General features: G+C 38.1%; 5 protein-coding genes and 1 long non-coding RNA gene across 21 annotated transcripts; 3 read left to right on the top strand and 3 right to left on the bottom strand.

Moving 5' to 3' along the window:
* Positions 1-6,623: 6,623 nt before the first annotated feature.
* Positions 6,624-36,322, bottom strand: LOC100891797 (low density lipoprotein receptor adapter protein 1-B). Of its 2 annotated transcripts, XM_030994775.1 has the most exons (9): positions 36,147-36,320; positions 34,601-34,743; positions 31,163-31,275; positions 27,165-27,279; positions 26,576-26,720; positions 25,020-25,160; positions 19,082-19,245; positions 9,244-9,284; positions 6,624-6,874 (listed from the first exon to the last, which is right to left on the bottom strand). In XM_030994775.1, the coding sequence occupies exons 1-9, from the start codon at positions 36,181-36,183 to the stop codon at positions 6,688-6,690; spliced, it is 1,086 nt and encodes a 361-aa protein (XP_030850635.1). In that variant the 5' UTR covers positions 36,184-36,320; the 3' UTR covers positions 6,624-6,687. The 2 variants fall into 2 exon arrangements, with proteins under 2 accessions (XP_030850635.1, XP_030850636.1); XM_030994776.1 differs by lacking the exon at positions 25,020-25,160 and having other exon boundaries at positions 36,147-36,322.
* Positions 36,323-47,054: 10,732 nt separating this feature from the next.
* Positions 47,055-60,743, bottom strand: LOC588571 (lanC-like protein 3). Its single transcript, XM_788248.5, has 5 exons — positions 60,189-60,743; positions 56,092-56,221; positions 55,651-55,774; positions 54,118-54,333; positions 47,055-51,137 (listed from the first exon to the last, which is right to left on the bottom strand). The coding sequence occupies exons 1-5, from the start codon at positions 60,611-60,613 to the stop codon at positions 50,773-50,775; spliced, it is 1,260 nt and encodes a 419-aa protein (XP_793341.4). The 5' UTR covers positions 60,614-60,743; the 3' UTR covers positions 47,055-50,772.
* A 14,451-nt stretch (positions 60,744-75,194) lies between these two features.
* LOC577455 (protein mono-ADP-ribosyltransferase PARP4) lies at positions 75,195-174,224 on the top strand. Of its 13 annotated transcripts, none has more exons than XM_030994766.1 (41): positions 75,195-75,402; positions 78,866-79,029; positions 79,737-79,935; positions 81,008-81,080; positions 83,779-83,860; positions 85,584-85,736; positions 86,920-87,081; positions 87,668-87,808; positions 88,281-88,460; positions 92,768-92,928; positions 93,832-93,969; positions 96,433-96,531; positions 97,459-97,645; positions 98,428-98,599; positions 98,876-99,006; positions 99,832-100,050; positions 100,612-100,817; positions 101,883-101,964; positions 104,485-104,625; positions 105,028-105,214; positions 105,441-105,696; positions 106,762-106,861; positions 107,239-107,409; positions 107,919-107,999; positions 109,094-109,276; positions 110,663-110,779; positions 115,211-115,357; positions 142,021-142,129; positions 149,236-149,282; positions 149,766-149,849; positions 152,065-152,157; positions 154,307-154,399; positions 156,822-157,937; positions 162,976-163,161; positions 164,672-164,845; positions 166,756-166,794; positions 166,831-166,876; positions 168,118-168,359; positions 171,613-171,669; positions 172,568-172,655; positions 173,765-174,224. In XM_030994766.1, the coding sequence occupies exons 2-41, from the start codon at positions 78,895-78,897 to the stop codon at positions 173,953-173,955; spliced, it is 6,468 nt and encodes a 2,155-aa protein (XP_030850626.1). In that variant the 5' UTR covers positions 75,195-75,402; positions 78,866-78,894; the 3' UTR covers positions 173,956-174,224. The 13 variants fall into 13 exon arrangements, with proteins under 13 accessions (XP_030850626.1, XP_030850625.1, XP_030850624.1 ...); XM_030994765.1 differs by having other exon boundaries at positions 166,825-166,876; XM_030994764.1 differs by having other exon boundaries at positions 166,756-166,876; positions 173,765-173,895; positions 173,960-174,224.
* Positions 128,870-131,332, top strand: LOC115928077. The gene is made up of 3 exons (XR_004065863.1): positions 128,870-128,924; positions 130,043-130,196; positions 131,229-131,332. It is a non-coding gene; the product is annotated as an uncharacterized LOC115928077 (long non-coding RNA).
* Positions 174,225-182,674: 8,450 nt separating the features above from the next.
* On the top strand, positions 182,675-224,322 carry LOC100891683 (methyltransferase-like protein 24). Of its 2 annotated transcripts, none has more exons than XM_030994759.1 (6): positions 182,675-182,883; positions 191,901-193,990; positions 215,466-215,573; positions 218,482-218,627; positions 218,951-219,218; positions 221,728-224,322. In XM_030994759.1, exons 2-6 carry the CDS (start codon positions 193,505-193,507, stop codon positions 222,040-222,042), a joined length of 1,323 nt encoding a protein of 440 aa, XP_030850619.1. In that variant the 5' UTR covers positions 182,675-182,883; positions 191,901-193,504; the 3' UTR covers positions 222,043-224,322. The 2 variants fall into 2 exon arrangements, with proteins under 2 accessions (XP_030850619.1, XP_030850620.1); XM_030994760.1 differs by lacking the exon at positions 182,675-182,883 and adding an exon at positions 183,892-185,464.
* Positions 224,323-227,837: 3,515 nt separating this feature from the next.
* LOC100891592 (transcriptional regulator prz1) lies at positions 227,838-248,701 on the bottom strand. 2 transcript variants are annotated; one of them, XM_011685099.2, is made up of 3 exons: positions 248,162-248,701; positions 240,903-241,143; positions 227,838-230,987 (listed from the first exon to the last, which is right to left on the bottom strand). In XM_011685099.2, the coding sequence occupies exons 1-3, from the start codon at positions 248,432-248,434 to the stop codon at positions 229,603-229,605; spliced, it is 1,899 nt and encodes a 632-aa protein (XP_011683401.2). In that variant the 5' UTR covers positions 248,435-248,701; the 3' UTR covers positions 227,838-229,602. The 2 variants fall into 2 exon arrangements, 1 of the variants encoding a protein (XP_011683401.2); XR_004065862.1 differs by lacking the exons at positions 240,903-241,143; positions 248,162-248,701 and adding an exon at positions 234,692-235,295 and having other exon boundaries at positions 230,899-230,987.
* Between the last annotated feature and the right edge of the window lie 20,636 nt (positions 248,702-269,337).

The raw sequence follows: 269,337 nt of genomic DNA, 5'->3' as shown, positions 1-269,337 counted from the left end.
ATGAAATATATTGGTGAATGATGAAAGTGTTAAAGATGATAAATACATTGTGAGCCTGGCAAGTGATTCATATTTACTGAGTACGACCTCTATATGACCAATTCATTCCAATTTATTTCATTATAACTTTCATCATATTCATGATGTTACAGAATTAAGATACTTGCTACAAAGATAAAGAAGTTGACAAGTGGATTATGCTATCTTAGTTGGAGCTTAGATATGAACTAAGAGTTCACTTTAATGTTCCTTTCATATACAGTACATTTCTTTTCCTTTATAAATCATATGACAAACAATGTGTGGGCTCTTTGAATAATTATATATGAGGTCAGAAGAATAAATCCACTGAAAAGGATGAAACTATTAAAATGCCCTGGAATGTGAAATATGACAATAAATAACTGCAAAGTTTAGGCCAATCTTTCATATGCCACATGTTTATTGTATATAATATAGTCCTATTTGTTCATATCTGTGTGCAGTGTATGTGTTTTCCAGCAAGATTCAGCCAATATTCTATTATCTTGATCCAGTGGCGGATCCAGGGGGTAAGATATCGAAGGTATCATATGCTCATCTGACCGTAAGTAAATGCGTAAAACCCCTTGGCTTCCGGTGGCTCTGCCCCCTAGACCCCACCTAGGGCCCTAAAGCGGAAAGCTGGATGCTAATCTGACGGTAATTTAATGATTAAAACCCCTGAGCTTCTGGGGTCTCGGCCCCCTGGATCTCACACCAATTAGGTTCCTGCCAGTGTCACAAAAAAAGTATCGTAATATGTTCATCTGACCGTAATTAAATGCCTAAAAACCCTAGGTTTCCGGGGCTCCACCCCTCGACCCCACCAGGGGGCCTAAGGCGGGCCCCTGCATGCTTGTCTGACAGTAATTTATTGCCAAAAACCCCTGAGCTTCAGAGGGCTCCGCCCCCTGGACCCCACGCCAATTCGTGACCTGCCAGTGTCACAACTAAGGTATAAAATCATGCTCATCTGACAGTTATTTATTGCCCGAAACCCCTGAACTTCCGGGAGCTCCTCCCCTTGGACCCCACGCCAATTCCCGACCTACCAGTGTCACCAAAAACGGTATAAAAGCATGCTCATCTGACGGTTATTTATTGCCCAAAACCCCTGAGCGTCCAGGGGCTCTGCCCCCTGGACCCCACGCCATTTCGTGACCTGGCAGTGTCGCAACTTAGGTATAAAATCATGCTCATCTGACAATAATTTATTGCCCAAAACCCCTGAACGTCCGGGGGCTCCGCCCCGTGGTACCCAAGCCAATTCGTGTCCTACCAGTGTCACAAATAAGGTATACAATATGTTCATCTGACGATAATTTAATGTATAAAACCCCCGAGCTTCTTAAGGCTCCGCACCCTGGACCCAACACCAATTTGTGTCCTGCCATTGTCACAAATAGATATAAACATATGCTCATCTGACCGTTATTTATTGCCCAAAACCCATTGGCTTCTTGGGGCTCCGCACCCTGAACCCCACGCCAGTTCGCGACCTACCATTGTTACAAAAAAAGGTATAAAACCTAAGACCCCAAGAAACCGCCAAAAACATATCACATACAACTCAATTTCTATTGAACCTAAGACCACATGAAACAGCCAAAAACATATCACATACAACTCAATTCCTATTGAACCTAAGACCCCATGAAACAGCCAAAAACATATCACATACAACTCAATTCCTATTGAACCTAAGACCCCATAAAACGGCCAAAAACATATCACATACAACTCAATTCCTATTGAACCTAAGACCCCATGAAACAGCCAAAAACATATCACATACAACTCAATTCCTATTGAACCTAAGACCCCATAAAACGGCCAAATACATCTCACATACAACTCTATTCCTATTGGACCTAAGACCCCATAGAACAGCAAAAAAAATATCACATACAACTCAATTCTTATTATTGAACCTAAGACCCCATGAAACAGCCAAAAACATATCACATACAAAAAATTTTCATCACATTTTATATTTGTAAGCATTTTTATTGTCATACATAAGCCTACATAAATAAAGATATTAAATCAAACATTTATAAGTAAACATTCTACCACAATATTACACAAAACATATATTTGCCATCAAGTACAGCAAAACAAATAAAACCCACCAATGTATGTATAAATATAGATATATATACAGTGCGTCCAAGAAAAAATGAAACCGAGAATTATTGATGTTTTATCATAACTTAATCACAATTATAATTGATAAATGACACATATTTGTAAAGCTTAGATCCTCCTCTGTCAGTTGATGCAACTCATATAATGCATATTTCATGCATGAGTGATTAACATGAATTTGAAGAGAGGAAACCCAAAAGTCATTTGGCGGATGGTATCTGAATTTCAAAGTGGAAATCATATTTCTAGAAAGTTAAATTTCTGCTCTTTCATATGACACCTCAATCAGGAAAAATGAGCTAGGAATAACAAAGTTCTGTTTGTTTAAAATTGTGCTTGCATTTCCATAATTTCATCAAACGAATTCGTTTTCACTGGCTGCCTGCCATAGCAAAAAGCAGAATTGAGAAAAGATTGAACTCCGTTTCGTTGACAATCAGCCGTAGACTTCATCTTTCCGAATATGTGTCATTTATTATTTATAAATGTGACTAAGTTATGATAAAACATCAACATTTCTCGGTTTCATTTTTTCCGGGACGCACTGGATAATAAATCCAGAACAAATCTGGAGTATATTAAGGATATTCTTGAAATAGGGTGGCAACAAAATTAGAGAATATATACGGAGGAAATGGACATTTGATTTTATGCAAATAAGTGCACATGAAAGCAAAAATTTACAATTTATTGCTTTCTTCTAAAGTTTTTATAAGCAGGTCTCATATACTTTAAGTATATGAGAACTGATTTGTCCCGATTTCTGTTTCTTGATTATGTAACATATTAGAATTTACAACTAAAAAAGTATTCAACATAAACAGTTTTCAATAAAAAAAAAAAATTAAAAAAAAAAAAATCAAATTTACAAGGAGTATGAATAAATCAGTTTTTAACTATATATAATTATTCATACTAATACATGTATGTATTCTTTCCTAGTTACGTAAGATGACACCAAAACCATCGATTTTTATTATTTAAAAGCACTTGGTTTGCATGGGGGGGGGGGGGGAGGGCTATTTTTGCGAGACAATGTCATTTTAAATATTTGCTACACTGCACTTTTGCAACCGCTGTCATGCTAACCAACTGAGAAATTTTCGCCTTAAAATAAAAAACATTGCATTATGAATGACCCGATGTCTTTCATGTTGTCTTCATATTCAAGCGAGAGCAGTCATGCGTTTGCCAACACAGATGATTGTATATGGGAAGCCGTTAGGCGCAAATTTCTTGATACTTCAAGCACGATTACAGTTGCAAGAGTAACAGCATTGCCCCACAAAAAGAGCCCTAGAAACAAAACACTTTACCCAATTTGCTTTGTCATTTATGAAGATACTTGGAAATATGATTGATAACCGGTATATTTTTATAAATAAAAGGGTCAAAAACTAACATACGTGTACACCCACCATAATTTGTGATGTCTCTGCCATTATTTCTTTTGGTAAAACATCATGTACATGTAGCTACTTGTAGACCCCTCCTGCAGTATACCTACTATATAGTCCTATATAATAATGACAACGTTCAGTTCCAAAACATACTACATTTATTAATGCTGAGAAAAAAACTTTAATTTTTAAATTCTAGTTTGCATTTATGATAGTGAAATGAAACTTGGTCATACATGTATTATACTCTATTAATGGGATAATAAAATCACTGTCACTAAATATCCCACCGTGTTTTACTTTGAAAAGTCTATGGGTGTATGGATGTGAAGTATTCAATCGAAACTCTCCCACTTTGCACACAGAACAGCAAACTGCCTTTAAAGCCTCATTAAGATATGAAGCAGTAAACCGTGGAGTGTTTTATTTAAAAAATATATATATATATATATATATATATATATATATACATTTGTTAATGACGTATTAAGTTTAATACGCTTTTATCTTACTTAATCTCATAACACTGAGCTAAGTGAATACGGTACACATACATGTAGTACCTTGGTGTGCATAGTAGCCATTTCATTTACATGTTATAAAAAACGCTGGGGTTTACTGCTTCATTTCTTAACAAGCCTTTATTGTGTGGGACATTTAGGTACACTGTATATGCATCATGCCATTTGGTGACTGGTCAATTCGTAGAGAAGGCCCTTGTTTAATGGACGTACGTAGCACACTCTGGAACTTAACTGAAAAAGATGTAGCATGTTTTGGAATGTGAAAACTTTTAACCCCATTTTTACAGTATATATGTACTGTACAATCCAATCAAATCACAAGGGAAAACTAGAAATAGGAATGGAATGAAAAAAGAAATTGTTTTAAGGCACAAGAAATGACAGATTTCAAAACTCATATACATGTCTTTCAAACACTACTATGGTGGTCACTCTGCGTGCATGAATTGAATGGCGCTCACAAAATGATGCCCTTTTCCATGTTTTAAAGATCCGAATAATTAATTCAGGAATTTATGCCTTAACAAATTCCTTCCCATTTACAGATCTGTAAATATGTTGTTTACACATTCTGTTTTCTCTAAATATTTAGCAGGTGATTTCATTTTCAACAAAAAGCTTCTCTCCATAAGCTTTCTTTCTTCAATTGATTACATAATTGTATAAATGAATTTAATTTGCATAAATTATAAATTTGGATCTGTGTAAATGCCGTTGACCTATCTTGAACAAAAATCCAGAGGTGGTATTCTGAAAACTATGACTATGTTAAGTCCAGGGAAGATGCATTATGCATATACTCATAACCTGACACTTTATGCAGACTTACCATGATATTTACCATAGTTTGGTATTCTGAAAACTCTTTTAGCCAAAAGATAAGGTAGAAGTTAACTAAAAAAAATAACATTGGTCTGTGAGTTTTTTAAGTATTGTACATCAGTCTATATATACCTGAAATCGGAGTAGATACTTTCTTTCCTGTTTTTTTTCTATTTCGTCATTCGGATTTTGCAAATCTACAACTTTTGAACATAAAACAGATGTAGAACAACCTAGCAAAGGATAAAATAATGTAGCTTTTAATGACAAAGGCTCAACGTGCGTATGAATTGATACGTTCAACAATAAATAAGCGGCATAGTTCAGATAACTGTACGAGCGATCAAAAACAGGAAATGTAATTGGCTATGAGTACATTTTACCAGTGGCTTTCATTTGAGAATCATATGTCTGGGGTATGTCCAAAGAGATATTACACCTGTACCTTAACATAGTTTCCAGAATACTGATTTAGAGGTATGTTAACTTTTGGAATTAACATAGAATTTAACATAGTTTTCACAATATCGCCCTAGCTTGTTATCACCTATTCATGTTAATCAATAGAGCATTTACCATTCTATTGGCCTATTGATAGGGTTACTTCAATGATTATAAGAAATTTTGAATTAGCAATACTCAGATGTATAACACAATAAGGAATTTTGCATATAATATTTTATAATATTTATACATATATGTATACGATACTGTGCAAAAGTCTCAGGTCACCTAACAAAAATAAAAGAATATTCTCTATGCATGTATAATTTACCTTAGTAATTATCACCAAAGAGAGATTCTAGAACAAATAACTTTCAACCTTCTGACTATTACCACCCTAGAACAGCTGCCCCCCCCCCCCCCCCCCCCCCCCCCCCCCCCCCCCGATTAACAGGATAACAAACCTATGGTACATGGATTTCATTTCATCTGGGAGGAACAAAGTTCCTGTAGAATATTGTAAAATGTTATTCTGATTATTATTATCTGAATTTAATGTAACACACAGTTTCCAAAGATCACAGCAAAAGTTATCTTGGCTTTAACAGATTAAGGATATCTCGTGATAGTATGCATGGCACCACAGGCCTTAAACAACATCATTACATATCAATATGATATGTCAATATGATAAGTCAATCAAACCCAAACAACTTTTTTTTCTGAACAAAAGCTGCTTATGCATTCTTTTCCTCATAAAAAGATGTAAACTGAAGAAAAAACAGACTCTTGCTGAAGGAATTTACTACCACTCATATCAATTGACATGGTGTACACAACAATGTTAAAAGTACATTCACCATCTTCCTTGCAAGCCCTTTACAAATGGGAACCTTGCACATGGCTATAGAGGCTTCCAGTCATCATCCATTCCCAAGACATAATAAGCTAATCTGCAATTTCTTTTCACTTCCATTTGTAAATCATACTATTAAATATCATTCATATGCACCTTGTTTCAAATGGTATCAGAAAAAATTATAAATATTAATTTTAAGTAAGATATAATATTCATCACCAACTTTAATGGCCCAATATTTATTATTCATATTTCATTGATTTAAATTGCATTTATCTACTTAAATCATACTTGCACAAATACTGTCAATACACTTTTGAGTTCTATTAACACATTTTACAGCTGATTTTCGCATTCTAATAATGATAAATTATTAGAATTTATTGTGTCTATTCATTTGACTAAAGCTTGTGTAAAAATGGAATTCAAACCTCTTCTATAGTGTATGTAGAAACTATTGAAGCCAAGATCAAAGGTCACCAACGATGAGGTTATCTTGTGATTCTGGTAAGAAGAAGGAATCTTTAGACTGTGATTTTAGTAAAGTATCCCGGTCCATGTTTGTACCAGAGAAGTGAACAATCACATCAGCATCGAATTGGGAGCGTCTTACATTAATATCAAGAAGACCAGGGTTGGATCTACTTTCAGCCAATCTGTTGCAAATTAAAAAAATTGTGACAATGTCAAATATCTGCAAACACTTCACAGCATAAGGAGAATGTGTATAAATAAAGTTCAATGGTTTGTAGTCTAGTGGAGCCTCATTATAAAGAGCTTTGATATAACAAGTATCTGTTTTAACAAGGTGAATTTGCTGGTCCCAGCTCTTTATATTCTTTTTTTTTTTTTACCCTGATATAAAAGGTTATTTCCTTAGTCCCAAGGACCTTGTTTAACGAGTACTATGTATTTTGGTCAGTGAAAGAATAAAAATCTTTAAAATATGTATTCACAAATTAAGAAAATGGATAGAATAAAATAGACATCATATCTGCACATATAGCTACATTATAAAGGTTACAGCACTCTCATAGCTTTACAAAAAAACGAATGAGACTGTGTCTCCAATATGCTTCCCTCACATTCAGTCAATTCATCGTTTAAATGTTCTACTAGATGTATGGAGTATGTACCGTAAATCTCTGTGTATTATACACACCCTATTATGATGACCAAGACCAATCTTTTTTTGTGTGTGTGATTTGCTTTGCTTTTGGTTTTGGTTTTTTGCCGACACCGAAGGCAGCAAGCCCGATCACATAGCGTCTTATTTCAGCGTTCGATGAGGTATGTTCGGAAACCCAAGCCATGCAGGAAGGGGCTTTAATTTATAGCGAGGCGCTGTTGAACTTGTCACAAATAAAAATTACAATGTTGTTTTTAAAACTAAAAATTACAGAGAAATTTTGCTCTGAGTCCAAACAGAAATTTGAACAGGCTAGATTGGACAGGAGTCGAAATCCCCTGTGTGAGTGAGCTACATGATACGAGTGAGTGAGCCAAAGACATGGGAGAGCTTGAATTACACCCCTATGATGCTCCACACTAAGTGATTTACATCCCTATGATGCTCCATACTAAGTGATTAACATCCCTATGATGCTCCATACTAAGTGATTAACATCCCTATGATGCTCCATACTAAGTGATTCACATCCCTATGATGCTCCATACTAAGTGATTTACATCCCTATGATGCTCCATACTAAGTGATTCACATCCCTATGATGCTCCATACTAAGTGATTAACATCCCTATGATGCTCCATACTAAGTGATTAACATCCCTATGATGCTCCATACTAAGTGATTCACATCCCTATGATGCTCCATACTAAGTGATTCACATCCCTATGATGCTCCATACTAAGTGATTTACATCCCTATGATGCTCCATACTAAGTGATTAACATCCCTATGATGCTCCATACTAAGTGATTTACATCCCTATGATGCTCCATACTAAGTGATTTACATCCCTATGATGCTCCATACTAAGTGATTTACATCCCTATGATGCTCCATACTAAGTGATTCACATCCCTATGATGCTCCATACTAAGTGATTCACATCCCTATGATGCTCCATACTAAGTGATTTACATCCCTATGATGCTCCATACTAAGTGATTTACATCCCTATGATGCTCCATACTAAGTGATTTACATCCCTATGATGCTCCATACTAAGTGATTAACATCCCTATGTTGCTCCATACTAAGTGATTTACATCCCTATGATGCTCCATACTAAGTGATTAACATCCCTATGATGCTCCATACTAAGTGATTTACATCCCTATGATGCTCCATACTAAGTGATTTATATCCCTATGATGCTCCATACTAAGTGATTAACATCCCTATGTTGCTCCATACTAAGTGATTTACATCCCTATGATGCTCCATACCAAGTGATTAACATCCCTATGATGCTCCATACTAAGTGATTCACATCCCTATGATGCTCCATACTAAGTGATTAACATCCCTATGTTGCTCCATACTAAGTGATTTACATCCCTATGATGCTCCATACTAGTGATTCACATCCCTATGTTGCTCCATACTAAGTGATTTACATCCCTATGATGCTCCATACTAGTGATTCACATCCCTATGATGCTATAATCTTTTTGGTTATTTGTCCTTAGCTTGAATCACTAAACAAATCCGTAACGACAGAGCCTGAAAGGAATCTTAGAAATTTGACGAGCAGACTATTCATATTATTCTTTTATTTAATGCTTATGATTCAAAAATTGGTGTGCATATGTGCACGGAAAATTATCTAGAGGCAGATGTAATTGAATGGCAGGTTCATAACTTCTGTGTTAGGCCTTCTATGTTCTGAAGAAGGATAAACATTTCTGTTGATACCAGATTAACTTCAAAGACATATTCAGTATTTATGAAATATTCGTCCATGTTTTTTATCCATTTATCTGACTTTTTCTTCCATTTTTCTATTTTTGCTAGAATTTCCCTTTAGCATCAGTGTCTAAGAAATATTCTATACTCACTTTGAAAAACAGTCGTCTAAGTCTGGATCATCTTCTACGCCCTAAGAAGGAAAGGGAAGGAGAAATTATAATTAGTAACTAGATTTGTAATACTTGTTTGGAACAAGTAGTGGGCTGGTCGAACTAAAATTTGAGACAAATTAAAGGGCACATTTCAGATATAGCTTATTGTCTCAGCTACAACATACTCGAAGTTAAGCGTAAACGAAGCTAAAACGACAGAGATATTGCTCGCGAAAGACAGGAATGTAGAATCGAGTTTTGAGAAAAAATGATGTCCCATAGAGAATACACGCAAAAAGTTAAAAATTGACATGCATCCTTTAATCGCAAAAATACGCCATGATGCTTTTGTCAAAATGACGGATAATAGAACTGCATTTGTAGAAAATAATCTCAGCTAGAACATATCAAAATTTGGAAGAAAATCGATCAATATTTACAGATATACAATCAATTTTCCATAAATATGCTGATGTCATAAAATGCAAATTGGAATTTTGAGTTCGGAGGCCATTATGATGACGTCATGAGTTAATTGAGGGTCAAATGAGACATGAAACAATATCTCCGAATCATACTCTATTAAAATACGAAAACAAATTGGGGTCACCTTGCATCCTAAAGAGCTACAATGGATTTTGTATAGGCATGTTTTTGCCCATATATGCTATGTATTACAAGAGCTCGCAAGCACGGAAATTTATGTTAAACGGTCGATCATTCCGTTATTAATAGTCATAAAGAGACAAACAGGGCATCAATTTGTTTGTAAAAAATATCTGGAATATCATGAAAGAAAAAAATTGGCAATTCTATGTTGTGTAATAGTATGCGCGTGTGCGAGATTATTTATAAAATGCTTAGAATTGCCTAAAACGTATGCAAAATGATTTTGAGCATTAAAAAATTTTGCGCGCGCGGAAGTACGCGCACACGCGCATTCTTTGACCTGAAATTGACCGAACGGATATTGACCTTGATCAAGATAAATATGAATAAGAAATAACTTTTAGTTATAAAAATATGATCATGAGTTGATTTTCCGAAAAATTTACAAAATGGCGCCTAGATGACGTCATCAGTAAAGATCAATGTTAAAAACGTTTTTGTGCTTTGTACATATGCCTATACATATGTGTGCTGAATTTCAAGGCATTTGATTGAGCCATTTTCAAGCTATCTTGTCCACAAAAAGTGGTTAGAAATAAGAAAAATAAAGAATGATAAATAAATAAATAAAGACAATTCTAACAAAATTATAAGGTGGTCTGTACGATATACAGCCCACCTGATTATTTGATATATTAACATGCATAATTGTTTGCAATAATTTTCTTTTTTTAAATAAAATATAGTGCATCCCAGAAAAAATGAAACTGAGAATTATCAATGTTTTATGATAACTTAATCACAATTATAATTGATAAATGACACATATTTGGAAAGCTTAGATCCTCTTCTTTCATTTGATGCAACTCATATAGTGCATATTTCACGCATGAGTGATTAAAACCAATTTAAAGAGAGGAAACCAAAAAGTCATAAGGCAGGCGGTATCTGAATTTCAAAGAGAAAATCATGTATTTAGAAAGTTGAGTTTCTGCCCTTTCATATGACACCTCAATCATGAAAAATGAGCAATGACCAAGTTCTGTTTGTTTAAAGAAGTGCTTGCATTTCCATAATTTTATCAAACGAATTCGTTTTTACTGGCTGCTTGCCGTAGCAGTAAACAGAGTTGACAAAAGACTTAACTCCGTTTCATTGACAATCAGCCGTAGATGAAAGACTTCAATGCATTTTTCATGAAATGCCAAAATAATGACAGGTAAATTTACTCTTTTGACCTTAGACACACGAACCCTCAAATTGAAATACTGATGATGGATACAAGTACATTCACAGCTAAAACAGTTACCAGGGCTTAACCACTTGACTGCGTGCCACGTACATGTATGTGGTCTCGCTCTCACTTGCCTGTGCGCACCACGTACATGTACGTGTTTAGAGCATTGCACTGTCAAGACTGTAGCACTGCATAATACCTAGCCCTAGTGTGTAATTAGCACTGCAATGATGATATACAGGTCTTGAACAGTAGATGGCGCTCTTCAAAAAAAAAACTGGCTTTTTTGTGTACAGTGTACAGTTTTTGTAAGGTTTTTGTAAAGTACAAAAATGCTGTAGCACAGGGGGTATGAACGTAGTCAAGTGGTTAAACCCTTCAATTTCATGCAAATATATAGTAACTCTCTGACCTACATGTATGAACTTTATTAAAAACGTTCTAGTTCAGTTAAAAGCAGTGAGAAACTTTTAATATACTTTTTAATACAAATTTCATATCCATCAAGACAAAACTTAAAGATTTACACAGATACTATCTACATGCAATTAAGTTTATATCACAGCATGCCCCAAAGCAAGGCAAATCTTGCCATTGTTCAAAAGAAATAAGGTATAACCACATTTCTCAAGTTTAAAATGACTGTCAAGCACAGACCTCTGTCCATTGATCAGATTGCAGAGTGGAACATGCAATGAATACTCAGAGAAGAACCTTAGGAAAAGGGAATGTAGAAACAAGGAGATGGAAGCTGCAATGAATACTCTGAGAAGAATCTTAGGAAAAGGGAATGTAGAAACAAGAAGATGGAAGCTGCAATGAATACTCAGAAAAGAATCTTAGGAAAGGGAATGTAGAAACAAGGAGATGGAAGCTGCCATGAATACTCAGAAAAGAATCTTAGGAAAAGGGAATGTAGAAACAAGGAGATGGAAGCTGCAATGAATACTCAGAGAAGAATCTTAGGAAAAGGGAATGTAGAAACAAGAAGATGGAAGATGCAATGAATACTCAGAAAAGAATCTTAGGAAAAGGGAATGTAGAAACAAGGAGATGGAAGCTGCAATGAATACTCAGAAAAGAATCTTAGGAAAAGGGAATGTAGAAACAAGGAGATGGAAGCTGCAATGAATACTCTGAGAAGAATCTTAGGAAAAGGGAATGTAGAAACAAGGAGATGGAAGCTGCCATGCTCTGAGAAGAACCTTAGGAAAAGGGAATGTAGAAACAAGAAGATGGAAGCTGCAATGAATACTCAGAAAAGAATCTTAGGAAAAGGGAATGTAGAAACAAGGAGATGGAAGCTGCCATGCTCTGAGAAGAACCTTGGGAAGATGGAAGCTGCAATGAATACTCAGAAAAGAATCTTAGGAAAAGGGAATGTAGAAACAAGAAGATGGAAGCTGCAATGAATACTCAGAAAAGAATCTTAGGAAAAGGGAATGTAGAAACAAGGAGATGGAAGCTGCCATGAATACTCAGAAAAGAATCTTAGGAAAAGGGAATGTAGAAACAAGAAGATGGAAGCTGCAATGAATACTCTGAGAAGAATCTTAGGAAAAGGGAATGTAGAAACAAGGAGATGGAAGCTGCATTGAATACTCTGAGAAGAATCTTAGGAAAAGGGAATGTAGAAACAAGAAGATGGAAGCTGCAATGAATACTCTGAAAAGAATCTTAGGAAAAGGGAATGTAGAAACAAGGAGATGGAAGATGCAATGAATACTCTGAGAAGAATCTTAGGAAAAGGGAATGTAGAAACAAGGAGATGGAAGCTGCAATGAATACTCAGAAAAGAATCTTAGGAAAAGGGAATGTAGAAACAAGAAGATGGAAGATGCAATGAATACTCAGAGAAGAATCTTAGGAAAAGGGAATGTAGAAACAAGGAGATGGAAGCTGCAATGAATACTCAGAAAAGAATCTTAGGAAAAGGGAATGTAGAAACAAGGAGATGGAAGCTGCAATGAATACTCTGAGAAGAATCTTAGGAAAAGGGAATGTAGAAACAAGGAGATGGAAGCTGCCATGCTCTGAGAAGAACCTTAGGAAAAGGGAATGTAGAAACAAGAAGATGGAAGCTGCAATGAATACTCAGAAAAGAATCTTAGGAAAAGGGAATGTAGAAACAAGGAGATGGAAGCTGCCATGCTCTGAGAAGAACCTTGGGAAAAGGGAATGTAGAAACAAGAAGATGGAAGCTGCAATGAATACTCAGAAAAGAATCTTAGGAAAAGGGAATGTAGAAACAAGGAGATGGAAGCTGCCATGAATACTCAGAAAAGAATCTTATGAAAAGGGAATGTAGAAACAAGGAGATGGAAGCTGCAATGAATACTCAGAAAAGAATCTTAGGAAAAGGGAATGTAGAAACAAGAAGATGGAAGCTGCAATGAATACTCAGAGAAGAATCTTAGGAAAAGGGAATGTAGAAACGAGAAGATGGAAGCTGCAATGAATACTCTGAGAAGAATCTTAGGAAAAGGGAATGTAGAAACAAGGAGATGGAAGCTGCAATGAATACTCTGAGAAGAATCTTAGGAAAAGGGAATGTAGAAACAAGGAGATGGAAGCTGCATTGAATACTCTGAGAAGAATCTTAGGAAAAGGGAATGTAGAAACAAGAAGATGGAAGCTGCAATGAATACTCTGAGAAGAATCTTAGGAAAAGGGAATGTAGAAACAAGAAGATGGAACATGCAATGAATACTCTGAAAGAATCTTAGGAAAAGGGAATGTAGAAACAAAGAGATGGAAGATGCAATGAATACTCAGAAAAGAATCTTAGGAAAAGGGAATGTAGAAACAAGGAGATGGAAGATGCAATGAATACTCTGAGAAGAATCTTAGGAAAAGGGAATGTAGAAACAAGGAGATGGAAGCTGCAATGAATACTCAGAAAAGAATCTTAGGAAAAGGGAATGTAGAAACAAGAAGATGGAAGATGCAATGAATACTTTGAGAAGAATCTTAGGAAAAGGGAATATAGAAACAAGGAGATGGAAGATGCAATGAATACTCTGAGAAGAATCTTAGGAAAAGGGAATGTAGAAACAAGGAGATGGAAGCTGCAATGAATACTCAGAAAAGAATCTTAGGAAAAGGGAATGTAGAAACAAGGAGATGGAAGCTGCAATGAATACTCTGAGAAGAATCTTAGGAAAAGGGAATGTAGAAACAAGGAGATGGAAGCTGCAATGAATACTCTGAGAAGAATCTTAGGAAAAGGGAATGTAGAAACAAGGAGATGGAAGCTGCATTGAATACTCTGAGAAGAATCTTAGGAAAAGGGAATGTAGAAACAAGAAGATGGAAGCTGCAATGAATACTCTGAGAAGAATCTTAGGAAAAGGGAATGTAGAAACAAGAAGATGGAAGCTGCAATGAATACTCTGAGAAGAATCTTAGGAAAAGGGAATGTAGAAACAAGGAGATGGAAGCTGCAATGAATACTCAGAAAAGAATCTTAGGAAAAGGGAATGTAGAAACAAGGAGATGGAAGCTGCAATGAATACTCTGAGAAGAATCTTAGGAAAAGGGAATGTAGAAACAAGGAGATGGAAGCTGCCATGCTCTGAGAAGAACCTTAGGAAAAGGGAATGTAGAAACAAGAAGATGGAAGCTGCAATGAATACTCAGAAAAGAATCTTAGGAAAAGGGAATGTAGAAACAAGGAGATGGAAGCTGCCATGCTCTGAGAAGAACCTTGGGAAAAGGGAATGTAGAAACAAGAAGATGGAAGCTGCAATGAATACTCAGAAAAGAATCTTAGGAAAAGGGAATGTAGAAACAAGGAGATGGAAGCTGCCATGAATACTCAGAAAAGAATCTTAGGAAAAGGGAATGTAGAAACAAGAAGATGGAAGCTGCAATGAATACTCTGAGAAGAATCTTGGGAAAAGGGAATGTAGAAACAAGGAGATGGAAGCTGCAATGAATACTCTGAGAAGAATCTTAGGAAAAGGGAATGTAGAAACAAGGAGATGGAAGCTGCAATGAATACTCAGAAAAGAATCTTAGAAAAAGGGAATGTAGAAACAAGGAGATGGAAGATGCAATGAATACTCAGAAAAGAATCTTAGGAAAAGGGAATGTAGAAACGAGAAGATGGAAGCTGCAATGAATACTCAGAAAAGAATCTTAGGAAAAGGGAATGTAGAAACAAGAAGATGGAAGATGCAATGAATACTCAGAAAAGAATCTTAGGAAAAGGGAATGTAGAAACAAGGAGATGGAAGATGCAATGAATACTCAGAAAAGAATCTTAGGAAAAGGGAATGTAGAAACAAGGAGATGGAAGATGCAATGAATACTCTGAGAAGAATCTTAGGAAAAGGGAATGTAGAAACAAGGAGATGGAAGCTGCAATGAATACTCAGAAAAGAATCTTAGGAAAAGGGAATGTAGAAACAAGAAGATGGAAGATGCAATGAATACTCTGAGAAGAATCTTAGGAAAAGGGAATATAGAAACAAGGAGATGGAAGATGCAATGAATACTCTGAGAAGAATCTTAGGAAAAGGGAATGTAGAAACAAGGAGATGGAAGCTGCGATGAATACTCAGAAAAGAATCTTAGGAAAAGGGAATGTAGAAACAAGAAGATGGAAGCTGCAATGAATACTCTGAGAAGAATCTTAGGAAAAGGGAATGTAGAAACAAGGAGATGGAAGCTGCAATGAATACTCTGAGAAGAATCTTAGGAAAAGGGAATGTAGAAACAAGGAGATGGAAGCTGCATTGAATACTCTGAGAAGAATCTTAGGAAAAGGGAATGTAGAAACAAGAAGATGGAAGCTGCAATGAATACTCTGAGAAGAATCTTAGGAAAAGGGAATGTAGAAACAAGAAGATGGAAGCTGCAATGAATACTCTGAGAAGAATCTTAGGAAAAGGGAATGTAGAAACAAGAAGATGGAAGCTGCAATGAATACTCAGAAAAGAATCTTAGGAAAAGGGAATGTAGAAACAAGGAGATGGAAGCTGCAATGAATACTCTGAGAAGAATCTTAGGAAAAGGGAATGTAGAAACAAGGAGATGGAAGCTGCCATGCTCTGAGAAGAACCTTAGGAAAAGGGAATGTAGAAACAAGAAGATGGAAGCTGCAATGAATACTCAGAAAAGAATCTTAGGAAAAGGGAATGTAGAAACAAGGAGATGGAAGATGCAATGAATACTCTGAGAAGAATCTTAGGAAAAGGGAATGTAGAAACAAGGAGATGGAAGCTGCATTGAATACTCTGAGAAGAATCTTAGGAAAAGGGAATGTAGAAACAAGAAGATGGAAGCTGCAATGAATACTCTGAGAAGAATCTTAGGAAAAGGGAATGTAGAAACAAGAAGATGGAACATGCAATGAATACTCTGAAAAGAATCTTAGGAAAAGGGAATGTAGAAACAAAGAGATGGAAGATGCAATGAATACTCAGAAAAGAATCTTAGGAAAAGGGAATGTAGAAACAAGGAGATGGAAGATGCAATGAATACTCTGAGAAGAATCTTAGGAAAAGGGAATGTAGAAACAAGGAGATGGAAGCTGCAATGAATACTCAGAGAAGAATCTTAGGAAAAGGGAATGTAGAAACGAGAAGATGGAAGATGCAATGAATACTCAGAAAAGAATCTTAGGAAAAGGGAATGTAGAAACGAGAAGATGGAAGCTGCAATGAATACTCAGAAAAGAATCTTAGGAAAAGGGAATGTAGAAACAAGGAGATGGAAGATGCAATGAATACTCTGAGAAGAATCTTAGGAAAAGGGAATGTAGAAACAAGGAGATGGAAGCTGCAATGAATACTCAGAAAAGAATCTTAGGAAAAGGGAATGTAGAAACAAGAAGATGGAAGCTGCAATGAATACTCAGAGAAGAATCTTAGGAAAAGGGAATGTAGAAACGAGAAGATGGAAGCTGCAATGAATACTCTGAGAAGAATCTTAGGAAAAGGGAATGTAGAAACAAGGAGATGGAAGCTGCAATGAATACTCTGAGAAGAATCTTAGGAAAAGGGAATGTAGAAACAAGGAGATGGAAGCTGCATTGAATACTCTGAGAAGAATCTTAGGAAAAGGGAATGTAGAAACAAGAAGATGGAAGCTGCAATGAATACTCTGAGAAGAATCTTAGGAAAAGGGAATGTAGAAACAAGAAGATGGAACATGCAATGAATACTCTGAAAAGAATCTTAGGAAAAGGGAATGTAGAAACAAAGAGATGGAAGATGCAATGAATACTCAGAAAAGAATCTTAGGAAAAGGGAATGTAGAAACAAGGAGATGGAAGATGCAATGAATACTCTGAGAAGAATCTTAGGAAAAGGGAATGTAGAAACAAGGAGATGGAAGCTGCAATGAATACTCAGAAAAGAATCTTAGGAAAAGGGAATGTAGAAACAAGAAGATGGAAGATGCAATGAATACTCTGAGAAGAATCTTAGGAAAAGGGAATATAGAAACAAGGAGATGGAAGATGCAATGAATACTCTGAGAAGGATCTTAGGAAAGGGAATGTAGAAACAAGGAGATGGAAGCTGCAATGAATACTCAGAAAAGAATCTTAGGAAAAGGGAATGTAGAAACAAGGAGATGGAAGCTGCAATGAATACTCTGAGAAGAATCTTAGGAAAAGGGAATGTAGAAACAAGGAGATGGAAGCTGCAATGAATACTCTGAGAAGAATCTTAGGAAAAGGGAATGTAGAAACAAGGAGATGGAAGCTGCATTGAATACTCTGAGAAGAATCTTAGGAAAAGGGAATGTAGAAACAAGAAGATGGAAGCTGCAATGAATACTCTGAGAAGAATCTTAGGAAAAGGGAATGTAGAAACAAGAAGATGGAACATGCAATGAATACTCTGAAAAGAATCTTAGGAAAAGGGAATGTAGAAACAAAGAGATGGAAGATGCAATGAATACTCAGAAAAGAATCTTAGGAAAAGGGAATGTAGAAGCAAGGAGATGGAAGGTGCAATGAATACTCAGAAAAGAATCTTAGGAAAAGGGAATGTAGAAACAAGGAGATGGAAGATGCAATGAATACTCAGAAAAGAATCTTAGGAAAAGGGAATGTAGAAACAAAGAGATGGAAGATGCAATGAATACTCAGAAAAGAATCTTAGGGAAAGTGAATGTAGAAACAAGAAGATGGAAGCTGCATTGAATACTCAGAAAAGAATCTTAGGAAAAGGGAATGTAGAAACAAGGAGATGGAAGCTGCAATGAATACTCAGAAAAGAATCTTAGGAAAAGGGAATGTAGAAACAAGGAGATGGAAGCTGCCATGAATACTCTGAGAAGAATCTTAGGAAAAGGGAATGTAGAAACAAGGAGATGGAAGCTGCCATGAATACTCAGAAAAGAATCTTAGGAAAAGGGAATGTAGAAACAAGGAGATGGAAGCTGCATTGAATACTCAGAAAAGAATCTTAGGAAAAGGGAATGTAGAAACAAGGAGATGGAAGCTGCAATGAATACTCAGAGAAGAATCTTAGGAAAAGGGAATGTAGAAACAAGGAGATGGAAGCTGCCATGAATACTCTGAGAAGAATCTTAGGAAAAGGGAATGTAGAAACGAGAAGATGGAAGCTGCAATGAATACTCAGAAAAGAATCTTAGGAAAAGGGAATGTAGAAACAAGGAGATGGAAGATGCATTGAATACTCTGAGAAGAATCTTAGGAAAAGGGAATGTAGAAACAAGGAGATGGAAGCTGCCATGCTCTGAGAAGAATCTTAGGAAAAGGGATACTTCTGGTGTGACCAGCTGTCAACAATTATCTGTTGATAGCTGAAGTAGCTTTTGTTTGCAAACAAAAAAGGGGAACAGATGTTAGCTCCTTGCCCTCCATCCTCATTCAATCTCTTGCACAATACCTTCACACAAAGTTTTACATCTTCACTTAATTACATTTTTCCAATATCAAAACCTGTGCTTTTGACACTTTTTTTATTCTTTTTTAATATCCATTTACATGTAGCTGTATCTGTTACTTACAATATGTGAACAAGAATTTGCCACCTGGTGAGCATGTTTGTTGCTATCTTCAAGATGAATGTGACTGTTGAAAACTAGAGGCTGAGGCCGATGCTTCTCAAATGTGACAGTGGAAGGTGGTGCGGAGGACGAGATGACAGAAGTATCACATTGAACCGTTAATACTGCAAGGAAAGCAAGAGACATGATAAAAAGAGAAAAGAGACATCATATTGAACTGTTAATACTGTTGAATTGAAGGGAAGCAAAATATAGTGAAATGATAGAAACATCATATTGAACTATTTTGTTTGTTTGTGTCTCCTTAGATCAAGATTAATGCAAAGTTCCTAAAAATTAAATTAAATTGAATTAAGTTCTTCCATCTTTCAATGGCTGTGATCGCAGTCTCATTTAAAAGGGTCAGGTCTTCATCTGTGTAACCCGTACCGTTGTACTGCGAAATATATGGTCCATCGTCCGAGTCTCTAAGCAGTCGCAGAGAGAGTATCTTCTTCATGGGCATAGCCCCATCTTGCCATGTTGGTCTTACACTGCCCGTTCTCATTCGCATTCGATTTAGGCATTTCCACTCCTGCCACTTCAGGTTTAGTCCTTTGATGAGTATGGGCTTGGCTGATGGTGGAGGATTCTGTTCAGGTGGTGAGACAGAATCGAGGAGGCTGTGTCGGGATGCAAGGCGTCTGTGGGGTTGTAAATAGCCGTATAACATGTGTCTGTCATCTGTCGCCTGCTTCATCCGTTCCTTTAGGCAGGTGTTAGTGCATCTTTCGTTAGGAGATCCGATGCCAGCGTGGTGATATATCTCCTCAACTTTTGTTGGTTTAAGGCAGCCTGTTATCTTTCGATATGTGTTATTGAGTGTGGTGTCAAGCTTCTTCACATGGGCTGATCTGCTCCAAACTGGGCAAGCATATTTTGCGGATGACATGCAAAGGGCAACAGCTGCAGTTTGTACAGTTTTGGGGTCAGCGCCATAGTGTGAAGTTGCTAGCTTCCCGATGATGGCATTTCGAGATTCTACTTTTCTTATTGTCTTCTCGATGTGCTTCTTATAGGATAAAGTGCAATCAAGTTTTACACCTAGGTACACTGGATGCTCGCAGTGGTTTAGCTGCATATTGTTCAACTCTAGCTTCAGTTCTTTCTTTGTCTCCCTGTTTTTCAAGTAAGGTACACACCCGAGTCTTGGATGGGTTTGCCCGTAAGTAGTTTGCTCTGGAGTATTCAGAAAGGCTTGCAAGCGCTGTGTTGAGATGGAGTTCAACAACTTTGCTGGGTAATATGCTGGGCTGTGATGCAGGTGTCATCTGCATAGATGAAGTTTCAAGTATTCTCAGTTGCAGGGATGTCTGCAGTGTAGATGTTGTAGAGTGTTGGCGCCAGAACGCCACCCTGGGGGAGACCGTTTTTCTATTTCCGGCATCTGCTCTTCTGCCCATCAAGTTTGACAAAGAAGCGTCTGTTCTGCATCATCTTCTTGATAAATTTGGTGAGTTTGAAGTCATTTGTGATGTCATGAAGTGTTTTCTGTAGCCTTTGGTGATTGACATTGTCATAAGCAGCAGATACATCCACAAATACTGCACCAGTGATGAGGTTGTTCTGAAAACCATCTTCGATGTGTTGGGTCAGGTTGAGAAGTTGTCCCGTGGTGGATTTTCCTGGTCGAAAACCTGCCTGCTCACAGTTTAGTTGGCTGTCAACGTGAGGTGCAATACTGTTGAGAATAAGGCGATCAAGCAGCCCGTTTGTTTTGCACAGGAGCGAGATCAGTCGAAAGTTCTTGACCTCATTCAAAACCTTTCCTGGCTTGAGGATAGCAACAACTTTGGTTCGGAGCCACGGTTTTGGGACACAGGTGTTCTTGATGCAGTTGTTAAACACGTCTAGCAGCCATTTCTGTGCTACAGAGCCCATGTGTTTAATCTGCTCCTATCTGATGTTGTCGATGCCTGCTGCCTTGTTGACCTGCAGGGTGGAGATACCTTTCTGTAGTTCCTCTTCAGAAATAGGTTTTGTGAAAAGAGACATGTTCTTGTCAACTCCAGGTAGTTTGTGCCTGTGTAAATAAGTCGTCTTAGGGGCCTTTCCATTTTTCAACAGCTGAGTCGATACTTGGTCTGCCATAACATTATAACGTTATTGAGCTTGCGTATGGTAGCCCATGCTTTCCCGCTGCTGTGTCTTAGGTCACATCTGCCTATGTCGTTGAGATATCCTTGATGTGAGCTCTTCTCCAAGGTTGATGGTGTCCCCTGAGAAGGGATCTGTGCCGTAGGCTGTGGCATAGTTTGCCAGAAGCTGACTTGATTCTTTGCCGATGCCTGGAATGTATGTCGTGCGACAGCCTCTTGGGATATGTTTATGTGACACCTTCTTGACTATGTCTATGAAGGATTCATAGTTCTTTGGGTCTGCTGGGAGATGTATTAGGGCATGATCAAGGTTTTCGGTGAAAGCAGGCCAGTCTGCCTTAGCAAAATTGAACCTGCGCTTGAACAGGGACTTGTTTGGTGTGATTACTGCAGTCAGTTGAATGCCGATGGGTCAGTGTTGGGATCTTGGAATCGGCTCAGCTACAAATTTACGACTGGTAGGAGCAAATAGTCTGCTGCAGAAAACTCGATCTGGTTTGTAACGTCTCTTCCAGCGGGCACTGACTTTGGGAGCTTTGGGTCGCGGATTAGTTTTAGATCATTGTTTTAGGCCATTGTTTCAACTAGTGCTCCACCATCTCCAGTGGTATCATATCCCCATTGCGTGCTGTGGCAAGAGGAGAGGACTGAACACTGAGCCTTGGTGAACTCCTACTTTGACATCAAAGCTTTTGCTGTCACCACACGACGTTTGGATGTGTCTTTGCTTCTGCAAATAGTGCCATGACTGCTCGTATGAGCCACTTCTCAACACCTGCCATCCTCAACGCCCATCTGACAACCTCCCTTGATACTCGGTCAAAGGCCTTCTCTGGGTCGACAAATGCAAAGTACAGCTGCTGCTTCTTTGCAAGAAACTTTTCTTGCATCTGACCTGACGTACGGTGAATATAGCATCGATAGTTCCCTTTTCTGGCATAAAGCCAAACTCCATTTCATCAACTGCAACCTGCTCTCTGATTCTTTTTTCCAGATCATAGATCATAGATCTTCATGGCATGCTCGAGAAGCTTGATGGCTCGATAGGACCCACAGGCCAGTGGGTCTCCTTTCCCTTTATAGAGTGGGACTACGGCACTCAGAGTCCAGTCAGATGGAATGTGACCATCGCCGGATGCCCTTCCTATCACAACCATAAGTGACCTCTTCCCAGCAACTCTTCCGCCCGTAGCCGTTGGTCACCAAGGCGCAGCTCATATGCCCCCTGCAACCAGATTAGTTGCCGGCCACTCGACCATTAAGCTGGCAGTACAGGCCTTACATGATTACCTGTAGCAACAAAACAGTTGGCCAGACTCGATCTCCTCATTCATGAAGATAGCACTTCCATATTGGCTGTGTGGTCGCTCGATGGCAAGCTTCATACCCTTGACCTTGGGCCGTGGATTGTCGCTTCCACGGTGAGTCTCTTGAAGACATAGCACATTGCAGTTCATTTGATTGCACAAATGAGCAAGGACTTCCTCCTTGGCATCTGATATACCTTAAGCGTTCCATGATAGCTTCTAAGGCCCCCCCCCCCCCCCCCAAGATCTCGGATGTTAAACGGCTGATCGCTGCAAAAATGTGCACGCATGTCAAGTGAAGTGGATAGAATGCTATGGTAATTTCAATTTTGGGGAGAAAATTTGTTTGCATATTTATGGTAATTTATGCAATTAGGTTCATAAAATGCACATTTTTACACGTAAATCATATGTTCTTCATATTCAAATATTTGTTTTCACTACATATATTCTTCAGACCATTTGGAATAATAATACAACAACAAAATTTGAAAGATAATTTATTATGTTATCTATTTTCGATAATTTCTTATGTATTTCATTGTTTTTAAAACTTCTGTATTTTTATTGTTGTTGTTATATTTCATTTCTGGCTATAATTCAACTATTTTGACCCCCAAAACAAACACCTAAACTGTAAACAAGACAAATAACCAATGATTTATCTCTTTTTTGGAAAAATGATATTTCCATATGATTTGTGCACAAGTCACGAAAATGAGCGATTTTCGGGCTGACATGCAAAGACAGAGCGCAAAATGTAGAGGGGGGCTTCTACAGCCCCCCCCCCCCCCCCCGGTCTATAAAGGGTTAATAATGCAGGGATGAGGGTTCAAGATCAAGGGTAAAAATAGAAATTTAGGAGTTGTTACACTCGTGTGAAGCCACAACCACTATCAATCATATAGATTTCAATACCAGTAGTTGTTATTCTGTTACATACATTACTTGCTAGAAATGTTTTAGCGGGTTATCAAATTAATGATCAATGAGTTTTTTGCGAAACTAAAAATCATAATAAAGTAACTGTTTATGCTGTAATAAAAAAAGATGACTTGTATTTGTTTGCAAAAACAACATACATGACACAAGAATGTATAGCACCATGAAATACAAGTTTCTGTGTGTTTCACAGTATACACGTATTCTCAATGCAGTCTCATGACTAGATCTCACCTTTATCTATATAGATAACTACATACATCTTCAACCATTTTCTTAGAATTGAACCATACAATGAAATGTGATGCTTGTCATGAATCATTTCCCTCCCTTTAAATGTTTGGGAGAACAAGGTTGCCGAAACTGACACAGGAAGTTGCCACATACAAGAGTCACAAGACTATTTTCAAACGGGAAGTAATCAATTAATGAACCTGGTTCAAGCCATCAGTGATGGGGGCTTACAATGGTAATAGACAGGGGGTATGGGTAATATATGTTAACTGGAAGGTGAATAAATTTCATATTAGCAGGTTTTTATTTTCAATATTTCTAATGTGAAGCAGTTGTAACAAAACTGCACTTTCAGTTTGTCATGCAAGTCATGTTCCTGAAACCATATTCTAAGGCCAATTAAAATTAATTCCTATAGAAGTAGTCTCTCATCCCCCTCCTTCTTTTTTTTCGGCAAACCTCTATGTGTTGATATTTTCTTTTTAAATTAAATAAATAAGAATCTGAAGACATCTGGACAATAGGTTAACAAAAATCAAAAAGACATTCCAATTTCCCCTTGTTTTAAAACTCTGTACAAATAAAATTAAACTTTAAAAAAGTGTGTTGAAACTGACCCAATGGCATTTGTACATTTACAGAAAATGTATCACTATATACAAAATATAAAAATGGAACCCACTCTTCTTTATTGTCCTCTCCTCCTGACAAGAAACTAGGGATCAAAACTAATTGACCTAAAGTAACAATTCCTGCTAATGTCACATGAGTCTTACAACTTGAGTCTGTTATATAGGATGAAAATAAACTAGATAGACCTTCAACCGCGCGCAGTCGAAAATGATGCCTCCGCCATGGAGCAATTTTACAAACAAAAACAGAAGCGAGCTATTTTGAGTACATAATGAGCCCTGTGACCTTTGACCTTGTTACCCCCAAATTTAATCAGTTCATTGGCGCTGCAAGATAAATACATGACCCAAGTTTGGCGGGAATCCATCGAAGGGTTCTTGAGATAACGCGATCACAAGCTATTTTTGCATACATAATGAGCCCTGTGACCCTTGACCTTGGATCTCGCGACCCCAAAATCTAATCAGTTCATTGGCTCTGCAAGATATATACATGACCCAAGTTTGGCGGGAATCCATCAATTGGTTCTTGAGATAACGCGATCACGAGAACGGGACGTACAGACGGACGGACGGACGGACACCCCAAAAACATAATGCCTCCAGCCACTTTGTAGCGGATGCATAAAAATGAAGTGAAGAAGACAAAATAAAACAAGTTTGAAGTAAAATGTACTTAACTTACTTTTGTTACAGACAGACATAGGAGGGGGTTGTAATGAAGGTGTTGAAGCATCTGAAGACCAATGGTTTTGAGTTCTTGATCCATTTGAAGTAGAATCACAACCTGGAATAGCTTGAGGTGCTGACTTTCTATGTGGTGAACCTACATGATACACAATTACTGTCTCTCATTACCTCTTCCTCTTTCAATTCAATATCATTTCATTTCACCATTGTTTATGTCATAATAATTTCAGATAAGTTTGTTCGTCAATAAATGCAAAAAATAACATATAATATTGCCAGAAGGAGATAACTGTGTGTTAAAGGATAGGACTTTTTGATATTTTCTCTTCCAAAAATAATGCGGCCTTTACGCCGGCAAATACGGTAATCATAATTAAAACTGAACTAGTCAATTAAACCAGTAAAATAATTTAAAATAAAATAGAGGACTTCTGTGTGTCTTGCTGTTTGAGTGATGCCCCTTACCTGTATCTGATAACAGAGGACTTCTGTGTGTCTTGCTGTTTGAGTGATGCCCCTTACCTGTATCTGATAATAGAGGACTTCTGTGTGTCTTGCTGTTTGAGTGATGCCCCTTACCTGTATCTGATAATAGAGGACTTCTGTGTGTCTTGCTGTTTGAGTGATGCCCCTTACCTGTATCTGATAATAGAGGACTTCTGTGTGTCTTGCTGTTTGAGTGATGCCCCTTACCTGTATCTGATAACAGAGGACTTCTGTTGTGTCTTGCTGTTTGAGTGATGCCCCTTACCTGTATCTGATAACAGAGGACTTCTGTGTGTCTTGCTGTTTGAGTGATGCCCCTTACCTGTATCTGATAATAGAGGACTTCTGTGTGTCTTGCTGTTTGAGTGATGCCCCTTACTTGTATCTGATAACAGAGGACTTCTGTTGTGTCTTGCTGTTTGAGTGATGCCCCTTACCTGTATCTGATAACAGAGGACTTCTGTGTGTCTTGCTGTTTGAGTGATGCCCCTTACCTGTATCTGATAATAGAGGACTTCTGTGTGTCTTGCTGTTTGAGTGATGCCCCTTACTTGTATCTGATAACAGAGGACTTCTGTTGTGTCTTGCTGTTTGAGTGATGCCCCTTACCTGTATCTGATAATAGAGGACTTCTGTGTGTCTTGCTGTTTGAGTGATGCCCCTTACCTGTATCTGATAACAGAGGACTTCTGTGTGTCTTGCTGTTTGAGTGATGCCCCTTACCTGTATCTGATAACAGAGGACTTCTGGGTGTCTTGCTGTTTGAGTGATGCCCCTTACCTGTATCTGATAACAGAGGACTTCTGTGTGTCTTGCTGTTTGAGTGATGCCCCTTACCTGTATCTGATAACAGAGGACTTCTGTGTGTCTTGCTGTTTGAGTCATGCCCCTTACCTGTATCTGATAATAGAGGATTTCTGTGTGTCTTGCTGTTTGAGTCATGCCCCTTACCTGTATCTGATAACAGAGGACTTCTGTGTGTCTTGCTGTTTGAGTCATGCCCCTTACCTGTATCTGATAATAGAGGATTTCTGTGTGTCTTGCTGTTTGAGTCATGCCCCTTACCTGTATCTGATAATTCACCACAGTCATCTGATGTGCTTTCATCTTTCTCCTCTGAGCCAGTGCTTGTCTTCTCCACTCTGCTTTTCTTCCACACATCAAAAGCCAGATTGAATGCCTGCGCTACTGTCAGGGCTAGGGCTTCTGCCTGATTTCATATTTCAAAAAATACCACATGAAGTATGTAAACACAAACTGTCATTATTGTTATTTCACTATACAGCATACCTGATAAACCGTGTGATTTTGTTGAAGAAGGGAACATTCTCCCATTGCTTAAATGTCAACTTTTGTCAAACAAAAATGTTACAAATGGGATTTTTTTTTTTTTTTTTTTTTTTACCTCTCGTATTTGGTGTTTCCTTTACCCCATTTCAGCATTATGAATTGTGTGCTTGTTTCATTTTTTAAGGAAAATAATGGTTGAAATTAAATAGCACTCTAAGGTTCAGAATGTACATTTACATGTTCATGTACATGTAGCTCTCCAAGTGTATATGACCCAAATACTGGAGAGTAGAATCATGGTGATTTGTAGAAGGATAACATCACTGATGGCAGTCATCTACAAAGTTCTATTTTACATACTTACCACTTTCCTTTTCTGACATAAATAGGCATGGCATTCTAAGACCTCTGTTCTGAAGTGACATGAGATGAATCCAAAGATTTTGTCATTGTTCTTGTCTGCTGTACAATAGGATATCCTAAGAGACATCAAATAAAATACATCAAATAAAATACATCTTAATCCTTGCTTATATATATATCCTTATAAAATTGCTTTGTTTGTTGTGAGAATATAATTGAGATTATGAATTAAATATATCCAAAGGATTAAAACTTCAGGAGTCATTACATGAAAATGATGACGCACAAGCTGCTCAAATTTTCAGTCATCGAGTATGGTCATGAGCAGAGCCAAATAAACACATAGATTAACTAAATCGCTTTCAGTAGATCAAGCCCCAGAGCTGCCAACCTTGTGCGACCTTAAAAAAGGAATCATGATGGAAAAAAGAAGTAATTTCAAGCAAAAGAAAGGAATTCATTAAATTGAAACTTACATGTACAACCATGCGCGACCCACTTCCAATGCAGAAATGTCCATTCCTCATGCTGTTTTTCCAATACAACTTTACAAGCAGGTATTTTTTTATTTTTTTTTTGGTATTATCAACATTTCATTCTTTTTGAGAATATTTTTCTCTTCAAGTATGTTTTAAACTTAGTTTTCTATTGAATTTGTGATCAAATCAACATTATAGGGTAGTTGTTTGACGTGCAGTATGAATTATTTCTAAATGTATTTTATGAAGGAAAAATGTAATACCGTAATTTGGAGGAAAAAACGGAGTAATTTCAGCAAAAACGGAATAGTTGGCAGCTCTGAAGCCCTGATAACACACTTTTGTTTGTTTTTTGCTTGCGCAACACAACAACAAGAGCCATAATTTATCCATTTTGAATAGAGTTGGCCAAACTACATGTTTTTCTTTAGATATTGATGACTCTAATACAAGGTAATACAAAGTTTCAGGAATTTTTAAAAATTGGCTGGATAGCAATTCTTTACAATTTTGATATATTTCGATGCCCCTGTGGATGTATTATAAGCACTAGAAAATTTAGCCCCTAAAACACATCTGCTTTTGCGAAAAATTGAATATCAAAATTTACTGGTCAATTTTGATAAATTTCAAATAGCACCTACACTGTACGGCCAATAATGGCTGTGACCATGACAATCTCATAGTATGTAGTTCTGATATATCATTTCTAAACGGGAATAGCCAATCGGTCGATTTTAGTCACGAAACATTGTTTTATAGCTAAATTAAAGGAAACCTAAACCCAAAGAATAAGTGTAGGTATCCTGAAAAATGAGATGTATTCCTGCCCTTTGATGTACAATATTCCTTACGAAAATGTACAAGATATATTTAAATGAAGTCATTCCTGGCATGATGTGATGCCTGTCAGCTTGATATGGGCGCAGCCATTTTCTTGAAAATGTGACGTACCTGTTGAAGTTGTACATGTATCATGCACCAAGCTATAGTTGGAAAAAAAATTTAAATCAATAACGAAACCTTTACTTTTCAATACAAAAAAGTAATAACTGGGATAATAGAAATTATATTAGGTGAAAAATAAAATTAGGGGCACAATTGTAACAAAATTCATTTATAAATACTATACTATAGCGGTTGACAAATCTATTTTGTTTATGAGAAACCTTAACCCCAGAAGAGCACTAACTTATTTATGCAATTTGCGTAGTACAAAGGATAATAGCAGGTGAATGAAATGCTTCATCGCCACAAACGTCTGGGAAGGAAGCATCCATAAATTTGAATACTGTAACGGACCAGCCCGTAACAGGTAGTTATCTTGCAGAAAACGTAGAGGGCAGTAAGCTTTTGGGGCGTAAGGGCTCAGAGCGCGATTACGGACGCACCATGCGTAAAGCAGCTCTCAGAGCGTCTCAGATGCTATAAATATCAGTAACCAGTTAATATTTCGTCACTTCGATGCTGGCTCTCGTCTTGGTCAGATGGCGAACTCTCCGCTTTGCTCCAGCTGAGCTAAAGTAAGGAAAAGGACTGGAAGCGAGAAATAGAGTTCCTACAAAAGGCAATCCCTGCCTTTACTACTTGTTGAGATTAATACAGGTAATTGGTGTCGGTGTTAACTATGATAACGTGTTGGAGAAGTTGACTTATGTTTGTATTAATAAAGTATACAGTTAAACAAATCCATTGTTTCATAACGTGTAATTAGTTGAGTCTCCATAGACTGATGTAATATAACCCTCTCATAGAGAATACACATCCAGCTATCCAAAACACCTCTCATCTCCACACTCATATACTTCGGGAAAACGGAGCCACGTCAGGGCCTCTAAATTACAAGCCAAATAGAAACCGCTCGCATTATTTAGGATGGCAAATTCTTCGTCAGATGACGGTGATAGAGGCAAGAGACAGGCCAGCCCTCCAGCATCCAGGACCCGTTCTAGGATGGAGGGCCGTAACAATACATTTACCGGTACTTGAAAAACGACTTCGCATAGTACGTCACATAATCAAGAAAATGGCGATGCCCATGTTGTGCTGAGAAACTGTACTTTATTTTTGCTTTATACCTCTCTCATACACTTTGGTGGGGAATCTTGTAGATTTATGGACAATAATATAATAAATCTCTCAGAATAAGTAAAGTTATTACTTGAGGTTCGGTTTCCTTTAATATCTTGACCTTGAGAGGGAGCTATACAACATAAAGTGTTTATTATTTACAATTTCATCACTTTAGACTCGATAACAACCGCGACAACGATCATTGAATATTGTAGGATCGCATATGCTTCCAATCAAAGGTAATACAAAGTTTTGGGAAATTATGAAAATTTGGTGGATAGTGATTCTTAACAATTTTGATATATTTGGATGCCCCTGTGGATGTATTATAAGCACTACAAAATTTAGCCTCTAAAACGCTTCCGCTTTCGAGAAAATATGATAATTTACCGGTGCTCCTGGTAAATTTTGATAAATTTCAAATAGCGCTTACGGCCTTACAATGATAGCTGCGACCATGAAAATCTCAGAATTAGTTAATATCTTGACCTTGAGAGGGAGCTATACAACATAAAGAGTTTATTATTTACAATTACATAACTTTAGACTAGATTCCAACCGCGACAACGATCACTAAATATTGTAGGATCGCATATAGCTTCCAATATGCTCATTTGAACCAAATTCATGACCCAACACCAAAACTGTGTAATACCTTTAAGTTCATTTGAACCAAATTCATTACCCCATACCAAAACTTTGTATTACCTTTACCGTAAAAGGAAGCCCTCTGGTAAAAGCTTTCTTTTTTTCTTCTTCTTTTTTTTTTTAAAGGTGTAATGCTTTGTGGGAAAAAAATGAATTAGGATGTGAGCAGAGCAGAGCAGAAAAAAGAAAGAGAGATCGGGACTTGGAGAAAAGCTCAAATCAGTTTGTATTGAAAGACTAAAAATAAATATGAAAACACTCTTTGAGTGTGACCCAGAGACCTAATTTTTTGTATTTTTGGTCCCAGTCCTACTAAATGGTCACAAATTGGAAATTGTTAGAATGTTTCAAGACATTGCCATTCATTTCATTTCATTTCATTTCTTTCCACTTCTCATAAAAAAAATGTATAACAATTACATACAATATGTGATTAACACAACAAAACAAGAAACAATATTAGAACAAATTTAGAGCACCTAGAATTTATACTTGAGACTGTGGTGAAGCCAGCAGAGGCCATTGAACTGTCAAAAGCTGGTCTCCAGGAATATATTAAATATATAGTTACAATGTAGGTACAACACATACTGTAGTTCAGTACATAACAAAAGGGAAACGAGCGGTCTGTGTGAGAAAAAGTAGGCCTATGCACAAAGAATAGTTGGGCATAAATACTTCAGGTGGTGTAGTAACGTTAAAAAATCAACATATTTTATGATTTCAAAAGGCATTGTTCATATTAACGTTTGAAAGAGGCAAGCGATGAAGCCGTAAGAATAATCTCAGAAATACATACCTATGAATGACTATTTCCTCTAATTCCTCATTTGTTTCTAAATCTGTAGGTTTGAGTGATGTTGGAGTCACTGTCAACGCTACTTTCCTCACCTTGCCTGATCCATACTTTGCCTGCCAATAATAAAACACAGTCACACATAATATATGCTCATATATTTAAATAAATAAAAATAAGATTTCCTAAACAGATATGTTAAAGATACCATATCTTGTATCACCAACTGGACACATTCTGGAAATATTGAGACTACAAATGTTTCTCTGGCTCTTATTAACATTCTAAGGGAAGACAAAAGATATCAAGTATCTTCAAATTGCTGACTGATCTTCAGTGATTGCTGACTATCACAAGGCAGTATATGGTTTAGAAAAGGTTGATCAGTAGCCGACCACTGACTGACAACCAACAAGGAATTTAAATTTTTAATGTTGGAAAATTGTACTGAAATAGCGTGCTTCTACTGCATACTCACTACCGTAATTCAGTTTGATTGATGCTGTTCCATTGAAAGGAAAGATGGGAAGGGGGAGAAGAAAATGGAAATTAAAGTCTTCTACTTTTTTTATCTACTGTAGATACATGTGGATCATGTTTAATATTCTTTGAAATTTTCTTCATAAAATTATTTTAAAATCCCAGCTGCAGCAGGCTGGTGAAAAGACTAAAATGTTGGTCTAACAGTATGAGCTACTTACCGGTACATGTATGCATGGAGTAACTCCATGATGTATGCAACTGTCTCTGGAAAATGTAAAATGTCCCTCCACTTTATAACACCCCCAAAATTTGGTTTTTATAGAGTTTCATTTTTTTTTTAAATTGATGTTTTAAATGTAAGAGAAATATTGTTCATTATCAATAGGCCTACCGTGAATTATCATTATTATGTGTATTTATTTATTTATAGTTTTATTTACACAGGGTTGCCTCCTGTCCTTGAGGGCCCTGGATAAAAACAATACAGCAAATATATACCTGTATACAAAATTGGTATAGAAAATATACATAAAAGACAATCATAATGTAGAACTTAAAGGTAATACAAAGTTTTGGTATGGGGTCATGAATTTGGTTTAAATGAACATATATTGGAAGCAAATGCGATCCTACAACATTCAGTGATCGTTGTCGCGATTAAAATCGAGTCTACAGTGATGAAATTGTAAATAATAGAGTCTTTATGTTGTATAGCTCCTTCTCAAGGAAGATATTAAATAGCTTTAAAACAATGTTTCTTGACTAAAATCTACCAATTTGCTATTCCCGTTTGGAAATCATATATCACAACTGCATATTCTGAGATCTTCATGGTCGCAGCTACCATTGGATAGCCGTATAAGCTATTTGAAATTAATCAAAATTTACCGGGAGCACTGGTAAATTTTTATATTCAATTTTACTGGAAAGCAGAAGTGTTTTAGGGGCTAATTTTTCTAGTGCTTATAATACATCCGCAGGGGCATCCAAATGTATCACAATTGTAAAGAATCGCTATCCGGCCTTTTTCAAAATTTTCCAAAACTTTGTATTACCTTTAAAGTATGATGAAAAACATTTACTGTACAACAAATTAAAGCACATGTAATCAATCTGCCAGAAAGTTATATTCAAATCAATACTTGAGAAGTGACATTAGGACTACAGTAGAAGAGTTACTGACAGCTGGAGAAATAGAGGGTGAGATATTGATGAAGAAGACAAAAAGAAAAGAAACACATATTAAAGGTGATAGAAGGGAAGGCAAATTTCAAAAGGATGTACATGTAGGTTAAAAAGTCAGAGAAAAACTAAGCAAAGAGATTGAGCAATTGTTAAAAAGACAAGATGAGAAGAATTCAGGAAATTTAGAAATGGAAAAGTAAAAAATTCATATCATAACTATTAAGAAGTTTACAGCCCAGATGCAATATAATTATTGTTCTTTCAAGGCAGTAAAGATAGCAATGGAATTATAAGATGACTTTTGTTCTTATCCTTATGAAATGATTTTTCGCAATTCATACTGCTTAATACTGTACATGAGTAGTAAGGTGCCTAATTCTCTCTCTCATTCTTTTTTGTGTATGCGTGTGTGTATATTGACATTGTGTAGCTTGACTCACAAAGTCTTTTTCTAAGTGATGACATGTTATTGTTTAAGTGGTCCATACATGTGGAACAATGTGTTAAGAGCTTTGTAACTGCAAGGAAAGAGTGCTTTATCAGATACCATTTGGATTAGATTAGATTGCTACAGGATTGTAGCAGAGATTCAAAGCCCATTCTGACCACACATAGGAGCATCACTATCCTGGCTGTGTAGTAAAAGCTGTGCTTTTGATTCTCAACATTTCAAACACCACTGTACAAAACTCAACTGATTTCACTAAAAATCGGTACTTTAGTGACAAATGATGACACCTAAATAGCAGTAAAATACATTTTTTTTAACTAACTGATGTTAAAGGGATCGTTTAACAATGTTAAATCTGAGATACACGGTCCTACATGTTATCAGTGTCTGTGATATGGTGTAATATTGAAGCCCTAAAAAAATCGTGCTTCAAAATGATCAAGAAGTGCCTCAAAAAAGTAAAAATCTTTGAGTGACCGGTTCTACCATACTCGTTACCCCCAATAGACTGTAGTGTTATGAAAACCATTCAGCGAACAGTTTTCAAAATTTGTAATTCCAATCATTAATACACATTTTGAAAACCGTTCGCCTGACGGTTTTCATAACACTACAGTCTATTGGGGGAAACGAGTATGGTAAAACCGGTCACTCAAAGATTTTTACTTTTTTGAGGCACTTCTTGATCATTTTGAAGCGCAATTTTTTTAGGGCTTCAATATTACATAATATCACAGACACTGATAACACGTAGGGCCGTGTATCTCAGATTTAACATTGTTAAACGATCCCTTTAAAAAGAATAAATTAAAAATTCGAATTGTAAATCTAGTGTTAAACTTTGCTTACAGCTGCATTGACATGATTGTGTAGAGTCTATGTAATATTGTGTGGTGTATATTTGTGTATAGGTCTAATAATACCTCCCTTACAGCAAGCATGCAGTGCTAGAGGTCAATACGCATTAGCATTGACTCTCTATGCTTTGCTGGAGTGATTCTGACCACCATACCTTCTGCAGGGCTGTCAACCCTCCCGCCACCACGCCTTCCTGCCGCTCTCCCACCAACGATGTAGGAATCCCCCGGTTTATGAAATAATCTCCCGCCAAACCGTAATGTATACCCCAAAAAAATGTGCTCTTACCCACCCCCCCCCCCCCCCCCTGGCTGGATTTGGCACTTAATATTTTCTCAACAAAAAAAATCTCCCTCCAAGCAGTTTCCCAAAGTCGACAGCCCTGCCTTCTGTTCTAATCAGATTCAGACCTGAGGTCTTGGGCTAGGCCGAGACATAGTACATTACGATCATGTATATCTTACCCTGTGAATGATCTTTTTTATGGCTTCTGAGGTGTGCGTTTCATCATTGGGTAAATTGACAATCTCCACACCAAGATACTTGACAAAGAAAGTGACACCCTCTACAACAGGCTCATGAGACTTCTCCCAGTCATCTTGGAACTCTGTGGGAACAACATGAACAGATTGGATGAAAATACATGGACGGAGACAGCTAAGCAAATTAAGGCAAGCCAGTACTACTACTACTAGGTCTAGGCAGTACAGCTACTAGGCCTAGTAGTAGCGTTTCATACTCCCCAAAATTTTAGGCGCTAGTGTAGTTCCGTATCCATTTTTTAGCAGTTTTCATATCTATTCTTAGCAAAGGAATTTTAGCCCAATTTTTTTACTAATTTCAATCATAGATCTAATCATATATTGCATTTTCCACCTGAATTTGGATCACATCCGACATCGGGAAGCCTCCGTTTAGGGCTTCGATGTCGACGTCGTCGCTCAGTACCGTCTCCGCGCTATAGCTTTGCAACTCAAAGTTATCAGTCTAAAATTATGCAAGCTTCTGGTATAGTTAATGGTATCGTGCGTGTGCATAATACCATAAAGCATACACGCAAAGTTTGCATAATTTTAGACTGATAGCTTCAGTTTGAGGTGCAGAGCTATAGCGCGGAGACGGTACTGAGCGACGACGTCGACATCGAAGCCCTAAACGGAGGCTTCCAGATGTCGGATGTGATCCAAATTCAGGTGGAAAATGCAATATATGATTATGATTAAAATTAGTAAAAAAATTGGGCTAAAATTCCTTTGCTAAGAATCGATATTAAACTGGTAAAAAAACTGGTAAAAAAATTGCTAAAAAAATGGATACGGAACTAGGCCTAGAGTCTACACTAGCGCCAAATTTGACTAGAAAGTCTAGAAATAGAATATCTCTCAATCTCATCTCAAATAGACTATATAACTTAGGCTAGACTATAGTCTAAGCCTACTGACCAACATACATGTAGACCTACATACGGTAATTATTATTATTAGGCCTAGATCTAGACTCTATACTAGGGTCTAGTCTAGAGGTCTAGGTCTAGATCTAGATCTAGATCTAACTTAGATCTAGACTAGATCTAGTCTAGATCTAATATCTTTCAAATGCAAGAAATAAATATTTTGTGCAATACAGAAAGGCAGGGCACCTTCCTCCTCTCATTATCTCACAACCAGCCCCTTATACTAGCCTATCATCAAATCCTCCAACATGGACGAGCTAGGGTGTAATGAAATTGTAAAGAAAATTCGTGAAAAGGGCCTACCCTTCCCATAACCCCTAGATCTAGATCTACTTGAAATGTGTTCGGAAGATCTAACCATGTCTCAGTCAGTCTTACAATGTACGTATGCGCCGCGCTGTCGACTGTCTGACTCACTAGCGCTCACTGACTCACGTATAGACTACACTGTGTCGGTGTCACAGAGCTGAGCTCGGTAAAATTTGATTTGTTCAACATTATAATCCAATAGTAGGGTCTAGATCTAATAGATATAAATCAACACCGGTAAAACTTACTTCTGTGTTTTCCTTTTTTAAAGCGATTTTTCATCATTTTCAAGGTGTGTTTTTCACAGTCAATGGACCTAGAAACACTTTTCGGTGAAATATTGTCCGGGAATCGAATTTCTGCTAGCTGCTTACCGGTATCATGGGTATGGTAGATCTACACGTTTGTTTACAACGTATACTACAGGCGCGTACCGAACCCTATACACGTACACACATAATACATGCACACACCGTACACACATCATATCAGTACAGTATATCAGTACGGTATTGCATGCAGAGTGTGTCGAAGGAATAATTGTAGTATTCTGACGTCGAAAAGAAGTCATTGATGGGGTTGCCCAAATATGGTACAAAGTAAAGTGGCGTGTGCAAAAACAGTCACACCATATTGCGGAAGTAGCCTAGGTTCCAGGTTTAAAAAAAACTGTTTCTCCAACTCAGCTGGGACCCTGAATGGTAGACACAGGGGCGGATCCACGTAGCGATTTTTCCGGCCCGGCCCCCCCAGCCCCCCAAAACGATAAAAAAAAAAAAAAAAGGATAATAACCCCCCCCCTTCGCTTATTTACCGGCTGACTGAGTCGGCGCAAAATATTTCCTGAAAAATTGGACCCCCAAAAAAGCGCCTCCTATACCCCCCCCCCCCCGCTCATTTACCGACGGCTGAGTCGCAACTAATATTTTCTCACGGATTGGTCCCCCCCCCCCCCCCCTCTTCCCGCCGGCTGGATCCGCCACTGGGCAGACAAGTTGTAGTCTGCAAGCAGAGTCTGCACTATAAGACTACAATAGGCCATGTACTTTATCTGCTCCTTACAACCAGTAGGTAACTGGGCTAGGCTTCTCTCAAGGCACAATGATTTTCTGATAAAGTGTCAAATTAGGGTTTGTGCTTGCAGACTAGACAAATTGCCCGAACAGGGATTGAAGGGTATTATGCAGACACAATTCGGGAAAAGAGCCTACCCTTTCCCCCCGCGTTTCTGAAATTTGTCAGAAAGTATTGTTTTCCCTGATGAAAAACGAATAAAGCAATCAAATCACGTGGAAAGGTATTGGTATTTATTTATTTCTGATTGTCAGACAGGGTGACTCATTCTCATTGATAATGGTGGTCTTTCATAGAAAAGAGTGCGTCAAAAAATGTCCCCGTTGATGAATAAATTGATTCTTGACAGTAAGCCTATGCATCAGCGCGATCGCTTTAAAGAATTCTAAAAGGTCTAAGATAGCTCTGATAGGGATATAAGACTTTAGAAATTTGCGAAATTGTGTATAAACCTCTCTCATAAGGAAGGAAACAAAATTTTATATCAGTGTAAATATTATAAAAATATAGAGGAAATTCTGGTGAAATGTGGAAGTTTTCATGTCCTAAAAAAAATTGAACATTTTCAAAAAATCATTGTCAGAAGTTATTGGAAAAAGTCTATTGCCAATACTTTCAACAACTTTTCATTTCAGCCAGATTGCAGAAATTCGTATTATGAATGTGTTTTAAACAAACAAAAGTTTAAACAAAATAATAATAACAACAAAATCATGAAAATAAACTCATAATAGCAACAAAAAAACAATATATACCAAAGTAGGCCTATTTGGTATCCTCGTAATTAAATGAATGGTTTGTTTTGTTATGTATGGCAACCATTGGTATTATAGCGGTCAAAATAAACGCAAACCAAAAGAAGAATTGAAAAAGGGAAGAAAGTGAAGAGAATGTGTGCGTCTCTAAGGAAGATTATTCGATCCCTTAATCCATAGTAAAGCCAACAAATGAAAAGTGTTTTAAAAGGGTTTAAAATGCGAGAATGAAATCTGATTGGTTAGTTGGTTGGTCAGTTTAACCTGACTCATGCTAAGAAACTATGCCGTTTTAGTGAGAAACCATGCAGGGGATTGACGGCTTTTAAAGCTCAGTCGCTTCGCCCCAGGCTTATTTTTCATCTTCAAAAATGGGATATACTAGTCCGTTTAGAGACGGTCTCTCTGCCTTGCTTGCAAGCACAGTATTAAGTTCTATCCGAGGAACTCAGAATTGTTAATTCGAATTGCTCTCCACCTCCCAAGTATGGTTTGTATAAAACATTTCCATACTAGGTTCAACATTCGAAAAAACTCCATTAGTGGACTAGCTAAATTCCTCGAATACTATATTTGTTTAACTTGCGAAAGAAAATGAAAAGAAATCAAATAGTGTTGTTTTTTCGTCCATAATGAACGAAAACAGAATTCAGGGAGCGAGGTGCTTACCCCCCCCCCCCCCCCCCCCCCCCCCCACTGGGAGTGAGGTGTAATAGTGGAAGTCGGAAAATTAAAATAATAATAAGAATAATAACGTTTTATTTACCCAGGGTAGCCACTTAAGTTATATGAAACTGCTCTCCCGGCGGGCCCTGCAAATTTAAATCAAATTAATCGAATATCGCCTCAGAGTTCGGGAAGCAAGCTGCCGGATATATCCCATCTGTATCTTTATATCGAAATAAAGTCTATAATACGGTGACTTTGAATTGTATAGGTTTTTTTCGCTCGCTTTACTCGCTTGCAAAATGTAAATGCTATTGAAAATTCGCCTACGTGAATGTGTAATTTGAAGAGTACCAGGGTGATGCAAATTGAATAATAATTTTATCTGTGATAAATTTCGGATTGGGATGACCCGAACCCATTCTTCAAAGGATTCTTCTTCTAATTCAGTCAGGTGGCAGAAAAGTGGACACTGTCTTATTGAAAGGGCTAATTAATACCGTTATTAGAAAAGAAATGGGGCACGTGTCAAAGCTAGTACAAAGGGCAATGAGATAGATAGATATATAGATAGATAGATAGATAGTTTATTGGTTTCCACAATCTCATATTACAAAGAGTGTATAAGCATATTTTATTGAAAATTATTATAATAATTAAAGGTCCTACATTGTAATACCGGTACACATTAATTATTCAAAAATTGTCGTTCAGTTGAACATAAGGGGACAATGGCGGAGCCTGTGGAAAAGCAAAGCTTGTTGTGGATAGGCTCCAACGCATGACATAATTATAGTTTTATGAAATACAAATACACGCTAAAACTTGCAAGGGAGATTACATGGATACATGAACCGACATCACAATTAACTACAAAAGACAAAGGAAAGGGAAGGGATTATATCTGCAGCTAATATTAAAAATTTAATTATTATGAGTAGAATATGTACAGTATATACCGTTATTTACTCAGCAACAAAAATATACAGCTTGGAGACTAAAATAGTCAGGAATCAGGATTCCAATATGTATTCAAGTAATGACATTTCAATTTTCTTTTGAATACAGTGGCGGATCCATAGGGGCACAGGGGACACGTGCCCCCCCCCCCCCCGGTAAAAAAAAAAGGGGGGGGGAAGGGGGAAGGGGCCGGGAAGAAAAAGGGAGAAAAGGCGGGGAAAGAAGAAGGAGGGAAAAGAAATAAAAGGGAAGAGAGAAAGAAGAATAAAAAAGGAGGAGAAAAAGGAAAGGGAACTAGAAAGGGAAAGAGAGAGGAGAGAAAAGGCGGCAAAGGAAAAAAGGGGGAAAGACGGTGGAGAGAAAAGAGGGAAAAAGAGAATAATGAGAAGGGAAAAGAAAGAAAGGGAGATGATATTATAAGAAGGTGTTTTTTTTTTACCGGGAAAGGGGCGGGGGGGGGGGGCAATTTTGCAGTGTGCGTATTATGGGATCCGAAGGGTGTCGATTTGTATCCGTGGTTGGGGGGATGATAGGTGCCATAATATTTTCGGCAATGGATCAAAGCAACCAAGAGGTAGAAGCGTGTGGCAGATTACACCCCCTCCCCAAGCGCGTAGCCAGGATTTCATTTTAGGGGGGCGGTAGTGAGCACGCAAAGCGTGGGAATCACTTACGAAGCGCGCTCTTTAGGGGGTTGGGTGTAGGGAGGGGGAGATTCCCCCTTCCCCCGCGAAGCGCGGAAGCTTTGACGTTTCATTAAATTATTAGAGAAAGAAGACGATTCGTTGGATCGTTCTCGACTCTCAATCCTTGTTTGAATCAAGTTCCCCTTCCTCCGCGCGTAGCGCGGAAGCTCTGACGTTTCATGAAATTATTAAAGAAAGAAGTCGATTTCATGTACCATTCTCGACTCTTAATCCTTAATGTTTGAATCAAGTTTCCCTTCCTCCGCGCGTAGCACGGAAGCTCTGACGTTTCATTAGAATATTAAAGAAAGAAGGTGATTCGATGTACCATTCTCGACTCTTAATCCTTGTCTGAATTCATCCCCCCCCCCCCCCCCCCAGTGGCGGATCCAGGGGGGGGGCCGAAACGGCCGCGGCCCCCCCTATTGGCAGCGCAAAAAAAAGAGGGGAAAAAAGAAAGAAGAGAAGAAAAAAGGAGAAGAGAAAAGAAAGGAGAAGAGAAAAGAAAGAAGAGAGAGAAAAAAGGAGAAAAGAATAAGAAGATACCCCCCCCCCCCCCCCACCTCACTCCCACTCCGGGGTCGGAGGGATCGAGTTTGTGTTCCCAAAATCTCCGATAAAGGGTTACTTTTCACGCAACAAAGTCCGGCCCGTAATACACAAAAATCCGGCCCGCACTGACTTTACACACCGAAGATAAAGGGGTGCTTTCAAAGAGAGGGAACATACATGTACATGCGCGTACCCTTAACAACACTGAGTGGGTGGGGGAGGGGGGGGGGGGAGAGAAAAGTCGGGTGAGAAAGGGGGAAAGACAAGGAAATGGCGCTAAGTGACAGTTACGACGAATAAGGGAAACACTGTAATCGGAAGATGTAGGGTCATTTCAGAAGGCTTGGGAAACGTTATTGAATAGAGGGGGCCGGGCCGGCCGCATAAAATTTCGAGCCACGGATTCAAAGTAAAACGTTAAAAACAGCCCCTGCTTTTGAAAAAAAATTGAAAAGGGCACAATATTTTGGATGTCTTTCAAATGAAAGTGAAAACCACGAATCATAACCTCGTAACTATATAGTTGTATATAGTAACCAGTCTCATTTTAATATTATACACAAAATTATTTATAAGATTTGGAAACCCATCATATATTTTTAAATTAACTTTATTTTAGGCTTTAGATAACGAGAGTCAGACTCGACTAGCACATGTGCTATTTTTGACTCTATTTTACCATCGATCACAAACTCATTGTAAATAGTCATTTATTGTTTTACTCTTGAAGCAAAGTTTACTTTATCTTTGTCATAATGTACATGTATATTGCTGTAGAACATGTATTTTTTTTATAATTCATGTCATGCATTTATGTTATATTGACATTGTCATTGTCATTGTACATTTATCTTTTGTTTCAATGTTTTCAATGGTGGTGAATAAATAAATTCAATTCAATTCAATTCAATTCAATTCAATTCAATTCAATTCAAATAGAAGCTATGCACTCTACAGTCAAATTTTAAATTAAAGGTAGGGCCGCTTCACAACTATTATTCAGCTCATACCAACTCGCTTGCGCTTATATTTGAACTCATGTTGGTAGTAATTTTTTGTTTGTTTTCAATGATATTTTATTTTCTCCATTGCTTTTCACAAACAATAACAAAATCAATACATAAAATAATCTGCATGTTAATATTATTATATAGAATATGATTTTACATTCACATCTAAATAATACAAATGAACTTTTACTATTTACATCAAATAAAGCATGAAACATGCATGCATGAAGAAGGCATGAACATAATCATGGACAGGGGTGGCGATCCTGGGCCCGATAGAGGGACACGTCCCCCTGGAAATTTAGATATATAGCTAGAAAGAAATGAAAGAACGTACATATTGGGCTGAGATATTTTTTAGAATGCATAATTTCAGCATTCTACATTGCAAAATGACGCTTGGTCGCTACGCCCCGGCCCTCGCCCGATAACACAAAACTATGACATGACGTTCCCGGTCGGGATTATTCCATGGTTGGTGTAATAAATTCTTTTTTCCCCTTTCATTTCTACTGACCTAATTGTGTGCTATCACAATCATGATTGTTTCATTTTCCCTTTAAAGCATGCGTAGCTAGGGCGGTAGGGGCATTAAAAGGACATAGGACGGAAAAGGAGCAGACAAAGATACAATTTTGAAAATTCTGACAAGTCGAGAACGGTACAATTACAAATCGTCTTCTTTCTCTAAAAAATTAATGAAACGTTAAGCTTCTGCGCTTTTCGCTAGAGGGGGAAACTGAATTCAGAGAAGGATTAAGAGTCGAGAATGAAACAATGAATTATCTTCTTTCTCTAATAATTTCATTACACTATGAGAGGTCAAAGCTTCTGCGCCTCGCGCGGAAGGGGAAAATGAATTCAAACAAGGATTAAAAATCGAGAATGGAACAACGAATCATCTTCTTTCTCTAATAATTCAATGAAACGTCAAAGCTTCTGCGCGGGGGGAAGAAACTCAATTCAGACATAATAATTTCATTACACTATGAGAGGTCAAAGCTTCCGCGCCTCGCGCGGAAGGGGGAAAATGAATTCAAACAAGGATTAAAAGTCGAGAATGGTACAAAGAATCGTCTTCTTTCTCTAATAATTTTAATGAAACATCAAAGCTTCCGCGCTTTGCGTGGGAGGGGGGGGGGAAACTCAATTCAGACAATGATTAAGAGTCGAGAACAGTACAACGAATCGTCTTCTTTCACTAATGATTTAATGAAACGTCACAGCTTCCGCGCTTCGCGCGGGAGGGGGTGGGGAAACTGTATTCAGACAAGGATTAAGAGTCAAGAACGGTACAACGTATCGTCTTCCTCTAATAATTGAATGAAACGTCAAAGCTTCCGCGCTTCGCGCGGGAAGGGGTCTAATTCAGACAAGGATTAAGAGTCAAGAACGGTACAGCGTATCGACTTCCTTCTGTAATAATTAAATGAAACGCCAAAGCTTCCGCGCTTCGCGCGGAGGGGGCAAACTTAATTCAGACAATGATTAAGAATCGAGAACGGTACAACGAATTGTCTTCTTTCTCTAATAATTTAATGAAACGTCAAAGCTTCCGCGCTTCGCGCGGGAGGGAGTCTAATTCAGACAAGGATTAAGAGTCAAGAACGGTACAACGTATCGTCTTCCTCTAATAATTGAATGAAACGTCAAAGCTTCCGCGCTTCGCGCGGGAAGGGGTCTAATTCAGACAAGGATTAAGAGTCAAGAACGGTACAACGTATCGACTTCCTTCTCTAATAATTTAATGAAACGCCAAAGCTTCCACGCTTCGCGCGGAGGGGGCAAACTTAATTCAGACAATGATTAAGAATCGAGAACGGTACAACGAATTGTCTTCTTTCTCTAATAATTTAATGAAACGTCAAAGCTTCCGCGCTTTGCGCGGGAGGGAGGAACTCAATTCAGACAAGGATTAAAAGTCGAGAAGAGTACAACGAATCGTCTCCTTTTTCTAATTATTTAATGAAATGTCACAGCTTCCGCGCTTCGCGCGAGAGGGGGTGGGGAAACTTAATTCAGACAATGATTAAGAATCGAGAACGGTACAACGAATTGCTTCTTTCTCTAATAATTGAATGAAACGTCAAAGCTTCCGCGCTTCGCGCGGGAGGGGGTCTAATTCAGACAAAGATTAAGAATCAAGAACGGTACAACGTATCGTCTTCCTCTAATAATCGAATGAAACGTCAAAGCTTCCGCGCTTCGCGCGAGAGGGGGGGTCTAATTCAGACAAGGATTAAGAGTCAAGAACGGTACAACGTATCGACTTCCTTCTGTAATAATTTAATGAAACGCCAAAGCTTCCGCGCTTCGCGCGGAGGGGGCAAAATTAATTAAGACAATGATTAAGAATCGAGAACGGTACAACGAATCGTCTTCTTTCTCTAATAATTTAATGAAACGTCAAAGCTTCCGCGCTTTGCGCGGGAGGGAGGAACTCAATTCAGACAAGGATTAAAAGTCGAGAACAGTACAACGAATCGTCTCCTTTCTCTAATTATTTAATGAAATGTCACAGCTTCCGCGTTTCGCGCGAGAGGGGGTGGGGAAACTGAACTCAGACAATGATTAAGAATCGAGAACGGTACAACGAATCGTCTTCTTTCTCGAATAATTTCATGAAACATCAAAGCTTCTGCGCTTCGCGCGTAAGGGGGGGGGGAACAGCGACCTGCCCAAATATGAATTTTTTATATATTTTCTCGGGGATATATCCCCCCATCCCCCCGGGATCGACACCCATGATAGGATCCCTCTTGTCAGACGTTTAGCCCCCCCCCCCCCTAAAAAAAGAAGAAAAAAAAGATGGAAAATAGGGGGAAAGATGGAATTTATGTGAGTTAAAGGATGAAGGAAAAATGAAAGAGAATTAAACAACGATAGAAGAGAGGTGCGAGAGCATGAGAAATTGCATTTTATTTAAAAGAATAATGGGATAACAACCAGGGGTGTCACCTAAAGGGGGTGTGAGGGGTGCGACACCCCTCCCACCTGACAGGATATTGTCGGTAAAATTGCGCTTCTGTCGGGAAAAATGAGAAAAGAGGGAGGGGGAAATGAGAGGGAAAGGGAAAGAAAAAAAAAGAAAAGGTAAAGAAAGAAAGGAAAGAGAAGAGAAGAAAAAAAAAGAGAAAGGAGAGGAAAAGGCAACTAAGAAGAGAAAAAGGAAACAAAAGAAACGGGGGATAAAAGAGAGGAGAGAGAGGGGGTAAGAGCCTGAGAGAAGAGGGGTGGGATGTTGGGCGGAGTCACCACGTCGAGGGGGCAAGAAAGATAAGCGTAGAAAACTATGTTGCTGTGTCGGGTCCGCTGTGTCGGGTCCGCTGTGTCGGTATTCTTGCTCGATCCTCGTGTGCAGAAGTTTGAAGTCGGTGAAATATATAATGTCGGTCGGCCGGCAAATTATTTTTACCTACGAACTTTGACCTTTTCTCGGACAAAGAAACATTTTTGAAAATTCAGACAATGAATCAGAGTCGGTACAACGAATCGTCTTCTTTCTCTAATAATTTGATGAATCGTCAAAGCTTCCGCGCTTTGCGCGGGAGGGGGGGGGGGGACTGAATTCAGACAAGGATTAGGAGTCGAAAACAGTACAACGAATCGTCTTTTTTTTCTAATAATTTAACGGATCGTCAAAGCTTCCGCGCTTCGTGCGGGAGGGGGAAACTAAATTCATACAAGGATTAAGAGTCGAAAACAGTACAACGAATCGTCTTCTTTCTCTAATCATTTAATGAAACGTCAAAGCTTTTTAGCGCGGGAGGTGGAAACTGAATTCAGACTAGGATTAAGAGTCGAGAGCGGTATTACGAATCGCCTTCTTTCTCTAATAATTTAATAAAACGTCAAAGTTTCCGCGCTTCGTGCAGGAGGGGGGAGGGGGGAACTGAAAAATACAGGGGTTTACAGGGTTAAATTTGTAGACATTGGTATTAATATATTTGTCGGTGATAGTGGCTAGTTTTGTCGGTAATCGATGACCTCTACACCCCCCCCCCCCCACTGAAAAAGGTCTAGCGACGCTACTGATAACATCAAAGTGTATACACTCGAGATATTTTGTGCACGTACTGCTGTTGAAGTACCAGACCACCGTCGTTATGCATTGTGCAGCAACGAAGCATATACAACGTCTCGCGACTCGAAAGATCACTTTTCTCTAACTTTTTTTTTCCAGGAAGTGCCTGAAAATGCGCCTAATGTGGTTCTAAAATTGCAAATGCTTCCTACTCAGACCCATATACCCCCGCTTGGTCGCTCCGCTCCCTCGCCGCTGACGCCTCGCTCCATCGTTTTTCATATATTTCACCCCATGCGATTCTGTGCCCCCCCCCCCCCCGGTAAAAAAAAATCCTGGATCCGCCAGTAATGAAAAGTTACAGACCCTTTTAATCACAAAGTCGAGAGAATTCCAGAACTTGGGACCTGTATATTATTATATTAAGGTATTTTGTGCAAAGCGTGTTCTCGTTATATAGGAAGGTGATAAGAAAACGCCTGTTGGGTAGGATAGTCGTGAACTTGATTTCTATTTTCAGATATGATAGTGCCTGGGGCAGTTTGTATCAGAGGTCAAAACGGGGCACTTCTTACACCTGCAATAAGAGGCACTCACCAGGGATAAAAAAAAAAAGGGCACTTACGAGAATGGGAAATGCGCATTTGTCGACGGAAAAGGGGCACCATCAGATTTGTTTAGGGGCGATTATAAGAGGCGAAAAAGGGATAGATCCCTTATTAGAAAGGAAACGGGACACGTATCTTTAGGGGCACTTATCGCACCTGAAAAGGGGGCACTTATATGAGGATGAAAAGGGGCAATGATAATTAAGTAAAATGTGCATTAGTTGAAAGAAAAGCTTTTGATAGGGGGTATTTATCGGAGGTGAAAGTTTTTTTTTTTATGAGAATAGGGAAATAGCTCTCATTAAAATAAAAAGAGGTACATGTTTAAGTAAATAAGAGCCCTTATTAGAAAGGAAAAGGGGCACGTGTCAAAATAAAATGGGCAGTTATCAGAGGTGACTGTCTTGACTCTAAAACCTAATGTACAGTAAAGACAATTATGTGTAAGTGATCTAATATTGTCCATTGTTTCGGACCTTTTCGCTTTCATGGAAATCACATCTGGACCGTCAGGGAAAAAGTTTGAGAACCCCTGCTCTATAACGAACCAATAACTTGGATGAGATAGGATAACCTAAGGGACCAATAACTTGGATGAGATAGGATGATCTAAGGGATCAATAACTTGGATGAGATAGGATGATCTAAGGGATCAATAACTTGGATGAGATAGGATGATCTAAGGGATCAATAACTTGGATAAGATAGGATGATCTAATGGATCAATAACTTGGATGAGATAGGATGATCTAAGGGATCAATAACTCCATGATCATACACAATAGAGCTTGACAAAAAATGACAGAATAGTAACTTAGATGCTGCTTGTAACTTATGTCATTTTTGGCAAACAATTTATTTTACTTCACCAAAATATATGATGTCACTGGCAACTATGAAAACAAATCAAAAATATACAAAACAATCACTTAAATATTAAAGAAATGAAAATGGTTGACAATAAAACAATACCAATTACAATGTAAAGACATTATGCTACTAGAAAATAATCATCTTACTCCTAATATAATATTAACAAATAAGTACTTTTCACCGGAAGAATATGCTTAACAATCTGGATATCAACAAACATCATATCCTTTGGATACATTTAACATTTTATGAATCATTTTTTGTTGACAAAAAGGTTTCAGAACAGAAGAATCTAAATTCTAAATTGTTAAAGACAGAAGTGATCAAAATCTTCTTGTTTACATCAATACATTTTTTTTACTTCAAGTTTTCTTGCCCATTAATCTACAACATTCCAAATCAACGTGTATGAGAGAGGTATAAAGCAATATTCTTAGCAAATGTAGTTTCTCAGCACGACATGGGTATTGCGATTTTCTTGATAACGTGACGTACGATGCAAAGTCGTTTATCAAGTAATATCAAGTAAATGTATTCAAATTTATGGATGCTTAATTCCCAGGTGTGTAGTGATGAATTATTTCATTCACCTGCTATTATTTTTGGTAGTATAATTATCAGAATGCAAATTGCATATGTTGTTGCTCTTCTGGGGTGACATTTTGCATAAATGAAATAGATTTGTCAACTGCTATATTTGAGTACCGGTATGAATGAGTCACAATTGTTCCTTTTATGTATATTTTAAAAATGTAATTTACACTTTCTAAGCTTTTATTTTCCCTTATTGAAAAGTAAAGGTTTTGTTATTGAATTAAAAAGTCTTTCCAACTAGAGCATGGTGCATGATACATGTACAAGTTCCCATGGTACTTCACATGCTAAAAATTCATTACATCACAACAAGAATATCTTCATTTATCATTTCTTGTACACTTTCGAAATGAATGTTGCAATAGCCAGGGATAAATCTCATCTTTTAGCATACCTACGCTTATTGTTTGGGTAATGTTTCCTTTTAAGATGCAGTCTTACATTGATGCTGTAGCCATGCAACCATTCAGAGTGCTATTTTATGTCCTGTTTATCACACCTTGAATTGATTTAGTTAAAGAACGATTAAGGAAAAGCAAAAAACTACCCGGTACATAAACATGAGCCATGTGAAAACAAAAATATTCCTGGGTCAGCATTTTCACTTTGTACTTTGGGCTCAGTTCGTATGAACTGTGTGTAAAGAAAGAAATATTTGGACTAACAAGTGAACCAAAGGTATTTCGTTCATATTTTAATGCTTCAAATGCATTATGAAGAAGAAAAACAATTATAGCACATACTAAAATGTGTTCTATTAAAAATGAAAATATTCAGAATAATAAAAGTCTAACAAATACCAAATCTTCTGGCTTAAAATACATGCAAATGCATTGCTGTAATCTGAATTATACCAAGCTGAGAAGTCAAGTACATATTGGCATTCCTAAAAACAACAATCAAGTCAAAAGATTTGTATATTTCTACCGTACACCAAAGCAACCTTCCATTTCCATTAAGAATCTATTGATACAATACAACAATCTTTCAAATTTGCAAGAATTTAATAATGAGTTCATTTAGTAGCTAGAAATGCTGAATTGTGACAAGAAGTTTATTACTTCATTGACTACAAGAATTACTGGAAAAATAATGTCACTTACACACTTTACATGCACATTATTGTCCCTTCATTTATCAACATAGTGGACCGGTGCACAGGAAGAACAGCACTGATGCTCATGTGGCTTGGCTAGGTAAACAAAATTACTATTATATTATTAATATCCATAAATAAATATAAACAGAAAGTAAGAAAACGGTCAAAGTATTTAGAGTAACAATGAGATGGGAAAATGAGTACCGTTTACCGTTGTTGAGAGTTGATTTTTGTTAAAGTACTTTCATAAAGAAAGTGAACATGACAATCATCTTGTACAAACACACACTCTACAATAACATCTATGATAACATCTATGATAACATCTATGATAACATCTACATACTATTCTGTGGGTAGCTTGTAGAAATGATATGACTATACTTGGTAGAATTGATATACCGGTAGCTCTACTCGGTAGATATTAAAGCTGTTCACATTGATTTACTTCAACAAATCTGATTGACATTAAATATCTTCAAATACATACATTTCTTGATATAAAAATACATTGCAACTTACTATTCTGGGCCCTGTATTACAAAGAGTTGATATCAATCGCAACTTATTTGTGATTGATATCAATCACAACTATGTACATAAGAGACTGCAGACTTGTGATTGATTTAGGGACTTGATATTGATTCAGATCAATATCAACTCTTTGTAAGACAGGGCCCAGATCTAAATCTAAATGTCTTACAAAAAATGAATAAAGATATAAAATAAGTCAGAAAAAGGATTCACTAGATCGATGAAGACAGATGCATAGATCCTAGTAGTTTTACATGAATGCATTTGAAGGTTTTTACTTGTATGATCTACAGGTGCATGTAGCTTAACAAGTAAGACATTCATAAGATATTGAGGGCACAATCATAATTTTTGATTAAATTTTTTTTAATAGGTCATGTGAATTCTGATTAAAATATTGGCTTAGATATGGTCACATGTTATGCGCTCTTCTTTACTATCAAGTTTCTTGAGCATGTGCTAACGTCAACATGCTTGCTAATAAACTGTATCAAATTGAGCAGCACATACAAAAAGTAAAATACTTTGCAAAATGTAACTTTGATTGTTCATGTGATGTCACAGCCGCATAGCTCCCAATATTGAATTTACTGTGATCATATCTCACAGTTGTACAATCAGTGAGAGAAAAATGCTTTTAATAGATATTGAATTTACTGTGATCATATCTCACAGTTGTACAATCAGTGAGAGAAAAATGCTTTTAATAGATATTTCATCAACCTTTCACCTTTCACAGCTTTAACCCATATTTTACTTTGGCTTAGTCTTTCATGAAATGCAGTGCCAAATTGTATGGGTATAGGTCACTTCACAAGTGAGATGAGAGGGGAGTCCTCAGGATCCTCCAATAGCCTAATATAGTATGACATTAGACCACTTGAGCCAATTATTAACACATGCTGGGATGTTGACACATTCAGCCAGGTTTCTTAAATTGTCCAGCTCAAACAGAAAGAAGACATTTTATGAGATCTGTTTTGAGCTTATGACCTTAATCTTTTGAAATCTTCATGTACGATCTATTTTAGCACTTCTGATTTGATCATGGTAACAAACAAAAATGGGAGAAAAACAATTAAAGAGAAAATAACCGGTGGACAACCCAGAATGCCACCACCTACAGGTAAACATTCCTTCAAAACATAGTATTGTGCAGTATCACTCATAGAGGAACATTGTAGCTTTCATTTTATTCTATTATATGATACATGGTAATATACATACACTTACAGATGGATTGAACAATGGGTCAAACAATAATACAAAAAACAAGTTAGTATGGAAGCCTGACTGGCCTCCTTTGCTACCCCTCAACAGTAACACTAACCCTAGCTATCTACATGTAGCTAGTAAAAATGAACCAAAAAAACAAATAGGAAAAAATCAAACAACCAAACCTAAAATATATTTGGATGTATACATGTATTGATATTTTATTAGAAGACATCAAAGAAGGGAAATTCCGCATTGTGAGGCTGCAGTAAATCAGTAAGATAGCAAACAGCACCTGCCCAACCCTCAAACAGACTGAAGGGGGCATCAGGGCAACGAGCCCCCTTAACAAACTCATCAGTCTGCATGAACTCTGAGAACTGCAGCGCTCTGTGAATAAACTTACAGTCTCCAGTCAGACGGTATGTAAGGAGGAAGACATAACCATTTCCAGCGATTCCATGACAGATTCCAGGACCTTTTCTCAGAAGACCCTTCTGCCAAGTCAGATCAGCACATTTTCTACTTGCAATCAGATGCATAGGATCCTTCCACAGTAGAAACGCCTTGGCAAACAGATAGATCACTCCTGAAACAAACAACAATATCACTTCATTTTAATACATCTTTAACAATCATTGACAACTCATTTTCTTTAAAATCCTTCAGAAAGATATGATTTTTTTCTTTAAAGGCCCACTGCACTACTGGTAGCTACTTGTGCCCTCTACGTAACAAACAATGCCTAATCGGTGACCATTAGTCCCCCATGATCCTCTTTTTCTTATGTTAACTGAGAGCTGAGTTGATGAGATAACCACCTGTCCAGTGACCTTGCAGAGCGGTCTAATCCCCCTATAAACTACCGCATATAAGCTTTAAACATGCATTCAACATGTAACAGTTTGCATTTTCTAAAAATGCTCCAGACTGTCACTTTATAATTATTTTGATGATTTGAAGCTCTGAAGAATAATTGGGCACCGCACAAGGCCAGTCAAATTCCGAGATTATGTAGGAAAGGGTTTGGGAACCAGAGCCCATATTCATGCAAATAATATATAGTATTTTGTAATTGGCCCAAGTAAGTTGAGTGATGTGTGCAGCAATTTGATCCTGCTAAGAAATGTACCACAGTGAATATAGTACAGCGGCATAGCGATACATACTTTGGCAGAATCATGCACTTTTGACTAAAAGCACTAAATTTGCTGCAGTTATTAAATGACACACACTATAATATTAGATATGGAAGCACTTTAACAAATGATTTATTAAGTAATTTTTAAAGGAGTTTGCAATTGTAATTTGCTCCCCTGAGCCACCTCTACAAGTACATGTATCTTTGAATCTTGTATTGTTAGTATTCTAGGGTGATCACACTGCCTGTGCACACAGTCTGCCCCATGCACATACACACACACAACAGCAGTCAGTTGGTAGAAATACAATGTAGCAATTTTCGTAAATTTATTTTAAACAAACTGAACAATATTTTTAAATTTGTATTTCACATATCTTTCAAGCATACGTTTAACTACAATTCTGTGTAGTTTCATTGTTATAAGCATGTGGGAAATATGTTAAATTATTAATTAGAATATTGCCTTTTCAGCCATGTGTGACATGGCCCGCTGATCGCCCATTGACTGTTATTCTGCTTGGTGAAAATGCACTTCAATGTATAAAACTACCCTACAAAAATGCAATATCCTCATGAGTTTCACTCATTGAATACACTCAAGGTAGCCACAACTGTACTGGGGTCACCAAACTTTTTTTTTCGTCATAAATCCTCAAATCTGACATTTTTTTAAAGAAACTATACTGTGATGTAGCTGAAAGTCTGCAGATTCTTATCTTTTGTTTGGTTTTTCTGAATAATTTGTGAAACATTTTTGCCAATTTGACCATTTCTGGCAGGTTTTTCAGTAATTTTGCGATATAAAAAAAATGGTATAAAAACACAACGCATTGACCGATTTTTATTCTGTTTTTTATTTTTTGAAGCTTTCATAAAGCTTGATCATTTGCAATCATCAAATAACATGTGTTTGTTGTACTTATTTTTGGTGTGCTATACCTATTCGTAATAGTTTTTATATAGCGCTCATTACAATCACCAAGCACTTCCAAACTTGGAGATTATTACCCCAGCTTTAGCTGTGCTGCCATTTCGGTGCTCTAGCATTTCAAAGAATTAATTCCTGCCAGGTATCCATTTACATTACCTGGGTTGAGTGTGGCAAATGTAGATCAATGCTGTGATTATACAATAAGAGCAAGCCTAGTTTGGCTGGATTGTTTACAGGGTAATAATGTGCAATACCAGGGCAGGGGGCAGTGGAGCAACTTCCAAAGTGGGAGGGCACCAACAAAAAAAAAGACACTTTCTGGGAAAAAAGGACACCTTCATAGAGAAATCTCGAAGCAAAATTATACAATTTTTTAGACATTGGTATATACATGTATACCCCTGCATTGTGATTACATCGGGGATGCTTATAGTCACTTTAAATTAGGGGCTCGTTTAATGACAATAAGAAAAGGGGACACTTATCAAAGGACACTTATTAGAAAAGAAAAAGGGGAAGTACGGAGGGTAATTATCAGAGGTGAAATTGGGGAACTTCTTACACCTAAAAAGAGGCACTCATCAGGGATGAAATCAGGCTCACTTATGAGAATGGGAAATGGGTATTTGTCGAAAGGTTAAAAAGGGGTACTTACTAAAAGGGGAAGGGGAACTTCTTACAAAGTAAAAAGGCACTTCAAACTAAAGGGGTACCTCTCAGATTTGAAAAGGGCAATGATAAGAGGTGAAGGGGCAGTTGTCACAGTAAAATGGGCACTTCATACAAATTTACAGGGGCACCTTTCCTATGTAAAAAGGGGCACTTTTGGGGTACTTGAAAAAGTGGGCACTCCCCCCCCCCCCCCCCCTATCTGTTGGCTTATTCAATATTGAGTTTCTTTAAGATAAATTATAGTTCTGGTTCATGATTGATATTTGGAAAAAAGGATCAAATTTCCAAATAATCAAGGACGATTACCCCCCCCCCCCCCCCCCCCCCCGCTCCATAACGGGGAAGCCCACTCTGATAATAAGTTGGTTTTAATAAAAGCATTTTTTTTTTTGAGGGGGGGAGGGGTAGGGGTGATTGTCCAAGGAGGTAGTTCTCAGGGGAGGTAATCATCCACGAGGGGTAATTTTCGGGGGTTATAGTCCTTAGGATGTAGTTTTCCGGGGGGGGGGGGGGGGGGGGGGAGGGTGGGGATGACTGTCTAGGGGGTAATTGTCCTAGATCGTCTCGAAGTACGGTGTTTTTTCACCTACCTCTACGGCTGTTTAACAGGAATATTAGAGTCCACAGTTGTTTTTTTTAACACAAGATTTACTTGCTGAGTTGTACAAGTCTAATGTAACAATTTCATTGGAAAATATGTTTGTGCAAACGCTTATATACCTGATAGTGATTAATGTGGTTACTTTATGATAATGAACAATGTATAAAACACATTAGAGACGGGTGTAACTTTTAAGAGAGACAAAATAAAAACTGCTTTACCAGGTGCTCCATGACACCAATGAACGAGCTGATGTTCAAGTGGACGTTGCTGTACACACTCAGCTACAGTTGGTGGTATGTTGTAATCGGATGATCTACAGGAGATGAGATAATCAACAGATCTCCTTACATCTGCTTCAATGGATGGGTCTGACTTCACAAAGGTAGGGTAGTTGAGTAGCATCTGAACAATCCCAGAAAGACCATGAGCCGCACCTGAAACAAATAAATACAAAATAAAGATCTAATCATGAATCCAAAACAGATCTAAAGACTACAGGTACAAGTATGAATATAGTCCTGAAAATAGTTAAAGGTATAGACCAGATTTGAAAATGCCCCCCGCTCAAAAAATGAAATGAATGCTCTTATTACTGATCATGTTTTAGAAAATGTTTTTGACCAATACCTGATGATACAAATTTTGCTGGGAAACCGCCTACTAATTGATATATTTGGTATAATATCATATCGATCCGTCCTGGATAGATATCGTGAATGCACATCAACATTGTGCATGTGGGCATGTATATTTCTGCTTTTTTGCAAATTTAGGTTGAAGTACCGTAATTAACGTTGTCTAAACCGCCCTCGTGTATAAACCGCACCCCTCTTTTTCGCCCTTTAAAAAAAATACAAAAATACAAAAGTTTTTTTTTTTTTTTTTTTTTGCTGACTTTTTTTGCCGGGTCCATGTTAAAAAACCCACGCCCGAAGGCCTTTCATTTAACTGCGAGATGCAGCTGAATGTGTAAGATCATTAAAAAACAGAGGACCTAGGATAGGACCTTGTGGAACACCATGAAATAGAAGAAAAATTGGAGGAATTATTATTATAAACTACATATTGAGATCTATCAGAAAGATTAATTTCAAACCAAGATGACAGACCAATTTGAGTGTTCTTTTAGTTTCCAAATGGTGAGTCAACACACCGATTACTGAGCTGGGAGACATTGCCAGGCATAGCGCCATAAATCGAAACTTAAAAAAAAAAAAAAAAAAATTGGGTGTACTGTGTATAAACCGCACCCCCCGACTTTGAATTTTTTTCGGCGGCAAAAAAGGTGCGGTTTATTCACCGTTAATTACGGTACTGCCATCTAAACCTCTGAAGGCAATATTTAAACAATATTGATTGGATATTCGCACCCAAAGCCCTTGAACCGCAATCTTACCACTACCGGTCTATATATCTGTAAGTGGTTTTTATATAGGTTTCGTTGTATAGTGGTTCATAGTTATCTATCCAGCCTCAACACTACCACTTGTGGAGGCATCATGGTATGGTGGTTCATTCACTTTACTCTCAACCCAAGGGCTGAGGGTTCAAATCCCAGCCTCCTTTGGCAAGATATTAATTCATACTTGCCAATCTCCACTCAGGGGTAAATTGGTAATGGACATGCCAGAGCATCACATGTTTGGCCGCCAGCTATGACTGGGATAATAATGTTGAAGCGGGAGGAGTGTTACGGCGTGGCGGACATGTGCACTATATGAGATGCCACCATTATAATTTCAAGAACCTACCTAAATACTCAGTGTTGTAGTATGCATACATGAGCGGTGATTGGGATTTATGTCTTTGTGAGTAGCTCCTCCCAGAATCCACTATGGCTCGACAGATCGTAAAGGTCACCTCATCACTCAAAACCTAAGAAGGAATACAAGAAAATAAGATTGAGCAACTGGAAGCATTCTATATCAGGTTAACACACAATACAGGCTACAGTCACATGCTTGGGTCGGAGTTACGCCCTCAATTTATTTGTTATTTATCATCATTTCTGCATAACAAGTTAATAACATCGACATTACAATTCATTTACAAGTCAGATCAAATGGTGCATAAACACATTATGACATACAACATACACATTTTTTTCACTCGTAAAACAGAGGAGCGAATGGCGATTGTAACATATTCTACTTGCCAGTTCAATCATTGTCTTTGAGGTAAAATGTACTGACCTGTTGACCTAGTTTCTTGGTAAGCATTTCTGCTCCACATAAGTAACCAGCTCTTCCTACAAGCACTTCATCAGATCCACAGCCAAGATAATCACTAGGTTGACAGCACATCCCTGCTAGACCAGCATATCTAAGAAATGATATCATTAATCCAATCATTATACAAGAACACCTGTACTGTCTGTTAGATCATCAAACTATATTCTAATGTCATATTGTTTACATACAGTACATGTACCATGTGTATCATCCTTAAAGGGCCACTCTAACCCAACTAAAATAGCCTTTTAAAACATGTATACACCTCTACTTATTAATATTCCAGCCTCTGATTTTCGAGAAAATCTCTAAATTGACCAAAAAATTATAATACCATCATCAATTTTTTACAGATCTCGCGCTTGCTCGGCTACGCCCCTTGAAAAAAGGTAATACGGTCACGTGGCTCGATGACGCATTTGACGTCATTGCGGGCATGTCCGATTTGATAATTTTATAATTAGGAATGAAGAAATTGCCAGAAACGTCCTGGGATTATCAAGTACATTTTATTTTTCGGAAGTTTTTTTTCTTCCAATTAATATCATTGTTTGCCCTTTTAAATACATTACGCCGGTAATGCCTAAATCACCCTCCTTTTCACCGGAGAGGCTCCTGCCAGTGACGTCATATCCTATTGCGCAATACAGCTCCGAAACTGTGCTTTTTTTCTGAGCGTTCTGAGTCATCATTTTTAAAGCTAGATTCCAGAATTATTGATGATTTCTAAGAAAAATCATTGTCATGTTCAGAATCTCCGTCAAAAATTATTCTAAATTTCTTTTTTCATTTTTTAGCCGATTTGGTTAGAGTGGCCCTTTAAGCATTGACGAAAAATGCAGTTAGTAGAAATGAGAATGATTTTTCTGAAGAGAAACTACATGTATGCATAACTGGTCAATCTGCAGTGGATAATCTTGGTGAATCCTGCCCACTCAAGGTAGACCTGAATGTGACAAAATTGCCAAAAATCATTTTCATTTTCAACTTTGAAGCCCCAAATTTGTAGCAGAGTGATAGTTGATGAGTGATTTCGATGTTCATTTTGGACTACAATGAATTCGCGACAAAGAAAGTTCCAGATGAGTTTGGTCGCATGAATACAATTTTGTTAATTACTGTACATGACTACACATGTGTATGTTCAGGAAGCGGTAATGAATTGAGACTCGGTCTCGAAAGAATTTCCCGAGGAAAAGATATTCAAGATTAACTTGGCTTAACCAAAAGAAATGTAACCCACTCCAGCCATCAAATCCATCTACAACTGTCCTTATCAATGCACAGTTCCCCTCTAGTATTCCAAATATTGCGAAAATGTTACGAAACGCCGTCTGCTTCCCGAAGTTCTCTATTCACTCGGTCGAGAACAACTTAATCTCCCATCTCTTGAAGAAATAAGAAAACGGGCACGATTGTCCATGTTCTACAAGATAGCAAATAACAAAAATTGCGATACCAATACCAGATTACATCAAACCGAGGGAGCAAACTACAAGGAGGAGTCAACAACAACGATATATGAGACTAGGCTCTTCGATGGACATTTACAAATTTAGTTATTTCCCCAGGACACTTAAGAACTGGGACGAGCTACCTCAGATCATCGTCGAACTGCTCTCTTTGGAGCAGTTCAAAGTGGCTCTTAAAACTATTTACCAGTAGTTCTCTAGTCTTTTCAGGAACTGTACCGCATACCGTATTTGCCGGCGATAAGGCCGCAGCGCCGTATAGGCCGCACCCCCTGATTTTGACATTTAAATAAAAATAAAAAATTTAAAAAAAAGACTTTTTGTCGAAGTCGGGATTTGATCTCTTGCGTATAAATGTTGATTTGACTAAAATCACCGCCTTAGACCGCTCGGCCATCCCGCACTGCTGCTAGCTTATGTAGTTTTTTGTGATGTATACCTTGCGCCTCTCTTGTGTATTGAAATGGATCCAAAATAGCGACTTCGCGTGCTGGATGCTTCGCGGCAGCTCCGTTAAACAGGCCCTTCTTTTACTTTTGCAATGCATTGGCACGAACTTAGATCAAGATCTATCGGCAGATGTTGTTTTTGGAAGTTTTCGTTTTCAACAATGCAAGATAAAATTGTCAGTAAGATGTGTGGAAATGTATAGTTATTGTACCGTTCGTAGATCTAGTCCCATATGTGCAAATTCGTGCTGGTTTTGACTTACTTTTTAAAATTTTTTTTACTCTTTCGTCGCATAGGCCGCACCCCGACTTTTTGATATTTTCTCTTCCAAAAATACTGCGGCCTTTACGCCGGCAAATAAGGTAGAGCTGTATATAACAACTCTATGCTTTACCCTCATCTAGATGCTGAACAGGCATTGATGAGTATTACCATAGATTGAAGCAGAAGTAGAATATGAAAGAGCAGGTTTTTCTCCATATTCCCCAAAATTCTAAAAATATCTCGATCAAAACAGCGATTTTAAACATTGTTTCCATGGTAACATGGTACCATGAAGTGAGCCCCCAAAGGATAAGTTCAGCTGTAAGGAATATACCCATGCACTTATTTTTTCTCTTGTCCCAAGGGATCACGAGCAGTTACAGTTTGAAAATACCCTTACTCCACGCTTTGCATATCGTGCTGTGCAGCTTTTGAGCAAAAATTATAACTCGGCGTGTAGCCCTACCACTTTTTCGTCCATTCTGACCAAAATCCTATGAATATTGACTAGATGTGGGGAGGCCCTCACTTTTGATAGAACATCGGTGAGTCTTGATATTCGAAATGTGTTGATCTAGTCTAGTTCTGAGTAAATCATTTGTTTTTTTTTAGCAGTTTAAAAATCTATTCTTAGCAAAGGAATTTTAGCCCAATTTTTAACTAATTTTAATCATAGATCTAATCGGATCCGGGCTAACTCAGCCCAGGGGACAACTCGGCCCAGCTGCAAAAATGGTCATTTTTTGTCATTTTACCCTAACTCTAACCCTAACCCTAATCCTATTCCTAATCCTTATCCTAACCCTAAACCTAACCCTAAACCTAAACAGGCAAAAAATGACCGTTTTTGCAGCTGGACCGAGTTGTCCCCTGGTCCGAGTTAGCCAGACTCCATCTAATCATATATTGCATTTTCCCCCAGCCCCCCCCCCCCACTCAGTGTTATTTAGGGTACGCATCATATGCTTGTTCCCTCTTTTTGAAAGCACCCCCTATCTGAGGACTGCCAACATTTCTGAACGCCCCTTTCGCGGGCTTTTCCTGTTGGAGACCCTCCTAAATCATGAAAAATGCTTAATGTACCCCCCTAAATTCAGAATAATTTCTCAGGAGTCCAAAGAGATGAGAGAAAAAAAGAAAAAACACCCCCTTTTTAAAGAAATCTCCCGGGTGAAAAGTTAATACACCCCTTTTTTTACAATTCTCGGGCTGGACTTTGTCGCACGAAAAGTACCCCTTTACCCGACATTTTGGTAACACGCATGGGTCCGTCCATTCTCGGAGTTGGGGGGCCGGGCATTTTCCACCTGAATTTGGATCACATTCGACATCGGGAAACCTTCGTTTAGGGCTTTGATGTCGACGTCGTCGCTCAGTACCGTCTCTACGCTGTAGTCCTGCACCTCAAACTGGGTTTATGGTATCGCGCATACGAGAAGTCTGCATAATTTTGGACTGATAGCTTCAGTTTGAGGTGCAGGACTACAGCGTAGAGACGGTACTGAGCAATGACGTTGACATCGAAGCCCTAAACGAAGGTTTCCAGATGTCCGATTTGATCCAAATTCAGGTGGAAAATGCAATATATGATTATTATTAAAATTAGTAAAAAATTGGGCTCAAATTCATCTGCTAAGAAAGGATATTAAACTGCTAAAAAAATGGATACAGAACCACACTAGCGCTAATGGTTTTCCAAATATCCAACCATAAATAAAGGTGACAAACGATACAAAAGGGAAAATTGAAAAATTGTCCAATAAATGTGTCCAATAAATGTGTATTCACCAATTGTTGGTCCAAAATGACTCACACTGCTAGAGTGTTTAATATTGCTACAGCTGGCTGCGCTATGCCGTTTCTTCAACTTACTTTCCTATGTATTCTTGAACCTTTTCTTCCTTTCCCAATGCTCTGTACAGCAACGAAGCTACTGCATAAACTCCAGCTGATCCGAGGAGAAAGGCTGATCGCATTTCTGGCGTCTGTTTTTTCTCTTCATAGTCCAAGGCTTGAATGATATACTGCTCAGCGAGTTCTAAATATTCACTCTCTTTTTCAGGAATCTGTTTTGATTGAGCCACATACAGAAGAGCGTACGCTATACCCGCAATACCGACGTACACGCCGCCTTCGCAGGCCTGTGGGCTCGGCACCACGTTCTGGCGAAGAGCTTCAATTACCGCTACGATTCGAGCACGGATCTGGTCGACTGGAATTTGGACCTCCTGGTCGTATCCACAGTCGGGCATCTTGTTCTCAAAATGCCTCATTCTGGCCATGCCACTGGCCGCCATGTTGCAGTTTACTGTGTACTTCAGGCTGCAAGTATAATTGCCATTTAAAAGGCGCAAATTCGTGGCTCACTTTGTTCGCGTTTGTTTACATTGCACCACGCTCTGAATAGATATGGCACGCCTTTTGTTACAGTATCATTTTAGACTTACGACAGGTTTTTTTACAATACTTTTTGCTGTGCGCTTTAAATCGATGCCACGCAAATGCGTACTGTGACCAGCAGCGGTGACATTTGATTTGTTAAAAAACGAACAATTTAAGACAAGCAAGAAATAAGGGTCACCCAGTGAGCCGTAGACAACGAACTCAAACCAACTTGGATTTCGATGGCCGTAGATTGAGAAGAAGAGGGTGGGGGAGGGGGGCTGCAGCAGTCAGAACTCGGAACTTGTTCAATGGCAATTCATTTCACGCTGCGGCGGGCGACAGTCATTTTAATTCTAAAGATCCAACAATCGGTTAATTTTACGCAAGTCTGCAACAAACATACACTTATATATTATACATGACTTACATGATTATAATACAAGAAATAGCCGATTCAACTTTAACTTACCAGAAAGAGTAGGTAGTATTGGAAATTCGTTTTATTACAATGCCATAAAACATTGTAATTCCCTTTCCAATGGTGTAAAGGAAATAGAAAACTATGCTTAGGAAATTAAAGGAATACCTAATACTTGACAGTCAGATAAGAGAAGTAAATGACATGTTATATGACTGAAATTTGTATTCTTCTGCCGGTTCATACTTTTTCATTTTGTATATACTTATGTTTTCGTACGTTATAGAAATTCTACACTTTCATCATTATTTTCCACTCCGCCTCTTTTTCTTCTTCTCCTTCTTCCTTTTCTTCTTGTAGGCCTACTTATTATCATTTCTATCATCAGTTTAATGTTGTTATTATTATTATCTTTAATAAGTAATTCTTTTTTTTTCTTATCTGTCTGTAAATAATTGTTACTATTTTAACTTATTAATTTTATACATCTGTAAGGGACCCCACTGGAAATAAGCTCTCGAGCTTTCGTGGGTTATCCTGTTCAAGCTGACTTACTTTTGATCTGTTATTATTGTATATTGTTGTATGTTGGAAGCTTGTCGAATACAAATCAATGAATCAATACCAGGGAGTCTCATCTAGTCTATATGCGTATGGGGTTTGAGCGCGACCCCGCCCCCACACAACAAATGACATGTAATAAATTAATTTTCCCCTTTAGTTTTTTTCAACAAAACTGAAGTTGTCTTTATTAAGTATTGCTGTTGACTGCAAATAATATAAATATATATATAAACAAATCACGAAAAATAAATTTAGGCTTCATAGTTACATAAGTCAGAACGATATGACAAAACAATGGCAATGCTTTCCATCTATTATCAAATAAAACAATATTATAATTTTTTTATCATAGACGTAATGTTTCATATTGAACTTTCAAGTCAGGGGCGGCGGAGTGACTTCTTAAGTGGGGTGCAACAAAAAGGGTACTTTCTGGAAAAAAGAAAGGGCACATACAAAGGGAAATCTCAAGGCGATTTTTTTTTTTTTTTAATTAGACATTCGTATATACCCCTACATTGTGATTACATTATCAGGGAGGATTTCAATATTTGTTTCTCTTTATACAGTTGGGTGTGATGGTCTAAGCGTATAGTGAGCAATCCTTCGCGGAAATTGCCACTAATCGCTTTAAATAAGGGACAAAGAGGAAAGGGGACACTTATCAAAAGGGATTAGACACATTTTCATTATTATTAGCCTATTATCATTATTATTATTTAGAAAAGAAAAGGAGCACGTGTCAAAGTACAAAGGCTAATTATCAGAAATGAAAATTGAGCACTTCTAATTACACCTGAACAGAGGCACTCACTAGTCACGAGTGATACAAAAAAGGCACTTATGATAATGGGAAATGGGCACCTTTCAGATTTGCATAGGGCAATTATCAGAGATGAAAATATTAGAGATAAATAGGGACATTTCTCGGGCACTTATGAGAATGGAAAAGGGTCAGTTTTAATCAGTAATAGGGACACTTGTCAAAGGAATAGGGGCACTTTTCCTATGTAAAAAGGGGCACTTCTTGCAAAGTTAAAAGGGCTATTTTGTGGTACTGGACAAACTGGGGGCATTGTGCCCCTCACCTTGCCCCCAACCCCCGCGAGCACAGCTTCTGCTTCAAATGTCACCGAGTCACTAATGTCGACTTATTTCGAGTATGGCCTCGTCCGACAAGGATCAGTGAGTTACATCGTGGCATAACGCCCCCGGTACCACCCACACAAGGGTGTAGCCAGGATTTTTTAAGGGAAGGTGTTTTTTAGCCCAATTTGTGAGAAAATATTTAGCGGCGAATCAGCCAGCCGATGAATGAGCGGGAAGGGGGGGGGGGGTGTGTTAGAACATCTAAAACACCACCTGTTTGCCACACCTAAAACACCTCCTTCGATACGCCAATGCGCCCACAAACATGATGAAGCTGTCAATGGAGAGGGCGTCCCATTCTTCAGTGATCTTGGAATGACGGAGATGAACGAAACATTCACAAGGATGAAATGTGCAATGCTATGTAGAATCTGAGATTTTTTCTATGTTCATTGATTGATGTAACTCATGAAGTGTCTTGTATCAAAGATCTTGTTTTATATTGCTTATTTTGATAATTTCTTGTTACGGGAATTTCTTTGTTATGTGAAATTATGAGGAAGGAAATAAAATATCATTTAAAATAAAAATACTGTGTATGATCGAATCTCTTTGTCAGTCAGTAACCTGAGACAAATGTTTTTTTCACACCTTCTCTCCCCCGAAACAAAAGTCCATAATCCCAAGGTTCAGTATTTCTGAAAAAGAAAGAGGGCTCATAATTTATTCCTGAAATGAAATAGGGTTCATCATTCCGAAATGACACGGAACCCTATAACGTGTATTCGAACCTTCGGAATATCGAACTTTATTTCGGAAGTATACCTCATGATTAGTGGCATAATATAAGTAACCTTTCATGATCAGCAGGGGCGGCAATTTCTTTTCATGACCGGGGGGGGGGGGGGGCGAAATGCTAGGGACGGGGAGCAGTGTAGTAATTAATGAGCAAAAACGTGTTGTGTTTTTTTTTTGGGGGGGGGGGGGGGCAGAAAAAAAATGGTCAGGTACAGCAAAGTGAGCGAAGTATAAGTGGAGCGTAAATTGGCTTGAGGTCAAGGGGCATAGCCCCGGCGGGGTCATGAGGCGGGGTTTTAGGCATTAAATAACGGATAGATGAGCATCCGGGGCCCGCATTAGGGCCCCTGCTGGGGTCCAGGGGGCGGAGCCCCCGGAAGCTCAGGGCTTTTAGGCATATAATCATGGTCAGATGAGCAACCAGGGGCTCGCCTCAGGGCCCCTGGTGGGGTCCAGGGGGCAGAGCCCCCGGAAGCTCAGGGTTTTTAGGCATTTAATTACGGTCAGATGAGTGACCAGGGGCACGCCTTATGGGTCCAAGGGGAAGAGCCCCCGGAAGTTAAGGGAAAAACCATGCCATTTCAGCAACATTTGTAAATCACTGGTATCGAATTATAAATAAACTACGTTTGAATTTTATTCGGAGGGCAACTACCCCTAAGGTCTCTCTCCCCCCCCCCCCATCATTACGCCAGTGCAAGGGAGCATAGTGAACGAGAGGGGTGACGGTGACGGAAGTGAATATCCCCTTACAGGTTTTTTGTTTGTTTTTCCTTAGCAAAACAATAGTATAAAAACAAGCAATATACCTTTTTCACACTTCACTTTTTTTACAATATCTACTTGTACACTCTGAAGATTATTATGCGAGGGAGCGTAGCTACCGAGCGAGAAGGTTTTTGCAATTTTATTCATCTAAACGCTGCACTCTTGGGCCTTCCAGAGCCTTAAAGTTTGTTGCAGTCTTTAGTCAGTATTTGCTATACAGTTATTTCTTTGCACTTTTTCAAATTTTCAGGGGGGGGGGGACGATCCCCCACTAAAAAAATTGAGGGGGGACGTGTCCCCCCGTCCCCCAGGATCGCCGCCCCTGATGATCAGTAATGTTTCAATCTCCTCCTTAATGATAATAGACTAGATCCACGTGCAAAATGTTTGTCATTATTTATTTGAAGTTGTATCTCATTATTTACTTTGCTATATGCAACAAGTGGTTACATTCAGCTTGTTAAAAAAGGAGTGTACGACAGTAGGTGGCTGTTTTTAATATTTCTGCATACCTCTATGGGCTTATATTAATTAGACTGGTTAAATTTGTGTTCCTTTCAATACATAATGTGCTTTTGTTTTTGTTCATTCAGGAAATGCCATTTTGCCGGCATTTTGCCCGCATAATGAAGATACTTTTCCAATTGATTAACGAAAGTATTCCGTCTGTAACCTCTTTTGCACAAATGGATAACAGTAATTGAATTTGAATTCATGTAATCCGTCGTATTAAAAAAAAGGTCACTGTTTTCTTATCTTTGGTCAGACTATAAGATATATGTATATTTTCATGACTCATATTAAAGAGCTCATTTAAAGTAAAAAAAAATCAATGATTTTTTCGTAACGTACTTGGTCACCATGCCACCACTAACTTATCCCCCCTCCCGTTCTCTCTCTCTCTCTTTCTATCTCTCTCGCTCTTTTTGTCTCTTCGCTCTCCCCATCTTTCTTTCTTTTCTCTGCTCAATGTGATAATTCATAGTTTTCTTAGCGTTACATCCAGTAGCGGATTCCTTCTTTATTGAGTCGAGAATGGTAATACGAATCGTTTAATTTCTCTAATAATTTAATGAAACGTCAAAGCTTACGCACTTCGCGTAGGAGGGGGGGTGGGGGGGGGAACTGAATTCAAACGAGGATTAAGAGTCGAGAAGGGTACAGCGAGTCGTCTTTTTTCTTTCATAATTTTAATGAAACGTCATAGCTTCAGCGCTTCGCGCAAGGGGGGGGGGGCTGAATTCAGACAAGGATTAAGAGTCGAGAATGGTAAATACGAATCGTCTTCTTTCTCTAATGATTTAATGAAACGTCAAAGCTTCCGCGCTTGGCGCAAGAGGGGGGGGGGACTGAATTCAGACAAGGATTAAGAGTCGAGAATGGTAATACGAATCGTATTCTTTGTCTAATAATTTAATGAAACTTCAAAGCTTACGCACTTCGCGCAGGAGGGGGGGGGGGAACTGAATTCAGACAAGGATTAAGAGTCGAGAATGGTAATACGAATCGTCTTCTTTCTCTAATGATTTAATGAAACGTCAAAGTTTCCGAACTTCGCAGAGGAGGGGGGGGGGGGGGGGGGGGGGGGGGGGACTGAATTCAGACAAGTATTAAGAGTCGAGAATGGTACAACGAATCATCTTCTTTCTCTAATAATTTAATGAAACGTCATAGCTTTCGCGCTTCGCCCAAGAGAGGGGCGGGGGCTGAATTCAGACAAGGACTAAGAGTCGAGAATGGTAATACGAATCGTCTTCTTTCTCTAATGATTTAATGAAACGTCAAAGTTTCCGCACTTCGCGCAGGAGGGGGGGGGGGCCGGGGGGGGACTGAATTCAGACAAGGATTAAGAGTCGAGAATGGTACAACGAATCGTCTTCTTTCTCTAATAATTTAATGAAACGTCAAAGCTTCCGCGCTTCGCGCAAGAGGGACGGGGGAACTGAAGTCATACAAGGATTAAGAGTCGAGAATAGTAATACGAATCGTTTCTTTCTCTAATGATTTAATGAAACGTCAAAGTTTCCGCACTTCGCGCAGGAGGGGGGGGGGGGGGACTGAATTCAGACGAGGATTAAGAGTCGAGAATGGTACAACGAATCGTCTTCTTTCTCTAATAATTTAATGAAACGTCAAAGCTTCCGCGTTTCGCTTAAGGGGGGGGGGGGGAACTGAAGTCATACAATGATTAAGAGTCGAGAATGGTAATACGAATCGTCTTCTTTCTCTAATGATTTAATGAAACGTAAAGGCTTCCGCGCTTCGCACGGGAGGGGGGGGGGGGGGGAATTGATTCAGACGAGGATTAAGAGTCGAGAACGGTTCAACGAATCGTCTTCTTTCTCTAGTGATTTAATGAAACGTCAAAGTTTCCGAACTTAGCGCAGGAGGGGGGGGGGGGGCGGGGGGGGGACTGAATTCAGACAAGTATTAAGAGTCGAGAATGGTACAACGAATCATCTTCTTTCTCTAATAATTTAATGAAACGTCAAAGTTTCCGCACTTCGCGCAGGAGGGGGGGGGGGGCCGGGGGGGGGGGACTGAATTCAGACAAGGATTAAGAGTCGAGAATGGTACAACGAATCGTCTTCTTTCTCTAATAATTTAATGAAACGTCAAAGCTTCCGCGCTTCGCGCAAGAGGGACGGGGGAACTGAAGTCATACAAGGATTAAGAGTCGAGAATAGTAATACGAATCGTTTTCTTTCTCTAATGATTTAATGAAACGTCAAAGTTTCCGCACTTCGCGCAGGAGGGGGGGGGGGTGGACTGAATTCAGACGAGGATTAAGAGTCGAGAATGGTACAACGAATCGTCTTCCTTCTCTAATAATTTAATGAAACGTCAAAGCTTCCGCGTTTCGCTTAAGGGGGGGGGGGGAAACTGAAGTCATACAATGATTAAGAGTCGAGAATGGTAATACGAATCGTCTTCTTTCTCTAATGATTTAATGAAACGTCAAAGTTTCCGCACTTCGCGCAGGAGGGGGGAGGGGGGGGGGCCGGGGGGGGGGGGACTGAATTCAGACAAGGATTAAGAGTCGAGAATGGTACAACGAATCGTCTTCTTTCTCTAATAATTTAATGAAACGTCAAAGCTTCCGCGCTTCGCGCAAGAGGGACGGGGGAACTGAAGTCATACAAGGATTAAGAGTCGAGAATAGTAATACGAATCGTCTTCTTTCTCTAATGATTTAATGAAACGTCAAAGTTTCCGCTATTCGCGCAGGAGGGGGGGGGGACTGAATTCAGACGAGGATTAAGAGTCGAGAATGGTACAACGAATCGTCTTCTTTCTCTAATAATTTAATGAAACGTCAAAGCTTCCGCGTTTCGCTTAAGGGATGGGGGGAACTGAAGTCATACAATGATTAAGAGTCGAGAATGGTAATACGAATCGTCTTCTTTCTCTAATGAGTTAATGAAACGTAAAAGCTTCCGCGCTTCGCACGGGAGGGAGGGGGGAATTGATTCAGACGAGGATTAAGAGTCGAGAACGGTTCAACGAATCGTCTTCTTTCTCTAGTGATTTAATGAAACGTCAAAATTCCGAACTTAGCGCAGGAGGGGGGGGGGGGCCGGGGAGGGGGGGACTGAATTCAGACAAGGATTAAGAGTCGAGAATGGTACAACGAATCGTCTTCTTTCTCTAATAATTTAATGAAACGTCAAAGCTTCCGCGCTTCGCGCAAGAGGGACGGGGGAACTGAAGTCATACAAGGATTAAGAGTCGAGAATAGTAATACGAATCGTTTTCTTTCTCTAATGATTTAATGAAACGTCAAAGTTTCCGCACTTCGCGCAGGAGGGGGGGGGGTGGACTGAATTCAGACGAGGATTAAGAGTCGAGAATGGTACAACGAATCGTCTTCCTTCTCTAATAATTTAATGAAACGTCAAAGCTTCCGCGTTTCGCTTAAGGGGGGGGGGGAACTGAAGTCATACAATGATTAAGAGTCGAGAATGGTAATACGAATCGTCTTCTTTCTCTAATGATTAATGAAACGTCAAAGTTTCCGCACTTCGCGCAGGAGGGGGGAGGGGGGGGCCGGGGGGGGGGGGACTGAATTCAGACAAGGATTAAGAGTCGAGAATGGTACAACGAATCGTCTTCTTTCTCTAATAATTTAATGAAACGTCAAAGCTTCCGCGCTTCGCGCAAGAGGGACGGGGGAACTGAAGTCATACAAGGATTAAGAGTCGAGAATAGTAATACGAATCGTCTTCTTTCTCTAATGATTTAATGAAACGTCAAAGTTTCCGCTATTCGCGCAGGAGGGGGGGGGGGGGACTGAATTCAGACGAGGATTAAGAGTCGAGAATGGTACAACGAATCGTCTTCTTTCTCTAATAATTTAATGAAACGTCAAAGCTTCCGCGTTTCGCTTAAGGGATGGGGGGAACTGAAGTCATACAATGATTAAGAGTCGAGAATGGTAATACGAATCGTCTTCTTTCTCTAATGAGTTAATGAAACGTAAAAGCTTCCGCGCTTCGCACGGGAGGGAGGGGGAATTGATTCAGACGAGGATTAAGAGTCGAGAACGGTTCAACGAATCGTCTTCTTTCTCTAGTGATTTAATGAAACGTCAAAATTTCCGAACTTAGCGCAGGAGGGGGGGGGGGGCGGGGGGGGGGGGGGGGGACTGAATTCAGACAAGTATTAAGAGTCGAGAATGGTACAACGAATCATCTTCTTTCTCTAATAATTTAATGAAACGTCATAGCTTCCGCGCTTCGCCCAAGAGGGGGGGGGGGGGCTGAATTCAGACAAGGACTAAGAGTCGAGAATGGTAATACGAATCGTCTTCTTTCTCTAATGATTTAATGAAACGTCAAAGTTTCCGCACTTCGCGCAGGAGGGGGGAGGGGGGGGGGCCGGGGGGGGACTGAATTCAGACAAGGATTAAGAGTCGAGAATGGTACAACGAATCGTCTTCTTTCTCTAATAATTTAATGAAACGTCAAAGCTTCCGCGCTTCGCGCAAGAGGGACGGGGGAACTGAAGTCATACAAGGATTAAGAGTCGAGAATAGTAATACGAATCGTCTTCTTTCTCTAATGATTTAATGAAACGTCAAAGTTTCCGCACTTCGCGCAGGAGGGGGGGGGGGGGGACTGAATTCAGACGAGGATTAAGAGTCGAGAATTGTACAACGAATCGTCTTCTTTCTCTAATAATTTAATGAAACGTCAAGCTTCCGCGTTTCGCTTAAGGGGGGGGGGAACTGAAGTCATACAATGATTAAGAGTCGAGAATGGTAATACGAATCGTCTTCTTTCTCTAATGATTTAATGAAACGTAAAAGCTTCCGCGCTTCGCACGGGAGGGGGGGTGGGAATTGATTCAGACGAGGATTAAGAGTCGAGAATGGTACAACGAATCATCTTCTTTCTCTAATAATTTAATGAAACGTCAAAGTTTCCGCACTTCGCGCAGGAGGGGGGGGGGGGCCGGGGGGGGGGGACTGAATTCAGACAAGGATTAAGAGTCGAGAATGGTACAACGAATCGTCTTCTTTCTCTAATAATTTAATGAAACGTCAAAGCTTCCGCGCTTCGCGCAAGAGGGACGGGGGAACTGAAGTCATACAAGGATTAAGAGTCGAGAATAGTAATACGAATCGTTTTCTTTCTCTAATGATTTAATGAAACGTCAAAGTTTCCGCACTTCGCGCAGGAGGGGGGGGGGGGTGGACTGAATTCAGACGAGGATTAAGAGTCGAGAATGGTACAACGAATCGTCTTCCTTCTCTAATAATTTAATGAAACGTCAAAGCTTCCGCGTTTCGCTTAAGGGGGGGGGGGGGAACTGAAGTCATACAATGATTAAGAGTCGAGAATGGTAATACGAATCGTCTTCTTTCTCTAATGATTTAATGAAACGTCAAAGTTTCCGCACTTCGCGCAGGAGGGGGGAGGGGGGGGGGGCCGGGGGGGGGGGGGGACTGAATTCAGACAAGGATTAAGAGTCGAGAATGGTACAACGAATCGTCTTCTTTCTCTAATAATTTAATGAAACGTCAAAGCTTCCGCGCTTCGCGCAAGAGGGACGGGGGAACTGAAGTCATACAAGGATTAAGAGTCGAGAATAGTAATACGAATCGTCTTCTTTCTCTAATGATTTAATGAAACGTCAAAGTTTCCGCTATTCGCGCAGGAGGGGGGGGGGGGGACTGAATTCAGACGAGGATTAAGAGTCGAGAATGGTACAACGAATCGTCTTCTTTCTCTAATAATTTAATGAAACGTCAAAGCTTCCGCGTTTCGCTTAAGGGATGGGGGGAACTGAAGTCATACAATGATTAAGAGTCGAGAATGGTAATACGAATCGTCTTCTTTCTCTAATGAGTTAATGAAACGTAAAAGCTTCCGCGCTTCGCACGGGAGGGAGGGGGGAATTGATTCAGACGAGGATTAAGAGTCGAGAACGGTTCAACGAATCGTCTTCTTTCTCTAGTGATTTAATGAAACGTCAAAATTTCCGAACTTAGCGCAGGAGGGGGGGGGGGGGGGGGGCGGGGGGGGGGGACTGAATTCAGACAAGTATTAAGAGTCGAGAATGGTACAACGAATCATCTTCTTTCTCTAATAATTTAATGAAACGTCATAGCTTCCGCGCTTCGCCCAAGAGGGGGGGGGGGGGGGCTGAATTCAGACAAGGACTAAGAGTCGAGAATGGTAATACGAATCGTCTTCTTTCTCTAATGATTTAATGAAACGTCAAAGTTTCCGCACTTCGCGCAGGAGGGGGGGGGGGGGGCCGGGGGGGGGGACTGAATTCAGACAAGGATTAAGAGTCGAGAATGGTACAACGAATCGTCTTCTTTCTCTAATAATTTAATGAAACGTCAAAGCTTCCGCGCTTCGCGCAAGAGGGACGGGGGAACTGAAGTCATACAAGGATTAAGAGTCGAGAATAGTAATACGAATCGTCTTCTTTCTCTAATGATTTAATGAAACGTCAAAGTTTCCGCACTTCGCGCAGGAGGGGGGGGGGGGACTGAATTCAGACGAGGATTAAGAGTCGAGAATTGTACAACGAATCGTCTTCTTTCTCTAATAATTTAATGAAACGTCAAGCTTCCGCGTTTCGCTTAAGGGGGGGGGGGAACTGAAGTCATACAATGATTAAGAGTCGAGAATGGTAATACGAATCGTCTTCTTTCTCTAATGATTTAATGAAACGTAAAAGCTTCCGCGCTTCGCACGGGAGGGGGGGTGGGAATTGATTCAGACGAGGATTAAGAGTCGAGAACGGTTCAACGAATCGTCTTCTTTCTCTAGTGATTTAATGAAACGTAAAAGATTCCGCACTTCGCGCAGGAGGGGGGGGGGGGGCCGGGGGGGGGGGACTGAATTCAGACAAGGATTAAGAGTCGAGAATGGTACAACGAATCGTCTTCTTTCTCTAATAATTTAATGAAACGTCAAAGCTTCCGCGCTTCGCGCAAGAGGGACGGGGGAACTGAAGTCATACAAGGATTAAGAGTCGAGAATAGTAATACGAATCGTTTTCTTTCTCTAATGATTTAATGAAACGTCAAAGTTTCCGCACTTCGCGCAGGAGGGGGGGGGGTGGACTGAATTCAGACGAGGATTAAGAGTCGAGAATGGTACAACGAATCGTCTTCCTTCTCTAATAATTTAATGAAACGTCAAAGCTTCCGCGTTTCGCTTAAGGGGGGGGGGAACTGAAGTCATACAATGATTAAGAGTCGAGAATGGTAATACGAATCGTCTTCTTTCTCTAATGATTTAATGAAACGTCAAAGTTTCCGCACTTCGCGCAGGAGGGGGGAGGGGGGGGGGCCGGGGGGGGGACTGAATTCAGACAAGGATTAAGAGTCGAGAATGGTACAACGAATCGTCTTCTTTCTCTAATAATTTAATGAAACGTCAAAGCTTCCGCGCTTCGCGCAAGAGGGACGGGGGAACTGAAGTCATACAAGGATTAAGAGTCGAGAATAGTAATACGAATCGTTTTCTTTCTCTAATGATTTAATGAAACGTCAAAGTTTCCGCACTTCGCGCAGGAGGGGGGGGGGGGGTGGACTGAATTCAGACGAGGATTAAGAGTCGAGAATGGTACAACGAATCGTCTTCCTTCTCTAATAATTTAATGAAACGTCAAAGCTTCCGCGTTTCGCTTAAGGGGGGGGGGAACTGAAGTCATACAATGATTAAGAGTCGAGAATGGTAATACGAATCGTCTTCTTTCTCTAATGATTTAATGAAACGTCAAAGTTTCCGCACTTCGCGCAGGAGGGGGGAGGGGGGGGGCCGGGGGGGGGACTGAATTCAGACAAGGATTAAGAGTCGAGAATGGTACAACGAATCGTCTTCTTTCTCTAATAATTTAATGAAACGTCAAAGCTTCCGCGCTTCGCGCAAGAGGGACGGGGGAACTGAAGTCATACAAGGATTAAGAGTCGAGAATAGTAATACGAATCGTCTTCTTTCTCTAATGATTTAATGAAACGTCAAAGTTTCCGCTATTCGCGCAGGAGGGGGGGGGGGGGGGACTGAATTCAGACGAGGATTAAGAGTCGAGAATGGTACAACGAATCGTCTTCTTTCTCTAATAATTTAATGAAACGTCAAAGCTTCCGCGTTTCGCTTAAGGGGGGGGGGGGAACTGAAGTCATACAATGATTAAGAGTCGAGAATGGTAATACGAATCGTCTTCTTTCTCTAATGATTTAATGAAACGTAAAAGCTTCCGCGCTTCGCACGGGAGGGGGGGGGGGGAATTGATTCAGACGAGGATTAAGAGTCGAGAACGGTTCAACGAATCGTCTTCTTTCTCTAGTGATTTAATGAAACGTCAAAATTTCCGAACTTAGCGCAGGAGGGGGGGGGGGGGGGCGGGGGGGGGGGGACTGAATTCAGACAAGTATTAAGAGTCGAGAATGGTACAACGAATCATCTTCTTTCTCTAATAATTTAATGAAACGTCATAGCTTCCGCGCTTCGTCCAAGAGGGGGGGGGGGGCTGAATTCAGACAAGGACTAAGAGTCGAGAATGGTAATACGAATCGTCTTCTTTCTCTAATGATTTAATGAAACGTCAAAGTTTCCGCACTTCGCGCAGGAGGGGGGAGGGGGGGGGGGCCGGGGGGGGGGGACTGAATTCAGACAAGGATTAAGAGTCGAGAATGGTACAACGAATCGTCTTCTTTCTCTAATAATTTAATGAAACGTCAAAGCTTCCGCGCTTCGCGCAAGAGGGACGGGGGAACTGAAGTCATACAAGGATTAAGAGTCGAGAATAGTAATACGAATCGTCTTCTTTCTCTAATGATTTAATGAAACGTCAAAGTTTCCGCACTTCGCGCAGGAGGGGGGGGGGGGGACTGAATTCAGACGAGGATTAAGAGTCGAGAATGGTACAACGAATCGTCTTCTTTCTCTAATAATTTAATGAAACGTCAAGCTTCCGCGTTTCGCTTAAGGGGGGGGGGGGGAACTGAAGTCATACAATGATTAAGAGTCGAGAATGGTAATACGAATCGTCTTCTTTCTCTAATGATTTAATGAAACGTAAAAGCTTCCGCGCTTCGCACGGGAGGGGGGTGGGAATTGATTCAGACGAGGATTAAGAGTCGAGAACGGTTCAACGAATCGTCTTCTTTCTCTAGTGATTTAATGAAACGTAAAAGATTCTGCGCTTCGCACGGGAGGGCAGAAACTTAATTCAGACGAGGATTATTTTCGAGAACGGTACAACGAATCGTCTTCTTTCTCTCATAATTAAATGAAATGTCAACGCTTCCGCGTAGGAGCTAGGTGGGGGAACTGAATTTAGACAAGGATAAGAGTCGAGAACGGTACAACGAATCGTATTCTTTCTCTAATGATTTAACGAAACGTAAAAGCTTCTGCGCCGTCGTGCGGGAGGGGGAAAACTGTATTCTGACGAGGATTATTTTCGAGAATGGTACAGCGAATCGTCTAATTCTCTCTAATAATTTAATGAAACGTCAAAGCTTCGATCGGCGCTTTGCGGAGGAGGGAGGGGGGAAATCGCCCCTCCCTGCACCCCTCCCATTACGTCAATGCATTGCTGATCACCATTACGTACTAATAATATGCTCGCATAATTTCAAATTTGGGCCCCGACCCCTAAGAAATCCTGAATCCGCGCCTGGTTACATCAAAGAACATCCTTGGATCAGTTGGATGCCGACGTTGCTCTAAGTCATCGGTATCTAAACAATGGTTTGTTCAACCCAGCTCCATGGGAGATTTGTATTGGTTTTTAATCATTAACCAGGTGGACCAGATGAATTTCTTTACCACGGTTATGCAATCATTAACTTTTCAAAACCTGTGTGTATGGTGTCTATTTTCTTATGATTTTTTTCTCTTATCCGGCTTACTTATTCAGTTTATTTTGTTATTTTGTTTCCTAATCTTCAATCCAACGTGTTTTACTCTTTTTGTTTGCACCCCCTATACATGCCAGTACAAGCCTAAGGATTCTGCTCATTTCCAAATCACTATAGAGTCTAGATCTAATTATAATTACTATACTCTGGTTTATTATGATAAATTCTTCTTCGATGACGATGACGTCTGAAGTACAGACCACAGTCTGGTGCATTATTGTGCAGCCTTAATAATTGAATTCATGTATTTTTTTCTTTTTTTTTTTTCTTTTTGGTCTAAAATGGGCCTCAAAAAACATGAACCATCATCTCCCTGGATGGATGATCGACACAGTGCTCGGCTGCAATGATAAAACTGAGCCGTGTACGGTATTATGTCACTTCCGTGTTTTGCTTGTCGTCATATTCTATTTTTAGACAATGAGGCAATTGCTCAGCTAGCTCAATTAATTCACTGCACTTCCTGACTTGGCACTAGCACTAACACGTACTAGCACTGCACATCATATCAGCGCTGCTGTCGTACGTCGGGCTCTAACGAATCTTTCTCCTTAAAATTCAAGATATTATAAAACTCCGGCCAAAACTCCTCCAGCCGGACGGCTATTTCTGCGAGTTGCAGAGATCGGAGCAGACTCCCCGGCGGTAATGAATGATGTTATTCACATGAGTCGGTAATTATAATTAATAATTAATAAAGTGTTCTGACTCTGAGACTTGGTCTTGGATAGTTGAAATTAGTTGGATAGATCTAGGCCTAGATCTAGGCCTAGACTGTTAGACCTATAATATCAATGTTGTGATGTTGAGTGTTGAGCCTAGCTGACTTAGACAGAAATAACCGTCTGATATGGGTCATTTCTTTAATAAAACTGACATTTGTTGACATTCCCCATATAATCGGAGGTCTAGATCTAGACCCTAGCTCTAGACCGAATTTTTCTGTCTCTTTCGTTCGTTAGCCTCTGATTTGGGTAGGTCGGTAAAGAGAGAGCCGACCTACCCAAATCAGAGGCTAACGAACGAAAGAGACAGAAAAATTCGGTCTAGTCTAGACCCTAGATCTAGTGAAGCCAGACGCAGTCTCAGTGGAACAACCGATGATTAGACTTAGATCTAGTCTAGAGAGACTGGATTAAAGAGACTGGATTAGAGAGACTTTGTACAATTCCTACTCATCCTGCTCTTTCTTAGTCAACTAAATAATGTTTTATGTGGAGAGGATGGATATTCAAATGTCAATGTGTCTGCCACCAAGACACCCTCATTTCTTAGTCTTAGATTTAGGCCCACTTCTCTTTTGATGAATTCTACATGGCAATCCTGTAGGGCAGGGCTCCCAAGAATAAAACCGATGTATAAGAGAAGGAAGAGGATACAGTCATTCTCCTGATGATAATTCTGTCTGGAGATTGCCAACCTAACCCAGGCCCAGTAAAATACCCCCGTGGAGAATGCCACAATGCAGTTGCCAAATCTCATAGAGCAGTGCTATGTGACTTATGTAACAAATGGGGGTCCACCGGTCCAGACAACTCGCCACAAAGACAACCCGCCCCAAGACAACCCGCCACAATATAGGGCTGCCAACTCTCACGCAATCTGCTGAGTCTCCTGCAAATCACCCAATTCTCACGCTCTCACGCTGATCATAGGAATTCTCACGCTGAACCCCGAAAATAGAAACTAAAAAAAAAATGTCTATTGGACCTATAATATCGGATAGATCTATTCAATATCCCTGCCGAAAGTTTCAACATTCTTTTAACCACACATGCGCAAAGCTAAACCATCAATGCAAATTGGTTTCGGTTTGCCGCGCAAAGACAAGGTAGTGAATTGCGATTGGCTTATCCTGCGTGTGCGAGTGATGTCGTCACTTTACTATGAAGCGGGGTTTTTGTGCGAGACACGACAAGCGAGTGTCGATGCCATGGCCTGTCATCGCTGTACATCGCGCCTGGCCTCCAGCCCAGCCCGGCCCGGCCCGGCCCGGGTGGCTCAGTGTTGAGGTTGAGGTTCAACTGCTAATAATAATAATAATAATAATCTATTTTTGTATATAGTGCTCAATACACTGATCCAACGATGTGCCTAAGCGCTTTACAGATATATTGTTACCCTGGTCATCGGATTCAGGCTTACCCGCACACAATGTGTGCACATTTTCCACTCCCTGGGGAGCATTCCAGCCAGTCAGCCAGCCAGCCAGCTAAGCTTATAAAGACAGTTGATTTGGAATAATGCACTTACAAATGTGGAAGTTTATATTTTTTCAAAGTCAGTGTACTTCATGAAATCAATTAACCTATTTGAATCCTGCCTTATGTATTTATGGAATCAGGGTTAAAGTATGCACCAGATTGCACCATTTCAATTGCAAAATTGTAAAAGCTCCCTACCGTGCAAGGGGGGACACCCCCCTTCCATACCATCCCCTCCTCCGGCGCTTCGCGCCCTCGGGCTTGGTCGCTTCGCTCCCTCGCAATGTCTCACTCCAAACTCTTTCCAAAGGTTGGCAGCCCTGCAATACCCTGGACATCTCGCCACAATACCCTGGACAACTCGCCACGGGCGAGTTGTCCCGGGTGGGGTGCCTTTTCGGACAACTCGCCACACTTTTTCCCCTCGTGATTTCTAGATCTAAAATCCCTCTTCTTAGATGAAATTGTCATTGTTAAATGTATCATTATTCTTTTATAAACACAGTCATGACAGGAAACATGGAAATTGTGAGTATTTTGAGAGCTGTTCTAACGAATAAAGATGATTTTCCTTGCGCTTGCAACAAGACCCGCAACAAGAATCTATTTTCAGATTTTGGACAAACCCAAGGGCCCGAATTTACAAAGCAAGGTTTGAGCTCAGACCAAGGTTTGAGCTCAAACCTCCTTTTGTTTCGCCAAACCTCCCTTTGTTATTTACAAACCAGGTTTGTAAATAACAAAAGGAGGTTTGGCGAAACAAAAGGAGGTTTGAGGTCAAACCTTGGTCTGAGCTCAAACCTTGCTTTGTGAATTCGGGCCAAGGTGTACGACTACGATCGACAGATAACTTCTCGATTTTAAGTTCATTTTCTGTCTCGGGAAACTTTTAATGGTAGGAATATGCTGCTATGTATCTTTGGCCTATCTTTACATTCTAATATTAAAGAGAGAGAATAAAACAGAGGGAAGTAAAAAAAAATATTAAAAAAAGAGACAAATTATACAGAATTAAGAGAATAACAACAAGTAATAACATAATATTGAGCAAGAAATGCATACGTAATCATATTTAATGATAAATCATACACTCTTTTCCTGAAAGATCAATGAAAATGTCAAAAACAAACCAACATTATTTTATTATTATCATTATAACTTATTATTATTATTATTAACATTAACTTCTACCTTAAAAAAAATTCTGAGACAGAAAAATGCAGCTGTTATAGACCTCTAGATCTAAATACCGAGAAGTAATCCCAATAATTTTCAAGTTTGATATTTTACAACATAAAATGTTTAACTGGTACTGTATCCTTTTTTGAGGCAGTCACACACATCTATGATAAGTACTATCGTAGTTCTAGGCCTATTCGTTTTAAAACTGCTCCTGTACCTTTTCTGATGACAAGATAATGCATCCGCTTTAATATTCATACGCGCATGATTTACCTTTGTTTCCCAAGCAGTAAATTCGTCTTAAATCTCTACCAAGTAGGTGAATATGAGGATATAAAAGCAAATCAGCGACTGGAAAATGTTGCTTCGTTATTCTTCATTCAAATGAAAACAGAAAATCCATCAAATATACTCATTAACAACAACAAATCTAAGCTCTGACAGGATAGTATTTACGTAGGGATATCACTGCCATTCACTCTCACTAAGCCCATGAGTCCCGTTCATGACGTCACAGATAGAGGCCCGACTCTACATGCACCTCCGTGTTTCAGACTTAGATATTTTGGTAGAGTTTACTCGCATAAAGTCACCATTCTAAACTTGTTTTTGTCAGTTGGACACCAGTGTTATTCTGAGGGTTAAAAGCTTTTTATTGATGTAATTATCTCAATATTTGGGATTGACTTAGAACATCAACTTTAACACTTTTCTGCTTGGGCAGTAATATACTTTTTTAATTGTCTTTTAGATTTTACCGCTGATTTCTTGAGTATCTCCATGATGGGGGTCTTTGACAAATGTCAGATTGTATTTGACCTTGATGCCATCAAGGTCAGCTACAAAGTTCGTCAGGGATTGAAGACAAAGATTACCCATCACAGTGGTACTGTGGCCTACTCACTCAATAACAAGGTATGTCAGTCACCTACATCGATCAGAAAACACCCTACCCTGGCCTCTACATACTTATAGCAAATAAGAAGAAGTGGTCTCCAAGTATTCAAGTTATACTAAACGAGAGAGTTAATCCAATATCTGGTCTATCCAACAAATAAAAATACATATAGGCCTATATTATTATTATTTATTTTTAAGAACATATTTTCCATGAAGGTGAAGTCTGAAGTGAATTACAGTAGTTAAAAGTTCCCTCATTCAGGGTTCCATTCTAAGATCTTTGTTGGTTTCAGGAGTAATGTCATTGGACCAGGGCCCCATTCCACAAAACTTGTCATCAGTGACAAATGACAGTTTTTGTTGTAAGCTACTAAAATTCTAGCTTATGATTGGTTATCAGCAGATTTGTCACTGATTTATGTCATTTGTCATTGAAAAAATAGCTTTGTGAAACGGGTCCCAGGCCTCTGTTTGCATGTTCATTGTTTCTTGTCATGTTATAGCGTATGTGTACATCAATTAAAAAAAACACCACTTGAAGACACCATACAAAGATACTGCATCTAATTTTGGCCAACTTGTAGGACATAACCTGCCTTTTAGTAAAAGCTGAAATAAGTTTATGTGAATCTGAATCTACTGGCCACCTGCACAGTAGTGCCATATTGTACTAGTCTCTATTTCTGCATTGATTTTTCCTAACTTTTTCTTGTTTTTTGTAGACTACCCATATGATAGTAGATGAAAGTAAAAGAGGAGGATTCTCTCATAAATGTAACAAGGCACAGAAGCTGAACATCCCTATCGTCGGTACATCTTACTTGGATGACTGTGTGGCTGCGTCACGATTACTCAATCCGACTCCATACTTGGTTGTTGTTACACAGGCTCAATCAAGGTTTGGACATGGCAAGATTTCAGGTATCTTCACATTTTTCTTTCTCTAACTCATTTCATGAAATATGATAGTTAATCTGAGAACATAAATATATACAGTGTTCTTAGCCTATTTCCAGAAAATTTCTTTATGATATCTCGTCTGTAGTTGAAGGAGTATTTGCGTTTGTTTTGAACAGTAAGAACAAATATAATTCATGAATTTCATTAAAAGAAAGAAGAAAAAAATTGGAATGGACTTTTAACTTTGATCAAGAGCAACTTATTTCTATACTTATTTACATACTTATCTTTTCATATTTTTTCAGGCTACATAATTATATTTACCTTGTTATATTGTAATTTAGTCAGGAGAACGAAAGAAATATTAGAAAATACCAAACATGTACAAATGTAGCCTCAGGCATTATTCATTATCATTATTATTCATTATTCATCATTATTATCTATTATTATTAATTTATTATTCACCCCTCTCACACAACCAACTGATTTTATTCATTAAGACAAGAACTCAAGAATGTGACGGGGCTGTTCTGGTACCGTTTGGTCCTGGCATGAACATTTTTGTACTTTCTGCTTGTACAGAGATTCATGTTATGAGTTGTATCATTGACTGGGAACAATTCAGAGTACCTTTGCGACTGCACACATGCTGAGAGCATTTTCATAGAGCCAACAAATATAGCAAGGGCTAGTGAAGCTTGGCCCGTTAAATACACCATAATTGAATGCCAATCAATAAGAGTAAACATTGAATCATAAAGAATTGTTTTTGATTTGCACTAACAATAACTCAATTCTGTTATGAAATATATATACACAAAAATAATTCAAACAAATATACACTATGTACATTAAAATTATTTACACAATCTGATTGAAATATTTTATAGTAATTCTATTTATATTGTACATTTTGTACAATAAGTGCATCAATGATCTAAAATAATTGAATTAAATTCTGCATCAAGACCTGCTTTACCTAAATTATGGTAGTGATGTCATTTTCAAGGTTATAAAATCAATGATAACATATGTACATGTATATAAAAGAGAAGATACATTACTTGTTTGTTTGATTTTGGTCTTCCAGGTATTCGCCAGAGGAAAGACAAAGACTTGATCATCAAGAAGAGAGCATTTCATCTGGATTTACGCTCTGTTAGGTATGTTTTCTGAGCTATTCATTGTCTTCTATTAAAAGAGTTATGATTGATCATAATTGATTGCAACTGATAACATGCATTGAATGTATAGGGTCCTACTGAAAGGGATGATTGATTTTGATTGATTGGGGGTTAGGGTAACTTTGTAATCAGTTTATTTGGATCAATTGCAACTCATTCTATTTTTCTGAGACAGGGCTATGGTGCACATTCATCTAATTTACCCTTTGTTTAATATCTCATCTATTTTCTTTAAAGGCACATGCACTTATGTACACTGTATGCCAATAAGCTTTGGCCTTGAAAATAACAAGAAAAGCAAATAAAAGGAGCTATTTCTAATTAAAATAATTATTATTTTAATGCTTCCACAACCAAAGGAAGTGCCTGAGACATTATGTTTCCAGGGTCCTAAAGGTGTTGAAGCAGGCCATAATCCAATCCAATCCAAAAGATATTTGATATACAGCTGTAGTGCCTTTTCCTTGCAGTTACAAAGCGCTGCACACATGCTCCACAATGTTTGGGCCACTTAAATACAAAAGTTAGACACTTCTCAGAGATCAGCAAAGTATATGAAGGCTGGTAATAAAGTAATTTCTAGCAGAATATATGTGACTTGAGTAGTTTCTTGAACTGGCCAACAGATGAGGCCATCTGCACAGCGGTAGATAGCTGGTTCAACAGTTTTGCAGCAACTGATGGAAAAGACAATTCACCAGCACATTTCTTAGAGAGACACTGAGTGAGCCAAATGGATGATGATGAGCTGGTATTTCGGACTCAAGGGCGACGAACCAAGCAGTCAGCTATGTACGGGGGACATCGGTGGATGGAAGACTTGTAGACCAGTAGTAGGATCTTAAAAGCTATTCTCTGTCGTATAGGCAGCCAATGAAGTCAAAGAGGTTGTATGTGAGTCTGAAGAGGAGCAGAAAAGACAAGCCTTGCGGCTGAGTTTTGTAGTCTCTGAAGGTGATCAAGGTCTCTCTGGCTGAGAACACTGAAGAGACTGTTGCAGTAGTCTAGTCTGGAAAGGACAAGAGCCCTCGCCACAGCGTGGCATGTTGACTAATTGATAAACCGCCTCACCCTCCACAGGTTACGTAGGTGGTACTTGATGCTTCTGCTGAGAAGGTTGACATGAAGACTTAAGTTCACAGAAGGTTCAAGTGTTACTCCCAGATTGCGGATGGTCTTACATGGTTGGAAGGATTTCTCACCAATCATCAGTCTGATAGCAATCATCAGATGAGATGATCGATGATGTGGTGAAGCAGAGACAAAGAATCCAGTCTTGCCATCGTTGAGTTTGAGCTTGTTCGCATTCATCCAACGCTGAATTTCAGTAATACAACTACTGAGTCTGCCAAGCCCAGCATCAATTGCAACTGGATCAGTTGAGTCAAACATCACATAGATCTGAATGTCATCTGCATACATGTGAAAGAATACACCATGAGCCCAAAGAATATCACCAATGGGACGAAAGTAATAGGTGAAAAACAATGGTCTGATGACAGAACCTTGTGGAATTCCATGTGGTAATGTACAAGCTTTTGAAAGCTGACCAGAGATTAGAACATAGCTATTCTGGTCTTCAAGGTAAGAATGGATAATACCAAAATGGTCTTCAAGACGATTCAGCAGAATCTTATGGTCCACTGTGTCAAATGCAGCATACAGGTCAAGCAGCACCATCATTACTCCTTTCTGACTGTCAATGGTTTGAAGTAAATCCGTCTGAATCTTAAGTAGTGCTGTTTCAGTGCTATGGTGTTCTTTGTATGCCGATTGCATAGGCTCAGCAAGTCCATTATCCTGGATGTGCTCAGTAAGTTGTCTAAGCATTATTCGCTCGATAATCTGAGACCGAAATGGTATATTTGGCACAGGGCGATAGCTCCGCAGATCATTTCTATCTAGTGATGCTTTCTTGATGACTGGTATCACTAGCGCTTCTTTGAGATCTGTAGGCACCAATAGACAGAACCTGGTAAGGTGAACAAGTTCAGGAAATACAATTCTCAGATGTTTCTTCAACAGCCATGTTGGTAGAGGGTCAAGGGAGCAGCTCTTTGAGGGTGAACTATCTCATTACCGCGATAACCTAGAAATGCATTGAAGTAATTAAAATAAAACGTTAATGAAAGTATGAATCAGCGTGCAAGGATGAACTGATTAGTTTTGAGTAAGAGGTCAAAGGTCATAGCACAATAAGCTTCTAGTGAAATGTGTGCAAGTGAGAATTTCATGGAGACGACGTGCAGTCAAATATATCTTGTTGTGATTTACAAGTACATTTGGTAAACACAGGCACATATTGGAAAATACTGTACAAACTACAAAGTATAGAACTAACTCACTTCTCTTTCTTGAAAATTTGTAATGTGTAATCTAAAATATGTGTTCATTCATTCAATATTCAATTAGTGAAAAGCCTTTCGAAAATATGACAATGTTTATTGAGACATGGAAAAGAGAAGCAAATTTGTTGATATGGGTGAGGTGACTTCTCATTCAAACACCGGACCAGGGTCCTTACTTGTAAAGAGCTACAATTGATATGAATCAATCACAAGCTGATATCAATTACAACTCTTTATATAACACTGCTCTCATGTTTACAATTTTCTTTATTCATGTTCTGTGTGGTTTGGATATCCAAAAGTCTTCATTCCCTACATATCTTCCTCAGAGTATATCCATGGAATGCCCCAAATGCTCCAGAGTTTCCCTCAGAAGGAGATTATCTTGTTGCAAGAACTCTTCTTCTGGATGTAAGTTTTCATCTTTATTTCTACCTCAGATCATATTTCTATTCATTTTCAAATCATTGATTTGATTCTCCAGCTATAGCTGGACTACTACATTCACACAGGTTCAGATACATTTCAAGATTATGTTCATTCTCTGATATTTATTACTGAAACCTTTCTTTCAGGTGTACATTAAGTTTCATTCTATCAACAATTTTTGGTGCAAATTTCAAGTTAGTTCTACCCATCATTGAAATGCTGTTTAAACTCGCTATAATGTTGAAACTTGTATTCCATTTCTCATTATTATTAATGTATTTGTTATCATCTGTAAGCCTGTTTGGTTTTCTTTACAATGCCACCCTGTACTTGGGATATTTTATGCAAGCAAGAAACATCAGAGATGATGCACTTCCTCTGAATGTTGCATATGCAGAAAAGATTTGATTTTAAGAGTTCTCTAGAGCATCAGTTATAATGATGTTGCAATATGGGAATGTACAGTAATGCTGAATACAGTGGAAAGTCAGGAAAGCAAGATTTATTATTGTCAAAGGGGCATCCCCCATTTTTAGCTCATCTGGCACGAAGGCCCCGATCAGCTTATGCCATGGCGTGGCGTCCGTCCGTCCGTCATTCCGTCCTGGCGCCACAGTTTTCAAAATGCTTCTTCTTCGTTATTATTCAACCGATTTTGATTCTGATTGTTTCATTTGATAGGGCTAGGAGGGGGATTTAAAACTTCTACACAGAATCGTGAAATTTATTATCTATGCTAATTTATGCAAATTTATTCGAAATCACAAAAAATGCTTCTTCTCCTTCATTTCCCGACCGATTTTGATTTGGTTTGCTTTATATCGTAGAGCTATCTTTGGTACACTAAACTTCTACACAGCATTTTGAAATTGTTCTCCATTAATTAATTATGGTAATTTATGCAAATTTATTCCAAAAATAATTGCTTCTTCTCCCTCATTTCTTGACCGATTTTGATTTGGTTTGCCTTATCTGGTAGAGCTAAATTTGGAACACTTAATTTCTACACAGAATTGTGAGACTTTGCTCCATTGATTATTTATGGTACTTTATCCAAATTTATTCCAAAAATTATTTTTAAAAAAATCACAAAAATTGCTTCTTCTCCTTCATATTTTGACCGATTTTGGTTTGATTTGCTTTATATCATAGAGCTAACTTTGGTACACTATACCTCTATGCAGTCCTGCTTGTCATAAAACTATATATTTTTCAACCAATTTTCATTACATTTCCTTTAGTTTCTATTTAATCTTGTTCTTGTACAGCTAAATGAAATTATGTCCCTTCCAGGGCATCAAATTTTAATTTTTTGACCAGTTCAAAAGTGTACCACATAAAATTTAAGATATTTGTTGTTGCGAGATGCGGATGAGCGCTACGTCATTGACGTTCTGGTTTACAAGCTATAACCATGAGTATCTATCTGTCAATCTATCTTTACATGGTACTTTATTATATAACAATACGTTGTGAGAGTAACTCCATTATAAGGGAAAATTATCTGGCTTTCAAATACCAAAGGCATTGAAAATGTGTGGCCACAAAAAAAAAAGACCTGTTCAAACTTGAGTCTCTGAGTAATTTTTTGTTTAACAAGTTTAGTACAGAATAAAATTTTGTTTGTTTGTCTTTATCTAATGTTTTTTTTTCTTTCATAGCAGTAATTTTTGTTTTGTAACTGATGGGATTGTTGTCATTTCAGAGTATCAAAGATGGGAAGACTGGTAAACATACCTTTTATCAGTTAGAGCTACATGCAGTTAAGAAGAAGATAGGAGAGAGAAGGGATGAGGAACCAGACAATGATTTTATGTATAGGGTGCTTTCACATTATGGAGATGTGACAGAACTGAAGGTAAAAACCAAAAGCAAATAAAGTGTCTTATAATAATAATAGTGGGTTCTTGTATAGCGCTCATATCTGTTAGACTTGATACTCCATTATAATTTGTAAAGCGCTTTATAGAGACATTTGTATTAAGCGCTATATAAAAATTAAATATTATTATTATTATTATTATTATTCTCGTTCAGCGCCATGCAATTTCACCCTGGTTTTCCTTGGCTGTACAAATTGAGATGTTGGATCATTCAGCATTCTTTAACTGTATTTCCTGTTTCAGCGCCCCTTTGTCCAAAATAGATCTGACATGTCAGTATATGTGACTTCTGTTTAAATAAACAAAGTAAGAACGCTAGAGTCCATTCTTTTATAATACCTACAAGACATACAGAATGTTGTCAAGTTCTGGATAGTTTTGTGAGTGTGTGTCACAACTCTGATTATAAATGTGTAGAAAAACACAATTTCTCAAATAATCTCATGAAAGAGCAAGGATCTGTTCTTATATGAAGATCCTGATATCTTGAGTAACTACCTATTTTTAGGACTACAGTTTGAATCCAATGAATATATGAGGCAGCATAATGAAGTATACTTCATGCCATGTTGATATACATGAGAACTTTGATAAAGTATCAATGTGATCATTTGAGATTTACATGAGACCTTCGATAAAGTATCAATGTGGTCATTTAAGATTTACATGAGACCTTGGATAAAGTATCACAGGGGTCATTTATGATTTACATGAGACCTTGGATAAAGTATCACAGGGGTCATTTATGATATACATGAGACCTTGGATAAAGTATCACAGGGGTCATTTATGATTGATATACATGAGACCTTGGATAAAGTATCACAGGGGTCATTTATGATTTACATGAGACCTTGGATAAAGTATCACAGGGGTCATTTATGATATACATGAGACCTTGGATAAAGTATCAATGTGATCATTTATGATTTACATGAGACCTTCGATAAAGTATCAATGTGGTCATTTATGATATACATGAGACCTTGGATAAAGTATCAATGTGGTCATTTATGATTTACATGAGACATTGGATAAAGTATCAATGTGGTCATTTATGATTTACATGAGACCTTGGATAAAGTATCAATGTGGTCATTTATGATTTACATGAGACCCTGGATAAAGTATCAATGCGGTCATTTATGATTTTGACAGGATGAAGAGAGTGGAGTGAAAGAATGTCGATATTTGAAGACAAGTCAAGCAGCAGTTGATATCTACCGTCAGTTATATGAACAACGCATCAAACCACCATGGAAGATGAAACGGTGCAAGAAAATCATCTCCAGATGGATAGGTTCTCCTACGTTCAGAAAGGTATATGCCTAATGTCACTCTAAATTCAGAAATAGTTGAAAAAAAATAGAATCGTGAAGCTTCAATTGGAATTTAATATGCAGACTGGATTAGTTTATTCTTCTTGCCTTTGGCTACAGTGAGTAAATAAAATACCTTGACTTGAATTGAATTGTCTGTTTCGCCCAAAGGCTTCATCAGAAAGTGAACTAAACTTAGAAAGTATGCATATAGGTGGTTAAATGAATGTACAGCAGGGTTTAAAGGGCAATAAAAGATACTGGACAATACTAAGCTACTGAACAATAATGGGTGCATTCAGATGAGAGTGCACATCTACAAAGGACTACTGGATGCTTTGGTATATAATGTATTTTCATTCATAGCATTATTTTACGATGACTGCAAATTTTTATTGAGTTTTTAATTGTCTAAAAAGTGTCACACAAATAACATTTATGTGTTAATTTCATTTTAACTGAACAGTAAACCACGTGATGAAATATATTTTTCAGCATTTTTCAAATAATGATCCGTAGAAATATTTTCATAGAATGCTTGATAAAGGGACAGTGCATTATTGTCTTTTCCCCCTGCAATGATTTAGGATTCGTTTGAGGCTAGTTGTTTGGCTGGAGAGAAGTTGTCATCAGATGTAGTATCTCTTGTTGAACAGATCTGGTTGGAAGCTGTAGGTCATCTCAATGACATACTTTCGTGCCCCATGGCCAGTGTCACGCATGAGCAGGTAGCTTTTTCTCTTTTAATGAAGAGTTTTGTGATTATGCTGTAGCCATCTTTATCAGTTCTACCCCATCCATTTACTTCTCTTTCTCTTCAAGCCAATCCTTCCTGCAATTCATCCAAAGTAACCTTCGTCTTTCTCCTCCTCTGGCAATGATCATTGCCACAGTCTCAAAACCTCAATATACCAAGAACCTAACAAACTAGATCCTGCTTTGATTTAGCTCTTTTTGTTCTTCTGTTTCCTTGGGATCTTTTTTTCCCTTCAAATATAAAGAAATGCATTGTCTTACATAGATTCATACAAACATTGCCAGTTCATCAGAATCCCATAATGGGTATTGAATGATTTCAACTTTCAAATATATATAACTTTATTCCTTATTGGTCAGATTATGTACCTACTTTTACCAGTCCATTCAACTTATCTGTTTAACTTGTGATGCATATTTCTTTTGGAATTTAATATCCTTCAGATTGAGAAAGGTGAATCCCTGCTACTGCAGATCAAAGAAGGTCTGGATACAAAGACTAGTCAAGCTAAGATGTCCAGGCTGATCATGAGTCGGGAATACTACTCTCAGATCCCTCATAATAAGAAACAGCTTGGTTTGAAGAATAAACAGGACATCACCAGAGAACAAGGCATCTGTCAGGTTAGTTGATAAGATTAGTGAGCATTGGTATGCAGAGAGGATGGTAGGGAGAGCCAAAACTCAATCTCTGCATGCTTGAAACCATGCATTTCGAGGAAAGTTCTCTATAATCGTGAAAGGTGCCATATTGTGTGCATATGGAATGATAAAAAGAGAATATGGAATAAAATAATTGGAGAAAGAAATGCATTGTGGGTGATAAAAGAGAAAATGACAGAAGGAGAAAAATAAAAGGTCTCTAGAGTCTAGGGGGTCTCTGCACCCATCACAAACAGTGTTGTTCATCTTGTGCAATGAAACATAGGCTATACGTGCGATACTATTCCATGATATAACCTTCCCTTTCAGAACATCACAGGTTGTATTCCCATATTAAAGTTGAACTGCACATTGGATTTTGATATACACACATTGCTCAAGCTCAAGGGTGCCCTTGGGCAAAAATATGTTGACATTTTTTTTTTTACCATGCACTTATAGTTACAAATCAACAAAAGAACTGCAACGCGAACTGTTGTATGGGAGCTGGGCTTGGGCGGTTCTCTTGTTGACGAAAACCGATCTCAGTTCCCACTCTCGGCCTCGGTTCCGAGCGGAATTGACTCCCGCTGGCTGCCAGATTTGCAATGCACTAAAAGGCCATACACATACTCTGTATGTACTGACTGTGTATGTCGGTTCCATGCAGAATCGAGTGTGTGGAACTGCATTGATAGTAACGAGGGCAGCGTGCAATTGTCACGACAACTGTTTTATTTTCTTGTCAAAACTCTACTTTAAAAAAATGCTTATCACAATTCAATATACATGGCTAGAATAATCACAATTCAAGCTTTCATTTCATACCTCTATTCACGAAAAGTATATACATGTACATATCGCGGCAATAATGATGGAAACAAATAGCAATGTCAAAGTGAGCTATGCTAGCTCTCTCGGTTCCGACAGCAGTGGCACTGTTAGCGCTGTGTGTGGTCTTGGGGGAATGTGCAACCATGGACTGCCACGTTGATTTTCTCTGATTTTCTTGTGAAAAACTTTACTTTGAAAAATGAGTATCATAACAAAGTATGAATGTATGTGAGTGTAAATTGGTGTTGTGTTTCTGTTTTGTCTCATGATATCTCTACAATTACAAGCAAACAAGAGATGAATGGTGATAAGGCCAGCTAGGTGAGACAGCTTGACAGAACTTCCAAGTTTACAAAAAAGAAGATCAAAGTGCAGACCTAGCTTTATAAACAGTTATAAAATGATTTATTTTACTACTTTCAATCAAATATACAAAAATTAAAAAAAGTAATAAATCAATAACTCATGGCAAATATATAAACCCCCCCAAAACATGTCTTAAATTTTAAACGTCAACGTAGAATGATTAAATAATCAACTCATACTTGTAAGAGCTTTAAACAAAAGGACATTTATAAATAACTCATGCTAACATGACCGCCCGCCCAATATGCACCCAAGCACTTTGTCAATTAATGACCCCAGCCCCAGCGTGTGGCACCCCATGGTTACAACCATGTGCGTTCTCTCGCACAATAGAAAGTTAGAAACAAGAGATAACGGTGCACGCTAGATCTTGGTCTGGGGAATATTAGTCTGCATTTTCAGCCTCTGTTAGAGATTGCGCTAATGCCAAAACGATATTTTTCAATGTTGTTGTTGTCACTGCATATCGACTAATAAAACTCATGTTTGTGTTATGACATGAATGATGAAATATCACTTTATTAATGCTGATACTAAATAATTACTAATAACAGTTAAATATACGTTTTTAGAAAGGAAATGCTGTTGGAGTAGACAAATTATATTTACATATTTACAAGCTGGTCATATCAAGAAGACTAGTCGATATTGTTTGTAATCCTGTGGTAGTGTTGGATTACTCGAACATAAATAATTTGTTCCTCGGAAATAGACGAGGCTACATAATGCAGCAAATGTTTTGAATACAAAGATAATTGATAACAACGAGAATATGAGAGGAAGAAGTAGATGTAGACCTGTCAAACTTATTCTTTAAGAAGAAAAGAAAGAAAGAAAAGAAACCTGATGAGGAGAATTCAAGAGACAGAGAGAAAGGAGGAGGACACTGTAACTTATGTTTATTTGGAGGAAGAAAACTAAACAATGTCTAGAGTAAACACGTAAATCACATAAATCAGTTCGCTCACGAGAGAAAATGTATATGAATCAACTCATTGATCACACCATGGTCACATAGCTCATAAAGGATGGGAAATTAATGGGGCCAATAATGGGGGGGGGGGGGGGCAGATGACCTGCAGAGTTACAGACAGCACCCAGCAGTATTGCCGACCACATGCACACACGTTTTATTCTGACTCACAAATGTGTGTATCAGCGCTCTCATAGATCACATGCATTCTGCTTTGATGCTCTCATGCTCAGTGCTGTGGACTGGGCTCCAGCGCCAAAGATTCGAGTCTTGGAGTCTCGGAACCAACGTGTTCGGGTAATCGACTCCTCGGTTTTGGATTTCAGAATCGGGAAGAATTGGGTACTCGGCGCTCGCTCGATCCCAAGCCTAATCAGAGCGTCTAATGGACTAATACTAATAGCATACACTCATTAAACATTTTAAGCAGCTGTATGACCCCTAGTCTACCATGAGTAAAGTTACATCTTTTCATTGTTCCAAGTGTTTGATTTTTAACTTCATTTTTATTCAATTTTAGTCTATTAATTTATTATCATTATTATTTTTTTTTTGAGGGAGGGGGGGGGGGGGCTGAGATATCTCTACATTTTAAGATTATCTTTGCTTTATTGACTCAACCTGATAAATATTATACAATGACTCAATCTGGTGAATGTGGTACAGTGACTCAGTCTGATGAATAATTAGTGTTGTAACATCACGGATATCTCCAATTCCGCTTAACCACCAGTCAAAACCGGACGGTTTTCGGTTAGTTTTTTTTTTTTTACAAGTTTCAATTTATGCCCCTCCACCTGGCACTATGCCTGGCAATGTCTCCTAGCTCAGTAATCGGTGTGTTGACCTACCACTCAGAAACTAGAACAACACTCACATTTGTCTGTCATCTTGGTTTAAAAGTAATCTTTCTAATAGATCTCAATATGTAATTTATAATAATATTTCCTCCAATTTTTCTTCTATCACACACGGCGTACCACAAGGTTCTATCCTAGGTCCTCTACTGTTTTTAATTTTCATTAATGATCTTACACATTCTTCTAAAAACGACATTGTTACTATTATTTGTGACAAGTTCACAAGCACAAATCGGCGCCTTCAACTGCACCTTCCCCGCGTGGGTCTTTTAACACGGACCTGGATTACTGCCGACAGAGTTGGCAAAAAAAATAAATAAATAAAAAATAACCGTCCAATTGAAAATGGATATGTGCCATGGACGGTCGGATACCAGACCAGCACTATAAATAATATACAATGACTCAATCTGGTGAGAAAGGTACTGTTACTCTATCTGGGGATGCAAATAAGGTCATAAAATTCACCTTTTTACCCATAAATCATATATTCTTTATATTCAAGCATTCTTTTTCACTACCGGTACATGTATTTGTTAGACCATTCAACAATAATACAAAATTTTTTTTGGAAGAGCTAGGTTGTTTCTTATGTTATCTCTTGTTTGGATAATTTCTTATGTATTTCATTGTTTTTTAACTTACATGTATGTATTTTATTGTTTGTTGTTTTATTTCATTTCTAACTACAATTCAACTATTTTGACTCCCAAAAACACCAAAACTTTAAACAAGACCCAATAACCAATGTTTTATCTCTTTTTAGAAAAAATGAAATTTTGATATGTTTTGTACACAAATCACGAAAATGAGCAATTTTGGGGCTGAGACATGCAAAGACAAAAGGTCATGTGACTTTGTAACTGTACGTCCGATTTTCAACAAAAAAGATGCTCAAGACTCAAAAGAGCAAAGTCTGTGAGTGGCAGGGCGCCATCCATATGCGTTCCCGAACAATCAGAAAAATTGCGGAGGGGGGCCATAATGCACCCTTATTAGGGTTAAATAAGTTTACAATGTAAGTAACTTTTTTTTTCTTCAACAATGAACTATCAAAATTGTAACTGATTTGTGGTGTCCCTTGAGAGACCAATGATGAGAGCAATCAGTGGCATGAATGGCCTGCCATAGTTCAAGTCCAACTTAAGTCAATCTTGGTCTTTGTGAAACACTCCCCTGGTAGTACAGTAACTCAATGGTGAGAGCAGTGGTTCATACTATTAGTTTGTTAACTATGTTTAAACCCAATTTTGCAGTTGCTAACAGATGTTCACAGTGTGTGTGAGGCTACTGATTGGTCACTTCGTGCAAGTACAGGGGCCAAATATCGTACTCTACGTTGTCACATTGAACAAATACCATCTGAATCAGCAGAATACCAGCAAGTTTTACAACAGATTCAAGACAGCTTTACAGGGTACGATCAGAATCATGTATGCTTACCGCCTCCAAATCTTTCTGGCAGACAGCTAGTATAATATGTTGTTTTGAATTGGGCAATAGAATTTCGTTTTTGGGTATCTTTTAATATTTCTTACTTCAAATCCATTTTCAAAATGTGTTAATTTAGAGGGAATGTGTACAGTAAACAGTTGATCAATTCAATTAACAGTTTGAACATTTCTCAGGAGTCTACAATTGCAGTTTTACAAAAGCTGAACGCTGTGCAGAGTCAGAATCTGAGGATTCTTGATAGGGTTTTTATCATAAATTTGCAAATTTAAGTTTTCATAGCGAAAATATTTTATGTCTCAAGTTTTTGTTTAAATGGGGCACGTGGCCGAGAAGGGGGCTTAGGGCAGCACTCCTATAGAAGCTCAAATTTAATTTTCACTGAATCAGAATGCTGTCCTGATTATTGCACAATGCAGTCAAGACTGCAATGGGCATGTCCCTTGTCTGTTTGTTTTCCCTACATAAAATCCTTTTATTATCAAATTTGAGCCGATATTACATGTAGGTCTCAATAGGTGATTGGACTGTGTTGCGGTACATGTACTTGTATGTCTAATTTTTGAGACTAAAGTACAACCAGTTGTTGACATGCGTGTACATGTATACAGTTGTACATAGAATTGCCTGCTGAAACCTATTTCATTTATACAGTATGTGGCTTTGAATTTTCTGTGGAAATGTTGGTTAATAGATGCATTTGTTCATAAAATGTAATTGTGTTCAGATCTTTAATGGTTTATTTACTTGAGTTTCAAAATGACATTGAAATTTTGAAAATTTCAGCAAAGCAGAAGGGTTTTAAAACCAGTTGGTCATTATTTTACAAGTCTTAATTTTATTATAACTTTTTCTCTGTCTTTTTAAGGAAAGAGGCCTTCAAGGTAAATAGAGTTTTTGCAGTTGATCGATTTGTAGAAAATGCAAACTTTACTCATTACCTCGGCAACAAGAAGCTTTTGTTTCACTCTTCAAAACCATCCAACTTCCTGGGTATCCTTTCCAGGTATGTATGAACATGATCTATTTTGAATAAAAACAATCCATAGTAATCATTTTTCCATTCTATATAAAGAACATTAAACTAACATTAATAATAAATAACGTGCTGCCATGTTGTATGGTACCAGATAAGACAGTGTTGTGTATGGTACATACTATACTGTTGCTCATAAAGTTGGAATATTTTTTTTTTTACCCCAATTTATGGAATTATTTTGACAATGATTTATTCCTAATACCGTAGATCTAGATAATAGTATACATTCTCAGATTTTATTGAACAATAATTTGCCAGTGTTTGTTTTGCGTGACTGCTAAAGCATGTGTATGCTACTATGCTACTATGCTAATCAACTAAGGGACCTACGCCCTTAAGTCATAAATGACATTAATGAGGATTAATGCCCCACAAAAGGGCACTAATATAACGACACGGTTTTGATCCTGGGGCCTCACAGTTACGAGGCCATTGCTTTGCAACTGAACCATGACTGTACGCAGCGGGGGCTAGGGTAAGGGGCAGTTCCCACAAATATAAAAAACAAAGAAAATGCAATAAATTATCAATAATTAATTGAATTCCCCCCCCCACGGTCCCCAACAGAAAAAAAAATCTTCTGTGTGCCCATGCCTTGAGCTATAATGCATGGCCGTACAGAGGGTTTTTTTAATGTTGGGGACCGGGGTAAAATGCAATGAATTATTGATAATTTATTGCACTTTCTCTGTTTTTTTTAAATTTTGGGAACTGCCCCCTACCCTAGCCCCCGCTGCGTACAGTCATGGTTCAGTGGCAAAGCAATGGCCTCGTAACTGTGAGGCCCCAGGATCAAAACCGTGCGATGTGCTATATTAGTGCCCTTTTGTGGGCATTAATCCTTATTACTGTCATTTATGACTTAAGGGCGTAGGTCCCCTAGTTGATAAGCATACACATGCTTTAGCAGTCACGCAAAACAAACACTGGCAAATTATTGTTCAATAACATCTGAGAATGTATACTATTATCTAGAGCTATTAGGAATAAATCTTTGTCAAAATAATTCCATAAATTGGGGTAAAACAAAATATTCCAACTTTATGAGCAACAGTGAATACAGGATACATCTTATATAAATCCATAATCATTACAAATTGCTCTGGATTTAAAAATGTAAGGAATTTTATTGGGAAATGATAAAACTGCTTGTGCCTTTCCCATTCCCTTATTTTGTACGAGGAATATGTGTTAAAAAATGAATAAGATTGATAGTACTAGCATGAGATGTTTATTCATTTTTATTTGGGAATCATTCTAAAAACAGTTTTTTTCAATGTCTATCAAACTTAAAGCTTCATGAAATTTAGGACTCATAGTGGCAAATTTTGTGAAATAGTTGAAGCACATTTAGTTTTTTCTTGTATAGAGTGGTGAAGTGTGACGTCATCAAAAATCAAATTTTAGAATTTCTCAATTTTTTTCTTCATTTTCTGAAAGAGCATCAAAAATAATGTCCAAATGTTGAAAACCTACTGAATATGTTAAGTATTGGCTGAGATATGACCATCTGAATAAATATATGTCCTATGGGAACTCAGTGTTATATGCTCTGGCTCCTAATGGTAGGAGCCAGAGCATATAACACTGAGTTCCTATAGGCAATCTTTTTATTCAGTTGATCATATCTCAGCCCAAACTTAACATATTCAATTGGTTTTCGGCGTTTGGACATTATTTTTGATGCTTTTTCGGAAAATGAAGAAAAAAATGAGAAATTCTAAATATAAATTTATATGACGTCACAGCTCTATACTCTATACCGGTCAGAGTAAATTCATAGCACTTATCACCAGGAGTGTTCTCATACTATAGTTTTCTAAATTAATTTCAATTGAACATTTTGCATTATTACCCATATCAGACATCTGAGCAGTGGTTTTACAAAATCATATTACACTTGTTATGATCCTAAAAGAGCAAATTAGTAAATATGAGACCATATTACCATCTCATGAAAAAACCTATGGACTTTATGTGTTCAAAAAGCAGAAAATATAAGACCATATTCACTGCGCCGTATTTTGTCTTTTTCATTGCGCATCTATTATGCGTACCTGCGCTCTTTGCGCACACTCTATTGTGACGTAATAATCACACCAAATTGGGTACACTGTTTGCAGTGTATCAAAATTTTTGTCAAGCAGCTGGATGCACAGTGCTGGTTTGACAAAGTTTTTCAGTTCTATGAGATTGTCATGTATGTATTTGCTGATGTCTGATTTGGATAATAATAACAATATTGACTGGCTTAACCTTCGGGAGATACCACATATATTTCCCCACAAGACCCATATTGCCCTTGTCTTGGACTCGGGGCAATATGAGTCTAGTTTGGGTAATATATGTGGTATCTCCCTCAAGGCCATGCAGTCAATATTATATAAATATCTATCATATAAAAAAATGTGCATTATTGTATTTCTGTAGAGGCTTGTTGATGCCAAAGATTGTGGTTGAGGATTTGGGAGGCAACCGGACAGATGCTGGAATGCTAGGACATGGAATCTACTTTGCTGATAGTGCTAGGTACATGTATTGAAACAAGTACTTTGTTAAACAGTCTAAGTGGCTTTCTATTTAAACATATACTATGTCCTACAATGTATTTGCAGGCCCAAAAAATGAAAAGGTTAAATTTCTCCAGCATTTGAGAGATAATGCTAATTTAGAACTAGTTCCCTCTAAATGAAGGGGCTTGAAAATGTCTTTTTGTGGGGGGAAACGACTGAGTTGTCAAAACGACTTTAGGGATTGCAATCCTTTTAGTAAATAGTCTGATTTTCAGAGCCTTGTACCAAATGGTGTACGTTTTGTGCTGTGCAAAGATTTGATGTAACCAAAATAAAATCTCCTTTGCTGATAATAACGATTGGTAAAATTAGCCCTGATCAAACGTGATCATTATTGTCAGTTTTTGCCCCAAAGTGGCCCAAATAATCAATACATGGTAATACATCGCATTGGGGCAATTTTCTGTATTGGCGCAAAAGTTTACCCCGGATAAACTATTCAAAATTTCCCCAACAAAAATTCTGATTAAAACCCTTACCTTTGAGTATACAAAACGAGAACTTGATTATTGAAACTATGAGACAAAATAGACAATGAAAGTAATTTATGATTTATCTTGAAATTGAGATCACCAATGAAATTCAGTGGGAAGCAGACATAGTGTGTGATATCATACAGGAAGAAACTTTTTCATTTGAGTTGTACCCAATAAGCTAATGATGAAACAGACATTTACAGGGGGTGACATTTTAAACTTCCTTTCTAAAGTATCGTAATAAGGTATTGTTGAAAATGTGTATAGAGATGTAGTTTGCTACAGTAAATAAACATGTAGTTTGGTGAGATTAATTGTATGTAGGAGGAAAGAAATGAAGAGACATACATGTAGGTACTTTCTGTGTAAGTTTAGTATTGAGAAGGATTAGTTTTTCTTTATTTCAGCACTAGTGCCTGTTACTCTGTGCAGAGCACTTTGAGCCATAGTCGTTTCCTGGTGATGTGTGAGGTATCATTGGGTAGATGTCATGAGGTGAATGAATACCATTCTGATCTCAACCAACCTCCTATTGGCTTCGACAGTGTCAAGGGTGTAGGAGCCATACCTGGACAGATAGCATCAGATTTCAAAGTATGTATTATCCATTCCATATTGCATCTTTTATGGTTTAGTATCGCCAAAATATATTTCAAAATCACTGAATTATTATTGAATAAAAATGGTACACATAAATTTAGGCCTTCCAATTGGAAAGAAGCTAGCAAAAACTTGCTGTAATGAAATCCCTTGTTTAATGTGCTTAATAATAATAATAATAATATTCGGTTCTTGTATAGTGCTAGCACATTATACAACGTCTCTACAGGCTTCCAAAGAGCTTTAGAAATTATTACCCTAGCCGTCCGTACGTACGTCCGTCCGTCATCCCGTTCTCGTGATCGCGTTATCTCAAGAACCGATTAATGGATTCCTGCTAAACATAGGTCATGTATGTATCTTGCAGAGCCGATGAATTTATTAGATTTTGGGGTCACGAGGTCAAAGGTCACAGTGCTCATTATGTATGCATAAATAGCTGGTGATCACATCATTAGAACCGATGGACGAATTACCATCAAACTCAAGACATGTATGTATCTTGCAAAGCCAATGAACTGATTAAATTTTAGGGTCATGAGGTCAAAGAATAAAGGGTCTTACATGTATATGAAAAATAGCTTGTAATCACGATATTCTGAGAACCTCTTAATGGATTACTATTAAACTTGAATTTGAAAAATTCTTCTGTTTTGGTTTGTGAAATCGCTCTTGAGCAGAGGCATCATTTTCGACTGCGCGCAGTCTAAGTTCCATCTAGTTATTTATACATTTAGGGATGTTAAAATGTCTGTATAAAATTGATCTTCTTAAAGGCTAATGAGTTTACAATCTACAATGTAAATCAACAAAGACTGAGATACCTGGTGGAGTTTTCTATGCCTGAGGATCAGAGTGGTACTCCTCCTTCAACTTTCCTTCCTGATCTTTCTACAATTGCCATGGAAACAGAAGATGCTACAGAGCAACCTACACCTCTGACTGTTGGTGAGTGTACATAATCACAATTTGGGTGGTTTCACACAAATTGTTTACTTGCCAAAAATCATGAAATTAGCGATTAGCGATATTTGTTGAATTATGATAGGAGCAGATCAAATCACTAAGGTGTGACTGAAATTATAGAAACTCATGATAGGAGCAAACCAAATCACTTTGGTGTGACTGAAATTATATAAACTCACAATATTGTGTCTGTGCATAAGGGTAATAATTCTGTTCTGAATAGCTCATTAATTTATGGAGGATTAATCTTTTATCTAGAAATGAAAGATGTGATGGCTGTCCCTAACCCCAATGACAAAGTTGTGAGTGGTTTACAAAGCACATCGAGCAAGCCTATTCCTCTCAAGAACGTTTGTGTCAGAGCAAAGATGATGGATCTAGCTGCCCAGGTAATCACATTCACTCATCTCCAGAATGTTTCAGTAAGAGTTATTATGTTAGACTTTCATGTAGCTGCCTTGCTTCATAAAGTCATGTAACAATATCTATTTGTCTGAAGACTGTGTGTCAGAGTCATAGATTTGATAAATCAAATAAATAAGATAAATTCATTTATCGTTGGGTGAGAGCATGTTGGGAAAGCATAGTGGCACAAGACATTTCAATATCTTTAAAGCATTTATTTATACAGCAGTATTACCTGAAGTTCCACTGGATCACTTCATGAAACATCTTTCCAGTACATGTACTTAGAACAACAATGGATCTTTGTAACTTATACATGTGAACAACATGTATCGTAATCTTTCTGTATCATCTTCAACTCATTTCAATTTCAATTATTGTCCAATATTGGAAATTTGTTTTGCTCACATTTTACAAACTTACATGGAATCAAAATAACTGTACATATATATATCATATACCATAATATAGACATTTTTCAGAGTATTGCTATACAGTAGTTTTATTATGCTATTATAAACAAAATAAGTGACTTATTTTAAGTGTTTGAGTGAACAGGATGGTCCGGAAAGGTTACAAAAATAAATAACATTACATATATAAAGAAGAACGTAAAATTCAGGGCAGCGTTTCTCAAAACCGTCATAACTACAAGTTCACTGACATCCCATTGAAACGTGTGTTAAACTTAATACACGCGTGTCAATGGGATGTCGGTGAACTTGTACTTATGACGGTTTCGTGAGACGCTGCCATAGCATTTTGATTATATTTAGTTTAATATTGATGATTGTTTTGTGTGTGTGTAGGTTGTTATCTTTCAAGAATATGACAATATGAATGCGGAGTCTATTGAAGCTAAGTATGTTTTCCCATTGGAGGACAGTGCTGCTGTATGTGGTTTTGAGGCTTTCATTGGTGATAAGCACATAGTAGGCACAGTCAAAGAGAAAGCTCAGGCACACAAGGAATACAAAGAAGCTATCAGCAAGGGACATGGAGCATACTTGATGGACGAGGAAGCTCCGGTAAGTCATCAATCAATTTTCCTTCTTGTGTTTGTAAATTGGCAACTCTGTTGGTTTTCTTTTGACACAATATTTTCTATAAAGACAGCATGTTCAAAACATGAACATTTTCATGCACCCTACATGTATCATAGATTTTCATTGCATTTCAAATAATTGCCAATTTCTATTAAATGGAATCTTTGTTTTTCTATTCAACTTTATCCTGCCCATTTGAAGATTATAATGCTTATTTTGTATGACAAATCTTATTTCTGACTCATTTTACAGTAATGCTGCAAGTACAGTGGATAAGAATCATTAATAGCACCTTACATTTGAGAAGAGTAGTCTGGTCCCCATAGCTTTCTTGTTCTTAATTTTTTTTTAAATATTTATTTAAAAAATTGTTACAAAATAATTAAGTTATAATTAGAGTCATTTATGTAGAAATTTAAATTTACAAAAAAAATAACAGAAATACCAAAGTCAATCATTATGATTATAAGAAGATTAGCAACCTTCCTGTTAATGTTTTATCATTAGTGATGATAAGATGATAGAACTGTTTTGTTTTTAAAGGATGTGTTTACGGTGAGTGTAGGCAACCTGCCTCCTAAGGTGAAGGTGGTGATTAAGATCACATATGTTGTAGAGCTGTCTGTAGAGGGAGACAAGATAGCTTTCACCCTTCCAGGGAGTGTTGCACCATGGCGTAAAGAGGCTGCTATCTCACAAGTACTGCAGAAAGATGTTGCCACTTTGAAGATCAAAGACCAATCATCAATGTAAGTCTTGAATCATCTAATCTACCTCCCATTATCAATGTAAGTCTTGAATCATCTAATCTACCTCCCATCATCAATGTAAGTCTTGAATCATCTAATCTACCCTCCCATCATCAATGTAAGTCTTGAATCATCTAATCTACCTCCCATCATCAATGTAAGTCTTGAATCATCTAATCTACCTCCCATCATCAATGTAAGTCTTGAATCATCTAATCTACCTCCCATCATCAATGTAAGTCTTGAATCATCTAATCTACCTCCCATCATCAATGTAAGTCTTGAATCATCTAATCTACCTCCCATCATCAATGTAAGTCTTGAATCATCTAATCTACCTCCCATCATCAATGTAAGTCTTGAATCATCTAATCTACCTCCCATTTATTTACTGATTTGAAGGAAGAAGGGTTTTGAGATGTAATAAGTGTGGTGTGTGGTGGTTATTTTACCTGACTAGAAAGCATAAATGCTTGTTAGTAAGCAACCAGAGGACCGACTGCTTTAGGTCCTCTCCGAGGGATCTGGTGGTGAGGATTAATGCCTTACTTTAAGGGCACTAGCGAATTGACTTGGTTTCGAACCCGGGTCGCCGGAATACAGAACCACTGCTCTACCAACTGAGCTATCGTGCCTCCAATATAAGTACAATTGCAAATTAGAAAACTTTGAAGTATCATTGTAAGCTTTAACATCACCCTTAAATGTACTTAATGTAGTTATGTACGTTTATCCTAATTTCTAACGTGAAAGGAGAGATTTTCTATTGACATGTATTGAAATACATTTTAAGATGTACTGTTTTTGTAAACCTTTATAGCATATGTGTATTGTAAATTTAAAGATAGTATGAATTTAAGACATAGCCAAAAATTGATTTTTCACAATAATTTTTGGTGCAGTTTTGCCTATTGTTTTATCAGAAGAAACTTGAATGCATGTATTTAAATCATGACCAAATATTCTACATACCAATGTATTTCTGTTGATTCTGTTCAAGTTTTTGATTTTTATCATGTACCAGTTATTGTATAAAAGCATAACATTTGTGTTTTTTATGTGTAGTTCCTTTTCGCTGGCAGTGTCTATTGAGATGGCAGCAGATATCACATCAATACAATCTAGCACACACCCACTGAAGATCAAGGTAAAATATACTATCACGTCCAAACTATCTACTAATAATCCACTGAAGATCAAGGTAGAATATACTATCACGTCCATACTATCTACTAATACCCCACTGAAGATCAAGGTAGAATATACTATCACGTCCATACTATCTACTAATAACCCACTGAAGATGAAGGTAGAACACACTATCACGTCCATACTATCTACTAATACCCCACTGAAGATCAAGGTAGAATATACTATCACGTCCATACTATCTACTAATACCCCACTGAAGATCAAGGTAGAACACACTATCACGTCCATACTATCTACTAATAACCCACTGAAGATGAAGGTAAAATATACTATCTCGTCCATACTATCTACTAATAATCCACTGAAGATCAAGGTAGAATATACTATCACGTCCATACTATCTTCTAATAATCCACTGAAGATCTAGGTAGAATATACTATCTCGTCCATACTATCTACTAATAATCCACTGAAGATCAAGGTAAAATATACTATCACGTCTATACTATTTACTACTAATCCACTGAAGATGAAGGTAAAATATACTATCTCGTCCATACTATCTACTAATAATCCACTGAAGATCAAGGTAGAATATACTATCTCGTCCATACTATCTACTAATAATCCACTGAAGATCAAGGTAGAATATACTATCTCGTCCATACTATCTACTAATAATCCACTGAAGATCAAGGTAAATTGTATTATATTCCACATACTAAGAATCTTGCTCTATGATTGGTCAAAAGTAAATCACGTGATGAAAGATATTTCGCCCATCATTAATGGGAGAAGCAAAAAGTTTGTTACACTGTGTAGATAGTACTACTATCTACACAGTGCAACACACTTTCACTGAAGATAGAGGTACTATCTATACAGTGCAACGCACTTTCACTCCAAAAGCGCACTAAAATAGGCGTAATTAAGCGCGCATTACCAATGAGCGCAATTAAAACAAATACATGCGCGCACCGTACCCTCAAAGAGTTGGGTTAAACTGTTAAACTTTTTTTGTGTGAATTTGAGCATGGTGTCTTTTATGAAGATGCATACATGTCCTTTTCTTTTTGTAGTTAAATTGTTTTAGATGTGGAATATAAAGCAAATAAACTTTTTGGTTTCAGGCGATGGCAAACTATCACTTCCTCGTCGATCAGAATGTATACGCTATCTTTCCTCAGCTTCGCTTCAGAAAGATAGCTACATCCAGATCGCCTCGGAAGTGATAGTTTGTCCCATCACCTTCACCAATGGTAGTTATTTGCTTACTAATCCACTGAAGATCAAGGTAAAATATACTATCACATCCATACTATCTACTACTAATCCACTGAAGATCAAGGTAAAATATACTATCACATCCATACTATCTACTATTATATTCCACATACTAAGAATCTTGCTGTATGATTGGTCAAAAGAAAATCACGTGATGAAAGATAGTTCGCCCATTATTGATGGGAGAAGCAAAAAGTTTGTTAAACTGTGTACATAGTACTACTATCTACACAGTGCAACGCACTTTCACTGAAGATAGAGGTACTATCTACACAGGGCAACGCACTTTCACTGAAGATTATCCAAAAGCGCACTAAAACAGGCGTAATTAAGCGCGCATTACCAATGAGCACAATTAAAAACAAACACATGCGCGCACTGTACCCTCAAGGGGTTTGGTTAAACTTTTAACTTTTTTGGTGTGAATTTGGGCCTGGTGTCTTTCATGTAGATGCATACACTTCCTCTTCTATTTGTAGATGTGGAATATAATGCAAATAATCACCTTTTGGTTACAGGTGATGGCAAACTATCACTTTCTCGTCGATCAGAATGTGTACGCTATCTTTCCTCAGCTTCGCTTCGTAAAGATAGCTACATCCAGATCGCCTCGGAAGTGATAGTTTGTCCCATCACCTTCACCAACGTTAGTTATTTGCTTACTAATCCACTGAAGATCAAGGTAAAATATACTATCTCGTCCATACTATCTACTAATAATCCACTGAAGATCGAGGTAGAATATACTATCTCGTCCATACTATCTACTAATAATCCACTGAAAATCAAGGTAAAATATACTATCACGTCCATACTATTTACTACTAATTCACTGAAGATCAAGGTAAAATATACTATCACGTCCATACTATCTACTACTAATCTACTGAAAATCAAGGTAAAATATACTGTCACGTCCATATTATTTACTACTTATCCACTGAAGATCAAGGTAGAATATACTATCTTGTCCATACTAACTACTACTAATCCACTGAAGATCAAGGTAAAATATACTATCACGTCCATACTATCTACTACTAATCCACTGAAGATCAGTACAAAATATATATCATTATAGCATTACAAAGATATAGGGTGATTTATAACCACTAGGTACAGAGACAAGCAAAGTCTGTAATCAGGTACTTTAGATTTGTTAATTCATTGGATTGCTGTGTACTGAAATATGTGCTCCTGCAAGTGAAAATATAATTTGTTTCTCCTACAGCAAACAGCAACCAAGGCTGTGATAACCTTGCCAGAGGACTGCACCAGTCTTGGTGAGGGGTTTCAGTTGTTGGTTGGTGTGGTTGATATCCATCGTCCTCGCATGTGGGTTGAGCAGCATCCAGAGAATAAACACAGTCAGGTGACAAACATACATCTTTGAGTTTTATCTACATGTACTATAAAACTAGATTTGCATACACGTGTAATGTAGCCAGTAGAGTCATAGATTGTACCTTCTCCAGCTTTGTTTCTTGTTCTTTATTAGACTTCTTTTCCCTTCTCTCTCTCTCTCTCTCTCTCTCACATACGCACAACATACTGGTATAATTTTCTCTGAGTGTTATTTCTGTTTTTGTGTCTCATTGTCCCCCTATGTCATGGGGTATTAAAGCACTTTTGGTGAATTTAAAGCTATTGCATGACTTTTCTAGATATCTCTTACTGCGATCTTAGAATAAATGCCGTATTCGTTGTCTACGCTAGGCCTCTGATTACCATAAGCTTGAAAACAGTTTTTGTCACCTACGTTCCTCACCCATAGGCATGCATGGTGACCTTTTATCCTGACTTTGAAGCAAGCAACGTTGAGAAGCCAGAGATTATCCTGCTACTAGACTGTTCTAATTCGATGAAAGAAGGTGCTCTTAAGCAAGCAAAGCAGATCCTGCTTTTAACCCTCCATCACATGTCAGATGATAGCATCTTTAATGTGGTGACATTTGGAACAGGTACATTACATCCATTTTTATCTCTAACAAATTCACATCATGTCAAGTTAGATAATTGGAGGAACATGATATCATAAGTACATGCAGTATACGTATCCACAATTCAAGAACAGCAATTAAAACAACAAATTAGATCAAAACATAAAAAAACAGATATAAAAACAATTGACATCAGGTCCAAAACATTGTGTTCATTGTGTAGAGTGGTTGTATTGTTTCTTTGCAGGGTTTGAGGAGTTGTTTGCTAGCAGTCAAGCCAAGACAGAGACCACCATCCTCGCCGCCACCACATTCATCAATCAAGCTTGTGCTACTCAGGGTAATACAGATGCTTGGCGCCCCCTTCAGTCATACTTTCTGCTCCGATCAGAGGGGCTTCAGAATCTTTTTCTTGTATCTGATGGTCATATCAACAACGAGCAAAGTACACTGCATGCTATAGCTCAAAACACACACTCTCGCGTCTTCACCTTTGGTGTCAGGTAAGACACTGCTATTTCTTAGCTCCATCTTAGACAACACAATATTACATATTTATCAAGAGTATATCTAAATAGAAAAAAAGTTATAGTCTTCTTGTTAAATTTGCAATTTTGATTTAAAGAAGATGGATGCTAATCTAGGTAAACAGAGATAATAATAATAATAATATTTAATTTTTATATAGCACTTAATACAAATGTCTCTCAGCGCTTTACAAATATACTATTACCCCGGTCATTAATTATTTCAAATATTGTTACTTAACGTCAGAATTTACCGAGCTGAAAGCAAGCCCATGTAGACCATGTTTAATGGTATATTAAAATTACCGTAATTAACGGTGTATTAACCACACTTTTTTGCCGCAGAAAAAAATTCAAAGTCGGGGGTGCGTCTTATACACGGTACACAATTTTTTTTATTTTTTATTTTTTTTATTTTAAAGTTTTGATTTATGCCCCTCCACCTGGCGCTATGCCTGGCAATGTCTCCCAGCTCAGTAATCGGTGTGTTGACTCACCATTCGGAAACTGGAACAACACTCAAATTTGTCTGTCATCTTGGTTTGAAAGTAATCTTTCTGATATATCTCAATATGTACTTTATAATAATAATTCCTCCAATTTTTCTTCTATTAAATGGCGTACCACAAGGTTCTATCCTAGGTCCTCTACTGTTTTTTAATTTACATTAATGATCTTACACATTCAGCTGCATCTCGTTTTTTAATTAGTTTTTTTAGGGCGAAAAAGAGGGGTGTGGTTAATACACGAGGGTGGTTTATATACCATTAATTACGGTATGTGTTTGTTAATGCTCAACATCACAGAGGTCTATGGGTATGAATGTGAGTCACAGATACCTGCCGCCTCATTCAGCATATTATAGACCCATTACTGGGTGTAGATTATGTACTTTCTTCTTGCTTTGCTCACAAGTACTTATTTGTTTCATCATACATGTATGTACACAAAAATCTTGAGAATATATAAGTAAAACATCAACAGACTTCATGAATGTACTTTGAACTGTAACTGCATGTACCATATATTCTTAACCTTCAGTTCCAGTGCCAACCGACATCTTTTGAAAGGCATGGCCAGAGTTGGCTGTGGTGCTTATGAGTTCTTTGACAACAATGCTAAATCAAGATGGGAAAACAAGGTAATTTGCTCACTATAAACAATTACCTTGCAGACAGATATGTTACCATGTCATTTGAACCTTATATTGCCATATGAAACAAACGCACTATATGTAACTTTGGCAGTGTCTAAAGGCTTCAATACAAAATAAAGTACATGTGCAGACCATTCTGAGGTTGAATAGCAAGTGTTATATTATATTGTATACAGGGCAAGTCCATGGTATTATGTCCCTTATGTTACAGGCATCCTCAACAATTTTAGTCAACCCAGATTATAAAACAAGGAAATTGATATTTTCAATATCAATTGTGGTTCAGTTTCAATTATTCTTGGTAATGTGTGGAACCACATATGAAGGCCGAGTTGTAAGGTTTGATCATATATTTAATGCAGGTGAAGGCTCAGTTGAGCAAGGCCAAGCAACCATCGGTATCATCCCTTGAGGTGGAATGGAAGCAGCATGATAATAACCCTCCGACCCCAGTCCAGGCTCCTTGTCAGCTTACATCACTCTTCAATGGCTCGAGATTGGTAGTCTATGGCTTTGTACAATACTGCACAGAGGTATGTTCAGAGGTTCATGGTTTCGTGTGAGGTCTTTAGTTTTGTTCATAACTATACACAAATTAATGTTTGTCTAGCGAAATAACACAGGGCAAAGATATATTCCTTACGTCTGGAAATACTTATCCCTCAGGGCATCGGTTCACGAAAGTAGGAAATCTCGAAGCTACAATGGAAACAATGTTTTAATCGCCATTTTGATCAAGATATTTTTAGAGTTCCTAATTGACCCTTTTGGGGCATATGGAGAAAAACCTGCTCTTCCATATGAAATTTGTTGTGTTGTGTACAATGGACTCTCCAGTGTTGAGAATACTTGTCTCTACATCGTTTAATGCATCAGGCATTATGAATACATTGCCCATAGTTTGGTGCCACAAATATGATGATAACCTTGTTGAGATGAATAATTTTATCAAGTGTTGTCAGAATGTAAGAGAATTGAAATAAAATCCATTCACTTGATATTACATGTGTATATTTGTTAAATGTTTTTGTTTTGTATGTAGGCTTGTTTAAAGGCCAGCATAGATGGAGAGGAGGTGTCTACAATGGTCTCTACACCAGAGATGTGTATCACAAAGGGACAGGTATGGCATAAATAATCTACTCTTAAATCACTCACAGTTTATTGTCATGCTAATTTACCGTATTTGCCGGCGATAAGGCCGCAGCGCCACATAGGCCGCACCCCAACTTTGACATTTCAAAGAGGGGAAGAAAAAAACAAAAAAACAACAAACAAACGGACAAAACAAAATAATCATAATTTTCTCGTAAAACACTATTTTTTTTTACAAACTGATACCAAATTCATCAATATTCTTATAATTTACTGGAAGTTTAGCTAAAAAAGTGATCACAGGCAGATTTGGTGTCCGGTATACCCCTACCACAATGTATGGTGTAATGCGAAATTGCATGAAATGGAAAACAAAATGGCGACTTCGGATGGATGCTTCGCGGCAGCTCCGTTAAACGGTCCCTTCCTTTACTTTTGCAATACATTGGCACAAACTTAGATCAAGATATATCGGCAAATGTTGTTTTAGGAAGTTATTTTCGTCTTCATGTCAACAATGCAAGATAAACTTGTCGGTAAGATGTGTGGAAATGTCCTGTACCATAGTGGTATAGTTATTGTACTGTTCGTAGTCCCATATGTGCAAATTTGTGCTGGTTTTGACTTACGTTTTTTTTTTTTTTTTTTTTTTTTTACTCTTTCGCCGCAAAGGCCGCACCCCGACTTTTTGATATTTTCCCCAAAAAAATACTGCGGCCTTTACGCCGGCAAATACGGTAGACAAATCACTATCCTATGGAGAGGTGTTTGAGTACATGTACATGTATTGTGGTTCATTCACTTGACTTTCAATTGAGATAGCCTGCCTGAAAGCCCTTGCAGTTTTAAGTGATTTTATTCAACTCACTCCCAGATCCTAATCAAATGAAGGGTCATGCACAGTCACATGTGATTCATTTACTGAGACTATCCCACGTTTTTCATGAAAAAGCGTGCAATAGTTTCCAGTACTATCCCACGTTTTTTTAATGCATGTACATGATGCACAGTAGTGCGCATAGAGGTTAGAGCGCTTATACTGTGTTTGCATAGATTGTGTAATGAACTCATTTGTATAATATTTGTCGTATTAATAGATACCCCTGTACATTGTTGATTTAGATGTTGCACCGTCTGACAGCCCGTGCCGTGATCAGAGATTGGGAGGATGGAACTCTAGATCCAGACAAGACCCATCATGAAGCAAGGAAGAATGAACAGAAGTCATATGTCATTGATCTCAGCAAGAAATATTCCATAGTCACTCAACTAACTAGTTTTGTTGCCATTGAAACAAGGGAAAAGGTGAGAACAGTTTTAAAGTTACTGAATCAATGTAATATGTTACTATTGAAAATAATATTGCTAGTGGCATTCGTTTTTCTCGCAAAGTATGGTCAGCAAGGGATCTAAAAGATCATGATGTTTCGTGTGCCGCTGCTACACTTCGTCAGGTGATAAAATATATTGAAAGCAAGCGTCTTTGATACTTATAGGCTGTGTCCGTTATTATTCTAATTATTTGACCGCTGGTCCAACCAGTCCATCCGCCAACTTGCCTACTTCAGGAACGACCGAGTCTAGTCGTGCGCGCCTGATTTATCCTAAGGTTCGATTGACTGTTTGTAATTTAGTTTTAAAATATAGAATGTATTGATATGTGATTAATCGAATACATTTAAAAATTGCAAATTATCATAGTTCTGTAAAATAAATTTTTTAACGTTTTAATCTTGCAAGTTTTAGGTGATATTTTATGGGAATTCAAAGATTTTATTACGTGTTATTGTCAATGTCCGGGCGTTGTTAGTTCACGTTTAGCGAGCACGCAACGTACGCGTATATGACATTTCACTTTGTATGCACTGTACCTACACTGCAAATGTTCATGCAGCCTTCCTATGACTACATTATGTACGATTATTGCGGTATTACGCGCGATACTCCAACACCGCTCCGATGTACACACAGAGCTTCCTTTGGGAGCTTATGGCGGCATCCGTGTGCTGCGTTCTATATACCCAAGCTTGAACATCCTTAACATCTGACATATCTAATATTCCTTTTGTATGAATTATGATTTATTTTGTATTAATTGTCATTGTTTCATTTCAAACTTTGCCCCCCCCCCACTCAAAACAAAAAAAGAAGAGAAGGACTGACTTTTGTACTTTTGCCAGAGACATTATGCCTTTACTAGGGCTCATGTAGTGTAGTAGTGTATATACTCTTTATGAAAAGTTTCCTTATACTACTAGAGCCCTTCTAATGAAGAAAGAATAATAAAAATGAATTGGAAAGAAAGATGACAGATAAAGAAGGAGAGAGCTGCAGAAAGAGAGAAAACATTTTTTAAAACTATTAAAGAGACATAAGAGTAAGAGGGAAAGAGAGAAACTAATAGAGAGAGAAAGAGAAAAACTAAGGAGAAAAGGACAAAAGAGAGGGAAAAGATGTAAAATAGGAAAACAATTGGGAATGAAAAGACGACTAAAGCTCATTCCTAAATTGATATTTGTTCAAATGCTACACATGCATTAAAAGGTTACAGATGTTTATATTGTGGCAAGTAAAACATGTGGACAGTGTCATAATTCATCAACAATATGTATGTAAATACTAAACATATTTATAAATACAGGCAAATATTACATTCAATTCTGATTCTCCCCCCCCCCCCCTGTCATTTAGGGAGAGGACTTGCAGCAAGGATCTGTAAGCTTGATAAAGCTTGCTGAGACAGAGGAGGTAGACTTTCTTTCCTACATGGATTGGCAGAAGACAGTGAGATTAGATACAGCCCAAGATGTAAGTTTGTTCACCTTTAATCTTAAAGGAGATGAATTGTATGCAGTTTAACCAATCTTGATCGGTTATTCCTGTACAGTACCTGGATTTGAATGGGAGTTTATAATGACTCACACCTTTTTATACTTTGTCATAATAACATGCTATTCTTGAATAGATCATATCACATAATGATATAACATCTCTATGCACTTCCAAAGGGCATTTGGATATTATTACTCCATATTTTAAGCTCCAGCACCCATAGCGCTCAGTGCATTCAAGGAATAAATCTCACATGTTAGTAACCCACTGACTACCCCTGGGTAAAGCAAATGTAGATTAATGTCTTGCCAAAGGTGCTACGACAAAGATTCAAACCCTATTGCCCAAATTCACAAGGGAGGTTTAACTTAAAGGTACTACACTGTATGTTCCATTTGCAGGCCCAAAAAATGAAAAGGTTAAATTCCAACAGCATTTGAAAGAAATACTAATTTAGAACTTCCCTAAAAAAAAGGGGGCTTGAAAATGTCTTTAAATTGGAAAATAACGACTATTAGTTGTCGAATCGACTTAAGAGCTATAGAGCCCGTAAGTAATAGTCTGATTTTCAGACCATTGTACCGAATGGTCTGACGTATTATGCTGCGCAAAGATTCAATCAGTTTAATTTTGGCCATTACCAGAAGTGGGTTATTGATGTAGACAAATGCTCATGTAGGCCTACCCTTTATAGCTCATTTTATGTACAGGTATATTATTACCAAGGAAGAAGAAAAGCCAGCCAGTCACTCAAATAGTATACAAATAATGAATGGTTATGAGTTCAATAGTGCGAATATGTTCATGAGTTGAAAGATTAACATTCTATTCAACGAGGCGTCAGCCGAGTTGAATAGAATTAACGTTAATCTTTCAACGAATGAAAATATTTGCACTATTAAACGAATGAAAAACATTCATTATTTGTTTTATACAACATCGAAGAAGACCTAATAGAACGTTAATCAACAAATTATGCTTTACTCCTTATAAAGATAAATTACAGTTCGAGTCAAGCCTTCTCAATTACATGCAGATTGCCTTCGCGTCAGATACACGCAGGGATACGCGCGCGCACATGCAGCAGAGAGGTACGCAGTCTGCATATAACCAAAAATGCACGGCGCATATAACCAAAAATGCACGACCGTGCAATATACCATCTATTGAATATCATGTGACCAACAATCGTCCAATCAAATGACAAGGATCCACGTAGGTGTTGTATAATGTCTGATAGTGAAGTCTAGCAAGTAAACGAGTTTCCTTGCATAATTTGAATATTAGGACACTGCTAACATTTACATTTCACAGATAGGACATACATGACATATTCATAATTCCTGCAAAGTCCTACAGAATTTGATGTTGGCTGCATAAGGGTCATAGTGTTTTTTTAAACCCCCATTTACATAATTCCTGATTTAAGAATTGGCGCAAATAAGCCTACCTTGCCTTGCGCGAGTATAATATTGGATCGCTGACTGTCGCGCTTATTTTGCGCTAATTTTAGACCGTAGCTTATGTAAATGAAGATTTAACCCTAAGTTAACCGGGGGTGGGGTCAATTTGACTCCCCCCTTGTAGTAATTTAGCGACTACTCCGGAACCGCGGCAGATATTAAGTTTTCCTTTCATGACTTTTTCTTTCGAGTCTTACGCATCTTTTAAAACAATTTTTTTTGAAAATCGGACGTATAGTGATTGATTGATTGATTGATTTGTTTTATTGTCCACATTGAGTGGAAATTCTTCTTTCACATGGTTACAACTATGTACAGTATATGTAGAGCATAAGTCAAATTGAACAAATTTTTAGTTACACATTGCTCATAAATAAACTCAGCAATACATTTTTTTAAAACAATAAATCATACTTTTTAGTGTAGGCCTGTTTTGAAAGCCCCTTTTTGGTAGTCATCTACACAGTGATTTTTTTGACGATTAATCGACTAGTCGGTAGTACAGGTGCAGCGTTATAGCTACGGTGGGCAGCGATGGGCGAGTCCGCCCAGCACGGGAGATTTCCGCCCACTGCTCCCCCCAGCACTAATTTCACATAAAACCTGCTTTAAAGGTGAAATTCATAGAAAATCACAAATATGTCAACTAATGTATCACTAGAAACTGGTAATCTAACAGATGGCCATCGTACAAGTTTTAGGTCAACTACATATCGGGTGATTTATAAAAATACAAATACAACCACCTCCATAGCAGCTGGGATATACGAGAGATTAACCGGAAAAATAACGATGTTTTAATAATGACGTCACCATATGGACCAATACTGCCCAAGCGGACGACATCCCATAAAGAATGAACATAATTGCAAAGCTATTATTTGTCAAATTATAATGAGTTTAGTGTATATAAATGTAATGGCATGTCAAACCATTCAAAAGGGGATATGACCCGATTTTAATAACTAAAATCTTTGGCTTGTACTAAATACACAGGATAGGGGTTAATTAACAATCAACGAAACCAGACTTTCAAATTAAAAACACCCCGGAATGATATTAAGGACGGCATTTGTTCCCTCTTGAAACGCCGAACATACCGGGGTGTGTGCAGCTGAATATACAATAGCGCCTTATTTTGTTTACAAGCGACAGATTCCTTTATTTTTGTATCGCTGCATTTGTCATCAAAATAAAACCATGCGCGGGGTTTAGAGTGAGGCAATAGATTATACATTTAGCCTGACGGTAGTGAAGTAAGAGAAAGAACTCAAGAGAAGATAAAAACACAGGCACTGAAAATGTGTGAAATGTCATGGGACATCGTCTGCTTGTGCAAGTCATGTCCATACTGTGATCTCACACATCTCAGCAGCGTTCGGAGAGCTCTTCAGGTGATATGCCGGGGCTGTATTTAAGCGTTTTGTAATTTATAATAATCGTTACTTCAAATGTTTCTAAGCATTGATTTTTGATAACCTTGTCGAATCAAACTTTCAACTTTGCAATAATGAAAATAAGGTTAGTTTTTGAAATCAATGAATATCTACTTTAAACGTAACTATTTGTGAAGAAAAATATTTCCGTCTTTAATCTTGTTTTATTTGCAATTGTAAGAGATTCCTGTTTTCAATTCGACAATAAATTATTATTTTTACTGATTTGCTGAGTGTTGTTTGTCTAAATATGTTACGATTCACGAAAACTTCCACAATGTATACCGGTATGTATTATACGTATACATAGGTAAATTCAATATGGCTGCCCAGGCTCGTTCGATTACTGTTCTTATAAATGTTTAGATCGTAATTTTCCAGAAGAAATAAATTGAAATACTATAATATATATTTATTTCATTATTTTATATTGTAAAATTTGTCCGATATTATCACAATTAAAGTATTCATTTTTTGATTGATTTGGTTTGAGCAGAGGTCAGAATTTGGGATTTAAAGATTGAGGGCATGTGTATCTTCAAGCGCACGCTCGGTACCCCTGAAACTCATCACCTCGTTAGTTGTTTGCTTCTTAGTTAAGGTTATACATGTAGGTAGGAATTTGATTTATTTAAACTTCCTTGACAATGTCTTAGAAAGTAGAATTATTGTGACAGATTTCTATTTCACATCCATTTAGACTCTTTTTAGGCGATGTCCTTTGGTTATCAAGTTCATTATTCGACTACTGGCTTTACCGGGCGGGTATACTATTAAACGTTTACTCGAAACGGGCCTAGTATAGTTACAAAGTCACGTGACCTTTTGTCTTTGCATGTCAGCCCGAAAATCGCTCATTTTTGTGATTTGTGTACAAAACATATAGAAAAATCATTTTTCCTAAAAAGAGATAAAAAATTGGTTACTTGGTCTTGTTTAAAGTTTAGGTGTTTGTTTTGGGAGTCAAAATAGTTGAATTGTAGTTGGAAATGAAATAAAACAACAGAAACAATAAAATACATAAGTTAAAAAAAACATTGAAATAAGTAAGAAATTATCAAATCAAGAGATAACATAAGGAATAACCTGGATCTTCCAAAAAAAAAAATTGTATTATTAATCCAAATGGTCTAATGAATATACATGTATGTAGTGAAAAAGAATGCTTAAATATGAATAATATATGATTTATGGGTAAAAATGTGAATTTAATGACCTTATTTGCACAAATTACCATAAATATGCAAATGAGTGAATTTTTCAACAAATTTAAATTGCCATAGTATTCTATACACTTCACTTGACATGCATGCAAATTTCCGCGGCGATCAGCTGTGAAACGGCTGAGATCTTACCTGGTCTGAAATAGCCCGGTTAAAATAGGGTTAAACCTCCTTTGTGAATTCGGGCCTATAACTTGTGGCTCGCAGTCCAGAGACTTATTCACTAGACCACAGCACAACAGCTTTGATAAAGACTTTTTTCATGTAATGTTCTATTGAATATAGGTGGATCCCATCCAGAAGGTGCAGGACCTCCTAGACCAGGCTAACATAGAGAGTACTTTCTCAATCTTGAAAGCAGAGGAGTATTATAACCAAGCATTGAGCCTAGCTGCTAATCAGTTACCAGACTCTACAGAGCTCTATATCAAGGTATCCTCTTCTTTCTTCTCACTCATCTCTTCTTTCATGGTACTCAAACTATTTTAAGTATTAGATTATTCCGGCACTCCAGATGGTACTGTCATTTTACAATGCATAAAGAGAAGGCTAACAACATGATTTTGGCCCCACCCTCTTCCTTTTCTGATGGCTCTGGCAGTGCTAATACAGTGCGTCCCCCAAAAAATGAAACTAAGAATTATCGATGTTTTATCATAACTTAGTCACAATTATAATTGATAAATGACACATATTTGGAAAGCTTAGATCCTCCTCTTTCATTTGATGGAGCTCATATGAAGCGTATTTCATGCATGAGTGATTGAAATCAATTCGAAGAGAGGAAACCAAAAAGTCATTTGGCGGACGGTATCTGAATTTCATAAAGAAAATCACATTTCTAGAAAGTTGAGTTTCTGCCCTTTCATATGACACCTCAATCAGGAAAAATGAGCAAGGAATAACAAAGTGCTGTTTGTTTAAATTAGTGCTTTCATCTATATTATAATTTGAGTAAGGAAATCCATTGAAGCTTAAAAACTTTTAGGGTGCGCTGCACGTCTCCGGCTGAAAAAATGCCACGTGTCATTTGTTATGACTGCAGATTGTTCTAAAGGCTGGGATTTTTAAAATAAGTTGTTTGAAATCTCAAAATGAAATATAAAAACTCAAAATAGTTCATGAAAGAGGATGGCAACGGATATCTGTACTTGCGCTGAGCAGCGAATGTACACACTTCAAATTGAAATTGAGGATTATTAGCGATACCTTCATCATGTATCTTCTCTCGTATGAGGTAGTAGCTATATATCAGCATGTATAAAGGAAGGGTTCCGCGGGTGAAAATTTCTGGACTGGTCTATGGGATTTCGTCTGCAACTTTTCACGGATAACTGAACAATATAAAGCAACAAGACCATTGGCGTTTGCTGGTGCCTCCCTCTATACACGCGCACAGTACAGAAGTGCTAGCATTTTACATATCCCACACATACCATAACATGCCAGAGTCACTGAAGAACCACATTTGCAATGGAAAATATATCACATTTTAGCGTTGTAATCGGCGGTCCCGCTACTCAAATCTGAAAAATCGAGTATCTTACACGTGTTTGCAAGGAATATGGGTACCATAAAATGAACTGTATTTCAAGTATTTTTCAGATTCAGTGCACGATTATTTGTGAGTCGCAAGCTCAAAAGTATCTCATCGCATGTATTAAATCAATGCAGCCAAATACCACAGCACACACACCATATCTCTGTCTAATTCAGATTCCAATTTCTGATCACCGCAGGGGTAGTTTTGGGCACGCCGAGCTCCGGCGTGGGATACCTGCCCCGGCCGCCAGTGCTATAGACCAGCGGGGCAACGCACGGCGCGCTTGCTTGCTTGCTTCCTATTGACTTTGTACATGCGGCCGAAAACTACCTCTGAAACAGTGAACATGAAAATGAATATTGTCATGGCAATTTATGATTTTTTTCTGGGATTTTTTGTTTTGTTTAAAAGGACTATGTCCCATTTGCAGGCCAAAAAAATGAAAAAGTTAAATTCCAACTGCATTTGAAAGATAATATTAATTTAGAACTTCCCTAACAAAGGTGGGGCTTGAAAATGTCTTCAAGTGGGAAAAAAACAACTATTATTTGTCAAATCGACTTTAGGGCTATATAGCCCAAAAGAAATAGTCTTGAATTTCAGACAATTGTACCGAATGGTCATACGTTTTATGCTGCGCAAAGATTCAATCAGTTTAATCTTGGCCATCACAAGAAGTGGGTTATTGATGTAGACAAATGCTCATGTACCCTTTACAACTCTTTTCATGTATGTTATTACTCCTTTACTTTATATTAAAGCTTCGCTCATTTGGTAAGTAGATATAAATCTACCTTATTCAAATATAATTGTACAATTGTCAATAAAATTACGACAGTGCCGTGGTAGCTCAGGAACTGGACCGAGAGAGAAGCAAGGGCCTACAGGGCCTAGATCTATCCTAGCTGTGCTGATTCTCACTTGAACATTTCAAACACCACTGTACAAAACTCAACTGATTTCACACAAAAATCGGTACTTTAGTAACAATAAATTGATGACACCTAAATAGCAGTAAAATACAATTAATTCAACTTACCAATGTTAAAAAGAATAATTTTAAAATTCAAATTGTAAGTCTACTGTCAAACTTGCCGATCAACCACATCGTATTTATTGCATGCATTTGTGTGTTGTGTGTGTATTGACTATTCATGTGTACAATTGCTGCCAATTAGCACGTTTGCAGCGTTAAAGGTCAATAGCATTAGCATTGACTCTCTATGCTTTGGAGTGGTTTAGACTAGGTCGACAAATCAAACTCTTTCAAGTTACATGGAGCGAAAGGCCGCCAAAGGCGCCCCTTTCGCGAGTTTCCATAATTTGATTAAATGAATTCGTTTTCACTTGCTGCCTGCTGCAGCAACAAACGGAATTTACAAAAGACTTAACTCTGTTTCGTTGACAATCAGCCGTTAAAGGTCAATAGCATTAGCATTGACTCTCTATGCTTTGGAGTGGTTTAGACTAGGTCGACAAATCAAACTCTTTCAAGTTACATGGAGCGAAAGGCCGCCAAAGGCGCCCCTTTCGCGAGTTTCCATAATTTGATTAAATGAATTTGTTTTCACTTGCTGCCTGCTGCAGCAACAAACGGAATTTACAAAAGACTTAACTCTGTTTCGTTGACAATCAGCCGTAGATGAAAGACTTCATGCATGGCAGATTGTTAACGAAACGGAGTTAAGTCTTTTGTCAATTCTGCTTTTTGCTACGGCAGGCAGCCAGTGAAAATAAATTCGTTTGATAAAATTATGGAAATGCAAGCACTACATTAAACAAACAGAACTTTGTCATTCCTTGCTCATTATTCCTGATTGAGGTGTCATATGAAAGGGCAGAAACTCTACTTTCTCTTTGAAATTCAGGTACCATCCGCCAAATGACTTTTTGGTTTCCTCTCTTCAAATTGATTTTAATCACTCATGCGTGAAATATGCATCATATGCGTTGCATCAAATGAAAAAAGAGGATCTAAGCTTTCCAAATATGTGTCATTTATTTATAAATGTGAATAAGTTATAATAAAACATCAATAATTCTCGGTTTCGTTTTTTCTGGGATGCACTGTTTAAACATATTTGGTCTAAGTTTTTAAAAATTGATTATTTGGAGAAGTTGTCTAAAGCAAGTACCAGGATTATGTGTGAGGGGGGGGGGGGAATTCAGGTAAAGAGGCAGGTTTTTATACTATTTTCAAGGGTGTTTTTTCTTGTTGTGAATTACATGTTTGATTTGATGTTAAGTTATTGTCAATATCTTATTCGATAGCAAAGAATGTCAGTGCTTGTTTATGTATAATGTTTCTGTATATATATAGTTGCCTGCTATTACCATATGTCCCATTTGTATGATCAAATGTTACATGGAACTCCTCTAAAACAACTTGCATGCATGCTTGCAACCTCAGGGGCTTACTTTGCATATCTATATTAACATGTACATTTTTATCACAATATTCAAATAACAGAGCTTGTAAATGTAAGGGAGACATGAATATACATATATTTGTGTGCATATAAATGACCTGTTCTGATTGTACTGAACCATAGGATGAACATGAAAGAAGGAACAAAAGACACTAAAGTTGAGAGAGTGAACATAGCATGAGAGAAGATAATGGCTGACCTCTGTAGATTGGAGTTGGCTACTTGATCTTGAAAATGCTGCTGATATGCAGGTATCATTTCAAGATGAGCTAACCACGGCTTATGAGAGATGCTTCCCTCAGATTACATTTGTACGGAGAGAAGATGATAAGCCTTGGATGAACAATCGTATTCGTTCTCTGATCGACCAACGCCAAGTTGCCTATCAATCAGGAAACCTTCCACGTTATAGCCAACTCAGAAAACAAGTAGAGTGGGAAATTAAAGCTACCAAGAGCAAATTCTTCCTTGGAAAGGTGTCACACCTGAAGAAATCACAACCTGGGAAATGGTACAAGGAGATCCGTAACATTACTAGTGTAAAAAAGACATCAAATAAACTACCTGGATCTCATATGGCACCCGCCGAGCAGGCTGACTGGATAAACTCCCACTTTGCGAATGTCTGTTCCTCCCTACCACCCCTGGATCGCAAGTCTCTTCCGGCGTACTTGCCAGCTGATTCACCACCGGAAACCCAACCTTACCAAGTGTACAATAAATTGAAGAAACTGAAGATCTCAAAGTCATCTCATACTAATGATATTCCTTTGAGACTTGTTCGTGAGTTTGCTGTCGAATTATCTGTACCATTATCTATCATTTTCAATTCCTGTCTACAATCGGGTATGTTTCCAGAGTATTGGAAAATCGGTAACATCATTCCGATTCCTAAAGTAAACCCATGCAATTCTCTGGATCAGTTACGTCCTATCTCTGTAACACCAGTCTTTGCTCGTGTCTTTGAGGAGTTTCTTGTGGAGTGGATTAGACGTGATATTGCCGATCATATAGACCCCCGTCAGTTTGGCAGTGTCAGAGGCTCTTCCACTGTACATTACCTCCTCAGCCTGGTTGATTGTATTTTGCGTGAAACTGACAAATCGGGAACGATTGCATCAATTTGCACAGTTGACTATGCCAAAGCATTTGATGCTATCGATCATACCGTTTTAGTAACTAAGATGATAAATATGGGTGTCAGTAAATCTGTCATTTCCGTTGTGTGTGACTTCCTGAGTAACAGATCCCAAACTGTCCGCCTTGGTGGCATTACCTCTCAAGTTCAATCCATAACATGTGGTGTCCCACAGGGCACCAAGCTTGGCCCAATCCTTTTTCTGATCATGATCAATGATGCTGCAGATTTCACCCCAAATAGATGGAAATATGTTGACGACCTTACCCTAGCAGAATTCAGAAAACATACTCAGCAATCACAATTGCAAGATCAGGTCTCCCAGCTAACCCAATGGTCCAGCACAAATCACATGACGCCTAAACCGTCAAAATGTAAGATCCTTAATATATGCTTCATGCGAAACCCTCCACCTTTCCCTGAAATCAAGATCGGCGATTCTGTTCTTCAGGAAGTCACACACCTGTCACTGTTAGGAGTTACTTTGCAATGTAATATGAAGTGGGATCAACAAATTGATCTCGTCGTTCAAAAAGCTTCGAGACGATTGTTTATGTTGTGTATCTTGAAGAAATACAACGCATCCTGTAGTGATCTAGTTACCATTTACGCATCCCATATCCGTCCCATTCTAGAGTATGCCTCACCTGTCTGGTCTTCTTCAATCACTTGTCAACAGTCTGAGAAAGTTGAGAGAGTTCAGAGACGTGTGACCAAGATTATTCTCGGTTTCACCCCTCTCACCTATGATGAAAGGCTAGAGAGTCTAAATCTGCCCTCCCTTCAAGCAAGAAGAATAGAGCTTGATGCTAAGTTTGCCCACTCGTTACTGACGTCCCGACACAGAGACTTACTTCCACCATCTAAAGATTCCTTGCCCAATTTTCGCCCCCTCCGTAATAATCATGGTTTGGTCATTCCTAGGTGCAGGACTAGCCGATATCAAAATTCTGCTGTTCCTTCTCTTGTTCGTGCAATTAATAAGCCTTGATTCTCTCTCTCTCTATCTCCCGGTGGGGTCACTCAATGTGACTTCCGGACCGCATGACCGTTACCAAAATCGCGGAAAAAGGGGTCAATTTCAAGCAATGTCCGCGGACAAAATATTCCTCGAAATAAAGAAAATAGGGGTGCACAGGTGTCCTCGAAATTGATAAATAGGAGTCAGGAAAAGGGAAAAGAGAAAACCGGGAAGGGAAAAGAGAAAACCAGGAAGAAAAATTCTCGGAGCCGAGTCTTGTCCTTGAAATATGGTAAAATAGGGGTAAATTTGCGAAAGTGTCCTTACAATCTTATAAATAGGGGTATTCCAAAGTACGATTTTGTCCTTGTTTTGACGTAAAAAAGGGTTAAATTTCACAAAATGTCCTTGAAATTGACCGCAAAAGGGGGTTATATGCATTTGTGGTAACGGTCATGCGGTCCGGAAGTCACATTGAGTGACCCCACCGGGCTCTATCTATCTATCTCTATCTCTATCATCTTTCTCTCTCTCTCTCTCTCTCTCTCTCTCTATCTCTCTCTCCCTCTTGCCTTATTCCTCAGAATCTTTTAATTGACACATTCACAATTTGGTGTACGTTATATTTTAATAATGGCATTGTATAACTAATTTTTAAAGTCGATTCCAATTTGTAATTTATATATTTCTGAGTGGTTATCTTATCAACTCAAACGTAATTATGTTAATTCAGGTTTTAAGGCTTTTATCGTTGCCTATCTTCAAAATATTTTTCCCCCTTTTTTCTTTGATTGTTTGGTTGCTCAACATTATTTTTGTCTGTTTATCTGCTACCATTACCATATATCAGTTTAGTAATTTGATGATCCTGACCCTACTTTCTCTTAGTTTATTTTGGTATTGTATTGATGGAATTGAATTATTTTTGTCATCTTTATTTCGTATTGTACTTGTCATACCTTTCGTTTGGCTCACTATTGTATATTTACTTTATTTATGACCGTATTGTATAATTTGTAAACATGAACAGTTTTGGTCCTTGGACCTTTGAATCATGTATATTTATATGTCTTTTTAAACCGAAATAAATAAATAAAAAAAAAAAATAAAATGGGAATGGTAGTGGTACATGATGGAATGGGATGGAAAGAATGAAATGGAGTTTAATGATAGAGGGATTCAAATAGACAGATGGGATGATGGGATGCTTACATACGTGCTACAATACAATCATCTGTTCAAATATAGCTCTACAATATATATATATATATATATATATATATATATATAAAGATCTGACATTTGGGAGACATTCCGGTGTTATTATACCTACTTATAGGAGACACCCAGATTAGGGAGACATTTTCGTGTCTCCTTTACGTTTCAACACCCCATACATGCAGTTTTACAAGGAACGGTGTCCAAAATGCTTCATGAATATTCATGTTAACATTGTAGCTCAATGTTCGCACCGTCCATTTGATACAAGGGTACATCAACTTAAAATAGAAACCCTTTCAAATATGGGGGTGTATACTCGGCGTTGATATAACAGTGCATTTGAGAGACACAAAGTTTATGGGATATATCTCGCTTTCTCAATCGTATATGTGTGGGATATTCATTTCTAAGATCAGATGTGATTCTAACAACGTAATAATGTGCATCTTGCTCATTATTTTTTTAAAGAAAAATATATATCCGTTATGGTGTGAAAAGCACCCTCTTTTTTAAGGTAGTTTATTCCAATGCGATATCGCGATCTTCGCACATGCGCAGTAATATATACATATATTTGCCGATAAAATTGTCTCCCTTGCACCGTAATATATAGCAAAAGGTGTCTCCTAACTACACCGCTACACAGCAGATCAAGATGTTACTAGGACCTCCACGAATGTAGCCCAGGCGTTGCCGCCCAAGCTTCCCGCGCCGGTACGGTACGGTATGCAGGCTATAGCAGCATGCAAGTCGAGACGGTTGTCTGAACTTCAGGTAGGCCTAGGCCTATAGCCTAGGGTCTATATGTGGATATTTTATTCTTTTCTGTTAATCATATTCATAGACTACTTCTATTACCGTACTACTGGTCCTGCATATATGGGGCTGAGACACTCATGACATGAGAGTGGTAGCCAATTGACTTTAGAGTAGAAAAGTCTAGACTAGTCTCACTAGATCCACTCCAGCAAAGCATAGAGAGTCGACCCTGTGTGATTCTCATACTAGATCTAGACCTCTAGTACGTCTTGGGCCTTGGCTTGGCAAAAAAAAATTCTCCAATTTAGAGGTCTAACAGTTAGAATCTAGAACTTAGAAGTAGAAGAGTCTAGATCTAGGCTAGTACTAGTAAAATCTAGATCTAGTAGGGGTCTAGACTCTATTCTATATCTAGATCTAGCTGATCTAGACTCTACTATACTAGACCCTACTAGTACTACTAGTCTAGATAGATCTATCAAGTATCATCTAGACCTAGGTCTAGATCTAAGTTAGATCTACTACTAGATCTAGGCTAGTAGTAGTACCGCCTAGATCTATCCGGGGCGGGGGTGGGTAGAGTCTACTCAAATTATTTGTTGTTGGGGGTGTGCCGCAGTCAGGGGCGTCGCTAGATTCTAGACCTTTTTCAGTGGGGGGGGGGGGGGTGTAAGTTAGAGACCACCGATTACCGACAAAACTAGCCACCAATTACCGACAAAATGTAATAATGTCCCTGTGTCTACAAATTTAACCCTATCAATACTAGTATCAACCCGGGGCCGAAGGCTAAATTATTTTTTCTATGAACTAGATCTAGATCTAGATCTAGATCTAGTCTATCTAGAATCTAGATCTAGACTCTATAGTAGATCTAGATCTACTTGCGTATGCGCAAATTGTCATTTTCCTTGACATAAATATAAGAATTATTTCGTTAACTTAGTCAGTATCATAGCTAGATCTAGACTAGGGGTCTATATATTTAAATGCAGGCGCGTAGATCTAGTTTGGATCCTATTTTAGGGGGAGGGGGTAGTGAGAAGCGAATCACTTAAAGAGCGCGCAAAGGGCCCTCCCGCGCGAAGCTTTGACGTTTCATTGAATTATGAGAGAAGCAGACGATTAGTTGTAGTGTTCTCGACTCTTAATCCTTATCTGACTTTATAGATTCCACCCTTCCGCGCGAAGCGCGGAAGCTTTGACGTTTCATTGAATTATTATAGAAAGCAGACGCTTCTGTGTAGTATTCTCGAATCTTAATCCTTAATTGTCTGAAATCGGTTTCCCCCAATCGCGCGAAGCGTGGAAGCTTTGACGTTTTATTAAATTATGAGAGAAAGAAGACGATTCGTTGTACTGCTCTCGACTCTAAACCCTTGTATGAATTCAGTTTCCCCCAATCGCGCGAAGCGCGGAAGCTCTGACGTTTCATTAAATTATGAGAGAAAGCGATTCTTGGTACTGTTCTCGTCTCTTAATCCTTATCTGAATGAAGATTCCACCCTTCCACGCGAAGCGCGGAAAATTTCATGTTTCATTAAATTATTATAGAAAGCAGACGATTCAGTGTAGTATTCTTGACTCTTAATCCTTAATTGTCTGAATTCAGTTTCCCCCAATCGCGCGAAACGCGGAAGCTTTGACGTTTCCTTAAATTATTAGAAAAAGCAGACGATCTGTTCTACTGTTCTCGACTCTTAATCCTTGTCTGAATGAAGTTTCCCCCCTCCCGCGAAGCGCGGAAGCTTAGACGTTTCATTAACATATTAGAAAAAAAGGACGATTCGTTGTACCGTTCTTGACTCCTAATCTTTGTCTGAATTCAGTTTACCCCCTCCCGCGCGGAAGTTTTGACGTTTTATTAAACTATTAGAGATAGAAGACGATTCGTCGTAACGTTCTCGACTCTTAATCCTTGTCTGAATGAAGATTCCACCCTTCCACGCAAAGCGTGGAAAATTTCACGTTTCATTAAATTATTATAGAAAGCAGACGATTCAGTGTAGTATTCTTGACTCTTAATCCTTAATTGTCTGAATTCAGTTTCCCCCAATCGCGCAAAGCGCGGAAGCTTTGACGTTTTATTAAACTATTAGAGATAGAAGACGATTCGTCGTAACGTTCTCGACTCTTAATCCTTGTCTGAATGAAGTTTCCCCCTCCCGCGCGTAGCGCGAAAGCTTTAGCGTTTCATTAACATATTAGAAAAAAAGGACGATTCGTTGTACCGTTCTTGACTCCTAATCCTTGTCTGAATTCAGTTTTTCCCCCGCCCGCGCTTGCGGAAGTTTTGACGTTTTCTTTTTGGCGTTTCATCACAATATAGAGAAAGTAGACGATTCGTCGTACCGTTCTCGACTCTTAATTCTTATCTAAATAATGTTCCGCGCGAAGCGCGAAAGCTTTGACGTTTCATTAACATTTTAGAGAAAAAGGACGATTCGTTGTACCGTTCTTGACTCTAATCCTTGTTTGAATTTAGTTTACCCGAAACTTTTAAACCTCTGATTTCTTTAGCTGATATTATAGGAAAGTCAAACTTCTAGAAAGTACAAGTATTATAGTTGTAGTCTCTCTCGATGTCGTCACAGTTAGTAGGGGGAAAAAAATTGTCGGCCAACCGACATTATACATCTCGCCGACTTCAAATTCCTGCATTTATATAGTACCCGAGGATCGAGCAAGAATACCGACACGGCTGACCCGACACAGCAATTTATTTATGCGTGTCTTTCTTGCTCCCTCGACGAGACGACTCCACCCAACAACCCCCCCTCCCCCTCTCTCAGGCTCTTACCTCCCCTTGTTTCCTTTTTCTCTTTTTTTCTTCCTTTTCTCCTTTTCTTTCTTTTCTCTTTTCTTTTCTTTCCTCTCTTCCCTCTTTTTCTTTTTTCTCTTCTCTTTCCTTTCCTCTCCTTTTTTCCTTTCTTTTCCTTTCTTTCCTTTCTTTTCCTTTTCTTTCTTTCTTTTCTTTCCCTTTCCCTCTCTTTTTTCCCCTCCCCCTTTTCTTTGTTTTCCCGACGGCAGCGCAATTTCGCACCCCCCACACCCACCCCCCCCCCCCTTTGGCGACGCCCCTGGCCGCAGTCAGCTCAAATTAAGCTAGTAGGGTCTACTCAGCTAGTTTAGTAGAGTCTAGGGCTAATTGGCCCTCCCCTGAGTAAAGGATAGGGCTTAGCCTTGCTATAGCCTAGGGGGCAACAAGTTGAGTGAAAAATAGGGTCTTGAGAACGGGTCATGGCAAGAGTTCCATATAGAGTCTAGTCCTAGTAGGCCTACTCCTAGATCTAGATCTCCCACCCCCCCCCCCCCCCCCCCCCCCCCCCCCCCCGCTGAAAAAAATTGACGACTGATAGAATCTACTTAGTTAGACTAGACCTATGTCTAGACTATGATAGAATTTTAAATTACTGGAAGTCCACCTGAGTCCGCGTTGCCCTAACCCTAACGCTAGGACAGAAATACTGGACGAAATAGCTTTAACATTAATGGATACAACATTAAATATTACATAACACATTGTGTTATTCTTCAAGTTCAACATCCAAAAAAATCAAATAAATTATTATCAAGTTCTTTTCTCATGTTTTAGTAGGGGGTATAAATATGGAACTCTTGTCTGGGTCAGAATTCGACCATCATGTCATGAATTGACCGCGCTTGTTGCGTGTGTACATGTATGTGTCTATGAGCGCCGCTCAGCGGCTATGTACAGCGCTCATGCATTGGCTGTTCTGGGCAAAAATCCGGCCCGCACTGTTCGGATGCCATATGGTTTGGGAACTGGGAGTTTGCCGCATAGCGGCAAGAGAGAAGGGGGGAAATAATTTTGTAACCCTTGAGAGCGGCAACCGGCCCGGCCTGGCCGAGCGGCCCTCATTAAAAAATTGGCTCTGAAAAAGGGGGTCTTTGTAGCGGCACATACCCGTGTCACCAATATATGCGAGTACATTGGGATTTATCAATCGAATCATGTATTTTGGAGGTGGAAAACTTTCAATTGACGTCAAAGAATTTGAAATTAGGTATTACATAAAGGTAATAATTGAGTTCAAACCCATATAAATTATCATTTGTTCATTTTGGGGGATTTTGTATCATATAGTAATGGGTGACATTCATGGATTTTGAATGCCAATATGCCAGGCGCGGTAAAAAAAAAAATTGTTGCCAATTTGAATGAAATGTAAAAATCCATGTCAAAATTATTAATTGTCACTGTGTGTCAAAATAGAATAGTCAAAGTGGATGATTGATATGATCAGTCTTGCTTCGATATTTAATATAATATCTTGTGCATCTTTCTGGTCTTAGCGGTAATTTTGACATTGGAATCATTGCAAGGTCAAACTTTTTTGTTTTGCATTGTTGTGGGTCAACCTAGATACACGCACCCGCTATTGCTTGCACCTACATGTACAAAGCATGAAGCTTAATTCCTATTCACTGTCGAAGCCTATGTAACGACCCCGGTCCCGGCTTGTACATTTCGATAGCAACCGCTCAAACAAATGCTTAACGCAGGGCAATCAAGTGCTGTTGGATTATATGCGAATGTGTACTGTGCGCGTGCGTGGCCACGCACTGCGCATTCCAACTTCGACAGCGAATATAGAACCATATGTCAAAAAATGCTGATTACAACGATTTACCCTAGACCTCTATAACAAAACAAATTTCTGTTTATTTGTGTTGTTGGCATAGGGTTCTGCGTTGAACTGCTCGCGAAACACCCAAAGATGAACATGCAGTATCTGCAGAAACTTTGCATGCTTTTTGGGTTGTCAAAATAATTTTCCTGATTTTTTCATTGGATTGTAGACCATGCAAGACTGGATCTATGACAATTCCATTGAGAAACAAAAATAAGACAGGGAAATTAAGTTCTAGAGGAAGCTTTGTAGGTGCACCGCTATCGCAAGAGATAGCGGGTGCGTGTATCTACATTGTAGGGTCAAACAGTCTTTTTTAACACAATTTTTCTGACACAATATGAAAAATATGTACATGTTTTTATTTTCCTGCAGCAACTACTTGCCCAAGAAGACGAGCGATGTGAGGAGTCGCGGTTGCAGGGCTAGGGCTTTTTTTTTCAAGCATCAAGATCAAGGAAAGAGTCACTGGTAAGTTTCACTGGGTATTCAAAATTTTGTATCCAAGACCAATTCGAGAGATCGACAAGAGCTGTAAGATATTCTCCGATAGCGGCGCTATATTACTTTGGTTGTGCTGCCTACTTCCAGGACAGGCACGAGTGAATAGCTTTCCTATTGAAATCAGCCAAAATCATGATGCGTCATTATAACGAACGGTTCTAAAACGCTATCGAAAAGTGATTTAAACATTGATTTAAATCAGTTTAAATAAGTGTTTTTGTGAGTATGGGGTTCCGTTGCGGATGAAATGATCAAATTAGCCGGCAAAAATTGAATTCTGTAGGATTTCGGCGTAAAAGACCGGAAGTAGGTAGCACAACCTGAAGCTGGACCCGCTGAGCCAACAGCGCACGTCAACCAATCAGAAACAAGCATTTAATTCATTTAATTTAACGCCCTCTAGCGGCCAAATAGTTATTGTCAATCCCCCAATTTCATCATTCCCAATTAGGCCACTTGTGGTGATGGTGACATACACTAAAATAGATAATGGACCCCTTTTTGGAACTTGATACTTCCCTTACTGGAATGTAATCCCTTCTTCCATAGCAGTGTAACCCTACTAAATTTGATGAATACCATCTGTAGTTTTTCCTATTAAATGCTGTTATAATTCTTGGTTTATATAGGCCTTGTCTTCATTTTCTATTTTTCTCTAACCCTTTTAGACATGCTGACCAGAAGAAGACATTGTGGTGTTGGAAAACCCAACCCCCTTGAGGTAGCAGCACAATACAGAGAAAGAAAAGGACCCTCCTCACTTCATTGTCAAGCTGTTTGAGAACAAAGGTAAGCAACATCATTTTTTAATTCATAATTAAGTTTCATGGGGCTGCTACAAGTTTAGGTCGTATACTGTCTGTGATGTATCTTGATCAACGTAAATCCATATCAATCTATGTAATAGCGCCACCTACTGGTATATGTTTATGCCAGACAAAGTTATGTAATGAGCCTACAGGGCCACTGTGAAACCCTCTAATAAAGATCACTCCTAGTCTGGAACTTATCCGTGTCGGACGTGTATCATTTGTCTTGCCTCCAATATATCACACTGTCCAACAATATTTGATTGATGTCACAGCAGAAACATAACTTAACAACATAATTTGCATATTTTGCACATTCATTTCAACTCAAGTTCTTTTGTTTTATGCCTCCGACATGAAGTGGTGCCGGAGGCATTCTGTTTTTAGGTTATCCGTCTGTCCGTCCATATTTCTTCTTACCACGATAACATAAAGGGATGTACATGTATACCTGGTGTTCTAGAAGGCGCTGTTCGATGGCATGTTGTGCGCCGCCAATTTTATCCCGAAGATTGACCAGGCATATTTACATACATCATTTTTTTACTGTTTGGAACATGGCATTGTGTAAACACCGGTATGATCGAATAACATATATTGGTGTCAATGGCAACTCACACCGTCTGTCCGAGTACACATTGTCAAGATATTCTGACAAAATTAATTGTACTGATCAAATTGGCACTGTGATTTTTGGAAACATATAAATTCCTGCCATTTCCATCTCAACATAAAAGAAATAGAATAGTGAATCTGGCATAAGAAAATCAGACACACTTCCTGGATACTTTTTGTAATCCTTACTTCCTCAAACTCTACAATGTACAGAACCTGCAAACCCAACTCTTGGAGGGTGTCCAAAATGAAAACAGTGAGAAACAAAACAAATTGAGTTGAGCTGGACATCCTTATTTACTACATATAGAGTATATAGGGACAATGTCTAGATGTGCGCCTGAAAGTAAATTGCACGAAATAAATTGCAAATCAATATTTTGTTGAAGATGACTTTCAGCTGTGACGTCAACAATCAACTATCGTTGTTTAGAGGTACCATAATGTTGGTGTAATGATGTCTTACTGTAATTTTTCTTACAGGAAGAGGGATAGTGGCACAAAGAGACATCTCAAAAGGGGAGTTTTTGTTGGAGTACCCAGGCCAACTTATATCTGCCCAAGAAGGCAACCAACGTGAGGAGGAGGAATCATCTGGTTTTCGTTTTTTTTTTAAGCATCAAGGACAAAGCTACTGGTAAGTTTGCACGTTTTATTCCTATTAGGAGATTATGAAACGGGCACTGTCCATCCGTATGTGTACTACCTATTACTTTTGGATGGTTCGTCCTATCATTACCAAATTTGAATGGTAGATGCATTAGCTAGGGAGGCCTATACATTTTAGTGTGGTCAAAGGTCACTCAGACTTTGTGTACAAAGTGTTAAATTTGTACATAAGATGTTAAATCTACATATTACTTTTGGGGGTCATGCGGTCAAAGGTCATAGGGCAATAAATAGCTTGTGGTCGTGTTCTCTCAAGAACCGATTGACGGATTCTCACCAAACTTGGCCCATGTATGTACCTTAAGGGGCCAATGATGAACTAATTCGATTTTTGGGTTATGAGGTCAAAGGTCACAGGGCTCATTATATATGCAATAAGAGCTTGTGATCACGTTATGTAATTGGGCTTAATATGTAAATCGCGCAATAGTGGAGGCATCATTTTCGACTGCGCGCAGTCGAACATCCATCTAGTTGAATGACATACAATATTGTACACTTTTCTTTGGAATACAGTCTTGATGCAACTGATGAGTGTGCTTTTGGGGATAGACTCGGCCGCCTCGTGAATCATGGACAAGGGAGGGAGGAGAACGCCCGAATGAAGATACTAGATATGAAGTCACATCCACACATGTGGATAATTGCTACAAAGAACATATCTAAAGGGACCGAAGTTCTGTACAATTATGGAGTTCGAGAACTGCCGTGGAAGAAAAAGGTAAAATTAATTTTGATAAATTTAGAGTATGATGGAAATTACAAGATTATTATCAGATGTGATAAAAGTCAAATTTTACCTTTTCATGTTTTTGCTTGTAACCCATGATAGACAAAGCAATACAAGTCATGTATGTGAGATTCAATTCTTTACCTCTGTACATTACCCATAATACTAAAAATTGCCCCATGTGATATAGCTAAACTGATTACATTTTGGACAAGTTTCTACTCATTATTTGGCTTTATTCATCTAATTTCTAATTATTTTTCCCCTCAGCATTTCAGAGGACAAGTTCAAAGGGAAGAAGAAGAAGGAGAGACACAAGTCCACCAACAGGAAAGAGGGACTCTAGGACAACAACAAGAAGGAGAGATGCAGGTTCACCAGCAAGAAGGACAGACACAAGGACATGAACAAGAAAGAGGGACTCTAGGGCACCAACAAGGAGAAGACATACATGTCCACCAACAAGGAGAGACACAGGTCCACCAACAAGGAGAGACAGAGGACCACCAACAAGAACGAGGAACACAAATCCACCAACAAGGAGGAGATACACATGTCCACCAACAAGAAGGAGAGACAGAGGGCCACCTACATGAAAGAGAGACTCTAGGACACCAACAAGAAGGAGAGATGGAGGTCCACCAACAAGAAGGAGAGACAGAGGGCCACCTACATGAAAGAGAGACTCTAGGACACCAACAAGAAGGAGAGATGGAGGTCCACCAACAAGAAGGAGAGACAGAGGGCCACCTACATGAAAGAGAGATTCTAGGACACCAACAAGAAGGAGAGATGGAGGTCCACCAACAAGAAGGAGAGACAGAGGGCCACCAGCAAGAAGGACAGACACAAGGACATGAACAAGAAAGAAGGACTCTAGGACACCAACAAGGAGAAGACATACATATATACCAACGAGGAAAGACACAGGTCCACCAACAAGAAGGAGAGACTCTAGGACACCAACAAGGAGGAGATACACATGTCCACCAAAAAGGAGTGACAGAGGACCACCAACAAGAAAGAGGAACACAAATCCATCAACAAGGAGAGACACAAGTCCACCAAAAAGGAGTGACAGAGGACCACCAACAAGAAAGAGGAACACAAATCCACCAACAAGGGGAGACACAAGTCCATCAACAAGAAAGAGAGACTCTAGGACACCAACAAGGAGGAGATACACATGTCCACCAACAAGGAGAGACACATGTCCACCAACAAGGAGGAGATACACATGTCCACCAGCAAGAAGGAGAGACAGAGGGCCACCAACATGAAAGAGAGACACAAGTCAACCAACAAGAGATAGGGACTCTAGGGCATCAACAAGAAAGAGGAACACAAATCCACCAGCACAGGGAGACACAACAAGAAAGAGGGACTCTAGGACACCAACAAGAAGGAGAGATGCAGATTAATCAGCAAGAAGGACAGACACAAGGACACGAACAAGAAAGAGGGACTATAGGACACCAACAAGGAGGAGACATACATTTCCACCAACAAGAAGGAGAGACACAGGTCCACCAACAAGAAAGAGGGACTCCAGGACTCCAACAAGGAGAGACACAAGGACACCAACCAGTTGAAGGAGAGTTCAAAGGATTAGAACAATCTGAGCATCCACAAAACTGTGTATCTCCATCAAGTTGTTCCTCAGATGAGGAAGAGCAGTACACACGCCCAAGAAGGTTCATCTACCCTAACCTATCTAAATCATCAAGTGAACTCCAAAATCATTTTGACAGTGATGAATCTGACCTTGATCCAACATATCGACCAGAGGAGGGTAGCAACGAGGAATACAGCAGTGATGATGAGGCAACTCTTGAGATTCATCCAAGAAATGTTCAAGTGCGCAAGAGACCATCTTCTGTTATATCTACACCAGATGAAAAACCTACAAAGATTTATAAACAGTGCCTTCCAGGATCATTTTCAGGGCCAGAATTGCCACATCAGAAAACCAATGATAATATGGAAACGACACACAAACACGAGGACAAGAAAACAAGGTACAAGAAGCCATCAAGGCCATGCCCTTTCTGCAACAAAGCTTGTGGTGAAAAGCTCTCGAGACACATTTGTTTGGTACATAAGGATAAGGAGCAGGTGAAATCTGCCATGCAGCTGCCAAAGCGGGAGAGAGACAAGGTGTTCTCAAAGTTCAGGAAGGAAGGCATATACCAAGTAAATAGAGAACGTATGAAAGATGACAACCCCATTTATGAAAGAGAAAAGTTACCAAAATCAGGGAATGATGACAACCTTAAAATGTGCAGTAACTGCAAGGGCTTTTACAGCTCACATTTCTTCTGGCATCACAGGAAAGTTTGCCAAGGTGATATATGCACTCCATCTGAAGGAGTACCAGTAAACCTCATGGAAGGGAAAGATCCAGTGTATCAAAAACACCCAGACTTTGTCACTGACATACTTAGTAGATTCCAGAATGATGACGTTGGGAATACGTGTAGAACGGACAAAGTGATAGTTAATGTTGGACATCGACTGTGGACTAAACACAGATCCAAAAAAGACAAGAAACTTGAAGTAAGAAAATCAGTTATGGCTGATATGAGAAGACTTGCCACCTTATACACTGAGTTTAAGAAGAAACACGAGGTTCATGGGACTGCAGATTTCACAATGGGACATGCTGGAGACATGTTCAGTAGAGAGCACTTCGAATCTTTGACAGAGGCAATCCAGACGCTCACTTATGATGAAACTGAAGGCAAACTAAAGCCAGGACTGAAACTCTGCTTGTACTTTGTGCTGAAAAAAGCTAGCAAAATCACTAAAGCTAGTTTTCTTGTATCCAGGCTAGATGAAGATGCATCTGAGATTGACAAGTTCGTAGAGATTCTTGACTTGAACCAGAATTTGATTTTTGGGGATGCACACTACGAAATCCAAAAGAATCGCCAAGTGCGTTTGAGGAAGCCTGCAGAGCTCCCGCTTGAGGCTGACATTGAAGCATTGAAGACATACACTCAAAAGAAAGTCACAGAAATCATCTCTGATGAGTTCCTGGTTTGGGATTCTCACACATTTGTAGAGTTACGAGATCTGACTTGCTCGCGATTGACATTGTGGAATGCAAGGCGTGGTGGAGAACCCAGCAGGCTTACAACCGAAGAATGGAGAGATGCAGAAGAGGGTGTATGGATGCAGAAAGACAAGATTCATGAAGTTAAAAATCCAGCCCATCAGGAACTTTTATCTCAGCTCAAGATATGCTACCAGACTGGGAAGGGCACTAATCGCTTGGTTCCAGTCCTGTTCCCAAGAGACACTGTGAAACCTGTGCAACTTCTATGTGATCAGGAAATCCGGCATACAGCAGGAATAAGACCTGATAATAAGTACATATTCGCTTGTACTCAAATGTCTCATGACCATGTTGGAGGGTGGCATGCTCTAAAGAATGTCTCAGACAACATCAGCCTTTCGTCCAACGTTACGGTGAATGCCACCAAGAACAGGCACAGAGTGTCTACAATTTACGCATCCCTCGACTTGCCTGATGCTGACTTGGAACTATTTTACCGGCATATGGGACACTCCTCTACAATCAATCAAACAATCTACCAGACCCCACTTGCCATCCAAGAAATCACCCGAGTAGGGAGTCATCTCCATCATATAGATATAGGAGGTAGGTAAACATTTATACAAATTTTGCATTGGTTCAATGTACCATATTATATGTACAGCAAATTTATGATTATCTCGAGTTCAGATTTATAACAGCGAGGCAGTAGTAATAGAAATAAGAGCTGATATAATTTTGAATTGGGATAGCATATAGGATAATAACATCGAGCAACAAAACAACCAGTAAATGATACACCCAATTGTACATTTATATGAAAACAATTGCAAAATATTGATGGAAAAAACTTGCACCATTTCATATTCCCAAATCTGAAGCAAACCTAACGCAGAAAACAAAAATGTTCATCAAGTGATATTTACTATTTATTTATTTCATAAACTCTTTGTGTTTGGTATATATTTATTTTGTATTTGTTTGATTGCACTATTACAAATTTGTTAATTTGTTTATGCTCTCTCTCTCTTATATTGACTGTTGTTATATCGTGTATGCAAATTATTGATGTTCGCATTTTATATGTCTTTCCCTTCCCATAGGAATGAGGGCACGCAAAGAATCTGAAGCGTCTGATGACGATGGCTGCTCAAGTGCACCAGCGACCTCAAAGGATGGCTGCTCTACAGCACGGGTGAACTCTAAACATGACGACTCAACTCTAACGGTGACCTCTGAGGATGGCAGCTCAACTACACCAGCACCTCAAAGGATGGCTGCTCTACAGCACGGGTGAACTCTGAGCATGGCAACTCAACTCTAACAGTGACCTCTGAGGATGGCAGCTCAACTACACCAGCGACCTCAAAGGATGGCTGCTCTACTGCAACATTGACCTCTGGGGATAGGTCTTCAGGTAATATGAAAGCGAAGTGTTTTTTTTTTTGCACATTGTTGCTTTGATATTAAACAGGGAGTTGTTCCCATTAACTCTGCAGTTCAACTATCACATGTGCTGAATTCATAGTTGTATTGTATTGTTGAGAATCATAGGCATGAGTTCAAAACTTGGTTCTTGTAGAATGAATCAGTTCATAAAGGTTTCAGCATATGATACAATGGAGATTCATGAAGAAAAAAAAAAGTAGTAGATTCATGCATTTATATGACAAATATTGGTGTAAAACTAATTGGATCTGCTCAGGAACGCAACACTGTATGGGAAAAGTTTATAGCTGACCATAATGAGAAGTTTTCCCAGCAACCATTGTAAATACTGAAAGATTGTGTGATATGGATACAATTTGAATCTAGCAACTGCGAGAGTAATGGTAAAGGTGTATTTGGCCTAGACATTTAAAAGTTGGAGGGACACATGGGCTCTAACTACCTGTGCGCATGCATACAGCTTGTTGATTGATTTATTCCATATTTTTTAGCCCATGTGAGCAGAATGCTCAAGTGAGATTTTGCCATCCGTTTTGTTTGAAGGGGGTATACTGGAATCAGCGTGCAGTCGGTTGGGCGGTCGCGCGGTCGGTCGAATCTTGTGTCGTGAACTACTTCCTCAGTTTTTGAACAATTCTAGTGAAATTTGGCACAAATGTTTGCCTTGGGGTGTTGATGAGCAGACACACTATAGGCCCCTGAGCAAATTTACAAACTTTTTTTTCCCCCTTGGGGCACTATGGGGAGGTTGCGAAATTCAGGTGAGCATCTAGTCTACTGGGCTCTTTTTGAGTATTTTTTATTTTATTTTTGCCACATCATATGAGATGGGGATTTGAGGTTTGCAAAACATTAATCACCCTGTTTAAATTACAGTATCTTTTGCCCATAAATAAATTGGTACATGTAGGTGTCCCGATGCTGTGGTTATGTTTCATGAGATAAAGCAAATTCAGGGGAGGGTAGTCATGCAAGCTGCAACCGGAGTGTTGTGCGTTTTAAAGTATTTTTCTTCTTTTCAAACATCTTTCATAGATGTAGGCACAACATGTGACAAACTGTGAAACATGTCTGAAGCGTAGAAGTATATAAGGCTTATATGTTATGTCATTACAGCCCGAAGGTACAACCGCTGGTCAAAGCAGGGAAGCAAGCAGTGCAAGCAGTATTTCTCTGCAGCAATCAAACAAGGGGAACCATTACCAGGTAAGCTTCTTTGTGTTTATGTTTAAGTGCATCTTTAGGCAAAGGGTTGAGAAAAGTTGTAATTTTGTTGTCATTTTAAAGGGCAGGAAACTGGTATAGCATGTATTAGAAGTGTGCATATAATTTATATAAAAATCAGAATATTGTGTTCCAAGAAACTAAGTTCCAGGGATCCCCAGCTTTCAGTTTTGGTAGCTTCCATTTACTAGTTTCAAGGTCTAGTCATTATTATACCCCTGCCAAACGAAGTATATAGGAATCAGCGTGTTGGCAGAAGTTGATGACAGTGGCAGAAAGTGCATTGCCATGGTAATGGCATATTATGACAAACAAAGGGGGGGGGGATCTTGCGTCGCGAACTACTCCTTCAGTTTTGAACAATTACGTGATAACTCAAGTATGACTTGATGGAATATCATCAAACTTTGAGTAGGACTTGGCAATTAATAAATTTGATTTTGAGTGACACTGCAATAGCTGGGGGGGGGGGGGGAGGGGGTTATTCCCCCATCCATCAGATGTTCTTCGTTTACGCGATAATTTGAGTATGACTTGATTGATGTCATTAAACTTGGTGAGACGGTCATGTAGGACATGACAAGTAACTCAGGACTCATTTGATTTCCCCACCCCCATCTCGGACCTCGGCCATATATCAATGTGTGGCATGTGTGTATACATGGATTATTTGTTTTACAAAAATGCATAGTCAAATTTATTGTTATTCCTATTTGATTATGCACATATGCAACTTTTTTTCCAGGAGTTCTACTTTTTTTCTTCAGTTTCCAGCATTTATGGAGAAAGTGCACTTAATTGACATTAATTGGCTTTTCATGTACTCTGAAAGATAGCTTAGTCAAATTAATAATAAGTATTGAAATTTCATATGAGTTGATAGTGCAAATATGCAAATTTGTTCAATATAATGCAGTGGGTGAGAGGGCAGAGGCATACCAGTCGACTAGTTCCTATTTAATAACCTAAGATAGTATCGATGATGACAAAGGATTTAGAATGTATTGTTCTTATTTCATACCCAGGGAGGAAGGCCTGCACCACTTTCCTGCAAAGACATCAAATCACCATGGAATGGCAGGCGGTAAGAAATAAGGTGATGAACGAAAGGAATAAAGCAAAGAAAAACTTTGATGACAGAGAGAGGAGCTTCCTAAACTAATAATATTAGTTGGGTCAGATCATATGGTCTGATTAACATCTTTTGTTGCCTTTTTTGGCACAATACATGTACCTTCACCTGTATATTCCAGTAGGTATGTGGCTTCTAAATGAATATTCATGAAAGAGCTTGCACAAGGACTCATCCTCGTTTTGTTTCAGTGTCAAGCCTGGTCCTTTATCTGCACATGCGCAACCTGTAACTTGCTCTAATTTGTGATAGAGCTGAATTGATGAAAGTCTAATATGGTGGGCAAAGAGGTCAGTTGAAACATTGGTGTAATGATGATTAATGAGCCTGAATGAAGTTAGTTTATTTCGGTTTTCCCTGCCATTGACTTAGTGTATGTATTAAAGAAAGTGCTAAATGGTTATATAGTGGACATTTTGTAACCTGGATGTATGCAAGTTAAATGAATATTAAAGGTAATACAAAGTTTTGGGAATATTTCACTAGGGTCGGAGAATAACGTTTAAATTTTCATTATCATTGTAAAACCTTGTGTACGAAAAACCGCCTCTGAATAAATTGGGCTCTAAAACGCTTTGGATTTCGAGATATTCTAATATGAAATTTATCGGTGCTCCCGATAAATTTCAAATAGCGCCTACGGTCATATAACGGTAGCTGCGACCATGAAAATCTCGGAATATGCAGTTCTGATATTAGGTTTCCAAAAGAATAGTCAAGAAACATTGCTTTAAAGCTAAAGTAATATCAATCCGGAGAGGGCGCTATACAACATAAAGAGTTTATTATCTACAATTTCATCACTTTAGACTCGATTACAACAGCGACAACGATCATTGTGTTTTGTTGGATCGTATATATGCTTCCAATATGTACATTTGAACAAAATTCATGACCCCATACCAAAACTTTGTATTACCTTTAAATTTAATTCAGGATCAAATGAAGATGACATGTATCTAATTAATGATGTAATGATGAATACTGCTTTCAGTGCATGATGAAGGTTTGGACATTAGAAATGATTGGTTGCACACTGTACAGTGAAGTGTAGTTATGCAGTCAAACTTCAAGTTCAATTCAAGTTTATTAGAGTGAACTACATATTATTAGACAAAGGGTATTTATAGTACTTGATAATGATGTCAGTTTGAGCACAATCCCTTTTCGAAGTGTTTTTGAAGAGCATCAACTTGATTCCACAAGCACAGATATTACAAAGACACTTAGATGTCATTTTACTATCTAATCTTGCATATATATGGATTGCACGTTTGCATCTAGTTGAACTTTTGTTATTGTTATTCCTGTTATTGGAATATTTTACAGCATTGCCTTTTATATGGTGTACATATTTGGCTACATCAGTGTTCTTTGTGACAAGAGTAAATAATGCTAATTTGCTCATTTAGTGCTATAATAATTACATGTGTTAATGTTTTTATTCATGAGAAATGTAGGAAAAGTATAACGATTACATTCTGACCCACTAGGTTGTAGTGTTGCATAACATTGGGCACTGTCCCTATTCATCCCAGAATAGACATCGAAATATGAAAATGACTACATCGGGATTAATTTCAGAACCGAAGATCTCCACATGTATGTTCTTTCTTTTGCTTTCATTTGTGAGGACCCAGACCAAAAATGAGATGACTTCCTTTACTAGATTCAAAAGATACAGGCAAAGTTTTGACCACATCTTAATTTTACACCTTTTTTGAGAAGCTCTGTTTTCGTTCATGCACGAGTGGTTATTCATTGGTTCATGTCAAGTTAGTCATGGTTGGGTAGAGTATGTATGTTCCAATTATATGTAGAATTTCAAGGTTAAGCATTATTAGTTTTATAAATATTTTAGAAATATAAAACTACTACTGCTACTACTACTACTACTTCTACTACTACTACTACTACTACTACTACTACTACTACTACTACTAGTCTTGTATTACTACAACTACTACTAGTAGTACTACAGTACTACTACTGCTGCTGCCACTGCTGCTACTACTGCTACTACTACTACTGCTACTACTACTACTACTACTACTACTACTACATTGGAACCTCTTTATAACGAGGTCCTTGGGACCATGAAAATTACCTAATGTTATATCAGATTTCTCATTATATCAGTGTAAAAAACCAAAGAAATATAAAGAGCTGGGACCAGCAAAATTATCTCGTTATAAGAGGATTTTGTTATATCCGATATCGTTATAACGAGGTTCCACTGTACTACTACTACTACTGCTACTGCTGCTACTACTACTACCACTACTACTACTACTACTACTACTACTACTACTACCACTACCAAGGAGGTTTACTACCAAAACCACCACCACACTACTTTGTTCTGTCTCTCTCCCCTTCCTCCCTCCCTTTCCCTATTTCCAATTTTCTGTCTCTTTCTTGCCATTTCTTTATTTTCTTGCCTGATGATGTGATACACTGAAATATTTTCTTGTATTGTCTGTGCAATTTAAATTGTTTCTTTAATATTCAATGTGACTATTAATTTAATTTTTTGCATTGAGATCTCTCCCATTTATATAATATATGTATTCTACTTCATGCTTATTTATAATTTTGAGCATGTGCCCAATTTTTATTGCTTGATTTTAGACTTGCTCAATTAATCCATGGTTTACCTTTGTAATAAATTCCTTGCTAATAAAATAACTAAATAGTTCCCGCGTTTTGTTTTTGCTTTTGAATGTGACCTTTTGTGGATGACCAGTTGAAGATGTGAATGCATATTTTGATTGAGTTTGTGTCCATATACACATGTCTGTGAGATTCGTTGTGTCTGGTTCGTTTTGTTTGGCTTGTGCTAAACGGTCGGGTCGCGTTCGGGTTCCTTTTTGAAAGTTAGCATATGGTGTCTTCACATGCAAGATTCTTTTTCCTTTTCATATTTTTCTTATAGTATACAAATCCATTCATATGACATTGATAATGATATTATGATTTATAAAGAGGATAGTTATAATTATGATAATGGGATGAAGATGGTAACAACTGTTGCGCACCTGTTGCGCCCTGGATCCGCCACTGCATGTCATATCGAGTATTAACAAAAACAAAGGACATGTGCGAATATACCTCCACACAAGAAAAAAATGATAAAAAAAACATTAATAATAACATAGACAAAATAATCGATAAACTTGTACTTCAAGGAGACACAAATATGTCTCCATTGAGTGGGTGTTTCCTAGAAGTAATGCATGTCTTCAAAGACCCAGGAAGTTTCCAGTTTGTGGAATTAAATCAAATAACAATAATAATAATGATGATGATAATATTTCTATAGATCTGACATTTGGGAGACATTTTGGTGTTATTATACCTACCTATAGGAGACACCCACATGAAGGAGACATTTTCGTGTTAATAAACAAGAATTTATAACAATGTTAATAGAAATGATAATAATGATAATAGTTATTATAATTATAACGATAATAGTAATTTAATATAGACTAAGCCTATGTGCAATCCTTATAACCCTTTAGGCTTGTATGAAGACTAATAGTATGTTCAAAAATCTATAAAGCAAAACATACATTTTAATTATGTTACATTTATATATATATATACATATATGTGTGCATGCTCAGTATCACTATCATTAGGAGACATGTCTCCCAATAGTATGAGAAAGACAAAATGTCTCCCTTTTGTTGCTCAGATAGTAATGAAACGTAAAGGAGACATAAATTACGACGGTATATCTTTTACCGAAAAAGTGTGTCTTTGAGGGTAAAAAGTAATTAAGTAATTGAAAGACTCTGGTTTGAAGATCTTTTCTGCGAAATAAAAACGAAAGTTTGTATGCTTGTTTTAACTTTATGGTACCATTTTGCTACTGTCTCCAAAATATTGATTTTTATCACATGTCTTCCGTATGTGCAATCCATAGTTATATATATATATATATATATACAAATCAAATGTTTGAAGTGTTACATTGCCAGGTTTAAGACTAATACCGGTAATTGGACAGGTGCACATTGAGAATCAACCTTCTATTATCATCAGAGGATTTTTGAAGATTATCATAAACAGTCTGGTAACATATTTTTTCCCACTTATTCCGAAGTGCCAGATTTTGTGTACATGTTTTGAAATACATTTTTTTAAATGAGATATTTTGATATAGATAGATGGTATTGTGTTTTGTTTCACAGACTGCCTCTGCACTACATAAGTTCCTGAGTGATTCAAAACGAGACTTTGACAAGGCTGAGAATTTAGGACTTCAGGTTCGACGTGCTCATGTGAACACGATATTACTGAGTAAGTTATCTGCTTATATCATGTGTTAGTGTTCATCATCAAAGCAATGTAGAGAGATAAATAGATTACAAAGAGAAGTAGTGAGCTCAAATGCCAAATGGTATCCAGGTCAATTTACTTGAGGAAAAAAATTCAAAATTCTACTGTTGTTATTGAAATATTTAATAGCTGTTGGTCAAACTTAGTACACGCTATATTAATTCGTAATTTGTGTGTAATATTGCAATTATCTCAAATTTGTATGTAATAATGTAGGCCTAATATGTCATTTGTATGTGATAATGTAAGTTGTATGAATGTAATAATGTAAAGCGCATAGTGGATTGTCATTGATGAATATTTTGCGCTTTTTATCAATCACAATTATCATTATTATTATTATACCTTTTTGTATTACGCCACAGGGAGAAGAACTGAAGAAGTATTTAGGTGACATTTTAAAGATCATAGACTCGTTACGGTCCGTCTTGCCCGCTGTTTGTTACCACAATAACTTGAGAACCATTAGAGCAATTCAAACTTAAAGGAAGTATGAATGTATGAATGTTAGTCTCATGGGCTGCTTGTCTCATGGGCTTTGTAGTCTCATTGGCTGTTAGTCTCATGGGCTGTTAGTCTCATGGGCTGTTAGTCTCATTGGCTACTTGTCTCATGGGCTGTTAGTCTCATGGGCTGTTAGTCTCATTGGCTACTTGTCTCATTGGCTACTTGTCTCATGGGCTGTTAGTCTCATGGGCTGTTAGTCTCATTGGCTTTTAGTCTCATTGGCTGTTAGTCTCATGGGCTGTTAGTCTCATTGGCTACTTGTCTCATTGGCTACTTGTCTCATTGGCTACTTGTCTCATGGGCTGTTAGTCTCATGGGCTGTTAGTCTCATTGGCTTTTAGTCTCATTGGCTGTTAGTCTCATGGGCTGTTAGTCTCATTGGCTACTTGTCTCATTGGCTACTTGTCTCATGGGCTGTTAGTCTCATGGGCTGTTAGTCTCATTGGCTTTTAGTCTCATTGGCTGTTAGTCTCATGGGCTGCTTGTCTCATTGGCTGTTAGTCTCATGGGCTGTTAGTCTCATTGGCTGTTAGTCTCATGGACTGCTTGTCTCATGGGCTGCTTGTCTCATGGGCTGCTTGTCTCATGGGCTGTTAGTCTCATGGGCTGTTAGTCTCATGGGCTGTTAGTCTCATTGGCTGCTTGTCTCATGGGCTGTTAGTCTCATGGGCTGTTAGTCTCATGGGCTGTTAGTCTCATGGGCTGTTAGTCTCATTGGCTGCTTGTCTCATGGGCTGTTAGTCTCATGGGCTGTTAGTCTCATTGGCTACTTGTCATATGGGCTGTTAGTCTCATTGGCTGCTTGTCTCATGGGCTGTTAGTCTCATGGGCTGCTTTTCTCATGGTTTGTTTGTTTGTTTGTTTTTATTTCCGAAATCCATATATACATACAAGTTTTAAAAAACATACATATAAAACACATTTCAAACGATAAGAAAGTAAGTAAATGTGTAAAGTATAGACAAACGGTTGGATAGCCCATTTCAGAATCATTTTCAAAATGGTCCTGTTCTTCCATGGGGTCCAAAAGCAAAAATCATATTAATTTACATACAATATCAATTTTTATAAAAATCAAAGTAATTTACCAATACACTACCCCCCACTTCCCCCCCCCTTATCGTTCTCCCTAACCTCACCACCCCCGCCACCCTCTCGATACTGCCAACCCCTCCCTCCACCCCTTTCCAAGTCCTCCAGTGTATCTCTGTCATAACATTTCAAACTAAACTTTGTATTTCTTTATTAAATATAGCCAAACTTCTTGATTGTCGAATGTGCATAGACAATCCATTATACAATTTACTTCCGCGATACAGAAACATACGCTTACAATTCTGTGTTTTCGGTTTAGGCAAAACTAAATTGGTACTTCCAAGGGCATAGTTAGTAGTCTTAACAATGAACTTCTCTTTCAAATATACAGGTGCCAAATCGTGAAATATTTTATACATCAAAGTATAACTGTGCCTAACTTGTCTCTTTTCTAACATTTCCCAATTTAAAATATTATGAATTTCACTGATTGGTTTATGTTCAGATAATTTATATTTAAGAATAATTCTACCTGCCCTGTTCTGTAATTTTTGTAACACGTCTACTTGAGACTTAGTGCCCGAATGCCATAACACGTCACCATAATCAAAATGTGGCATTATTGCGGCATTATATACAAGTTTTAACCCAGTCTCATTAACATAGTTACGCAACTTTCCTAAGAAACTAATCATTTTTCCAACCTTTTTACATAATTCATCGGTGTGTACATTCCATTTTAATTCACAATCAATAAAAATACCTAGATATTTAAATTTGTCACTTGAACAATATCATTATCATTAATTTTTAAGTTCAACCTACTGTTTCTGTTCAACATATATTTAGTGCCTATCAGCATACTAACAGTCTTAGTACAATTTATTTTCAACTTATTACAATTGATCCAAGAATATAACTTATGCAATTCAATATTCAAAACATTTTCAATATTACAAGGGTCTTTATCTGAATAATATATAACGGTGTCATCTGCATAAAGGTGAACCGAACATTTTTCAAAACAGGAGGGCATATCATTAATAAATATAAGAAATAGTATGGGGCCAAGAATAGATCCCTGGGGTACCCCGTGTGTAAGGGGTAGTTCTGACGACAGCGTATTATTAATCGAAGTTATTATGCGTCTACCATTTAAATAGCTTCTAAACCAATTCAAAGATGAACCCTGTAGACCAACGCCAGAGGTTAATTTTGCCAGAAGAATTCCGTGGTCTACTAAGTCGAAAGCCTTTTGAAGATCCACAAAAACAGTGCCTGTGTACATCCCTTTGTCCAGTGACATGAGCCAATCATCCGTAACTTTTATAAGTGTAGTGGTCGTCGAATGATTAGACCTAAACCCTGATTGTTGTTTGGCCAACAAATTATTGTTCGACAAGAAACGGGTGAGTTGCCGCTGCACAACTCTTTCTAAAAGCTTCGACACACAAGGTAAAAGAGAAATCGGTCTATAATGATCAGGATTAGCTTTATCTCCCTTCTTAAATAATGGAATTATCTTGCCTATTTTCCACCTAGTTGGAACCACACCTTCACTAATTGACCTATTTATTAGGTATGTGATGCTCCGAACGATTTCGGGCCCACACAGTTTCAAAACAAAGGTACTAATCCCGTCAACACCAGTAGACTTCTTATTTTTCAAAGCAAAAATTTCTTTAAGAACATCAGCTATATCAACAGGGGATAATTCAAAAGAATTCTCATAGCATACAGGCCTTTCTTCTAAAATAGGAACATATTCATTTGTACATATACTAGCAGCTACATTGGCAAAGTGTTTATTAAATTCGTTTGCAATTTTATCATTTTTACTATTCATACTATTAAAAGAATCTGTCGATTTATTAGGCAATAATAACTTTAAAATTTCCCAAGAATTTTTACGACTATGGCAGTCACGTATTTTATCAGAATAATATAGTTTCTTTGCTTTTTTAATTTCATATGTAACTGTATTCCTCATCTTTCTATAACTTTTCCAATCATCTTCATTTCTAGTTACTTTTGCTTTCTTCTTCATTTTATCACGTTGTTTCATCAAATCAAAAATAGAATCATTAAGCCATGGAGAGTGTTTTTGCTTCACCCTTTTAGTCTTAATTGGCATATGTTTATCTACAATACGCATTGCACATTTTTCCCATTTATCGACAGCTTCATCAATAGTATGACTAGTTTCTACCTCTGTCCAATTCTGTAATCTGATATCGGTTTTAAATGAATCAAGATTAACACCTCTTGATTTCCGAAAAGTGATTAACTTTGCATGAGTGCATGTGTTGTTTGAATTCTGAACCTTCCAAGATAAAAAACTCAACGAGTGATCGCTGAAACCAATATCTATAACACCCCAAGAATCTACATTTTCTGGCTGATTGCACAACATGTGATCAAGAAGAGAGCTTGAATCTGACGTAACACGTGTACATTCCATAGTATTAATTTGATGCAGGTCATGTATATCATTTAATTGACAATATTTTTTACATTCAGAACTTAGAGGCTCATGTAAAATATTCAAATTTATATCACCCATCAAAACAACAGATGAACGATTTTCTTCTAAAAAAGTAAGCATATCTTCATAAGTTGATAAGACTTCACATTTTGAATTTGGAGGTCTATACCAATTACAAAACAAAAGGGGTTTACATTTCTTTAATTCAATAAACAAAATGGCAACTTCTAAATCTTTACTAGAGTCATGCAACACCTGCTTATAAGTAATACTTTCGTGGACATAAATTGCAAATCCACCTCCTTGCCTGTTACGGTCTTTACGGATCAAATTGTAATGAGATATTTTAATTTCTGTATCCTGAATACTGTCGTCCAATCTCGTTTCATTGAGAGCAAAAACATGAATATTATTTTTGCATAATATTGATTCAATTTCCTCAAAATGTTTTAATAGGCTTACGACATTCAATTGCGCACAATTAAAACCATTTTTATTTAACTGACCATATTCAAACGATTTATTTTTATACTTCTGTTGTTGTTTTTGAGTTGTTACTGTATCTTCATTTTGTATCGCCACATTATAAAAGGGCAACTGTTCCATCGTACATTTTTGACATTCCCAACCACAAAACTGTTCTAATGTATTTTCATACCGTTCATTTGACACACCACAACATAATATGTGTACCCATTTGTTGCACTTTGTACATTTGAGGCCTTTCTGGTTTACCATAACCGACTTACTACATAAAACACATGGAAATTTCCTAACCATCCTACTAAATTACAATAACAATAACAACAACACCAAAAATAACAACAATGTTCATGTAAGTCCGTCAAGTTCGCGTATCAATAATAAGACGGGCTTCCCTTGATAAGTCATTTTCATAATTTCCTGGCTTCTTCTATTGATGAAACTAGTTTTTTAATGTTCGTTCCAGAGTTGGATGCGAGTGTGACAAATATGCGCCCATCCTGCGACCATGCCGCCGTGACATTCGAAGACGATCTGGTTTGTTTGAGTATATCATAATTCGGTTTCGTAAGGTCTTCATTGATCGAAATACCTGTATTTTTGAGACGTCGTCGAGATTTCAGTATAGATTGGCATACGCGGTAGGACGCCAATTTGATGATTATCGGTCTACCGCGGTTGTCTTGTCTGCGGCCGGACTCGGACACCTTGGACGCCCATGATGTGGAAGCCGTAGACGTCGACGATGTCGATGATGATGTGGTTGTCGAGGACGGCTGTTTCTGCGATGATGTTTGTGTAGAATGACGAATGTTGGCGTTGTTTTGATCTTTCCGGGGGGCCCCGATTCGATGGCTCCTCTCGATGTCTTCGATGCGGAGGTTGATGCCCAGCTTCTCCTTCGCTAATTGCAACATTATTTCGTCTGTGTTTTCTTCCCTTGATTCAGGCACACCAAATACCCTCAAGCAGCTTCTCCTCGAGTACTGCTCAGCCTCATTTGATTTGTTTTGGAGAATGGTAATCGATTCTCTCTGCTTTTCCAAACTTTTCTCCAATTTCTTAATTTTGGCAACTTTGGCGTCTTCTTTGATCTCGAGTGAAAGAATTTTCGCTTCATTCCGCTCTACCTGCTCCGTCAGTCTCGTAATCGACTCCTTTACTTCTTTCAACTCCTCTCTCATTGTAGATCTGACTGCATCCTTGATTAATTGAGTAAACTGATCACTCTCCAGCATTTCTTTAATAGTCAAGGATTTCTCAGTGACCGACTCAATGTCGATTGATGGAGTCTGTTTTTGATTTCTCGTTGACATGGTTTGTTTGCTGCGGGCCATTTATAACTATAAACCAGTGTTTAATGTTCACTTGTGTTTACAAAATAGAGTAGTCAAGCATATACACAAGTTCAATGTCTCACCTAGTTTGTATCTTTAACATTCTTCAGAGTCACCCAGTCGGAAATCAATTAGCGAGTATACGGGCGATGAATACACCAACTTTCCCGCCAATCGCGACCCGGGGGGTGGAAGCACCGAAAAATATCATGACCATCGTAATATATGCTGGCATTTTCTACCTTAAATTCACGAGTTGTAATCAAGTCCTCATCGTCCAAATTGTCCAGGGAAGCCCAACTGTCGTAATATCACGCTGAATCTTACATTCTAGTACCAAAATGACTTCAAAATCAGCAGAAAGTCCAAGTTTGAAGTTTGAAGTTTCATGGGCTGTTGGTCTCATGGGCTGCTTGTCTCATGGGCTGCTTGTCTCATGGGCTGCTTGTCTCATTGGCTGTTAGTCTCATTGGCTGTTAGTCTCATGGGCTGTTAGTCTCATTGGCTGTTAGTCTCATGTGCTGTTAGTCTCATTGGCTGTTAGTCTCATGGGTTGCTTGTCTCATGGGCTGCTTGTCTCATTGGCTGTTAGTCTCATGGGTTGCTTGTCTCATGGGCTGCTTGTCTCATGGGTTGCTTGTCTCATGGGCTGCTTGTCTTATTGGCTACTTGTCTCATGAGCTGTTAGTCTCATTGTCTTTTAGTCTCATTGGCTGTTAGTCTCATGGGCTGCTTGTCTCATTGGCTGTTAGTCTCATGGGCTGTTAGTCTCATTGGCTGTTAGTCTCATGGGTTGCTTGTCTCATTGGCTACTTGTCATATGGGCTGTTAGTCTCATTGGCTGCTTGTCTCATGGGCTGTTAGTCCCATGGGCTGCTTGTCTCATGGGCTGTTGGTCTCATGAGCTGCAGGTCTCATGGGCTATCTGTCCGTTGTGCTGTTGGTGTCAAGGGCTGCCGATCTCATTGCTGGTCTAGTTGGCTGCTGGTCTCATTGGTTGTTGGTTTAGTTGGCTTTTTGGTTTAATGGGTATTCAGTCTCGTGGGCTGAAGCCATCACAAGTAAAGTTATCAGATGATATTGCCATGCCACATGTAGTGGTTGAACCCACAATCTTTACCTGTCTAGTCAGGTTGTCAACTTATTCCTCTTTCACACCTTCATACCATAGAGTGGGGCAATTATTTTAAACTCACTATCATTGTGTGTTCTCTTCCTAGGAGATGCAAAGTTATTGGATTTGTGGAAAGCTATGATTCCCACCAAGGTATGCACCAGCTACAAGTCCTATTTAATGCTATATTTGTTTAACTGAAATGGGTTCAGATGATCGGATTGCAGATGTGGCTCCAGTATAGATCGGTATCGGATTGGAAAATCTGGAGTAAAATTTAAGCCCACTTTTGCTGGCACACGTTTTCTATTTCCACTGCCATTCGAACTTAAAGTCATTTTTCTTTAATTGGTAATTCAAATTTGTTGTCTAATTTTTTTGTAAAATAAGAAGGAATATAGGGCCCTGAATCAACAAAGAAGTACACCTTCACTAAACCGTAAAGTGTATATGTAGTTGACAACTAGGTAATTGTTTCCTCAGAAAATCCTGAGATCACTGCCAACTGTGAAGGAAACTATCAAAGGAAATTGCTTTTATGAACTGAAAATGCTTTTAGTAGCTGTCATTGTGTGCCTTCTCTCTATATGAGCCACATATATTGTCAATTTTATTTTCCTGCTTGGATTCATTTAGAGTGGACAACGAGTTCAACAAGTTCAACATCGAAACATTTGCAGGGTGAGCTTTGGGTCTCCCTCAGTACAACAAGAAGTACAGGTATATTAAAGAGATCAATCTTTGCAACATTCCTCTTGTGTCTAGAGACAAAAATGTAGAAATGTAGATGTAGAAATGCATAAAGTTTTAATTTTTGCATAATTAGGCTATAATTATTTAAAGAATGCATATACACTATCTTGTTCCTTATGTGAATACATATAGAGATGCACATTTGCATATTCATCTGACATTTTGTGGCTGAGACCATGTGGGAGGGTGGGTGGCTGTTAACTGTACCTCTGCTGTCCATCTATTTATTTATATTCAGTTTATTGATAGTCATTTGTGTATTATTATTTGGTTGTTTATTCTTATTTGGTTGTTTATTCATATTAAGTTATATATTCATATTTAGCACTGTCCATTGGTAATGCCTAGGTCATATTAAAAGGGCGACGAGTTCACGATTAGTTCAGGGCTTGTTTTTTTGGCCCTTTTGGGCCTGTGGCCCTAGAGTGACCAAAGGTCTGCCCAGCCTTTTTTTGCTAATCGGGAACACGCCCAGCAAGTTATAAGTTTAAACCAACTTAAAACCAAACTCGACGTCAAGCATTTTTTAATCGTCTGAGTGTAATCGGCACACATAGTCCGATTTGTCGTCAGGCAGCCTGCCGATTCCTGCTGGCCACCCAAACAGGCATTGCCCAGTGCCTGGCAGGTCATCAGCCAGGCTCCCTCGTATCTCCCTCGGGGTCCTGCAGGTGTACGGTAGGGCCCCTGCCTGCTTGTCCGGGATATATAAAGAGCCTTTTCCTTTTCCATCTCATTTCACATACCTCCACGAGTCCAAGAGAGGAGAAATGGCACCCGTACCTCTGGAATGCTTTGAGAGTTACTGTGCTATGGGTGCGACTGGCTATGGCACGGTACACCAGGGGCGCGGCAAAGTGTTTTCCAAATTGGGGGGCACCAACAAAAAATGCCACTTCCTGGAGAAAAAAAGGGCACCCTCGAAGTGAAAACATATGCCATTTTTAGACATTGGTATATATATATATATATATACCCCTATATTGTCATGATTGTGATTACATTATCAGGGATGAGATCAATATTTGTTTTTCTCTTTACATGGTTCAAGATGCTGCTTAAGCATCATAGTTTGCAGTTGGGTATGATGGTCTGGATATAAATTCGCGAGTGAGAAAAGTGAGCGAACACAAATTTAAAGATTTGTGAGGTCGCAGTGGGAAAAATTACATTTACATTATATATTTCATTATAAAGAGGAAAAAACCGAAAAAGAGATTTTTGCTTGATCAAAACATGAAAGACTGAAAAGACCTTTTGTATAATTACATCAATTATCCATGCAATTGAGCTTTGGGGGAAATTAAAGAAAAGGGGCTCTCAGTTGCTTTAAATTAGGGGCGCATGTTATAGCAAAAGAAAAAGGGGGACTTATCAGAAGGGAAAAGGATACTTATAAGAAAAGAAATGATATACATGTGTGTATCAAATTCCCCTTTCAAAGTGCGCTCCCTATGAATGGGTTTGGGAGAAAAACGAGAGAAAGACACCAATGAAAATGGTCAAAGGTTGTTAAACCTGTCCCAGCTAAAGCGAGTGTACGCATACTTTTTCATAACCCGGGTAGCAGCTAGCTGTGTTTGTTGATGTTTTGTTGCTACATGAGCTTGAACATGTTGCTAGCTAGATGGGGTGGGGGCTTAAATTTATTTGTTTTATTTGTATTTGAATAAGCTTTGTAATTAATCCAATTTTAATTTATATCGTTATGATAATATATTTATTGAAAATCACATATTTATTAGACAAAATGGTGAACAAAACAATATTTTGTTAAAGTATAGTATAGATCGGTATCGGATTGGAAAATCTGGAGTAAAATTTAAGCCCACTTTTGCTGGCACACGTTTTCTATTTCCACTGCCATTCGAACTTAAAGTCATTTTTCTTTAATTGGTAATTCAAATTTGTTGTCTAATTTTTTTGTAAAATAAGAAGGAATATAGGGCCCTGAATCAACAAAGAAGTACACCTTCACTAAACCGTAAAGTGTATAATGTAGTTGACAACTAGGCAATTGTTTCCTCAGAAAATCCTGAGATCACTGCCAACTGTGAAGGAAACTATCAAAGGAAATTGCTTTTATGAACTGAAAATGCTTTTAGTAGCTGTCATTGTGTGCCTTCTCTCTATATGAGCCACATATATTGTAAATTTTATTTTCCTGCTTGGATTCATTTAGAGTGGACAGCTTCATCAACGAGTTGGTCGAATCAGTTGCCCGAGGGGCTTGCGGTCTCGCTCAGTACAACAAGAAGTACAGCAAGAAGTACAGGTATATTAAAGAGATCAATCTTTGCAACATTCCTCTTGTGTCTAGAGACAAAAATGTAGAAATGTAGATGTAGAAATGCATAAAGTTTTAATTTTTGCATAATTAGGCTATAATTATTTAAAGAATGCATATACACTATCTTGTTCCTTATGTGAATACATATAGAGATGCACATTTGCATATTCATCTGACATTTTGTGGCTGAGACCATGGGGGAGGGTGGGTGGCTGTTAACTGTACCTCTGCTGTCCATCTATTTATTTATATTCAGTTTATTGATAGTCATTTGTGTATTATTATTTGGTTGTTTATTCTTATTTGGTTGTTTATTCATATTAAGTTATATATTCATATTTAGCACTGTCCATTGGTAATGCCTAGGTCATATTAAAAGGGCGACGAGTTCACGATTAGTTCAGGGCTTGTTTTTTGGCCCTTTTGGGCCTGTGGCCCTAGAGTGACCAAAGGTCTGCCCAGCCTTTTTTTGCTAATCGGGAACACGCCCAGCAAGTTATAAGTTTAAACCAACTTAAAACCAAACTCGACGTCAAGCATTTTTTAATCGTCTGAGTGTAATCGGCCAGTGCCTGGCAGGTCATCAGCCAGGCTCCCTCGTATCTCCCTCGGGGTCCTGCAGGTGTACGGTAGGGCCCCTGCCTGCTTGTCCGGGATATATAAAGAGCCTTTTCCTTTTCCATCTCATTTCACATACCTCCACGAGTCCAAGAGAGGAGAAATGGCACTCGTACCTCTGGAATGCTTTGAGAGTTACTGTGCTATGGGTGCGACTGGCTATGGCACGGTACACCAGGGGCGCGGCAAAGTGTTTTCCAAATTGGGGGGCACCAACAAAAAATGCCACTTCCTGGAGAAAAAAAGGGCACCCTCGAAGTGAAAACGTATGCCATTTTTAGACATTGGTATATATATATATATATATATACCCCTATATTGTCATGATTGTGATTACATTATCAGGGATGAGATCAATATTTGTTTTTCTCTTTACATGGTACAAGATGCTGCTTAAGCATCATAGTTTGCAGTTGGGTATGATGGTCTGGATATAAATTCGCGAGTGAGAAAAGTGAGCGAACACAAACTTAAAGATTTGTGAGGTCGCAGTGGGAAAAATTACATTTACATTATATATTTCATTATAAAGAGGAAAAAACCGAAAAAGAGATTTTTGCTTGATCAAAACATGAAAGACTGAAAAGACCTTTTGTATAATTACATCAATTATCCATGCAATTGAGCTTTGGGGAAATTAAAGAAAAGGGGCTCTCAGTTGCTTTAAATTAGGGGCGCATGTTATAGCAAAAGAAAAAGGGGGACTTATCAGAAGGGAAAAGGATACTTATAAGAAAAGAAATGATATACATGTGTGTATCAAATTCCCCTTTCAAAGTGCGCTCCCTATGAATGGGTTTGGGAGAAAAACGAGAGAAAGACACCAATGAAAATGGTCAAAGGTTGTTAAACCTGTCCCAGCTAAAGCGAGTGTACGCATACTTTTTCATAACCCGGGTAGCAGCTAGCTGTGTTTGTTGATGTTTTGTTGCTACATGAGCTTGAACATGTTGCTAGCTAGATGGGGTGGGGGCTTAAATTTATTCGTTTTATTTGTATTTGAATAAGCTTTGTAAATAATCCAATTTTAATTTATATCGTTATGATAATATATTTATTGAAAATCACATATTTATTAGACAAAATGGTGAACAAAACAATATTTTGTTATAGTATAGTATAGATCGGTATCGGATTGGAAAATCTGGAGTAAAATTTAAGCCCACTTTTGCTGGCACACGTTTTCTATTTCCACTGCCATTCGAACTTAAAGTCATTTTTCTTTAATTGGTAATTCAAATTTGTTGTCTAATTTTTTTGTAAAATAAGAAGGAATATAGGGCCCTGAATCAACAAAGAAGTACACCTTCACTAAACCGTAAAGTGTATAATGTAGTTGACAACTAGGCAATTGTTTCCTCAGAAAATCCTGAGATCACTGCCAACTGTGAAGGAAACTATCAAAGGAAATTGCTTTTATGAACTGAAAATGCTTTTAGTAGCTGTCATTGTGTGCCTTCTCTCTATATGAGCCACATATATTGTAAATTTTATTTTCCTGCTTGGATTCATTTAGAGTGGACAGCTTCATCAACGAGTTGGTCGAATCAGTTGCCCGAGGGGCTTGCGGTCTGGCTCAGTACAACAAGAAGTACAGCAAGAAGTACAGGTATATTAAAGAGATCAATCTTTGCAACATTCCTCTTGTGTCTAGAGACAAAAATGTAGAAATGTAGATGTAGAAATGCATAAAGTTTTAATTTTTGCATAATTAGGCTATAATTATTTAAAGAATGCATATACACTATCTTGTTCCTTATGTGAATACATATAGAGATGCACATTTGCATATTCATCTGACATTTTGTGGCTGAGACCATGTGGGAGGGTGGGTGGCTGTTAACTGTACCTCTGCTGTCCATCTATTTATTTATATTCAGTTTATTGATAGTCATTTGTGTATTATTATTTGGTTGTTTATTCTTATTTGGTTGTTTATTCATATTAAGTTATATATTCATATTTAGCACTGTCCATTGGTAATGCCTAGGTCATATTAAAAGGGCGACGAGTTCACGATTAGTTCAGGGCTTGTTTTTTGGCCCTTTTGGGCCTGTGGCCCTAGAGTGACCAAAGGTCTGCCCAGCCTTTTTTTGCTAATCGGGAACACGCCCAGCAAGTTATAAGTTTAAACCAACTTAAAACCAAACTCGACGTCAAGCATTTTTTAATCGTCTGAGTGTAATCGGCCAGTGCCTGGCAGGTCATCAGCCAGGCTCCCTCGTATCTCCCTCGGGGTCCTGCAGGTGTACGGTAGGGCCCCTGCCTGCTTGTCCGGGATATATAAAGAGCCTTTTCCTTTTCCATCTCATTTCACATACCTCCACGAGTCCAAGAGAGGAGAAATGGCACTCGTACCTCTGGAATGCTTTGAGAGTTACTGTGCTATGGGTGCGACTGGCTATGGCACGGTACACCAGGGGCGCGGCAAAGTGTTTTCCAAATTGGGGGGCACCAACAAAAAATGCCACTTCCTGGAGAAAAAAAGGGCACCCTCGAAGTGAAAACATATGCCATTTTTAGACATTGGTATATATATATATATATATACCCCTATATTGTCATGATTGTGATTACATTATCAGGGATGAGATCAATATTTGTTTTTCTCTTTACATGGTTCAAGATGCTGCTTAAGCATCATAGTTTGCAGTTGGGTATGATGGTCTGGATATAAATTCGCGAGTGAGAAAAGTGAGCGAACACAAATTTAAAGATTTGTGAGGTCGCAGTGGGAAAAATTACATTTACATTATATATTTCATTATAAAGAGGAAAAAACCGAAAAAGAGTTTTTTGCTTGATCAAAACATGAAAGACTGAAAAGACCTTTTGTATAATTACATCAATTATCCATGCAATTGAGCTTTGGGGGAAATTAAAGAAAAGGGGCTCTCAGTTGCTTTAAATTAGGGGCGCATGATATAGCAAAAGAAAAAGGGGGACTTATCAGAAGGGAAAAGGATACTTATAAGAAAAGAAATGATATACATATGTGTGTATCAAATTCCCCTTTCAAAGTGCGCTCCCTATGAATGGGTTTGGGAGAAAAACGAGAGAAAGACACCAATGAAAATGGTCAAAGGTTGTTAAACCTGTCCCAGCTAAAGCGAGTGTACGCATACTTTTTCAGAACCCGGGTAGCAGCTAGCTGTGTTTGTTGATGTTTTGTTGCTACATGAGCTTGAACATGCTGCTAGCTAGATGGGGTGGGGGCTTAAATTTATTCGTTTTATTTGTATTTGAATAAGCTTTGTAAATAATCCAATTTTAATTTATATCGTTATGATAATATATTTATTGAAAATCACATATTTATTAGACCAAATGGTGAACAAAACAATATTTAAACTGATCACTCAATGCATTGTCTGCCAAATCCAAAATCAAAGTGTGCGCCAGCAGCTAACAATCGATTATCATTAAACAATAATTCTTCACTTCCGGCCGGGGCTCGCCACAGTGAGTGAATTTCACCGGCAGTATGAATGGCACATGGGGGAAAGCTGCGGTTTCACCTTTGTTTACAACAAATTTTATCGGTATTTCATCAGTGTGACTCCCTCTGGAGCGCCGCCTCTGCGGTAGATGCTTGTGTGACTTGTGTGATATTTTGAGCTGTAGGGATGAAAGTTGTACAAACAAGGGGCATGGACATCAACACCCTATGATGAGCGGCCAATTACCCTAGGAGGCTCAGCAGACATCGTTTATGTCTGCCTGATGTTCGCTCGATGGGTGCATACTTTTTGGTGATTGGCGGGACATCGGAAGTTTGTCAGCCAATCACCATCCAATGTTTAGACCGCATGTCTGCCATTTATCTTGGGGTTACCTGACGCGCCCCCTATAGGCAATGGATGGCGCCAATTCATGTCAAATCCGTCGCCTGATTTCTCCCGGACCACTACACATGTGGTTTAAATGTGACGTAGGCATTAATTATGTTGTATGCTTTAAGAGCCCAAATATTGTCTTGTTATTAACAACTGTGTGATTCATTCTTTGTTCTGTTCTGATTAAACCACCAGAAATCAACATCAAGGTTAATATCTAGATTAGAGAAGCTTAGTGAAGTCACGAGACGAGGACAACTTGCTCTAAATGAATTTGCTACTGCTTCTCCTCCTCCTCCTGCTCGTGCTCCTCCTCCTCGAACAGGATTTGCTGACCTTCCTCCACCCCCACTTCCATTAAAAAGATCTGCTCCACCACCCCCACGCTCACCGAGACTTCTTGGCTTTCAACCCATGACTGAATCTTTAGAAACAGGATTTCTTGCTGGTGGTGCTCCTCCTCCTCCCCCTGGTGCTGCTGCTCCTGGTGATTTTTTTGAAAGACATAGTAACCTCCCTCCACCCCCACCCCACCCACTAACTCCATTAGGGGCATCTGCTCCACCACCCCCTCCAGGCTTGGGATATGTTGAGCCTCCACCAATACATCCACACTCTATAACAGGGATGATTCGAAACAAATTAGGAGGTGCTCCCACACCTTTTCCAGCCTGTGCTCCTCAACCACAAAGGAGTGTTCCTCAATCACTGAGGAGTGTTCCTCAACCACAAATGAGTGCTCCTCAACCACAAAGGAGTGTTCCTCAATCACTGAGGAGTGTTCCTCAATCACTGAGGAGTGTTCCTCAACCACAAATGAGTGCTCCTCAACCACAAATGAGTGCTCCTCAACCACAAAGGAGTGTTCCTCAATTCCAACAACAGTCCTATGCTTCTGATTCCATAACGCCTACTTCAGCATTCTTGTCAGAGGTACATGGACTAGATGAGTCTCCACCCCCACAAAGAATCGCCCAGTTATTCAAATGCTCAAAGAAAAGATCCTTTGGCAGGAAATCTGCCTATTCACCGATGTCTGTACAAGCAGATTCTGTGAAAGCTCTAGATTATTCACCCCCCTCCCCTTCATATTCCCCTACTTCCCCTTCATATTCTCCTACTTCCCCATCAAGCTCCCCACTTCCATCTGCAGATGTTAACCAACAGACCATACATCCACTATCAGAGATTACAAGAGCTTCTCATGAAGAGCAGATGTCTGCGTTCATGACATGCAGTGAAAAGGCAGCTGACACATCAGGTTGGGATACTTTGTCTTCAGCTGGTGAACCAGAATACCAATGGAAGCAAGTTAGTAACAGAATAAAAAATATTCTTCCTCATAGTACAGACTTTAAGACATCTGAAGAAGTAGAATTTTGTGGGCTTGGAATTGATATTGATGATGACTTTGTGGAAGAGAGAAGTGGTGAGGATAGAGGTGTCAGTGTGCTAACTAGAAATAATGAGGATACGGACGGACATGAAATCTTTGTACGAGAGGATGTTGATTCATCAACAAGTAAGGAATTTGGAAAAACTGTACCCAAGGTTCAAGAAAGTGAAAGATGGTCTCCTAGTAGAAAAAGCTTTGAACTAGAATCCAAAGGTTGTGGAATGCTACAAAGTTTTCTATCTAATAAGTTCATTGGCTCTGGTTCATTTGTTGCCCTGGGTAACAAAGCTCAAGCTGTTAGTCAACATTCCAGTCTCAGGGAATTCAAACATCCTCCAGGTATGCAATGTGAATCTGCGCAACGATCGGGTAAACTCTATGGGCAAACTCAAAGTACGCTAGTTGGACCTGAAACACAACCAGACACTTTGGGATTTAATGATAACCCTGCACAAACTGATAATTGGTTTAGACAGTCTCAAAATATTTCTGATGGACTTGCACACCAATCATATAATGTATCAGCACAATATCCAGATCGCCAAGCCAGCAATGCTCTCTTTGATCTTCAAACAGAAAGTGAGCATGGATTTCCTGTAGTCCATTGTTCTAGTGAGCAATCTTCATGTAGTACTAGAAGTAGAGGAATACCAGCTAACAACTTGCCCTTCCAAATGTCAGGAGGACTGTTTGGTAAACATCAGCATTCAAGGGGGCTGTTTGGATCCTCTCAACAATCTGACAGTGTGTTGTCAAGGAAATCTGAATCAGTTCAGCAGACTTCTGATGTAGGAAATGTAGTGAGATCCACAATGTCCTCCTCAGTTGTTGAAGAATTTGGCATACCAAGAGAACAACAGAGGTTCGGTTTTTATACCACTGTACAAACACGTAGTGATGTCTTTGGAGCATCGCAGGGTTTTGGTGGTCTCTCAGGTTCTAATGCTCAAACACATAGCGATGTCCCAGGAGCATCAACAGCGTTTGGTTTAGATGGTTTCTCAGGTGCTTATGCTCAAACACATAGTGATGTTCCTGCAACATCACAGGGTTTAAATTTCGGTCGTCAGTCTGGTGCAGATGCTCGAACACATAGTGATGTCCCAGGGGCATCACAGGGGTTTGGTTTCGGTCGTCAGTCTAGCGCAGATGCTCGAACACATAGTGATGTCCCAGGAGCATCACAGGGGTTTGGTTTCGGTGGTCAGTCTGGTGCTAATGCTCAAACACATAGTGATGTCCCAGGAGCATCACAGGGGTTTGGTTTCGGTGGTCAGTCTGGTGTAGATGCTCAAACACATAGTGATGTCCCAGGAGCATCACAGGGGTTAGGTTTCGGCGGTCAGTCACAGGGGTTTGGTTTCGGTGGTCAGTCTGGTGCTAGTGCTCAAACACATAGTGATGTCCCAGGAGCATCACAGGGGTTTGGTTTCGGTCGTCAGTCTAGCGCAGATGCTCGAACACATAGTGATGTCCCAGGAGCATCACAGGGGTTCGGTTTCGGTGGTCAGTCTGGTGCAGATGCTCGAACACATAGTGATGTCCCAGGAGCATCACAGGGGTTTGGTTTCGGTGGTCAGTCTGGTGCTAATGCTCGAACACATAGCGATGTCCCAGAAGCATCGCAGGGATTCGGTTTCGGTGGTCAGTCTGGTGCTAGTGCTCAAACACATAGTGATGTCCCAGGAGTATCACAGCGGTTCGGTTTCGGTGGTCAGTCTGGTGCTAATGCTCAAACACATAGTGATGTCCCAGGAGCATCACAGGGGTTTGGTTTCGGTGGTCAGTCTAGTGCAGATGCTCAAACACATAGTGATGTCCCAGGAGCATCACAGGGGTTTGGTTTCGGTGGTCAGTCTGGTGCAGATGCTCAAACACATAGTGATGTCCCAGGAGCATCACAGGGGTTTGGTTTCGGCGGTCAGCCACAGGGGTTTGGTTTCGGTGGTCAGTCTGGTGCTAATGCTCAAACACATAGTGATGTCCCAGGAGCATCACAGGGGTTCGGTTTCGGTGGTCAGTCTAGTGCAGATGCTCAAACACATAGTGATGTCCCAGGAGCATTACAGGGGTTTGGTTTCGGTGGTCAGTCTGGTGCAGATGCTCGAACACATAGTGATGTCCAAGGAACTTCGCAGGGGTTTGGTTTTGGTGGTCAGTCACAGGGGTTCGGTTTTGGTGGTCAGTCTGGTGCTAATGCTCAAACACATAGTGATGTCCCAGGAGCATCACAGGGGTTCAGTTTCGGTGGTCAGTCTGGTGCAGATGCTCGAACACATAGTGATGTCCCAGGAGCATCACAGGGGTTTGGTTTCGGTGGTCAGTCACAGGGGTTCAGTTTCGGTGGTCAGTCTGGTGCAGATGCTCAAACACATAGTGATGTCCCAGGAGCATCACAGGGGTTCAGTTTCGGTGGTCAGTCTGGTGCAGATGCTCGAACACATAGTGATGTCCCAGGAGCATCACAGGGGTTTGGTTTCGGTGGTCAGTCTGGTGCAGATGATCAAACAGATAGTAATGTCCCAGGAGCATCAACAGCGTTTAGTTTTGGTGGTCAGTCACAGGGGTTTGGTTTCGGTGGTCAGTCTGGTACAGATGATCAAACAGATAGTGATGTCCAAGGAGCATCAACAGCGTTTAGTTTTGGTGGTCAGTCACAGGGCTTTGGCTTCGGTGGTCAGTCTGGCTCTGGTGCTAAAGCTCAAACACATAGCAATGTCCAAAGAGCATCAACGGCGTTTAGTTTTGGTAGTCAGTCTGGTACAGATACTCAGACATATAGCAATGACCCGGGAGTGTTACAGGGGTTAAGATTTGGAGGTCACTCACTCGTCAATGCTCAGACACACACTGATGATTCCTTTGAAGAAGAGAGGTTACAGTTCAAGCACTCAAGCAGTTCTTTGAAGTCTACTCCCAACCAAGACAAAGATGATTTACATTCAGATGAACTATCTGTAGCTAAAGTAAGTGTGGATTCAAAAATGAATGCATGATGAATATTATTATTTGCTCTAGAGTCGTTTTGATGCCTATAACATCTTAATCTTATTTTTTTGGTTTAAACAATTATCAGACCATAAGCTTTCAGTGTTTTGAAAACCTCTTTCAAAACCATGCTTTGTAGGCTACCATAAATACATTTCTGACCTGATAATTCTTTGATGAAATAATGAAAAATCAGAAATGTCTCCTTTAAAAGTTGAATTTGCCTTTAATTTAATTGTTTGTTCAAATTCTTGAGATCCGGATATAATGTTTTCTGTTTTTTGAAAGTTTTTTTTTAACTTTGATGAAATCAGACTAAGTCATATAGCTCTTCTTCTGAGGTTAGATTACCTCTTTTGAATACCATGCAATCTTGTAGTTGCCAAAATGTTGTAAGAAAGTAATATCACTTGTGGTAGGAATTTAAATTTACTTCAAGAATGGTTTAAAAATCAAAAACATTTTGTGTGTGATCATGATGTAAAAGGTATGAAAGGTGTAGTGAATTTGATATGAAGGAAGATGAAATGAAGAGAATAATGTGATTGATAATGACACAAGGACGGGCTATGGTATGAGTGATTATAGGGAGAAATGAAACAAGGAGAGAAGGATTAATAGTATACAGAGAAAGAGATGCAATGAAGAGATTGGTGAGATTAAAAGTATAAATGAATGAATGTTCAATGCTGGATGAATTCCTTAAGGTTGAACTGTACCTATATAGTCCAATTGTCATAGACAATTGAAATTTACAACAAAATAATTTTTAATGACGTATATTTTGTGAAATATTATAATCCTACAATTTATGATGCAGGCAATTGTGATATAATATAAATGGACAATTCATGTCCTGAAATCTATTAATGTTTAGTTTAAATATGTAGTACTCGAATATAACATTTCAAGGATGTGTACAGTCTACAACTGTTTAAAAAGAATTCCAATACAGTCCAACATTTATCATATAAAAGGGGATGTGTTGAAAGTTGAAGTGAATTGATTTAGAAAATTTCCCACTGCCCAATTCAAAGTTGATACTTGTGATACTGCCAACACAGCCTGAAAGCTGTAGCTTGTCCATTCATTATTTCAAGCAGTCATGTGACCCCCCCCCCCCCCTCAACATGTACCTTGAATCTAGTTCCCTTTTCAGTCCTCTTTGGCATTTAATTGTGATTCTTTCACAATAATCTAAACAACCTAAGGTTTGTTGTTGATGAAAATATTGTTTTTTATGAGTATTTCCTGTTTTTGTCAAAATTTCCCTGGTAGTAATTACCAGTAATTTACTGCCTGGTATTTACTGACCTACCCTAACTAAGATGCAAGGGTTTTTACATGAATACTAGCTGTTTATTGAAACCATCATTAGGATGTAAGGAAGATATGAATGATCTTGTAATCATGATGTACAAACTATTTTAATTTGTCTCAAATCATTTCTTCCAATATCTCATACCATGATTGTTGGTAGAGAAAATTATGTATACACCGATTCGGGCGACTTCTGGTGGAAGTGCGCCCTCATAAGGTGACGCCATAACTGGGGGGCGTCTGACTGCAGCTAGCTAGCTTACATTGCATTGCAGCAGACGGGTATGCTATACCTATACCGAACCTCGCCCAGGCCGGCCAGGGTCGCTGCTCCGCTAGCTAGTAACCGCTCTCGAGCTCTCTGTACTGTCAGCTGGATCGGAGAAGCCCCCCAGTTATAGCGCCGCCACCGGCGGGCAGGTACATAAAACCCCCAAACCGAATCGGTGTATACAAGCATGCTTTTTATGAACATATTCATGAACATGTAGTATGTACCCAAATCAGTTCATACTCTGTAATATGAAATTGTAGTTTGCTATACCTTTGATAAAGTAACGGATTTCATTGAACTGAACATATTCAATGTGACTGTAATGAGATTAGGATATGTGGATCATTTCCCATATTTTTCTTTCAATATAGGTTTCAAAGCCAAATGCGACCTTACACTCAAAGTCAGCTGAACGCCAGGCACAACCTGTCAGAGAGTTGAAGAAGAACATGATGAGTGTTGTAGGGTGTGACATGATGAGTCTTGGTGCACCAGAGCCTGTATTTGGCCTTGTAGCGTGGGGCATGAAGAAAAGCCCTGAAAAGAGAAAAGAGAGGGTAAGTGAGTTCCACAACACATGCTTTGGTTCCATGCTCAATATCCTGCACCATGTTCCTATATGTATCCAGGACAAACCCCTAAACATTACCTAAAACCTAATCGCAACCCTAATCCTTACCTTATGATCTCTGACCAATGTCACCTGAGGAATTGTCCCATAACACAACACTTATAGCAATTGATTGTACAATTGATTTGATTACAATGTGATTGATTGCATTAGCATAGATACTTACCTGCAATCAAGCACAAGAGTTCAATCGTAGGATGAATTGCAAGGCTTTGTGTTACAGGGCCTAGGTCACCAGTATGCGATCCTATGCTATATAGTTTATACTTACCTGCAATCAAGCCCAAGAGTTCAATCGAAGGATGAATTGCAAGGCATTGTGTTACAGGGCCTAGGTCACCAGTATGTGATCCTATGCTATATAGTTTATACTTACGTGCAATTAAGCCCAAGAGTTCAATCGTAGGATGAATTGCAAGGCTTTGTGTTACAGGGCCTAGGTCACCAGTATGCGATCCTATGCTATATAGTTTATACTTACCTGCAATCAAGCCCAAGAGTTCAATCGAAGGATGAATTGCAAGGCTTTGTGTTACAGGGCCTAGGTCACCAGTATGTGATCCTATGCTATATAGTTTATACTTACGTGCAATTAAGCACAAGAGTTCAATCGAAGGATGAATTGCAAGGCTTTGTGTTACAGGGCCTAGGTCACCAGTATGTGATCCTATGCTATATAGTTTATACTTACCTGCAATCAAGCCCAAGAGTTCAATCGTAGGATGAATTGCAAGGCTTTGTGTTACAGGGCCTAGGTCACCAGTATGTGATCCTATGCTACATAGTTTTAAGTAAGCATATATTTTTAATATGATATATTTATTTTATATGATTGCTTATTGATATAATCAATTTTTTGTGTGTGCTTAAATTTTATTATGAGAAAATAAACAACATAAACCACTACATAATAACAAATTCAGTATGATATCATAAATTAGCACTAAAATTTCAAAAATCCTATTGATCAGTAAAGGTAACTATGGAAAGGAACTGAGAGGAACACAAGATATATTATAAAATATGATCTGAAAGTATACATATCTCTCTCTCTCTCTCTCTCTCTCTTTCTCTCCCTCCCACTATTTAGACCAACAGCCTACAAAATTTCTTTTTAAAAATCTTAATATTGATACATACAGAAGCCTTTGATTAGCATGTAACTCATCAACAAAGGACATTTAAAGGGAAGTCTATCCTCATTGTGTTCTATATATATGTGATAATGAAATCCAGACCTTTTTTTCTTCTTTTTACATTAAAAAAAAAAATGAATTCAGTTTACATACCGGTATGTTGAACAATCCATAACTTGTATGAGGTTAATATTATTTGTATACCTCCAAACTAATGATGAGTTTTTTTTTTTTTTTGTTGCACTCTAGTATTACATTATTGTTTCCTATTTCATAGCTCTTAATTTTCTCTGTTCTCAGGCATTTATTGAAGAAGAGATGCTCGATGATGTTTGTGTTTACGGAGAGGAAGAAGAGGAAGAAGATGAAGAAGAGGAAGGAGAGGAAGTAAACTATGAGATGATGTGTGATGTTACGATGTCTGAAGCTTGTAGCGCTAAAGTAGACAAGGAAGTGTATGCCCAATATGGTTCGGTAAGCATTAAGCTGTAAACAGTGCCATCATTGAAACTTGGACTGACAATTAGGTTATCACTTGTTCATAAACTAGGGAAATAGCGCAAAGCCATAAAGCAGAGAGTAATTTCTGTTTTTAATTGATTCCCATCAGTGGGATTAGAACTTGAAATGAAAATTGATTATTACTATTCATGTAACAAAAAACATTCTTTACAAAAAATAACAACAACCGGTATATTAGGCTAAACTTCATTGGAGTTTATAAGACTGCACAAAACCAGTTTGGTTTTTGCTCTATTGGAGTCTGTTATAATACAAACAGCATTTTTTTTTACAATTGTGAACAATTATACCGGTAGTATTAATCAAGTTTGTGAATGTAATTAAGAAGACCTTTTTTTATGCCTCCATTACGAAGTAGCCAGGGGCATTATGTTTTCGGGTTGTCCGTCCGTCCATAAGTCTGTACGTCCCGTTCTCGTGATCGCATTATCTCAAGAACCAATCGATGGTTTCTGCCAAACTTAGGTCGTATATGTATTTTGCAGAGCCAATGAATTGATCAGATATTGGGGTCACGAGGTCAAAGGTCACAGTGCTCATTATGTATGCAGAAATAGCTCGTGATCGTGTTACTCAAGAACTGATTGATGGATTCCTGCCAAACTTACAAATGTAGGTCATGTATGTCTCTTTCAGAGCCAATGAATTGATTAGATTTGTGGGTCACGAGGTCAAAGGTTAAAGGTCACAGGGCTCTTTATGTATGCATCAATAGATCGTGATCACATCATTAGAACCGACTGGCAGATTACCATCAAACGCAGGACATGTATGTATCTTGCTGAGCCAATGAACTGATTAGATTTGCGGGGATCATGAGGTCAAAGATAAAAGGGTCATACTTGTATATGAAAAATAGCTTGTAATAACTATATTCTGAGAACCTGTTAATGGATTACAATTAAAATTGCTTCTGTTTTGGTTTGTGAATTTGCTCTATGGTGGAGGCATCATTTTCGACTGCCTGCAGTCGAAGTTCCATCTAGTTTAGCTTGTGTTTTTGTTTTTATCAAATTGTGACCTCTCTGCTTACAATCGCTAAGAGGTGACCAGAATTACTTATCTTTTAAAGTGACTTGGTAACATTGCCTCAGATTCTGAAACGAAATCCTGGATATAGCTTATGCTGCAATCATAATTATAAACCTTTAGGTCAGTCAGGGATCCATTGACTTCTACAAGCCGATCTGATTATCAAGATATTGATAATTGGAAGTCGAAATTGATTTTGCGTTTTCCTAACGGTTTTTATGACACTACAGTCTATTGGGGAAAACGAGTATGGTAAAACTGGCCGTTCACTCAATGATTTTTACTTTTTTTTGAGGCACTTCATGATCATTTTGAAGCGCAATTTTGTTATGGCTTCAATATTACACCATATCACAGACACCGATTTACACGTAGGGCCATGCATCTCAGATTTAACATTGTTAAACTAAGCCTTTAATGAATTATGTTCTCTTTCTAAAACTAGATACTTCAAGCTTTCCAATGATATATTAATTTTACAGTTTACTCCAGTAGAATAATTCAAGCTTCCAATGATTTATAACTTTTACAGTGTACTCCAGTAGAATCCACCTACATTTCATGTTAGACTAAGAGCAATCATTGACATGTACCTGTGTGTTGGCTCAGTCAGTAGAGCATCCGCCTCAAACACTCAAAAATTGTGAAAAATGGGCTTTACTTCGAAAAAATTCCCCCCAAATGACCCTTAGAAATGGTTAGGGGTTTTGAGGCTTTAGCGGCCCACTCCCGTCCAAACCCAACCTAAGAATCCCCCCCCCCCCCCCAATTTCGGGGCTGTGTTGAATCTTTTTGTTCATGATTTTAATGACTTTCCTGTCTTTTTTCAGGTGAAGCTTCAATCATGTTCAATGGGATCAAGTTCACTATCAAGCTCAAGCTCAAGCTCAAGCTCAAGCTCAAGCTCAAGCTCAAGCTCAAGCTCAAGTTATCTGTCAAGTGAAGTAACAGGTAAATCAATTCATTTAAAGCACAGCATCTTTGAATGATATCTCAGTCATCACATACTGAATACTTTTTTTGTTATTATTAATTATATTAGTAACATCTCTTAGCTCATGAGTTTGTACTTGGTCTGTACTCAAACGACCTGTATCAGCATCACTTTTACTTCACCCTCAATTCAGACTTAATGACTTCTTTGGAATGGAGGAAGGTTCAGTGTGGAGTGACTCCACCCTGAAACCGATTTTCAATCATATGAAAGGTTTTCTTATCACATGTACTTGCTGATGTCCAATACACCAGTTTACAGTTGTGTGCGCCATTTTAAACAAAGCCAATGACCTAGAGGTCATGTATTTATGCGTAAATTAGGATTGCGCCCATGCAAATTTTGATGATATTACTGCCCTACGCGCTGCGTTGTGCGCGCACATCATCATTTGCATGGGCGCAATCTTAATTTACCCATAAATACCAGAGGTCAGAGGTTATTGGCCCTGTTCCGGGGCCAATGACCCGAGGTCAACTGTCTGCGCATGCGTACTGATACAACTGTAAACTGGTGTATTAGAAGTACTTCACATGATCATGTTTTAAAGCAGTGGCTGGGAATCAAATTGTCATGGGAATAGTGTATGAGCCTCTATCTAAACCATGGAAATAAATCATACAGATACAAGGTATGTGGCAGCTATGAAAGGAGTATGAGTTATTATTACTTGCTGTAGAATTACTAGACTGAACCAGTGATGTGAATATGTTACTTGACTATAGATCACATGGTTTGCTATTCAAGTCTTGGCACTGCACTAATGTTCCTTTGCAAGACATTAATCTACATTTGCAACTTTCCATTCAAAATGGTGTAACTGGTTATCCAGTACGAATTTGTGATGATAATTTCGGCATACCGGTACAAATATTTTTTTATAAATAAATGGCATAATTTGAAATTGCCCCCTGAAAAACATTTGACAAGTTTAATTACCAGTAGGACTTGCAATTACTTGTCCATAAAATAATGAACAATATTACTACATTAAATAGAAAGATAATAGATATGTATAGAAGTAAAGATTTGGTTTTGTAAGCTGTCAAATATGAATGATGCTGTTATCTTCTACACAATTATCTTCCAAGTTTTAATTTTGTAATCATCCAAATAATACAGTACCTGTTAACTTTGATGAAATAGTTACATACATGTACATTCATATGTAAAAAATCACTATTGTTTTATATTGCAGTTGAAGGATTAACATCGCGAGTGTACACACGTAAGCATGAACTGAAGATGTGGCAGCATGCTCTGTGTAAAGGTAACATTCCAGAGTCTTTCCCTGGTTGGACTATGAAGGAGCTCTCTGTGTTGAAGCAGGCTGTGAAGGATTTCATGATGACCCTTGAACCCTACCAAGTTCCTATCATAGTGCAGTCATTACCAGATAAAGCCACTCTTGAAGCTTTAGTGGTTATGGATCTATTCAGTGTAAGTACATGCTTCTTTAGTGGTTATGGATCTATTCAGTGTAAGTACATGCTGCTTTAGTGGTTATGGATCTATTCAGTGTAAGTACATGCTTCTTTAGTGGTTATGGATCTATTCAGTGTAAGTACATGCTGCTTTAGTGGTTATGGATCTATTCAGTGTAAGTACATGCTGCTTTAGTGGTTATGGATCTATTCACTGTAAGTACATGCTGCTTTAGTGGTTATGGATCTATTCAGTGTAAGTACATGCTTCTTTAGTGGTTATGGATCTATTCAGTGTAAGTACATGCTGCTTTAGTGGTTATGGATCTATTCACTGTAAGTACATGCTGCTTTAGTGGTTATGGATCTATTCAGTGTAAGTACATGCTTCTTTAGTGGTTATGGATCTATTCAGTGTAAGTACATGCTGCTTTAGTGGTTATGGATCTATTCAGTGTAAGTACATGCTGCTTTAGTGGTTATGGATCTATTCAGTGTAAGTACATGCTTCTTTAGTGGTTATGGATCTATTCACTGTAAGTACATGCTGCTTTAGTGGTTATGGATCTATTCAGTGTAAGTACATGCTTCTTTAGTGGTTATGGATCTATTCAGTGTAAGTACATGCTTCTTTAGTGGTTATGGATCTATTCAGTGTATTACATGCTTCTTTCAGTTTATTTGAAAGACAAAGGTGAGTTCTGGTAATGCAATTGCATTGTGAAAGAAAGGTGTGGGATGGATCAGAAAAAGTTGATCATGTAGCATGTATTGGTGTGCACTGCAAGGTTCTGGAGTCATCAAAATCATAATAAATTTGACCCAGTCTTGGTAAAGTAACAAGCACTGTACACATAAAGATGTATATGGAACTACACAAGAGGTGTTGGGGCTAACTTACCTAGATTTCCTTATCTTTCTATGCTCATTACTCAGCCAGTATACATTTTCTTCCTAAATTGTTTGGCACATGACATTTATTTGTAATCTTGAACATGGGGAGTATAACATCTTGTGTAGCACAGATGAAAGTTAAACTTGAGTTGTGTTCAAATAGAAAATGAGTTCTCACATAATCAAACTTACATTGAAAGATGATTTTGTCATTTTAATTTCATGTTCTTTCAAATTTGACCCTCAGTTTTTCAATATCTCACCCCAAAAAGATATTTTGTGTAAAGTCCTCTGCAACAAAACTCAACTATCCCTTTAAATCTGTGTCAAATATATTCTCAACACCTCAACGCCTGATGCCATCGATCGCTATTATTATGTCCTTTTCTTGCATGACAAAATCATCTTTGTTTGATCAAAATCGGTTGAGAGATGGCTTAAATATACAATATTATTATTATTATTATTTCTAATATTTGTGGTGCCCCACAAATATTCAATAATTTGAACCAGCCGTTGAAAAAACAAGATAGGGCCTTATACGTTTTATTCCAGCCAATGCCGATGTTGGCTTTTTCGTGTAGGTTATAATACGCACAACCAGCCGGACCGTGTATCGTTATTATTAATTAATTAATTAACGGTCACTGTATCCTTTTGAAAATGGAGTTGAATTGGTATGATCGTATTGGCTATATTTCACACATTTTGGGGTCTAAAATTACCTTCATACCAATTTTAGGTCCTAAAAGAGCACTACAAATGTCATAAATATCGGTAAGAATAAGAGCAATAACCATGCACTCTGAATGCATTTGCGATCTGACACAAGAACTCAACTATCCCTTTAAAGACCCTGTCCAATGAAAATTCAACTTGATATATATGGAAAACTGAATGATTCGGAAGAATACAAATATAACGGAACAATATTATTCAACCTTTCATTATTGCACAAAAGCAAATTAAAACCTCATTTTCAATACCCCTCAAAATTACGGGTCAACAGGGGTCAAATTTGCTGAAGTAACACTGACGACATAACATTGATATTATTATAATGTATGGCTTACAAGCATTCTGTCAATACATAATTCATCCATTTCATTTTTCAGTTCAGATATGGTCTTTAATAATATTTAACATAGAGTTAACACCTCTCTGACTCACAGCAGCAATACGAACTTGACTTAATTGTGATACGGGAAGAGTCAGGTTTTGAGTTTCTTGTTGAAAGTTCTTCTGTGTTACATAGGATATCTAGTTCTCGGCTTTAAATCAAGCTAATAATCTCTTTTGAATAATAATAATAAATTTATAGAGAGTCGTGCTATCAGATCAAAGAGCATGCCATGAGCCCAATCACCATTGTATGAATTAGTGCTGTGTCACAACCACAACCACACATGCAGAAATTCACTCCACGGATCAATGGGGAAAAAAAATCACCTGTTTTTCAGCATTATAAATTGCTGAAGTCAATATTTCACAAAAATATCCATCATCAGTCTAAAAAATAAAGTTTAAATTCCAATGCTACTTCATTAAACACTAATTCCCATATAATGTACAACTTTGATCCAATGCTGTCAAGTCTCTTCTCTTGTCGTCATGCAAACTGCCAAACAATGCCGATCATTGCGTTCTGACTTTCCCTCGAGCATTTCGTGTGCAGTAACGTTACTATATAGTAACAACTTTTTTGATAAAATCCTTGTTTCGATGCTTGTGCAATTTTTCCCTGAGCGTGAATGCACGCTGGTTTCCATTGTCCGTTTGTTGAGTACATAAAAGATACCTGGCTGAAATACTGCTTTTGTTTTTTTTCGTCAATTTCATAACCGGCGTGTACACTTGTACACGCACGGATAAACTCGCCGTGTGCAAGGAGAGGAAATTACACGCTAACTCACAGCACTAGTGTGAATTCTAAACAATTTTTGTTTGTTGTATTATTTCAAAGCATGGAAGTCTTTCTTAAATCTATATGCAAAGTAGAACACATTAACATACATGACTACTGTTTATTGTTAAATATTGAGATCCTAATTAGGCAATTAGAATATTAGCCAATTCAATAACATGATTTTTAGAAGAAGTTGTTAGATTGTTGTATGGATCGTGCCTTGTTTGATACTCATGATGAATAATCCTTGAGCTCTTGCTCATATTGAATAATATAAATATTGATAAGGAAATCCAAACTATTAAAGGTCCAAGTCTCAGCTGGAGTTTTTCAAGACATGCAACTTCTTTTTTCAATATTGCATGAAAATCCAAGATTGGGATTCTGATAACTCTTTTTTTCATGTGAAGACCCACATGATGTATATCATTTTATATGTACAATTTGTTTGTTTTTCTTTTGAATGTAGTGTGTAGATGACTACCTTGATGAAGAGGATGCCAGTTCATGTGAAGAAGATGAACCTGTAAGTATCATTATTAACATATTAAAACTTTAAATTTCATGTATTATTGGTGGTAATGTTACATGATAATCTGATGTTGGAATAAACTGACTTTTCCGAATGGCAATTTCATACAACTACGTCTCACGTTCCTAGACCTTTTTCTTCACGCCTATATATATATATATATATATATATATATATATATGTATGTATATCTGTAAAGAGCTTAGCCACATGGTTGATGTAGAAAGCACTATATAAATCTTGAATATTATAATGTAATAATTTTAACATTCCAACATAGATGGTCCATTAACCCATAACTGAATAATTACATGTAGAAGTGTCTGAATGACAGTTTCAGTAGATTCATGTGTCAGAAGTCTAATTATTTCAATCCCAGAATGAAAGGCAACCAATGCAGCATTATTCTACCAAGTAACAACTCATGTGTAATACACTCATGAACTGCAGTGTATTGTTAATATCTTTATGGATGCACTGTACAGGGGCAGATCCAGGGGGGCATGTCTTTTCCAAAGAAAAATGAAAAATAAATACACACAAAGATGTTCAGTTTACTCAAGAAATGCCTCAGGATGTACCATAGAATATCTTCAGGTTCAAAATTTTCCGGGACCTTAAAAGAATGAGCGGGCCATGGATCTCACGCCGTGAAGGCTTTGCGCTCCTAATTTTGTACATTCCCCCCCCCCCCCCCCCTTTGGGGGCAATTCGGTAATTTCCAGGGGTAATTGTCCTGCTGGTAATTTACTAGAGGGGTTTTTGTCTTGTCTTTTCTTTATTGTGTCTTGTGTGATTTGATAAGTTTCACAGGATTTTATATCTACATGTACCAGTGAACTTTATAAGTGATCAATTCATTTAGACAGGTCTATTTTATGTCATATTCCAGGAATCAATGGTATTCTTCACCCTGGGCAAATATGTGAACTTTGTGAAACTATTTGGTCTTCTCAAGAATGCAGGCATACACTCACTAGGTAAGTTCTACTTCTACTTCTATGCCGATACTCGTCCAAAGCCTTTTCATCAGTATTTAAACAAGAAAATTGTGACGTGGTGTCTCTCGTGGTGGTCACAATTAACAAGTGGAGCTTGCGTATATACAAGTTAGGCGCATAGACTGAAGCTCAGATATTGTTTTAATCTTAATGTGCTACTCTTATGGTAAACCTGCCACATTGTATTACCCCAGGAATCGAAGGCTTATACATTATGTAGATATTTTTAGTGATTTCCAGTATAGAACTATTTTATGGATGATATCAGTGTTTTTATGTAGCCATTCAGAGCCTTCAGAGTCATGATAGTTGCTGTCTACTCAATAAAGGATTGTTTGACCTGAGAAACATACTTTATACGACCTTGCTACTAGCTGGCTTATCAGACTCATTAATGGTTAGAATATGAACTCTTGTTTGCATAGGACCATAAGACCATGTTTGTTTATATTTAGTGCCTTTTAATGACTTTGAAATTAATAATATTGGTCTAAGAAAAGAGGCAAAATGCGAGCCGCCATCTTGGATTATAATGCATGCTTAAGTTGGTACTGTTCTGGGGTGTAGGGTTCGCATAAATGAGATAAATTTTTCAACCACTATATTATAGTATTTTTTAATCAATAAGTTACAATTATGCCCCTATTATATACTTTTCACCAAATGTAATTTTTACCTTCTCGGCTATGATTTATCCTCGTACAGTAAAGGTACGGTACAGTATATCTGCCAGTCTAGATGTTTAGTTGATAGAGTCATATGAACGGCATGCCCCAAACTTATGTTCATTAGAGATAAAGTTCTGTCTTAAATTCTACATAAGTTGCACACATAGTATTGTTGTGTTTATTAGGAAAGATGGATTATGAGCACAAACCAATCACTTTTTTCACCCCAAGTCAAACAAAGTGTGTACCCTGATTGTACAACAACAATGTAGTAAACAATGTATGTGGCTAATGTCATACATAGACTGGGTAGGTGACATTCCTTAATATTATTCATTCTTGTATTTTACTCTGTTAACGGCATGGTGAGAAGCATTATAACATGTATGTGTGCTCTCAAAACTATCCCTTGCTTCATAGGATCAAAGACTGGAGCTAAACTTCTGAGAGTATTGATGGTATCCTTGGTTGTATGTTGTGCAAAGAAACTCTCATCCACAAAGTCCACCGACCATCTCAATCTCAACCAACTTACCCATTACATTCACCATCTAGAGATTGCTCGTACAGATTCCTGGATTGAGGTTGCCTCTCAGATGATTGCAAACTAATCATCTAGAGATTGCTCGTACAGATTCCTGGATTGAGGTTGCCTCTCAGATGATTGCAAACTAATCATCTAGAGATTGCTCATACAGATTCCTGGATTGAGGTTGCCTCTCAGATGATTGCAAAAAAATCATTTAGAAATTGCTCATACAGATTCCTTGATTGAGGTTGCCTCTCAGATGATTGCAAAATAATCATCTGGAGATTGCGCATACAGATTCCAGAAATGAGGTTGCCTCTCAGATGTTTGACAAATGATCTAGCTATCATCTTGCTTTATACTTGAATACTGTTTCATAGACCAAATTAATGTTCTACAAGTGATTTATTTGATCGTAATTGATAATTAGCAAAATATTTAAATTTATAAACATTTGCATCATATTTTTCATGTTAAAATAAAAGGCTAAATTTTTTTGAGAATGCAATGATTTTGCAGTAATAGATTACCTACATGTATACAGTGCGTCCCACATAAAAGGAAACCGAGAATTATCGATGTTTTATCATAACTTAATCACAATTATAATTGATAAATGACACACATTTGGAAAGCTTAGATCCTTCTATTTCATTTGATGCAACTCATAATAATGCATATTTCACGCATGAGTGATTAAAATCAATTTGAAGAGAGGAAACCGAAAAGTCGTTTGGCGTGCGGTATCTGAATTTCATATGACACCTCATTCAGGAAAAATGAGCTAGGAATAAAAAAGTTCTGTTTGTTTAAAGTAGTGCTTGTATTTCCATAATTTGATCAAACAAATTCGTTTTCACTGGCTGCTGACGTATCAACAACCAAAATTAACAAAAGACCTAACTCCGTTTCTTAGACAATCAGCCGTAGACGAAAGACTTCATGCATGGCTGATTGTCAACAAAACGGAGTTAAGTCTTTTGTCAATTCTGCCTTTTTGCTACGGCAGGCAGCCAGTGAAAACGAATTTGTTTGCTAAAATTATGAAAATATAAGGGCTACTTAAAACATCGATAATTCTTGTTCTCGTTTTTTCTGGGAGGCACTGCATAATGATCATATGTTGCCGAGAATACTTTGTGAACATAAGGCTTTTAATCACATGTATGTTTTAGAGCATTAATCAACAATTTTAAAGGAATTTCCTTTTCAAAGAATATCTGTAAGTTATATATTTCTTGATAACAGATTATGCAAGGTAAAAAATCCATCTACTTATCCTGTTGCAGTGTACTTAAATATTCATATGAATTCAAGCTACTACATTTGTTTGAATTTTGAATTGCTCATATATATATATATATCGTTCTTTTAACTTTTAAGAAAAATATCAGTCTTAAAAGGTTATAGAAGCTGATTTTGGCAATGGAAAAATGATGCCTTTGAAATAATTCTACTTATGTATGTTATCTGTCATTTTATATGTTTTGTGGTATGGTATGAAAAGAATTTTTTTTCTTTCTGAGAATTAAAATTGTCTGTTTCTAAACATTGATGTTTCATAAAAATTAGTTGGACGTTCTTTCCCTCAATTTGACTACAAATTAATGATTACTTCAAGCGTATGTCAAAATGTTTAAGTGGACCACTTAACATGATCCCTATTTAAATATGATGTTAAACATCTGAAGAGTGGAATTTTCTGTATATATACAAAATAGCTTTTTTCAATCGTTAAATATTGCCATTCGAAAATGTAAAAATTATTATGTTGACATAGTAATTTGCCTGTAAAAAAACATCCAAGGTTTATTCATACATGTATACAATTTTCATTTGGTATAAATGACATAGTTATATGGTATGGGTGTATATATTTGTTTCCTGGGGGATGAAAGAATGAAAGATATATATTTTGATTTTAATGATCTCTTAAAATATATTGAACACATAGATAAGACATTAATATATGTAACAATCATATGAAATTTATATATCTAAAAATACATTTCACTCACTGTTTGTATGCGTATGAGCATATATTATATACATGTAATTGCATAACCATACAAAAATATTCTTATATACTCTTGATAAATGTGTATTTCATGTGTATTAATTATTTTTAATCGGTTATGCAGATAAACATACATTGTATAAATATAACTATTTTACAAATTCATCTCAAAGTCTCATTATTGTGTGAAATATACAATATTTCAATGACTCTAGATAGCCTAGTAGTATATGACCACATACATATAGTTCAATTGATATATAATCTTATGTAATATTGTTATACATGGATGAATTGTCTTTAGGTCTGAAAGTAGTCTCCTGAAGCAGTCTTTCAGTATTGAAATATGAATGAATGAATGTCTGATATGCATTCTTCTATAAGTCTACAATATTTGTTTCTAATACCTATTGTAGTAGTTTATACTTAAACTAGTTTGTACTTATACATACATATATGTGTCTGTGTAATGTAGCTGTATACTACCTTAGACAGGGACAGGGATTTGTTTTCTATGGGATATTTTGTTGTGCATTAAGATTCATTGTGGGTTTTTAAAGGTAGTGTGTTAATTGATACTTTGAAATATGTTTGTGTGTTTTAGTAGTCTAGTAGGTTAGTATGAAATATGTTTGTGTGTTTAGTAGTCAGTAGGTTAGTATGAAATGTGGTGAAGTCTGACCAGAGATAAGTATACACCAATGTACCTACCTGTATGTTAATAATATTGTAGTAGATATGTGTGGTATTTTAAAGCGTAGGTAAGACCAAGAAGCATAGTTTCAACCCTTAAAGATAGAATTGAGTTCTGGTTATGCATTTATTTTTTTAGAAAGAACAGTCTGGAAACGAGAGAGTATCAAAGTGTGACGTCATACTAGCCAAGTTGTCAAGGTTTCTGGTTTCAAACAATTTTGTGCTGAACATTGGTGTGGTAATCACACCAGGGGCAAACACTGAATTTGCCCTGCTCCAGCCCATTGCTTCAATGATTTTGCGGTGAACCTCATGCGCAGGCTCTGTTGTTTGGAACAAGTAACCTGGACAAAGAGTGGATTCGACGTTTGCACATTATAGGAATTGAGAAAGGTGAGACTATAATTAGTGCTTCCGATCTTGAGATTTTAGAAGAGAGGGATGCTGACCTAAACAAGAATGAGAAACTTACAATTTACCAGAACTCAACCTCTTCTTTAAAATACCTGAACTTGTAATTGGAATACATTTATACAATGTCATACTCAAGACCCCTCCCATGTACATGTTTATACCCCCTTCAACTCCCCAATTTGTAGTATATCTGTAACAATTATTTGTATATTTTTGTAGACTATGCCATTTGCAACAAATGGCTTAAATTCCCTACTCAGCTTTTCAGTGGTAATCTTGAGTTGCATTTTATAAGTACTTTTTTAAAGATTTCGACATGGTTGAAAAATAATTTAGATTTAATACAAAAACACACACTGTACATATTCATTGAAAATGAAATGAATCTTAGAAATTTGAAAAATGTTTATGTAGTGGTACTTTGAGCATATCAGAGTTTTAAAGATGATGTGGTTTGACATGAGCATATCTGTACATTGTATGTTGTTTTCAGCAAGTTTTATAATTTTCTGAATTTAATTACCTAAGGTGTATGTTGATTAATTTTACGATTAAGGATTAAGAGTGATTTTGGGCTAGATCTGCTTGAAATGTAATTTCATTATCAGATTTTACCATTAGGCGAGAGTTGGTTGCATGATTAATGTTAGTTGTTTGTATCATAAGATCTTTATAATGAGTATTATATTCATATTTTTATGGAAAATGTCTTGCTTATTCTAGTCTAAACAAGTGTATCAAGAGTTTTAGAGGGAAAGTGTGACACAATTGTAATTTTGAATTATTTCCAATTTGTTTAGTCATTGCTTTTATCAAAATATCTGTATGAGTTAAACATCCTATATCTATGATTTAGAGAGAAAGAATAATAATTTGTTAGAAGGTATTTTGTTATGTAATACAGCACTTTCTATAGTGTCACAAGTCATATTAGTATGCCCAGTATCTCCACATCAAATTGTTATTATACCATATAATGACTGTGAACACTCATGCATTGAACATAATTACAATGGGTTTATGCGATCTTCACAGGTACCCACCCTCTCCTGGGTGGCAAATAAGTTTCCACCTCTATTATTAAACTTTTTTTGGGGGGGGGACATATGTATTACGTACTGCTTTTTAAATTTTCATGTGAAATATGATGAAATTATGTGGAAAAAGAAGAAATTAAATTGAAATGGAAACACAATTGTTTCCCGGCTTTTCTATCTGTCTAATGCTTGCCTGCAGATACCTTATACAGATTATTCACTCGCAGCATTGGTAGGAAACCTAGTCAGGGTACACATGATGGTGACCAAAACACAAGGATGTTTTTAATACTAACAGGCACCCATTTAAACACCTGGGCAGAGAGAAACGAAATGCTTTCCTCTAAAGGGTTTGAGTATTGAGACGGTGCTCCAGTCTTTAACCTTTGTGTATGCAGTCAAATATACAGATACTCAAAAAAGACATTCCTATTTATATAATTTGTGTTAAGTTTACTTTTTAAGGCATAATTACTGTTCAAATAATACAATTTATATTTTGAATGACAAATGCATAACTAAAAATTATATATTTTTCTGAATATTTTTTTAAGTGATTTATAAAGATTAAAGTAGAGTTTTGAAAATACATTCTATTGTCTACATGTTATTTTTTGAATGCGTTTGATTTGGTGATGCCAGTTGATGTTTCAATGAAAAGAAAGTTAAATAGATGTACATATTTTCCCTCATAAACTATAGCTTTGTCGCGGGCCGGGGTATACTTGGTGTATCTCCAGGGTCCATCATCCTTCAGAAGAAAATGCTCTTGCCTTCTTGACATATGCAACGACTTTTACTTGGAGCAGATGGTCAAAGAGCCTACCAGAACAGCAGGCGCTACAGAGAACATCCTTGATCTTGTTCTCACTACCCATCCAGCCTTCATAATCATTGATGAGTGCAAAGTCACAGCAGGTATCAGTGACCACGACATCGTGAGCTTTAGAGTTAACCAAACTCCATCAATCTCAAGGAAGAAAGCTCGGAAAGTATTCATGTATAATAAAGCTGATACAACCGGCATGCGTGCAGATCTCCTCAAGTTTCAGTCTTCTTTCCTACGTAGCAGCCCAGAACCTAGAACAGTACAGCAGAACTGGGATGACTTCAAAACAGAGATTGGAGACCTCATGGAGAGTTACATTCCAACAAAGGTGTCTGGAAAGAAAAAAAACCAGTCCCTGGATCACAAACACCATAAAGAGAGGAGTCAGGAGAAAGCAAAGACTGTACAATAAAGCTAAAGCTTCAAAAACACCAGATGATTGGCTTAAGTACAAGAATTATCAGAAAGAATTAAGATCTGAACTTCGTCGTAACTACTGGACTTCTCTACTGATGACAAGAACAACACAGCATTCTGGAAGTTCATCAAATCCAGAAAGCAAGAGTCATCTGGAGTTGGATCCCTCAAGTGTGGTGAAAAAAGGGAAAGCAACTGCACTGAACGACCAATTCCCATCAGTTTTCACACTGGAGGATAACTCCAACATTCCAGTTCTTAGACAACCCGTGTTTCCTTCAATGGATCGCATTAAAATCTCTGTGGAAGGCATTGTCATGCTACTGAAAGCTATAGATGTTAGCAAAGCCACAGGACCAGATGGCATACCAGGAAGGATCTTGAAGTTCTTTGCTGAAGACATTGCACCGATCCTGACCTTTATCTTTCAACAATCTCTAGATACAGGAACAGTACCATCTGACTGGCGTCTTGCAAACATCTCACCAACCTTCAAGAAAGGAGACAGGAGCAAGGCCTCCAACTACCGGCCTGTATCAATCACGTCCATCTGCAGTAAACTGCTCGAACATGTCATCATGGATCACTATGACGAAAATAATATTCTCAATGATGTTCAGCATGGCTTTCGTCCTGGCCATTCATGTGAGACCCAGTTGATCATTACATCTCAAAATGTTGCACATTTCTAGAGCAGAAAGAGCAAGTTGATGCAGTTGCATTAGACTTCTCCATAAGCTTCATCACTATGGGATCCATGACAACCTTATCAGATGGATCAGGGTGTTCCTAACTGAAAGGTTACAACGTGTTGTTGTAGATGGAGAGTCATCTGAATGGGTTCCAGTCACCTCTGGGGGTACCGCAGGGCACAGATCTTGACCCACTTCTGTTTATATCCTTCATCAATGACATAGTAGATGGGATCTCTTCCAAAATCCGACTCTTTGCTGATGATTGTCTTCTATACCGTCCGATCACTGAGCCAAGCCCTACAACAAGATCTCAACAGGCTGCATTCATGGGCTAACACATGGCAGATGAAATTCAACACCGAGAAATGCTATCACATATCACATTCTCCCTACGTCGGAAAGCCATCACCACGACATACACACTAGGAGACACTCCTCTTGCATTGGTAACAGATCTCCGGTATCTAGGACTGACTTTCTCATCCAACTTGTCCTGGCAAGGCCACATGAACAACATCACATCCCGAGCCAATCGGATGCTGGGACTAGTCAGCAGAAATCTCCGCAAAACCTCACAAAAGATCCGCCAACAAGCCTACTTCTCTCTTGTTATACCTCATCTGGAATACTGTTGCTCGGTCTGGAAGCCTCACACAAACAAGCATATATCCCAAATCGAGGCAGTACAAAGGCGAGTAGCAATTAGATTCACCCTCCAGAGATATCGTCGTATGGCCAGTGTCTCGGCCATGATTCAACATCTGAAATGGGAGAGCCTGGAGAGGAGAAGAAATGCTACAAGCCTCCACCTCATGTACAAGATCCAAAACAACACAGTAGCCATCAATGCTCACCATTACACAGCAACACACGACAGTATCACTCAAAGAAGTTGCTGGCTATCCCATTCCGCACCCAACTCTGCCAGAACTCATTTCCCCCTCGTACAGTAACTGCGTGGAATGCACTTTCGGAGATCACCCTTGACGCTACTTCACTGGAGGGCTTCAAGGGAGCGCTTTCACCCAGCATCTAGACCAAGAACTAGATTTTTATTCCTCAGCACTAGATCCTGACTTATTGATCCTGCTGAGTATCGTCGTAGAAGTAGAAGAGACTGGTACATCATATATCATAAGTTTCCACTGCATTCTTGGTACAATTAGGTATTGATATATCCAGCACTTCATGACGCCAGTCAAAACACAGTTGTCGATAGTATGTAGCCATCTCCCAAGCGAGACCATCATGTCCTGACGAGCAGCATTGTCTCTGAAGTTCCCAACAATCAGACGTCCTAGAAACTTCACCGGCTTATTATGTACTCCGGGTATCGTCTGGCCGTCGACGGCGAATGGCTCGATATGTTTTACTTTGCCTCCATGGCATGGGGTTAGCCCATAATCTTTGGGCACAAATTATGAATTTTCAAAAAGGCCTATATTCATGTCTTTTTATCTCTAGAAGGTGTCTATGACCCCTGTTTATTCAAACACTAATTGCAGATAATTTCATGGAATATAGAAAAGGCCCCTTTTTGACAAACTGGCAAGGGCTTAGAATTTTTTTTAAAGGGCCTCTTTTCATCTATGTAAGGTGTCTATGGCCAATGTTTAATCAAACTATGTTATTGCAGATAATTTCATAAAAATGGCAAAGGGTTAGCCCATCATTTTTGGCCAAAAATTATGAATTTTCATAAAGGCCTATTTTATTATCTTTTTGAATGATTGTGTGTCCCTTCAGTTTTAAAATACATTTCAGTGCTTTGCCCTTTTTGTCAAAATCTTCTAGAGAAAAAGTGTCTTTGACCCCTATTTATTCAAACTATGTAATTGCAGATATTAAATGGCCCTTTTTGACAAAAAAGGGCAAAAGCACTGGAATGTGTTTTAAAACTGAAGGAACACAAAATCATTCAACCAGCGATGACTTGTATTATGTTTTCTTTTAAAAAGTAGATCGAGGGCTTGCTCCTCAAGGGGGTCCTGCTATGAATAAAATAATACAACACAACACAATATTGTGAAGCGGAATATTGATATTTTATCCCCTGTTCCTTTCGTGTCTTAAATCAATGTACATCACACATAAATCGACAAGCAAGCGATTTGTGCAGCCCCCAAGAAAGCGAAGAAGACAGTAATGAAAACGACTGAGAAGAAAGAAAAAAGAAGAATTGGAGAAACCGATGAACACGTAATATTAGAAACTGGAGACCTGTTTTGATATTTAACGTCCATTTATTGCACTCGGTGGCAACTTTACTGTTCTTTCAGGCTTTCAGCGCCAACATCATTGTATTTTTTTCCTGATTTTTCAGTTTTGCAAGAATTCTGTAGATAACATTTGTGTTGATGGTACCTGTTTAGTGAGTTGAGGGTTGTCTCAAACTGCAACTTCCACATGACTTGTATGATTATAGACTTTATCTTCATAAGAATGAATGGCTCGACCTGTGACCATGTTGTTTGCTGTGTTAGCTTTATCAGTGGTCAGTGCTTCTGTGTGATTACGCAATGCCTTGACTATAAGCACCCTTTCTATTGATTACATCATACACCGTCAAACTGGTCAACACTTTGCAGCATTATTCTTTCCCCAATTCGATGACAATGAAGAAAACCCATCAAGTGATGGGTCTGTTTCGCTCCAGTTCACACACCCACTCTAAAAGATCCCTTTACCGTATTGAAGATGCATGTAAAAACACTATTAATACCAGACAAGCACAGTATAAAAGAAATTCCCACGTATTTCTTCTACGATCCCTTACCATCCAAAGTCACCTTTCTGTAGACTTTCAGCTTAGAACCTAAAGACAATTACAACATTCCTGTATCATTTTTAAAGTGAGGCCTTGGAGTCCTGTCGTAGCCCGTCCTAGAGTTTTCCACAGAGTGAGGTAAGCATAACTTGTGTTTGTTGTAATATAGAGAGGAATTGTCTTATCACTTCCATGAAAGTTGTTGCACTTATTTGAATCATGTGGAAATTTATTGAAATCTGTAGGCAGAACGGGGCAAAATGAGTAAAAAGTATGGGTAGAGGCTACGATGGAAGTAGCCTCTAAGTTGCACATATAGCCATAGAAGGAATTCTAAGGGATCGATAGCCTCACATTATTATCTCTCTACCAAAGAGAAGGCAATGTGTTTACAGTTCCCTTGCAATACAATCACATCCATCGTTTTGCCGTATAACCATTATTATTGTACGATTTTGATTATGATTATGATTTAAAGCCACACTGTGCTACTTGTACCTACTCGCTCCCTCTATATATAAAACAATGCCTAATCGGTGACCATTGGTCCCCCATGGTCCTCTTTTTCTTATGTTAATTGAGAGCTAAATTGATGAGATAACCATCTGTCCAGTGACCTTTCAGGGTAGTCTAATCCCTCGTATAAACTAGTACAGATAAGCTTGAAAGTACTAATAAATATACAGAGTTTCAATATTATAATGTCAAAAAATGTCTCGCTTGGTCGCTACGCTCTCTCACTACAGAAACCCTGTCTTTCAGAGTCGCTTAACGACTTATTAAAGTTGACCCCACATTGAGATCCTTCTTAAGATGAAACGAAAGTTCAAGTCAAATTGTGATGTTTCATTATGAAAATTACGTGAATTATTTTGATGTACAATGTCAATGATCTTTTTATGTTTTCTTATAGCTCTAAAACGCAAAACTTTCACATTCCCAATTCAAGAACATTCACTCATTCACTACGCTCTCTCGCAAATCTATGGATAGTTTATTGCTTATAAATTACAAATCCCATTCAAAAGAATCTTTATTGGAAAAATTCAATTTCCCCATCCTCCTCGCAAAAGATCATTAATATAACTACATGTATGTTACATTAGTCACTATGCAGTGCAACTATGTAAACGATTGACCCCCCCGCCGTCATGTTGATTGTGCTCTGAAATAGTTTCCTAATTCTATATTTGATTTGTTTCTCACTCAGTCGCTATGCTCCCTCACATATTACTTGACGGGTTCCCAAGACTGCACATAATTTTACGCCAAGGCTCAGGAAGTATATGTGCTGTGACTTTCTCTTAAAAAGGGAGAAGACAAACTCGTTTTTCCCTTCCTAGCAACAACAACATATACCTCATTTCCCTAAAATACAATTTAAACCTTCTAGAATCGATTTCATTAAATGTTTCTTAACATTCTTTACCTCCAATGAAGGGATGGGACAGAATTAATTTCACCGACCCTCTCTCAGGACAAAAAGCTATATCTGGAAGAACTAGCCGTTGAGGCCGGCATAAAAATGATAATGATAGTAATAAATACTTATGAAGCGCACTTATCTAATAACTTACCCAATGCGATATACAAAACAGAATACACAAATCTCTCTCCAGAATTTTAACATCATGATAGCATTAGTAACTCTGAGTAAATAAAACCTTTTTAACATGTTTCTGAACGGTTTCTAGGCATAATGGCCCGAATTCACAAAGGAGGTTGTCGACAAACCTTTGTGAATTCGGGCCTGAATGTTTGGCAGCTTATGCTCTTAGTATAATGTAATTCGTTATTATGAAGTAGGCTGAAGTGGTTTGCCAGCATGTTTAAAATACTCTTGATTACTATTTTCAATTTTATAGAAACACTTTTAAGTAATAAGTAATAAACTTACTTTAAAGTAATGCTACTTTGTACTGTAGAAACTTTTCTATTAAGAATGCTGAATGTGCTCTCATTTTCTTGCCGTGTTTCAAACATTCTGATGACAAGTTAAATTCTAAATGTACAACACCCTTGTTGCTAAGCCTGTGGATAATTTCTTCCTGGTAGTGTTCGCTCACCACCCAAGCGGGTACATGGTAATCCCATCTCACGAATAACTATATAGGGATGAACACAATTTCATATGGATGACACTCTGTTTAAAGGAATACAAAGTTATTTTCTTTTTAACAAAACAAAATCTGAACATTGCTCTTATAAAAGAATGAGGAATTAATGGGGATACAAACAAATATATTACGCTGGTCAATTCTAACGATATGTCTTTTAGTTTTGTAAAGATGTTCTGTATCCCGATGGGTCACTGGGTTCGATTATCCCTCTTCCACAGCTGAAACTACACCCTGTTTGATCTGAATATTGATTCACATCAACTCAAAATTAAATGCAATTGTAGTTGAACTGTGAATACTATTCTCTCAAGAGGGCGTGCTTGACTTTAATTCTTTCTTTCTATTATTGCACCGTTGCTAAATAATGATTTGATCCAGCGAAGCGGTCCAGGCGGTGCGCGAACTCGCACCCCCAGGCCAGGCTAGTCACAAAATCACCCATGAACTTGGCTAGAAGTGAACGCGTTAGCTCTTGACATGGGTATACCAGATGTAAACGCTTGAGGACATAACTGCGATTCTTTATCGTAAAGGGATTAAACCAGAAAGAGAAAAATGCTATCGTGATTGGAATTATTATCGAGGGGAATACACGTCAGGTATGTAAACTATTACTATCATTAATATCAAGGTCTAGCTAGAGTTCAATATGTATTCATAGTTTTGTCCTTTTGCATCAAAGGAAATGACGATCTAACTTGGATTGAATTCATGATTTTATGTTATGTGCTAGGTACTATATATACTAGAATTAATTTAAGATACTGAATTTGAGCGTGATTTAGTGTCTGTATATAGCCGCATCTATTTGATATTAGTACCCCCTTCTTATGTTCTGTCTCTATCACTCTCTCTCTCTCTCTCTTTGCATGGAGCATACCTGTAGATTTTCTACCAGTTTACATCAGTTATTTGCTCCTTTCTGTTTACCTCTCATCCCATTCTGTTCCATCCATGCCTTGTATTTGCCTTTCACACTTTACATACTTAATGACCTTTGTCGTTCCCTCTATCGTTCTGAGCTCCGATTGTCTCATCGCCTAGCTTACTATTCTCAGCTCAATCGTTCTGTCATACAGTTAACCATTAAGAAGCTGCTTCACATACTTATAAGTTTTACTCAGATCTCGCGTTGAGATCTCAGTGTCATTCATTTTGGGTAATTTCTTCACTATCATCGTTTCATTTTGGGTAATCTCATTAACAAAAAATGGATGTTCAAGGCAGATTTTTCTCATGTGACCTCTCGGTTGTTGGATGCCGGAGAGACAAAACCATAATTTCTTACCGACTTTGCTTTGAATCATCTCGTGGCTAAGATCGTTATTTCAAATATCTAGCTGTGAGAGCAATGATGTCAGTTCGTTTGGTTTGTGTATATGGTTTTACACAGCGTCAAACCGACCTCAATAATGTGGTTAGGAGATTGCTTTACTGTGTCACCAGCGGAACTGTTGATTTATGAATATGACTATAGGCTAACAATCTCAGCTTTTATGTTTGCTGTGGTCTTTGTTGACAAAGCAATTACAATGGAATATCATGGTCTCTGATCCGTGAATAATTCATAATGAGATTGTATTCTGCCTGTACGGAGCGCACTGATCAGTCAGGTTTGACTCGATCAAAAGGCAAATAGGTACACCCTCATCACGGTCTTTTGACTATCAACCTGTCTGTGGCAAAATACCTTTCTGACAATGAAAACTACCTTGGTTACAATGAAAACTATACATAATAAAGAAAAAACTTTGGATGTATATATTGACAGCGAAGGTTGTAGCATAGTATAGTAAAATAAATATAAGCATGAGAAGAAGCATGAGAAGAAGCATGTCAGTTTGAACGAAGTACATGTGTACATTACAAGGGGGAATGTCGTATTATCATCGTTATTGGTATGAGAGATATTATAAATTCTGGTGGTGGTTGTGATAGTATTAGTACTAGTATTAGTAGGGGAGGTGGTGCTGGACGTAGTAGAAGTAGTAGTAGTAGTAGTAGTAGTAGTAGTAGTAGTAGTATAGTAGTAGTAGTAGTATATTAGTAGTAGTAGTCGTAGTAATAGAAGTAGTAGTAGTAGTAGTAGTAGTAGTAGTAGAAGTAGTAGTAGTAGTAGTAGTAGTAGTAGTATAGTAGTAGTAGTAGTATATTAGTAGTAGTAGTCGTAGTAATAGAAGTAGTAGTAGTAGTAGTAGTAGTAGTAGTATATTAGTAGTAGTAGTCGTAGTAATAGAAGTAGTAGTAGTAGTAGTAGTAGTAGAAGTAGTAGTAGTAGTAGTAGTAGTAGTATAGTAGTAGTAGTAGTATATTAGTAGTAGTAGTCGTAGTAATAGAAGTAGTAGTAGTAGTAGTAGTAGTAGTAGTAGTAGTAGTAGTAGTAGTAGTAGTAGTAGTAGTTAAGATACTAGTATAGTGGTAGTTTGTTTTGTTGTTTTTATTGGAGGAGAAGGAAATCAGTCCTTCAGCAGTTAGTAAATATTGAATTTGTGAAAGTGACACCATTAATAGCTTCATACGTTGTCATTGATAATAAACAACACCCCTATTAGTTCTTAATGAAACATTTCTCTTCCTAAACCGCCTTCGTAATGCATACAAAGTAGGCAAACAAAATCAAAAGCAAGCGATATTGTGGTAAGACTACTACCTATTTCTGTAGCTGTTAATGACATTTTGTGAGATGTTTCTTGGTACATGAACTTTGACCGTAAGCTGCAGGCCACCAGACAAAGCATGAGTCTTGATATCACGTACTAACAACCTGGAGAATCAATTCCATGGGCTGCCAGCTTTTATTAGAAGAAGAATTATTACTCTCGTTCTCATGTTTATTATGACTCATATACACAGAATTATTCTTCATGTAATATGCACGTACCACGAAATTACTCGCGAACTTCTTTTCGACATCTATTAAAGACATCGCATTTCGATGTTCATGGAAATTTCAAGAAGAAAAGGTCGAAGCAAAATTATCCTCCACTTCGAGAGAATATAGACCTATGGAAAATGAAATTTGCATTATCTGTTATGACAATGTTGATTGATAACGATGATAATAACAACAATAATTCTAATACTAACACTAATGAAAATACTAATAACAAGAAAAGTGATAGTAATTAGGATGATGATGATAATAAATTTAAAAAATGATATTAATAATAATAATAATAGTAATAGAAATAACAATAACAATAACAACAACATTTAGCAACTATATGTGAAAGAAGCCTGGTCTCAGCCAGGTGCAAATGTTAGTTTTTGTGGAAACAAGTACATTACATGATTTCGAACCTGCTTCAAGCCTTATTCACACAATAATTTAAGCTGCTAGATTATTGATCCAAACGTTCAAATGTTTCCTCTCATGTCAAGAAGATACTCAAGCAGGTACCCATTTACATACTTTAGTCTAGTGCTACAGTCCACTAGACCACAACACGTCTATTACTCCAATGTACTACTGCTACTACTACTACTACTGCTACTACTACTACTACTGCTACTACTTCTACTACTACTACTACTACTACTACTACTACTACTACTACTGCGACTACTACTACTACTACTACTACTACTACTACTACTACTACTACTACTACTACTACTGATACTGCTACTGATACTGCTACTACTACTACTACTACTATTATTACAACTAGGGCAATAACTACTACTAGGCCTACTACTACTACTACATGTACTTCTGCTACTACTGATACTACTACTACTCCTACTACAGGAGGGTCCAATCTGACTGACATGAGCGCTATACAAGAACCCACTATTATTATTATTATTATTACTAATGTACTACTACTACTACTACTACTACTACTACTAATGCTACTACTACTAATGCTACTACTGCTACTTCTACTACTATTACTACTACTACTACTACTACTACCTACTATTTCTACTTCTACTACTTCTTCTTCTACTACTACTGCTACTTCTTCTACTACTTCTGCTACTACTGCTGCTACTACTACTACTGCTACTGCTACTACTGCTAATACTACTAATTATATTGCTACTACTACTACTACTACTGATAATACTAATAATAAACTAGTAAAAATCATACTAATATTAATAATGATAATAATAATAACAATAACAATAACAATAACAATAATAATAATAATAATAATAATAATAATAATAATAATAATAATAATAATAATAATAATAATAACAATAATAATAGACCCACTATTACTACTACCACGACCACTACCACTCCAACATCTATTTCGGATAACCCGCAGGATCTAAACACTATTTTATCTGTTGTAAAATACTACAAAGGGCTTTCCATCATCATCATAAACCAAGCAATTTATCAAAATGTCCTTTTCAATACCTCCAGGTTTTATTCGTACTCAATAAGACCTTTCCGACTGCAAAGCCCGCTTGCGTGAAATTTAATAATGGACTCTTCTACACGAAGTACATCCGCGTGAGTGATTCAATTCCGTATTCGATTTTAACCGCCAGCATGTTCTACTTATTTCCTAAAATGGTCAATCGCTTCAGTCTTCATCTCATCGGCGTAACGGCACTTTTTAGCGATTCTTTTGGGATTAAAGCACTTTGGGGGATGTTACTGGAGAAATCTTGACTCTCAAATGGAGCACGGGCGTTGATAGGAATATGTAGTCTTGTGTATCTTGACTCTTAAATAGAGGGTGGTAGTTAGTTGATGAGTAACCTATGTCTATCTCAAGGCAGTCGTGTTTTTTCAGTTATACTCTGCTTCCTTGTCGCCCACTTGGGGGTACGTGTGAGCTTAAAATTTAAATGCGAAAACAATAATATCAGACAACTGTTGACAAAGAGCTCTTTCCGAATTCAAAAGATATATATATTCTTTTAAAGATGTGCCCCTGGACAGTGGCGGATTCAGGGGGGGGGGGCCGCCCCCCCCCTTGAGAAAAAAAATCATGTAAAAACTCGTGATTTTTACCTTTTGGGGGGGGGGGGTTGCCCCCCCCCCCCCTGGCGCTCAAGGGGGGGGGGGGAGGGGCTGCAAATTTTTAAATTTGCGAGGACCAAAAAAAAAAAGTGCTCACTACCCCCCCCCCCTCCCCCTCCCCCCTCCCCTAAGAAATCCTGGATCCGCGCCTGCCCCTGGATGCCGCATTGGCCCCTATATACGCCTGAATTCTTAACCATGACTCATTCTAGTTCACCGTGGGAGATAAGTAGTTCATTACACTTTAATGTGGCAACCTTTTCTTGCTGTTGCATAGCAGCCAAAGTATATTCATATACTATCTCTTTTTAAATAATTCAAAGACTTGCTCGGTACATCTTGACAACCACTTCATTTTGATACGGAAAAATACTCATGCGTGCAGCGCCTCTCACTGCCCCCGCCCCCGTCCATAGACATAATCATATTCAGTACAGGTCTAATCTAAATTTCGAGTATTTCCATAGCAAAATACTAAACTTAAAAAAAAAAAAACGTATATCACTCCTAAAGTTGTAACCATCATGTATCATGTGAATATATACAGTATGTGCATCTCAATACCTTCAACAAAATTCTCAAAACTCACCCTTTCTGTTAATTACAAGAGAGTAAAGCGCACTTGAACACGACTTTTTGTATATTAAAGGAATATGCCCTCTATATAATTATTATCATTAAACCTGCTTGCACCGTGTACACCATCAATCTTAATATTCTTTCGATTCTCTTCTTGCTAATGTAATATTCTTTTCTACACGATCCGATGTCTCTCCGTTTTCTTGTTGATAAAATTATGTTCCTGTTTTAAAGATGTCCTCTACCACATTCCAAATTAATACAGCATGGATTTCATTTTTCTTTCTTGAATATGTTGTAGACCTAGTCATCAGTGTTGGAATTCCATGGACGGTATAAACACCGAATTAATTAAGCCATGACGTGGGTAATCTCCAGCACTCATTAATTACATGGATACCTTCCTGGATCAATCTTCTCATCCATCTTCTCTTTGTCTCAGGAAATTTTATGACATCAATATCGCATATGGTAGCAGACAACATAATCAAGCTAGGAAATTTACTGCGGTTCTCTTAACATTGCAATATATCATACCACCGCTGCTCTCTTAACCTACTGCCTCCTGGAACAGATTGGCTTCTGTTCTAAGTTTATGGGAATGAAACAATTCAGTAGTCAACGGATTAACATTGTTATATATCATATCACCGTTGTTCTCTTCACATTTTGTTCTATCATATTTCCACCTTTCTTTTCTCGCTGTTGTTATAATGTAGGGGAAAGATGCATCACTTAATATGAGACCATGCAGGGGATTGTCTTACATTATAGTCTGTAAATAGACCAGACTACTTAGTATTGTGTTTGGAAATATTGATGCCATAACTAATTCAAATGATTTACTATCATTATCTCTTATAAGTTTAAATTAAAGATAATATATAAAGCGCAGAAAGCTCTTAATATTATATTTTAGAGATGTTTCAGATTTTTAGAATGTCGATATACAGCCACTTCCTATAAATATTTGAAAGAGCATATACCTAGAGATAGAGCTCTAGAAATAGCTTGTTTTCTTCCTTCTTTTTCTTCCTTTCCTTTATTTTCATATTTCTCATGTTACATATACATTTCAAAATAAAGTACAAGTTGTTTTTGTGCGTGATCAATAACAATACATAATAAATAACATAAAGATAAGTGGTCAATATAGAGTACTGATTAAATGAGAGAAATGATGATGGGACCTACATGAAAGCAAGTTTGTAAAGCTTCAATATAAGAATACAGTTTTTAGGTTGAAAAGAAACTGATAGATATTTCAAGTTGTTTGAAATCTAACCCATGATCGTTACGGGTGTTTGCTGATAGGAAAGCTTTACCCAAGTATGCGTGGCATTGCTCTTATCGCCTCATCATGCTCATGGTGTATTCATGGGAATATCTCCCAGTCAATAATGATAGGGAAAATATTCTAAATATTTGTTTGTTACTACTTGTGACTTTGTGTTTTATCTTTACAGAATAAGCAACCGATTAAAGACCACCCGACTAGAGCTTGATACCATCGCAGACTGACCTACTCCTACGCCTCTCCACCAAATACCACTTTGGTTAGTATACCGTGTCTTCATGAATGAGGAGGACTTGTTCATCAGTAAATGTTTTGCAGAGAGTTCTTGATCAACGCATCTTCATGATTAAAAACGGCAAGGAGCAACAATCAAAATCCAACAATCTACTTTGCAGAATAATTTAAACAGCTGAAAACAGCTTAATTCATGTTTTTTTTATTTTTTATCAACTTTAAGATTAAAACGAGAAAAGCTTGCTACCAGGACCAATCAGCTGAATTTGATAAGACATGCATGTAAATATTCAACATCTTGATGAGATTCGTTTTGGTTCGTACTTCAAGATGAGATTGGTGATGCTCTTGAATGGGTCAAGAAGGTTATCGGCATTCAATCCATTCCTTCCTCATTCTCTAAATCCTATCGGCTACATGGAATCTTAAAATGTCACTTTAGATGATCCGTGTAAACCTAGATATAAATCCAGCTGTCAGATTGATTTTCTTTCCTTCTGTCGATCGCCAAGCAAGCAGTTGACGACGAAAGAAACAAGATGATTCGAGCAGAAAAATAGCCATGCTATATGAGTGCTTATTGATGAAGAGTTCTAAATGACGAGTTGGGTCGCATTCATCCTTGAATGGTTGTCTTCGATGGGAGATGGGGGTGCTTGACAGAGGAAGAAGTTTGTCTCTTTCATAGATCAACTGCTTTCTGAAACACGATCATCACTACCATATTTCTCATTTTATGATGATATTACGTGATTCGCCGATTTCTTCACATTATCGCGGTAAATGGATTTCATCAAAAAGCTGTCAGTGAACGTTTTAAAGTAACTTTGATCGCTCATTCAATTTTTTAGTCTCAAACTGAAATCACTACATGATCAGTGACTATTGTTGATAAACACCTATCATATCGATTCATTGCGATTGTTAGAGGTGAATTTACGTCAATGGTCGACATCCGTGCATGATGTGACCAATCAGAGTTCGGTTTTGAAATCACGTGACTAGTTGTAATGATATTAACCTTGTTTCGTGTGTTCGTGCTTGTGAAATCATCCTACACATCTATCGATAATTACAAGAACGTGGCGGAGTCTGGAATAAAACATTCCTCTTTTCTTGGAATTAATTGCGATATTAGAGTTCATGTCATGGATCAATCGCGTTTCCTTATCGAGATAATAGAGCATAACATGAGATGAGAGTGGACGACCATTTACCATTGAACGTGCAACTACATGCTCTAGCTTTCAAACCATCGTATTATGCTTGCCAAAGATCAGATATCCTTTATTCAGGAAACAAGCTTTCTCATGTTGATCTTTTTCGATTTATCTTTTATCATTTATTTTCATTCGGGAAGCAAAACTCTAAAATGTAGGAAAGCGAATACATTTTAACTAAAATACTGGAAATAAACACATATCAGTTGAGAAAAGCATCAAATACTTATTTTACTCTGTAAGATCCCTTTCTGCTGCAAGAATGTGTGATGATCAGTTTAGGACTTGAGCTCCTTGCAATTTGATTAACTGACTTAAAATGAGAATGTTACTGTCTTTAAGTCGACCTTTTGGTCGCAGTTTAGGGCGTAGAATTGTGATGCAACTGATTTCTATCGGATGTTTGTTTATGTTAATATGTCTTCATCTTCAGTATGAGTTTACCAACAGAGCAGCAGCCTCATCGCGATTAAATCGGCATTCATCTTTATCAAATCAAAGGAATTATGAGAAACGTTTCCCAACTGATGACGATGAAAGACTAATTTTTAACGATAAAACAGCGAGACGAGAACGGATGCGGACTCGAAGAGATGAGGAGGATGATAATGACGATATAGACTTGTTATATATTGATATCATTGACGAGCAAAAGAATTCTGGAGGAGTAGGAGGAGCCATTGAGAGAAGTGGTATGTTGGAGGAGAGGGGTAATAAAGGAGGCTCAGGGGTGCAGTACCAGCTTGGTAGAAAGGCCTTATTATCAAAGAGGATTTCATCCATTGGAGATGAGTATGCGGCGGAGGTGAGTTTAGATTCATTCTATTTCTGAGGGAGGGGTTAACAATATAAAGTACCAAGGTACCAAGATTGTAAATGTTATATTGGAAGAAAATGTATTACCCCCTCCCCCCCCCCCCCCCGAAAAAAAGGAGGCATATGGCTGTGCTGTGCTTTTGAAGTTTCCACTTGTGTTGTACGATCAGAATTCTCCAGCGTTCTTTAGACCAGGCTTCTCATAATAAAATATGATGAATTATTAATGTCCTGCCTATAATATTTTCCCAATACTTAAAAAACGAACTGCCGACCGACTAGGCTAGCATGAGTTTGCCTACTAAGCAAACAATCCGCCGTTGTTAGGGTGTATTTTGTTCCATCCCCTTTCGAGTGAATACAAAGGCGGTTCTGAGTTGAGAGTAAAATCAAGGTTCAACTGGGTGTTACGTCTTTATCATAAAGTTGTTCAACATAGTACTTCAGAATTGTGTGTTTGTTTTGTCTCGTACATGTAAACACAGATAATGCAATGTGTGTGGGCAGGCAAGCGTTCGTACCGCTGCTTATATGAAAATTATAGGAAAATGCTTCTTTGAAATGTATGCGTGTTTTATTATGAATTTGCCTGTTTGCTAAAGAACGTTTGATATTCTTTAATACATAACTACATAACTACATTGAGCTAGTGATACTTTACAATTAATGGAACAAGAGAATATAAAAAGATGGAATAAATAAAGGTTCTGTATTTCTCATTTCAAATTGACGGTATATTAATTAGTATTACGATGTTGCATACACTCCTCATATAGTGTATCCACTATCCAGAGAGTCTGATGTAGAATAATGAAGTATGCCTACAAGGATTTACCCAATACGTATTGGGCGTTCTGTGGTAATAAAGGTGTGTTTTACATAAAATGTACATGTATATACGGGAAGATTAAATAAAACGCCGTTTGAGAGTACAGTATTTATTGGTTAGTTGGACTAGACTGTACCCAGTCTCGTATCAAGCATCAATAAGAGGTCTAATATAACATGGTAGTATAGGTCCATAATTATAAGCATGATGTGCTGTGAAGCAGAAGAATTTCAATTAGTTATTTGAGGCGATAACATTCGAGTGGTAGTAATTATAAGCTAACGATTGTGCCGAAAGGTGTCGAAACGAGAGAGTAAGCGAATTAATTAACTGAATAAATCAAAACACCTGCGGTTTTATTTGAAGTGCCGCTCTATAATAGGAATGGGGAAATAGAATAGAATAGGAAGATAGAAGGGGAGGTAGGGAGAAACTGAGCAAGAGAGATGGAGAGAGAGCTCTAGGGGGGGGGGGGGGAAGGGAGGGAAGGAAAGAGAGACAGAGAGAAAGAATGACTGAATAAGAGAGAGAAAAAGAAAGAAAGAAGAAAAGGAGAGAGAGAGAGAGAGAGGGGGAAGGAAAGAGAGACAGAGAGAAAGAATGACTGAATAAGAGAGAGAAAAAAAAAGAAAGAAGAAAAGGAGAGAGAGAGAGAGAGAGAGAGGGGGAGGAGGGGGAGGAGTGTTGGCGATTTTATAATGTATTTTTTCTTCATTCCTTCAGTGAGAATCTATTTATAATTATAGTCGGAATACTAATTTACAGAAATATATAAGTAATTCTATATTTGTTCTTTTATTGCCTAGTGAGAGAGAGTCAGAGTAAAATAAATTTGGTACAAGATTGACATTATTTTCTCTTCCTTTCATATAAATGCCTTTCTGTGTCTACAATACATGTTTTAATTCATGTGAGTAACGTAAATGCCATTATTTTCCTGATAGTTAGAACCTCTCTCCTCCTCTATTCTCTCACACTAAAAACGAAAATGATGTACATGAATGTTGATTGAGAATTTGAGATATGTGAGAATAGCAATTTCAAATAAAATAAATATTGTGTAGTTTTGAGGGATATAAAAAACTAAGAATTTTTGAATGTTTTTTGCTCGCGAAGCATTGCCAAGTGCATTATACGAAAAAACGTCTTGGGCCTCAACAGTACAGGTACATCGAGTAATACACATGACTGATGCAAGTTTCTGTTCTGCCTGAAAATCTCCAAATAATCATTTGAAAAGATCTGTCCACCGTGCATTTACTTTCATTTATACTTTTTATAAGATTTTTATCAATGTAGGGTGAAACGTTAAGGTTACGTTATCTTGACAATTCCGACACCTGTAGAGAAGGAACGTGCTTAGCAAGTATGAAACATGACTCCATCGCTCTTGACCTTATAGAGTCAAATCTACACAAAGGCAGATCGGGAGTGAAGGAGTGAAAGGAAGCAAACCCAGAGGCTAGTGTTCTATACTGGTCAAGAACTAATGTCCAGTCTGAGGGTCAATAGCATGGTCTGGTCTGGTCTGCTTCTAACTATCAGGTCATATACACACTTAGGTGAAACGCAAAAATCTACTCAGGTTCCCCCCCCCTCCCTACATGTTAATAGGCCTTCTTTGCAGAGATGGACAGCGTGTTGCATGAAATACTCAAATAAAATGTTGAGTTATTATCTTTCGTCTGTTGGACCAGGGAGTGCCCTGTAGAGGTACCATGTACTGTACATGTAAGTACACTACTGTGGATACCTGATCACTAGCTTTCACAAACATTCACAATCTACCATTCTTCGCTCAGTTCACGAAAGCAATAGCTCCCTTTGTAAAATCAAACCTGATTTATTTCCATTTCATTCTTGGATACGATCTGCCTACAAATCCCTGTTGCCAGGTCGTCTATCTAGATTACTCTTCTTATGAAACGAGTTCTACCCGTTTAAAAGCAGTACAAATTCAAATCTTACTCATAATAATGGCCATACTGATCCGGTCAATAATCACACTCTGCTTCTATTGACATCACAAGCATATGGGAGTTATGTTCTCTAAACATTAGTATTGTAAGCATGTTCATTCCTGAAGACATAATACCTCCTAAACTCAGAAACTCAGAAACCATGTTTGAGCCATATTTGTTCACTACTACTGTCACTACTAGACGTAGTTTAAATGTAATAATTGGTATATATTAAACCTTATCCATCCAATATGATTGTAATTCTCTTCAAAAGGCTTTTATTTTCTCTTCCGGTAGATCACTGGAAGATTATTAACCAGACATGTTCGCTTCACATTAAAAAATCCCCCACACGATAAAATAGACATCTATATGTTAATTTACTTTATACCTGTTGCTTTCAAGGTAATGCGAGGAGGAAAAGAACCCGTTGAGATGGTAATGATTTATAAGACAGTTTTATTAGGTGCATTCACTAACTAGTGTATTATATATACAGAGAAAAAGGAGTAGGTCGCAAGAACACAGAACACGTTCAACGTGTTCTGTGTTCTTGCGACCTACTCCTTTTTCTCTGTATATATAATACACTAGTTAGTGAATGCACCTAAGGGGGGGGGGGGGTAAATATTAACACACCTGCATGTGAAAGACACAATTATAGACGCCCTCAGATGACGAAGAGTGGTGAAAGACAGGGAAGAGAGAGAGAAATGGGGAGAGAGAGGGAGATATATATATATCTATATATATATATACAGGGAGAGAGAGAGAGAGAGAGAGAGAGAGAGAGGGAGGGAGAGTGATAGAAAGAGGTGGAGGAATTAATGAAAAGACAGCCGCCTGCCCGCTGTTTCCAATATCTCACATTACGGGTCAGCAAAAATTCACCCCCAACAGACATACGATATTATTGTCATATTTCACTGTTCATTCTGAATCAGTGTTTCAATTCTGATAAATTTGTCATTTCCCTAATAGAACCTTGTTAACATTACTTGTCCATTGCCATTACCATATAACATCCTTACAAATTCTCGTTTAGAAGTGTAGCTTTACTAGTTATATTTGTTGACCTCGACTGGTTAAACATGCTGATGTCTGGTCTGAAAATATGCAAATACATAGGCCTACTGACTTGGGAATATGAGTATTAATATCAGTCTATTTGGGCCTATACATCAACGAATAATCCACTGTTGGATCTAACTATATGTATCATGGTATATTTACAAAAATGCAACCTGCTATTAAAATCTAACCCCCATAAAAGTCGTCCAAATCATCTTGTGCCATTAGTGACATTACAGCAAACAGTGCAAAGCTTTATGTATGTATTATCATACATAGGTAGGAAATACCTAAAAACAAAACACAACCTTTCAAAATTCATATAGCCATTGCTATACAATCATGTTAGACATATCCAGCGGTATTAGATGTGATATGGTATTATGTGATATTATGAATGTTATTATTAGCTCATACTGATAATGATTGTATAGAACCCATATTCATCTTCTAAAGTCAGTATGTATTTGTATGTCAAGTGACCTTCGGCTACTATGTTACCGTGATCCTATAAACATACAAAAACAGTCATATTTACGATTTTGTTCACAATTTTCATGTAATATAATAACGTTAATAAATTGCGTTTTTTTTAGTGTGTTTGAATGGTTATGGTTGTGATGTGGTGTATACAACCCCTCACAGCTTCACATGTGCGAACCATACTGCCTTGGAATCTCGTTAATATTGAACTCTTACAAGGAGGAGACACACAAAGCCACAGCGTGAAGCTAATCAACTCTCTATAGGTTACACGCCTAGTCACAATCAAACAGTTAAAGGGAACTACGATGCTAAATTAATACAAAATATTATCGACAATTCAAATGTGATGCCAAATACCTTGTTTAGATTCATATAGCCTCACGTGTCCCATTGCACTTCCAAACTACCTTTCTTCTCCTTCATCACCCGAATCGATAAGCCGTAGTGGCTGCTAGGTTTAGATAATGATGATGAACAATACATTTAATACAGATCCTTTAAAATTATATTGAAATAACAAAATAATCTCCAATATTCCAACTGATAATGACATATATCTTTTGCAATTCTGTTTTCATTCGACTGTAAGTAATTCTCTGAATCTAAAATGAAATTCAAGCGATCAGAACATTACATAATTATATCCGAGTCATTATATGACTAATTGAGTTAGAATTGTGAGTTTATATGTGGGAGTTCTGTTTAAATTATGATGATACAATAATAATGAAACTGAGTATTTCAATTTCATATTTTTTAAATCCAATATTGATTGTATGATTCACTCACGAGGCTCACGAGGCTGATAGGTCATTGACCTCCAAACTAGATGGTTCATCTCAATGTCATATCACTACGCTTTCTCTCCTCAGTACGTTTGACAGGTTTCAGATAAATCTATAGTTCATCACGAGTTTTGTTATCACATTAAAACCATTCAATTAGACTTTATACAAGTTGATCATTATCGGGCGGTTCAGCGTTGAATTATTGTGATGCATTAAGTTCTCAAACTATCATATTGAGTTTAGCTTTAATATTGCAGTCCGGGAAACTGGGTTATTGACATTTTGAATGTTTTTGGCAGTTGATAGGCTTTTTAGACGTGTAAGATTTAATCAATTTCGAGGAAAGTTGCTTAAATTTAACTTCACCAAGAAGATGGTTTAGACGGTGTGTTTCGTCAATTATGTTACTCAGCTTATATAGACCTGGCCCTGTTCCAAACATGCATTCCATAGTAACACACAATGAAATTCATTATGGTTTTGTTATCTCCTACCATATAAAAGTTGAAATACTATAGATATATTATGCAAGGGAGCTTAGGCGCCAAGCAAGAAGATTATCCACTTTTTAACAGTGAATTTCGTTGGTTGGGGGCTGGCGTGCGCCCTGTACCCCTTGGTCAGCGTTCTCATTCATAATTTCATCGAATTAAAATGTAAAGTTGTCATAATTAATACCACAAACAAAAACCTCATCTTATATATTCTTTAAAATGTGTTTTGATTAGTTGCATAGAGGTGAATAAAGTCTGCAAAGAATAATGATATCGTGCTATTCAGTTTATCATCACACTAAGCGACGTATATCTCATCTGCTAATCAAATGGTGATTACATGTATATCACAACGTGTACACAGTGGTACAGGCGTTCAATGGTAAAAACACGAACTCGATCTGTACACGGATTATTTCTCAGACGATCGTTATGTGGAAACGCTTTGTGAATGCAAGGAGGTCCATGGTCAAAGAACACTTGGTTTGAATTGAGACGATTTGTTTCTGGAATGGAGTTGGTTTACTACCTCTCCCCTCCTCTCTAGGTCTACATCTGTTCAAATCATTTTCAGAATTAGACGTGGAAGGTCAAGTTTTATAATAATCCACAGACTTGGTTGCCTAACGAGCAAGCGGCAATACTATATATGGAAGAAAACGTTGAGGAAAAATAATGGCCCCGTCGGGTTAATATTTGATTTATTCTATTGCAAGTGTTTCACTGGCAGACAGACGAAGGTCCTTCATTGTGAACAGTCGTTGTTAGGTCCATGAAATCAGTTTGCTGTACTTGATCAAGTCGTAAGCAAAGTATAGTGTGTCCATTGTTAGTGATGCTCATTCCTGTTCTGGTCTTCTCATATAGCATCGTCTCTGTCAAGCAAATAAAACATTGATGAACCCTGTCATGAACATGATACATGACATCATGAACAGACAAAGAGTATTTACAAAGTACTTACTAGTATATGTGGGCGGACAAGGTGGGAGGAGTGAGCATTTTCAAATAGCTTTATTAGGGCAAACATCACCTCCAATATATTCGCTCAGCAAGGTGACTGCATGTCTTCATATTCGGGCATTTAGCTGCCAGATTATACGATTTTTATACTTAATATATTGTATTTTGTTTACTAAATGATATTTAAAACTATAATATTGTGTAAGAAGGTAGAAACTTGTTATTCAGGCATGCATGAAGCGTTAGCCCGAACTGCGAGAATGTCCCGATGCACCTTTGCGAGTATCGTGGCATTTCAGTCGTTTCTGATTACATCTGCCGAAGTCTTTTTGAGGGGTATCGAAGACGTGTTCAGTTCAAGATTCAAGAGCGGGTCATATAATGAGAGAAGTTGAGATGGAGATACGTGATACTGTGAGCCGCCTTAAGGAGACCTTAAGGCAAAGTGACACTGGTTAATTAAGAATGTAAGAGCATTGTGTGACTCATATCAAACTCTTTGACATGTCTAATGATGGTTCTCTATGGTTCAATGAACCGAACAGTATACCCCCGATCCGTCTTTCGCCCTCTTTATATTGGTATCAAAATATCAATATCATTGTTATTCTTATAATCATTATTATTATTATTATTATTATTACTATCATTATCATTATAAATATAATTATTGTAATTGGTACGGTATCAAAGGTAATCGAATCTTTAAAACCAGTTGAAATGGATGAAAACAGGAGAATGAGAGCACCACAGTGGCGTTATTTTTTAAAGAAATTGGACCACAAATAATAAATCTTCCACATGACATCATCAGCCCAACTAATTTTTATCAAGTAAGAAATTACAAAATAAAAAGGTTGATCTTTCAATTTAGTAGCGATCGTGTTAAACATGAAATCAAGTTTTATTTAGGTCGATGTAGACAAATAAATGGATACAAAATGTACCATAAGTATCATTATTGGCTATTAGATCGTCGCTTTACATGTTCAAGTTCAAGTTCAAGTTTATTTGTCTTTCTTCCAACGTGAATGTAATACAATTTAACATATGTATAACATGCAAAGTATATAAGAGGAACACTTATAAGAATCAAGTTCATTTAATGCATTTACATGAGAAAAAAAAAGAAGAAAAAGACGAGGAGCCCTAATTAAAGCTTAGCTTGTAGAGGTCAGGTCCCTCAACATGTAAGTGTTCTTAAGATGTGCATGTTGTGTGTTCCATTGTACATGGTGTATGATATGAAAATTAAGAGATAACAATAATTACGTCAAAACAGGAACAAAAGTGATTTATGTAATTCATTGATTGGAAGGGATAAGCTAATAATCTAAATTCACAAAGAAAGAAAGAAAGAAAGCAAGAACAGAAGAAGATCCATTCACGTGTTATGCTTAGTGGTCGTATCACTATTATTTATTTTCCCCTCCTACCCAATTAATAAAGGTATTCTGATTTAACCGTTTATGCACAACAACAACAAAAATCCATATCAATTAACATAATTATCCAGAAAGATTCATATTTAAATAGTTTTATTTTTAAACGTGAATGTCCTATAAAGGGTTTTCACGAATTCCAGCAATATTTATTAATTATAAGATATTGAAAGTAGGTAGAGTAAAACTTAAATCACAACGATAACAAAAACAGGGGAAGTTTTATGGCTGAGTTGCTGTTATGATGGTGAATGATCTTTGTTCCGTGTTTCTCATCTTATTTCATCACCTTCTCCCTCCCTCTCTCTACGTCTCTCCTCTCTTCCTCTCCCTTCCTCCTCTCCCTTTCTATCATTTTCTCTTTCTGTCCCTGTTCTTTCTCCAGCTGTGTTCATTGGCATCTTTGAGGTGAACCACTAGAGAAAGCCAAAGTCAAATAAAACACAGTCAAATAGAAGGCAGATGACTCATATTTTACCATGCCTTAAGTCTTGTTTTCATACATAACATAGAAGTAATTGCCCGGGACTGTGCATAAACATTCAGGGAATTTACATGGAATAAGACTACAACCTGAAGGGATTGGGTGCACCGACACAACATGAAATGAAACAGTTGCAAACAGATTTGAAACGAATTGAATGGTGCGAATTTGGTCTCCGGATACTTCTGATCAATAGAAATTCTGCTCCTTAGAATTAAATGCAAATAATGAATAAGTCAGTTATAAGATAAGAAAGAACGGAAAAGAGCATTCTCTGTTACTCTAAATGCTATACAGAGGATAAGTTAAAAGTGAGTGGGAGGGGTGAATAAAATTGAAAATGTTGATGAAGACTGGTTTTATAACTCCCTCGACGTCTCAATCACATATCAAAATAATATTAGCTTCAGAATAATATTATCTAGTTAATAAGTGAGTGGGAGAGCTTGACAGATTTAAAAGCTAATCTGGAATGAATTTTCTTTCTCTGTTAACAATATCTGCTCCATCTCAAAGAAGTATACTAAATCATTTTGAATTCCGTGATGCTTCCTTTACTCCAGATTTAATTATTTTTATGAGTCAATGGCGTATTCAGACCTCGGCTACACTGGGGAAGGTGGAGGGGGGCAGGGACACAATTATTTTAGTATGAAAATCGCATTTATGTGCATTGAGTTGGGTATATAAGGGATAGGCAATTATGACATGTTATAATGTACTTTGTTTTGCTACATTCTCGGTGAACATGGCAACAGAGAAGATGAACAAAGAAACTTCAATTAGCTATTGTGTTGTTGTAGTTGCAATCAACTGAGAAGTCATTTTCCTTTTATTAGGGCGGATATCTTTTTGTGTTGGAGACTTCTCCATCTTCCTCTTAAAGATATATCAGTTACAAAACATCATCATTGTCATTTCCATTACATTAAAGGTGCCGTTGTCTAATGCCCCCTTCACATACACGGATTTCGTACTCAGGCCTGTTTGATGGAAACATCCGAGGGGAAGGGGGTATCCTGTCATGTTGATCCAAGATCGTTTCATTGACATCTGACCTTTAACCTTTGACATCGGACATGACAGCTTTGTAGAATCGAGTCGTGATCCGAGGCAGAGAAATGACAATCATCAAATGTCAAGAATGATATTAGAAAGTTATTTTTTATCATGGTGATGGTTGATTGACATGACGGGGTAAGTTAGACCGGAGGCGGATGCGATGTATGTTCCTATAAGTCATGAACGAATTTCCTGATAGAACATAAATGTCTAACAAATATTCTAGAAAATCATGTCATTTTTTCTGAATAGGTCTGTTCATCAAGAATTGCATTTGAATCAGAATCGGGTTATGTACATTACGAGAGTCATATGAATATGGGCCTAGGCATAAACAGATTCAATCCCTCTCTCTCTCTCTCTCTCTCTCTCCCCCTTTCTCTCTGTCTCTCTCTGTCTCTCTGTCTCTCTCTCTCTCTCTCTCTCTCTGTAGCAAGCATTCTTCTGAATGACAATGACCCAGCATTACAGGTCACCTACACATTCCAGTAAATCAACTTATATTAATATGGTGGGAATGTCTGGTGCAGTGAGAATTCAATGTCAAATTTGATGGGGAAGGAATTTAAAATGACATGATTGGACTAATTTGTTAAGATAGCGCATCAGAATATCAGTTTGTAGAATTACGAGGAAACTTGAATTTAACTTCATTTCAATCGTTATGAGAGTATATTCCGCTGAAAGGGCACCAACTTTGAATGCAAGAATACCTTGGTGGTATACTACAACGTCTTCAAGGGCGCACATGGAGGTGAAAGTCATTGTTTATTAGGCATTTTACACTTTTCCTTCTGGAAGATATTTGTTAGCATTGTATGTCAAAATGGTTACACTTGAATGTTCATTGTCTCCTTTTGAATAGAGTATTTTTCGTGTGTGTTGAATCGTGCGTAAATATATCGTACTACATAATTTTAATCTGACATGTTTATCTGACATGATATTATTATGTAGAGAGTGATATTTGCGTTAATTCTTGACATCTCATACTTGTTTTTGCCTATTATTGGTTTTAATGCAAGTGATTAATATCAAATCAGTTGAAGAATATAACATTTTTATTAAGGTCACAAAGCGGAAATAAGAATGCTTTCATGTTGATCTCTTTCCGGGCGTGTGGGTTATGATTCATGTCATCGATCAAATCCTTCTTTTCATCTTCATGTTCGGCTAAATGAAAATAAAATAAAGCAAAAATAAAATGAAGAAATGAAAGATGATATGAAATGAACAAAATCCAACGCATTGCATGTGATTTCGGTTCATTCTGTTCACCTACTTTCTCATGATCATGATGAGGCATGGCTATAAGATCATACAGTATCTATTCTCGAAGTATTTTGAGAAACATAATAATATATGAAACTAAAGTTAAATTGAATCCCAACGAACTGTGCAGTTCATGCACCAGCGCAGAGGAATATGAAATGTCAGATATAATATAAATCCAATAAGCTGGGGTACTCTCTTATGAGTGGGGTGTATATGGGTACCTATATTGAAGAAAAGAATAGATTTTGACGATGGTCGTTGTATGATTGAATGTATATCCTTTGAAGGTTTGATAAAGTCATAAAGATCATTTTCCCAGTGGGACCGTGGGAGGTAGAAAGGGGAGACAATAAAATCCTTTGCCTAGCCTTTGTTTCTGTAACGATGATCAAGATGTTGATCTTAAACATACTAGACCACAGTTGAAAATACTGTCCAAGTTTAATATACTGGCTTAGTCTTTCTTAGTCTTTAGTGAAGCACGAAAGAGATGATATGCGCAGGTTGAGATTGCCTTTCATGTTGATTTAATTCTTTGAAGAACAAATCCGGAATTGCACTGTTCGCCAAATTTCAAAGTTTTTGGTATTAGTAAAACATGACAGTTGGCTTTTATAATATACAAAACAGATATTGTACAACTTCTTGTTTTAAAAACATTTATTAGCATAAACAAACGCATATTCTCTTAACGTAATTACCGTAAGGCACTATAGCGTTGGCAAATTGAGTTTCATCGATCCTGATTTCATCGATCATCTTTCAAAATCCCACTATTAGTTCTCTTTATTTACATTTAAAAAAAAAGAAGAATCAAATACGTATAGGCCCATACCGGAAATACTGAATCCCTCCCCCTCTCCCTCTTCTCAAACTAGTCAGCTGAAAAAATGCAAACCAGATTACTAGTAGTTCCCGCTTTTAATTTAGAAATGATTGCACATATAAGGACAGGTGTTCATGTGTAATCTATTCAAACCGACCACCAAACTATTGACGAAGCCGGAGGTGCTTCGAAGTATATAATTATCTTTATTGTTTGCGTTGGACCCAAAACAAGTACAATGTTCTAAGTGTTAAAGCTGTGTGAGCATTAATGAATAATAAACCGTTTGATTTGACTAGTTTCTTATTTCTGTTGGAATTCTGAAATGAATGCAATGCAATATAATAAAACATAATTCATCACCTCAGCTCAACGCTAAGATGACATTACATCCGTTGACACTACACTGCCATTTTTTGCGGTGAGCCTACGAACTACCACATCATTTTCTGGAATGGAACAAAGTCATGTCTTGATTATCGGGGGGGGGGGGGGGGAGCGATTTGGAAGATCGCTCCGAACAAGCGGCACGTGACCTCATGAGAACACACGTTAGGTGATAAATCTCGGTCATAAGAAGAAAAACATCCTCGGGATATTTGTATCTCCCATCATCAAATTTAACAAGTTACGTAATATGTCGCGACTGAGAATGTGGGTCGGAGTCAGTCAGAGGTCGCGTGTATTATCAGGTCAGCAGATGATACCTTGATAGAGGAGCTTACAAGAGCTAGGGGAGGGCACGGTCAGTGATCCTCAGTAGCTGCTATACATGTTTTGTGGTTTTTAAAACCAAAATGCGCAATGTGACATTTGATTTTTCCTTCCCTATTTTTACTGACACGGTTACATCTCATTAGTTGTTTAGTTTTGTTTTCATATAGCGCTATTCCAACTCCCTGATTTAACTGTGTATGGGTGACACACATCGCCAGAATCACTGAAACTTGCGACGGGACATACATACCGAGACAAAGTATGACTCTGAGAATTAGTATTGAGGTAAAGAGACAGGAAATTTGAGGATGCATTACAATGAGCATGTAATCTTGAGGGTCAAGCACGTACATCCGATCATGATGTGGCCTTTGACCTCTACCATGGCAACCACAGTAAGTCTTCACAGTTTCCGAAATAGCTTAAACATCCAGACTCCACAGTCAAATCAAGTGGCGGATTTGAAAAAAGGAGAGATATGGATGAAAAAGGTCTTCGAAAAATCTGAATACAAAGAAAAGCAATGCTTTCAATGCATTGTTTGAAAAACATACCGTCTTCAAAATTGTAATTGTAATAACTAGTATCAGACCAAGGTTGAAGATGGATGAATAAATTTACTAGTTCTTATAACATAATAGAGAAATAGAGAATACAGTTTATTTATTCACATTCTATCACTTCTACGAATAATCTATCTTTCGACATCTACACCACCGTTCCAAGTCCATTGCTTGATATACTCTTTTCCTGACAATTTAGCCTACTTAGACAAAATTTAAAGTTAAAAGACCCCAGTGTTTACAATATTATCTTTTTATTTATTTTTGTTGTTTAACCTGACCCAATGTTATTTGCAATATTACATCTGTTGAATGAATCAGGAATTGAGTTTACAGTTTAATATACCCTGGTTCTTTTTATATTCATTGAATATTAAACATGATTTCATTTTCCGATGAAAACAGCAACAACATCAGCTCTATACAGCTGTATATTTGACGTGTTTTAATGACAATACACTAATACATGTACAATATACTAAAATGTACCACATTGTACTTGTACCAGGGGGATTGAAGTGAGAATAATGCGGGTTAGAATCAAGATCCAGGGTATGCAAAAATGGTTCATCTCAATCATGCTGACTGACTGATAATAATAATAATAATAACAACATTTATAATGCGCACATATCCACCCCAAGAGATGCTCAAGGCGCCTAACACGGTAAATACATTAAACTTAAGAAAGTACATGAGAAGTTACAGAAAACGAAAATAATTTAACAACATGTGCGATTCAAACCACTTGCTCTCGCCCTCTAATACACATTGGAGATTGGGGATAATACTTTGTATGGTGCCTTGAAAAATTCGATAATGATGAAACACAGACACAAAGGACAATTGATACTAGTCGGGCATGTATTCCTCCAACCAAGTTTACAGGGGCGTATCAATAGAATTAACCCTTTAAGTCTATAAAGAATCAACTACCGTAACTTTAATCTTATTTGTAAGACGATAAGAGTCGCCTGTATTAATCACATTCTCAGCCACTAGCAGATTGTTTTCGGAAGTGATATAAATAGTTGGAACATGGACCTAGTAGGTCCAAGGTTGGAAGCAAAACTAGACATTTTCTTTTGATCGGTGCGTCTGGTTTATTTAAAACCCTTTAATTTACTTAATGTTGTTTTCATGTCTATCCTGAAGGTAATACAAATTTTTGGTATCGGTCATGAAGTTGGTTCAATTGAAAATATTCAGTGATCGTTGTCATGAAGTTGGTTCAATTGAAAATATTCAGTGATCGTTGTCATGAAGTTGGTTCAATTGAAAATATTCAGTGATCGTTGTCTAAAGTTATGAAATTGTAAATAATAAACTCTTCATGTTGTATAGCTCTCTCTCAAGGTCAAGATAATAATGAAGCTATAAAACAATGTTTCTTGACTAAAATCGACCTATTAACTATTCCCGTTTGGAAATTATATATCACAACTCACATTTTTAAGGAGACTTCCTTCTCGTGTCATCCAAGCTTGCTCAGTGAGCAAACTATTTTATCATAATTATTCACATATTTATCTGTTATTTTTCTTACAGACATGTAAAATAAATCAGAGTGATCCCGAATTCATGCTTCTTGTTTCTCTTTTCTCTTTTACATGCTTATGGAATGAATATTATTTTGCGACTGGAAACGCTGATTTACCAGAGTACCTTCACGGTATAGGCTTACATGCAAACGTTATTTTCACAAGCAAAACAGTGCTATGTGATTTTCGTTTGTGCATAATTTATTTTCTTTAGTGTGTTCTAATTGCCAAAATATTGTATAGTATGATTTCCTTTAATATTAATATTTCTCTCCATTCCTAAATAGCCATGTTTGAGCATAATATTACACAGAGTTCTTCGTCTCCATATCATTAAAATATCACGCGCCAACGTCTATATACAACCAGTCAATGTATAAATGAGATATGTAATCGAAGCTGTGTAGTTGGGTGGAACTATTAATTCCCATCACTTTTCTTTCTTTATTGCTTATCTCCTGATGTTGCTCAGACCTCTGAGCCTGGGTGATTGTAGGCACTAAGCATGACTAATCATCTACAATACATGCTTGACTGAAGATTCTATCAACTGTGAAATGCGTCAAGCAATCGCTTCTCTAGCTGCCGTACAGGTCCATTTTGACGAATCAGTTCCAAGGTCTCACTATTGGACCGAAGATTGTAGGCATAGGCGCCGGAAGTGGGGGGGCAGGGGGGGCAGTTGCCCCCCCAGTCAAAAAAGTGGGGGGGCAAAACGCATTTTTGCCCCCCCAAAACGCCCCCCCCCCTCCAAAAAAAAAAAAAAAAACAGTAAAGGAGTAAACATGGTTTGTATTTTTAATCCAAAAGAACGTAACAATAGTAAAAACCTGAATTAAATCACATATACAATTCCAATCAAAGAAAAAGGAAAGTTCACAGGAATTAAATTTCATAAACATTGCGCATGCCACCTATACGGTATTTTAAATGGAGGTCTCTATTATAGCGATACGCGCATATCGTGGACATATTGTGCGAGAATGGGAAAGCGTGTCCGTTTTTTTGTTATAGGGGTGAGAAGACATGAGCCCCTGAACGCTGGCGTACTGATAGGGGGGGGGGGTGGGGTTATGTATTTCTTATTCGAAACAAGTGATTTACAAATGTTGATGTTGTGACATGATTTTCCGGCATTTTTTCTCCATTTTTTTTGTAAGTCATACCTTTTTATGCGTTTGTTGGAAAATAAGAAATTCCCACATTACAGTCAGGCGAAATACGCTTATTTAGAAGCCTTTATGTCATGGTCTGCAAAGTGGCTGGGCTCGAGCCCCCCCCCCCCCCCACCCCTCCTTTTTTTTAAAGTATGTTAAAGAGAAAAAGAAAGAAAGACGGAGAGCAAAATAAGTGACCTGCCAATGTCACAAATAAGGTATAAAAAATGCTCATCTGACCGTAATTAAATGCTTAAAACCCCAGAGCTTACGGGGGCTCCACCCCCGGACCCCACCAAGGGACCTAAGGCGGGCCCCTGGATGCTCATTTGACCGTAATTAAATACCTATAACCCGCGAGCTTCCAGGGGCTCTGCCCCCTGGACCCCACCAAGGGCCCTAAGGCGGGCTCCTGGATGCTCATCTGACCGTAATTAAATACCTAAAACCCCTGAGCTTCCGGAAGCTCTGCCCCCTGGAACCCCACCAAGGGCCCTAAGGCGGGCCCCTGGATGCTCATCTGACCGTTATTAAGTACCTCAAACCCCTGAACTTCCGGGCTTTGCCCCCTGGACCCCACCAAGGGCCCTAAGGCGGCCCCCTGGATGCTTATCTGACCTTAATTAAATACCTAAAACCCTGAGCTTCCGGGGGCTCTGCCCCCTGGACCTCACCAAGGGCCCTAAGGCGGGCCCCTGGATGCTCATCTGACCGTTATTAAATACCTAAAACCCCTGAGCTTCCGGGGGCTCTGCCCCTGGACCCCACCAAGGGCCCTAAGGCGGGCCCCTGGATGCTCATCTGACCGTAATTAAATACCTAAAACCCCTGAGCTTCCGGGCGCTCTGCCCCCTGGACCACACCAAGGGCCCTAAGACGGCCCCTGGATGCTCATCTAACCGTAATTAAATACCTAAAACCCCTGAGCTTCCGGGGGCTCAGCCCCTTGACCCCCTGCCGAGGCTCATGCCCTGGACCCCACGCCAATTTACGCTCTACCTGATCGATAATACTCCACTTTGAAAAACGTTCCGCGGGACCTGCATATAACGTGTAAGACTGGTGGTGATGCAGATTTTTCGTCTGCCCCCCCCCCCTTCCGAATTTTTTTCTCATTACGTCACTGCCCCTGGAAAGTGAGCCCCCTGGAATGTTTGCCCCCCCAATCCCAAACTGCTTCCGGCGCGCCTGATTGTAGGGTTGGGAAATATAGCTTATAAATTATAATGCCCGTCAAATGGGCAATGCGAAGGCAGTGTTTGAATCTTCTTCGTTGTAATCTTCTTACCGACCTACTAATGAACCCATCAACCAACATATGTATCAGACAACCATTCAGACCACCTATTCATCATCCTAATCAACAAACCATCACCCAAACTCAACAATCAACAAACCATCACCCAATCTCGACAATCAACCAACCGCTTAACCAACCAACTCAGCAGCCCACCGATCTTATCTTCATGATCACCAACTTAAAGAGCCAAACATGGGTATCGGGTGTGCAATCGTACTAATTAGTAGGTTTTTCTCAATTGTTGAATTAGAATTGTTTGACCTTCACCCCACTAAGTCGACCTGAAATCCCCAATATAGTACGGAGTATTTATCAGTCTTGTCAATGGTATGATACGTGTAAATATTCGAAACACACGCTCGACTGATGTGTCTATATTGTCGTTCACACGAACGTTAAAACAGTCACAAAACATGCATAGAGGTGAAGGAGGGAGAGAAAGACAGAGAACAAAAACAGAAAGACCGGGAAAGAGGACAGGCAGGCAGGCAGACAGACGGAGATAGAGAGAGAGAGAGAGAGAGAGAGAGAGAGAGAGAGAGAGGGGGGGGCGGGGCGGATACAATGTGTAATGAAAAAACGTTTGAAATATCATACATTTGTTTAAGATAAGGTTGGCATGGTTAGTGCTATTCTCTAAAAATTAAACATGGACATTTAGTATGGGCAATTATTAGGCAAAGTATGTAAGATACAGAATGAGAGGAAGGAGAGTATTACATTTAAAAAAAACGCAAAGAGAAGATTTTCGAATGTGATGACAGACCAGCTAAGAGACAATAGAACTTTTCGTATTTTACAAATTAGTTTGAAACATTTACAACGGCAATATTAATTTAACGTGAATGTCTCATCTGCGACCAGTAGCTTACAGACTTACAGACTCACAGATTATTATGAGCACGGTTTCAATAGCTCTCTTCTTTCTGTCTCGTGTGTGAAGGTTTTGTCGAGTTCATGTCTGAGAATGTTTACATCATAAATCTGAAATGCCTTTCAACGGGAATGTAAACAAACCATATTTAAAGCAGAGAGACTGTGGGCTCAAGATAACCCTTTCAAGATTCCAACTAGAATTTAGAGACATCTAGATACCTTCTCTCCCTCACCGTCTTCCTCTTCTTCCATTTCCTCTCTTTCTCTCTCCATGTCCCTTCTTTTTCTCTTTATCTCTCTCTCTCTCTCTCTCTCTCTCTTTCTCTCTCTCTCACTCTTTTTTTTTTATAATCATCGAAATTACTCAGAATTCCCTGCGAAAAATGATGAATAAGATGAGATTTCAATTCATTTCATTCCAATGCAGCTTGTTCTTGTGTTTGTTACGATCCTTCAAAGTTCACTCTGAAATAATGACGACCTAAATAATTTATCCTGTGGGTTATTTTCATCACTTTTTTACTTTATATCTGACCTGTCCTAATAGACAAATCAAGATAACAGAGGATAGGCGATGCTGATGGGGCTTAATTGGGCAAAGTAATGTCATTGATTTCCGTAAATGGACATTCATCAAAACTACATTCCGCTAATGTTGTTTATCTTTTAGTCCGAGAACGCCCATGCCGACAAAAGATTCCGACTGAGCCATCTCTATAACTATCCTCTTTCAGCATGCTCACTCCAATATGTTTTTTCTGTTGAATATCGCCATTTCCCTTTTTTCTTTTAAAGTTAATTTACCTGACAGTTCTTGTCGGCAGATTACACCCGTCCTCTCTCTCCTCTCTCTTTCTTTCTCTCTCTCTCTCTCTCTCTCTCTCTGTCTCTCTCTCTATTTCCCTTCCTCTGAATTTCAATCTGCATGTAGAATTATATATGTCGTATTGCTTTGTGGGTCCGTTTGTCAAACAAGCAGCTATGTTTGACAATACTTATTGCACACTATGATAAACACTCGTTGATCACATGTATTGTACTTTAATGAGTGTCTATGGAGACTCAATTCTGTAGAGGATACAATCTAGACCAGCCAGACGGTAATGTCATGATCTCGCATTTAAGCATTAATCTTATTCATAGAATAAATATTGAGTATGGCAGAGGTATTCCCTATCCACTCTTTCTGAGATGAACCCGATATGCCCTTCACAGACCATTTATTTCTTTTAGTACGGTATAGCAAGAAGTTTTTAATGGTAAAAACAAGGAAGTTCTTCTGTTTAAGACACTTTCGTTGATGTTAGCCCCCCCCCCCCCCCGCACAGAAAGTGTTCTCCTCTCTCTTTAGATAAAAACAAAAAGCTTGAAAATATTTTGAATTAAAAACAAATTCTTTATAGTATTCGCCAATAATGGTCAAAAACTGACTGACTTGCCTATATTAAATAACAACAACAACAACAACATATTTGGTCAAGGAATAAGGGTCTTTCTTACGCCCACTCCCCCTCTCCCCTCTCCTCCCCTCCTCGTCCTCATCATTATTCACATCATGTCAGGTAGAAGCAATTTCGTCACATCATTAGGGAAAGGGTTAATAACAGCATAATGTACCCCCAAACCCTTAACTATGGGTAAAAAGGATAATCCCTACGGAGGGGGGAGGGGGAGGGGGAGGGGGAGGGGGAGGGGGAGGGGGAGGGGGAGGGGGAGGGGGCGGGGCATAGTTAGAACGTGACCTATATAATCTATCTCATCATGAATGGAATATGTGTAATTTTGACAAATGAAAACAAAAGTCTGAGCTATTTTGCGCCATACGTAACCGAGAATATTCTATGAGTTCAGGATATCTGATGACATGCTTTATAGCCGTATTGTTATTCTCACTCACTCACTCTCTCTCTCTCTCGCTTTGCCCGCTCACGAAAAGACAATTGATCTGTTGGAAGATAATGCTCACATGTGAAACGTAATGCTTATACTCGTGAAATTTGTAATGTATAACAGGGGAGGGATTTTGGTACTCATTTCACCATCTTTTTTTAATCATTTACCCTTTTTCATTCGGAAAGGTTCCCTAAGGTTGGCTGCTGTATAATCGTTTAGCCGCATCGAATCTGTTTCATCTTATTTCTTTCATGACATGATGTTGTCAATGTTGTAATTTTTTATCAGGAAGGCAACTTCTATAAAGGCAACATGTCTCTCATCACTTTGATCCAGCATTATATCAACTTGACTTCTGAGGTTAATGCCATGTAATCTAATTCTACTGGTTTCGATTGAAAAAACCTTAAATCTTACCACGGCTTGACGTCTTTGCATGTTAAGTTTGGATAAATCACGACGATAATCACATTTCTACTTGTCTTTGTATGAGGAAAAGATGTTTGTCTCAATTTCAGAGCTTTTCTAACCCGAAACCAGCAATAAAACACCCCACCCCCTTCTCCTACGCTCTCAGCATTAAACCTTATACGATTCAGCTTGAAAACAGATGTGATTGTAGAAGGCATCAGCAAGCTATTACCAGATCTCATCAATCTCGTGCAACTTCTAGATCTAATTTAGCTGACAAGGCCAAGTTAATTTCAGAGCCATGAATCTCAGCTCACATCAGGTCTGTGGAAAGCGTAGTTTAATTTCACATGTTTGAATAAAAACCCACTTGCACACGTTTTAAAAACGTACAGATGAAGAAACGAAATTCAGTCAAGAACTCATCATTTGGCATGCAGTATTTTTTTCTTTACTATTAAAATCTTGACTGTTCATTGAAATCTAATCTCATTTGATAATGCATTTATTTTAAATTAATTTCTTACAACCACGGCCCTCATTCACCCCATGTTTACTGACAATGGAAATCACATTAACGCAAATAATTATGTCTATATTTTGCCCGCTCTATACGACAGTGTTTTTATTTGAGTTCTGCGTTGATCACTCTAAATGCCATAACCATCAAAACGATCACATACTTTGTATTGACCATGTTGACAGACACACTTACCAAAATAATCAGCGACTTATCATTATACTATTCAACTTCCAAGTATTACGTATCTTTATTTCCAATTATTATAATTTCATTACTTTTGCAAACTATATTGATGCTCACCCTCTAAAGGTAAATGATTTGCGAGTCAAAGTATACATTTTTTGTCGTTGTATTATGATATGGTTTATTATTAAAATAGTAAACTGAGCAGTAATAATTCTTGAGCAAATTAAGTTTACAATAAGAGTAAAAACGTCCATTTGAATAAAATACATAAAGTTAAGTCGACTAAATTAATAACGATAATATATAAATAACATTTAATAGTCCCATCAACAGGGAAATTAAAAGGACAAACTAGACAAAGTACATAAAGGAAAGAAGAGATTGAGAACTGGAAATAAATTATGTAGAACAAATATTGCACATGGATTAGTACAAAAATATGAAGATTCAGACTGGAACAAAAATTTGACACGTTTCAAATCCTCGGCTCTGGGTTATTGATGTTCATTCTTTATTTGAATGTTAAATACTTTACAATAAATATGTATTAGTAAATGGTATAGGCAATACGTCCTAAATAATAATTAGTGTTTTGTCTTTTGTTATCGTTTTACAGAGTGGAGAGAGGACTCATGTTGGTCTATTGCTTCAGCCGTGGGCTAGTAATGAGCATTCCATGGACGCTGAGGCAAAGCGATTCTTCAAATACATTACTACAATTCAGGTACGTCTACCCCCCCCCCCCCCCCCCCTCTCTCCAACTCTCTCCCATCATCAATAACATTTTCAATAACTTAATCTACTTTACAATGATATGTTAAAATAACATATCATTGTAAAGTAGATTAATAATACAGTCTCTAATAATTAGAGACTGTATTATTAAAGATGAGGAAAGAAACCGAAAAAGAGAGAAAAGAATGGGAGAGACAGGGAGAGAGAGAGATACTAACCAATGGACAGGGAATGAAAGAAGGACAGAGAGGCAGAGAGAGAGAGAGAGAGAGATACTAACCAATGGAAAGGGAATGAATGAAGGACAGAGAGGCATAGAGGGTGTGAGAGAGAGAGAGAGAGAGAGAGAGATACTAACCAATGGAAAGGGAATGAAAGAAGGACAGAGAGGCATAGAGGGTGAGAGAGAGAGAGAGAGAGAGAGAGAGAGAGAGAGAGATACTAACCAATGGAAAGGGAATGAAAGAAGGACAGAGAGGCATAGAGGGTGAGAGAGAGAGAGAGAGAGAGAGAGAGAGATACTAACTAATGGAAAGGGAATGAATGAAGGACAGAGAGGCATAGAGGGTGAGAGAGAGAGAGAGAGAGAGAGAGAGAGAGAGATACTAACTAATGGAAAGGGAATGAATGAAGGACAGAGAGGCATAGAGGGTGAGAGAGAGAGAGAGAGAGAGAGACAGGGAGAGAGAGAGATACTAACCAATGGAAAGGGAATGAAAGAAGGACAGAGAGGCATAGAGGGTGAGAGAGAGAGAGACAGGGAGAGAGAGAGATACTAACCAATGGAAAGGGAATGAAAGAAGGACAGAGAGGCATAGAGGGTGAGAGAGAGAGAGAGAGAGAGAGAGAGAGATACTAACTAATGGAAAGGGAATGAATGAAGGACAGAGAGGCATAGAGGGTGAGAGAGAGAGAGAGAGAGAGAGACAGGGAGAGAGAGAGATACTAACCAATGGAAAGGGAATGAAAGAAGGACAGAGAGGCATAGAGGGTGAGAGAGAGAGAGAGAGAGAGAGAGAGAGATACTAACTAATGGAAAGGGAATGAATGAAGGATAGAGAGGCATAGAGGGTGAGAGAGAGAGAGAGAGAGAGAGAGAGACAGGGAGAGAGAGAGATACTAACCAATGGAAAGGGAATGAAAGAAGGACAGAGAGGCATAGAGGGTGAGAGAGAGAGAGAGAGAGAGAGAGAGAGAGAGAGAGAGAGAGATACTAACCAATGGAAAGGGAATGAAAGAAGGACAGAGAGGCATAGAGGGTGAGAGAGAGAGAGAGAGAGAGAGAGAGAGAGAGAGAGAGAGAGATACTAACTAATGGAAAGGGAATGAATGAAGGACAGAGAGGCATAGAGGGTGAGAGAGAGAGAGAGAGAGAGAGAGAGAGATATACTAACCAATGGAAAGGGAATGAAAGAAGGACAGAGAGGCATAGAGGGTGAGAGAGAGAGAGAGAGAGAGAGAGATACTAACCAATGGAAAGGGAATGAAAGAAGGACAGAGAGGCATAGAGGGTGAGAGAAAGAGAGAGAGAGAGAGAGAGAGAGATACTAACTAATGGAAAGGGAATGAATGAAGGACAGAGAGGCATAGAGGGTGAGAGAGAGAGAGAGAGAGAGAGAGAGAGAGAGGGAGAGAGAGAGATACTAACCAATGGAAAGGGAATGAAAGAAGGACAGAGAGGCATAGAGGGTGAGAGAGAGAGAGAGAGAGAGAGAGAGAGATACTAACTAATGGAAAGGGAATGAATGAAGGACAGAGAGGCATAGAGGGTGAGAGAGAGAGAGAGAGAGAGAGAGAGAGAGAGAGATACTAACCAAATGGAAAGGGAATGAAAGAAGGACAGAGAGGCATAGAGGGTGAGAGAGAGAGAGAGAGAGAGAGAGAGAGATACTAACCAATGGAAAGGGAATGAAAGAAGGACAGAGAGGCATAGAGGGTGAGAGAGAGAGAGAGAGAGAGAGAGAGAGAGAGATACTAACCAATGGAAAAGGAATGAAAGAAGGACAGAGAGGCATAGAGGGTGAGAGAGAGAGCGAGAGAGAGAGAGAGATACTAACCAATGGAAAGGGAATGAAAGAAGGACAGAGAGGCATAGAGGGTGAGAGAGAGAGCGAGAGAGAGAGATACTAACCAATGGAAAGGGAATGAAAGAAGGACAGAGAGGCATAGAGGGTGAGAGAGAGAGAGAGAGAGAGAGAGAGATACTAACCAATGGAAAGGGAATGAAAGAAGGACAGAGAGGCATAGAGGGAGAGAGAGAGAGAGATACTAACCAATGGAAAGGGAATGAAAGAAGGACAGAGAGGCATAGAGGGTGAGAGAGAGAGAGAGAGAGAGAGATACTAACCAATGGAAAGGGAATGAAAGAAGGACAGAGAGGCATAGAGGGAGAGAGAGAGAGAGAGAGAGAGAGATACTAACCAATGGAAAGGGAATGAAAGAAGGACAGAGAGGCATAGAGGGTGAGAGAGAGAGAGAAAAAGAGAGAGAGAGAGAGAGAGAAAAAGAGAAAAAGAGAGAGAGAAAGAGATGGAAGATGTGAGATATAAGTGGCGGTTCTATAAGGTGACGTGCCTATAACCCCGGGCAAAAAAAAAAGATGGAGGGAAAGGAGACGGAAGAAAAAAATATGGACTGATTATTTTATTTTTGTGTTTGCTTGCTTTGCTCGTCACAACATTTTATGATCCCCCCTCCTAGTTAGAGTATCCTGGATCCGCCACAATGTTCAAGACGCACCAGCACGACATTCGCCCAATATTGATTTGGGTTTAACATATAAAACACATCACAGATTTCCATCGGAGTTATCTCTGGTATATATATATAGAACCAAATACAAGCACGAAACGAGTTGACACTAAACCAATTCTTGTCCTGTATCTACTACTTGACAGGTGCAATGTCGGGAGCAACATGCTGTAGGGCGGAGCAATCCGAGTGGAACCGGTCTAGACTGGCCTTGGATGGTCTGCTTCGATGAAGGTTCATCATACGTGGGAAGAGGAGCTTTAAGACCCGGATGTGTGGTTTACTCATTCGGGTAAGAAACATTTTTTAATTTTTTTAAATAAACGATTATGACTATATTTATCAACACAGTTTTTTTTCTGCAGCGACTGTCATGAAAGCTGCTTTTGAAATTCTGTTCCAAGGAAATTAACAAACAGCAGAAAGACACTTGATATCTCCCTACACCTGACATGCTATTAAAATATAACAACAAACATCATTAAGAAGATAAATGAGAATGGGCACATAGTCAACAAATACAGTGATACCGACGTGAATGCTTTCGACCTAGTTTGCTACATATTTTAACCGTTGATTTTCCTTTTCTTGTCTGTTTTTTGTGCAATCTTTTAGCGCTCGTTCATCGAACATTCGTTTCGAGATTGAGATGGCTGAAAGAGGATGTGAGGTGCATATATTTGATCCTAGTGGCCGCATGAGGGCGCATATCTTATCTGAGAGTAAGCAACATCGAGTAAGCAACGACGCATTGCCTGAGAACATTGTTATTCACAAAACAACACTTGATTGGCGGGATTCAAACGTTGGAAACCAACGCACTTCGTCGTCATGGAAACCAAGCAAACTCTCTGCTATCATGACCAAACTAGGGCATGATACGGTAAGTAAACATGATTCAGAAGGACAGCTTAAATTAGAGTCTCAACTAAAAACACTAGTGTCAAAATTTGCCCTAATACCTTCGACCATACATGTATCTCTGTCCGAATCTCTGTTTGCTCAGTCAAATTATGTGGTGATAAGATCGTCTGAACTGAAACAAATAGTGTTTGAGTTCTTTCTATTTACAACACAAGTTTGCTCATCGCACTGGGGTAGAAATTTCTTTAGCGTGGAAACAAAAACGCCTTTCATTTAATGGGTTATGGTTTCTCAACCGACCAGTCATCTTTGATATTGCCTTTCATGTCAACGAGATAGCGCCAGCTATCGAGGGATATTGACATTAGCTAAACTCTCTAACTTTTTAGCAGAACTTTTGAGATAAAACCCTGATCATTATTATCGCTGCGTTAGGAGAAGTAGAAGTAGAAAAAAAAGTAGTAGCAGTAGTAGTAAAAATAGTAGTATAGTTTAAGTACATACTAGTCAGTGGCTGATCCAGGGGGGAGGGCCCGGGGGGCCCGCGAAAAAACACTTTAATTTTACCTTTTTTTTTGGAGATGGGCCCCCTCCCCTTCCGCTCAAGGGGAGGGGGGGGGGCGATTTTTCAAATTTCCGAGGGCCAAAAAAAATAAAATAGTGCTCATCCCCCCTCCTGTCACTAAGAGCGAATTATCGGCCGGCGCGATTTTCAAATTTTCGGGAGCAAAAAAAATAGTGCTCACTAACCCACCCCCCCCCCCCCCCACACTGAGCGAATTATCAGCCGGCTATTTCGCCGCTAAATATATTCTCACAAATTGGGCCCCCTCCGCTGCCGCCGGCGGGTGGGGGTGGGGGGTAAGGAGGATTTATTTCTTTTTGAGAAAACATGATGAGGGGGGGGGGGGGGGGTTAAACACCGCCCCTGCGTACGCGCCTGACTACTACTAATGTTACTACTACTCAGGGGCGGCAATTTCTTTTCATGACCGGCGGGGGGGAGGATGAAATGCGAGGATTTTTTTTTATTCCGTTGGTAAAACCAGTGGGTAATGAGCAAAAAACGTTGTTTTTTTGGGGGGGGGGCGGAGGGGGAGGGGGAGGCAGAAAAAAATCCTTGTCCCCACCACTCTTACGTGTTACATGCAGGTCCCGTGAAAAGTGGGAGGGGGGGGGGCTAAAGCATATACGATCAGGTAGAGTGTAGAATAAATTGGCTTGGGCTCTAGGGACAAAGCCAGGGCGGGGATCAAGGGCGGGGCCCCCGGAAGCTTAGGGGTTTTAGTCATTTAATTACGTTCAGAGGAGCATATTTTGACACCGTATTAGTGAAACTGGCAGGTCATTAATTTTGGGGTTCAGGGGACTGAGCCCCCAATATTTCAGGGGTTTAGGCATTAAATTATGGTCAGATGAGCATCCCGTCATAATTGCCCCTGGAGGGGTCAAGTGGCAAAGCTTCCGCAAGCTCAGATGTTTTAGGCCTTTAAATTAAGGTCGGATGAGCATATTTTTATTCCTTATTTGTGACACTGGCAGGCCACTATTCTTTCTTTCTTTCTATTTATCTTTGACATATTTTTTCAAAAAAGTGTGGGGGGGGGGGGGCTCGAGCCCCCGAGCCCTGCCGTTCCATGGGCCCTGACATGTAGGCTTCTTAATAAGCATATGTTTTGCCTGACTGTACATTTTTCATTGTCCAACAAACGCAACCCCCCCCCCCCATCAGTATGCTAGTTGGTATCACGGTGATACCAACGGAATACAGATTTTTTACTATATTTACTTGTACATTCTAAAGGATAGGGAGCGTAGCGACGAAGCTACAAGATTTTTGCATTTTTATTAGTCTAAACGCTGCACTCAAGGCCCTCCAGAGCCTAAAAGTGTGTTGCATTCTTTAGTCAGTATTCGCTAAACATTTTCTTTAAGCACTTTTTCAAATTTCAGGGGGGGGGGGGACGACGACCCCCCTCCCTACAAAAATTGAGGGGGGAACGTGTCCCCTGTCCCCCCGGATCACCGCCCCTGCTACTACTAGTACTACTACCGCTACTACTACTACTTACGCCACTTTTATCATTTGACAACCTGAAATTAAAACTACCGACTCACATGTGGGAATTAAAAAAAAATATTCTTATCCTCTTTATCGTCCATTTCAAATTCACAGTACATATATCTACAGTACAAGTCAAACAGAATTATTAGCAATTTATTTGTTAGATCAGAATAATTATTGAAAATCATTTCACTACATTTATCACTTTTTAAACTTCTTCATTATCAAAGTCTCTTTGTGTTCCGAATGATGTAGTTCAGTTACTTATTGACCTGTTCATATGTTTTCTCTAAGCAAAAAATAAGTTTTGATTCTAATAACGATTTTTTTTTCTTCCTTCATTTTTGTATAAATGATATCTATAAAAAAAAACAGAATTGATTCTGTTCATTGTATATTTCAAGAACGATTGTATCAGTATCGCACTGTCTATCTGATTGGTTATTATTGTTATTGTTTTCAGATCGATATTGTTCGTGCTGATCTTCAGAGTGCTGAATGGAAAGTATTAGAAAACATTTTACTTGACGGGACTGTATCCCGGATTCATCAACTCATCTTTAATATTCATCTCAACTGGAGTGGGTTTGAGGTTCAAGGAGCCAATCATGACGTCATTCGTTTCTGGTACAGTGTTCTGAAGAAACTAGAGAGGGCGCGCTATCAATTATTTCACAGTTTAGAAGACAAATCTGAACCCTCAATCTTCTTGGGCCAAACTATGCCCAACATTAGTAGTACTTATACCTTAGGATGGGTCAACACTTCGTGGAGGTGATACAAACTAACACTACATGTTTAGATACCCCGCCTCATTCCATAAAGAGTTACATTGTTGTTATTTGATGTGTTGTTTGTTTGTTTATCCGATTTTGTAAAGCAGCCAAAAGAAGAAAAAACGGTTGTCATGTTGCTTTATTTATGTTGCTTAACTCACTACTTTAATGTACTATCATGGTTTTGGCTCTTTAAACAGATGAGCAATAATTTATGATGTAGGATATGAAAAAAATGTTATGTTTGCATACTATGGCAAATCAACGCACAGCTGTTGTGTGTATGAATTAAAATACATTGTGGGATTGCCAGAGATATGAAGTATATAGTCAGAACGACGCTATCTCTTTGAACTTTAGTTTCTTTTAGATGTTTTAATATATAAGGAAATCCTAGACGGAATATAAAATGTATATCTGGAGTAATTGTCTTTCTATACACGTAGAGAATATTGCTTGATGTCTTCTCATTGTTTTAGCTGGTTAATGATGTGTATAGTATTGCGATGATAGGATTCTGTGTGGTATATGTATCAATTAGGAGACGGTGATCATAATTTGACGAAAAAGAACTATTTCATCCTCTCAATTATACCTCCAAATCATTTTGAAATCATACTTAATAGTGAGTCAAGCCTCGGTCACAAATGCCATTACGAACTGCTACGAACGCCGTACGAACGATTTTCAAACAATGGAAATTCGGGAAGACAATGGAAAAACAGGGAGATTCGTACGAAATTATCGTTCGTACGAACCTTTGTGACCGTAGCATTAGGTTTTAATGTGTTTATACAGTTTGGAGAAAAATGTAAGTCAGATCAGCACAAAGATTATATCATAACTCCATATCGAAAATACCTTTTCGAAGATACTTATGTCGAATATTTTTCAACGTTTTAAAGTATTATGTGACATTGTATACTCCTTGTGACAGTTTCGTCAGTCTGTTCTTAAAATGAGATGTAAGTATGCTGCCTATTTATAGTGCTGCCTATTTTAGTACACTGCAATCTTTACTCTTTGATGGGGTTATCGTAGACATGCTCCTTCAGTTGGAAGGTTCGAGATGATATACGCAATCTAATTAATTTGTAATTCAAATGAACTTACCCTTAAAAATCTATCTTTCTTCTTGGTTTTTCCTCCATTGTTTTACTTTGGTGATGCAATCACTCCAAAGATGTGAGATTAAAATGGTTGTTCATCCAAAATGAAGAAACCATAGCTGTAGTAACTGCTGCTGAAACTGTAGTTAAAGCCTGACTGCAATGACCACCATAACGAAAGTGTTGCTCTATCTAGTAGCACCTTAACTTTCCTTAGTAGGTACTGGTAGAGTGGTATCCCACCCATCGTGGCATGAAAGTTTGACAGAAGACTTGTTATCCTAGCCGCAACACCATCTAAAATCAAACGTTAACCCAAGATATAAATAGTCTATGGAATAATACAAAATTATTCATCATCTACTTAATAGCTTATGACGGGAATTATAATCATCATCAGTCAATACAATGAAATACATAACAGAAAAGAAGACATCTGTCATAATGAACTACATTGCAGACAAATATCCTTCAAAAATTCGAAAGAGCCTGATTCCTGAGCTCATATTCTGCTAACATGTACTTTCCTTTATCATTCATAAATGAACAAAATAGTGTATAAATTAAGAGTGATATTAATTACTTTAGAGATATGATTCACAGTTTTCATTCTTTATCTCTAATGCAGAGGTTCACTTGTGACCTTGACTCTCTCAATGACAAATAAAAACGTGTAATTTATCATCAGGAAAAATAATACAAATATGAATTCAACTTACAGTCTGACTTAGTTGACTAAATGCAGGCCTCAATGTCGGTTCTGGTGATCTTGATACTCCATGGAACTTAGACTTGCAGCGCAAAATGCCATGTTTTTCAACTATGAAACTTCAACTTGTATTCACCTCCAACCCATAGGTCCTGCATGTATGGCTTCTGTGCAGAGTGACACTAAACTGCTACGTAAGGCAACCCAACCACTACAGATATGCATCACTTGTTTGAGCTATGTAGAGTGCTCAGTGCAGTGGAGTCTAACTACCCAATGCATTCAGCCAAATTATTTAATGTAGGCCCTAACAATAAGCGGGTAGAATTGAGGGAAAGGTTGAACCCTAACAACCTAATTATGTGTATAATGGATACAAACATAACACATCATGAGATTATGTCACCAGACGTATACCAATTCCATTCACAATCATTAATAATGCGCCTTGAACCGTCTCCTTGTGTTACCACATTCCTCAGACAACAGTATTCGTTATCATAATCAATCAGTGGCGTACGCAGGATTTTTTCAAGGGGAGGGTTTTCAAATCGGGCCCAAAATTTCGCAACGACTCAGCCAGCCGCTGAATAAGCTGAGTAAGAGGACACTTTTTTTTTTGGGGGGGGGGTCACCTTTTTAAGGTCACCTATTGGCAATTTTTTTATTTTTATTATTATTATTTTTTTTAAATTTATTAAAAAAAAAAAAAAAAAAATTCAAAAGGGGAGGGTTTTCCAAAATAATATACAAAAAACATACACATAAAAAAACTCGAGGGGGGGGGGGGGGGGGGTTTAACCCCAAAACCACCCCCCTGCGTACGCGCCTGTAATAAATCATACACACATTGGTATTTTACAGAAAGATGTGGTGATCATATTTCGTAAAGAAACATTCACGTTGAATTTTATTCATCATTAAATGAATCAAAACAAAAACCCAGCCTGTTAATTCATTTAGGAAGCTATTTTCAAGAAATCACTTTTTACAGTAATTTTCAAAGTAATGCAGGTCATCTTCCCGAAAGCTGAAAGTGCATGGCTTCAAACTAAACAAATTGCGCTCTATTATTTAGATATCATATATCATATATATCCTGAAATAATTAGACCGTCGAATCGATGACTATTTTAGTCCAGTATAAGCTAAACAGCGAACAAGGGTTTGCATTTTTGGGTACTTTAGTTTACTATATATATTATTGTTTTGGATGATCATCAATAATTAATAATGTTTTTCTTTATTCTACATTTAATAATGTGTGCAATATAATAGGAAGTAAAATGATGAAAGTCTTGTTTTATATTTTTGATCTTAATTTGCATTCTTGAGAAGTACCTTGACTGTTTTTTTTTCTCTCTGTAGTACTATGTCTATGTTGTTTTCATTTTCTAAAGCAAATATCTCTGAAAATGCTCTGATTGTACTGTATATTGCCAGAAGCTGGATTGTGTGTATTGTATAATACAGTAATAAACATTTTTATGGCATTCTTTTAATACAGAAAAAGATGTTCGTTAATTTGACGTGTTACTTTGTCTGTTTGTAAACATAATGTGCCTACAATGCAAAAATGAAGAACACCATAGACTATTAAATCAGAATGACTATGTTTATCTGAGGTACACACCCTCCACGCATCTTCTAAAACAGACTCATCATACTGTCATATCATCATACTGTAATTAATTTTACTGGTCACAGCCAGAAGTCTCTCTCTCTCTCTCTCTCTCTCTCTCTCTCTCTCTCTCTCCCTATCTTTCTCTGTCTCTGCACGTTCAGGGCAGACCGCCATGCAGTGTGTTCGTCCAAGAGGCCCTTTGTAATAGCACTGCGGCCGATAAACTCCTCCTTAGAACCATTCTCCAAGGCAAACAATACGTCATTCTTTCGTTCCTTCGAAACATTTTAAAGGCGAACAAGTCATGTAACTACGATGTTTTCTTTGGAGACATGGTTTCAATGTGTTTCACGTTCCTCGGTAAGAGAACCTATCGCTCCAACTCGCACTCCATTCTCCTGGCAGCTTTCGCGATCTCTCGCTGTATCCCAAGCCACAACAACTCTACGCCTGGCGAACGATACGCACGATGCATGCAGTCCGGATATACATGCTATCAGATGTTCCATTTCACATACGCCTCTTGTGACTTCACCATATTAATTTTCTAACCTTAAATATCATACTTTCGCTCTTTTTCTGTGTTCAGGCGAACATTAAATCGTTTTCTCACTGATTTGCGTCTCATTCTCTTCAATTAATCTCGCATTATGATGAAATTAAATCCATGATACAAGCCTGGGTTAAGATTCATATCTATAGACGCATGCATGCATGAACGGATATATTGACAAATGAGTGATTATATGTCATTCTTTTCTCTTTAAATATGTACAAAGCATGAGTGAAGGCTTAGATGCAATGAACTCTAATAAGTCCACATTAATGACACACAAAGACTCTCTCTCTCTCTCTCTCTCACACACACATATACACACACGCGCATTCTCACATCAGGGCCTTTGTGGGGCACCTGATTGTGGGGTATTTCTGTGCGTTCCAGATATACCTTGTGGTCCCCTACTAGTGGGGTATGTACAACCTGGCGATAACAACCCGGCGGTGTGCTTACGATGTTACCATAAAAAAGTGTGCAAGTTTTAGCACACGCTCACAAAAAGTCATTTATGGGGTACCACTTCTAATGCCCCGCAGGGCATAGGACACCGAATATACAGTCATTTGAAAGACTTTACTCTGTGGGGTCCTGAAAAAATACCCCACAAAGTAAAAATGCCTCACAAGGGGTATGTGAAGCGCACATAAAACCCCACAAGAATGCTGAGGTGAGAGCATACACGCGCACACACACACCCTTCCTCACGCACAAACACACATATACTAATTAAGCCCTTGATTTCACGGCAGCGGTTCTAGTTCTATATAGGGACTGCTTTAATGTTAGCAACCATCTTTTTGTCAAAGAAATTATTAATGCAAAAATGAAATTTAAAAAAAGTTTTTTTTTCGCTCATCAGAGATACTTGGATCATCCCGGCCAGGGAATCCTGGATCAATCACTACCACCCTAATCATTTACAAATCTCTCTCTAAAATCATTCTGATCAACATTACTAACCAAATGTCTCAAATAATAAGTTGGCATAGCAGTACTAGTTATATTAGGCAACGGAAGAGAGAGTTTAACCGAGAGAGAGAGGGGAAAGGAGAGAAGGATGAGAGAGACAGACAGAGAGAAAGAGGATTTGAGAGAGAAAGCGAGAGAAAGAAAGAGAGAGAGAATGGGAGAGAGAGAGAGAGAGAGAGATGCAGACACATGGTAGATGGCGACTCAAACCTTAAAAATCATCTTCTTTTTGTTTAAGGTGAGATGAATAGCAAGGTTTTCTCGGCCTCATCAGCTGAATGTATAAAGCATATTCTAGTTCTCTTACCGTAGTCGCAATATGGTCGTTATTAATAATCAAACAGATCCTAATGCATTTTTCATCCTGAAAAAAGGGTCCAAATTGGTTTGGTTAAAAAAATATCGAACACGCATTTACCATATTATATCCATACGGAATCAAGGACTGCATTAAAACACGATACATGATATGATCGAATAGACAATGTCTTTTCCCCTTATGTATTGAATATGAATGATGTGTTAGAGGTTCTCGGAATGAAAGGATATAACACTCTTCGACACAATTTATGTATTTGAAATATGTAGAAGTATGAATTAAGGTCTCCTCTCGTCAATTCAAATCTTTCCAGAGTGTAAACCTGCTTAATATAAAAGGAATCTCAGCATCTTTGCTAAACTATCGATATTCTCTCTCTCTCTCTCTCTCTCTCTCTCTCTCTCTCTCTCTATCTCTTTCTCTCTCTCTCGTTTCTATCCTGTCATAATTTCTTCTTTCTCTTCTTTTTATTTATCATTAAAAAAAAAAAATCTTGAATTTATTTTCTTCTTACAGCTTTCAAACTGTCCCTTGTATTTTATTGCACAACTCACTTTCCACGAGCTCACTCCACTCTTAACATAGCGTATTGATCACTCATTTTCATGGAAGTGTTATATCGTTTATTGCTCCTTGTTTATACAACGAACATCATCAACATGCTTCATAGATAAAAATAGATTAAGCAATATACGGTTGACATAGTAGAAATATACAAATGTTTAGAATTAAGCATCAAAGTTAGCAAGATTTGTCTTCAAAAACAATATAATAGTGACTAATAAGTCATAGTATCTCATTGCACATAAAACAGTTACTGCTCAAAGGTAATTACTCATATTGTTTTACTGGAAAGTAATTCTTTATAGTGTTTATTCACTACAGGTGACAACAGTTTAGTAGATATTAAGCAAAATAAAGTCCCAAAGTATAAAATATATATAACAGTATCAACTTAGTAATTCGCACGTTTTACTGACTGAATCATTTAAGACAGTTGTACCATTTCACGATTAACATTTCTATTACAAAACTTGTATCATCAAAGTATTAAACTGAGTTAGCCATTAATTCATCACGTCTTTATAACCCCTTTTCATCCATTACAAATGTGAATGTTAAGCAATTATTGTAATAGAAGCAGGAAGAAAGGCGTGATAATGATACCATCAGGTGAGGAGGATGATGGTGATGGTGATGGTGATGGTGATGGTGATGATTAATGATTATAAATGCTAGAGCGCCATAATGGCAGCCATGCTAAAGCCAGGGTATATTATTGTGGAGCGCATGAGTGTCAAGTTTGACAGACATGAGCACTATACAAGGCCCCACTATATATCATTATTATATTTCATTTATTGAAGAAATTCTAAACATATTTTGTTTCAGGAATTTCTCACAATGGTTAATGATACTTCAATGTTTTCTGTAACTTGATTGAGTTATATACTTTTGTTTTCATTGGCCGAATCATTTTGTTAATTGTGCTGAACTGATTATGACATGATTAAGATTTGTAAGTTTTAAATATGCCTTCCAATTTTTTATAATAAAATGATTGCCATAAGTACATCTGTTGTCCATTTCTTACAATACAACTATGTATCCTAGATGATATGATTGATTTTATTATCATGATTTGTCTTTTTTAAGCTGTATAGATTTGTCAGAAAAGTATTTCTTGATCCTTCTATTTTAAAGCTCTCTTTATTAGACTCCTTTAACATTGCGTGGATTCTGAATATTGAATACTGAGTGGATTGTGTTAGGACACACAGTGATTCGAGGTAAAGCTTTAAAAGATTCGAACATTAACGCCTTGAATTGACATGTTAAACACACAAGTCAACAAAATTTACGAAATAATATTTTCCTTGATACATAAATAAAATAAAATGCTGAATAGTTACTGATGACATTTCCCCAGGGAAATCCGATTTGCAGATTAGTACACGTATGGACTAGTTGAATGTTCAGATTAGTACACGTATGGACTGGTTGAATGTTCAGATTAGTACACGTATGGACTAGTTGAATGTTCAGATTAGTACACGTATGGACTGGTTGAATGTTCAGATTAGTACACGTATGGACTGGTTGAATGTTCAGATTAGTACACGTATGGACTGGTTGAATGTTCAGATTAGTATACGTATGGACTATTTGAATGTTCAGATTAGTATACGTATGGACTGGTTGAATGTTCAGATTAGTATACGTATGGACTGGTTGAATGTTCAGATTAGTATACATATGGACTGGTTGAATGTTCAGCTTCGGTTTTGTACATCAATACAAGGATTGACGATGTCTTCAAAATTAGGTGGTTTAATAGCATCCGGGCTGTTAGATGACGTCATATCAGCATCTTGGTCTTCATCATTTTCATCTGGTACAGGAGTTGTTTGATTGTTGACGTCATCTCCTGGTTCTTCTGATTCTTTCTCTCTCTTCTTCGCTTCATCAGGATGTCTAGATCTGATATGTCTATCAAGATCACGTCGTCTTACAAGAACCTTTCCACAGTACTCGCATCGATACGGTGTGTCTCCCTCAGCATGTAATCGGATGTGTTTGTTGAGGTTACTTGGATCACCGAATGGTCGCAGGCAGACTTTACACTTGAGTGGTTTGTATCCTGTATGAGTCCGAAGATGAATCTTAAGACCGTATTTCCTCGAATAGAGCTTGCCACAATAGATGCACAAATGTCCACGTTTATTCTTTCGAGTAGAGTCCTGCAGGTAGGAATACTGTGTTTCACCGACTTGAAACGAAGATGACGCTCCGGCTAAATGATTGCGATCAAGTCCAGCAAATTTAGGTATGTCTATGTCATTGGGTGAAGGGATGGGATGTGTCGGGTGAACGAATTTAAGGGGTGTTGGAATGGGAACCTTGTAAGGGAAAAAAGGATGAGCAGCACTATTGTAGAGACTGCGGTGATGAGCAGGTGGAAGGATGCCTCCGTATCTAGCAATGGTGGGTATGACCGGCTGGAAGCAGCGAATAGGTAAATATGGGTCAATTGGCCGGTACTGACCGATGCCAGTAGGTATGGAGAGTTGAGATCGGAAAGCTAGGGGATCGAATGGATTCGCGTTTTTATCAAGTCCTGTAGGTGAGTTTGAAACTTGACTGCTTGTACTCTGTGATTCGGTATGGTTCAACATCTTGTCGACTGAAAACAGGACATTGGAGCCCTTTCTACTGGTATCTGAAGAACTCATGTTGATGTCCAGCATACGAGTGGAAGATGGAGAACTGGTCTTACGGAATGCGCGAAAGCCCACCTTAGGACTCGTTCTAGGAGAGTTGGACTTGTGAGAAGTGTTTCGGTTCTTTGTCACGAGTGTGCTGCTACCATCGGTTCCCTCTGTTGGAAGAACTTCCGGTCGACGTGACCCGTTGGTGACGCTGTCGCTTAGAGTTGAGGTGGTTGTGAATGATGATGAAGAGGTGATCGAGCGGGGTGTTACACGTCTAAAGGCACTTCCAAACCTGGTTGAATCTTCTAAGTGATCTGGTCGAACATCAGGACGTAGAATGCTTGTCCTTTTAGCCGATGTGCCACATGATCTGAGATGAGATTTCAAGGTGTTTGGGTAACGGAACTTGGTAGAGCATACAGGACATACGAATGACCGGTCTTCAGCTGCAACGATAACAAATGAAACATTTTGATGAATACTAAAGGTTTTGAGTATGTTTCAAATAATTATTATGGCTATGAAATAAATACAGGGGGTTCCCAAAGGATTCCAGAAATCACAGGAAAAAGAGTGAAGCCAGCATTGCCAGGAAGAAGAATTTCCCGGCATTGCTTTGCTTTAATTATGAGTTGGAAACGATAATGATTAAATAATAATAATTATAAGCATTATCTATTGCGCAGTCTATCAAGAAAATCTATTCGGACGCGAACTAATTATTACCCCGGCTTTAGCCTAGCTGCCATTACAGCGCTCCAGCATTTCAAGGAATTAATTCCTGCCGGGTAGCGACTTTGCGTTTTACACCCTGGCCTGGACATTTTCCCGGTAAATAGCAATGAAACTGCTTGAATGAGTCTAGTCTACGCTCCTCGATCGGGCGCGCCAGTTCCAAATCGAATCGTACATGCACAGACGTACGTCGATGCAGCATTTATACACACCGTACGCAGCTGCAATACTGAAGATTATTAAGGGAGAAGATATAGGATTTCAAGTTCAGAACAACAAGTTAAGAAGCTTGCTGCACGATGGAATTCATCGAGGATGATGACGGAGTGGCAATGCAGACGCCTTTGCGGGTATGAATACTGTAAATCCAGTTTTGAATTGTAGTTATATGAGTACGATTAACTGTAACTGTTAGGCATCCATCGGTGCACGCCTCTGCGCCCATGAATCCGCCTATGTTCAGATCTCTTTTATCTACATGTGCATGTATTTTCAAATAAAAATTTCTTATAGTCATTTCTTGCATCTAAATCTTAACACACTGTCAAATTATCTGTTCAAATTTCTACTATTGTTTGCTTTCACTTTTACTACATATTTCTTCTTTATATAATATTTATGCATACACATACTCCTGTATCTTTTGTATTACTTCTCTGACATTGAAGGATTAGATTACCTTCACGAAAAAAAAAAAGTATATGAATGTAAAGCAGTAAATAAAGTGCAAATGAATTCATGTAAAACTGGTGTATAATTTCCTTTATATGTTATGTGTCTGTACATTACACTAGACAAAGTGATGAATGGAAAAAGAGAGAAAGAGAGGTCTTATAAACAAATATCATGAATTTAAAATGAGAAAGAGAGAAAGGGAGAGAGAGACAGAGGTCTTAGAAACAAATATGAATTCAAGAAGTGAGAAAGAGAGGGGGTCTTAGAAACAAATATCATGAATTGAGAGCTAGAGAGAGAGAGGTCTTAGAAACAAATATCAAGAAATGAGAAAGAGAGGGGGGGGGTCTTAGAAACAAATATGAAGAGAGAGAGAGAGGCCTTAGAAACAAATATGAAGAGGGGGTTAATGAGAGAGAAAGAAAGAGGGGTCTGAGAAATACATACGAGAGAGAGAGTGGGTCGAGAGAGAGAGGTCTTAGAAAACAAATATGAATAGAGATGGGGGGGGGGGGGGGCGGGGGAGAAATGGGTCTTAGAAAACAAATATGAAGAGAGATGAGGGGGGGGGGAGGTCTTAGAAAACAAATATGAAGGGAGAGGGGTCAAGAGAATTAGAGAAATTAGGTCTTAGAAACAAATGACATGAATTTAAAAAATGAAAGACGTGATCCCACAATAATAGAAAATGGTACGAGTGCAATATTTAAATCACAGTTTATGTATTACATTACCATTACACATATTATGTCGAGTGTAGTCTGTGTATGTGTCGATATGTGTACACGTGTGTTGGGGGGGGGGGTCCGAATCAGCAAATGGTTTGAAAGTAGGCTACACGTCAAAAATTGAAACCCTGAAGAAGGCGGAATTAAACCACAAAAACCATAATATTATTTGGTTTCTCTCTTTCCTTACTTTGATTAATTCCTTCTCTAATTTCTCTCTTTCTTTCAAGTTAGTTTTTGTTTTCTCTCTCTGCTTATGACATTCTTTGTTTCCTCTCTGTTCATTAATTATTTATTGTTTTTCTCTATTTCCTTCTGTTGTTATTCGTTGTTTTTCTCTCACTCGTACGTCTCGATACAAAAGTACATGTACCGCGTACCGCGACACTGGACATATAGGACGTACGTTGAGCATTGCAGAAGAGCTACGTGCGCGCGCAATATCTTGTCATGGATAGACTTTTCCCAGTCGGTTCCTTGAAATTTATTGGGAAAAGGTCCAGGCCAGGGTGTAAAACGCAAAGTCGCTGCCGGGTACCCATTTACCTCACCTGGGTCGAGTGTGGCGAATGAAGATTAATGCCTTGCTGAAAGGACATTAGTGTCGTAGCGGGAACGAATCACGACCTTTGCATTTCAAATCAAGTGCTTAAACCACTCGACTACAACACTTCTGTTTATGATGTGTTCTTGTTGAGGAAAGTGAACGATGCGACGCTTGATATACTCTAGACCAGCATGTCGGGTTCGCCGCGGCACCCGTGGGTGCTGCAAGGCATCGCTAGCGGTGCCGCGCGAGAGAAATTCATTTATTTTAAAAATACATTCTGGAACTTCGCGAAGACGCCCAAATATATGTCTTGTGTATTTTGATGAGGAAATACCATTTCAAAGAAAACAAAGTGTCTTTTTTGCTCCGTTGCCGATATTTGGGAGCCTTGCTAGCCGAATATACTAATACAAGAAGTGAAAATACTTTTCCATTGGCACATCCGAATTAGGAAAGAGATCGTTATCCGAATTCATTTGAATTGAATATTCTTTAAGAAAACAAATTATAAATTATAAAACGTTTCAAATAGCCTAGAAGGTATTGGGTTAGTTCTGTGAAGAAGAATGGAAGAATTCTTCAATTGAGAAAATGGCTACACATTTTGACCTGAGTTACGTTTTTCGACCATGAAAATTGGCGTTTTGATTTCTTCAAAATAAGCAATTATTTGCAGCAATTTTACAATAAACATGCATTTAAGCAAACAATACAAACACAATTATACATAATGATATAAGAGTAGTTGCTTTTAAAGATTATATACCCCTATGACGAATTTCTTTTTAACAGACGCTAGTCTTTTCTAGAGTTCAAAACCAACTAACAGGCCGAGAGTAGCGGCTTTCAGACATGCGTCTTTCACACAAACATCAGCGAATTAACAAAACAAAAATCCTTTTGAGTATGTATTTGGAGTAAGAAAATTGTTCTATGCGGTTATTAGCATACAATTCAATACAATCTTCAAAGAATAGAAAGAAAGAAAGAGAGGAGGGAACCGCAAAGCTGATAAACACATTCTAATCAAGCTCTCCCTTTCAATAATAGTTGAATATTTAACTATTTTGGAAAAAAGACAATAAACAAAGTGTTGCCATATTTTCATGAATCAAATTTTTTTAATAATCCAAATAGCGCGCTGTAATGAAGAACCGTACTCGTAAGATAGATATTTTGCCAATCAACTTTTTTGGGGGACTATGATTTCGAAGATTCACGAAAGAAAAAGTGAATCTTGTCAACCAACAAATCAAGGCGAGCTATTGTTTTAATAGTCGAGGTTATTCATAACAACTTTAACCGAATTCAACCATTCTCCACTTCAAAATGTCAAATATTGCCAACACGATAAAGTCTGAAAACAAATATATACAGAAAGCATGGAATATACCCCCTTTGCAACATTATCATGAAATCAAAGTATAGAACAAAACAAATATATGCATGTAAAAAGAATTACCGAGTTAACACCATCAAATAGAATTCCAACTTCTAAACAAGGCCCGTCCTCACTTCAGTAATTTGGTAAACCATAGAGAGACCACGAGATATTGAATGAGAGTCATCTAATTCTGATCAACACCTTATAGCAGTCTGTCTCTACTCTCCAACATCTTTAGTCTTAATACTCCCTATTTCTATTGTTGAGAGGGAATCACTATTCGGAAGTTGTTTACGACAAGTTACACATTTTTATGAAAGGGGATGCAATTCAAAGTAACGGGCAGCAGAAAGGCCAGTATCGATTTTACTCAGGACAGGTTGAAAAGACCGGCTTCGATTTATTAGGACCATACCTCATCCCTCTTACAATCTTACTTCTCAGACTTCTCGAACTCTATTCTTGTTTTTATTGTGGTTAGAATGTGCGAACCAAAAATGTCAAGGAAGATATTTTGCAACAATGTCGTTTTATTCAAACATGTTTTGTTTCATACCTAAAACAAAACGTATTTCTCAATCCTGGCATTATTCAATAGAACAATATCAATTTCATATCAAACCTTAAAGTGATATGATGGTTTCATAGATCAAAATGATCTAGTACATTCCGGAGAAATAAAGCCTAGCATTGTTTTCTTTTTATTAGAGATTTTAAAGTTGTTTATAATCACAAAGCCATAATTCATATGCGGTGAAGCGATGAGCGACAAATCTCGCTGCGAATTGAACACCTGACAACCTACCTGCCCATCCAAGCTATCGATCTTTATCGATCCGAGCACATGTTTTGGGGTCCTCGTAAAAACACCGCGAAGAAAGGTAGAACCAAAGGGGGAAAGAAAATCGCGATTATCGATCAACATTGATTCATCGTCTGTTTTCTCAATCTCTGCCCCCAGGCCGTTCTATCTCAAGGAGAATGAGAGAAAGAGAGAGAGAGAGAGAGAGAGAGAGAGAGAGAGAGAGAGAGAGAGAGTGTGTGTGTGTGGGGAGGAGAATCTCTCTCTCTCTTTATACTATCGAGGAAAATGCGAGACAAGGGATGACGTTAGGAAAGGGGTGGTCGTGAGGTGTAATAACACACCTTAACCAGGTATAGGGTCACAAAATCTTTACTAATCCAAGTAGTCCCTAACAGTTTATGCACAACTATTTGACATTCATATAACTTAATAAAAAAAATGGACATCGATAAAAACCTAAGAAAGAGACTGAAAGAAAGAATGATACCCTTGATGAATTATTCTACGGGAGGATCACGTGACATTAATTGTGTTTGTCATTGGTTGCTAATCAAATGAACATTCTTTCTTTTGTTCTTTCTATTCTTTTGACTTAACCTCCTCGTGAGTGCCTAAGGCGTTCCGTGTTATTTTCTTTTATGAGGATGTTTGTTAATGAAATACGTTCGATATTGAACACGTTGAATGTTTCAATTACGTTCGTAACTCGACAAAATGATTATAATCAATCATAATCTACGTACTTTTAATTGTAATGTTAATTTCCATCTTGTACATGTAATTCTGCTGACTGCAGCAAACTCTGTCGTGTGTTTATTTTCGATAATAAACCATTTTTAATTGAATTAAATTGAATTAAATTTGTTATGGAGGATGGTAGGGCAAAAACCGAAAATCCTTATTCTCAAAATATTTTCTAGTATATACACTCTGAGATTATAAGAACCTACAAAACGATGCGATTGAACAAATCATAGTTTCAGGTATGTTTCTGTTTTGAATTGATGAATGAAGTATACCATGCATCAACAATCTCACAGATACAAAAATAATTTTGAAAAACTTTCGGCACCCTTGGAATATACGAAATAAGTAATTTGAACAATTTTCAACAATTTGAACAATAGTAATGCAATTAAAAGAAGGGGTATAAGCCACAACATTACTGATTGTGAAATATGAGGTGATAAAGAGCCAAATCTTTCAAGCGGTATGATTACTTTGAATAAGTAAATTTACAATTTAAAATGAATCTGAAAAGTAGTTCAGAGAATGAACAAATGAAAGCATATTTTACATAGAGAATTTATAGGTATCTGTGGTCCATGGCGGCCAAAATGAAATGCAGCTAATTTATAATTGTTTTAAGTTATTCGCAAAGTAAATCCCAGTCCGAACCATAGTTTGTTCTTCAGACGATTTGAACATAAAATCATGCTCGCATTGAGGCGGGGAGTTCTTGGAAAAGTTATGAAATTACCAGTTTTTGGACAATCGAGATGATCTAGATTTTATCTTAGATAGTAAAGCGTGAAAGCTTTTCCTCGGTAGCTTCGCTCGCTCCCAAAATTTACTCACTGGAAATTCGATATCTGGGCATGCCCTCAGGCGAAAATGTGTTCGTTATGCCGAGAACTCTACTTTTTCCAAGGCCATGACATTTGTTTAATTTTAAATCCTAACTAAGGTTCCACTATCAAACGGCCAAAACAATAACCATCACAAGCTTACATAAAAATAGAAGAGTTTGAAAGGATGGATTGAAAGGATGGTTTGAAGGGAAACGTGTTAGCGGGAAAATAAGGCCTGAAGCAATAATCGAATGTCTTGTTTGTCCTACAGACTGACGCGGACTAGTGAGGAGCTGATCTTGCCTGGGTGACGGGGTCTCTTGTCATCTACTCATCGATTGTCTACCAATAAGGGCAGACATACAGCTTACCCACATCAAACTTTTTTTTAAATAACTTTAAAATAATCAAATATATTATTTTCTATTAAATTGAGATCCCTTTCTTACTTTTTTGGCCATGTTTGTATAATTTTCTTTTAATTCATTTATTTTAAATTTGGTTATTTTCAATTTAGAAATACAAAAGACGTAGTTTAGTTATTGTATATTATGGTGACATAAAATTAACTTTACATGGTGGACGTGAAAGTAGAACTTTAGATTAGATAAATGAAATGAACTAAGAACAACACCAAATTAAACCTCACTGTCAAGATACCTTCAAACCTAAAGTTAGAACTATGATAATGCCATTCACGTGTTCAAAAATTAAGTTAATAACAAAATACAGTTTAAAAGAAGAAAAAAAAAAGAATTAGTGGTTGGTATCGTTGGTTTCTTAGCTCAGGTTATTCGTAGCTGTGCAAAATCATGAATAAATATAATGTTAACGAGAGAGGTAATGAACTTCGCTTATAAGAGTTTGAATAACAAGTGATGAGCTTCCATTATCACAGTAAATGGAGAAATTACAATTTCTGATTTATTTTTTACCAAAGGGTTTTATGTGTTAATAAAATAATAAAGAAATGGGTTTTTAGTTTGTTATGATATAATAAAGAAAGGTGATTTTTAAAGGCAAAATGAAGGAAAGCAAGCTTCAGACAACGAGATAAAGAAAGAAGCTGCCCCAGCGATGAACGATCGATTGATTGATTTCAGCTAGGTCTTGAAAACTGGTGGTAAACACTTTGATGAACAAAGCGAAACATGTCTTCCCCTTTAGTATTTCGATCTACGAATGGTGGCTGGTTTATCCTGCTACACGGTATTACATGCATCATTGATGAGAAAAATCATGGGAATTAAGTCGAGAACCACCAGCCTTATATCGACATGCTAGTCTGTCTGACAAGCTAAACATGACTGGGAAGTGAGGGATCCGAGACTTGGAGGGGGAGGGGGGAAAGGGAAAGAAAAATGATGGGGGACCTTCGGGAAAAAATGTGCTTAGAGTTGTACAAACAAAAGAAGAAACTACCAAATTAATTTAGAAACATAATGTTGAAAAGTACATCATGAAAAACAAATATTATAAAAAGGGATATAGATATCTAAAGTCATCAAATCATTCGATTTTTTACCTGATACTGTTATAAATGATCTTGAATAATATTTGCATTTACTTCCAAGCAGCAGAATTCAAACATCATCTGTAAAATTTCCGTTTATAACTTTGAAATAATTATCAAATAGTACTATATGAAAAATAGAAATCAAACCTAGAGGGAAAAATGATTCTATACAAATTAAATATGAATAATGGTTTCTTACCCCTGCGTTGAAAGCTAAAATTGGAACCTCTCACGGCCACTATACAGTATTGTCGGTAATATTTATATTTTGAGAGAGCGCCAAGTTGTACACCCCCAACTTACGCCTTTTCTCACTTAAAATGAAGTGACCTAATGATGTGTTCGTGCTCTGATTGAAATATAGTCTCAGTTGGATAGAAATGGGGTGTGTAAGAGAGAGAGAGAGAGAGAGAGAGAGAGAGAGAGAGAAAGAGAGAGAGGGAGAGAGGGAGGGAGGGAGAGAGGGAGAGAGGAGATAAGCTTCCATCAATCGGATTATATGAATGAAAAAGGCACCGATTATACGATTTCTCTCTCATTTTCATTTAGACTTGTTCACTTCAGCACCGGTCAAACTGATGAAGGGCTTAACGACTACCACCAACTAATTGTACTTCTGTTAGACACGGCTATGGATGCATACAAGCAACAGGAACATACCCATCTTAAAATAACCAAAGAAAAGTGGGTTTTCAATATAGGGCTTCAAAAAAGATAAATTCAAAAGCTGATAGAAAAGGGGAAACTAAAAGGACGCGTTACCGTGTCTCACTTTTGTTATTTTAAGTCCTCTTAACAATTTAATACTATAAGCAGATAACTTAGAGAGACTTTGCACTGGGGGTACATCTGTTTGCAGTCGTGTATTGTTTGGTGGTAATAACTGTTAGGGATCAACCGAGGGATACATCTCATACTTCTCGGAGGGGATCAAAGACAGAACAAAAGATTCCAAGTAGCAGATTCTCTAGGATGCTTGGATCAAAGATTTAATTCTATAACGGGTTACCGTTTGTCCAATATTACGTTTTTATCAATCCATAGCATGGACCATGCTTAATTTACAGATTTGTTTTAATCATTGAATGAGGCTACCAAAAGGGTGTCATTTTCCCCTTTCATCTGGCAATTGTAAGGCACATAATTAAACTTATACATAATAATTGAATAGACACTGTTAACCCATTAATTATTTCAGCAAGATCACCTTGAGATACACTTGATACATACGAAGTACATTATTATGTACATTAGAGTGCTATGTGAGACTACGTTTATTGCACTCATTTAAAATTTTGTAACAATCTACTCTCAATTTTCAATCAAAAAATAAATATGATTATCAAATCGTCCACCCAGTAGCAAAAATAGGTGTCATTCACTATGAAAATTTGATTCATTAACTTATTTGTATATTTTGTTTAATAACTAAACTATTCAATAAGATTGATATGTGTTGATGCATATGAAACGCGCAATCTAGATTCAAGTTCAATGTTGGGATATCATGTTACCAAAGGACAATTTAAGACCATTTTGAATTCCTTATAAGACGATACTGCATTCATTAACAGAAAATCACATCAATTGTATCCGGGATCGAAACTGTCCATTTGTAAGGTTTCAGCTAATGTTCAGCTGATTTAAGATTCAGAATGAATTCGCAGTTTACGTACTATTGTAATAAAGAGATCATGTATTAACTTTACAAACTATCTTCAAACAGTTATTTCCCCCACACAACTATTAAGACTGCTCTTCCGGGGGCAATGCAATTATTATTACCACAGCCATTACCAAATACTTATTTACACATGGCTGGAGAGTGACAAATATGGATTAAATGCCGTGACATTTGTGCTAGGCTGAGATTCAAACCCTCAACACTTGGATTGAAACTTGAGTGAACGAACCACGTACTACACCACCAGGGGCGGCGATCCCGGGGGGGGGGGGGGGGACGGGGGACACGTCCCCCCTCAATTTTTTTAGGGGGGATCGTCCCCCCTGGAAATTTGAAAAAGTGCAAAACAAATTGTATAGCATATACTGAATAATGACTGCAACACACTTTTAGGCTCTGGAAGGCCCAAGAGTGCAGCGTTTAGACTAATAAAATTGCAAAAAAAATCTCGCTCGGTCGCTACGCTCCCTCGCATAACATCCTCGTAAAAAAAAATCCGGTCATTAACAGAAATCGCCGCCCCTGTACACCACGATGACTCCACATAACATCGGCAAACAACTAACATTGGAATGGACTTTCTCTTTGAGATTAGGACAATAGAGGGAGAGGGATTTGGAGAAAAAGAAACAAAGAATGATAGAGTTACAATATAATTAAATAGTAATACTTTTTTTTAAAGGTAGAAAATAATAGACTAAAAAGAAATATACCTTGGAAAGTTCCTACATGAGCCGGTACACCCATATGCTTAGCGAGGTCCGAAGAGAGCCACACCTTTAATTCTTCTCCTTTGAGAACTCGTCTAGTTGTCTTGAAGACTATCATACCATCAGATGCACGTTCAGCTGATAGATTCTGCTCGTGATCATTCCGAGCACCTGCTATATGCCACGCCCAGCTACTCGAATCACTCTCACGTGCACTTACTACACGTCCAAACGAAACTTTCACCTATGCAGGGAGAGAGAAAAAAGGAGATCACTTTATTTCAAACTGAAAACTTATCTTCAGATTTAACACAACGTGTGAAATCAATCATGATATAACCTTTAACTAAAAGGGCTTAATCGAGTAAAAAAATCGGAAAGAATGCAGAGCTTAATGGTTCGATTCATATTATCTTTATATAAGTTAAGGTACAAAACTTTTTCAAGAAGTTATGTTATCATGAGAATATATTGAATGAGTTGGAGAGAAGAATATTAGCATGTACATGTGGAAAATTCTGAAAAGGGAACAGACAAAAAACATTCATGGACAAGTACAAATGGGCGAGGAGAGGAAAAAAGTGAGAAAGGGTAAAACAGAGTGATGAGAGAAAGATAGTTAATTAGAGAGAGGGGATGACATAGAGAGAAAGAGAGAGTGTGTGAGATAGAGAGAGAAAGGGGGTGACATATAGAGAAAGAGAGAGAGAGCCATTGGTGGGAGGGGCGGCGCAGGGGGAGCAAGACAGGTAGAATATGGACAATACAGTCAACTTACAATGATATATTTTAAAAATGCTTTTTTCCCAGCTCAAAAGAAGTGCTCTTGAGCAAAAGAGAATGTGAAAGAAGAAAGAAATAGCATGTATACATAATAAACTACATGATATTTGACAACTATCGACTCTCATTATTCATTTTGATCCGCTTAACAGTGACGTCATTAAGAATACAGATTCTCAAACTCGGAATCACATCTTCCTATTATGCACACACACCCACAGGACGTTAAAAACCTTGAGAAAGCTCATCATTAAAGCTGTCAAAATATTTGAGGATGAGGTCTGTTGTTGGTGCAACAAGACCACGAGCCGGGATTTTATTCTTCTCTTTATGAAAAGATGGTGAGATAATGACGGCTTAAGGATACCATACACGGTTGACAATCCGCTTAGCAGTCAGTTGAAAATAATAAACCCGCTCAATCCAACATAGGGAAACAGAACAACCAAAAAAGAGAAATCGAAATCAGATTTATCACTCTCTTGTGCTTATTAGATAAAGAAGGAGAAACGGAAGATTTAATCTTCTTTGGGTTTTGTCTCTTTCTGAAATTTCAAGGAGGATTTTAGGCTGAAATGAAAAGTAAAATGAAGAAGAATCTGAGCCGGTTATTGTCAGTGTTTCCTTTGTTATATAATCTGGAATATCTTCAGCTTTTCATGTCCTACTTTGACCAGTCTTTATGAAGCAGTGAGGTGTATAACATGACGTGTTTAGATGGTAACATGTGTGTTTAGCTGGTAACATTATAATGCGTATCAATCAAGAATAAAATCAGCTAAATCAAATGTGAAAAGGTGATTGAATTTTCAGTATTGAAATCAAAGTAGATCTGTACACATTAGGAGCTGTAGTAGCAAATGTAGTAGTAGTAGTAGTAGTAGTAATAGTAGTAGTAGTAGTAGTAGTAGTAGTAGTAACAGTAATAGAAGTAGTATTAGAAGAAGTAGTAGTAGTAGTAGTAGTAGTAGTAGTATAAGTAGTAATAGTAGTAGCAGCAGCAGTAGTACTACTACTAGTAGTAGTAGAAGTAGTAGTAGTAGTAGTAGTAGTAGTAGTAGTAGTAGTAGTAGTAGTAGCTGTAGTAGTAGTAGTAGTAGTAGTAGTAGTAGTAGTAGTAGTAGTAGTAGTAGTAGTAGTAGTGTAGTAGTAGTAGTAGTAGTAGTAGTAGTATTAGTAGTAGTAGTAGTAGTGGTAGTAGCTTTAGTAGTAGTAGTAGTAGTAGTAGTAGTAGTAGTAGTAGTAGTAGTAGTAGTAGTAGTAGTAGTAGTAGTTCTAGTAGTATTGGTATAGTAGTAGTAGTAGTAGTAATAGCAGCGGTAGTAGTAGTCATATAAGTAGTAATTGTAACAGTAGCCGTATCAGTAACTTAGGTTGGGCATTAAGGTTGCATATTTAAACAACATATAGTTTATATTTTGTTATAGATATTTCTTTTACTTCTTCTCGTATTCAGCAACCAGATGCCGCTACCAATGTTATTAAGTGAACACGCTGTGGTTCGCTAATCGGAAAGTATGAACACACCGTTTTTACAACACCATTAAAGAGGCGAGCATGTATGGCAAAGCATCTCTTTCATTGAAAGGAAAGGAGTTGAATAGTTTACAGATTAATGCTTGGTGTTGTATTGCCAGGTATTAAGTAAGATTGGGTTTGGGGCATTAAACTCCTTAACAATTAGTTAGACGAAGACATGTTGGACCAGTAAGCTTTCTGAATGATGTTAACCCTCAACACTACAGGTGATATACAACAAACAATGAAGGGAAAGGACTGTGAGAAAGAGAAGAGTGGTTCTTAAGAAGAAAAGAAAAGAGAGGCTGAAGGGAGAGATGGGGAATAGAAGAGAAGAGAGCAAAGGAGTACGAAGGAGGAGGAGAGAGAAGAGATAGAGAAGAGAGAGAGAGAAGAGAGAGAGAGAAGAGAGAGAGAGAGAGAGAGAGAGAGAGAGAAAGAAGAGAGAGAGAGAGAGTGAGAGAGAAGATGAAGGAGAAGAAAGGGAAGAGCGAGAGTGGTGTGCGTGAATGAGCAAGAGGAGGAAGGGGAAGATAAAATGAGAGCTAGGGGTGAGATACAGTTGAGAGGGGCGAAGGGACTAGGGCTGGGAAGGAGACGGAGTCTGTAGGTCTATTCTTCCCTTTCATAATTATCCTGTTAAATGATTACATTTTGTATTTCTGTGAATTTAAAGTGAAAGGTATTAAGAAGACAAAATAAATGGTGTACGTCGATATGTAAAATGAAAATGAGAGCGTAGTAACGATGAAGGAGGGAGGGGAAGAGAACGATCCGTATATTTTAGTATCCCCAAAACTTGTCAGATGGCGAACCATGACGCATGCAGAACTGCAGAAGCGCGGTTCTTATGTCGTCTGCTAAGAACGATTGAAGGACAGCCAATCAGAAAAGTTTGCCAAGCAGCAATGAGTATTATCACTAGATGGCGCTCTTACTTATTCTGTTTTTAGCACGTTCATCAAGGCAGCGAGGTAGGGAGAATATTTTTAAATATGAATACGAAGAGCAAATAGAATTGAGCCATTATTGACACTCCTCTGGTTATTCACAAGTTTACCCATGGGAAGGGGAATGGTACATCCAACCTGTCATCTTGATCGCCACTATAGAGACCGAACGAGTAAGAAGCAGAAAGACAGGGAAGGTAGAGGTAGAAGGAGAGAGATAGAGAGAGAGAGAGGGGGGGGGGGGCAAGATTAGGAGGGGCGAAAGAAGGGTGTGTGGGGGGGGGGGGATGAGACAGATGTCCAGTTAATAATTATGTCGAACATGCAATATATTTACACCATCACTAGGCCCATTTACACAATTTAAAAAATGTTTTAAATAAAACGTTTAACTTTATCCTTTAAAGATATTAACAGTAACTCCTTTTACCCAGATGCTCAACAGGGCATTGGAGTATGGATATTAAAAATGTTGGTATTGATAAGTCCTAGTCAGAAATATGTCCGCTTTCCAAATTTGAGGCTGAGCCTACTGATTTGATTTTAGCGACTCACACGGTGTATATTATAGTTGAAGGTCCATTTTACTGTCGAATGTGACAAACAATTCTATAGTTAAATAAATAATGTGCAATCATCCAAAACATTGACTAGTGGCTGACTAGTAGGAAAAAAAAGAATGGATGAAAATGAGAGGGAAAGATGAAACAAAGACTGACTTTCTATGATAAGAATCCTAGCATCAATCAAGTTCTTGAAGATGAAAGTCTAATCTCAATTTAAAATCGAAAATTTACTAGTCTTGGGAGGCATGTACTCGCAAAGACCAAGCTATTGTTTTTACTTTCCAATCACTGCAAGATTAGAATATGTTAAGATTCACGACATATCCTGAAAATCGCATGCGAGTAATCAGCCTAGTGACTTGACTTACTCTCACTGTTTAATACAATCTTTACCATTTATAATGGATTATTAGTAGAGGTGTTGTAGTAGAGTGGTTTAAAGTCATGTCAGGATATGTGATGAAGTGAGCTCAATCCCCGACATTGCACTTATATCCTCAATCAATGCATTTGATTTACATTCCTTCCCCTCCTCCTTGTATGCTGTAAAAGTAATTTTATTCTGCATTAGCACGAATGTTTGTATAATGGCACTTAGGTAGAATGCTCCCGGGGGAGTGGAGAATGTGCAGATGATTGTTTTACTACTGAGCCAGTGCACCTCATGTGCAGGTGTAAGGATATCAGGGTAATACTAACGCTTAGGGACATGGTATAACTATTAAGCGCTATATAAATCCAGACTTTCTAATACGACAATATAGAAGCAGATAACGGAGTTGAAATCCATGTTGAGCACGTGTGAACTTGCCAGATTGAGTAAACGTTGCATGGAAGAACAAACAGACAAAATCAATGGGTATTGATTGGCTCTCACGCCTCTATATCATAATAGAAAGTGAAATAGAATCACAAGGCGCTGCTGTATAAAATTGGACCAGTTGCGCAAAGACTGTACAAGCTTTTTTGTTCTTTTTCAAAGCTGTTTTTGTTTAATATCCTCTTCTGTTGTTATACTGGTACCGGTCATGATATTACCAGTCGATATTTGTCCTCAGCAACAGGCGCGAAACGATTTTATACAACACGTGATCGGTGTGAAAAAAGATGGGTCATTGATGGCTGGGCTACGTGTTAATGCGTAGTAATAAGCAATTTAAATTGCCATGTGCATTAATTATAACACAATAAGACCAGATTTACTTACCCAAATATGCATTTACTTAATTATCTTATTTGTAACATAATATTTGAAAGCAAATATTACAAATTGAAATAAAAGATAGTTGTATTAGTTTATTTTGTATTTACAAGATTGGTTAATTTATTGATGCATGGTAATTAAAGTTAAAAGAGAAGCAAATTTAGCAACGATTTTTGTCGTCATTTAATGGCAGACATAATGACAATAAAGTATAAGGTTTCGTTTTAAAGCCAAACTCCGGAAATACACATCTGCTAGTTAAAGAGTAAATTCCAAAAAGAGCGAAATCGCACGGTATTCTACATTTATGGATTGAGATTTTTAAATTCTGCTGAAAAAAAACTCGTCATATTAGCTTAAAACAGAAGATTACGCATGCCTTATGGATAATACACATGGTAATAAAAATGAAACGAAATGTGATATTGTAAACACACATTGTGGAAGTTACATCACATCCATAAACAAAATAATCAAAATAACCCCTCTTGATTGTCAGAGGAATTATAAAAGAAGAAAAAAAATCCGCTTCTGGCAATATTAGAAGAATAACTTCTAAGAAGAAGAAGAAGAAGAAGAAGAAGAAGAAGAAGAAGAAGGAGGGAAAAAAAAGAAAAAAAAAGAGAAGAAAATGAAAAAGAAAAAGAAGAAGAAGAAGGAAAAGAAAAAAGAAAAAGAAAAAGTGGAAGAAAGAAGAGGAAGAAGACGAAACAGAGGGGGAAGAAAAGAAGGTGAAGAGAGAGGAGTAAGTAGAAGGTAGAAGCGTGCAGAAGAAGACTTGTCAAAGCCAGACGAAGAAGAAAACGAAAAGGGAAGAAGGAGGAGGAAGAGAAACACGAAGAGAAGAAGAAAAAGAGAAGCAAGAAAAGGAAGAACAAGAAGAAGAGAAACCTCCATGTCCTTCTGTTCCTACCATAGCTATATATATATATAGGCTAACAAGGCATCGTATTCGAAATTACCAATACTCAGAAAACTCTACCTAATATTCAAGCAGCTATTTTGTCTATTTGTAATATCTATTGCTCTGACGAAACTGTACATTGCCATTTTAATGAAGAGTTAAAAGAGTTAATACTTGGGCAAGAAAAGGCAGTCCATTAATGCCATCGCCAGTGAAATTGTTTCTATCACAATCTTCACCGAAGAAATAACTATAATTAAAAAAAAAAAAAACACTTATAACGTTCAATTAGAAGAAAAAGGCATCGTGATTATAATATGCGACAAATAAAAGAACAAAATAATGTTTAATGAGAGAGAGAGAAGAAAGAAGAGAGAACCATATTTAAGATGGGTGGCAATATAGAAGACAATCACCGATGCAAATTCGAAGGACGTTCCATTATAGCAAGAATAAAAATGATAACAAAAACAATGATTTTTTTAAAGATAATATTACCTTAAAATGACATGTGTTAATAACCGGTGGCGTAAAACGTACTGTAAACAGAATTTCATAAAATAAAAGAAGTTCCTTTTCTTTTTTATAAAGGCGTATGTACGACCATTCACACCAAACATTGATAGTTGTTTTGATAGCAGTGAATGTAAACAAGTCACCTAACAAAGTTTGTCATATGTAATACATTTCATTTCAAGCTGTGTGATTTTAAGAAATTCTTCCTGAACGAGAATTCGAAGAATCCACTTATGATATGGACAAAAGCAAAATGTAGCATAAATTATATAAATCAACAGAAATCAACAGAAATAAATAGATACAAGTCACCTCATATTGAATGTTTACCAACCTGACATGCTATCGAAAGAAATCTTAATTAAATTCCCTGTTCTTTGATTGTTGCTTTAATTTTTAAGAGTAAAACTCTTTAAGCTCCTCCGTTCTTGCGCAAAATAAAACTATAAAGTAGCTTTTAATATAAAAAGTTTAATCTATAATTCTAAAGCATAGGCGTAAAGGCAGGGCTTTCATCTGGGGTGACATTATCTCGCCTAAGCATCAGCTTTATTTTCAACTTTTAGAGTGAGCGAACATAAAAATAACACATTTGCAATAGAAATGCAATATTGCCATTAAAATAAAAAAAAAGTTAACAAATAGACCACCTGTCCGTACAAATATAAAGTAATGGTTGTCCGGACATGAATTTACTATTACTATTATAGTGAGGAATGCTGAAGAAATGAAACTGTTTATATGATTAATTTTTAATTCATCTTCAGACAAGTGAAACGGGTAGCAATAATAAAATCAAAATAGATAAGAAATGTTCTGACCTCGATCATAGTTGGATTGGATGAATCTTCCGTTATCCTATCTCCAAAGCTGAGCACGCTATCATCATAGGGCCCGAGTACAATATCGGCTGGAATCTCGGATGAAGTCCAAACTCGAGAGGATGCGGGTTGGTGGTGATGAGGAGCTGAGTCTAGGGATGGGCGGAACCCGACGACATGCCTACCGGTGGTAGGGTTGGTGGTAACACGGTGTCCGGGTGTAGATAACATTTCTCCTTGCATGGTGGAGTGCAAATGCACTAGCAGGGACATCTACTGGTCCCAATGCAAGCGAACGGTAACGTGAAATACTGAGAGTAATCATAACGGGTTCCAACTTTATCACGAGCTCTAAACACCCAACCGACTAGGATGAGAAACGGTGAGAAAATAATCACTGGTAACAGCTGCACTATATAGATGAAGTCAACAAAGAACAGTTTGGAGCACTAGCACAGCTCTGCCATGACTGGTTTCTTCTATTTCTTTCTTTCCTTTTTTTCTCTCCATAATTCAATAACTGGGTAGTTTTCGCAATTTAAGCGAGCGGACGGACAAGCGGTGAAGCGCACACACGTTCGCCTGTCTACTTGTAACACACACTGCGCGCTAAGCGAACAGCACACTTGTTGCGCATGTGCTTGAGACACACGCACCAATGATCATTCGGTAAACTTTACAGCGCCCATGCGCAGTGAAGACTAAGATGGCTTCTTGACGATTTGTTCTACTTTAGCTGGTAGCAATTGAAAGAAGTCGCCTGTCTCACAATTACTGATATCCACCTCGCCATGGTTTGCGGTTTGGTTTTCTTTCTAGACTTCGTTTGATTCACTCTATGAATATGCAGTGAATTCTAAGCCGTTGGCTGCGTTAAGTTAACACTACCACATCCTTCCATTTTCCCACCGCCTCGTTTGAATCTAATTCTGATTTGGAGATACTTAAATGCCAATTTGAAATTAATTAAACAAATCAAGTGTGAATTACTGATTTTAAATGCCATGGGCATTGTATAGGCTAAAGAACTGATCGTTTGAACTGGCAATCTTCTCTTGCATAAGGCATATGCATAGACCATATGCTCGGTCATCATGCGAAGTATATCTCAAAAGTATTGCAATTTTAGAATGGATTACCAGGATTTCAATGTCTGATAAACGAATAAACACACATCTTTCCGTTATGAAAATACACGTACATTAATTAAAGAAGATAACAATCTTATATTTGCGATTATAAATTGACATGATGTTAGAGAACATGATTTGAATTCAATGATCATTATGTTTAACTCATGTTCCTTTTTGGTATAATTATGATAGTCATGTTAAATGGGGCATATGATAACTTTTACCTGCATATACACATTAACAATTTCATGAACATAATCGTTCAAGGGAGAAACATGACGTATACCTATACTACATTAGACAAAATGAAAGCAATATCCAATATTGCAACACTAAACTGGAATGGCTGCTCGGTAAAAAAAAACCTAAATTTAATCGAGAGTCAAAATATTTAAATAATACATCATGATTACTTTTTCTTTCGTATAAAGGAAAATCAGCCAAAATATTTTGCTTTGATTTTGTATCGTCATTACTGTAATAAACATGTACAAATATTACAAGAACAATCGATATTTTAATCTGGTTCGGAGTAACTTGTCGTATCTATATTTACGAATTAAAATGAATTATACATCCGGATGATGAGAAGCTTACTGTGTAAGATGCCTCTCCTAAGGACAGGACAAGATTTAAAAATGTTGATTATATTGTTCGTTAATTCAATAGTCTGTCGATTTCTCTTCCATAACTTAGGTTCATTTATTCATTATTTCCTTGACAAAGAAATATGTTTGCTTTTCTAGGGAAAATGTAATATTTGGCTCTAGATGAATCGCTCGTTTGATTCATTGACTTTACATACGTCTCGTATACAAACAACATCTTTTTTGTTTGTTTACATATGGATTTATAATGGAATTGACACTATGTAAAGTCATAGTCTGTAGGGATACATAAATATTATGGGAGGTGTTTACATGTTTATATTTCTCTGCACAATAAATTCCCGTAACCATTTTGTTTTTGTTTTTGTTTTCTCACTGGTATTATGTCACTCATTGGAATGTATAATCCATAGTTTCCCATTATCATATTCATGTTTCGATTAATTTGTCTCGTATTCCCATTGTGATATCATTGTGGCTATATTTTCAGACATATCAGTCTTTGGCATAATAGCCTTCTCTAAGCAATCAGTTTGTCATAATTTACAACATGTTGTGTTCTGTGTCAAAACGAGCCAACTCGGCAACCAAGAAACCATCATGCAGGCAGGCTTACGCTTCCCCGTACGTAGAGAAGCAAACACCGATAATCTCTCAGCAAATTTGAGTTGGCCAACCCACTTCGTACTCACCTGGGAATAGAACCTGAGCTTTTGCAAATTTTCTCATTTTAATTGGAGACGTTATCAGAAGAGAAAGCGAGCTCCAGAATCTAGGGAGAAAATAGAAAGCAATAATCATAGTAATAAATAGATGCAAGCGTTTCCTCTTTTGTAGTGAGTTTCCTGGTGAAAAGAATAGGTTAGTGATAAGTGTTACAGAGTAAAGTTCATATTCCGTTCTACAAGCATCTGGGGGCTGTATTAATGGAGATTGTACTATTAAGAGTGTACTGTATCAATGACTTCCATTTGCCTATTTAAACGTCATTATCCCGAACAGCTTGCACGCCGTCCGTCCGTAGTACAGTACTAACTAAGGTTTATACACAAAGTTGTGTTTGATTTCAATTTCCCATCTATTCTACTCTCATAACATAGCATATATTGTCTTGCTTACTCACTTATTCGCCACATATGTCACCTTTTTCATATCATACAAACTTCCAAAAGCCTTCTCTGTTATTGCATTTAAATGACTTTGATTTGAAACAAGAGTTTGAATACTCCGTTGGGACCCTTAAGGTTCAAGTTTTTAAACGTTCCCAGACTGTGGAAACTGCCACTGCATGATTGTGTGTACATTCTTGGTCAGTGATTTCCTACCTGCTATATTAGTAATCACATATCTAACTTGAAATAAGAGTGAATGAGAGAGAGAGAGAGAGAGAGAGCGTGTGTGTGTGTGTGTGAGAGAGAGAGAGAGAGAGAGAGAGAGAGAGACACACACACACACACTCACACGCACACACACACACACACACACACACACAGACAGAGACAGGCAGAGACAGAGACAGAGATAGAGAGGAAAAATGAGATAGAGACGGACAGAAAGGACGGGTGTGCAGGTGTGTGAGAGAGGAAAAAAATCATCAAATATCATCTTGGATTAATCGATTTAAGATAACAAGAAAGATTCATTTACAATACTTTTATTGCTAAGCCTATTTGTATTGTATTTGTCCAAACGACTTTTTCATCTTATCTGGGTCAGACACAATGTCAACATAATTATTAACTGCTCATGAGAACTTAACAAATCGTCGCAAAGTCTGTATACAAATACAAACAAGTGATGCTCCTTACACTAAGAAAATTATTTAAATTTTTTTTCGAGTTTAGGGCTTTTTTCGAGTAATAAGTTTTTTTTTCTTTTTAAAACTATGAAACATTATTGTCATGCGTCAACTTTGAATCAAAGTACGAAACTGTTAATCTCTCATTTTCTTTCACATTATATATATTATATTCGTGTTTTATTATTATTTTCATACTTTGAGTAAATATGAATTTGACTTTGGTGTTAATGAAAGCTGACAAAACGAAAATAGATCTGATCATTATTGCCACATCAGTGATATCAGAAAGAATAACGAACTGATGAAGAAAAGTATGCATAGAAAACAAGGACTTTGAATTATGCGCTAATTATGATACAAGCTAAGAGACAGAGAGGGTGGAAGAATGAGAGAGAGAGAGAGAGAGAGAGAGAGATAGAGTAAGGGGAGGGGGAGAAGGAGGCAGAGAAAGTAAAATAGGTGAATGGAAAACTTTTTTCAGCCTGTGGTATCCATTTCCCATGACAAAAAGAGCCTACACAGAAGTCAGTCGTGAAGCATAGTTTATACCCTAAACACTGCGTATCACTCTCTCGTATACAGTTACTTGCGAGAGGGCTCTGTGTTCCCCCCACGGTTTAACAAGTGGGAAGTCACCGCATCATTTGTAGTTTTCATCGCTTCAAGAAAGAGAAGGAGAGAGGAAAGACGGAGAAAGAGAGAGAGTAATATGAAGCTAGAGGGAGAGGAGATGAGTCGGTTAATAATCCAGACTCCAGTCAATAGGGTTAACAAATGCAACTACCTCCTTACAAAAACAGGCACAAGCAGACGTCGATCTACCCGGAGCGCATGCGCACGACCATCGTCATAACTCATGTATAGACTGTTTAATACAAAGAATGAATGTTATTGGTTTAGTTAAGAAAGCCAAGAGATAGATAGCAGAGGGAGAGAGAAAGAAAAAGACTGAGCTAAAGGAAAGAAAAAGAGAGAGAGAGAGATAGAGAGAGAGAGAGAGAGAGAGAGAAAGGGAGGGGAAAAGAGAGTTAGAGACGGAGAGATGAGAAGGAGCAAGCGGTGTAAAGACTAATGGAGCAGGGATTTGGTTAACCGTAGGGTAGCGGTGGTCGATTAAAATACTCTGGTTCTCCTCCATTACTTAGCGCGCAGTGCGTGTGTCAGTGCTACTAGGCAGGGATGCCAGCCTAACATGACCCCATTTAATTGCCTTGGGACCCGACATCTCCTCTCAAACATCTCCTCTCTCACACATCATTTTCTTTCTCTTTATAAGGTGCGTCCCAGAAAGAAAGAAAGAAAGAAGAAAGAAAATAAAGCGTTAAATATTACTCGAGTTATTTTGAATATGAGATGCATTTAAATGTTTGTTTGTTCGCCACAGAGTAGAGGTAAATATGATTTCAAAATGGAATGATAGCTCGGTTTTATTTATCCATCCATGTCCTATTGAGCAAGTCGAACCCTCACCTTGTTGACTCACCTTGTTGGTATAGTATACATCATCGGAAAGGTAATTAGAATCGTCGATCACATTTACTTTCTTGAAGAGAAAAAACAAAACTCACCACATGGTAAGAAGCTTTTACACATTTTAATTTTTTCTTTCTTTGTCAATTTTGGTACGTCGCACATTTTGCCAGCAAAATGTCAAAAATTCTGTTATTCTATCTGTAATATTAGTTTATCAAAATAAAAAGAAATTACATAAATAGACTGACAAGATTTGAAATCATATTTCATCTTTTTGAGGGAGCAAATAGATCGAGCTAATATTTTAACAATATTTTTCTCGATACCATTATACAATAATGGTATGATTTTCTCGGTTGATTAAATCTCCCGTCAAATTGTGATTATCATGACTGTGTATGAGAACAAATTTATAGAGTTTCAAAAATCAAAAGTCTCTGATTTATTTCAGAAATATTTAACAAAACTAATGGCAAGAAATGATGATAAAGACACAAGCCATAATATCACCCCTAAAACAAATGTATACGAACGAATAAAAAAACGAAACAAAGACGAAAATAAATTATATGAGATGTCATGTGTGACTTTTCCTATTACCCTATGTTGTTATTATTATTATTATTATTATTATTTTTAGCTGCTTACTTTGGGGCTAATGTTCTCCTTTAGAGACTAGATCATAACACTTGTTTGATCAACATTATTGTAGATATTTGGAAGAAGCTCCCAGACTATGAGAACCTCTCCATCGTCATGATCATTAATTATGAGTACATCTCTTTTAACGTTATAAATATTATTGTCCACGACTCTCACTTATTGTAGATATTATGTGAGAGAAAGAATTGAGCGGGCTATTCGTTTTCAAACTCACACAGGCCCAAATCGTCTTGTTATCCTTGACAGTTGTTGGGTGAAATCCGGTGAATAATAATCATCGATGATTTGCGGAGCTGATTTTTATGGTGTGACAAAGTGAACAGGTTGCAAAGCTTAATTTGGAACAGAGTAAAATCCCTTTCGAGGCTCAAAGCACAATTATTCCTGTTCATTCTTTTTACAAATCTTCCCTACACTTTCTTTCTCTCCATCTCTCTCCCGATGTTTTCCCATCCCCTCTCATTCTCTCTTTCACACACACACACACGCACGCACATACACTCACTCTCCCCTCTCTCCCTCCCCTTCTTCCTCCCCCTCCTCCCAATTTCCCTCCCTCGCTCTCCTCTCCCACCATCTCTTTCTCCTTCTCTCTCTCTCTCTCTCTCCTCACCCTACCCTCTTCCGTAACCAAGCTGACTGTGATTGAGATTCTGAAAATGAATCTTGTTTGCTGAGGATATTAATCGCAACTACTATCGTCTCCGTTCGTTTCGCCGACTAAAACAATCGCGCCCAAAATAGGTGGATGTGTGGGGCAGCGGTGCGCACGGAGCAGTTCGCTTCGGGAACAACCCAGCGGCTAGAAGGCCAAAACCCGACGCGCTGGTTCCCCGTCTTTTGTAGGGAGCGCACGCACCATTGTCAACCTATTGTAGTAGGATGGTCAACATGTGCGGGCTTTGTGCGAAATTCCCACACACTCAGCGCTCTGCTCTACGCACCTCAGTCTACTTAATGCCTCATACTAAAGAAGGAGAGGCGCACTCTGTCTACCAAATGAAACTTATGGGAGAGACAGAAAAGGGGGGAAAAGAAAGAAAAAAATCAAGGACTTTCCTTGAAAGCTGAGTGAGTGGCGCAGGTTGGATAGTTACACGGCAAATCTGTGCAGTCCAGAGTGTTTGGTTCACCGAAACAATAGAATAGTTAAAGAAATCCCTCGGCGTATGCAACCTGTAATGGCGATTAATTAAACTTACCAAAACAAGCCCATATGTGCCAAACGTATAGACTTAAGGCGTCTCCAATGTTTTCAATCGCTTAAGCATCCAAATGACAAGTGAGTAAAGTGGTGGGTCTAATAAAGAGTGATACAATCTGGAAAGAAAACATATTGAAGCTTACTCAACAATACTTTGCGTTTTTCCCACTTTGACTGGCTTTGTCCTATTATTGAAGGGGGTCGCTCTTGTGACGGTTTAAAGATGTTATGCACAAACCATTAAAATGATTAATTGAAGTGTGGAATTTCCTGTCCATTTTATGGCTAAGCTATGAGATGTTGGTGTTTTATATAACATTAGAAGAACAGATATATTAGGAGAGCAGATGCTTAACATTAGTAATGAACATGCCGTGTTTCATAAAAAAAAATTCATTGAATAGCAACGTCTGTTGTGGTTCACAAATTTGTTTAATTACATCTTCTTCAGTTTCTTAAGAATACTGAGGTTTTAATGAATCTACACAAAAATGTGTATCTACTCTTAAGATTTCTTTTCTTCGTTTGAATCCGCTGCTTGATTGCAAGTAATTTCGACGTGATCATTGTATCAGTGACGCGGTATTGGAGGGGGGGGCACGCCCCTCCCCCGAAACACACAACTTCAAAATATATCTGTGCCCCCCCCCCTTCCCCCTTTAGGTGGTGATCTTTTTTCTTCCCTCTTTTATGAAATCCTGGATCTACCCATTCGTTGCTGTTATTCCAACACAACATGACTATGAAAGACAAACCAACATATTCAGGTCGGTCCGTAGCATAAGAATAGAGGAACCCTCGTCTTTCACAGTCTTATAAGCGTACCTTCTCCGTCTCTTAGACAGGGCTTTTGAAGTAATAAATAAATAATTATAACAATGGTAAAAATTTAGTAATGATAATAAAAAGCACTGATAAAATATGGGCAACATTAGATGAAACAGATCATTGAGGGTAACCAGAAGTTAACGGTTCGATGTTTTCGATATTTTGATGTAGTGATGTTTTGCCTGACTGCTAAGAAAGCATGTGAATGCTTGTAAAAAAACAATCAGGTGACCAACAGATTTCCGATGGACTTCATGTCTTACTAGAGAGGTACCAGCACCTCCTTGGTCTTACCAGAGAGGTACCAGCACCTCCTTGGTCTTACCATAGGGCATTAACACATTCACGACTTGGTTACGAACCCGGGACCTCCCGGATGTGAGACCACTGCTCTACCACTCACCCATCACACCTCCTGACTGTTTCTCTTCACATTCCCATATTAATTGCTATCTAGGTTGATGAAAATCAAATATTTTCCAAATGATGATACTACATTGAAAGGAGAAATGTCCGGCACGACATATAGCTCCAATTATGGTCTTTTCCGCTCCATTCAGGCTTTGGTACATAGACTGTTAAAATCGCCGCATAAACAAACTCCAAAAAAAAAAAAACGAAACTCTAAAGAAAAAAAGATTTACAAAAGAAATATAACAATTATGTTGCAATCATAATACGGTATTTTTGCGTGTACATGTACAATACTATGCTGCTGTGTCCATGTATCATCGGGCAATTATTGTTAGCGTCCTCGAACGCTTTTATATCACAGACTGTCGCAACGATTTACTTTAACACCAGTAACGTATCAACTTTGAATCGAGACCAAAAACAAAGAGGAACTTCGAACCAATCCAAAATAGGGGTCAGTTTGGCAGCACGGTACATTAGCAGTGACGTCAGGCTAGATGTTGTATTGAACAATGGTGAAATGAATTTTGGAATAGCGAAGAGCCATAGATGATTTATCTCTTTATTGTGGAAGCCTTGCAGTGGCATGACAGTTATTTTACTTAAGATGTTTAAATTTGTTGTCATTCTAATTTATAACCCATCCATCTGTCAACATGATACCTGGTCACGTGGTAGTCTCGTGGGTTAAGATGCAAACAATAGGCAAGAAATAGGAATCCGATTATTATGAGGGTATATGTGAAATCGTATCCCCTAGGCATCATGAAAAACTGCTTATCCACCCTTCTCCCTTTACATAGCAAAGCGTTTGGGAAACGAGCACCTGTAAAGCAGGCCTGGTGTAAGAGACAGTAGGTCCATCCCTTTGTGGCCTTACCACCATCCCTAGCTTTCATACCATTTACCACGTTGATTGCGCAGGAAAACCATGGGCGCTTATCTGGGTTATCTTGAAATGGTCGCAAATTGCGAATATGGCTGAAAGCATTTTTTTGTTAAACCCTGGCTGGAAGAGAGTTTGATTATGTGCAGTATATTAGTAATAATGAAATGCTTCTTGGAAAACATTTACAACTTACCTCTCTTATATCACAATCATTACAGAGCATTGCAGTAACCAAGGTCGCCAACAGGTGGGGCACAGGTCCCTCCATCAATTTCAAATATAGAGGGAACAACGAATACGTGGTGTGAATTTAATTGAAAATAAATATCAACCCGAGTGATTACATCCTTTTTAATTACGTATACATTTGAAGTCGTTGAAGCATTGCATGAATCTCTTTTGGTTGGTCTGTGGCGTATGAGGTATTTTGTGGCATTGACACGCAAAATAACAATTTCGCCTCATAGAATACCAAAGTGTTAACGTCATACTCACTTGTCGTCCCGGTTACTGGTTCTAAACAACAGAGCCTGCACGTAAGGTTCACTGCGAAATCATTAAAGCAACGGGCTGGAGCAGGACGAATTCAATGTCTGGGGCTAATGTGATCACCACGCCATTGTTTAACACAAAATTGTTTGGAACCAGCAACCTTGACGACTTGGCCCGTATGGCATCACACTTCATACTCTATTTCGTTTGATACTTATTCTCGTTGCAAACACGGGTTCAGTTGCCAAAGGGATTGATGTCTCTGGCCTGAATATACATTTTTACATTTCTCAGTTCTGCCGGAGAGTAAAACCATTGACACTTTGTTTATTTTTTTTTCTTAGGAAATGTGTACATTTTTGTCAAAATAATGCTAATTACAAATAACATGATCAGAAAGCCACTTTTAGGGCGATTGTAATAGCAATAAAATACATTATACATTATTTAATTGCAATGTTCCAAAGCATTTCATGTCAAGTGCCTAAACTACTTAACTACGACACCTGTACTAAATAGAAATGAATTTTAAATGTGTGATTGACGTGTGTTACATTGTTTAACATGTTTGACACAGAGCAAACACCTAGGATGAGCATCCGGACAGAACAATCAGACAGAACAACAAGAAACAGCACCCAGACAGAGCAGCCGGACAGATCACCGTGACATGGCACCCAGACAGAGCACCAAGGCACAGCACCCTGAAAAAGCACCGGACATAACACACAGGCACAGCACCAAGGCACAGCACCCGGACAGAACACCCAAACACGGCACCCAGACACAGCACACAGACAGAGCAGCCGGACAAAGGACCCGACAGAGCACCGTGACATGGCACCCAGACAGAGCATCAATGCACAGCACCCTGACAAAGCACAGTGACATAGCACACAGGCACAGTACCAAGGCACAGCACCTGGACAGAGCGCCCAAACACAGCGCCCAGACCAACGCCTAGACAGAGCACCCGACAGGGGCGGCGTTCCCGGGGGGACTGGGTGACACGTCCCCTTTAATATTTTTAGAGGGGATCTTCCCCCCTGGAAAATTTGAAAAAGTGCAAAAAAAGTGTATAGCAAATACTGACTAAAGACTGCACCAAACTTTATAGGCTCTGGAGGGCCTAAGACAAATAAAATGCAAAAATCTTCTATCGCACTGGCGTAATGATCGGGGGGGGGCCTATGGGGCAGTTGCCTCCCTAATAAAACAACGTGGTTTATTTCTGATGTGATACCAGTGATTTACAAATGTTGCTGAAATGGCATGGTTTTTCCTGAGCTTCCGGGAGCTCCTCCCCTGGACCCCACCAAGGGCCCTATGGCGGGCCCATGGTTGCTCATCTGACCGTAATTTAATGTCTGAAAAACCTGAGCTTCCGGGGGCTCTGCCCATTGGACCCCGCCAAGGGCCCTAAGGCAGCCCTTGGATGTCCATCTGATCGTAATTTAATGCCTAAAACCCTTTAGATTCTGGGGCTATGCCCCTCTTTCCCATTCCGATTAGTGACGTGCATGCCAGTGTCACAATAAGTTATCAAAATATGCTCATCCGACCGTAATTAAATGCATAAAACCCCTGAGCTTCCGGGGGCTCCGCCCTCTCGACCCTACAAGGGGCCCTAAGGCGGTCCCCTGGATGCGCATCTGACCGTTATTAAATGCCTAAAACTGCATGGGGCTACGCCCCTTGACCCCCCCCCCCCGCCGGGGCTTTACCACTGTACGTTACGCCAATTTACGTTCTATTTGCTTCACTCGCTTTGCTCTACCTGATCGTAAATACTTTAGACCCCCCCCCCCCACTTCGAAAAACGTTCCGCGGGGCCTGCATGTAACATGTAAGAGCGGGGTTGATGATGGTTTTTCTGTACCCCCAACGTTTTTGCTCATTGTGCCACTGCTCCCTCGTCCCTCGCATTTCGTCCGCCCCCCCCCCCCCCACGGTCGAAAAGAAATCGCCGCCCCTGGCACCCGGACACAGCACCTAGACACAGCACCCAGCGAGAGAAAGAGAGAGAGAGAGAGGGAGAGAGCACCTAGACACAGCACTCAGACACAGCACATAGACGCACATAACCCAGAGAGAGAGAGAGAGAGATAGAGAGGGGGAGATAGAGAGAGAGCGTCCAGAGAGAGCACCTTGACATAGCACCCATGCACAAAACTCGGACACAGCAACCACACACAGTTCCTAAACAAAGCACCCTGACATCTGAACCTGACACAGCACCCAGAAAGAGCGTCCAGACAGAGCAATCTGACAAAGCACCGTGACAAAGCACCCTGACATAGGTTCCTGAAACAGCACCCACCCAGAAAGAGAGTCCAGACAGAGCAACCAGATGAAGCCCCGTGACAAAGCACCCTGACATAGGAACCTGAAACAACACCCAGAAAGAGCATCCAGACAGAGCAACCTGACGAAGCACCGTGACAAAGCACCCTAAAATAGGAACCTGAAACAGCACCCAGAAAGAGCGTCCAGACAGAGCAACCTGACGAAGCACCGTGACAAAGCACCCTGACATAGGAACCTGAAACAACACCCAGAAAGAGCGTCCAGACAGAGCAACCTGACAGAGAACCGTGACAAAGCACCCTGACTTAGGAACCTGAAACAGCACCCAGAAAGAGCGTCCAGACAGAGCAACCTGACAGAGCACCGTGACAAAGCACCCTGCCATAGGAACCTGAAACAACACCCAGAAAGAGCATCCAGACAGAGCAACCTGACGAAGCACCGTGACAAAGCACCCTGCCGTAGGAACCTGAAACAACACCCAGAAAGAGCGTCCAGACAGAGCAACCTGACGAAGCACCGTGGCAAAGCACCCTGACATAGGAACCTGAAACAACACCCAGAAAGAGCATCCAGACAGAGCAACCTGACAGAGAACCGTGACAAAGCACCCTGACATAGGAACCTGAAACAGCACCCAGAAAGAGCGTCCAGACAGAGCAACCTGACGAAGCACCGTGGCAAAGCACCCTGACATAGGAACCTGAAACAGCACCCAGAAAGAGCGTCCAGACAGAGCAATCTGACAGAGCACCGTGACAAAGCACCCTGCCGTAGGAACCTGAAACAACACCCAGAAAGAGCATCCAGACAGAGCAACCTGACAGAGAACCGTGACAAAGCACCCTGACATAGGAACCTGAAACAGCACCCAGAAAGAGCGTCCAGACAGAGCAACCTGACGAAGCACCGTGGCAAAGCACCCTGACATAGGAACCTGAAACGGCACCCAGAAAGAGCGTCCAGACAGAGCAATCTGACAGAGCAACGTGACAAAGCACCCTGCCGTAGGAACCTGAAACAACACCTAGAAAGAGCGTCCAGACAGAGCAATCTGACAGAGCACCGTGACAAAGCACCCTGACAGAGCATCCAGATTCAACACACAGACTCAGCAATACCCCCAAAAGAGCGTCCAGACACATCACCGTGACGCAACATCCAGACATGTTGCACACAGACACAGCACATAGAGAGCAAGAGAGCGAAAGAGCACAGGGACACAGCAGATAAAATCATTGCCTAATATGATCATTTTACTATGGATATTATTTTCACCCATGATGCCAGACATCCAGTTTGTAGATTGTAATGTGCCCTTACTAATACCAGCCGAAAACATAGCGTTATCTTGTGATTCAGCTCATGTTATGCTAAGAATGAATAACGAATCTATCAGCTGTGACCTGGCACCAATAAACTACCAGAAAGTCGCCAGATATGATTTTTCAATTTAGGTCTCTAAAAGAGCAGATTCTCGGATTCAAAATTATTACTCATTACAAATAGATTTTCCTGACACAATTGTTTTTAAAGAGAAGAATATCCAGTCCTAAACAAAAGGGCATTTAAAGCCTGTAGTCAATGAAGCGCTCTGACTTCCAAGCTAATGCACAAAGTGACCAATGGGGGGATTGAATCTCCATGGAAATTAATGTGAACGGATTAATAAGATTGTACCAAGAGTTGGCAAACCAACTGATCTTTATTTTGTCCAGGTTTCAATACAAAAGCTTACTCTAAAAGTTCCATCAGAGCAAATTGAGACCAATAGGTCATTAACAAATAAAAACTACTGCATCAGAGTCAAATTCAGACAAACATAGGTCTACAGAACGCTGCTATAAAACAACTTCTAGTTTGTATGGCATTACATATGGCATTACAGGTGACACACTCAACTGGACAAGGGATTTCCTCTCAGAGAGGAAGCAGTCTGTAGTTGTTGACGGCTTTAAGTTTACATGTCTCATCTGGAGTACCCCAAGGCTCCGTAGTCGGTCCGACTCTATTTATCATTTTCATAAACGACATCCAAGATAACATCAAGTCCTCTCTTGGGCTGTTTACTGATGACTGAGTTATTTACAGAGAGATCGTGACTGATGATGCCTATCACATTCTGCAGAAAGGTCTCATGCAGCTGTCATAGCGGTCTGCTACATCGCAAATTAATTTGATGTTAAGAAATGTGCTGTCCTCTCCATCACAAGTAAACGCTCTCCTCGCATCTACGAATATCATCTTGAAAACCATGCAATACCAAGGGCTAAAGATTACAAATACCTGGGAATGATGATAACTACGGATGTGTGGTCTAATCAACAGTGCCAGAACACCAGGCAAAAGGCAAATCGTACACTGGACAGCATCTGCAGAACTCTGTCACCGTGTTCCAAACAGGTCAAGACCAGGACCTACGCTCGTCTACATTTAACTGGAGTATGCTTCAAAGGAATGGAACCCGCACACTGTAAAAACTGATCAACTCACTTAAGCAAGTACATGTACAAAGACCAGCGGCTCGGCTTGTCACTGTGACTTTAGGAGAGCAGCATCCTCATCAGCCCTGGTTTCGGCCCTCGGATGTCACCGTTTCCACACTCGTCGACTCGTCGCATAAAGCTCCCTTTTCCACCGATTGCATCATCAACTGACCTGTATGCCCCATCATCACGTCAGCAACCTACTTCGGAAGGTATGACTTCACAACCAAGTTTGCCATACCCACAGGTACTATATACTTACAAATTTGCAACATTCCCCAGCTACGTTAAAAAAAGGGCTGCACTATCCGCAATCAATGCTGGAACCCACATGCTATACATGACCCCATACATCTTTTTTTGACTTGCACGGGGACACCCGTTTTTTTAAATTCAAATCCAAGTTTATTTCCACACGTGGTTCATAAAAACAAATATACATTTACATATCCAGACATATATACAAATGCAAAGTAACACAAAATTAACAAAAACAGTGAACTAGTGTCCACGAACACAGAACAGCTAAATAGATATTTAAAAAAACATGCGGGGACCAGCAAAGGCCAGGGACCTGTCAAGGCTAATCCAAAATACAATAGTAGACATTTTGAATATTTTTTTTTTATACATTTAAACAAAACAAACACAATACGACAACCATAAACGTGTTACGTGACTGACAGTAGATAACACAATAAAATCATGTTGGCAAATGTAACAGACAACAAATTAAATATTGTACCATTATAAACAACTTATGAATTGTTACAACAAGGAAAGATAACCATTGTAGATGTCGAGTATAAAAGCACATCAAGAGGCATAGTTGAACGTGAAAGGGGCATCGAGAAGGCGTGTATAAAGCGCCGCCATCGAACAGCGTGAATAAAGTTTCGTGTTCACACTATTATCAGAAAGACCCTTTAAAACACGATTAGCATGACCAAAGAGTGTTCACACTAACATCAGAAAGACCATTTTAAACACGACTAGCATGACTAAAGAGAGAGAACACAGAACATATGACACCATTGACCACGCACTGCTAGTGGTTATTTATGCGGTGTTAACTAAGTACATAATGGCAGTTTAATTCATCGCATACTACGCGCTCACCCTAAAGCAGTACATCCCTGATTTTTCTTCATTCTGTGGTTAGGCGTGAGGTCGGATTTAACTATAATAAGAATGGAATTATCCATTTGAAAATGAATGCTTATAATCTCTAAAGTCAATAACCGAATCGGGTGCGAAATAAAAGACTGGTCGAGTGAAATATGGGGGAAGGGCTGGCTCGTGGAGAACCTGGAGATATTTGGTGAGTTAATACCGGCCCTGAGCTACGTTAGACGATGGTCCTAGTGTGATAGGCTAAGCCAAACCAAATGCGCAACTCCCCCCAACCCCCCCCCCCCCAAAAAAAAAGCAAGGCTAATGATACCTCCTTCGTTAAAGATTATCACCTCGTATCCAAGTAATACAAATAGTTCCTTTCGTTTTTTGTTCTTCTTCATTTTAATAAAATGTTTAATTAATTCGTTTTGATTAACAGAATATTGACAGAATATAAATCTACTAAAATCAAAAATCATTCTTTTCTTCCTTTCTTTCTTGTTCTTTCCTTTTGATTAACCGTTTCCAAGTCGACTCCTACTCCAATCCTTTCTACCTAGCACTAAATCGTCAATCATATCATTCAAATTATTGTTTTGTATTTTATCATGAACATTGTAACCAGGTCAATTCAGTCTTTAGACTGCGAGAATGGAATAATTATACTCGATAAACTTCCTCAGTAGTCTTTCAGTAAATGAAATTGTAAAAAGAAAATTTGTTCCCCCCAAAAAATATTTGTTATTATCGACTAAGCTTATACTCCTAATATTGTACGGATTCTGTAGTGCTCGAGAACATGAAGTTATTATTAATATCCGGCAGTCCTACAATAATGTTCGATGATAGCACAGGTTTGATTTGATTGTGTTAACAGTAGTAAACGCATTTTATACAGGAGTTAAGAAAACGCATGGTCGTTGATCCAAGGTGGGGCGGGATATGGTTGATATGTGTTGGAAAATTTTCAGTGAGTTCACCTCCCCCCTCCCCCCCCCCAACTCCAGTTTACCATGTCACAATATACCAGTCTCGATAATGATTTATAGCAATGTATCATCATCAAGGAATTGTAAAATGAAAACAAAATATTCTTCTTTTCTAGTACAATAAGAATTATAACATCATTTAACACCAGAAGCACTCAAGTTGCCATATACTAAATATATTTTCAAATACTGACCAGCACACTTCTAAAATTGAATTTGACTGATCGCTTTCATGAGCTCCAAGTACAGAGTTTTATAACTATAACATGCCTCATTCGATCGCCGCGCTCGCTCGAAATTAAGAAAGACTTAACCAGGGGCACCACAAGAATACAGTATTGATCTTTTACTTAGGGAGACCCTTATCCCGTTCGATGGTGAGTATGTCGACCCCCCCTTCCCGGACATGACAAATATCATTGCCCTTTGAAATAAGTTTGCTGCTTTAGAATTCAGAAACATGTCACCATATCGTCATCCTTTAACACTCTCTAGCCCTGATACCTTCGAGCACCAATTCGTGATATCATTTGTGTAGATATTTGCACATTAAATTATAATAATGATAAAATCTGCAACCTCTAAAAATGCTTCTAGCATGTCCAGTACTGACATGACCAGTATATGCCTTTCTCGTCCCCGATGGACCGCGACGAGTATATGCCATAAAGTGCCGCTACAATATCGCGTCTAACCCGCCGGCCGGCCGGCCGGCCAAAACTACAAACTCGTAGAGCAGTAACCCTGATCACTCTTTCTCTCTCTCTCACTCTCCCTCTGCAGGATACTTGAGCTGGGGAAGAATAAAAGTGGGCATATGTCTCAGTAATTCGTCGCTAATTTACCCCGGGGGGACTTTTCCATTTTCACTTCATTTTGGCAGTGCTTTACACGGCATCAATAACTGTAGCCCTTGGACCATATCCGGGCAGGCATATAGGACGCAGTACGGTAGGAGTTTCGTCAACACTCACACTCGGCGTGCCAGATGGTTGTCATGTTTAACAACGTTCCTCTTTTCTCGCTCCATCTCCCTGTCTTTACCTATCTTTCTTTCTCACTGGCCTGCCAAATAACAAATCAACTTGGTATTAGTTTCCTTGATGTAACAGCGAGGTAGACATATCACTTCATAATATATGTTGTGTCGAGGAAAGGGAGGCGGAGGATAATGGGTAGGGTTCGATGTGCCGACTCTAACCGGACTGCGTCCCAACCAACATACAATCTCTTCCTGCTCAAGCGTGATCGTGCTAAAGAACAATCGACACAAAACATTTCATTAACGTTTTTTTGCTATTCGTCTGTCATTTCTCTTTGATGATGAATTAGCAGGGAAGCGATGGCCACGTGGCATTATCGCTTCTACTAAAAACAACTCTAATTGAGCAGATTCAAAACAAGCCATCCGCTTGTTTGAAGGAGGAACGATTTATCACTACTATTTACGACTTTTTGATTGAAAAGACATGGGGCTCTCTTCATCTTAATAAATCATTAGGCTGTTCTATCCTCCAATGAAATCATGTATCATGATAGTATCATTAACAATTTAAAATCATTTTGAGGATACTTTAATGCTAACATCGATTTTACGTCAATTTATACTAGCTCAAGTTTAGGGGATCAAGAAACTTAAGAATATAGTTTGGAACATACGAAATGTTTATGTTTCTGAAACCGATGATGAAGTAAGTTCAATCTAGATAGTATATCACGTCTCTCTTTCACGTAAACGTCATCTTTCGATAACGAATTAAAGCCTAAGGATTCGCGGGTAAGAACACGCATTTGACGAATCAAGACATTGGTTGGATAGATGTCCAGATACATAATGCCTATACGTTGCATTGGAATACCAAGTATAAGATCAAAAGGCTTGGTAGGATACCAAGTATGATTAGTGACACAATGCCTTTCCGTATCTTGGACATGTACTTGTAATGTATGTGACGGAAAGTCATGGCAACCCAAAATATAACCTGACATCTCTGACAAAATAAAACCCGGATGAAAATATGTTGGGTTGATGGTAGAATACAAATATGTGACATAAAGTTTTGTAGAAATTTAAATGCATGTATATATGATCGATGATCGTGGTAGAAGTCCAAATGCCAATTAAGTTCTAGAGATATTTGGAAATTATCTGTTTTGCCAATCTTACTGTTATCAATAATGTAAAGCCTTCACTGCCAGTATGCTTGACATAAATTGTGCCTTGTTTTACTCATTACACGCAATTAAGAAATTCTTGTAATCATTTTATTATGTGCAAAGTGTATTTGTATAGTTTCCTGAAAAATGAATTATGTATGAAATCAAATGTAATATCTTTGTTTACCTTTCTGTTGGAAATGAAATAAATATGAATATGAATATAAGCTGTCGCCGATGTGTCGCAGTTTGGTCGTGAGTTAATATCTATACAGTCGCCTAAATAGTCGTCATGTCTTGCCGGTCGTGGCTAGATTTTAGTTTGTTCCCACTTTCTGACGACTTTCTGACGAACGTTTATGAAGATAGTCCGATGTCTCATGGTTTATGAAGTCCTATGTGGATTGAAAATCATGGGTGATTGCATAGAAAGTGACGTAAATTGTTTTCAGTTGTGCATAAGTATCAGGCCTGATAAAAACCCGATTTAAATCGGTTTCCCGATTTTTTTTTTTTTTTTTTCCCGATTTTTTTTTCTCTTCCCGATTAAAAAAAAAAAAAAAAATCCAGATTTTTTTTTTTTTTTACCAGATTTTTGTTTTCTTCCCTATTTTAACCTGATTTTCCCGATTTCTCCCTTATTTTCTCTATTCTTCCCTATTTTGCCCTATTTACCCCCTATTTTTTCCCAATTTTCTTACTCGAAAGGGGGGAATGTTGTTAAATACCATTTTTTACCCGCGAATCCTCTTCTTTTTTTTTTACTCAAGGGGGGGGGGGGGTGTGGTTGAGGGGAAAACAAAAAACCTATCTTTTTTTTAGTGCTCACTATCACCCCTGAAGTATGTGCAAATAATAATAATGCATATCATTGATGCTTCGTCGAGATTGAAATCAGTGTCAAATATTATGATCAGGGCCCCGTCTTACAAAGAGTTGATATCAATCGCAACTTATTTGCGAATGATATCAATCGCAACGATGTACATAAGAGATAGGAGACTGCAAACTTGCGATTGATTGGAGGACTTGCGATTGATTTGGATCAATCGTAAGTCTTTGTAAGACGGGGCCCAGGTCTATGAATTAGTCCTAATGAATAATGATGGTGTAACATTTTATTCAGAGTTTGTATCATTTGGGCTGAAAATAAATTGTTTGATTTCGATGCTATAACAAAGCGCTGAATATTAATATCTCATTGTTTTACTTTAATTAATTTAATGGAATTTTAAAGCAAATGTTTTTGCTTAACTACGATTTTGTTTACTTTGAACATTGTGTTAAGTAAAAAAGAAGTGTTGTAAATATGAAACGAAAAAAATGTCAAGAAAAATCATCGTATAATCCTAACATTAATACTAATCTAAGAGCATGGGAGAGCTAGCACTTGCCGCAAGCAAAAGCTTTCAGGTTAGACCTAGTCATGTTATTTATGACCAATATTTCATCGCGAAAGACAAGGGTGAGAAACATTATCCGCACATTTATAAAGTATCAACTAAAAATGAGCGTCTTTAATGGCGAATACATGATATAACCTAACCATCGTAAATCCTCAGATGTCTCTCTTCATGTTTATTATCGTAACATTTGATCACGCTTTGTGTAGACCACAAGTCAACGTTGATGGGGTAGTATCCGTTCCAAAATGACTGTGAAAAAAGTGCCCCTCCAGTGTATATGAATTTCCCCTCTTGATCCAAACAAAATTGTTCTTTCTTAAAATATATTTAGGTCGGCATTTGTATATTTATCCCTTGACCAATATGATTAATGAAAATTTCATGCTAAGCATGTTTTAAACATATTTTATGACCGATTTCATTTTTCTTTAATTAAATCCATTATCCACTCGCCTTAAAAGATCCGGGTTAGGAGCAGGGAAGGTTCGAGCGTTTTTGACGATGGAGGGGTACTATGGAAACAGTGCACAGTTTCGAAAAAATAGACTACCTCAAACTATGGACTCAAAATTACTAGCAACAAATATCGGTTGGCATATACCCTTTTATTCCATTGAAAGATCTCAATGATATCTGTTATTTTTGTTTTCTTCTTCATAATATTGTGCAATTTTGTTTTAGAGAAAGATGAACAAGCGAAGTGAGCGAACAAAAATATATGATTTTAGAAAAATCATGGAGCTCACGTTTGGTTCATCAAAAAACAGATACTGTTAAAGGGGGCAGAAAATTCATATCTTGCATTTGGTTATGTCATATGTTATCTTCTAACTGACTGAGAGCCTACGTTTTAGCATCAGGTTGAAAATACTTTCTTTTTTCCAGAAAATACCATACTTTACTTGATCAAATTTTGAGCATCTGGGGCCCGTTGCATAAAACTTACCATTGATGATAACTTTGCCATCAATGACAACTACCATGGTAACAGGGCTCAACAGCCAATCAAAATCAAGGTTTCCATGGTAGTTACCATTGATGGCAAAGTTACCGTCAATGGTAAGTTTTGTGCAATGGGGTCCATATCATGATTAAAGAATGTGGAGAAGATATAACAAGGTTCATTGACCAAGCTGACAGTAAGATCTGCTTGATTTCATTGTCATGCTGCAAACGACCGTCACGAGCGACGTTTATAGAAAGCCGATTT

This window comes from Strongylocentrotus purpuratus, unplaced genomic scaffold (assembly GCF_000002235.5).
Source record: "Strongylocentrotus purpuratus isolate Spur 01 unplaced genomic scaffold, Spur_5.0 spur5_scaffold_21, whole genome shotgun sequence".
NCBI lineage: Eukaryota > Metazoa > Echinodermata > Echinoidea > Camarodonta > Strongylocentrotidae > Strongylocentrotus > Strongylocentrotus purpuratus.
Note: the sequence above shows the minus strand (reverse complement) of the source record. Positions and strands in the feature narration are given on the sequence as shown.

Excerpts from the sequence above, each read along its gene's own strand:
- LOC100891592 (XM_011685099.2), bottom strand. The coding sequence starts at position 248,434 with ATGTCCCTGCTAGTGCATTTGCACTCCACCATGCAAGGAGAAATGTTA. Across the intron at positions 241,144-248,161 it reads CCAATCCAACTATGATCGAG|GTGAAAGTTTCGTTTGGACG; the intron begins GTCAGAACATTT and ends CTCCCTGCATAG. Across the intron at positions 230,988-240,902 it reads TCATGTAGGAACTTTCCAAG|CTGAAGACCGGTCATTCGTA; the intron begins GTATATTTCTTT and ends TTATCGTTGCAG.
- LOC100891797 (XM_030994775.1), bottom strand. The coding sequence starts at position 36,183 with ATGATGAAAAATCGCTTTAAAAAAGGAAAACACAGAA. Across the intron at positions 9,285-19,081 it reads CAAATTCTTGTTCACATATT|GGCGTAGAAGATGATCCAGA; the intron begins GTAAGTAACAGA and ends TTTCCTTCTTAG. Across the intron at positions 6,875-9,243 it reads TTAGACGACTGTTTTTCAAA|ATTGGCTGAAAGTAGATCCA; the intron begins GTGAGTATAGAA and ends AATTTGCAACAG.
- LOC577455 (XM_030994762.1), top strand. The coding sequence starts at position 78,895 with ATGATGGGGGTCTTTGACAAATGTCAGATTGTATTTGACCTTGATGCC. Across the intron at positions 81,081-83,778 it reads CTGGATTTACGCTCTGTTAG|AGTATATCCATGGAATGCCC; the intron begins GTATGTTTTCTG and ends TATCTTCCTCAG. Across the intron at positions 157,938-162,975 it reads CAGAATACCAATGGAAGCAA|GTTTCAAAGCCAAATGCGAC; the intron begins GTTAGTAACAGA and ends CTTTCAATATAG.
- LOC100891683 (XM_030994759.1), top strand. The coding sequence starts at position 193,505 with ATGAGAATGTTACTGTCTTTAAGTCGACCTTTTGGTCGCAGTTTAGGG. Across the intron at positions 193,991-215,465 it reads GAGATGAGTATGCGGCGGAG|AGTGGAGAGAGGACTCATGT; the intron begins GTGAGTTTAGAT and ends ATCGTTTTACAG. Across the intron at positions 218,628-218,950 it reads TGTGTGGTTTACTCATTCGG|CGCTCGTTCATCGAACATTC; the intron begins GTAAGAAACATT and ends GCAATCTTTTAG.
- LOC588571 (XM_788248.5), bottom strand. The coding sequence starts at position 60,613 with ATGGCGGCCAGTGGCATGGCCAGAATGAGGCATTTTGAGAACAAGATG. Across the intron at positions 55,775-56,091 it reads CCAAGAAACTAGGTCAACAG|GTTTTGAGTGATGAGGTGAC; the intron begins GTCAGTACATTT and ends ATTCCTTCTTAG. Across the intron at positions 54,334-55,650 it reads CTACAACACTGAGTATTTAG|GTGCGGCTCATGGTCTTTCT; the intron begins GTAGGTTCTTGA and ends TATTTGTTTCAG.